The sequence below is a fragment of the Schistocerca gregaria genome, unplaced genomic scaffold, assembly GCF_023897955.1.
Source record: "Schistocerca gregaria isolate iqSchGreg1 unplaced genomic scaffold, iqSchGreg1.2 ptg000561l, whole genome shotgun sequence".
Lineage (NCBI taxonomy): Eukaryota > Metazoa > Arthropoda > Insecta > Orthoptera > Acrididae > Schistocerca > Schistocerca gregaria.
In genome coordinates, this window is record NW_026061954.1 from 1 (window position 1) to 220,000 (window position 220,000).

Here is a 220,000-nt window from a genome sequence, read left to right on the forward strand (position 1 = left end):
ACACTAGATCGCGTGTTGGTCCACTTCGAGAAAGATGGCTTGCTGGGCTAAGGGGGGGGGAAGGGGGAGGGGGGTGTCGAGTAAAGTGAGAAAGTGTTGAGGTTCTGGAGAAACATGTCTAGAGTGTCCTTGTTGAGATCAAGGGGGTCTCTTCAATAAATCTGGACCAGGTCACACGTTTGGGATTCCAAGTGAAAATGAAGAACTGCTCCAGATGGTCCATGAATAGGATGACAAAGGATGGTGCTATGTGGGGTGCCTATTCCTGTACCAAGGATTTGCTTGTACGCGATGCCTTCAAAGGAGAAGTAATTGTTGGTGAGATTCCAGGTTTGGAGCTGGTCAGGCATTGGGACAGGTACTATTCAATGGTGTAATGGCCATGGGCATTGGAGAGATTAGTGTAGAGAGAAGTGGCATCAACAATTATAAGCAGGGTGTTAGGTAGTAAAGGAACAGGAACAGTGGAGATGTGGTCGTGGAAATAATTACTGTCTTCCATATATAGGATGGTAGGTTATGGGTAACAGATTGTTGGTACAAATGGGCACAGATTCTTTGTGGGGACGCACTACCCAGCCAAAATGGGGCATCCTGGGTGGTTGGGTTTATGTATTTTAGCAAGCACGTAGCAGGCAGAAAAGTGTGGGGAGTGGAGGTGGTGAGGAGACAGGGGGACTCACTGGAGAGGTTTTGGAATGGACCTAGGTATTTGAAGAAAGACTGAAAATCCTGCCAGCTTCCTGTAATGCAATCTCTGTGTCTAGCCTTGTAAACGAACATGTCTGGAGCCTCTAAGTCAGAAAATCTTTGTGTTTCAGAACCATTGTGGAGAATCTTTGTCATCAGCTTGGATTAAAAGCTTTTAGATACTGGATTGCAATTCTTTTTGCGGATGTGAGGTGGTTTTTTTAGGTTAAGTAATTTGAGGTATGATGGTAAGGCAAGGCCTGAGGCTACAGAATTCTGCAAAGGACTGATATTTCTGTGGGAATGAGGCTTCTGGAGAACAGGTTCTTAACTGAACTGTGGGTCTGTTTAGGCTCTGGGTTCTATAATGTGACAGGAGGAGATTCTGCCTGTGGAAGATGAAGTAGGTCTGCAAGGAAGGGTTCAATAGTTACAATGTGATGTGAGCGAGCTTTGATGGAGCCTCTTGTAGTGGTACATAGTGGTAGTCCAAAGTGGGGGTATGACGTGAATGGATGAATTTTCTGATGGGGAGGGGGGTTTCAATCTGGGAGATGGGATATAGGAATTCGGGATTGCAGAGCAAGAGGATTTTACAGATGGAGCAGAGTTAGCGTGAGGAGGCTATGGGTCTGATTTATGAGGTTCTGCAGGGCTTGTTCAGTGAACACTATAAACTGACAGAATTAGTACAGATGGAGGTCATTGTGGAAGGATGAGATGCAGCCGTAGATGGGTAATTTAATAGCCAGGCCATTTGGAGGGATTCCTTTAGCTAGCAATAATGCAAAAACAATATGTGGGACAGGGCTGTATTGGCACAGCTGGCAGAAGCAGGTATCCATAATGGAGGATTAAAAAAAGCTCATAAAAATCATGAGAATATCTCGAAAAACTAATAAAAGTTGAAATCAGATGTAGTATACGGAAGAAATTATGGTGAAACTCGACAAAGTACAGTTTAAAATAATTAGTGAAAAAGAAATAATAGCAACATGAAATCACAGTGAAAAAACAAAGAGACAAGAACTGAGTGGGGTGTGTTGTGGGTCAATACAAGTGGAGAGAAGGGGCAGTGGCTGCAAACAGCTTCAGCGAGGTCAGTACATTGCATGCGTGAATAAGGGATGAGGAGGGCTGTTGCATAAAAGTTGCAATATCATATTTATGGTGCATGCAGGACCAAGAAAAAACTAGAAAACATATGTGGGTGAAAGAAGGTGGTGGGATAAATTGGGTGGTCCAGTAATAATTAAATCAGCAGAAAGAATGTGGGAAACAAGGTGCTGCAGCTACTCTCCATAAGAGTTCATTGCTTTGTGTCTTAAGCAGTATGACCCTCTTCCACATAGTTGACCTCTCCCTTACAGATAGCTAAATCACTACCTCAGTCAACACCTAACCTACTAATCAGCAACTGTACCTCCACATCAACAGCTGCCATCCATTTCACACAGAAGTCCTTTCCACCGAACCTAGCAACCTGTGGTTGTCACATCTGTAGGGATGTGCAATCCCTCTTTAAATATGCCAAGGATTTCACATAGGCCTTCCCGGATCACAGTTTCCTTCTCCATCTTGTCTAGAAACAGAGCTCGTGATGACTGTCTCCCCAGTCATCTACACCCACCACATATCCACTGACTGGCCAGAAAGGAGTGCCCTCTTGTGACTCAGTACCATGCAGGACTGGAACAACAGAATCATTCACTCTGTCAGGATTTCAACCACCCCTCATCATGCTGGAAATGACAAATATGCTCCCCCTTATCCTCCCAATCCACCCACAGTGGCATTCCACCACTCACCCAACTATACAATATTCTGGTCCTTCCAAATCCCACCTCTGCTCAAAACCCCTTGTCCCATAGCCCTTGCCTCTGTAATAGACCTAGATGCAAGACATGTCCCATACATCCTCCTGTTACCGCCTACTCCTGTCCTGTTGCAGAAATTTCCAACCACATCAAAGACAGGTCACCTGTGAACTGAGACATGTGGTCTTCCAAATTGGCTGCAACCACTGTGAAGCACTCTATGTGGTCATGATCAACAAGCTGCTGTGTGCATTGAATGGGCACCACCAAACTGTGCCTAAAAGACAATTAGACCACTCTTTTGATAAGCATGCCACTCAACACGATATGCTTGACTTCAACTACTCCTTCATGACCTGTGCCATCTGGATTCTTCCCACCAACACCAACTTTTTCTGAACTGCACAAGTAGGAAATGTCCCAGCAAAATATCCTTTGTTCCTGTAACCGTCACGACACCCATATTCACTACTCCCTGTCCTCCACCTGCCTCTGTCCCCCTCCCTACTCCCACTCCAACCTCACATGTGCCTTCTATTCCGACAGTGCACCTGCACTGTCCATTCCCCTTCACTGTTTCTCTTCTGCCCCTGCCTCCCACCCCTTCAGTACAGCCTCCCACCAACATTGCACCTAGTGGCCCACTGCCCTGTTCCCACAATGTGTCTCCTTCTGCCCCAGCCCTCCCACCCCAAGCACACCTGTGTCATCCTTTTCCCTTCACTACTTCTCTCTCTCCCTCCCTCTGCACTACCCACCACAGGTTAGATCATTCCTCACCGCAGTCAAAGTTGGGCCTTAGTGCCCGGAAATGACAGGTCATACGTGCATGAGTAATGTGTGTGTGTGTGTGTGTGTGTGTGTGTGGTGAAGGATTTAGTCCAACACATGGTAATATCCAGCAGTCGTCTTTCAATTTTCTTGTCTGCCACACAATACCACTCCTATGTGGTGAGTAGCAATCTATCATTTTATATTGTTGACATTTCATATTACTGTTATTACACCCCAGGTTTTTCCATTGCTTGACTTGGTAATTACATCTCCCCCCCCCCCCCCCCCCTCCTCTTTCCTCCAAAGCCAAAAAATCCCATCTTTGATGCCCCAGGTGGTGTCTTACCAAAGTACATCCTCTTTTGGTCAAGTTGTGGCATAGTACCTCCCCCCATGAACCATGGACATTGCCGTTGGTGGGGAGACTTGCGTGCCTCAGCGATACAGATGGCCGTACCGTAGGTGCAACCACAATGGAGGGGTATCTGTTGAGAGGCCAGACAAATGTGTGGTTCCTGAAGAGGGGCAGCAGCCTTTTCAGTAGTTGCAGGGGCAACAGTCCGGATGATTCACTGACACTAACCAAAACAGCCTTGCTGTGCTGGTACTGCCAATGGCTGAAAGCAAGGGGAAACTACAGCCATAATTTTTCCCAAGGGCATGCAGCTTTACGGTATGGTTGAATGATGATGGCGTCCTCTTGGGTAAAATATTCTGGAGGTAAAATAGTCCCCCATTCGGATCTCTGGGCAGGGACTACTCAAGAGCACATCGTTATCAGGAGAAAGAAAACTGGTGTTCTACATATCGGAGTGTGGAATGTCAGATCCCTTAATTGGACAAGTAGGTTAGAAAATTTAAAAAGGGAAATGGATAGGTTAAAGTTAGATATAGTAGGAGTTAGTGAAATTCGGTGGCAGGAGGAACAAGACTTTTGGTCAGGTGAATACAGGGTTATAAATACAAAATCAAATAGGGGTAATGCAGGAGTAGGTTTAATAATAATAAAGAAATAGGCATGCAGGTAAGCTACTACAAACAGCATAGTGAACTCAATTACTGTGGCCAAGACAGACACGAAACCCACACCTACCACAGTAGTAAAAGTTTGTATGCCAACCAGCTCTTCAGACGATGAAGAAACTGATGAAATGTATGATGAGATAAAAGAAATTATTCAGGTAGTGAACAGAGACAAAAATGTAATAGTCATGGGTGACTGGAATTCTGAGAGTTTTGGGGAGCAAAATAACTGATGATGTTCGAAGTAGAAAGGATATAAAATGTAGCCTGGCAATGGCAAGGAAAGCGTTTCTGAAGAAGACAAATTTGTTAACATTGAGTATAGATTTAAGTGTCAGGAAGTTGTTCCTGAAAGTATTTGTATGGAGTGCAGCCATGCATGGAAGTGAAACAGGGACGATAAATAGTTTGGACAAGAAGAGCATAGAAGCTTTCGAAATGTGGTGCTACAGAAGAATGCTGAAGATTAGATGGGTAGATCACATAAATAATGAGGAGGTATTGAACAGAATTGGGGAGAAGAGGAGTTTGTGGTACAACTTGACAAGAAGGAGGGACCAGTTGGTAGGACATGTTCTGAGGCATCAAGGGATTATGAATTTAGCATTGGAGGGCAGCATGGAGGGTAAAAATCATAGAGGGAGACCAAGAGATGAATACACTAAGCAGATTCAGAAGGATGTAGGTTGCAGTAAGTACTGGGGGATGAAGAAGCTTACACAGGATAAAGTAGCATGGAGAGCTGCACCAAACCAGTCTCAGGACTGAAGACCACAACAACAATGTGGCATAGTACCTTTTCATTAGTCTCTCATTCCATCTAGCTAATCTTCAATATTCTTTTGCAACATCACACTTCACAATAGCTTCAATTTACTGTTTACTTTCCATACAATGCCACACTCCAAATACTTTCAGTCATATTTACAGTAATTTTCTTTGTTTGCTACGACAATAGAAACAAACAAAGAAAGAACAGATTACACCAACCTAAAAGATAAAGAGGATACATGGAATAATACATGTTTTTTTTTATTTATATATGTCACAACAGTTGCTTAAAGACCCCATGACTTAATGAACAAAGCCAAAGCAGGTAGAAATTTTATAAGTAGGTCACACTTGGTTAATATGTTGCCACTGATCAGCACCTCCCATCGTCACTAAGGTGACAGCAGTGCCAAGAATTTCAGTTCTCCATTGCACTATGCAATGATGATGATGATGATGATGATGATGATGATGATGATGATACTGGGTTATTTCTCATACCAACCACAAAACTTTTCAGCTCCGGTACATTTTAAAACAACTACTGCCCTAATCAAACAGAAAGCACTACAGAGGAACAGGGTAAAAAGTAGACTGGGACTGCTCAAAATAAAAGAACATTGCACAGACAGTTTTATCACTTAAAATAATAATCAGCTCAATGTACATACCATTTTACTGTAATAATGTTTCACATCTGATATACTACCCATGAAAAATCATTGGTATTACCTTAATAGATACTACCACAAGACATTTAATCTGTGAAGACATGCAGTCCAAAGTGGTTGCCGTTTTTCTTAGCAGCCTCTCATTTAGCTTCCTTATTCCAGTCATCTGATCCAAATGAAAGTATCCGCTGTTAATTCTGTTGAATTGATCATGTTTTAGCATTCCCATCACCTCCTTTGCACTTTAATGCCTATACAAGACAACAAATGACTGGCACAGTTCTTATATCGGTTACTGCTACTACAATGGCACGTTATCAAGTTTTAAGTGAATCTGAACATGGCATTATTATCAGTGCATGAGCAATGGGACACAGCATATCCAAGGTAGTGACGAAGTGGGGATTTTCCTGTACGACCATTTCATGAGTGTACTGTGAATATCAGGAATCCGGCAAAACATCAAATCTCCAACACCGCTGCAGCCAGAAAAAGATTCTGCAAGAAAGGGACCAATGACGACTGAGGAGAATCGCTCAATGTGACAGAAGTGAAACCTTACCGCAAATTGCTGCAGATTTCAATACTGGGCCATCAACAAGTGTCAGCATGCAAACCATTCAACGGAATTCAATATGAGCTTTTGGTGCCAAAGGACCAGTTGTGTACCCTTGATGATTGCATGGCACAAAGCTTTACACTTCACCTGGGTCCATCAACACTGACATTGGGCTGCTCATGACATTAAACATGTTGTCTGGTCGGATGAGTCTCATTTCAAATTGTCTCAAGTAAATGGACGTGTACAGGTATGAAGACAACCTCATGAATCTATGGACCCTGCATGTCAGCAGGGAACTGCTCAACTTGTGTAGGCACTGTAATGGTGTCGCGTGTGTGTGCAGTTGGAGTGATATGGGACCCCAGATATGTCTAGATATGATTCTGACTGGTGACATGTACGTATTCATCCGGTCTGATCACCAGCATCCATTCATGTCCATTGTACATTCCGACAGACTTGGGCAATTCTAGCAGGACACTGCGACACCCCACACATCCAAAACTCATACAGAGTGGCTCCAGGTACAAACACTCTTCTGAGTTTAAACACTTCTGCTGCCCACCAAACTCCACAGACATGTACATTATTGAGCATATGGGGGATGCCTTGTAACATGCTGTCCAGAAGATCTCCATCCCCTCATAATCTTACAGATTTATGGACAGTCTTGCAGGATTCATGGTGTCAATTCTCTCCAGCATCACTTCAGAATGCTTGTGAGGGACCTACATGATATTAGGCAGGTGTACCAGTTTATTCAGCTCTTCGGTGTATAACAATCTGTGTTGAACTTTCTGCTAATGTAGACAAGAACTTACACTTACTTTTCTGTTTAGGTTTATATGACCCAAAATAGCTATAACTCCATTCCTCATTATTTAAATGCTAAGATAATTTTATGAATTTCAGTGACTTTGTCTAAAAACACACGAGCAATACTTGAATAAAACATTTTTAAGTAGTTTAGTCATAAACTTTATTAGTGACATATATAATGTCCGGGTCATATGATTAATGTCAAATACTTTTTAGTTTCCCCAACCTGGAGGACCAGCCTAGCTCTTAGGATCATTTGACCACACAAGCCCCACCGAGACAAGGTAAGGACACCTGGTCATCCAGGTTGGGGATTGGGCATGGGGCCAACACCTCCACACCTTAAAAAAAAGGTGATTGTTACAAAACAGCAAGAAATAGCCTCGGGTTCAGTACAGAACAATGGAAATGACACCAGAAAGTCAAAGGTTAATGGCAGGAGATCACGGAACAAACAGAGTGAAGTGTGGCACTTGGAATGTATATACACTATTCTCCCCTGTAAAGGTGAATGTCCTTGATGAATAACTGAATAGGTACAAGCTTAACATAGTGGCACTGCAAGAACTGAGATGGCCTGGAGAAGGAATGCATAAAGAAAAGTAGTATAGCTACTTCTACAGTGGAAATGAAGAAGGTAAACATCAATTTGGAATGGGCGTTGCAGTAGCCAACAGAGTAAGGGAAAATATCATGGGCTTCAAGGCTGTTAATGAAAGAATATGCTGGATATGAATAAAGGGAAAATTCTACAATGTAACTCTAGTTTCATTCCATGCACCTACAGAAGATACAGATGACATCAAAAAAGACAGTTTCTACAGAGCCCTAGAATCAGTGTATGAAGATGCACCATCATAAGCTGTGTAGGTTTTTCTTGGTGATGCTAATGCTAAAGCAGAAAGTGAAGATATTTTGAGACCTTACGCTGGCCTTCACAGTCTGCATGATTCCTCTAACAACAATGGAATGAGATTAGTCAATCCGGCAGCTTAAAAAACCTAAGAATTGTGAGTACCTACTTTCCTCGCAAAGACATCCAGAAGATAACATGGAAGTCCCCTGACCAAGAGACTCCAAACCAAATAGATCACATATTTGTGGATGCCAGACACAGAAGTGCTATCCAGAATGTAAAATCTCGAGGAGTTGCAGAAATAAGATCAGACCATTACCTTGTGGTGACAACCATACAGGAGAGGATAAAAAGCCATAACAGCACGAGAAAAACAGCGAAACTGTTATGGCTGGAAAACAAACAGTATAAAAGAACAAGGAGACATGGAAGCAGCTACAGAAGCAAGACAAGTCCTTCAAACAGAAAAGTGAAGGTTCATAAACAGTAAAATAAAACTGGCAGAAGAAGACCGGACAGTAGGAAATACAATAGACTTTTACAGTACAGTCAGGATCTTCAAGTAAGGATACAATCCAAGGATTGACGTGATCAGAGGTCAAGAAGTACAGATAATCACAGATGAAATGAAAACTATGGAGGAATGAAAAAACTACTTCAAAAACCTCCTGAAAGTGGATGTAAACACCATGAGTGCTACAACAGAAAATGGAAAAGAATAACCATGTAGAGAAAACAGTGATACTGTACCATTTGGGGAGTATGAACTACCAAGCATGGAAGAGGTAAGAGAGGAGGAAGACACCAGGAATAAATGGCATACCTGCAGAGCCACTGAAGGAGGGAAGAGTTACTCTACAAGCGAGACTATACCACTTAATCTGCTTCATTTGGAGGGAGGAAAGGATCCCAGAAGAAGGGAAGGAGTCTGTCATCTGCCCTATACTAAAGGAAGAAGTCTGAGAAAGGGGAAAGGACTTTAAATATCTTGGGGCTATACTCAATGAAAGGAACAAGATTAGACCAGGAAATTACCACACAAATAAAAGCAGGAAACAGGTCAAGGTTTGGTCTGGGAAAGCTGTTAAAAGTCCCAGCTTCTATCAAGATCCTCAAAGACCAAGATCTACAAGACAATAATACAACTTTAAGCCTTATATGAAGCAGAGACCTGGACCATCACCCAAAAGATGGAAAGAAAACTCCTGACATTTGAGAATGCCGTCCTCAGACAGATTTTTGGCCCAGTGAAGAATGGATATGAATGGAGGAAAAGAAAGAACTGTGAATTGCAGGAGCTCTACAAGTTGATGGACATTGTGGCAGTGATCAAAGAAAGGAGACTGAAGTGGTATTGGCACGTAGTGCGTCAAGAAGGCCAGAGCATCAAGCAGGTAATGGAGGAAGATATTAGAGGCAAAAGACCACGGCTCCAATGGGTTGATCACATCAGAGAGGATATGAGTATGTGGGAACTGTCTGAAGAAGAATACACAATCCGAGGACACTGGAGGAGGCTGTTTGGAGAGCCCAAGACCAAATGCTGTTTATGTGACCAACGCAGTAAGTAAGTTAGTACTTTTTATTTTCCTGTTATATTTTATGGTAACAATGATTTTTATTGTTCACCTTACTCTGAACAATTAACAAAGCCTCTGGGTTTACAACAATGTGGTTGTTGCTAACTTTTTCCAACAAATTGTTTAATACATGTCAAGGTCGCCGATTTTGCAAATTTCTATGGGTGCATATCAATGGCAGAATGCAGTATATGTTTTCTGGGAAGTTTCAATATTTTTTAGAATGATCACCTTTCACTTATAATCATTAATGGACACTGTCAGTGTCAAAGATCTGTGCTGTGATAAAGTAAAATATACCGGTACTATAAGCATACATTGAGACTGCCCTAGCTCATTCACTAACACAGCTGACTTGAAAGCAACAGAAATGAGATCGAACTCGAGTTCAAATGTACTTGGACTAACCCACCGACCAAGAGGCATAATGTATGTGATAGGGGCCCATCTGCAAAAATAGAAATCCTGACCCCTTAACATAAAATGTATAACCTATGATTAACTAACATAACTTTCATTATAGCAGGTAGAAACAGAAATTTAATGGAGTGTACTGTAAAATCCCATGTAATACACACAAAGGGATCCTTTGTTTAATACATTTAAAGTACTAAACAAAATTATTAATACTGATAAATGTTATTAAAAATTAAACATGTTATAGTGATTCACAGACATCAGTAAGTATAGGCCTATTCACCTTGACCTCTAGTGAAATTGGACCAGGCGACATAATTTCTGCGATGGAAGATACTGATTATTTCACTGACATCAAAAGACGACTCTGGATGCTGCAGAGGCTGAGTTCACTAACTTTGTCTTGAGTTATAGAATTCTACAGATAGTTCTTTATAGTTACGAGCTCTAAAAATAAGTGTTCAGTCAAAGAAACAGCAACAGAAATAGATTTGCATTAATCTGGAACATTACAGCTACAACTGAATTCTCTGTTATTAATAGTTTTGTTTATCAACTACTGAGGTTAATGAGGCTATTTCTTTATTTTTTATTTATTATTATTTTTTTATAGAGCTTTTTGCTCTGGGAATTTACTGGGTAAATCCTCCTCATATTCATTTTGAAGAATTCCTACTGCACTTTAAATTTCTTCATTGGAAGCAGAATTTATAAATCTTGGAAAAATAATTTTGAAGAAATGATTAACATTATGCATACCTTCAAATTTGCTCTTTTACTTGGCTACAACGATGTCCAAACAGCGATTAAAATGTCCCATTTCTTTTCCAAAGACGTAGACGACTACAATGCTTCTTAAAAATTGTGTTGACAGCAAGATAAATTATCAGCTCCATCTGAACAAGAAAACATGCTTTACCAAGCTCTACATTTTCCGACTGCGTAATTTGAGACGCTAAATTGGAAAGCTTTGATTGCAATGCTATCTACAAAATGAATTCATATTTGTCTAATTGGTTTTTTATAACAACAGCTTGTTCTCTTTCTTCCCTTTACTTAAATGTCAACATTATTTTTTACAGAGCCTTAAGTAGCCTTATAGACGTAAGCCTAACAAAGGCTTTTACAGACTGGTAATCTCGAAGACAAACATGTTGTTTACTGTGTCATAAAGGATCTGACTTCTTGAATTACACGTGTAGAATCGTTACGTACTAGACTTAAAGTGTGCACTGCACAATGCAATGATTTTGCAGCCCTTTGTTGAATTCTCATTCTGATAGCTTTGTGTATGCCTGACATATTGGCACAACTGTCATAACCCTGACCACAGCATTTATTCAGGAAGTCCCTTTTTGTCTGTTGCACTTAGCAATTCCTTTTCTTTTCCTGATGTACTTTGATCCATTATTTCACAAAAACTTAAAATCTTTCATTTATCTTCACTTAACAAGGCTTTCCACTGTTTGATTTTCCTCTTTTTCCCATGTCTCTGAAAAGCTATATTATTACATTCCAGTGCTATCATCATATCGACAATAAGCTCAAGCAGCTATTGTCACATGTTTTCATGTTTTCTTAGTTATGAATACATGCTGGCAACAACTGTGTTTTTCTTACACCATGAACTGAATACAACTTACACCTTCAGAAATGCATATAGTTTTGTGTCACACTATACTTTTGGTTAGACACCTCCAATATCAAATCACTTCCCTCCAAGCTGAAAGATTCTTTCTGTTGTGACAGTGCCACGACATTTAACAGTGCCGCCAGAACAGTACGTGGAAACGGCGATAGAGGCGCTCCGCAACTCGGCTGAGTGCGGGAGCGCAACCTAGCTACGAATGGCGCCAGCCGCATGTCATGGCACGACAGTCGAATAAGAGATACTGAGTTGTTATCATGTAACCAGCTATTGTTTCTAAGTGAGTGTGTGTGAATATCCACGCAATTATTGGTGATTAAAGGTTATAACACTTTTTGGCGACGAGGACGGATATTTTCACTGCGTTGTGGATTTGTGTGTTCGTGACAGGGCAGACATGGAACAGCTTATGCAAGCGCTCATTGAACAACAAACACAGCTGACGGCTGCTATTCAGGCATTGTCGACGTCGCTTACTCATTGTCTGTCTTCCTCTTCTCCGCCTCCATTCCCTCCTTACGACGAGGCCGCTGAAGACTGGGAGGATTATGAGAAGCGTTTGCGGCAACACTCCTTGGCTTTCGGCGTTCTAAGCATCGCTCAATCCTTTGAAGTGTCTCAAGCTGCTGGCGCGCAAATAGACGCGTGGTGTGATGTAGGCGCTGTACAGTCAACTTTCGACACGGACAATTTGCCTGTTTCACAGGAGAACGAAGATGTGGCGGCGGTTCACTGGCGTAATCGTTGCGTTGGGCCGCAACGCTAGCAGCGAAAACAGCAACCACAGAAGCAGGTTCGTTCCGCACTTCCTTCTTGTCCACGTTGTTTCGTACAGCAGGGCCAAGTGTCCAAAATGTTGGGCCACATGTAATTCACAAAGGCCACATTGCTTCTGTGTGTCAGTCCCCTCAAGTTCCTGTCGACGAGGACGAGGCATCGGATTTGGATGTTAACTGTGTGCTTTCTCAAACAAATAAGTTGGTTGTTACTGTTCGTGTTCTGGATAAAGACATTCGCATGCAAGTGGACACTGGCTCTGCAGTAACTCTCATTAATTCTCGCACGTATTTGGAGTTGGGCTCCCCTCCCTTGTCTCCAGTTACGCGAAATCTGAGAACTTATAATAAACAGAAAATTCCTATCATTGGCCAGTTTGATGCTTCCACTGCCTACAAGTCGGTTGTTAGGCCCCTCACGTTTTATGTGGTGGATCATGCGGGCACTGAAAACCTGTTTGGTTATGATGCTTTCCAGTTGTTCGGGTTCTCCATTGATGATGATGTGCACCCCGTATCTGAGGTTATTCCGTATCAACAGCTGGATGGATTGTGTTCTGAATTTTCATTCGTGTTCTCTGCTGGTCTGGGTCGTGCCAAGGATTTTGAAGCCCACATTACTCTTAAATCTACAGCTCACCCTAAGTTTTTCCAGGCACGCCCTATTCCAGTGGCGTTGTGTGCACCTGTCAAGGCTAAGATAGACAGGTTAACAGCTTCAAGGGTTCTCCTTCCTGTTACCTCCAGCGAATGAGCATCGCCAATCGTGGTGGTTTCTAAACCAAACGGGAGTCTGCCATTGTGTGGCGATTTTAAAGCCACTGTCAACGCTCAGAGCTTCATTAACACTTATCCTCTTCCCCGTCCTGAGGAGTTATTTACCAAGCTCGCTGGGGGCCAGTTCTTTTCCAGACTTGACTTATCAGAGGCGTACCATCAGTTGCCATTGGATGCTTCTTCCAAGGAATTTCTCGTCATCAACACTCCTTGTGGGTTGTATCAGTACCAGCGGTTACCATTTGGCGTCGCTAGCGCACCGGCCATTTTTCAGCGGTTTTTGGAACAGCTCACGGCTTCCGTTTCCGGCTGCATAAACTATCTGGATGACATTGTTGTCACGGGGGCCTCCACTGAGGAGCACCTTCGCAATTTGCTTTCACTGTTTCGAGTTTTGCATTCGGCTGGGTTGAGGTGCAATCTGGACAAGTCACAGTTCTTCCAACACTCCATTGTGTATCTTGGTTTCCACTTGTCCCGTGAGGGTATACGTCCTCTACGTCAGCACGTTGCGGCCATTAACGCTCTACCCCGGCCGTCTACGGTCAAAGACCTTCAGGCGTTTCTAGGCAAGATTGCTAATTATCACAAATTCATTCCATCAGCGGCGGTGGTAGCTCATCCTCTGCATCAGCTGTTATGCAAAAACGTCCCTTTCTATTGGTCCGACGAGTATGAGTAGGCTTTTGTCCGCCTGAAGGCACCTTGTCTTGCCACATTCCGTCCAGGTCAGCACTTGGTTCTGGCGACTGACGCGTCACAGTATGGCCTAGGGGCTGTTCTCGACCATCGGTATGAGGATGGGTCGGAACGACCCATCGCCTATGCTTCCAAGACCCTCAACGATGCGCAACGGCGTTACTCTCAAATCAAAAGGGAGGCACTCGCTATCATTTATGCTCTAAAAAAGTTCAGCTTTTTTTGTATGGTTCTAAGTTTCACCTCATCACCGACCACAAGCCGCTGGTCTCTGTTCAGCCCATCGGCGTCGCTTCTGGATAAGGCAGCTCACCGCCTGCAATGTTGGGCCTTATACGAGTCTCGTTTTCACTACGAGATTCACTATCGCCCCACGGCCCAGCACACCAACGCTGACACATTGTTGCGATTGCCGATGGGCCCCGACCCGGTTTTCGATCGTGATGAACTACTCTGTTTCCACATTGATGAGGAAGAACGTCATGCGGTCGAGGGTTTTCCACTCACAGGTTCACAGGTCATGTCGGCTACTGCACGGGACCCGGGCGTGCGTCAGGTGATCAGTTTTGTTCAAAAGGGTTGGCCGGACAGGACCAAGGGCCGGGCATCGGATCCCCTACGCAACTACCATGCCTTGCCCCTTCATCCGTCTGTTCGTGATGGTGGTGTTCTTCTGGCCACAGATGGCGCATCTCCATGGGTCATGGTGCCAGCCTCTCTTCGCAAAGATGTTCTCAAACTGTTGCATGAAGGCCATTGGGGTATTCCTCGGACTAAGTCCCTGGCCCGCAGGCATGTTTATTGGCCCGGTATTGATTCGGACATCGCCCACATGGTTGCTGCGTGTGGTCAGTGTGCTCAACAACTGGCTGCACCTCGTACAATGCCCTCTCCATGGCCTGATCCGGCGCAGCCATGGGAACGGGTGCACGCTGACTTTGCCGGCCTCTTCCTCGGTACTTATTGGCTACTGTTGATTGACGCCTTCTGAAGTTTCCGTTTGTTGTTCGATGTCCGTCGCCCACCACTGCGGCAACGAAGCTGGCTTTGTCCAAAATCTTTGCGCTAGAAGGTCTTCCATCCACAATTGTTACGGACAATGGCCCTCAGTTCTCTTCGCAGGCCTTCCGTGATTTTTGTACTGGACAAGGAAGGAATTCATCATGTTACAGCACCGCCCTTCCATCCACAATTGAATGGGGATGTCGAGCGCCTTGTCCGCACTTTCAAAAGCCAGATGAAAAAATTCTTTGTGATTTTTCCACAGATGACGCTCTGCTGCAATTTCCGAGTTCTTATCGCTTCACGCCTCTGGGTGATCGCAGCCCTGCTGAACTCTTGCATGGCCCCCAACCGCGCACTCTACTACCCCTGCTTACCCTGTCAGGCCTTGTGCTGTGTCCCCTAGTGCGAGAAAATACTCGGTGGGCGCCGACGTGTCAATACGAGGGTATAGATCTCGCCCTAAATGGATTCCAGAGGTGGTCAAGGCTCTTCGCGGCCGCCGGCTTTGTGAAATACATGCAGACGACGGCATAGTTGTTCGCCATTACGACCAGATGCGCCCACGAGTGGTGGTCACGCCGGTGCTACTGCCCCTTCCTTCACCTCCACCAGCCCGAGACGCCTGTCCTGTCACTGCTGCCGATCTACCATACGTGTTGACGCAGTCGACATCACCACCGCTTCCGAGTACGCCGGAACCAGCCCCAGTCGCGACGCTGCCTTCTCGGGGACCCATCATGCTAGAGCACACCCCCAGGTCCACGACACCTATGGATGCTGCTCTCGAGTTTTTACCCATCATCTCGTCCAGGAGGCACGTGCCACACACAAGCTTCCGTCCTGGACATTTTCGACCATACTCTAGTGTCTCTCTGCGGGATCTTCTCGGGGCCTCACAAAAGGGCATGGATGTCTCCGCGCTGTCCATGTCTCCAAGGAAGTGATTTTTTTTTTTTCACGGGGGGAAAAGTGTTGTGACAGTGCCACCACATTTAACAGTGCCGCCACGACAGTACGTGCCTAAGGCAATAGAGGCGCTCCGCAACTCGGCTGAGCGCGGGAGCGCCACCTAGCTACGAACGGCGCTGGCCGCATGTCACGGCACGGCAGTCAAATAAGAGATACTGAGTTGTTGTTATGTAACCAGCTATTGTTTCTAAGTGTGTGTGTTTGATTATCCATGCAATTATTGGTGATTAAAGGTTATAACACTTTCAGACAAAGAACTTTTCAGTTTCATCATTTACACCCAACAGATAATCTGTGCCATCATTTAGTAGTCTGTGATGTTAACAGGCCTAATTACATTTATGGCAATTTTATTACCATCTTCTTTTTCACGTTGATAGTTGCTGTTACAATTTTTCCCTTCAGAATAGCATTCACTTGTGACACTGTAAACGTCTGTAACTGTTATGCTAAACTGAGCAGACTCCTGATTATTACACCATTATTTCGTAGTGGATAATTGACTGTGTTGCCAAATAAAGATATGACAAAAATTAAATATTGAGAAAAATTTGCATTATACAGTCTCAGATACACTAGACATCAAGAATGGATAATTTTCTACCTAAATGTGATATTTGGTATACATTTTCATCGTTGTTGTTGTTTTGTAAAAACTAATCTGCACTGCACTTTTGTAATGTCCGAGAAACATACTGCAATCAAAGTGGTATGAGAGGTGATAAGGACACGCATTGTTTACATACTCTGTGCTAAACTCAATTTAGCATTGACTGATTCTACAAAACAGTCTTCGTCTGATCATTTCTATGCATTTGACTTTACTGTATATCGTATACATATTTTTGTGTTTATTTTTGCACATATTTTAATTATTTTTTTTTTTAATTTTAATTTGAATGCCACTTAAGCACCAAGCCGGTCAGCACTGCAGGCCCTAACAATACATCCATTTGCACCTGCACAGCCGTACTCAATCTGAAATGAGTACTAGGGGCAACCCTGGGACCAAAGGAACTCATCGACCGCTCATCTGCCCACACAAAGGCTTCTGTGACAGGCTCTGGCCCACAAGGGGGCTATTGCGCTAGTGGGTTTGGACTATAAGGATACTGTAATGAATATTCTCGAAATATGTAATTGTAATATTAATCCATTTTTTCTGTATTAAATTCTTTCTCTCTTTTCAACTTTTAATTCACTAACTAAATGCCAGTTATATATGGATCAGGTATCGTATACTTTAAACAACTTGAATACACAGTGACTGCAAGAGGCAACAATGAAAAGATAATAACTCGTGCATAAAAATTAAAATGAAAAAAATCTTCAGACAGTTTTAATTTATTGGAGAAAAAATGATGCAAAGATTTATTTGTGAACAGAACTACAAAATAACTCACTTCTACATCTACATCCATACTCCACAAGCCAGCTGACGGTTTGTGGTACTTTCGTACCAAATAATGATAATGACATAATTAGCTTTCAGTTTTAAAACACTTTCCTTCTTAGGTCATTTGCACATATGAATTTGTTTGCAATTTTGGTAATATCAGTATTTTTTTGATCATTTCTTTACGAACATGTAAAACTGTCAAATAATTCATCTTTTTTGTGTCATTGTTGACCACAAAAGTGTTTTCAATTGTCTAAGTGCTGAAAACGACCGCTCAGAGGTACTAGAAGTAACAGGTATAGTTAAAATCATCAGAACAAACTTCACAAATTCTGTTGGCATTTCATGCATGGGACCACCATTTTCTCTGTTTAAAATATTTGTCATTTCTGCCAAGTTGGCCACTTTCTCTTTCTCTGTTCTGCACACATCTAGAAAGGCGTGCTTATGCAATGTTATCTTGTCTTTATCAAAGTCGGCCCTATAAAACTGCAGGATTCAATCAGCACTAATTTGAATGATAGCAAAAGCTTCAGGTTGTGAAATAAGGTCCAGGACTCCTAAGTCAAATCTATGATTTAATGAATCCACAGCCACATCAATTATTTTTTTTAAAAAAAATATCTGTTTGCCATTTCCTCAGCCATTTGATATATATGAGGATCACTACCTTCATCGTAGTGTTTTGGCATCTTCCTTTCCTAAGCGAAACTGGTTCATCAATGTTACCTTCCTCCACTTTCCTAATGGTCTCATTTCACAACTCAAAAAATATATCCCTTTGTGAAGCTAAACTAGCAGACAAAGTTTCCACCAACGTTTTTATTTCTTGGTATGACAAAGATTTCTTCTGAAAAGTAGACTGAAGTTGTTCAGTCCTGGAGAAAACTGGAATTAACATTTTCTGGGAAATAAAAAATCTGAATTGATGCAGGTTTGAAAAATATTCACTAACCTCCCCACCGACTTCATATTTTTCTTCTGGCAGATCTTCCAATTATTTCAAGAGAATGTGATAATTACTTTCCACCACTTGTAGTGATTGTACCCTGACACACGACCCTGAAGGACAGAATGGTCGCAAAGTCAGTCTGCGAACGTATTTTTCAACACCATCTTCGTTGTCTACTTGTAGTGACTGAAACACCACTAGCCTCTTTGGTGAATAACTTAATATATATCTTGGTTCCAACTGAGTAATCCTACTTTGTAATCTTATTAAAAGTCCACTGGCATTGCTTGCACCATCATAACATAGACCACAACAGTATTTTATGACGAAGGATAAATGTCTATTGATATCCTGGACAACTTCTAACAATGCCCTAGAACTTGCTGCAGCTACTTCATAAAAGCTCGTAAAAACTACTTCAACTTAAAGATTTTTTATCGACATATCTGAAACGTATGGATGGTTGTTCCTTCACCGATATGCCGAAAGTCTCATCTACAAAAAGAGAAAAATATGGTGCCTCCTCAATAGATTTCACAATGTTTTCTTGTTCATCGCTAGATAATGAGACAATTTCATTCAATATATTGTGAGAAACCCACTTACATGAAGTTCGCTGTAGCCAAGATTTCAAGTCAGGAGCATTTTCTCCTCTAAGCATTAGCCACTGATGAATATTTCATGCTTCATTTATGTGATCATGAATTGCTATTCATTGCAGATTTAAAAACTGGACGGACATTATTATCTTTAAAATCACCTTGCGTCCATTTGTCATATCTATTTATGTGTTGAGATGATGGTGAAGTGTACAGTTTTCATGAACTCTGAAACATACAATTGCCTCTTGCCACTGGGAAAATCCATTTTGAACAAACGCATTACACAAATCCCTGTCAACAGAAGTAGTAGTTGCCGATAGAACCCTATACTGGAAACAAAAGCATTTTTACACACACTACAGAATGCTTTGTCCAATTCTTTGGTGTAATAAATCCAAGAAAATGTGTTTTTCCATCCTTCATGGTACGGCCTGCCTGACAGTTTCTTGCTGATGTAGTACAGCAAGTGGAACAAGACACATTCTCAGATTCCTTATTTTTCTGGCTGGGCACGCTTTTCACTATTGTCGGTGTTAGTAATATCCACCTGTGATGGTGATGACGAATTTATCCATAGTGACTGAGGAACTGTTCGAATTTCAAAGTAGATATAGAAGCAATACTAAACATTGCATTTCAACTTTCCACAGGTGCCCAGTAAACGTGCAGTGTTTGAAAACTAAGAACATTTCTGCCAGTGACGAGCTTTTGCTCCATGCATCCTGTCAGTAGACCCTCTTGTTTGTATCAGCTTTAAAGCGGTAACACCCCTTCAGGCTACAATATAAGCTCTGGTGCCCTTCAAAGCCATTGTCTCAATGGATATTGGATTATTCTTTATCACTGCTTAATATTGGCAAGCAGATATTTTAAAACAATTGTTAATGAATGGAGAGAGTGTATTGTAGCACACTTGTAAGGAAATGTGAAAGCAAGCCAAAAAGATGGGATTTCATTCCCAGTATAGTGTGACTTTTACTTTGGAGAGTGCCTTTGACTTGGCCATACAAGGGCAAGGAAAGCAATAGAGTGTTGTTCAGTTCCCTTTGCACAAAGACATCCGAAATGAACAGATAGGTTTTATGGGTCAGAAATTTTAACTACCATCTCAGTGTTTTAATAGTCCATCACTTTTTGATAAAGGCAAGTGAGAAAGATGTATTTTCTTTTGTTTTTATCAAACTACAAATTTTGTGGGTGTGGCACACACAGAAGATTATGAATGTGAGCGGTCAAGCATCGGTGCACCCACAGTCGGCACGCATGATACTTGTTAATTATTTTAATCTTTATTGTTTCTGGCCAGTTTGAATTCTGACACCATGGCAATTACATAATTGACAGATGTTGAGTTGGAAGAATTAGTATATGCATCAACTGATGAAGGAACTTTTTCAGAGTTTAATCATGTTAGTGACACATGTGAAAGCAAGTGTTCTAACGATAGTTCAAAGCCTGTATAGAATTCACAGTGGGAATACAGAATAGTGGTTACATCAACTAGCACAACATGGCTGCCTATCAGCTTCTAACATCATTAAGAATACCCCAGGAGTTACCGATATGCAACCGGCAGGATAAGTGACATAAAATGTTCATTTGAAGTAGTATTTTGTACAGTGCTCTAAAACAAAATAATGGAGGCATCAAATACTGATAGGTGATGAGTTTATCTTCAACAATGGACCATCATTGATGATTCCGTTTTTCATGCATACTTAGGGCTTTTATTCCTTGCAGATGTATATTGATCGTATGCTGAATCTACAAAAGTTTTATAAGATAAGGATACTGGACAGATCATATTTCAAGCAACCATGTCCAATGAAACATTCTTTAAAATATCACATGTCCTGTGATTTGATAAGATATCCAACATAGAGGAAAGACGGTGTACCGATAAACTTGCTGCAATTCCTAGTATTTGGAAGAAGTGGGTAGAAGTCCTTCCTATGTTCTATAACTGAAGAGAAAATATTACTCTCGACAAACAGTTAGCAGGATTTGGAGGTTGCTGACAATTCAAACAGTATATTCTCAAGCAAATCAGCAAAATAAGAGGTAAAAAATATGGACACTGTGTGACAGAAAAATTTCATATGCACTACAAGCAAACATTTATACAAGAAAGAAAAGCAGAGAGACTCCAGAAAAAAATTAGAGAATAAGGGTAGTTGCTGAACTTTCTCCCAAGCTGTGAGATCAGAATATCACATGTGAAACTTTTTTTACATCACACAATTTGGGACAGTTGCTCCTGAAAAGGAAATTAACAATGTGTGGAACTATACAGAAAAATAAACTAGAGCTTCCACACAATATGACCGATGCCAATGAAGCTCAAAGCTCTTCATTTTACATCAAAAATGACACTATAGTGGTTTTGTTTATTGCTACAGGAAATAAGAAGGTTGTACTAACAAGCACACTCCACCACGTTGATGAAACTATCAGTAACAGGACTACTAGAAAGCCAAAAATGATTCTGAATCATATTTCAACAAAAGAGGCTGTGCATATACATTATCAGCAGACATGAACATAACATCAACATGAATGACATGAACATAACATAAACATGAAAAACCAATAGGTGGCCATGATAGTTTTCCACAATGTTCGTGATATTTCTACCAGAAAGCATAAGTCTATTGGACTTTGATTTACCCTAATTGCAATGCAAAAAATTGACTAGAAGAAGAATATTCTTGGAGAAACTTGGAAAGTCAATGTTAGCACAACACATTGCACCGAGGACGCATTTCCCAAGAATCTCTGACAATATTACAAAAAATAACAAGAAAAATGGAAACGAGCTAGACAATGAATTACATCTTTTGCTTGTATCAAGGCAGCAAAAAAGATGAATGGCTAGTTTTGTCAGTTGTCATGATCACCACAAAGAAGTTAACACAAGATCTGAGGAATCATCATGAGGATGATCTTTCACTTACATTTCATATCTCGGAGACATAATGGAATATTATTTGTTATTTATACCAAACTGTTAGAATGACTGCACTGTTATTTTTACATTACAGAGGAGGTTGCCCATAAAGCAATGCACCACATTTTTTTCCTTTGAACATAATGAGAATTACACACACTAAAGAATGGTGTTTCACCTATACACCCTATTTTCCCATGTAATCTCCACCCATTTTATGGCCTTCCTCCAGCACGCAACAAGGGCATGTATGCCCTATCGGTACCAATCCTTGTCCTGGTGGTGGAGCCAGTGCTTCACTATGTGAATTACCACCTCATCATCCTCAAAATGTTTTGCATGAATGGCATCCTTTAGTAGCCCAAACAAGAGTAAGTCCAAGGGGGCTAGGTCAGGGGTGAGGTGGGGTGGGGGGGGTGGAGGGCTAGGTCAGAGCTATAGGGTGGATGGCGTAACACTGTCCAACCTTGTTTTGTGACGTGTTCAACAGTCTTCAGACATGTGTGCCACTGAGCATTATCGTGTTGCAGCAAAACATCTCCTGGGCTGCTGTGGCGCCAAAGTTGCCAGAAACGCATCTTGAGTTTTGTTACTGTGTTGACATATGCTTCTGAATTAATGACAACGCCTCTTGGCATCACATCAATGAGAATCACACCTTCACAGTCTCAGAACATGATTATCATGACCTTACCAGTGGAAGCAGTTGCACTGAATATTTTCCTTCTGTGAGGAGTTGGAATGACACCATTCCATTGACTGTCATTTTGTTTCGGTCTCAAATTGGTGACCCTAGGTTTCATCAACTCAAACAATCTGGGACAAGAAGGCCTCTCTCTCAGCTTCAAAATGTTGCAACAAATCAAAACAAGTTTTTTTTTTTTTTTTTTTCCTGTGAAATTTGTGCTCTTCCATTAGCCACCGCAGGACACATCTTGCACACACTTTTGAATACCCAAGAGTGTGGATAATTGCAATCTCATTTCCAATGCTGATTGACAGATGCAGCGCCAACCACCAAGTCTTCATGTGTCTGTCCTCACGAATAACAACATCAGCTCACTGCAATATGCCAGGTGTAACAGTCGTGGATGGTCTCCCTGACTGCTGCAAATAGTGGAGCTCTGCCGAACTGCCTTGTGATGACCACACCCTCCATGCCCAGTGACTAACTGTACTTCTGTTGACAGCGGATGCTCCATAGACTTCGCAACAAGTGTTTGTGAATATTCCCTGCAGTTTCTTGCTTGTAACGTACATCACCTACAGAGGCCATTTTGAAACTGCCCTGCAACTATGCTTTCTATCAGAAGTGACAGAAACTTGGTGCACTCACGAGATTTCAAATAATACTCATGTAATGTTTCACATTCATAGCTTTGTTTTTAGCTGAGGAAAAAAATGCAGTGCATTGCTTTCTGGGCAACCCTTGTAATATACAATGAGAAATATGAGCAAAAGATAAAGTTATTTTCATTGAACTACTAAACAACTTCTCAAAGTTGAGAAGACTTTTCTGAGAAATGCATATAATCTCAGTTTAAAATCAAGGAGAATATTTCAAGAAAATTTTTGGAAGTTCGTAAAGCTACAGCTATAGAAAGAAAAGGCAGTCTTCTAGCACTTTAAAAAGATTTTTTTATATGGAATAATCTACCATTTTTATGCAGTTCTTAAGCACAATAATTTATAAAAACTTTTTATTTACTGCAAAATTTTGAACATATATTGTTCATATTTGTGACATTTATTTGAAGACGAGGAATCCTTGAAACTACCAATGCAGTAAGCACTTACTTTAGACAACCATACTCAAGGCTAACACCCCTCCCCCCTGCCACCACTACTCTCCACCCTCTGCCTCACATAGATCTCATATCCACATATGTTCACTTTCTGTAATGACCTATTGGTAAAGGTTAAACTCAAGGATGTACTATGGGCTCTCAGTAATACACTATTAGTAACAAGTACAAAAATTACATATTTAATATACATGAATGATACATATGTAATGACAAAAAGAAAGATTTCACTTTGGAAAGTGTTGCTTTATGTTTCTTTAACATAAATAATAAATTAATTCACACTCTCATATCCTGCACTACTAGAATCTGAGATCTATGTTACAGTATGTATTTTCTGAGGAAGGACAGCATTCAGTTTCCATGTCTTACTTAGAGGCAAGATACACCATCCTGTTTTTCTAATCCTACATGCAAACCTTAGGAAGGAAATGTTCTGGGCATGTCACTGTATTATGAACATTTATTTAACCTCTCATTTTCATCGAGATACCCATATGAACAACAACATTTTTCAAGAAATAATTATATATAACAACCAGAGTTTTATACTGAGGAATGGCACAATTACACTAGCTGTTATTTATTTCGTCAGTAATTCAATACTGTGTAGTAAAGTAATAACCACAGCATAAATCAGAACACTACCCTTGCATGAACCTAATACTACTTGGAGAATGAAGCTAGCAACCCTGGCCAGTTTGCCATTCTCTCTTCCCAATCAAACCAATACGCCCTATAAATGTTGACCTGCTGAAATAGTGTACAACATTAAGCAATGCAAAGAAATACAAGAGGAAGAAATAAGGCAGATAATATTTTTGATATCGGGGTAGGAACTGTGGGGGGTGGACAGGATTTCCAGTGAGAAGAGTTAAGTAACTGAAAAAGCCCTTGTACAGGGGTAGATGAGGTTAAAAATAAATAATGCAGCTACAAAGTAGTAAAGAGAAATAAAATGGAAATTTAAGCTTACAACAGACAGCTTATCCAACATAGACTGGAGTTTTCAATGAAAATGCTCCTGCGATGCCAGTTGTTGCACACCTCTAGATGAGGTTGTAATTATCAACAAAAATATTGTATTGTCATAACTACAGATCAATCTGAGCACCGGCAAAACAGAGACAAATAAAGCCAGTGGATATATTTTATCACCTTAAATATTCAAAATATGCATAGTCTTCAACAAAGACAAGAAATATGCCATCACCTTGTAGTACACTAAAAGGCAACATGGTCACTAGTACAATACTGCCTTCCTAGCGCAAAAGGATCAACGACGTAGAGTAAAAACAAAACATAAAATTTATAAATACAGCATCGTATAAAAACAAACAAGTTTCCATTCAATAGATCTTCCTGTTCCAGGAACTGCTTTAACCCCACTGTCATATTTTTTTTTTTTTTTTTTCGCACTAAAGTTTAAGCTATTGCAGTCACTGTAAGTAGAATTACTTATCTTATTGCTTTTTCTCCTTCTCAACTAAAATGGTGATTTTCATCAATATTACATGTTACACTTTATTACAAGAACATATCATTTCTTCGTTTCTGGATCAGTTGTTATTTTACTATTTCTTCCGTCCCCCCTTTGTTTCCACCTTGCTTATGCTAACTCATTTTTAACTAATATCTTCAGTGAGCTACATGCCCTCTTTCTGTTTTCAATCCTACACTATTTTTTCCCCTGGAGGAAGTAGGGACTGTGGTACTGACAGCTTAGGACTAACCAGCGTTATTTGTCTTTCTGTTGGCCTTGGACACCCTTCTCTTTTTTCTGTCTGACACAGAGTCTGTCTCTGTGTGTGTGTGTGTGTGTGTGTGTGTGTGTGTGTGTGTGTGTGTTAGGCTCTTTGCTCTGAGGAAAAACACTGTATTGTCCCATAGGCTTACAGATGATTTCAGTCTTATCTGTGTGCTCAGCTGTATGGTGAGTAGTAGACTTCATTCATTTCATTATTTGTGTACCAAGCATGTGATTAGGTTTACTTTCTAGGTATCATTTCGAGGCTAGAAGCAGGCAGCACCTCCTTTATTTGTTTCATTTTTGTGACTGGATTACCTTTGATTTTGCTGTTGTTTAAAAAGATAATGAAGATTGATGAAGCCATGTTCCGCTAAAACAAAGGCTTTAATGGTGCACAAAGTTTTTTGTACAAAAAATACTAATGTGTGTAATATGATTGTTTATTCTACTCCAACAATTATTTACAGTAAACTTCCTGAGGAAATAAATATTTTGTGAAGCAGAAGTCAAAATGCCTGAGATCTTCAACAGATATCTAAAAGAGGATCATGGGTGAGCACCACTTAGTACTATTATTATTTCTTTCCTTTCTCAGACATTATGTATGGTTAAAAATGGAAAGTGACACGAACCTTGATCAAGTGCGACTTCCTTTTAACTGTACGGTATATGTTACATTGCATTTAGGAACTTTCGGGTAATTGAACATGTATCAATAATTACAGATTTCTGTAGTTGTATATATACGTTTGGATGTAGCTGTATTGCGTTGATGTACTGGTGGATATTGTGTGGTACGACTCCTGTAGTTGATAGTATAATTGGTATAATGTCAACTTTATCCTGATGCCACATGCCCTTGACTTCCTCAGCCAATTGGATGTATTTTTCAATATTTTCTCCTGTTATCTTCTGTATATTTGTTATGGATATTTCGCTTAGTTGTGTTAATTTCTTCTTTTTATTGGTGAGTGTGATGTCAGGTTTGTTATGTGGTATTTTTTCATCTGTTATAATGGTTCTGTTCCAGTATAATTTGTATTCATCATTCTCCAGTACATTTTGTGGTGCATACTTGTATGTGGGAACATGTTGTTTTATTAGTTTATGTTGTATGGCAAGTTGTTGATGTGTTATTTTTGCTACATTGTCATGTCTTCTAGTGTATTCTGTATTTGCTAGTGTTGTACATCCGCTACTGTTTCTGTTTGTTGTTTGCAAAGTCTGCGTTTATCTGTTGTTGTATTGGGATCTTTAATAATATTCTTGCTGTAATATCTGGTGTTTGTTGTTTGATCCTGTATTGCAATCATGAATCCTCCTATCTCACTGTATATATTGCCTTTTCTTAGCCATGTGTTGGATGCGTCTTAATCGATGTGTGGCTGTGTTAGATGATACAGGTGCTTGCCATGTACTGTTTTCTTTTTCCAATTTACTTTCTTCGTATCTGTTGATGTTATGTGATCTAAAGGGTTGTAGAAGTGGTTATGAAATTGCAATGTTGTAGCCGATGTATTTATATGAGCGATTGCTTTGTGCATTTTGCTAGTTTCTATAAAGAATTTTCTTAAATTGTCTACCTGTCCATAATGTAGGTTTTTTATGTCGATAAATCCCCTCCCCCATTCCTTTCTGCTTAATGTGAATCTTTCTGTTGCTGAATGTATATGATGTATTCTATGTTTGTGGCATTGTGATAGTGTAAGTGTATTGAGTGCTTCTAGTTCTGTGTTACTCCATTTCACTACTCCAAATGAGTAGGTCAATGTTGGTATAGCATAAGTAGTTATGGCTTTTGTCTTGTTTCTTGCTGTCAATTCTGTTTTCAGTATTTTTGTTAGTCTTTTCCGTATAATTTTCTTTTAGTTCTTCTTTAATATTTATGTTATCTATTCCTATTTTTTGTCTGTATCCTAGATATTTATAGGCATCTGTTTTTTCCATCGCTTCTATGCAGTCGCTGTGGTTATCCAATATGTAATCTTCTTGTTTAGTGTGTTTTCCCTTGACTATGCTATTTTTCTTACATTTGTCTGTTCCAAAAGCCATATTTATATCATTGCTGAATACTTGTGTTATCTTTAGTAATTGGCTGAGTTGTTGATTTGTTGCTGCCAGTAGTTTTAGATCATCGATGTATACAAATGTGTGATTTTTTTGTTGGTATGTTCCAGTAATATTGTATCCATAATTTGTATTATTTAGCATATTGGATAGTGGGTTCAGAGCAAGGCAGAACCAGAAAGGACGTAATGAGTCTCCTTGGTATATTCCACACTTAAACTGTATTGGCTGTAATGTGATATTATTTGAATTTGTTTGGATATTAAGTGTGGTTTTCCAATTTTTCATTACTATGTTTAGGAGCTGTATCAATTTAGGATCTACTTTGTATATTTCCAATATTTGTAGTAACCATGAGTGGGGTACACTATCAAAAGCTTTTCGGTAATCAATGTATGCGTAGTGTAGCGACCTTTGTTTAGTTTTAGCTCGATATGTCACCTCTGCATCTATTATCAATGCTCTTTACATCCTCGTGCTCCTTTGCAACAGCCTTTTTGTTCTTCATTTATAATTTTGTTCTGTGTTGTATGTGTCATTAATTTCTGGGTAATGACTGAAGTTAATATTTTGTATATTGGTGGTAGGCATGTAATGGGGCGACATTTAGCTGGGTTTCCTGTGTCTGCTTGACCTTTAGGTTTCAGAAAAGTAAGTGTACCAGGGAATGTGTATGGGTCTATTAAATAATTTAGTTACATGTGAATGTGTTGAGATGAACTTCTTTTGCTATTTTATACGTTTCCAGGGGCTTTCCAATTGTGAGTAGAATTAATTGCTTGGGTGACTTCATGTCGCAAAATAATCACCTCAGGTATTTGTGGAATCATCTTGTATTTGTCTGTTTCTGCTTGTATCCACCGTGCATGCCTGTTATATTGTACCGGGTTTGACCATATGTTGCTCCAGAAGTGTTCCATGTCTGTTATGTTTGGTGGATTGTCTGTTTTAATGTGTGTGTTATCTATTGTCCGGTAAAATTTCTTTTGGTTTGTGTTGAATGTTTGGTTTTGTTTCCTTCTATTTTCACTTTTTTTGTATCTTCTAAGTCGTTTGGCCAATGCTTGTAATTTCTGCTTCTTTTCATCTAATTGCCCTATCGCTTCATGTTGTGAGATTTTACCTAACCTTTTTTGTTTTTTGTCTGATATTTCATTTCTTATAAATTGTATTAGCTGTCTGATGTCTTTTCTCAGTTTTTCTGTTCTGATCTGTAGCCTGTGATGCCATGCTGGTTTTGTGGGTTTCTTCTGTGTGTTGGTTGGTTCTGATCTCTGCCTAGTATGTATATTTAGTGTAGTGAGTGATCCTATATAAACCAGTAGTTGTAACTCTTCCATAGTTGTGTTTTCATTTATTTTGTTGTGTATGATAGTGTTGATAGTTGTATTTGTTGTTGCAACTTGTGGGTATTTGGTGGTCTATGCAAGAATGGTCTAATGTCTGTATTTGTGTCTTCGTATTCTATATATGTCAGCTGAAATTTTTCTTCTATATCTAACATGTGTCACTTCGTGTGCTATTTGTGCTTGTTCTGGTGGCCGTCTTAAGATTTCATTTTCCTCTGATTGTTTAATTGATGCGTGTTGTTCTTCGTTTGTTTGCTCTGGGATGTCTGAGTCCATTACTGTATTTTCTTCTTCTTCTTCTGATTGCACATTATTTTGTTCTAGTATCTATTGTACTTGTTTGATGTTTCTAATTCTGACTGGGGTCCCCAGTTATTTTTTATTATTACACAGATCTGATCAGCTAGTCGTTCTGTTAAAAATTTAATTCTGGGTATCTGGTAATAAATGTTCTGTATACTTGTGATCTACATCCAGTTGTGTTGGTTCTTAAGTTTGTTGCTTCGTAATAACGGAACATGAGGTGTCAGTTAACTTCATCTGATCATCTCATCCTCTGTCTTTGTTTTCCTTCTAGAGTTGTTGCAGGAAGCATATCTTGCAAAACACCTCTATTTGGATTTAAATCATTTTCCGTGTGGCTAGCAGTGTCGTACAATTGTGGACGGGCATAGGGTTCAAGCATCGTCCCCGACCATGACAGCGCTTGTCCGAGGCTTCGTTAGTTCTGTCCTGAACCAACTAATCACGCTAAAAGGGGGTTTAGCCCTATTAGTGGTTTGTTCTTTATTGTTGTTGTTGAGTAATGAAGAATTACTTTCTTAAAGGTGAGTTAGCTCAGAACACCATTCTAGATGACATGACTGAATGAAAATATGCAAAATTTGTCAACTTACTGATTTGTCTCTCTCCAAGGCTTGCAATGATTCTAAGCACAAATGTGACTGAACTATGTATTTTGGGAGTTCCAAAATGTGTTTCTGCCGTTTAAATTCTCACCAATATGGAAACCTATAATTTTTTATGTTTCCATCATGTTCATTATTTCCTCACCAGGTTACACTTATCATTAGCATAGTACCTCTAGATGAACAGAACTGAATATGTTGCATCTTTTAAAAACATAAGAGAGAGAGAGAGAGAGAGAGAGAGAGAGAGAGAGAGAGAGAGAGAGAGAGACCATTCGTGGAAAACTACTCAATAATACTTAATATTATAAATAATTTATTCTATGTCCGTTTATACATTTGGATCAATTATAGAGTGCTAGCGTCATCTGTAAAAAGAACTAATTCTGCTTCTTGTATATTATACACAAGATCATTTACTTACATGTGACACAATAGTGGACCTAAGAATGAGCCTTGTGGAACCCTGTAAGTTATTTACCCCTAGTCAGGAGAGTATCACCCACTTACATTGGTTGAATTATTAAGTACAACTTCTGCACTCTTTTGGTTTGGTATGACATCATCCATTGGCCACCTATACCATCAATCCCATAAAATCTCAGTTTATCTAGGAGAGTATTAGAATTCCTGCAGTCAAATGCCATAGATAGGTCACAGAAAATACTAACCAATGCTATTTTAAATTTAACGCTTGTAAAATTTCACACGTGAACGTATAAATGGAATTTTCAGTAGAACAATTCTTCTGAAATGCAAACTGTGATTTACTGACAATATTATTGTTGTTCACAGTAGGATACTATTCTTCAACACATCATCATCTCCAAAATTTTGGAAAACTGTGTCCTTAGTCAAACAGGTTGATAGTTACTGAAATATTTCCTATCACTTTTCTGAAAGAGGGATTTAACAATAGCATATTTACATCTCACTGGGAAAATGGCTTAAGTTAGTGGTGCATTACAGATTTAAGATAAGACAGGGTTTATTACATGGGAACAAGTCTTTGGTACTCTGTTGGAAACATCATCAAACCCAGAAGAGCTCTTATTTTAGGAAGAATATATAATTTTTTAATTTCAAAAGGAGAAATGGTAAGACATCCTTATGACTGAATTTTATGGGAGCTACATTTTCAACATACTGCTTTGATTTTTCTCTTGAACTGTTTGTCCCGAGAGCTTCTCCTAAATTTAAGGGAAGACTTGTCCACAATCTATTCAATGATTTATCTGTTACTCTTTCTGCCATTCTTCACCAACTTCTCAGGGGTGTAGTTTACTTTGTCTATGTTAACTTGTTTAGTTTTGCTTTTAAATTTATAGTTTTGCTAAGAGTGAGAGTTCTGACCCACCTCCCCCCCCCCCCTTTTTTTACAGCTTCTATCAGGCTCAATTTTGTTTCTCTACTTTGTCTTTATTTTTACTTTTTTATGGTAACTTGTTTTTCCCAAACAGCGTAGTTGCCAACGAGCCCATCAGAGGCTGTGAAAATGGTCATTTATATATATTTATTAAATCTCTCCTATATTCCTCCTACTTGACGATACGAAGCCAGACACGAACTGTCAACAGACAAACCATACACTTCAAAGGTCATAAAAAAAGTAAAGATAACCACAATCATTATCTGTTCATATGAGAAGTACAAATAGATGTGCCACACATCCCATATTTTCACTCACCTTTTGTGAATGAACCATCAGGTGATGAAACTGTACTGTTTGGCGGTCTAGTTTTTGCACGTGATAATGTGTCGTAACAATTCAAGCACACTCTAAGAGGTTTTGATGACTGGTTTGGCAAAAGAAATCTTTTGTTAGAACAAGGACCACACACAACTGCCCCGCACTTTCGACAATGGTGCTGAAACAAAACAAACAAACAAAAATATATAAACAAACAAACAAATAAAAACAGACAAAATCAGTGATACAATATCACAAATATAAATGAAGGTAATTTAAGCAGCATTACACATCACCAAAGTATGGAAGAGTACCTAACAAAAACTTAAGAAATTTTTAAAAAGGTCAAGTGATATTATTATTTTTATTTTTATAAACATGAAAAAAGAAAAAAAGAAGGAAATGAAAAGATATATAAGAGTAGTCCCCTTGGGAACTAATTCACCAACCTAAAGATTATACCACTTTAGAAAAGTATTCTGGAAGTCAGTTGTTAAGGTGTTTAAATACCCTCTCCAATTCTGTTCGAATATCCTCCAGCATATCAAATCTTCTCCTGTTCAATCTGATTTCCATTCTGGGGAAGAGGAAGAAGACAAAACACATTTCCATTCCCTAGCGGGAGGGTGGTACTCGCAAACAGTTTACAATTATTTCAGAATAAAAACAATCTTGGTTTTGAAATAATTTAATATCAATGATGCATTTTACCCATTTGGGAATTATCAGACTGTCCATAAAAAAAAAAAGAAACTAACAAATTAGAATCTTGTATGACTATCAGCTAAAATGAACTAAAAGCATTACAAGCTTTGGTAAAAATAGCTGGATATGAAACTTATCTGTGGTAAAGCCATCTAAAATGGAAAATGGATGCAATTGTGACTGGATATGCAATCCAATATCATAAAAACATATAAAAGGCAAAGTAGACCTCATTAAAAGAAAAGAAAACTGTTCATATATCATCAAGAACGTGGCGAAAGAATTTCAATGACTATCACATGTTACTCTGAGAACACAAGCTAACTCCACACAGCAGTACAAAATAAAGCCAAGATTACAAAATAAATGCAATTTGAGCTGCACATGGCACAAGGTCCATTTCGCACCCACAAATATTACTGTGACAGATCAAGATGCGAACAACGTGTATATTGTGGCACGAGGCAACCAGGTGGTGCACATGGATGGCATAAGGCCACATTTACAAAATACAAAAACTATGTATAACTAATAAATTAAGATGCATATATGCAAACAACTGCACTCACATAAAACCAAATATACACAAGGTATTGTTATATAAAGAAGAAAAAAATAGGTATAATGATGACATGAAAAATAATGAGTCAAAATATGTCATTAAACTGTCATATGGATTAGAGTACCTAAATATTAGATATTAATTTAAATAATCACAGTACCTGAACTTAACCTGGAGGAGTTTCTACTGGGCACTTCACTCTTTCAATTTATTAGACGCCAATCAAAGAGCAGGGAATGCCTATAGTGTATGTGCAACACATACTGACAATACACAAACATGGAGGTCTAGGTGAACACGAAACTATTTCCAAGATTGATCACAGAGTACTCCTGTGGATGATGCACACCCCAACAACAGGGAGATAGAGCACAACTTACAATGTCCCAATATAGTCACAGGAGGACATCCAGACCGTGCATTACACACCAGATTATGAGCAGAATAAGCAATGGGATAGTAGATAAAATGAAGGACAATGGGAATATAGGCCACAGGAAAAAATTTCAATCTGACTAGTAAAAAACCCACAAAGGAAAGATTTGGTGGGAAACAAAAAGCAATTATATATGAGACCCACTGGACTGGACAGTGCCGTGCCATAAATTTCCATATACGCCTCATCCTGAAAATGTTGTGAAAATGTTACGAATGTCAGCCTTGGACCAGTGAGTAAGTGCCAAAACTAGTTTGGAGACAGTTATTGGTGACTAAGAAGCTAAATTTATTTGCCTTAATGATACAAGTAAAATGCAGCTCAGGATGGTGCTGGCTAAGTACGCATATTAATTTACACAAGAACAAGGAACAAGCTATATTTTGTTTCCAAATTAGGTGTTCAAGCCCCATCGACCTTTTCAATCCCCCCCCCTCTTACTATGCCTCATGGTCCAAACAATTTTCACTAAACAAAGAGATCAAACTAATGTTAACATGAAACATTACTAGAGATATAAGAAGTCCTTATTGTAGGTAGCCCTTGCTTTTTTCCTAAAACTGAAGATGGAGTTAGTTTTATTTTATAAGTTAAGAGTATCAATTGAGTGTTGATCCAATTAAAACAGGACTCACAAATCTGTAGGAACGCCAGCAACATTCCATGGAGTAAAATTCTTGTCTAGTATAGACTTGTGTATATCCTATTTGCAAATGCCACTAGCAGACGAGTCTCACAGTTACATTGCCTTCGTATATTGTGGAAACTGGATACTTTTTTTATTTATTTTGTCCATCTCAGTTGCACTGCTATAAAATTCAGGTGTAGTGGTTACCGGTTTGGGAATAACATGTCAACTTTCAAACCACACTCCTTGCTATGAACTGTAATTATTCATACAATATTATGCCAAAAGGCACAACAAAGTTTACAGTGAGCAACTCATTGATCTTAGACTGTGTGTCCATTGTTAATGACCGAAATAACCAGTCAGTAGTAATGGATGCATAGTCGGAGTGTATACGTGCAGAAGAAAGAAAAAAAAAATCCATGATTTTTTCCAGATTTCCCAGTTAAAAATACACTTTTTCCAGGTGAAAACACACTTTTTTTGTTAAGTGACAGTATACTTTCCCACTGAGATGTAAAATTTACCAGTTCTTTGAATAGTAAAAAATTTATGCACCAGTGTAGAACTCCCTGGCAGCTTAGGAAATAAAACAAAAAAAACTTGTTTTGGAAATAGCTCTGATGTACAGCAACTTGTCTACTTTAGTAATAAAAGCATAAATACAAATTCCATCAAATACAGTACATTAGCTTCTGGAGCACTGAAATCGAGATTGTGATGCACTTTTGTCGCCCATCATGTCTCATGTCATGTGATCTCTTCAGTGATTGACAGCAGATATTCTCCTATTTGTGTGTTCGTGCTGCTTAACAGCGCAAACACACAAACAGGAGAAGTTAATGGATTAAATTAATAATTAATATACATACAGTACAGTTACAAGAAAAGCTAAGCTTCACATATAATACTGTTTTTTTTTTTTTTTAGCGTGTAACACTTTGGTTTAAATTAATATACATACAATGTAGCCACAAAAGTTTTTTTGCTTAGCGTGTAACACTTCTCAAAGTATCATTCACTATGTTTTCCTGCAACCTGTTGGAAACAGGTTCATTCGAACAGTTGCCAGAGAGCGCCAGAATACAATGTGTTACTTCACAGCACAGCTATGATCATGTACAAAATCTGTGCTTGGTGTTTGCTCTGCTCATAAGCCTTTCGTCAAATTTTTGTTAGGAATTTCATTTGTAGTGGGGCATCATGTGCCTGTGCAGCACTGTGCATGTTGTTCAGAGGGGACATACAGAGCTATTGTACTTAGGGCAATAGTTTTATCATATCCTAGCCAGATAAGGAATGCAAAATAAGAAAGCAGTCCTTGGTCTATAACTGAAAGTACCCAAATATATTTCGCTATTCAGAACGAATTCTGGAAACATCCCCCAGGCTGTGGCTAAGCCATGTCTCCGCAGTATCTTTTCTTTCAGGAGGGCTAGTTTTGCAAGGTTTGCAGGAGAGCTTCTGTAAAGTTTGGAAGATAGGAGACGAGATACTGGCAGAAGTAAAGCTGTGAGTACTAGGCTTGAGTCATGCTTCGGTAGCTCAGATGGTACAGCACTTGCTCGCGAAAGGCAAAGGTCGCGAGTTTGAGTCTCGGTCGGGCAACCAGTTTTAATCTACCAGGAAATTTCATATTTTGCTATTTGTTGACAACACAATTTTTTTTAATTCCTAGTCTGCAACACTGTTATGCATCATTTCCATTCACATTTGCATCCACACAGCACTGCTAAAAGCTAGTAAGAAGAAACACAAATTTCTTGCAAAAATAAAAAATAAAATAAAAATAATACTTGTTGTATGCACAAGAACAAAGGACAATAAGTTTTTCATGGCCATTTCAAACAGCAAAGGGTATAAAAAATTATCAAGGTTATCTGTGAAGCCAAGAAACTGTATAACTGGCAGTTTACATTCTACTACTGGAGTAAATATAAAGCCTTACGGGGAGTTATAATGAAAACACTCAGTGTGCTGGCGCTCTATAGCTTACTGAAGAATGGCGCTCTGTAAATTAAAGACATAAAAAACACAAATTAAAAAATAACATCAAGCCTAGAGAAGGCACCAGACAAGTGTTGAAACATGTTTTGTGATCGAAAAACATTGTGTATCACAGAAAGGCAGATTTGTGAAATTTTGCTAAAGCTGTGAATATATTTGAAACAATACTACTGACAAAATTTCCCTGCTTAGTCATATTCAAGTGAACATTTATGTATGTTCGTATGTATACAGCATTAAAAGATCTTGCATTATATCATAAAACAAACAGGACATCAGAATTCTCCAAGACCATCAGAATTTCGTAAATCATTCTAAAATGCACAATTCAGCTTAAAGTGCATATTTGTTGAAGTAGACCCCTACCTGGAATTAAACTTTCAGTGTGGTGTTTGGGATGCCAGTTTTTTGGGGTACCAGTATTGTACTATTTCATGTCTGGTTCTTTATTATGGCATTATGCCACAATTATCCGAAGATAAAAACACACACATTAAATTTAGCGAACAGTTGAATCTAGCCTCCAGTGTGGAATGAAACACTTTGTTTCTAATAAATTGGCTGTCTCTGTGGAAAAAATTAACGGAAGTCACATTTTGTTATTAATACAACAAAAACAACTTCGTTGTTCTGGAAGATGAATTAATGCTTGAGTGCAAATAATGTAGAAATAAAATAACATCAGAAAACTGAAACTAATAACATTTTTTATTCTTCTGTAGTTACATGAATGTGTATTTTAATTCACTTGAAAGCTACCAGCCAAAGAAATTCATTTCATTTTCATTTGACGCAAGAGCTGTAAACGAAAACAGCAAAACCACAAAACGTAGAAATGGGACACATGGAGACTGATCCCCCTTCCCCCCCCCCCCCCCCCCCCCCCCCGACCGCAACTGCGACTCCTCTTCGCATGCGCAAATCTGGCAGCTTGGGCACGCTAGCATCTGGCTGCTTGGTGCTACTGCTTATGCAGCTAACAGCCACATTTCAAGTAGCCGGAAGTGGGAGAAGCCACTGTTAATATGCAACTTCAGCTCTGTACATGCATGTGAACATGCTGGCAACGGATCAAATAAAACTAATGTTAAAAGTTGTGATGTCACACTCACCAAAAGTAGTTTGCTGTTACGAACTATTGCACATTTTTCATCCTAAAGTTTTTGTACACATTTTACTCTCAGCACGCACTTGGGTGTGCACTATGTTTTGTTGTTAAGTATTATTTTGTTTCCACTCATTTATGTTTTATTGTTGCAGTGTGATTTTACAATAACAGACTCAAATAAAATTATTTGTTAGAATATCAGTTCTTATCAGACAAAATGACAGAAATTTAACTGAAAACTAAAACAACAAAAAATTCCCCGGATTATAAAAAGTTACCAGGTTTTTCTTGGATTTCCCTGTTGTCCCAGGGCAAATACATCCTCATAGTCCTAAGATCAATGAGGGTACTCGTTGCCCAGTGCATACTTTACTGTGCCTTTTAGCAGCACACTGTATGAATAATTACAGTTAACAGCATGGCATGTTGTTTGAAAATGGGCATGTCAGCCCAAAACTGGTAAACACCACAGGTGAATTGTATATCAGTGCAACTGAGACAGGTGAAATAAAAACTCATTCAGTTTTCTCAGTACTGAACAATTCCGAACCAACCATCCCATAGCAACATGCCTGAAATAAGCAAGTTCTATATTGTGGCAGAATTTGTCATTTTTAAGTGAAAGGTCTGTGACCTCATCATGTTTTTGCAATAAGAGTAACTTCATCTCTATCTATCCCTCTGCCAACTTCATTCTTGGTGTGATTAGTCAATTTCCTCCAATATAAAAAAGACTTGGGCACCTGGATGTGTTCATATTGGTCATACTTTACATATTTTCCATATTTCATACCATATCTATCTGCTAATCGTTCGATCCAGATGAAATAGTGAGAAGTTCATTAAGTTACTTCTGATTCTCGGAAGCCCACACACATGTTTAAGAAGTTACTGTCCTACATTCCACTTATCTGTTCTTTCCTCTTCTTATCTGAATAATTTAATGCATGAATGAGTGTGTTAAGTAAGATTTCTTTGTGTATATTTGCGGGAGTACAGTAATCTGCAACTATGAGAATAAAGCGAACTTCAGGAGACACATAATGGGTAACCAAAGAGGTTTCTGTTTGCCTTGGTCAAACCTTTAGTGTAGATTAGCACAATACAAAAGGCTGGTCACTTCTGTTGAAGGACAAACCCCATTTTTCAGAGTGCAAACTCGCCACTCTTCCTTAGAATCCAAGATGGGTAAGGTCGTCTGCACAAAGTTACTTTTCAATACTAGGTTAATGTTATGTTTTATTTACGTTTTCAGATCTAGCCAAAGTTAATGGTTCCTTTCATTAGTCATCGTTTATTACTGTGTGAGAAATTTTACTTTCCAGTTCACAAGTGTTAAATGCATTAGAATCCAGGGGCTATTGTTCATTTCAACCATTTATTCAAACACATGTAACCACATTAAGTGTATTTGTGATTCAATTCATTTAGTTTATTGTTCCTTTCATGAGGAAAACTGTATTGCGTATGATTTCCGTGGTCTTATGACTGAATTTTCTGCAATTTGTCTCACCTGATAATTTTCCTCTTCGGTATTTGCTTATTGTTGTTACTTATGTCAGTGTTTAGATCCAAGAGCCTTAAGCTCCTAGATCTTGTTCTCTTGTATTGAATTTTGTGCAAACTCATTCCCTCATTTAAAATTCCATACTTATTTTGGGCATGGTTTTGTTTGTGGCGATCACATGGTCCTTTTCTAATGACAAAGTCTACAGTGCCATAGCGTCAGCGATCTTCCCCCACAGAGTATGTAAATTGTTTATTTTTATTTATTTATTTATTTTTATTTATTTTTTAGCAATTCATTTCAATAGTAATTTTGTTGTTTTATCCTGTGTATTAAAACCAAGCAAACAGTTGTCTTGCTAACCACTTGTGCTGTGGTGACGATTTTTAGTTCTTTTCCTTACTGTTAGCCTCTGAAGTACATGTGAATGTAGCTGTTCCTGATTAAATCATTCTTTGATCTTTCCTCTCCTACTGATTATAAATCTGGTGCGGGAATTCGAAGTTAAGTTCTAGGTTTTATTATTATGCACCATACTAGTTCACAGAGAACAGCAACCATACCATCATATTGCTTACTATACACACTCATGTGTGGAATTAAATTTACCAATCAAATAAACATTCTTTTTCCAGAATTTGTGTTTACACTCTCACAGCTAAAATTTCAGTTCATTCTTCATCCAAGTCTGATAGAGGGTACACCCTACTACATTCCTATTGTGTTACAGTTCTATTGATGCAATAGTTTACCATTCACAATTAATCATAAAGATACTCCTCACAATTGCTTACCCTTCATATTGAAAATTAAGTATAAGGGCATCTTTCTCGAGTCTTACCATTCAGACTCAATGCGAATGCCAGAGTATTTATTAGTGCACTTGATGGTGTTCAAAGACAAGAGTTGTAAGAAAGAATTAGTGTACGCATCGTGTGGTGACAGTTACCACTCCAAAGACGTGATTTGTATCCCCACATCATCTTACCAATGAATGATACTTGCAACTAAATGTTATAAAATAAAGCTATATCAAGAGATAACGTGCAACTTCAACAATGAAATGTGACTGTAGTGACTTCACAAGAAGAAATACCTGTTTGGACAAAGAAAACAGTACAGAAGATGTAGAGAGTGAAAAAGGATAGATACCTACAAACGAAAGAATACAGTGAAAAGTCACAAATAATCGGGATTCATTGCAGATCAATTTAGACTATAAAATAGCCATCATCAATACATGCATCACCCAATGTGATCACAACAAATTTGTGCTTAAACACAAATATCTTTGAAATTTGGATAGTCACACCAACAACATATTAAGAAAAAGAAGCGGCATATCATGCATAACAAACATGAAATACAGTTACAGTGGGAAACAACAACTTTGGGCTAGTTGGATGCTTATTTCAAGTTGGATGGGTGAACAATAAGCCTACCATATGCTCAATAAGTTTTGCAAGACAAGTACTCGGTGATGGTGAATACTCATATTCAACCATTAAGACAGAAGTATTGAGTATCCAAAATTATTTACAATAAAATTTCATTCCTAATGTTAAAAAATATAACAGCATTTTGTCAGATAATGAAAGCAAATACACTAGTGAAAAGTAGAAAACCTTTTTGACTGACGATAAAATTCAGCAAAGTTTGGTACCCCCGTTATGCCCAGAAGTAAATCCCGTTGAATCCAGGGACCTGAATTGGTTTACGAACCTGTAATGTTACATATTTTGCAGTATGATAATGAGTATGGACGTAACTTCTTTCCTTATATGATCGTTCTATATTCATTGTGCACTGCTTGAATAATGAGAAATGAATATTTTTTGTTTTGTTTTGTAACGGCCTTTACAAATGTCTGCTTGTGTCTGTGTATGTGCAGGTGTGTGTGTGTGTGTGTGTGTGTGTGTGTGTGTGTGTGTGTGTGTGAGCGCGCGCGCGCGCGCGCGCTTTCATCTTTCCCTCTTTCCTGAAGAAGCAATCGTTGGTTGCGAAAGCTAGAATTTTGTGTGTATGTTTGTGTTTGTTTGTGTGTCTATCAACCTGCCAGCACTTTTGTTTGGTAAGTCACATCATCTTTGTTTTTAGATATATTTTTCCCACGTGGAATGTTTCCCTCTATTATATATGTATGGCGACCTGGTGACATGACATTGAGAAAGCCATGAAACCAGTTATGTAAATTATTCAAAATTATTTATAACATTGAGGTTTTTTTTGCATGTTCTAATTACTTTTAAATTTTCATGTGCAACGTAATGACTGGGAGCAAAATAACCACAACCAAAAATTCTTGTGGAGAAAACCAATTCAAAACGGAATCAAGAGTGAAACCGGAATTTATGGAAATTTTTTGAAATACGCAGTTTGTTTTATTGCAGCAAAGGTAGGACTGCTACACAGCTGCCTGCTTTGCTATGCTTGGTGACATCTCATGTGTGATAAGTAGAAGTACCCTCCCTTAATTTCCTTTCCTCAATGCATTGTACCGAATTTTTCAAAAATTTTCGTAATTAGTAACGAGAGAAAAGTCTGAAGTTTTTTGTGTTGCAACATTTTGCACATCATCAAAGTATATAAATAACACTCGATGACACATAAGTCGCATGTTTAAATTCACATAATAATATATTTAAATTTTCTGTTTTCCAAAAGTTTTAATTGTAATATTCAAACAAAATAGCACAAAAATCAGTTTCCATTATTGTTGACAATGGCGAAAGTGCAATGAGCCAAGATGGCGTACAACTGCAGGATAGAACATCTGAAGTACCAGCACCATGTCTTCCACAATTAATTGTATTAAATAGTTCATAGATGAACATAACCGAAATGACAAGTGCAAGTTAGCTTTCACAGAGTTCTAACTTTGGGGATACATTGATAATATTTTGACAATAGATGAAACTACATCACGTATCTCCACGAGAAACAGTCTTCTTGCACAGTAAACATAGAAACCACAGGTTACATAATTTTTGACGATACTTTACTGTCACCCATCACACGAAATTCAAATGTTGATTTGCAGAGTACAGTTGTCAATAATCAAAGTACATTAAATAGCAGCCAAAATGACGCACTTGCCATAATACTTCAAAAACTGGATAGTATGAACACCAATTTGCGTGCAGACTTACAAAATACAAACACCAGTTTGCGTGCAGAAATAAAAAATATAAACACCAATTTGCAGGCAGACATAAATAGATAATTTGACAGCTTGTCGCAAAACCTTACCACAGTCACACAAGACATTAAACCACATAAAACAAGGACAAAAACAAGTTTTAAGAGATTTTCAGGACACTGTCACACAGCAGATCAGTGATTTGACAGAAGACTTTTTGAGAGGAGATGAATGTAAAATTTAAAGACATGGAAGAAACAGCCAACATGTACTTTCGGAAGTAAACAATGACATTACAGGTAAAAAAACAGAAATTACTCACTCTTAACAAGAAGAATGATACAGTAGAGCAGAAAATAAAAGGTATGAAAGACACACACACGAACCTGGAAGCTACACAAACACAATAAACTTCCATGGTGAAGAATATCTCTATCATAGTAAACAAACTGCACAAGGATTGCGAAAATATACCAATAGCTATTGATGAACTCACTTGAAAAGTAGCCTCACTTGAAATCGAATCAGTCTGTGCCAAAAAGGAAAGAGACAAAATTTATGTGAATTTCACAAGCTGAAGGACGTACTGCAGACAAAACCAGTGCCGCAGCGGAAAATGTAGTGAAGGAATGTAAATTAGTGAATGATTTAGTCGAAATGGTTATCCAACAAAAGGAAAATGACATTATCAACAAAAAAATTGCAAGCTACAGAGCACAGGATATACAACTATTTAGGTGAAACTGATGCAGAGACACCAGCTGTACATATAAACAAAGTGCCAGCCACAGCAAACCAAAGTAATGTATGCAGACAGCTCATCGCAAACCTTACAAACAATGCCAAGTGTAATGACAGACCACAAAGTGTACGTTTACAGGACATAACACCAGAACCAGTACCTACAAGAAGTGTAAATAATTGTGACAGCTATATAAACACAGCACAAAATGCTAATAACTTTTCCACTATATTTGCTGATACAGGTTTATTAAGACACCATCAATTTTCAACATTTACGTGTGAAGGTAAGACGATGAATACTGTTGTGTTTATTAGCGATTTTCAACATGTGTTTCCTAGAAATTGGACGGAAGCACAAAAGATCAGTTTTGTTGTTGGGTACACGCAAGGCAATGTGCTTTAGTGGTCGACCGAGGTAGCTGAGCATTGTACCACACATTTACAATTTGAAAGGGCATATCTTGACAAATGTTGGTCAGAAGCCGTACAGGAGAGACTTAGGCAAGAAGTTTTTAACCCCGCCCCTTTTGATAGCAAATATGGTAGTTTGCGAGGGTATTTTGAGAAGTACCTCAATAAAATACGTTATTGGAGGAATCCTATTCCTCCTGTGGATGTTCTAAAAATTTTAAAAAGTCTTTTGCCATCACACATTCGCGAAAAATTAATTACTGCACCTCAACAAGACACAGAATATATTTCTATTCATTTTTGATTCAATCGACCTCATATATGAAGAGAAATTAGTAACAAATAGGGCATCAGACAGCCAAACACCACAACAATATAACTTGAATGTTCAATACAAAAAAACAGACACAAACACATAGAAAAGCTGGTACGCGCAACTTCAAGGATACATTAACCGTGGTAATGGATACGGGAATGGAACAAGAGATTTAAACAAAACTTTCCTTATAACAGGAACAATTACCATCCACAAGCTAAATTCAATCCCTCCTCTCAAAATTATGCACCACGTGTACATGAAAACAGTCAGCCGCATCGGTGGCCGGCGCGCAGCAACAACAATAATATGGCTCATGCCGTACCGCAGCCAACCTTTGCGCAGCAAAATCACAATACGGCAACATTTCACAACAGCCATATGAACATACAAGAAAGCATGTTGCGAACTGGAAATGATACACACTGGAGAAACAATCACAGAGTACATCTGACAGAAGTTGTCCTATGTACCGAAGTAGATCAGACCACACAGCAGGAGAACCCGAATTGGTCATAGTTGAGCCCCATACTACAGTCCTTATTAACGATGGGGGCAAACAAGATTTGTAAACATATTTTGTACGATTCAATGAACAAGGAGACATAAAGGATGATCTTTACCAACATGAACTAAAATTGGCAAAAAATACACTGGAAGAACAAGTGCAAGCAGTAATCAGAGTTAAATTTTTTGGTATAGACACACAGTTAATACTTGATCCAGGGTCCATGACTAATTTAATGTCTGAAGCATTTTTCACTGAATTAAAAAGACTGAATAAACTTCCTGTTCCGCCAGTGCAAAACTGCAAAGTACAAACCGCTACAGGCGGCAAAACCAAATTAGTAAAACACCAAGCTCTTATCACCATGAACATCAAACAATTATCTGTGCAGTGTAATTTTTTAATAGTAGACAGTCAACTGCTTGATAGGTAAGGACACATTTAGAACCTACAAAACCCAAATAGGCATAGGTAATAGTAAGTGCCGTTTCTCTGTGAAGGACCAAAGATTTTCTATCAGCCTGATTACCACACAGGAAAAGTATGACAAACTAAACCCAGAACCTCATGTCACTGTACAGTATTCATATCCCACCCTGTATTTTGTTAACGCATGTGACAACGAACAAGAGAACGACACTGAAGTTAGCCAGAAATTAGTAGAACAAAAATTGAACAAATCAAATATTCTAGATCAGGGGCGGGCACACATTGCACGCAGCTCATGAGCGCACAGCGCAGCACGTGTGCTGCTAACGTGCAATCGTCGACTGGGGCAGTGGCGACAGCCGGCAGGTTGCGGAAGTGTAGTACCAGGCTAAGCTGCGGGCGTTGATGCGAAGTGACCACTATGCAGTTCTAACAACCCTACCACAACAAAGGTCAAAAATTAATTATGATTGTAGTGTTGCTCACGTGCTAAACATTGCATTTTCGGGCAACAACAAAGTTATATTATGTGGCAGATGTCATTAGAGCACAGTTAATAAAGTCATTTATTGAAATAATGGATAAACTAGGCACTCATCTTTTCGTGTTTCCCACATTGGTCTCGTTGTGAACTCATGGCTCAATCGTCGAAAATCTAGGTAGTGATGATTCCAAGCTCGGATGCAAAGAGGCCTAGGTGTTATTCTGCGATATTCAAAAGTTTTATAGATGTGTTTCATAAACCATTCTTGAAGGTTAAACCTTTGCAAGTTAGGATAATGGTGATGTAAAAAAGTAATCAGCACTCCGAATTTAAGTTACACTTCTTTTTTATTACTTTTGTTGCAATATCACGTAACTTGTTCCAAAACATCACTTCACAATATAAAACATACTTGAAAATATCTTCCTCACTGTTAAAGTTCACATTTCATAAACTGACAACAATTTGTGTCTTTTTAATATGACAACCAAAGCTTGACTCTCCAATAACCACTTACGCGCCCAAAAAGCAGAGTTACAAGTATGTCAAAGATCATAGTGACAAAAGAAAGAATACACATAAGATTAATATCACTGTAATATATACATATCGATGTATCAAAGTACCTCTACATTAATGAAATCAAACCTGAATGTTGTAACAGAAATATGTTAACTATTTACAGAAACACAGTAGAATATTGCTGGTACCGAGAGGTTGAGGTGAGGTGTCAAAATGGTTACATAATTAAAGTACCATTACACAGTGAACATTGTATTTCAAGAACCGGAAAATGCAGAGTGAACCAAAGAAACAGAGAAGTGAAGATCTGCTATCTTTTAAAAAAGGAATGGGAGAATCTCTTTATTCTTTGTGCAAAAACATGAAAATTTGAAATGTTTAATTCCACTGGTCATTATAATAAATTTCACAAGGACGAATATAATTTATTGTTGGATTCTGAGCGGATGGGGAAATTGACTGAGCTCAGGAAGAGCGATCTGACGATACTAGATGAATCTGACGTAAGTTGCTGTTGTCACGAGAGATCTGCGACTTTCTTTCGTCATGTGTCTCATCTAACTGATTTAACATTTTATGGAGCACTGTTTTCAATTTTTCAGGACGACAACAATGATAGTCCAGCGGTATGACCACTAGCTGAAGGAGAGTTTATAAAGGAGTGCATCAATGACTCTGCAAATTTACTTTGCCACTGAATGCAAATTAGTTTCGAGCTATCACTCTTTCTCGGCGGACTGTTAAGTCGTTGCATAAGTGCCATGCAGGTGACGTTTACCATCAATTAAGGAGTGCAGTGCAGGAGTTCCTTGCATTTTCCATCACACTTGATGAGTCCACAGATATTTCAGACACTGCGTAATCAGTGATTTATGTCTGTAGTGTGGACAATTCTCTGCACATAACAGAGGATTTTTTTAGATATGATATCTTTAAAAAGCATGACCACCGGCGCGGATATCCTAAAAGCCGTTGAAGAAGCTGTTGATTCAGCTGGGAATGTTTGCTGTCAGTGAGAACAAACAGAGCATCTGCAATGAAAGGAGAACAAATGGGATTTGTTGGATTACTAAGAATAAAGCTACAACGTACAGAAGAATCCTTGTACAGCATTCACTGCATTTTGCACCAAGAAGTACTCTGTGCAAAAGCAGCAAAACTGGGGACATCATGCAAGTGGTAATTTGGGCAGTTAATTATTTGGGATCCCACAGGCTTACACATTGACAGTTTCACACATATTTAGCTGAAACTGGGGAAGAGTACGGTGACATACCATACCACAGTCAAGACCGCTGGCTTAGCCATGTTAATGTACTCAAAAGATTTTTTTGAACTGAGAATAACAATAAATCAGTTTTTAAAGGACAAAGGAAGGTACGACCCCAAGATAGAAGATACAGAGTGGACGTTACTACACACATGAATGCATTGAACACAAGTTTGCAAGGAGAAAATCAGTTCATTTGTGAAATGGTTGAAAAGGTGCAAGCTTTCAGCAGAAAGCTTGAGCTGTGGGAACAATAGCTCTCGTCAGGAAACGAAGTGCATTTCCCTACTCTGTCTACTGCGCGAGAACAGAATTGCAAAGAATATTTTTCCGTACTTAGTGCAATAAAAGAGGAATTTCTCAAGCGATTTGGGGATATATCACATTTATCCCAAGCTTTTGAATGGTTCTCGAGACCATTTTCTCTTTCTGTAGTTGATATTCATCCCAATTTGCAAATGGAATTATTATATCTACAGTGTAATTCTCGTCTGAGAGACAAGTTCTTTTAGGCAAGACGTGTAATAGACTTTTATCACGACTTTCCACAGCAAGAGTTTCCTTGTCTCCATCGTGAAGCCACGAACATAATGTCAATGTTTGGCTTGACATACGTTTATGAGGGATTCTTTCCTGTTATGAAAATTAACAAGTCTTGGTTAAGAGCAAACATCAGTGATGAGAATTTACGTAACTGTTTGCATTTTTCTGTATGTAGAAATTTTGTTCCAGACATTAAACGTATTGTAAACTCCACCTGTGATAATTAAATGAAACATGTCGTAGGTAATACAGGGTGTATACGTGGACAAGGAAAAATAATTACCGGATTTCTTAGTTAAAAATACACTTTCTGCCAGGTGAAAAAACACTTTTTTCCGTGTTAAGTGACATATTTTCCCTGTGAAACTTATCAATCCTTTGAATGGTTATGGTTTTATACACGGGCATTGAATTTCCCGGCACTTTGGAAAACGAAACTCAGGGAAAAACACACATTTTGGAAATATCTTTGCTGTGCAACAACATGTACGCTGCGTATTTTTGTATTACGAAAGTATACATTGGAATTCCACCAAACACCACATGTTACTTTCCGAATCATTGAAATCAAGATTGAGATGCGCTTCTGTAAGGCAGTTATAGCTCATGTCATGTGATATCGCCAGCCAATGACAGCAGATATTCTGAGCATGGGACACGTAATGTAGTCAGCCAACAGCAAAATCACTGTTAGGTAGTACGAACACACAAACAGGGAAAGTTAATAGTTTAAATTAGTATACATAGTGTTGCTCCAAGGAAAACAAAGCGTTCACATATAATATTGGTCTCTAAGGTTAATAAGCTGCAAGAGAAGATACACTTTTGCATATAATGTTGATCTTTTTTGCGCATGTTACACTTTAAGATGTTGTTTTTGTGGTCTTCAGTCCTGAGACTGGTTTGATGCAGCTCTCCATGCTACCCTATCCTGTGCAAGCTGTTTCATCTCCCAGTACTTGCTCCAACCTACATCCTTCTGAATCTGCGTAGTGTATTCAGCTCTTGGTCCCCCTCTACGATTTTTACCCTCCACGCTGCCCTCCAATGCTATATTTGTGATCTCTTGATGCCTCAGAATATGTCCTACTAACAGGTCCCTTCTTTTTGTCAAGTTGTGCCACAAACTCCTCTTCTCCCCATTTCTATTCAATACTTCATCATTAGTTAAGTGATCTACCCATCTGATCTTATATCACACAAATGTGCCAGTAAAATTTTTAATAGTGACATAAATGTCTGATCTTCAGGGTTCGAAATTCTTCTAAATGCTCGTCAAATGAGAGTCAACGCTCTCTGATTTAAGAAATTCATGGTACATTCTCGCACATAGTTCAACTTACGTAAAAGGATATTTACTTTGAAAGTGATGCCTTTCAAGCCACCATTCACAATATTTTCCCGCGACTTGTTAGAAATGGGTTTGTCTCAGCAGTTGCCTGAGTGTGCAGATAACAGGCAACACACCTGGACGTAGGAAGCCCGTATGTACGTACGTACAAGACATCAGAAGATATTCCAAGAGCATTGAAATTTCGTGAACCATACTTAAATGTGCACATTTAAAGTGCATACTTAAAGTGCACATTCATATGCCCAGATTCCCAATGAAGTAGACCTCGATCTGATATTAAGTTTTTCAGGGTGGTTTTCGGGATTTAAATTTTCTTGGAGCACCAGTACTGTATTACATCATGTTTGGTTCTTTATTATGGCATAATGCCATACATGCTACAAGATGAAAACGTGCACTTAAAATGCAGCGAACAGTTGAAACTAGCCAGTACTGTGGAATTAAATATTTCGTTTCAAATACATTGACTGCCTCTGCGGAAAAGGTTAATAAAAGTCAAATTTCTTTAGCAAACAAACAAAAATAATTTCACTGTCAGGAAAGGTGGAAATAAATCAAATCTAAAACCAATAACATATTTTAGCCTTCCGTAATTATGTGAATGTATTTTCATTCACTTGATAGCTCCTGGCCACAGATATCCGTTTTGTTTTCATTTGACATGAGAGTAAATGTAGTAGAAACAGCAAAATCACTAAATGTAAACACGGGTACATGGAGGCTACCCACTCAGAATGCTCTGCGCATCAGCCCTGGATCTACGATATTTGCTAACCGGGCCAATACTAAAAAATCTTGTAGTGCACATCTGTCTGAAAAGTCTGAAACATAAAACGTGTGTTAGGAAACGTAAGACACGTTGTTTGGTCGTAAGTGTGCCAAAGTGCAGTGCCAAGTCTCTTCAGACAGCATTCTTTCATCGCACATCACTGTATTTCGCTGTGTGGAATTGAAATGTGTATATTTTGTAATGGATGCTATCAAAATATATTCAGGATAGTGGAAATTAAAATGTTCTGTGGTGCCTCTCCTGCTCCCAGTCGGTCAATTTGACAGTCTGTTCCACTTTAAAAAATATGTATATCTCGCAATTAATAGCGGATGGGATTATTTGTAATCAGGAGAACAAGAACTCTTCAGAAAATTTGCACTCTTTATTGCCTAGTAGCAAACAACTCGCTGTTTTGCACGACATAAAATTAAATATAGGATACATAAAACCAATAAAGACAAGAGCCAAGCAATAAAGTACACATTTCTTCAAGTAGCTCCTAGCATTTTTTTCCATCTAATCTTGCTACAGCTTTACATGGCGTGCTTTCCTTTCTGCGAAAGAATCTATTACCTCATCAAAGTTGATCAAACATTTTGCTACATGAAAAATCAAAATGTCATTATCTAATACTGAAAAAACTGTTAATTCATATAATACACAAGACTGGTGTGGTTTCTCGATCTGATTATGTCTATTTTGTCACTGGGCTATAAGACTATATTGGCCTTTCTAATACTGCAGCAATTGTAAAACACACCAAAGAAACTAGACACTTTTGGCACAAATGGTCATTTTTATAACACGACAGAATATAAATCACAAAGTACCAATATCAAATGCCTATTAGGCCCACTACAAGCAAAAAGCTTTAAATTAGGAAATAGTTTCACACTTCACTCATACGCTCCAGTTTCTTAAGCATGAGATCGAATAGTAGTACTACAAATTTCTTATAAAAATCAGCTCGTATATCCCCTTCTGTCTACAGGGAAGTTTGTTTTCTATCTGCAGGGAAGTTTGTTTCTAGATGCAACAAGGATTCCCTTGACAGAGACATCACGTAAACTATGCACACATTCACAAATCAACTTATGATTCATTCAGAAATCAACTTAGAATGCGTTCAAAAATCGACAGGGATGCTTTTCAAAATCATATGAATAATCAATAGACCTAGGATGCTAGGCGCTTTGCAAAACAAGGTTTTTTCTCATGCACATGCGTGAATCTGGGAGCTTGGGTGTGCCGGCAAATTTTTCCCTGGTAGCATCTAGCTGCTTGCTGCGACTGCTTACACAGTCAACAGCTACATTTGTGTAGGCAGAAGTGGGAGAAGGTACTGCACATGCACATGATTCCACTCGTAACTACTAAAACAAATCTAATGTAAACAGTTGGGACGTCACGCTCAACGGTGGCAATTTGTTGTTACGAAGCATTGCATAGGTTTCCTAAAGCCTATGGCACATTTTGCTGTTGGCAGACGCTTGTATGCACACTGTGTTTTGTTGTTGCATATCGTGCAACTCCTTTGCAATTTAAGTTTTATTTTCGTTTTTTCTCTCGTTCATGTTTTATTGCTGCAGTATTATTCTGCAGTAGTGGGATACAGTAATATCCTTTGTTAAAATATAGGTTCTTACAAGTCAAAATTACAAAAATTTTACTGAAAACAAAATCAATGAAAACTTCCCAGAATTCTAACAAATTCCCGGGTTTTCCCCAGTTTTCTCCCGGATGAAAAAATTCCAGGGTTTTTTCCAGATCTCTCTGTTGTCCCGGGCCGTATGCACCCTGTGATAGGATTTATGAAATATAATGAGTGAATGAATGAATTGATGATTGATGAATCCATGAAGTTTTATGCAAACAATTATCAGAGACTGGTATTGAAATTATTGGAGTTCGATTTCTTACTACTGTGATTTTTGCTACACTAACTTCGTCACTTCTACTAAACATGCAACAAACGACATTTATAAAAATCTGACTTACCCGTCGATTCAGCACAGTAAACTGAGTTTTTTTACAGTGCATGCAGACAGCAGCCTCAGAATCAGGTACCCAGACAGCAGCATGAACTTCTACCGCCTTTTTACCACCTGTAAATAATGTGGGTATTATTGAACACAGCAAAAATTGCAATGATACATGTATTACAATCAATATAAATTCGTCAGAATCAGTTTTTGTTTTATGCATTGGCAGCGCATGTCTGTAAGCACAGATCGGTTGGGTGTGGGATTGAAGGGACCAGACTGCTAAGGTCATCGGTCCCTTGTTCCACGATAAAATCACACGAAATAAAAACTGTCAGTCGTTAAAAACGGAGAACTGAGACAAGGGACGACACAATACAAGAAAGACAGACAAAGACCAGACAAACGGAACTAAAATCACACCGAGTGTGAAGGTCGTTGGCCGACCATAAAAATAAGGAAAAGCCAACCACCAAATGACATTAAAACCCACAGTTTAAAACCACAGGCCAAAGGCCCAAGTCAATACAGGAAATAAAAGGACAAACACTCAAATCATACGATAAAAACCCCCTGCCCGAATAAAACTCAACACGAGGTCCGCCATAGCAACGTCATCACATAAAAGGGCAGGGAGGGTATCAGGCAGCGCAAACGTCTGCCTGAGTCCTGTTAAAAGCGGGCAGTCCACCAAAATGTGGACCACCGTCAGAGCTGCCCCGCAGCGACATAGCGGTGGGTCCTCCCGGCGCAACAAATGGCCGTGCGTCAGCCACGTGTGGCCAACGCGCAGCCGGCAGAGGACGACAGAGTCCTTCCGAGAGGCCCGCATGGAGGAGCGCCACACACCGGTCGTCTCCTTCACCGCCCGAAGTTTGTTGGGCGTGGGCAGGGTGCGCCACTCGTCACCCCAGGCACCAAGCACTTTCTGGCGCAAAAGCGACAGGAGATCACACTCCAGACAGGAGATCACACTCCATAAGGCCGAGTTCCAGAGCCGGTGAACTCACTGCCTGTTTAGCCAGCGTGTCAACCCACTCATTGCCCGGGATGCCAACATGACCTGGGGTCCAAACAAAGACCACGGAGCGGCCGCAACGGGCAAGAGCATGGAGCGACTCGTGGATGGCCATCACCAGACGGGAACGAGGAAAGGACTGGTCAAGAGCTCGTAAACCACTCAGGGAGTCACTACAGATGACAAAGGACTCACCTGAGCGGGAGCGGATATACTCTAGAGCGCGATAGATGGCAACCAACTCGGCAGTGTATACACTGTTCCCGGGTGCCAGCGACCGTTGCTCACAATGATCCTCTAGAGTAAGAGCGTAACCAGTGCGACCAGAGACCATCGAACCGTCGGTATAGGCCACGGCAGATCCGGAAAACTCGGCAAGGAGAGAAACAAAGCGGCGGCGGAGGGCCGGAGGAGGGACCGAGTCTTTCGGACCCTGTGCCAAATCCAGCCGAATGCATGGTCGGCGCACACACCAAGGGGGCAGACGGAGATTGGCCCGGAAAACAGGCGGGAGAGGAAAAAACTCAATCCCACACAGTAGAGCCCGGATGCGAACCGCGATCGTACACCCTGACCAGGGGCCGCCTGTCTGGAAGATGGACGATCGAGTGCGGGAACAGGAGACAGTAGTTGGGATGCCCTGGCAAGCTACAAACGTGGGCAGCATAAGCGGCCAGAAGTCGGTCGCGCCGGATCCGCAATGGAGGAACACCAGCCTCCACAAGTAAGCTGTCAACAGGGCTTGTCCGAAATGCTCCTGTGGCGAGTCGGATCCCGCAGTGATGGATGGGATCCAGCAATTGCAACGCTGATGGCGATGCCGAACCATAAGCCACACACCCATAATCAAGGCGGGACTGGATCAGCGCTTGATACAGCCGGAGAAGGGTGGACCGATCGGCACCCCATCCAGTGTGGCTAAGGCAACGGAGAGCGTTTAAATGCCGCCAGCATGTTTGTTTAAGCTGCCTAATATGAGGCAGCCAAGTCAACCGGGCATCAAATACCAGTCCCAAGAACCGATGCGTCTCTACCACAGCAAGAGGTTCACCGTCAAGGTAAAGGCGTGGCTCAGGGTGAACCGTGCGATGCCGGCAGAAATGCATAACGCAGGTCTTAGCGGCCGAAAACTGGAAGCTGTGCGCTACAGCCCACGACTACGCCTTACGGATAGCGCCCTGCAGCTGGCGCTCAGCAACTGCAATGCCAGCGGAGCTGTAGTAGAGGCAGAAGTCGTCTGCATACAACGAAGCTGCGACGGACGATCCCACCGCCTCAGCGAGCCCATTGATTGCAATTAAAAACAGGGAGACACTGAGGACAGACCCCTGTGGGACCCCGTTCTCCTGGACCCGGGAGGAACTATGGGACGCAGCAACTTGCACGCGGAAGGAACGAGACGACAGAAAATTCTTAATAAAAATCGGGAGCGGGCCCCTAAGACCCCACCCATGAAGTGTGGCCAGGATGTGATATCGCCAAGTCGTATCGTACGCCTTCCGCATGTCGAAGAAGACGGCAACCAGATGTTGGCGGCGTGCAAAGGCTGTACAGACGGCAGACTCTAGGGAGACCAGATTATCGACGGCAGAGCGGCCTTTACGGAACCCACCCTGAGACGGAGCCAGAAGGCCTCGAGACTCGAGGAGCCAACTCAACCTCCGGCTCACCATACGTTTTAGCAACTTACAAAGAATGTTGGTGAGGCTTATGGGGCGGTAGCTGTCCACCTCCAGTGGGTTCTTGCCAGGTTTCAACACGGGGAGGACGATGCTTTCTCGCCATTGAGACGGGAACACACCCTCAACCCAGATGCGGTTGAGAACACCTAGGAGGCGTCGCTGGCAATTCACAGAGAGGTGTTTCAGCATCTGGCTGTGGATGCAGTCTGGCCCAGGAGCCGTATCAGGGCAAGCAGATAGTGCACTCTGGAATTCCCAGTCGCTGAAAGGAGCATTGTACGACTCCGCATGGCGCGTGTGAAAGGAAAGCCTCCAACTTTCCAACCACTCTTTCGGGGGCGGAAGGCCAGTGGGTAATTCGTAGATGCGGAACACTGAGCAAAATGCGCTGCTAACCGGTCCGCAATCGTGTCGGAGTCAGTACACACCACTCCATTCAGCGAAAGCCCAGGGACAGAGACAGGCGGCCGATAGCCATGGAGTCGCCTAATCTTAGCCCAAACCTGCGATACAGAGGTACAGACGCCAATGGTGGAAACATACCGTTCCCAGCACTCCTGCTTCCGTTGGCGAATAAGGCGTCGGGCAGAGGCATGGAGCTGTTTAAAAACGATGAGGTTCTCCAAGGACGGGTGCCGCATATGGCGTTGAAGAGCCCGCCGGCGATCTCTAATCGCCTCTGCGATCTCGGGCGCCACAAGGCGCAGTCCTCTGCCGAGGGGACCAGGATGAACAGGGAATCGCAGATGCCGCCGCAGAAACGATGCCGGTGGTGACCGACTGAACCACCGCATCAATGGTGTCATGGGAAGGAGGTGCGATAGTGGCGAGAGAGGAGAACAAGCCCCAATCAGCCTTATTCAGAGCCCATCTGGAGGGGCGTTCAGAAGAGTGACGCTGTGGTAGTGACAGAAAGATGGGGAAATGGTCACTACCACATAAGTCGTCATGGACACTCCAGTGGATGGATGGTGAAAGTCCGGGGCTGCAGATAGAAAGGTCGATGGCTGAAAATGTGCCATGGACTACGCTGAAATGTGTCGGCTCTCCCGTGTTTAAGAGGCAGAGGTCAAGCTGCGAGAGAAGAGTCTCGACATCTCTACCCCGGCCAGTAATCGAGGCGCTACCCCACAGGGGGTTATGGGCGTTAAAGTCGCCCAGTAACACAAAAGGAGGAGGCAGTTGTGCTATCAATGCAGCCAACACATGACGCGACGCGAGACATCACCATCTGGCAGAAGATACAAACTGCAGACAGTAATAGGCTGAGGCGTCCACATCCTTACAGCGACAGCCTCTAAAGGTGTGTGAAGAGGTACACATTCGCTGTAGACAGAGTTAAGGATGTAAACGCAGACTCCACCAGATACCCTCTCATAAGCTGCCCGGTTCTTGTAATAACCCCGATACCCACGTAGGGCAGGGGTCCGCATTGCCGGAAACCAAGTTTCCTGTAGGGCAATGCAGAGGAAAGGGTGACTGCTGATGAGTTGGCGAAGCTCAGCAAGGTGGTGGAAAAAAGCGCTGCAGTTCCACTGGAGTATCGCTTTGTCCATGTCCGAAAAAGGCGTGAAGGGGCCGAGGAGGCAGATCACGCCACTGGGTCACCTGCTGCCACCGATGGAGGACCAGTACAATCTGCTTCCATGGTGTCTGAGGGGCCGGCGAGATCCAGGTCCTCAGCGGATGCCCGGATCTCCACCTTATCCTCGGACGCAGAGCCTGTAGGGAGCAGTGGGGTGGATGCCACCACGTGGTCCTTGGCCTTAGAGGTCTTCTTCTTCTTCGTCTTGTCTCTCTGGTCCTTGGGTTTCATTGGCTGGGAGGGCTCCAGCGAGTCAGTCTCCGGGACGGAGGAGGAGCGGGAATCCCTGCGATCAGCCGCTGGTCTGCTTTTCTTCCATTGGCTGACGTCACCCTTCCCAGAGGCGGAAACCTGGGAAGGAAGGGACCCAAGGGACCCTTTCTGTGCTATTCGAGCCGGGGAAGTTTGAGGCTTCCCCAGCTTAGAAGTGGGGACTGATGTCCCCGATGGTTGGGGGGTTGCTGCTCCTGAGGCAGGTAGTGCAGGAGCAGCAGGGAGTGAAGTGCCCCCCACCATCAAGGGGGCAGGTGTAGCATTCCGGCTCTGAGAGGTGGCAGTCTGAGGGAGAGCTAATGGGGCCATAACAGTAGTAGCCGCGGCGTAAGAGGCAGTCATTCGAACAGGATGGAGGCGTTCGAACTTCTGCCTGGCCTCAGTGTATGTCAGGCGGTCCAGGGTCTTATACTCCATGTTTTTGCACTCTTTCTGGAAGATCCTGCAGTCCGGCGAGCAAGGCGAGTGGTGCTCTCCGCAGTTTACACAGATGGGAGGCGGAGCACATGGAGTATTGGGATGTGATGGGCATCCACAATCTCGACGTGTGAGGCTGGAAGTACAGCGGGAAGACATATGCCCGAACTTCCAGCACTTAAAGCACCGCATCGGGGGAGGGATATAGGGCTTGACGTCACAATGATAGACCATCACCTTGACCTTCTCAGGTAAAGTATCACCCTCGAAGGCCAAGATGAAGGCACCGGTGGCAACCTGCTTAACCCTTGGACCACGATGTACGTGCCGGACGAAGTGAACACCTCGCCGCTCTAAATTGGCGCGAAGCTCGTCATCGGACTGCAATAGAAGGTCCCGATGGAATATTATGCCCTGGACCATATTAAGACTCTTATGGGGCGTGATTGTAACCGGAACATCCCCCAGCTTGTTACAATCGAGTAACCGGCGGGACTGGGCGGAAGACGCCGATTTGATCAAAACCGAGCCCGAGCGCATTTTGGACAAGCCCTCCACCTCCCCGAACTTGTCCTCTAAGTGCTCGACGAAGAACTGAGGCTTCATGGATGTAAAGGATTCACCATCAGCTCTCGTACACACCAGGTAGCAGGGCGAGTATGGTTCGCTGGCATCGTTAGTCTTTCGGTCCTCCCATGGTGTAGCCAGGGTGGGGAACGATTTGGGGTCATATGTAGTTGCGTTGTATTGAGCCCTGGAACGCTTAGAGACTGCTGGCAGCTGGCCGCCAGCAAGAGATGATGTACCACGCTTCATTGCGGGTCATCCGCCCTGATGCCACCTACTCCGACCAAGGGCCCTCCCCACGGGCGCCACCCAGCCTCAGCAACGACCACCTGGCAGGATGGCCATTGCCGGGAGTCCCAATGCCCCAAGGAGATAGGCATCTACTCCTTGGCATACGTGGGGAGTTAACGGCGCTGGCATCAGCAGAGCGATCCCTTTGTAGTTAGGGGGCTACAACCAACAGGGTACATGGCGGCCCCACCACAACGGACTGGCTACCGTGCTGGATTTCAGGTGATGTAGTCCAATATCGTCATTGGCGCATAAAGCGACACAGCATAGCAGACTGCAATAAACTGCACCCAAGAACAAATCCACGCCCAAGAGATGGTAGGTGAGCAGGACTGCTAAGCGATGACGACAAAACCTGGCTAGAGATGGTAATGCATGATGGACACATCGCTCCTTGTAAGGCGCCCTTCCCCAATCGGCTCGCTCTTCGGAAAATTTAGAAGGATGGAGGTCAAACCCGTTAGGGGACCATCTCACAAGGCCAAAACGTTTGAGACTCCTTTTAGTCGCCTCTTACGACAAGCAGGAATACCGTGGGCCTATTCTTACCCCCGAACCCACAGGGGGGGTGTAAGCACAGACAATCTGGCATAATACAGGCTACCAACAGTGTGTAAGCCAGCTCCATCTAGTGGTAGTAGCACAAATTAACAAAGAGCTGCATGACACACTAGTACAGCACCGCAACATGCTGCTACCTACCGATAAAGATTAGAATGAATCAACTTCATTCTTTATTGTGTTTTAGATAATATCTGTTAATATTAAGATCTTTACTACTTCAATTAGGTCATACATAAAACAAAATATTAAATAGTACTGTCAAAAAGTTTACGTAGTACATGAGAGAGTAATGGCTGTAAAGAAATAGCTATTACATCAGTTAGGAGATTTACTGCTGGACAAAGAAAGCAATCCTATCCCACCTCTTCATTGGACTAAATGCTACTTCTTAAATCAACTGTTATACAGGGTGGAGCAGAGGAAACATGTTTTGTACTCATCAATGAGTGGGTTACTGATCTCGAGTGACTGTCGGCAGGCAGTTCAGACACAGTAATTTCAGTTGCTATGGAATATTGGAGTATAGAGTGTCGTGTGTTCACAGTGAAGCAATTCTTTAGAAACAAATATTCTGTGGTCATGGTTCAACATCTTTTTCATCAAAAGTTTAATGTTAGGCATCGAGATGTTGACCCAGACTGAAACACTATACTTCAAGAGGTTGCAGTGTTTAGGAATACTGGATCTGTGATGGAAAAGAAATCACCTGGTCTTATCCTATTCAGTTCGAATCTGGAAAATGTATATAGTGTAAGAATGGCAGTTCTAGCTGGTCCGAAATGATCAGCTAGGTGACACGCTGTATCACTTGGTATGCCTTTCTTATCATATGCAATGAGCTCAATTTTCACCTGTACAACATGATTGTCCAGCAGCTAAGTGAAACAGATTTTGTACAGCATAGAGAATTTTGTGACATAGTGGACACTATTCTTACAAAAGATGCAGATATCCCAATATTCATTGGTGATAAAACAAATTTTCATCTAAATGTTTATGAGAATGTAGAGAATGGTTGTGTTAATGTACAGAACTGTCTGTACTGGGTGTCTGACAACCCACGTGAGTTACACCAAAAACCTCTCTACAGCTCAAAAGTCAAAAGTGTGGTGCATTTTCTCTAAGACAGGGCTTGTTGGACACTAATTTTTTTGAAGAGGTAGAAACTGCAGTTACTGTGACATCAGTGCACTAGATCGAAATGTTAAACAACTTTCTTTGCCCAGAACTTAAAATGCGTTGATTTAGCATGAGAGAAATGTGGTTCCAATAAGATGGTGCCAGCTCACACGGTAAGAGCATCCATGGAAGTGGTTCAACAAATGTTCCCAACACATGTAATTTCACGATATGGTGACGTTCCTTGGCCCCCATGCTCACTCAATCTATCGATCTGCGACTTCTTTTTGTGGTGTTGCTCGACGCCAGTAGTGTACATGAACAAGCCCCGTCCAATTGATGACCTCAAGACTTCCATTTGTCAGGAAATTGAAGCTTCCCCGAATTAGATGTTGGAATGAGCCATGAATAACTTTCATATGAGGATCCAAATTTGTGTCCAGCAAGAAGGACATCGTTTCTGCGATATTATTTTCTGAACCTAATTAAGGTATGCAAATTTCAAAAACAAGATTTTTAAAAATAAAACCATGTTTCAATTACTCAATAGTGAAAACTGTGTCTTCCTTGCTCCACCCTGCATAACAGCTGTATACCATTGCGATGTTGGTTCTATATCTGCAAGTATTTAAAAGCCAGTTTTGTTTTGGTGGAATGGCCATCCTAATGAATGTTGTAGACAGTGGCTAGCTATTTGTACAAAGATTCATCAGCTTATATGGAGCCAAATCTTTAACAGACACAACTGTTTGAAATTATGAAGCATTCCTAACAGAGGCAAATTATCTGTTCATTGAAGCAACTATGAACTAACATATTTTGTGTTACGTGTGTTGTGTAATCGGCTAATATGTGTGTAATCAGTGCATATGTCTCAGGAGGCCATTAGGGAAAGTCATGTTTTTGAACTGTGAAGCCAACCTCTCTCAATCGTGGTGCTTTATTTTGAATAATCTCTTGTCTGTTCATTGCAAATGGTCTTACACATTTTATTAGTTAAGTAGTGAGTGCAACCCAATACTACATTCCCTGTGCCTAAAACATTTGTTTTGTAGTTAACAATTACAAAAGAAATCTCGTACAAGCTAAAGTTCATATATTCTAAAATCAACTAATGCAATGGGATCATCTGAATAATAAATCAGCTTCCTGTAACAAATATGTCAAATAACTGTGGCATATTCAACAAAGCTGACTTTACAAGAAAGAGTTCCAAATTCATTACTAAGCAGTAGAGGCACTGCGGTGAATAAAGTTAAGTGAAAATATTAATTTCAATATGTGTGAGAAAATTAAAGTGCTAACCAGTGCAGTTCAAGTTTTTGCATAATGTTAGTTAAATTTTGTCTTTCCATAAAGATGACATGTTGAGTTCCTGACATGTGCAATGAAAAGACTGTTCCATATTGAGTTTTCAACCAAAGCCAAATCCAAATCTTCTGGTTGGGGCTGCACCAGAGAGCAGTCATGTGTGCAAGCAGTGTGCTGGCTTCTGTGTTTTTAAGAAGGCTTGGGTCGAAAGCTAAATGTGTAAGTCTTCTCATTGTGCCTGGCTGCAACTCGACATGTCATCTTTATGGTGAATAGCAACCTATCATTTTCCTAATGTTGTCGATATTCCAATCTGGAGTTTCCACTATTTGAATGCAGTCTTTCACATATTTACTAGACAGTGAACTTATGCACACTTATATTTATAAGAATTATACGATTTTCACAGTTGTAATTAAAAGACCATCCACCACAGTGTGCATTGTGCCATCAATTCAATGCAGCTATAACTGTACATTTAATTACTGATTATTAGTTAATTACATGCTGCTCAGTCTGAGGTCTTTTACATGTTAACATTTTCTGCAAGTAGAAATGCAGATAGGCTCAATTGTTCCGGCTAATGTGTTCCATTTGTGATGTTAGTGTCCCACCCTCAAACATCTAAAAGTTTGGAAACAAATAACTACAGTTAGCATCTCCCCATCTATTTGCATAAGAATTATTTCATGTGTGGTAGCTTGCTCAGATGGGTAGATCACATAAATAATGAGGAGGTATTGAATAGAATTGGGGAGAAGAGGAGTTTGTGGCACAACTTGACTAGAAGAAGGGATAGGTTGGTAGGACATGTTCTGAGGCATCAAGGGATCACCAATTTAGTACTGGAGGGCAGCGTGGAGGGTAAAAATAGTAGAGGGAGACCAAGAGATGAATACACTAAGCCGATTCAGAAGGATGTAGGTTTCAGTAAGTACTGAGAGATGAAGAAGCTTGCACAGGATAGAGTAGCATGGAGAGCTGCTTCAAACCAGTCTCAGGACTGAAGACCACAACAACAACAACAACAACAACAACAGCTTGCTTGCATCATTTTGTAGTTAAGTGTATAGTAAAGTCATAATTACTGATCAACTACTGTAAAGAGGAGTTACCATTTCACAGTATGATGTGTCACAGTCAAATAAATGATATTCCTAATTAGGAAGGAACTAATTAACAGAGACAAGATGGTAGCATAGCAAAATGAATACTAGAATCAATTATTAAAACTGCTACTACATCATTCCTCCCACAACTTATAGCTTCTAACACAGTTTGGATAATTAAATTATATACTTTTTGCATAGTTATAGCTAAATGGCTCCCCTAGCCACAGAAGAAACACCCATTTTAAAGGAACTGTTTCATTAAACCATGTAATTTGCTTGTACCAAATTTTCATCATGCAATGAAACAATGTGAAGTAGCTTTTGACATAATGCGTTTCATGCTTTCATCCAAGTGACAAGAGGAAGAAAAAGATTGGGACAATTCACTTCCGTAACTTTAAAACAGTTCTATTTCAATGTAGAATATTATGATGTTACATATTACAGAATCAAATCTTCTGAATGAAATAACACACTACAGATATATTCACACTGCCAAAATGAAATACCTGTCATCCATTTTCTATACCTTACAGTATCATTTGCTCTGAAGCCTATGCCCCACTTTATATTCGTGTAATTTATCGACTGTGAAACCATCTCTATTCAGCTATTTCATATGCATCAGATGATGACTCCACAGAAATGTAAATAACTTTGCACTATGTGTAGTTGAGTAGGAGATTCTTGGAAGAAATGTGGCTCCAAGCCACAGATATTACCCATAGCCAGTGTACCTGTACTTGTCACTTTCACTCAATAATGCAAAGTGAAGTATAAGAGTGGCAATTAAGGAACTAAATTTTATCATATGACAAGGTATAGTCACACACTACTGCAAAGGGGTGCATGCTGCTATTTCACTGTATAAGCATGGAAAGTGACTATATAAAATCTCTTCATGCACAATAGCTACCTCTCAATATTAACTTTATTATTTAGTTGGCAACCAGAGCAGAAGGAGAGAGAGTACCAGTACAAAAACTGACAAATGTCAGTTAAATTAACAGTAGACACCTGAGTGTAAAACAAAAAATAGGATATAATATAAGTTACTATGTGGAATCTGAATACGTACTCAGTTGAAGAAAAACATGCAAAATGTTAAATATTAATGCTCCTCATAACTGACCTATGTGCTGAAGCAGTTATCTCTCTGATACTATGAACAGTGAAAGGACACGCCTACATTTTAAAAACATGTCAACCCTTGAAGTACATTTGGACTTTATCGATAGCTCATTAGAAAAAAGGTTTTTTTCTAAAGTGAAGTTTTAAAAGGTACCAAAGTGCACAAATAACTAAGCATGTACAACAAAAAAAGTTACTGAAGTTAATTTTTTTAATGGAATGCAGCAATTTAATCCAAATTCCCACTGTAAACGAGGCAGCAGGCATGCAGGATAGAAATGTGTGAGGGATAGATGGCAGGCAGACACTTTAGACATGCAACATACAGGTACCAGAGTCCAGAGCCGGTGAGGTGTGGCGCACAAAGAAGATGATGCGGAGGCATTGATTGGGAAGGGATGGATCCAATATACAACATTTTGCAAGAACAATGTTCTGACCCCTTTGACAGCCACTGTATTATCCAACTGAAATAGGGTGGGAGGGATTACATTTGAGTGAGAACTAAGTTGTGAACTATAATGGAAATGATTGGTGTTAAAACATAATGTGAACTAGTGTGGAGAAATAGCAAATGCACGTATGCTCCATGTTGGAGAGCTAATCCAGAGAACTGAAGGCAGTGATTAAGGCAGTTATGTACTTCTGCAAAACTTCAGCAAAGTACAACATTTTACCAAAAGGTTATCAAAGTATAGGGGTGGGGGGGATGAACTGATCAAAAGTTACGAACAATCAAAACTCAGTCATTTGTAATGTAATTCAAAACTGTCCAGTTACCAATTTGAAGATTTATTCTGAGGAACTGACTGACATGAGGAATACGACAATTTGAATGGTTGAAGTCTTCCATTTTGCAGGTGGCACATTTCTCTTTCAGTAGTGTCACTCAAAACTTCAGTCACAGTTGGACGGCGCTTTCAACAGGATTAACATGAGAGAAATTTAATTAATAACAATGCCTTACGCAAAATCCTCACGATTGGCGATCCTTTAGAGAAGCTCGAAACTTAGCACGGAGTTCAATGTGAGACGCCTATAACAGTTTCCATAATGAAACTTTGTCTCGAAACCTGGCAGAAAATCCAAAGAAATTCTGGTCATATGTGAAGTATGTTAGCGGCAAGAAACAATCAATGCCTTCTCTGCGCGATAACAATGGAGATACTATCCAGGTCAGTGCTTCCAAGGCAGATTTACTAAACACAGCCTTCCGAAATGCCTTTACAAAAGAAGATGAAGTAAATATTCCAGAATTCGAATCGAGAACAGCTGCCAACATGAGTAACGTAGAAGTAAATATCCTCGGAGTAGTGAAGTAAATATCCTCGGAGTAGTGAAGCAACTCAAATCACTTAATCAAAGCAAGTCTTCTGGTCCAGACTGTTTAATAATTAGGTTCCTTTCGTAGTATGCTGATGCATTAGCTCCATACTTAACAATCATATAGAACCGTTCGCTCAACAAAAGATCTGTACCCAAAGACTGGAAAGTTGCACAGGTCACACCAATATTCTAGAAAGATAGTGGGAGTAATTCACTAAATTACAGGCTCATATCTTTAACGTCGATATGCAGCAGGATTTTAGAACATATATTGTGTTCGAACATAATGAATGAGCTCGAAGGAAACAGTGTATTGACACACTGTCAAATTGGGTTTAGAAAACATCGTTCCTGTGAAACACAACTAGCTCTTTGTTCACATGAAGTGCTGAGTGCTATTGACAAGGGATTTCAGATCGATTCTCCATTCCTGGATTTCTGGAAGGCTTTTGACACACTACCACACAAGCTCTTAGTAAAATTGCGTGCTTATGGAATATCATCTCAGTTATGTGACTAGATTTGCGATTTCCTGTCAGAGAGGTCACAGTTCATAGAAATTGATGAAAAATAATTGAGTAAAACAGAAGCGATTTCAGGCATTCCCCAACGTAGTGTTATAGGCCCTTTGCTGTTCCTTATCTATATAAATGATTTGGGAGACAATCTGAGCAGCTTTCTTCGGTTGTTTCCAGATGACGACTAATCAAGTCATCAGAAGATCAAAACAAACTGCAAAATGAAAGGCGTTTTTCGTTGTGACAGAATCTTCTCACGAAATTCCAATCAACAACTCTCTCCTCCGAATGTGAAAATATTTTGTTGACACCGACCTACATAGGGCAGAATGATCAACACAATAAAATAAGGGAAAGATATAGGTGTTCATTCTTTCCACGCACTATACGAGATTGGAATAATAGAGAATTGTGAAGGTGGTTCAATGAATCCTCTGCCAGGCACTTAAATGTTATTTGCAGAGTATCCATGTAGATGTAGATGTAAAAAGAAGACAAGACTACACAACATATGGCATATATCAAAAAAGAGATTAGCTGACAATAGTTCTCACAATTTTCAAAAATTAATTATTAACCAAGGCGATAAATATACAAAATCTGCTATCTCAAAAAAATAATCAATTGGCATCATGAAGCTGCTATCTCAAAGAAGGGTAGTTAATAATTTACCTGTACAACTTGCAGGTGCACATTAGTAGTGACTAAGAGACAAAAATTTACCTATAAAATGGAAAACAAATTAAATGTTGTCCATTTACACCACTGGCCATTAAAATTGCTACACCAAAAAGAAATGTAGATGATAAACAGGTATTCATTGGACAAATATATTATACTAGAACTGACATGCGATTACATATTCACGCAATTTGGGTGCAGAGATCCTGAGAAATCAGTACCCAGAACAACCACCTCTGGCCATAATAACAGCCTTGATATGCCTAGGCATTGAGTCAAACAGAGCTTGGATGGCGTGTACATGTACAGCTGCCCATGCAGCTTCAACACGATACCATAGTTCTTCAAGCGTAGTGGCTGGCATATTGTGACGAGCCAGTTGCTTGGCCACCATTGACTAGATGTTTTCAACTGGTGAGAAATCTGGAGAATGTGCTGGCCAGGGAAGCAGTAGAACATTTTCTGTATCCAGAAAGGACCATACTGGACTTGCAACATGCAGTCGTGCATTATGCTACTGAAATATAGGGTTTTGCAGGGATCAAATGAAGGGTAGAGCCACGGGTCATAACACATCCGAAATGTAACATCCACTGTTCAAAGTGCCGTCAATGCGAACAAGACGTGACCGATACATGTAACCAATGGCACCCCATACCATCACGCCGGGTGATACGCCAGTATGGCAATGATGAATACACCCTTCCAATGTGTGTTCACCGCGATGCCGACAAACATGAATGCGGCCATCATGACGCTGTAAACAAAACCTGGCTTCATCCGAAAAATTACGTTTTGCCATTCGTGCACCCAGGTTCATCGTTGAGTACACCATCGCAGGCGCTCCTGTCTGTGATGCAGCGTCGAGGGTAACCGCAGCCATGGTCTTCGAGTTGATATTCCATGCTCTGGCAAACGTTGTCGAACTGTTCATGCAGATGGTTGTCGTCTTGCAAACGTCCTCATATGTTGACTTAGGGATCGAGACGAGGCTGCAAGATCCGTTACGGCCATGCGGATAAGATGCCTGTCATCTCAACTGCTAGTGATATGAGGCTGTTGGGATCCAGCACGGTGTTCCGTATTACCCTCCTGACCCCACCGATTCAATATTCTGCAAACAGTCATTAGATCTTGACCAATGCGAGCAGCAATGTCGCGATACGATAAACTGCAATTGCGATAGGCTACAATCTGACCTTTATCAAAGTCGAAAACATGATGGTACGCATTTCTCCTCCTTACACGAGGCACCACAACATTTCACCTGGTAATGCCGGTCAACTGCTGTTTGTGTATGAGAAATCTGTTGGAAATTTTCCTCATGTCAGCACGTTGTAGGTGTCGCCACCGGTGCCAACCTTGTGTGAATGCTCTGAAAAGCTAATCATTTGCATATCACAGCATCTTCTTTCTGTCCATTAAATTTCATGTCTGTAGCACGTCATCTTCGTGGTGTAGCAATTTTAATGGCCAGTAGAGTGCTATGTTGTCACACATCCTGGAAGAAGTGGCAGGAACTACCTCAATGGAAGCATGCATGGTCGTGAGCAATTGCAAGCATTGGTAGGCACCTTTGATTGCGGATAAGATTACTGAAGCTAAATGTATTGCATGAATATGAACAGCATACAGACACAGAATAACATGCAACTAAGAAGAGAGGTGAATGACTGATCTACAGAAGGGGAGAAATAATACTTTATAGCAGCAACATTTTCCTTTCTGTCTCTCTGATCTCAAGTCACATGGTGCAACTGCTCTCTCCCCACAAATGGGAATGCAGAGATGTGTTACATTTTCTACTTTAAACACTCTTGAAAAACTCGTGAAGAAATAAGTGAGAGTGGTCTGTACATAACATTAAATGCTTTTCTTTACTACTGTCCATAATGAATATAAGATAACGCAATAGCTATCAGGAGACACACTGCCATGAAAAAAATCGTCAAATCCTGAAATCACACTCTGAAAAGCTTGTGGCATAGAAATAGAAGACTGCCACCATTAGCAGTTGAATAAAGTTATTTCATGAGCTTCAGCACATCTGCCCACCATCTGCCTCCACATACACACACTACTGTAGAACATGGCAAAGACTAAGAACTGAATTGCTTCTTCGTAATTGCACTGCTGAAAGTATTATGTTCTTTGCACCATTCATTTTCAATAATCTTTTAACACAAAACAGTAAAAAAAAAAAAAAATTATGTGGTAAACCTAAAGCTTTTAAATTTAAAGTAAAAACACTCTTTAAGGCACATACTATTCTTAACTGGAATTCCTCAGACTAATATAATACACAGTGAGAACAATACTGTGGAATCTTAGAATTACACAATATGTTGTAAGTTCAAATCAATACTGTAAAGGAGAAACAGGACACCATTTACAGATGTAATTCCTTCTTAAATATATTCACTAATAAGTAAGGGGCCAGATAAATTAGTGTGTTTGACTTGTTAGTCTCTGGCAACAGCTGTTATATATTTCCAATTTGTTATTTTGCATGTAACACTTTCTGCTGTGTGGCCATTCTCAAATAAAATGTTTAACTCGTTATTTGCATATATTTTGGGTTAAAGTCATTTTCATGAGCAGTCTGTTGTTGGCCAGACTTCAGAGCTGTAGCCACAATTTTTGGTACAAAACAGACTCCAGCACACAAGTATGCCATTTACCAATACCAGATGGCATTGAACTGTGTGCAGTAATAACTTGTGGTGAATGAATTGTCACTGCATACAGCTCAGTGCTACCTAACAATAGTAAATGGTTTAGCTGTGTGCTAATGTTTGTACCACACTGAACATTATGACGGCTACAGCTTTCAATCCCAGCCATCCACAGACTGCTCATAAAAATAACCCAAAACATATGCAGATAACAGATTACACATTTTATTTGAGAATGGTTACACAACCAACACAGCACATGCAAAATGATAAAATAGCTATAAATAAAAGGCTTTCCATGAATCTTATTTCTTTCAAGAAATGTATCACAGCTGTGAACCCTGTTGCAAGTAAAATAATTAGAAATCTCCAATAAACCCAAAGGCCCAACTTCAATGGCTTCACAGAAAGGAAAGTACAAATACATCCAAAACATGGAGGTAAAAAGTACCAAGAATAAATTCACAGGCAAATGATGGAAACAAAGAGCAACATAAAACAAAATACTTGGGCTACATAAGAAATGTTTGACAGTTTGACAACTATTAGCTAAGATAGTGAGACAGAATCTGGAGACGATTAGTGCTATCAGCATTAATAGAAGTTGTTAGATTATGTCAGTAAGCCGAATAGTCTAAGAAACACAAGTGCCTGAAAATATAAGTAGAACAAAAATATGATATAAGAAGAATCATCTAGCTGGAATAAAAATGCTTCACTGATAAATTGGTATATGTTTGTATGCAAAGGTGGGGAAAAAGTATCCAAGTTAGACCCCTAAATTCAAAATAACCAGGAATGTATCTTTCTCCCTAAATCAATTTAACTATATGTACGGTGAGCACAGAATAACATGGCCAGTACATGAGCAGATGGCAGTGTAAGTGTGAGGAGAGTGGTAGTGGTGTGGGCTGTGGGCACGCACTGTAGGGAAAATGTCAAGCACTGGAGGGAAAATGCCATACTAGACTGCAGCCTGCACTCACATTTTTTGAAAATATTAAGTGGAGTCCCTACACACTCATATTTGCACTGTGGCCATTCAAAAAGATGTCACCTCTGCTTCAGTTAGTATCTAAAAAGAATTCTGCCGAAAATGTAGCACTTTATTTTCACCTGATTTGTTAACCATCTGTAACTTTCAGAGAAGTGTCATGAGTGGGGTATTTTGAGTAAAACCTACACATTTCTTTTGTTGCCATGTTAAAATTTGCATCTTTTGCCAAAGCTCAGAGAATTTTACACAGTCTCCCCTCACTAACATGTTGTGCAGATACAACTGCAAGAGAATTCTAAACATTGGTTTATTAAAGGCATTAAGTGAGGAACTGAGGAAGCGTAAGGTCAGCATCTCATGCAAAAGCACATCGTTGGTACAAAATAAACAAGTAATGACTTCAGTTATCTTTTTCCAAAACCCTTAACATTTCTTGTTTCACAGCTATTGATGACCCTTAAAAATTACATTCTTTCACCTAAAATGTCTGTAGTTGGTAGAATAACACGGTAGACAATGAAGTTTTGCATATTAACCGCACAGCAAAATGCTCTCCTCTTTGTGTGTTAACATTTGCCAATATCTCAAACCGTTTATCAAATACAAGGAAGCTGTGGATATTTCACTCTGACTTTATCGCTGGTGCGGTGCTATCACAAATGCAATGTTACATAATTTTTTCTTAAGACTGGTGACAGGTAGAAACCTCCACCCAAGTCTAAAAAAAATTCAACATGTTAGCTAAATTTCATATGCAACAAAATATTATCTAGTATGCACCAAATGCAAAATCATAGTGACCCCTATTTTTCCATTGCAAACTTTTTCAAATTTCACGCAATGTCTTACTTCCACGTAAATATCACAATTACTACAACCATTAACGAAATGATGGGCACATCATAATGAACCTGACGTATAAAGCTACAAGTAACGCAAAAATTAATGTTTGTGCCAAGTAGAAATTGTTTGAGAAAGATAGCAAGGTATGCGCCTCGATTACGTCACTGCCGACTGGCTGAAATATGGAAAATGTTCGTCGACCTCCCCTTCCGAGCAAACAAATGAACTCGTCCTGCACTTTGGACAAAAACTGGTTACTGCGTATCAGCCACCGTATCCTGCGCAAACTACAGATGCTGAAGATTATGGTGGTTGGTGTTTGGTATAGTTAAGTTCTGTTGTAGGTAGATTCAAGAAAAGTTGATTAAAATGATAGAGTAGTTATATTACAAGAAGAAAACTTACTTTTCCGCAGCAAATCTTCAATACACTTGTTGATATGTGCCATCCATTCCTGTTTCTCTGTCGATGTCGCAGCGTACACCGCAAAAGATTTAGATGCTGTGCGAATTAGCCACCCATTTCTGAATTCTAGACAAACAGAATTTGAAAATTAGAGCATTTCCTTTGTAGCAACACAGTGATTTTATAAAAACACATCAAAGAGTAACAAACACTATTGCTCCACCTGATTTTAGATGAGAAGTTTGTGACACAAATGAGAGATCTAAAGTGCAAAGGCACACCTGTTATATGAGTACCTGGCCACCAGACGTTGAGGTCTAAGAGGAGTTTCCGCCCTACAATCAAAAATCTAAACAAACCTCCTCAGACTTCAAGGTTAAGTTGCAGGAGGATGAGAAACACTCGCCTTATGGGCTGGACGCTACCAACTGCACATCTCCCCCCAGGACGTCAGGAATACTGGTCTATCTATAAATCGTTAATTAGACTTCAACCTGGTGTTTGCAGATACAGAGTAAGTTAAAGGGGAGCTTGACTAACCGTAAATGCTCTACAAATGTAGTGGAGATCAAAGCACAGCCCTCTACATGAACTGCAGCAGCTGCCCTTTGAGATAAAGAATGGAGGACTGGACAGCACTTAACACCTCGCGTCCATGACATGACATGACGTAATTCTGGGCAGATACTGTTTTATATGTTTCACACCAAGTACCATTACATAACGAAATATGTATTTTTATTGTTGTTTGCCTCTGACACAAATAAATAAAATTAAAGAACAACTCCATCACTTATCAATTAATATTAAACAGTTTGAAATTAAATTGTAATCAATGCACATCAATTGTAGAGCGCAAAGAATTCTTGCAACAGCTTGTCTGCTGCTCACGGACAAGATCGGCTGAGGAAATGTATGAGCTAATGTGAATTTCCCATTGCTATAAAACTTAGACTACAGTACTGATTATTAAAAAAGGGTCTTCTATGAGGAGGTTGTTTGTGTCGTTGCCCTGGATGATAATTACACGAAATATTTGTCAGGATTTGTAAGCGGTGGGTCCTTGAGGTACGGCAATATGCGAACACCGAGAAGAAAGTTTAAACAGCTTTATTAGCAAAAGCGGATTATAAAACACACATATTACGTGCACCCATCATCACTATGTCCGACATCATAATTACGGTCATATCGGAAGGCTCCATGCTGAGCTAAGAAGAGAGACATATTCGTGCCTCAGGCCACACCAGTTAATACGGCGCGCTGCGGACGGCGGCCAGTCGCATACTCCCTGCGTTGCACTGTGGCCTGATGCATGTGCACTGACCAAGCAAATTGTCAGCATTCCAGACAGGTTGGCTGGCGAGCAAGTGTTACGTACCATACGGCTGCAGTGCAACCCGTACACCCTCACACTTCTATAAATATTATAGAAGACATGGTAACCAAGGCCTCACACAGCAAAATGATTAAAATTCTATATCTATAGCACAACCTATAAGCAGCAGTCAAATGAAAACCGAAAGCCCCCACAACAGGACCATGGAACGGTTCTATTCAAAACTCACCAAATGCATTAAGACATTTATCCCACTGGGAGATGGGATGATCAATTCCTGTTTTATAGTATTCAGTCGGCAGCTGACAGATTAAGACTGCACCCACTCTTGCACATGATCGTCTGATTTAAACTGACGTCCATGCATGATTTGTTTCGGGTCACCAAAAATGTGAAAATCGCACGGTGAAAGATCCTGGCTATAAGGAGGACATTGCAGTGTTTCCCAAACAAATTGCTGAAGTGCAGCCTTCATCTGACTGGCAGTATGGAGACGGGCGTTATTGTGCAACAGGACAATTCCACCCGAAAAATATTCATGGGTGTTTTGACTTTTTGGCATGTTACAGTTTCTGCAAAGTATCTTGATAGTGCTGCAAACTGATTATGGTTGCACACTCATGGAACTTGATGAGCAATTTAGCAATTTAGTGGAGAAACACTGCAACATCCTCAATACAGCCTGTATCTTTACTGTGTGATTTTCAAATCTTTGACAACTTGAAGAAAGACATTTGTGGACATTGTTTTCATTCAGACCACGAAGAGCAAGATTGAGTGCAGTTGTAGACCCATCAGTGGGTGAACAGGAACAGGACTTGATCCTCTCGTCTCTCAGTGGGATAAATGTCTTAAAGTGTTTGGTGATTACATTTGAATAGAACCGTTCCATGGCCCCGTTGTGGCAGGTGTTCGGTTTTCATTTGACAGCCTCTCAATTACTTTCAGTTTTTCTTTCTTTTCAAATAATAATTTTTATAATAATAATAATAATAATAATCCCCGTGGAGGCCCGGGAAAAGAATAGGCCTCCAGTGTGTTCTGCCAGTCGTAAAAGGCGACGAAAAGAACAAACCACTAATAGGGCTAACCCCCCTTTTAGTGTGATTAGTTGGTTCAGGACACAACTAAAGAAGCCTCGGACAAGCGCCGTCATGGTCGGGGACGACGCTTGAACCCTATGCCCACCCACAATGGTAACGACACTGATAGCCAACTGGAAAATGATTTAAATCCAAATAGAGGTGTTTTGCAGGATATGCTTCCTGCAACCACCCTAGAAGGAAAACAAAGACAGAGGATGAGATGGTCAGATGAAGTTAATCGACACCTCATGTTCTGTTATTACCAAGCAACAAACCTAGGAACCAACACAACTGAATACAGATCACAAGTATACACAACATTTATTACCAGATACCCAGAATTAAAATTTTTAACAGAACAATGACTAGCTGATCAGATCCGTGTAATAATCAAAACTCACAGGATACCCCAGTCAGAATTAGAAAACATCAAACAACAAGTACAACAAATACTGGAACAAAATAATGTGCAATCAGAAGAAGAAGAAAATACAGTAATGGACTCAAACATCCCAGAGCAAACAAACAAAGAACAACACACATCAATTAAACAATCAGAGGAAAACGAAATCTTAAGACTGCCACCAGAACAAGTACAAATAGAACACAAAGTGACACACATGTTAGATATAGAAGAAAAATTTCAGCTGACATATATAGAATACAAAGACACAAATACAGACATTAGACCATCCTTGCATAGACCGCCAAATAACCCACAAGTTGAAACAACAATAAAAACTACCAACACAATCATACACAACTAAATAAATGAAAACACAACTATGGAAGAGTTACAACTACTGGTTTATATAGGAGCACTCACTACACTAAATATACATACTAGGCAGAGATCAGAACCAACCAACACACAGAAGAAACCCACAAAACCAACATGGCAACACAGGCTACAGATCAGAATACAAAAACTGAGAAAAGACATTGGATAGCTAACACAATTTATAAGACATCACACGTCAGGGAAAAAAAAAAAAAAACAAGGAAGGTTAGGTAAAATCTCACAACAAGAAGTGATAGAGCAATTAGATGAAAAGAAGCAGAAATTACAAGCATTGGCCAAACGACTTAGAAGATACAAAAAAAGTGAAAATAGAAGGAAACAAAACCAAACATTCAACACAAACCAAAAGAAATTTTACCAGACAATAGATAACACACACATTAAAACAGACAATCCACCAAACATAACAGACATGGAACACTTCTGGAGCAACGTATGGTCAAACCCGGTACAACATAACAGGCATGCACGGTGGATACAAGCAGAAACAGACATATACAAGATGATACCATAAATGCCTGAAGTGATAATTTTACAACATGAAGTCACCAAAGCAATTAATTCTATTCACAATTGGAAAGCCCCTGGAAAAGATAAAATAGCAAAATTTCTGGCTAAAGAAGTTCACCTCAACACATTCACATCTAACTAAATTATTTAACATATCTAAAAACAAAGATGATGTGACTTACCAAACAAAAGCGCTGGCAGGTCGATAGACACACAAACACAAACATACACACAAAATTCTACCTTTCGCAACCAACGGTTGCTTCTTCAGGAAAGAGGGAAGGAGAGGGAAAGACGACAGGATGTGGGTTTTAAGGGACAGGGTAAGGAGTCATTCCAATCTCGGGAGCGGAAAGACTTACCTTAGGGGGAAAACTCGCACACACACACACACACACACACACACACACACACACACACATATCCATCCGCACATACACAGACACAAGCAGACATTTGTAAAGGCAAGATATATTTTTCCCATGTGGAATGTTTCCCTCTATGATATTCATATCATAAATTATTTAACAGTTATACTGCAGACCCATACACATTCCCTGATACACTTGCACATGGAATAACTTATATGAAACCTAAAGATCAAGCAGACACAGCAAACCCAGCGAAATACCGCCCCATAACATGCCTACCACCAATTTACAAAATATTAACTTCAGTCATTACCCAGAAATTAATGACACATACAACACAGAACAAAATTATAAATGAAGAACAAAAAGGCTGTTGCAAAGGAGCACGAGGATGTAAAGAGCATTGATAATAGATGCAGAGGTGACATATCGAGCTAAAACTAAACAAAGGTCGCTACACTACGCATACATTGATTACCGAAAAGCTTTTGATAGTGTACCCCACTCATGGTTACTACAAATATTGGAAATATACAAAGTAGATCCTAAATTGATACAGCTCCTAAACATAGTAATGAAAAATTGGAAAACCACACTTAATATCCAAACAAATTCAAATAATATCACATCACAGCCAATACAGATAAAGTGTGGAATATACCAAAGAGACTCATTAAGTCCTTTCTGCTTCTGCCTTGCTCTGAACCCACTATCCAACATGCTAAATAATACAAATTATGGATACAATATTACTGGAACATACCAACACAAAATCACACACATGGATGATCTAAAACTACTGGCATCAACAAATCAACAACTCACCCAATTACTAAAGATAACAGAAGTATTCAGCAATGATATAAATATGGCTTTTGGAACAGACAAATGTAAGAAAAATAGCATAGTCAAGGGAAAACGCACTAAACAAGATGATTACATATTGGATAACCACAGCGACTGCATAGAAGCGATGGAAAAAACAGATGTCTATAAATATCTAGGATACAGACAAAAAATAGGTATAGAGAATACAAATATTAAAGAAGAACTAAAAGAAAAATATAGACAAAGACTAACAAAAATACTGAAAACAGAATTGACAGCAAGAAACAAAACAAAAGCTATAAATACTTGTGCTATACCAATATTGACCTACTCATTTGGAGTAGTGAAATGGAGTAACACAGACCTAGAAGCACTCAATACACTTACGCGATCACAACGCCACAAATATAGAATATATCACATACATTCAGCAACAGAAAGATTCACATTAAGCAGAAAGGAAGGAGGAAGGGGATTTATCGACATAAAAAACCTACATTATGGACAGGTAGACAATTTAAGAAAATTCTTTCTAGAACGAGCAGAAACTAGCAAAATACACAAAGCAATCACTCATATAAATACATCGGCTACAACATTGCAATTTAATAACCACTTCTACAACCCTTTAGATCACATAACATCAACAGATACGAAGAAAGTAAATTGGAAAAAGAAAACACTACATGGCAAGCACCCGTATCATCTAACACAGCCACACATCGATCAAGACGCATCCAACACATGGCTAAGAAAAGGCAACATATACAGTGAGATAGAAGGATTCATGATTGCAACACAGGATCAAACAATAAACACCAGATATTACAGCAAGCATATTATTAAAGCTCCCAATACAACAACAGATAAATGCAGACTTTGCAAACAACAAATAGAAACAGTAGATCACATCACAAGCGGATGTACAATACTAGCAAATACAGAATACCCCAGAAGACATGACAATGTAGCAAAAATAATACATCAACAGCTTGCCTTACAACATAAACTTATAAAACAACACGTTCCCACATACAAGTATGCACCACAAAATGTACTGGAGAATGATGAATACAAATTATACTGGAACAGAACCATTATAACAGATAAAGCAACACCACATAACAAACCTGACATCACACTCACCAATAAAAAGAAGAAATTAACACAACTAATCAAAATATCCATACCCAATACAACAAATATACAAAAGAAAACAGGAGAAAAAATTGTAAAATACATCCAACTGGCTGAGGAAGTCAGGGGTATGTGGCATCAAGATAAAGTTGACTTTATACCAATTATACTATCAACTACAGGAGTCATACCACACAATATCCACTAGTACATCAATGCAATACAGCTACATCCAAACTTATATATACAACTACAGAAATCCGTAATTATTGATACATGCTCAATTACCCGAAAGTTCCTAAATGCAATATAACATATACCGTACAGTTAAAAGGAAGTCACGCTTGATCAAGGTCCGAGTCACTTTCTACTTTTGACCAGACATAACGTCTGAGATAAGAAAGAAATAATAATAATAATACTAATAATAATAATAAAAACCAAGTACCAGACAAAGTTAAATACCTTCAAGCTTCACTGAACAACTTGGAATATTCAAATCGAAAACTTCCATTATTACATCAGCAGGGAAAAAGCAGAAGTAGTACTTCAAGTACACTGTTAACCAAAGGGAATGTGTTTTCATCAGCATTCATTAATATTTATATTAATGACCAATGGGTTCCAAAAAGGTGCTTCACTTAATCAGAATACACTATCGCTATACATTTCAATTCAATACAATGAAGATGTGAGTCCCTGGGTTAACACTGCTGTGGTCCATGTGAACACTAAGTTGAGCATACTGCTGCTGACTGAAATGAAATCTCGTATGAGTGCAATGTTGCTATAATTGGAGATCAAGATATACTAGATATAGCCTACATCTGAATAAGAAAAGGAAAGATAGGCTGTCAGAGCTTCTTGCAGAAAATGTACGGGAGCCAACCCATTTACATCTACATGACTACTCTGCAGTCCACACTCAACTGTCTTGCAGGAGGTTCTTCGAACCACCTTCAGTCTATTTCTCTACCATTCCGTTCAGTAACACTGCTTTGGAGAAATGAACACTTAAATCACTCGATACGGGCTAGATTTCTCTTGAAACTTTCTGGTAGGTTAAAACTGTGTGCCAGACTGAGACTCAAACTCGGGACCTTTGCCTTTCGTGGGCAAGTGCTCTACCACCTGAGTTACCCAAGCACGACTCACACCCCGTCCTCACAGCTTCACTTCTGCCAGTACCTCGTCTCTTACCTTCCAAACTTTACAGAAGCTCCTGCTTTGCAGGACAGCTTCTGTAAAGTTTGTAAGGTAAGTGATGAGGTATTGACAGAAGTGAAGCTGTGAGGATGGGGCGTGAGTCGTGCTTGGCCACTGACAAACCGTGGCCATGACAACCAACACACTGTCTGTCCCCATAAATGGCCACTAACAAACTGTGGCCAAGAAACAGCTGCACCAACCAGATGCTGAACACACTGCCAAACACAATGTTCTTCAACTCAATGACTGCTTCATAGCCTATGCCATCAGGATCCTTCTTACCAACGCCAGGTTTTCTTGACTGACCAGTGGGAGCCCTCCCTGCAATATATCCTATGTTCCCATAACCCTCCTGCCCTCAACTTCATTAGTCAGAGTCCTTCACCCAACACACGTATCGCCTCTCCTGTTCTTACTCCAGCACTACACAGCCTTCTATTCCACTAACGCACACACTGTCTTTTTACATATCTCCTAGCTGCTGTATATCGTCTCTGTATGCTCCCACAAGCTGTCCCAGGCCCCAGGAAAAATTCTGATTGGGGAGAATTCACATATGGGGTTCCCAAGGCTCAATCTTAGGTCTGCTACTGTTCCTCATACACTACTGGCCATTAAAATTGCTACACCAATAAGAAATGTAGATGATAAACGGGTATTCATTGGACAAATATATTATACTAGAACTGACATGTGATTACATATTCACGCAATTTGGGTGCATAGATCCTGAGGAATCAGTACCCAGAACAACCACCTCTGGCCGTAATAACAGCCTTGATACACCTGGGCATTGAGTCAAACAGAGCTTGGGTGGCGTGTACAGGTACAGCTGCCCATGCAGCTTCAACACAATACCACAGTTCATCAAGAGTAGTGACTGGCGTATTGTGATGGGCCAGTTGCTCGACCACCATTGGCCAGACGTTTTCAAATGGTGAGAGATCTGGAGAATGAGCTCGCCAGGGCAGCAGCTCAACATTTTCTGTATCCAGAAAGGCCCGTACAGGACCTACAGCATGCGATCGTGCATTATCCTGCTCAAATGTAGGGTTTCACAGGGATCAAATGAAGGGTAGAGCCATGGGTCGTAACACATCTGAAATGTAACGTCCACTGTTAAAAGTGCCGTGTTAAAAGCGAACAAGAGGTGACCCAGACGTGTAACCAATGGCACCCCATACCATCAAGCCTGGTGGTACGCCAGTATGACGATGACGAATACACGCTTCCAATGTGCGTTTACCACGATGTCAACAAACACGGATGAGACCATCATGATGCTGTAAATAGAACCTGGATTCATCAGAAAAAATGTCATTTTGCCATTTGTGCACCCAGGTTCGTTGTCGAGTACACCATCGCAGGCGCTCCAGTCTGTGATGCAGCGTGAAGGGTAACCGCAGCCATGATCTCCGAGCTGATAGTCCATGCTGCTGCAAACATCGTTGAACTGTTCGTGCAGATGGTTGTTGTCTTGCAAACGTTCCCAACTGTTGACTCAGGGATCGAGACGTGGTTGCAAAATCCATTACAGCCATGCAGGTAAGATGCCTGTCATCTCGACTGTTAGTGATATGATGCCGTTGGGGTCCAGCACGGCGTTCCGTATTACCCTCCTGAACCCAACGATTCTATTCTGCTAACAGTCATTGGATCTCGACCAACACGAGCAGCAATGTCGCGATTCGATAAACTGCAATCGTGATAGGCGACATTCCGACCTTTATCAAAGTCGGAAACGTGATGGTACACATTTCTCCTCCTTGCACGAGGCATCACAACAACGTTTCACCAGGCAACGCCGGTCAACTGCTGTTTGTGTATGAGAAATCAGATGGAAACTTTCCTCATGTCAGCATGTTGTAGGTGTCTCCACTGGCTCCAACCTTGTGCGAATGCTCTGAAAAGCTATTCATTTGCATATCACAGGATCTTCTTCCTGTCGATTAAATTTCGCATCCGTAGCACGTCATCTTCGTCGTCCAGCAATTTTAATGGCCAGTAGTGTATATTCAACCAGTCATAAGATCCACACATACATACAGAATGGTCTCGAGATTTTGAACAGACAGAACATACTCAGTTCTGCACATCCAAGGGTACTACACCAACGGTAAGTGTAACACACAGTGTGGAAATAATAATGATGTCAGGAACTTCAAAATTTATAGCTGTCCATATTGATGAGAATTTAAAGTATAAAATCATTGTAAATCTTGGGGAGAAACAAATCGGTAAGTTGACATGTTTTGCTCATTTGCTCATTTTCATTCAATAATGTCTTATGGGACCACGTTCTGGAGTAACTCATCTTCAAGAAAGAAAGTCTTCATAGCTCAAAAACGCTGTGTAAGAATAATATCTGTTCATCCACAATCATCCTGCTGATACATGTTCACAGTTAGGCATTCTGACTACTGTCTCACTGTATACTTATTCCCTCAAAGTTTTTTTGTAAATAATCCACTGCTGTTCAAAAGAAAGAATGACATACATAATTACAATATCAAAATAAAAAATGACATTCATTATTCCACATTAATGTTGCCTTTGGCATGAAAAGGGAGGCACAATGTTGCTACCAAAATTATTGATCACTCCCCAGTCATATAAAATGTCTGTAAGACGGTAAAGTTACACTTGAAACAAAGTGAAAAAGTTATTCCCAGAGAACTCCTATTCTGCATATGTATTTCTATTATTCTGATATGTAAATGATAGAGTGTAGGAATAACTAACTTACATACATATTTTAAAAAAAGAAAACTACATGTAAATGGTCAGCATGTAGCCCTATTTAAAAATTTAATTGTGATGTGATTTTAAAAGACTCATTCCATGTCATAGGCAAATGGTGCATGTAACATGAAATTAAGTGACTAGTCATAACAGAGTTACAAAACCCATCAATGTATTTGCTTAATTTATGTGCAAGGTCACTGTACATGGAAAACCTGTGAAATGCAAATAAATGGAGATTATTTTAAAGATTTCTCTTTAGTGTTCTGAGGTTACAAGGCCATTTTGTGAAATAAACTAGTTTGGGTACCATATAGAATCTGTACAAAGCTACAGCTTTTATGATTGAGCGAATGTGATCAGTTCAAATCTTGATTCACCAAAAAAGAAATTAGTGTCTGTTAGCTGAAAGAGTAGTACAATCCTGGTTCCAGTTGGTCATATTTTTTTTATGTTTGTGGTACTCCTGGGACACCGTGCAGTGACGCAAGGTCTTCATTTGACCATCATGGTCAAGTATTTCCTCAGAGTCTGCAACGCTGCAGGGAACACCATGGAGCTCCTTCTAGTGAAGTTCTACGGTTTGGGCTTCCAAACCATAATCAACCTGTCTTTGATGTGCATCCCAAGATATGAGACAGTCTAAGTAGAGTGTCTGTGTAAAGCTCTCAGACTGTAAAGTTAAATGTAATACTGTTGTTGAGATATTCAGTGAATAATAAAATCAATCAATGTTCAGCATTTGGGCTTTCATTTCGTGATCGGAGTGTCATTCTACTAAGATTTTCCGGTCTTTGCGGAGGTCTATTGCCACTTGTGCCAGGGTCATACTTCAAGAAATTTTAAGCTCAACATGACCCCTCACAAGCGGCAATCCTGGTTTCGAACTGGAAGAATGTACGACTGCTGTCAACCAAAACTAAATATACAACTTGACACCATAATTATGTTTCAGTTGAAATAAGAAAAGAAGATAATGAATTACGGAGAGGCAGCCTTTAAAGCACTATACTTGAAAAATAATTGCTAAGCAATAATGAGAAAAATTAATTATAGTCATGCTAAAGGTGTGGCATTACTAGACAGTGGTGTTAAATCCTGCTTAACATTGCGTTACAATTTTGTGACAAAGTAATAGCATCAAACAGTAAATAGTTCTGATACGTAACTAGAATTCAGATTATTTTGACCGAATGCAATTAATTTAACACAAAATACAAATGATTTGAGCTTGACAACTCCGATAAATAAGTGGTTACCAAGTATGCCAACAGAAGTAAACAAGTCGTCACGCTGACACGTGGAATAATTATTTGACATCAAGTGTCTTGATTTAATTCAATGGTTGTTAATACCACCAATTAGTGCCCACAAAGTGGTATTGCACTACAACAAGATCAATTTTTACTAAAGCAGATTAGGTTAACTTTTAGTATATCCGCTGCCACTGCCATCAGCGAGCATCTCACCTACAGTTGGCAACATTCCACAAGTTCCAGCACCTCACACAATAATGCCACACAGCAGCAACTGACACCATGATGTGAGGTAGCATCCTTAGCAGACACGACAACCAGAATAAGTCATTTTGTAAAAGAAACCACACAAAATTTGCTGGATCATCAATCTTTTAGTGTATACATGACCAGTCTCAGAACACTTATAATTAAACTCCATCATCTAATACTGAAAATATTGTGTTAGAAGAATAATTCACATGAAGCTGTCCTGTGGGCAATTACATTATATCGTGAATAGTAATGTGCACTGCTCTATGTCATTCGACTAGCTATGTCTTCAGTAGACACTCGATTAATCCGAATCTTAACATACATTGGTTAACAGTATAAATAATTTTGTATTGCTATTTATGAAGTATCGGCAATTTACTCAGCAACCATGAATTTTACAGAAGAAAGTGTGACAAGGGAGGGATTCCTGCAAACAGTGTTGGAGCAATTCTTATACGTAAATAAGAAACAAACAAATTTAGAAGAGCAAATGAATAGCAGGTTTTCCAAACTGGAAGAGAACATATCCAATTTCATGTCTCTGACTTATGGTAACATGTATCACTTAGCTCAAAAATTAGACATGGGATTTAATGACATAGATTAGCATGTATACAAATGGAAACAGTAGAGAACAAGCTACACAGCAAATCAGGATATGTACATGCCATAAAATCAACTCAAGACTATTTAGCTAAAAGAATAGAAGTCTTATTACAAAAGAAAAATAGCTGACAGAATGTGACTAGTAAAAACATACATACAATAATGATGATTAATTATTTAAAAACCAGAATTTAAAAATTGGAATGTGGGAAAGAACTTGTGAAAAACAATGTCCACAGTCAGACTAGAATATTCCCATTTCGATTTCACTGTTTGATATGATGTCAATAGGTGGAATAGCAATGACACACAGCATACAGATGACACCCATGGTAACACACAAACAATTCATATAGGTAGTGGCTTGTTGAACTTAGATTATACAAGCCAGGAGGAGGAGAAAAAACATGATTAGTTAATTAGAAGTAAGTTACATTATAATGCAGATGGTGATTTTACAGCTGTGTTAAGTGAGGATTAAATCATAAATTTCTGAAGTTCCCACCATCTGGTGACATACACCCCATTAAAAAAAAAAAAAAAAAAAAGTTTTAAAGATATGTCACCGGACACGTGGATGGACCACAGCAAACTAAGATTTGTTGCTAAGTCATTTAAAAAGTAATGAATTGCAAGGGGGTGTGCTGAAGGTAGACTAACTTAAAACATATAAAGATTCTGAACTCACATTTAAACTGAAATACTAGAGTGAAAGAGCTCACAAAAAATTACGTTTAGAATTACTAGGGTACAAACTTTACAACAGCAACAAATAGAAAAGTGGAACATCCATTAAACAAGGCAAAGACCCGATCAGTGGGGAACATTTACTGGAAATGATAAGTTGATTATCTCAGAGAGTAAGATATAAACTTTTAAGTAAGGGCTGGGGTAAAGTTAAAAACCTTTTAGGTTATCTTGAAAAATGGACCTAACGAAAATCAGTCAGAAAGACAGCATTCCAGAAGCAGCACGGAACAAATTGGTAATGAAAATAAGAATGGAAACAACAATACTGGATCAGCAAAAAAAGACCAGAAATACTGAGCAGATAAATTAATAGGTTTACATATCATTAGAGAGATGATGATGATGATGATGATGATGATCATGATGATGATGATCATGATGATGATGATCATGATGATTATTCAGTGCTTGATAAGATATGACAGGGGAAGTAATATAACAAATGATCTCTTAGCACAACATGAGCCACCAATTATTAAATATGTGAAAATACAGGGTGTCCCACTCAAATCTCCCTGATTTCAAAGACCTGGGAAAAGAAATCACTGTAGATATGACAATGAAAAATGCACCACATTTTAGAACATCCTAAAGAATTTATTTATTTATCAGCAATACACCTCTACATGTGAACAATTTGCAGTACAAAGAATATCGAGTCTATATTCAATTTCTTGCCAAGTTCTTTGTAATATTTCCTCTGGTATTGTTGCAATCGCATTAGTGATACGATATCGCAACGTAGGAATGTTGTCCACTTTGGTCGCATACACGCGGTCCTTCACCAATCCCCACATGAAGAACTCGAGCAACATAATGTCGAGTGAACGTGGTGGCCAGGCAATGGGTCCTCCACGTCCGATCCAACGATTGGGAAATTTCCTAGACGGGAACTTGTGAACAGCCACTGACCAATGCAGCAGAGCTCCATCTTGTAGAAAAATGATGTTGGGTTGCAAGTCTTGTATCTGAGGGTACATAAGCTGCTCCAACATGTCCAGACACACTGACCCATTCACTGTTTGATCCGCAAAGAAGAACGGTCCAACAATCCTGTTGTGCATTAGCCCACACCAGATGTTTAATTTAGGGCTATCACGAACATGACCAATGACAATGTGCGGATTTTTCAAACCCCAAATCCAAACATTATGCGTATTAACCCTTCCTGATTGATGAAAGGCTGCCCCGTCTGAAAATAAAACATCTGTCCAGGAAGCTGACATCCATATCAATATGCTATATCCACAGCAAATTCTTGTTGTTGCGGTTTGTCATTCAGTGTCAGATGTTGCAGAATTTGCACTTTGTAAGCACACATACAAAGACAGTTTACCACACGATGCAATGTTGACTGAGGTACATCAAGTTGTCTAGATGCTTGATGAATTGACTTATGTGGGCTTCTGAGAAACAATTGTTTGATGTCCTCCACTGTCTCTTCTGAAACTCCGTAACATGCACCGCCAAAATGTTTCAGAACACTTCCTGTTGCCAGAAACTTCCTATACTATTCCTTAATTGTTTTCACGTCAGGCGGATCACATTCATACACATAACGATAATTCCTTTGCACAGTAATTGGCGAATTTGATTCTGCAAACCACACTACTGCTTTGGAGTCGCCCTTTTTACTTCATGTGACCATGCTGCACTCTGATGACGATACTTGGTACTTCTGATTCAGGAATATAAATTCTTTGAGATGCTCTACAATGTGGTGCATTTTTCATTGTCATATCTACTATGGTTTTTCTCTCCTGTGTCCTTGAAATCAGGGAGGTTTGAGTGGGGCACCCTGCATTTACAGCTGAAGTTAAAATGAAACATAGAAAACATTTTTGTAAATATAATCCTAGCTTCTGGTAGTGAGATTTGCATGACTGACTAACATTTCGTAGAATAACGTAACATGCTGCACATATCCATAGACTTCCTGCAAATGCAGCAAAAAAAAAACAGGAGCTACAGGAACTGTAGGTAAACAAATAAATACAGAATTATTAGTAAGAGTCAGTCTCCAAGGATAGGATTTTGATTATCCCATTCTTTTATCAGAATTATATGTCTTGAAAATTATAAAAACAGCAGAACAAAAGGTTGTATTAGATTATAATAAAGGTTTCACAACATTTCAATATGCACCAGTAAATATAATATTATCATTACATTTTGAACCAGTTACTTTACATAAATCTAATACATCAATAACCACAGAAACAGTTGTATGCACTTGCCAGGAAATTTATACCAATGATTATAATATGGAAATAAGTGAAGATGTAACTATACTTATTATTAATAAATCTACGGGATAAGATTAAAAAAAGTCAGGTATGATGTCGCTACTTGAACACACACGATTTTTTTTTTCTTTGAAACCAGGAACCACCAAAGATTTTGGGAGTACATTAAAAACAAAGCATCCAAAAAGTTTTGTAACAGCATATCCAAAACCAACACCAGCAAAAGAATCAGTATGAAAAGAAATTTGTAGGATGATTTCATGGAACATTATAGAACCATCTGACAGTTGTTTTAAAAAACCATTAGTTCCAGTTAAAAAACACTTAGAATCTATACAATTAGAGCTCAATAGCAGGACAGTTGACAAAATAATAGACCCAGGATGAGATAGACCTCCCACAATTGAAGAGTTACTATCACAGTCCACAGAGACAAAATACTTCTTCATTACTATGGGCTGTTACAGACAAATTCAATTACAAGCAGGGCCATGAAAATATACATGTGTTTCTTTTCTACAGTAGATCTTACCACTTTAATGCATTACCATTTGGTATCAACACCTTAGTTTCAGTGTTTGTCAGAGCTTTAGACAAAGTAATAGGTAGTGACTTACACAAAAAAAAACTTAATCATGTTGGTGACATAGTAGTCATATCTGAAAGCTGGATCAAACTTTTTCAAATTCTTGAATAACTTTTTAAGAAGAGTGCATTCACAAGGCACAACAATTAAACTTTCTATATCACCATTTGGACAAAATGTGGTCAAGTTTTTACGTTATGTAGTAAATAGTGAAGGGTTAAAGCTTGATCCACGTAGACTGCACACCATAAACAAGTATCCTGAACCATCAAACAAGAAACCGTTAAAATCATACCTAGGAATTATGGTATTTTATAGAAAAAATTTGCCACATGCTGTATTAAAACACCCCATATTTAATGGCCCTGCTTAAACACAACACACCTTGGCAATGGAAGCCAGAATGCAGCATAGAATTTAACAGAATAAAAACAGTTCAGTATCAGCATCGTTACTAGTTCACACAAATTCTGAGGAACCTTTCACTTGACACCAAATATGGCATATCATCTGCATCAGGAGCTACACACACCTAATGGACTAAAATACTGTCCAATAGCATTCACAAGCCAATTACAGGCAAACCACGACAGGAGTTAAGGAATCACAGGGTAGGAGACATTGGCTGTTGTACAACCATTTAAGAAGATAAAATACTTATTAGCAGGACATGTAACTACAATACACAGCGACCAAAGAGTGGTAAGCTTTTTACTAAAAAGTAATCTTTGGTACAGTCATTTACCACACTGGGCACTTTCTCTCCAAGAATTTAAGTTTTCAGTACAATACGTGACGGGACCGAGAATGTGATACCAGATGCATTATCTAGATTGCTAATAGACTTTAAAAAATGAGGATGTATAGGACAGAGTTAATTTTGCTATATACTTTCTGAAAGTTAACAAATATGAACATGACATTAGATTACTTTGTAGGAATTTAAAAAATGGGTGAGATGTTAAATAACCATGTTTAGAGCAAATCCCAGATGACAATATTATGACCTGGAAAATTACTTTATCATGAAAAAAAAGCATCAACAACTGGTTACTGTGTATTCCCAAAGATAGTATTACTTCATTAACCTGGTACACACACACCTAGGGTACACCCAATTTGGAGCAAAGAAGCAATTCATACGAGATAGTATTATCTCCGGAACATGTCCCAACAAGTCAAGAAAATATTGAAATGATGTGATACTTGTCAAGAAGTTAAAATATAAAATTTTAAGATGCAGACGTGGAGGACCCATTGCCTGGCCACCACGTTCACTCGACATTATGTTGCTCGAGTTCTTCATGTGGGGATTGGTGAAGGACCGCGTGTATGCGACCAAAGTGGACAACATTCCTACGTTGCGATATCGTATCACTAATGCGATTGCAACAATACCAGAGGAAATATTACAAAGAACTTGGCAAGAAATTGAATATAGACTCGATATTCTTTGCTATACTCCATAAAGCCCCAAGAATTATGGAATTTTACCAGTCAGGGGCTTCTACAGACCATTGTCTTGAAGGCTGGGAGGAATAGCGAACACATACTTCGTTTTGGGAATCCAAGGTGGGGAGTGGGAAGGGTACCTACCTTCTGGGTGTCATCTTTTTCTTCAATCCTATCCTTCCTAATCTTAATTTCCTTTCCTACTACCGCTACAAGGGGTGCCGATGTATCTTTTCCTCTATTTACTATTCAATAGCTCAATTGCAAGATTCCTCCTTTTTGTCTCTATTTATCTTAACCCATTATAACAGGACTGTCCGAAGTAGTGTCACCTAGAGAGCTTCTGACACTGTTAGTGAAGTATATAGTATTTATAGTTAATGAATGAATGGTACTAGTTTACACTTGACCACGACTGAACCAGCAAGTTCACAAACATTCATAATGAAGAGGCAATGAGAAAGGAGGCCACTGCATATTTATCTGTGATTACTTTTAATGCTGAAAGAATTACTTAAATGCATTTATTAGAAGACCACAAGTGACCCACTGGAAGCATTACATTTTATTTAATATCTACTGTGTCAACATCATCCACAGTACTTTATGTAACTAACTGTGACTGACTAGTTTGAACACCGAAGACTGTAAGCAACAGTATTTACCTATATGTTGAAAGAGTAGAGTTTGATACCTGAAAGTAAACTGGAACTGCATCCAGCCCCAAAAAGGGGTGGGGGGGGGGGGGTTGTGGGGATTGAAGGGACCAGACTACAAAGGCCATCGGTCCCCAAAAAGGGGTTTATGTGGATTACAATATATGAGAGAGAGAGAGAGAGAGAGAGAGAGAGAGAGAGAGAGAGAGAGAGAGAGAAGAAACATATATGAATGTATAACATGAGTCAAAATGTAACTTTTGTAATATGATATTATGTTGTAATGCTATAGTGCATGATAACTACTCCAAAAAGGGAGTTCAAGTAATGTAAAGATATACAGTTGGGATATCAGCTGCACATTAAAGATTTCGAGTATGTAAAGTGTAATATTCAGATGTTCTTTTAATTCAATTATAGGGGCACAAGTATTTTATGAAATAAACAATAGTCTGGGTGGCATCAGCACCGTCAACAGCTTTTATAACTAAGCAAGCTTGCTTATTTGCAGTGATATTCAAAAAATGAAGTGAGCATTTGTTAGTTGAAATAGCTGTACAATTTCCGTTTAAGTTGGTTGTATTTTTTATGTTCGAGGTACTCCAGGGGGTCTTGCAGCGATGCAAGTTCTCCAGTTGACATATTAGCATCATCATCACAAGTGCTTCCCCAGAGTCTGCAATACCATGTGCCGTTTCGTGGAGCACCACCTAGTTAAGTTCCATAGTTTGGGCTTCCAAACAATAATCAACTCCTTTTGATGTGCATCCCAAGAAATGAGACAGTGCATGTCTCTACAAAGCTACCACATTGTTATGTCCAATGTAGTACTGTTGGTGAGTTATTCTGTGGATAATAAATCCAGTCAGTGTTTGGCATTTGGGCTTACATTTCATGGCCACAGTGCTATTCTACAAAGATTTTCTGATCCTTGTGGAGGTATTGTCCAATTCACATCAGGATCAAACTTCGAGACATTTTTAGGAAGATGGGACACCTCACCATGTCCACCAATAAATATTCACTGTGAATGAAGTGAAGCAAGTATACAGTTAAACATCCTTAGGGCATCAACATCGTAAACATGTAGTAGTGTTTCAGTTGGATAAGTCAATCAACCTGTTCAGAAATACCAACAACATTTTCCTAAGTAGATTTATGAAAATCGTTGGAAACCAAACCTGGATAGTAGTATAGAGATTTGAGCCTAGATAGTTGTATAGAGATTGGAGCCCTACTTCTCCTAAACCCCCATCAACTGACTTAACCACGGTACCACCTCACTTGGTAACCACAAAACAGCTATTAATTTTTTTTTAAAAAAAAGTGATGTGATACTCGAGTTCATGGAGTTATGGCAATGTGGATTCCTTTATTTTAGTACTGACTTCACCAGCCACTGTCAAATACTGCTACACTTCTGAAGTGGTTCACTCATTTGAAAGACATTAATTGAGAGGCATGCCAAATGAAATTTTTACAAACAGACGATGGCAGCAATTTTTGAATTATTTATCACACTTCTACATATTTAAACATGAAGCAACCTTTCTTTTAATGACTTGATCATTCCTACTCTGTAGATCCACCATGGAGGATAACCTTCATGAGTGAGTGTAAGTCAAGGAATAAATTAACAAAACAGAAAAATCTCTTAGAAACTAATTCTGTGAACTGCAAAAACATTTTAATGTTTAATGTTTAACCTGCTGCTTCCAAGTTACACTAAGTACTTGCTGTTTATATTCTTCTATTACATTAATACCTACAGGACCACATTTACCATAGAGCAACACATACCTGCTTACAATTAACATTGCTACTGCTCTGAGAATAGACATCTTCATATGTAAATATTATTAATCAAATAATTTACAGCAGTAGTGCCCATGCATACTTTTAAATTTTCTTTTGAATTAATAGACATTCTCAATTCCTTGTTTTATTTCAGGTACAAGCTTGTTGAAGACCCAAGCACTACTATGACATAACCACTGGAATAAATACACTCCTGGAAATGGAAAAAAGAAAACATTGACACCGGTGTGTCAGACCCACCATACTTGCTCCGGACACTGCGAGAGGGCTGTACAAGCAATGATCACACACACGGCACAGCGGACACACCAGGAACCGCGGTGTTGGCCGTCGAATGGCGCTAGCTGCGCAGCATTTGTGCACCACCGCCATCAGTTTCAGCCAGTTTGCCGTGGCATACGGAGCTCCATCGCAGTCTTTAACACTGGTAGCATGCCGTGACAGCGTGGACGTGAATCGTATGTGCAGTTGACTGACTTTGAGCGAGGGCGTATAGTGGGCATGCGGGAGGCTGGGTGGACGTACCGCCAAATTGCTCAACATGTGGGGCGCGAGGTCTCCACAGTACATCGATGTTGTCGCCAGTGGTCGGCGGAAGGTGCACGTGCCCGTCGACCTGGGACCGGACCGCAGCGACGCACGGATGCACGCCAAGACCGTAGGATCCTATGCAGTGCCGTAGGGGACCGCACCGCCACTTCCCAGCAAATTAGGGACACTGTTGCTCCTGGGAAATCGGCGAGGACCATTCGCAACCGTCTCCATGAAGCTGGGCTACGGTCCCGCACACCGTTAGGCCGTCTTCCGCTCACGCCCCAACATCGTGCAGCCCGCCTCCAGTGGTGTCGCGACAGGCGTGAATGGAGGGACGAATGGAGACGTGTCGTCTTCAGCGATGAGAGTCGCTTCTGCCGTGGTGCCAATGATGGTCGTATGCGTGTTTGGCGCCGTGCAGGTGAGCGCCACATTCAGGACTGCATACGACCGAGGCACACAGGGCCAACACCCGGCATCATGGTGTGGGGAGCGATCAACTACACTGGCCGTACACCTCTGGTGATCGTTGAGGGGACACTGAATAGTGCACGGTACATCCAAACCGTCATCGAACCCATCGTTCTACCATTCCTAGACCGGAAAGGGAACTTGCTGTTCCAACAGGACAATGCACGTCTGCATGTATCCCGTGCCACCCAACGTGCTCTAGAAGGTGTAAGTCAACTACCCTGGTCAGCAAGATCTCCGGATCTGTCCCCCATTGAGCATGTTTGGGACTGGATGAAGTGTCGTCTCACGTGGTCTGCACGTCCAGCACGAACGCTGGTCCAACTGAGGCGCCAGGTGGAAATGGCATGGCAAGCCGTTCCACAGGACTACATCCAGCATCTCTACGATCGTCTCCATGGGAGAATAGCAGCCTGCATTGCTGCGAAAGGTGGATATACACTGTCCTAGTGCCGACATTGTGCATGCTCTGTTGCCTGTGTCTATGTGCCTGTGGTTCTGTCAGTGTGATCATATGATGTATCTGACCCGAGGAATGTGTCAATAAAGTTTCCCCTTCCTGGGACAATGAATTCACGGTGTTCTTATTTCAATTTCCAGGAGTGTATATCCCACTCAAAACCCACATGAGGTAACAAAGTCTATACGGAAATTATTTTCAAATTTTTTTTTCCATGGTTATGAAAATCACAACTGATTTTTATCATCAGCAACCAGTACCATTAAAGAGTAATTGTACTGGAAAGTGAGTTAGAATTCCAAGAGCTTTGATGAAGTCTCGCCAAGATCTCCAGCTACGAACTTCACACAGTATTATCATTCCTCTATTTGGTGAATACCTATTTTCTTTACTTCAGCTGCACTGTCCCAGAAGAAAATTTCATGAAACATCAGAAACTGAAAGTATGCAAAATAAACCAGCACCACAGTTTTCAAAGGTTTAGTGAGAGGTAGAAACTAACAAATCATCTGACGAAGAAAGCAGAAAGCTCATTAAATTTATTCATCAGTATTCATCATAATTGCACAGAGATGTATAGGCCTATGTGTTACTAGTTCCTGTCTTCTGTGGCTGCTCCTAATGTGTCAGTTATATATGAATAGCAGCAATATGTTTCATACAAAAAAGTAAAATTTGAAACACCAAAAACTGAACAATCAACAAGGTAAAATTCAACTTACATTGATACAAATATCTACATTCAACTGCATACAAATCATTTCAATATCAGCAGAAGTATGTCATTGTAAGCATGTTTTTATTTTTAAAGTAATTAGCAACGTATAATCTACACTGTTTCGTCTAGAGACACTGTAGACAAAAACTTCTAACTCTATCCATCCTCCTCTCACCATAGTTGTGTGTGTTCAGTAATAAAACACAGAAAACCAATATTACTGTCTCCACAAAAGAGTGTTTCCATAGGTGGACCTGTACCTATGTACTACTAGCATGTACACTTGCAGATCCACCATATTATAAAGTGCTGTTCAACCCAAATTCGCTGACATATGAGGCCTGGAACCTAATACAAATCTTTGTACTTATTGTCACTTCTCTTTCCTCTTTTGATTATTTAGTAGTATGCTATTAGATTTATCTATCATGCTGTATCCATTCAGTTTCACTGATTTCCATGATGTTCAGTTCCCTGCTTTCTTTGACATCCAGACAATCGGTGGTATATGCCTGCCATGACATGGTCAGTGTAGACTCAACCTGATGTATTCAGATATTATGGTTGGATACTCTGAAGTGACACGTAAGACTGGTAAACAAAATCACCTCTGAAGAGACTGACATAGCCATTTTACAATCATAAAACAATATTTTAATATGTTACCTATATTTCTGTGCACTAATGTATAACCTGAAGTGCACCAACAGACAAGTAGCAACACTGGTTTAAATGTTGGTAGAATTCTCAGCTTCTTAAAGAAGGAAACACACATTGACACAATCTTTTTGTCACCTTAAAACAGAGGATGGACTGGGATTAAGAATTTTGCTACAGATTTTAAAATACTTCTATAGATGATAGGAATGCATTTAGAAAAAAGATGACAATTTCAGATTGTTAACTTCAGCTTCTCTTAAATTTGCAGTCATAGTTTGCGCTCATAAATCACTGCATGTTTTCAGGGCATCTAATGACTTAGCTTTGAAGTGTTGTGAGGGGAGGGGAGAAGGGTAAAGAATAAGGAGGGAAGGGCGAAGAATAAGGAGGAACGGGCGAGAATGAGGGGAAAGGCAAGGGTGAAAGCAGGGAGGAAATGGCAAGGAGAGGAGGGAAGGGGAGGGGAGGGGTTAAGGGGAGGGGGAGAATGGGAGGGGGAAGTGGTGAAGGGGGGGAGAATGGGAGGGGGAAGTGGTGAAGGGGGGGAGAGTTGGAGGGGAGGGGAAGAATGAGAGGGGAGGGGACGGGGAAAGAGAGAGGACGAGAAAAGGGGAGGGATTGGGAAAAGGGAGGGGAGGTGGAAAGGGAGCGGAGGTGGAAAGGGAGGGGAGGTGGAAAGGGAGGGGAGGGGGAAAATGAGAAGGGGAAGGGCACAGAGAAAAGGGGAAGGGCACAGAGAAAAGGGGAAGGGCACAGAGAAAAGGGGAAGGGCACAGAGAAAAGGGGAAGGGCACAGAGAAAAGGGGAAGGGCACAGAGAAAAGGGGAAGGGCACAGAGAAAAGGGGAAGGGCACAGAGAAAAGGGGAAGGGCACAGAGAAAAGGGGAAGGGCACAGAGAAAAGGGGAAGGGCACAGAGAAAAGGGGAAGGGCACAGAGAAAAGGGGAAGGGCACAGAGAAAAGGGGAAGGGCACAGAGAAAAGGGGAAGGACACAGAGAAAAGGGGAAGGACACAGAGAAAATGGGAAGGGAGGGGCGGGCGGGGAGAGGGAGGGGCGGGCGGGCGGGGAGAGGGAGGGGTGGGGAGAGGGGGAGAGGAGGTCAGACGGAAGGGAGGGGGGAGAGAAGGGCAGATAGAAGGGAGGGGGGAGAGAAGGGCAGACGGAAGGGAGGGGGGAGAGAAGGGCAGATGGAAGGGAGGGTGGGGGTGGGGGTGGGGAAATAGAAGGGGAGGGGGAGTGATGAGGAAAGGGGAGGGTAAATGCAGAGAGAAATGAGGTTGTTGAAGGGGAGTGGAGAAGGCGAGGGGAAGGAGGAGGAGGGAAGGGAGGTGCAATGGAGTGTTTGGGAGAGGGGAAGGGGGAGAATAAAGAGAGATGAAAGAGGGGAAAGGAGAGGGAGAATTGGGAAGTAAGAAGAGACGAGGGAGTAAATGGGAGGTATGCTCAAAGGAGGATGTGAGAGGGCAAATAGACTGGGGGGCAGAAATGCCGTTGGGCATAAGAGTAATAGAGAAGGGTTGTGGGTGTGGAAGGGGTACGAAAGGATGATGTGGATGGGTGGAGACGGTTGTTTGGGCACACAAAGGTCTTCAGCGCCTGCTCAGTAACAGATTGAGATGTGTGTCAAGAACAGACTCAGAACAGTAAGATAAAACAGAACCAAAAACGCAGGGAACAAGCTTGGAAAAATATGTTCCTACCCACACCGAAGAGAGGGGTGAAGCATATCGGCAGCAGTAAAACATGTACAACACAGGAAGGACGTGGTAGAGGGAGCTAAAGCAATATAGCAGATGGAAGGGGGTGATGCAGCACAAGTGGGGATGACATGAGAGGGGGATTGATAGGTGGGGATGACATGTAGAGGAGGTTTGACACGTGTGGGGTAAGCAGGAAAGTAAGTGTCAAAAGGAGGGGGGCACAAGGGGGAGGGGCATGTGGTAATTTTGAGTGTGCATGGTGTACTTTCTCTGTTTCTATCTTCTGCATCCAGTGTAGCAAAACATATTTTTAATCAATACATAAATATAAGGTTGATTTTATTACCAACAATATATTTCACACATTGCTGTATACGCATTCTTTTGCCTCCACTTTTTCATCCTAGAGAAATAGTTCTAATGTATCACTGAGGGCGGAAAGAGACTTTTGTAATATGGCCCACTATTATCTGATAACCTCCATTAATGTAGCTGTAAGGGTCCTATATCATCACGTCAGGATATTTGTCATCAATCGTAAATGCATCCATCAGCTTTATGTCAGTGAGTATATTACAACTGCTCCTGGTTTTGCCAAGACAGAATTCCAAAGTAATCGCTACCCATCACAATGCCTTGAATAATGTGTGATTGTTGATGCTGGGTGAGAGCGTTTAGTGTGATAGTTTATTGGAAAGAATCAAAGAGTCGGAATTCCAGTCACATCAAATGGATCTCAGACAATGTGCTTGCTACCATTGCTTGTATGAAATTGCTAATTCACTTTTGAGAGAATTATTTGTTTGTTTTATTTTATGGCTCAAAAACACTCGGGTCATACACACCCATGTCAAAACTATAGAACATGAAGATAGAGAGGAGTTAAAAAATGCCTACGTGTCAATCCCAACTGGCTTAAGAGAAGACAGATAAAAACAGGGACATGGAGGGAGGTCTATAAAATACACCATAAAGAAACAAAGGTGCAGAACTAAAAATTTAAATGGCCTTTTCCATATTACTATGATGGATAAAAAGTAAAACGCAATAAACAGGTTGCACATCATTTGCTAAAATGGCCAATATCTCAGATGGCAAAACCAATCAGGAACATAAACGGTTAAAAAAAAAGGGCATTCTTCTGAATGGAATGAGGTACTGCCAAATTCTTTGGGTTTAAAGACCTTAACTAATAGTACCCTGTTAAGTATAATTAACATTCAAAATAATGCTGTAGCTAATCCTAGTTTATTATTTACATTTCACAGATTCATAAAAGGAGCTACAAATAAATTTTAACATTTCACCTTACAAATTTATATTTTAACCCAAACGATATAAACAACCGTTTTAACCAATAATCTGTCAGGAAATGGCGGACAGGAAAACCTTGGGCACAACGCGTACGAAGTGGTGGGGCAGTGCCACTTAACAAATGACAATGGCTAAAAAGGTAGTGCCCAATACGCAACTAAGTTAAAATGACTCCCTCACAGCGGGAGGGGCGGGAGGAGGTCATCCAACCCACTGGGAGAGGCTTAATAACCTGGAGCTTATTCCCATGAAGGGAGAACCAGTGGCAATGCCAAAGTGTCACCACCTCCTGACATCTGACAGATAGCAACACAGATCATCAGAGGGAATATAAGAACTAGTGGGCTGAGTATGAGGACTGCAGCCTTGGCAGCGGCGTCAGCAGCCTCGTTTCCTGTCAGACAGAGATGACCAGGAACCCACATAAATAGCACAGTGACTTCATCAAGAGTGAAGAAGTGACAGTTATCCTGAACCCAATGCACTAAGGGATGGATAGTGTACAGTACACAGAGGCTTTGAAGGCTGCTGAGATAGTCTGAGCAGATGACACAACTGGAAAGTCTGTGCCGTCAGTTATACTCTGTGGCCTGATATAGGGCAAACAGATCTGGTATAAATATTGAGCAGTGTGCCAGAAAATGAAACTGAATGGAATAATCTTAAGTCCCATGTTTGTTCACTATAGAGTTTGTGTGAAGCAATCAATGTCGAATTGTCGTTGTTGCTGTGGTCTTCAGTCAAGAGACTGGCTTGATGCAGCTCTCCATGCTACTCCATCCTGTGCAAGCCTCTTCATCTCCGAGTAACTACTCAATCTACATCCTTCTGAATCTGTTTAGTGTATTCATATCTTGGTCTCCCTCTACAATTTCTAACCTCAGCGCACCACTCCAATACTAAATTGATGATCCCTTGATGCCTCAGAATGTGTCGTACCAACCAATGCCTTCTTCTAGTCAAGTTGCGCCATAAATTACTCTTCTCCCCAATTCTGTTCAGTACCTCCTCATTAGTTACATGATCTACGTATCTAAACTTCAGCATTCTTATTCTGTAGCACCAGATTTCAAAATCTTCTTGTCTAAACTATTTATCATCCATTTTCACTTCCATACATGGCTACACTCCATACAAATACTTTTAGAAAAGACTTCCTGACACTTTAATCTATACTTGATGTTAACAAATTTCTCTTCTTCAGAAACGCTTTGCTTGCCATGGTCAGTCTACATTTTATATCATCTCTATTTCGACCATCATCAGTTACTTTACTGCCCAAATAGCAAAACTCATCTACTAATTTAAGTATTTCATTTCCTAATCCAATTCACTCATCATCATCTGACTTAGTTTGACTACATTCCATTATCTTTGTTTTGCTTTTGCTGATGTTCATCTTATAACCTCCTTTCAAGACACTTCCATTCCGTTCAACTGCTCTTCCTGGTGCTTTGCTGTTTCTGACAGAATTACAATGTCATCGCAAACCTCAAAGTTTTTATTTCTTCTCCATGGATTTTAATTCCTACCCAAAGTATTCTTTTGTTTCCTTTACTGCTTGCTCGATATACAGATTGAATAACATCGGGGAGAGGCTACAACCCCGTCACACTCCCTTCCCAACCACTACTTCCCTTTCATGTCCCTCGACTCTTATAACTGCCATCTGGTTTCTGTAAAAATTGTAAATAGCCTTTCGCTCCCTGTATTTGACCCCTTACACCTTCAGAATTTGAAAGAGAGTATTCCCGTCAACATTGTCAAAAGCTTTCTCTAAGTCCACAAATGCTAGAAATGTAGGTTTGCCTTTCCTTAATCTGTTTTCTAAGATAAGTCGTAGGGGCAGTATTTGTCTCACATGTTCCAACATTTCTACAGAATCCAAACTAATCTTCCCCGAGATCAGCTTCTACCAGGTTTTCCATTCATCTGTAAAGAACTCATGTTAGTATTTTGCAGCCACGACTTATTAAACTGATAGTTTGGTAATTTTCACACCTGTCAACACTTGCTTTCCTTTGGACTGGAATTAAAATGTTCTTCCAGAAGTCTGAAGGTATTTCACCTGTCTCATACATCTTGCTGATCAGATGGTAGAACTTTGTCAAGGCTGGCTCTTCCAATGGAATGTTGTCTACTCCTGAGGCTTAGTTTCAACTTCGGTTTTTCAGTGCTCTGTCAAATTCTTCACAAAGTATCATATATCCCAACTCATCTTCATCTATATCCTCTTCCATTTCAATAATATTGCCCTCAAGTGCAATGCCCTTGTATAGACCCTCTATATACTTCTTCCACATTTCTGCCTTCCTTTCTTTGCTTAAAACTAGTTTTCTATCTGAGCTCTTGATATTCATACAAGTGGTTCTCCTTTCTAGGTCTCTCCAATTTTCTTGTAGGCTGTATCTATCTTACCCCCTAGTGATATATGTCTCTACATTATTACATTTGTCCTCAAGCCATCCCAGCATAGCCTTTTTCACTTCCTGTCTCGATCTCATTTTTCACACATCTGTATTTCTTTTTGCCTGCTTCATTTATTGCAATTTTATATTTTCTCCTTTCATCAATTAAATTCAATCTCTCTTCTGTTACCCAAGGATTTCTACTAGCCCTTATCTTTTTACCTACTTGATCCGATGCCTTCATTACTTCATTGCTCAGAGCTACCCATTCTTTTTCTACTGAATTTCTTTGCTCCATTAGTGTCAAACTTTCCCTAATGCGCTCTGAAATTCTACACAACCTCTGGTTCTTTCACTGTATCCGTGTCCCAACTTCTTAAAATGCCACCTTTTTGCAGTTTCTTCAGTTTTAATCTAAAGTTCATAACCAATAAATTGTGGTCAGAGTTCACATCTGCCCCTGGAAATTTACAACCTGGTTTCTAAATCTGTCTTACCATTATATAATCTATCTGAAATCTTCAAGTGTCACCAGGCCTCTTCCACATATACGCCCTTCTTTCATGATTCTTAAACCAAGTTCAAGTTATGCTATGTTCAAAATTCTACCAGCCAGCTTCCTCTTTCATTCCTTGCCCCCATTCCATATTCATCAACTTCTTTTCCTTCTCTTCCTTTTCCTACTATTAAATTCCAGTCCTCCATGACTATTAAATTTTCATCTCTCTTCACTATCTAAATAATTTATCTCATCATACATTTCTTCAATCTCTTCATCTTCTGCATAGCTAGTTGGCATATAAACTTGTACTACTGTGGTAGGTGTGGGTTCGTGTCTATCTTGACTACAATAATGCGTTCGCTATGCTGTTCATAGTAGCTTAGCCGTGCTCCTAATTTTTTATTCTGTATGAAACCTACTCCCGCCGATTTGATTTTATATTTATAACCCTGTATTCACCTGACCAGAAGCCTTATTCCTCCTGCTTTTAAGTAATAAAAAGAAATAATTTGTATTTTTGGTGATTCACCATCAGGAATTGAAATACATCTCACTACATTCATGGAACTGGAAGGGGCAGCATTGTCATACTGCAACACACCCATCGACAGTGTTGTAGTGCAATTAATGTGCATATAATTTGCTGCACTTGATAATATTATGTAGAATGATGTGTAACACATGGTATTACCAGCGCATCCTTGGAATGCAAATATGCGCAAAGGATAATAAATTAGACTTAAGGTAATTTAAAATTCAGTTTTGGGTCATCTGAGTATTATTAAACCACAGGTATTTTATGTTCCCAGAACCCTATCCATACAAGACTGACAAACAAGTGTTATAATTATAGCATTCCTAGTCCCATGTAGCAGGCTGAATGGTCCTTGACCACTAAAGTTCATTTGGGACAAAAACGATATAAAAAACATAATAAGTAATAAAAGGAAACCACAACAAAGATCATACAGGGTGACTCAAAAAGAATACCACAACTTTAGGAATTTAAAACTCTGCAACGACAAAAGGCAGAGCTAAGCACTATCTGTCGGCGAATTAAGGGAGCTATAAAGTTTCATTTAGTTGTACATTTGTTCGCTTGAGGTGCTGTTGACTAGGTGTCAGCGTCAGTTGATGCTAAGATGGCGACCGCTCAACAGAAAGCTTTTTGTGTTATTGAGTACGGCAGAAGTGAATCGACGACAGTTGTTCAGCGTGCATTTCGAACGAAGTATGGTGTTAAACCTCCTGATAGGTGGTGTATTAAACGTTGGTATAAACAGTTTACAGAGAATGGGTGTTTGTGCAAAGGGAAAAGTTCTGGACGGCCGAGAACGAGTGATGAAAATGTAGCATGCATTCAGCAAACATTTGTTCGCAGCCCAGGAAAATCGACTCGCAGAGCTAGCAGAGAGCTGCAAATTCCACAATCAACTGTATGGACAGTCCTACGAAAAAGGTTAGTTATGAAACCTTATCCTCTGCCGGTTGCGGTGGTCTCGCGGTTCTAGGCGCGCAGTCCGGAACCGTGCGACTGCTACGGTCACAGGTTTGAATCCTGCCTCGGGCATGGATGTGTGTGATGTCCTTAGGTTAGTTAGGTTTCAGTAGTTCTAAGTTCTAGGGGACTAATGACCACAGCAGTTGAGTCCCATAGTGCTCAGAGCCATTTGAACCATGTTTTGAACCTTATCGTCTGAAATTGGTTCAAGCACTGTCTGCAGCTGATAAGATTTAAGGAATCGATTTCTGTGATTTTATCCTTGCTCAAATGGAAACAGATAAATCTTTTGTTTCAAAGATTGTGTTTAGTGATGAAGGAACTTTCCACACTAACAGGAAAGTCAACCGTCACAATGTCTGTATATGGGGCACTGAGAATCCGCGGGAAACAGCTCAGTATGAACGTAAGAGAATTGGCTGTTCCCTCAGCTCGAACAAAAAGCACAACAATTCATATTTCAGCAGGATGGAGCGCCACCACATTGGCACTTATCTGTCCGTAACTACCTGAACATCAACTACCTGAGGCGATGGATCGGCCGCCAGGCAGCCCGTGACAGAGCACTTCATCACTGGCCTCCAAGAAGCCCTGATCTTACCCCCTGCGATTTTTTCTTATGGGGGTATGTTAAGGATATGGTGTTTCGGCCACCTCTCCCAGCCACCATTGATGATTTGAAACAAGAAATAGCAGCTATCCAAACTGTTACGCCTGATATGCTACAGAGAGTGTGGAACGAGTTGGAGTATCGGGTTGATATTGCTCGAGTGTCTGGAGGGGGCCATATTGAACTTCTCTGAACTTGTTTTTGAGTGAAAAAAAAAAACCTTTTTAAATACTCTTATTAATGATGTATAACAGAAGGTTATATTATGTTTCTTTCATTAAATACACATTTTTAAAGTTGTGGTATTCTTTTTGAATCACCCTGTATTTCAAAACAAATAAAATACTATAGCAGCTTAGGGAGGGAAGCTTGAAGGGGAGTGGGACGAGGGGCATGCAGGAAGGGGGCACGGGGCAAAGGATTACTTATGGAAGGGGGGGGGGGGGGGTGATGCAAGAGGGAACTCCTCTTTTAATGAGTAAATTACATTCAGTTTGCTTAGTAAAAGGCTTCTACGAATATTTTTGCACCCTTTTATTAAGGCAAAGTTCTCAGTACCCAATATCTTTCTGAAGTTTATAAATGAATTTGTACTTACGTCCATCATCTTCAAGTGATTCCAGTTTCACTTCTTCAAGCGGTATGATGTGCTGCTTATTATACTGTGAACAGAATAAATATTGGACAGTAGGTGGCCTTAGTCAATAAATGTGAATTCAGAAGTTTAAAATACCCTAAATTATTCAAGTACGTACCTCACAATAACAAAGCAAGCAGGTGAATGTCTTCATGAAGGTTTTACAATCCACATACTATTAACTGTAATATTTTTACATGAATGCATCGAACCTAATCAACAGTGATCATCTATTATACTAACACCACAAAACGCAATCATACAGATACTGGAAATCATTTCCAACAGTAATGTAAAGAAACTCACATCTGTGAAACTTCTAGTGACCACAAATACAACCCTTTCAAACAATGGAAAGCCCAGGATGGAATAACAACAACACAGAAAGGATACTTTATTACTCACCACACAGAGGAAGCATGAGATGCATAGAGGCACAATGAAAAAGTACACTGGAAATATTCCAGTTTTTGGACAATGTCCTTCTAAACAAAACACACATCTACACACATTCACATAAGAACAACTTGCGCACACATGGCCACTGTCTCCAGGCACTAAAGCCCAAATAGAGGTCCTTAATTGGGCCTTAGCACCCTGAAACAGTGGTCGTGTGTACGAGCTGCTGCTGTTTGAATGCGTGTTATTTTTCACCTTCTGTAGAAGGACTTTGTCTGAAAGCTGAAGTATTTCTAGTACACCTTCTCAATCCACCTATCTGTAACTCAACGCCTCTTCAATGTGGTGAGTAGCAATCTATCATTTCCATATTGTTGTTATTTCATATAATATTTTCACATATAAAACTCAACCTTACACATTTACCATTAAAAATTGAAGTAACTAGTGATCAAAGACTCTTAATATGCAGTATATGCTCACCACACAAAAATGTGAATGTGCACCATGTCAAACGTACTATAAAAATTGTTAATGTAACAATGTGTAATGAAATTCATTAAGACTGTAAAAGCAATGCTTTTTCATTAAAATAAGCAAATAAGTCTGCTTTAGTGTTTACTGTGAATTTTCTTGAGTAATTGGACATCTTCTTGAGGTATCATTGTAACGTGTAACTGGACAATGGTCCATTTGGCACGTGGGAAAAAATTCATTTATTCATTCATACACACATCCATACACTGTATTCCATAAATCCCAGCATGAAGGAGAACATTCAGGGATGTTGTACAAGTCTAGTTATACACTAACAGGCAAAAGCAATCATTTCTCTATAGTACGCTAACAGCCAATTATAACAGCTAATCTATTCATATTGACATTTGTGAGCATTACTTCTAAAATTTATTTATACACGTATATATTATAAAGAAAACAGCTACTCTGAAACAATGCCACCTCTTTTACTACCAACAATGAGAGATCCACATTGTGCAATCAACTTTTTGAAACTGTCTATACTGTGGTGTAGGTCAGAGACCCAGCAGCCATTCACCTTCGTGGACCCTCACTCGCAAGTAATCAATGAAAAAAATTTCGTTGTTTTGTGTAATTGTTCTGTAGTCCTAACATCAACAGATATACATATAATCGTGTTATAGTGAAGTGGTTAGCATATGTTGCTGACATGCAAAAGGATTTTTTAAAATTATTATCTATGTTTACTTTTATTCAGTTATTTGGTTTAAATGTAATTTTTTAACCTTTCTAATCGTGTTTCACGTCAATTTTATCATCAGATTGACTTTTTGATTTGCTCTTATTATTCCTTCTTTTTTCATTTGGAATCTCTTTGCATGTGATTTTAAATTATTTTTATTTATCTGTCACACTATTTAAATGTCTGAAAATGTCAATCTATAAATCAAATTGCAAAAGATGAAATAAATAAAATAGAAAGAAACTTCCACATGGGAAAAATATATTAAAAACAAAGATTCCAAGACTTACCAAGCGGGAAAGTGCCGGTAGATAGGCACAAGAAATAAAACACACAAACACACACACAGAATTTCTAGCTTTCGCAACCGACATTTGCTTCTTCAGGAAAGAGGGAAGGAGAGGGAAAGACGAAAGGATGTGGGTTTTAAGGGAGTGGGTAAGGAGTCCCTTAAAACCCACATCCTTTCGTCTTTCCATCTCCTTCCCTCTTTCCTGAAGAAGCAACTGTCGGTTGCGAAAGCTAGAAATTCTGTGTGTGTGTTTGTGTGTTTTATTTCTTGTGCCTATCTACCGGCACTTTCCCGCTTGGTAAGTCTTGGAATCTTTGTTTTTAATATATTTTTCCCATGTGGAAGTTTCTTTCTATTTTATTTACATCATCATTAATTTGAACCCAACAATTACGTTTGTTATTGTCTCTGTTGCATTTCCAAATCTTCTCTATCATCTTACTTTCCTTTTTGTTTGTACAAGTAGTTTCACTTTGTATTCATCTTCCCTTTTTCCGTAATCTACCATACATTTTATCCTGCCTAATTATACTCAATAATACGTAATTTACTTCCAAACCATAACCTAAAAATTTTTAACGCTTTCAACATAACTGCTGCTATAAAATCCACTGTTCCAAGTTTACAAACATTTCGTGTAAACTCGTGAATACTATTTCACAGCTTCAGTTCCTTTCACCCATTAAACAACCATCTCAGCTATCTCCAACAACTTTTGTTTTATTTCCATTCCCATTTTTCCCACATAACCGATCATTTTTTAGCAGCTTCCCACAGGTTTAAACGTTATTATTTCTTCATCAAACAATTGTTAGCCTCATTTTCATAACCTGCCAGTACATAACCAGTCCTTTGAATACATTTACACGCAATTTTTTTTCGAGATTTTTTCCGAAAATTTTTTTTGAGACTTTTTTCGAAAATTTTTTTTTGAAATTTTCCTGAATTTCCCCACCCTTTAACGTGTTTTGGAGACAACACAACTACCTAACCTTTGCACCCATTGTTGTTCACCAACCTAAGTTCAGCACAGGATCAACATAGCTCATCTCAAACCAACACTTTTTCGACTTTTTTCACACCTTTACCTCTCCCTATATATATTTCTATTTATTTTCACTTTAACCTCATATTACCCTTTCCACCTTCTAATACCATGTCAACCTTTCCGCTCCCGGGATTGAAATGACTCCTTACCCTCACCCTTAAAACCCACATCCTTTCGTCTTTCCCTCTCCTTCCCTCTTTCCTGAAGAAGCAACTGTTGGTTGCGAAAGCTAGAAATTCTGTGTGTGTGTTTGTGTGTTTTATTTATTGTGCCTATCTACCGGCGCTTTCCCGCTTGGTAAGTCTTGGAATCTTTGTTTTTAATATAAAAGATGAAATAATCTATTTATATTGCCTGTGTAAATGTGTCAAAAATGTATTTTTCATTACTTACAAGGTGTACATATTTTTGGATGGCAATTGTCATACAAACACTTAAAACACAAATTCCTTTTGCGCTATGGACAAAATAACATACAAAGATTTAAACAAATGAAGGGACTATAAATAAATGAGCAAAAAGGACGGATAGAAATAATAATTGCAGTAATGGGGACAAAAATATAAGATGATGAAACAGAAGAAATTAAATTGAAATTGATACAGACAAAATTAAAATCTCAAGCACAAAGACTCCAAATGGAAAAATGGAGGAAAAAAAAGAGTAAGTGTAAAAGTTAATACAATGATTAAAATGGCGTGACAAAAGGTTATAATTTTTTTAATTAAATTTAAACCAACTAATTGTAGTTTCAATGACTATTTAAAAATACAAAATTTTGAAGCAACTGATGAGGTTCAAACACACAAACTTCTGCATGTCAGTCTCATTCACTAACTACTATGCTGTAACATCTTTAAGTGCACAATAGTCAATTTTAGGGATCAAGAACACCATGCAAAATGACGAGACTTTTTCGTCGATTTATATTGGCCAAGAACATAAGCAGACCAAGCATCGAACCTTATGGGATAGCATAATTTGACTGATCAGTCTCATTAACATATTTTACAATTTTTGGAGACCAAACACAAACTCCTTAAAACAGTATTGGATAAGTGTGTATTACATGGAACTCTGTCAAATCACAATGAGCATTTGACAGAAGAAAACAATAGAACACTTTCATTTCATTTTTGTTACCTTCAGAAGAATGCACTATAGTTGATGGTTGTAAATAAAGTAAGTTTCTGCGGAATATCGCCCCATATATACAATTGGACTGACTCCTTCTTGGAAAATACAAATCAGTTCTTTATTATCAAGGGGGGGGGGGACATTGTCAGGAGTGACAGTAGTGTTACATCTACTACACTAAGGTAATTATTAACTAATTTCTTGCACTACTGCATGCTAATCAATAACTATGACCAGTGTGAAGCAACAAGAAAGGGGCACAGTAGAGTGAGATGACTCTGGTTACATTGTCTTAAAATGAGCCCATGTCATATACTTGAGGGGGGATATGGGCAGATTGATGAAAGGTGGACATAAGAAATTTAAAGGGGTACGAAATGGTATACAGCAAGGACAGTGGGTACTCAAAGGAAAAAGTGAAGGTTTATTAGAATGTGTTGTGTAGTATGTTAGGTGGCGCATAGTTAGGAGATTATCTGATAATGAGCAGAGGGTGGGAGAGCAAACACAGCAAAAATGACAAGGAGATGGCTAATACTGAAGCAAAGGAGTGGGGGTATGGGGCCAAGGGGAGGAGGAGTGGGACTATAGGATAATGTTTATGAAACAAAATGTGACGGTACAGTTTCTGATAAAATTTTACAAAGGACCATCCATTTTCTAACTTCTAACTGTACATTGTTAACAAATTTCAACAGTCGTCATGGGAAGTTAAGATGACAGAACCTGATTTGTACAGCCAATGACATAACAGTCTTTTCATTTTGACTGATGGAGAAATATTAGATATTTAACAAAACAACAACCTTAACATACTTGTTATTAGAGTACAATAGAACTGAACTTTCGGAGAAAAACACTGTTTGTAGGGGCAAATACACACAAACAAATTAAGGGTACTTTAATGTGGGGTTTTCATTAAATGCATTTGCTATATTAAATGCCTTCCAAGCTAATATACCATTTTACAGTCTATAAAGTGCACTTTTTTCGTCAAAAAATTTCCTTGAAATTAATGTAAACATGTCCATTGTTTGATTTAAAATCCTCTCCAGTCTTACAAATGGCCACATACTCGAAGCTAAGGGAAACCTATCTGGCAACTTAAGAGATTCAATTGGCAAGAGCAGTACACCGATGCGATGCCCATGATTTGCGGAGATTCAAATGTTTGCTAACACTGTCTCCCTCCCACCTCATCACCACAAATCCAGGACAGTGTATAGCGTATGATGCGTCATTGCAGTTTACGGTGCCAGTGAACTCTAACAAAGTGATTTGCGTTATTGATAACAGTACGATACTTTTGTTAGTAGCTAGTTTTGTAATGGAACAAAGAAAATGTATTCATATGGTGTAGGTTATAAATTGAAAGGAATAGCATATGTAGAAGAACATAGAAACAGAGCAGCTGAGTGGCATTTTGGCCCTCCACCAAAAGAAAAAAACCATTCGCAATTCGTGGTATAGTAAAGAACAACTGAAAAAAATGGGTAAGACTAAATGTGCAAATAGAGGACTGAATGCAAAATGGCCAAAACTAGGAGATCCAGGATGGAATAATGATAAGATTATGAAAAGGCTAGTTTCCACTCACCATATATCGGAGATGCTGAGTTGCAGATACGCACAACAAAAAGACTGTCAAATATAGCTTTAATCAAACAGGCCCTTCATAATAATAGACAAAACAGCCAAACATACTCCTCTCCCCCCCCCCCCCCCCCCACACACACACACACACACACACATACACACAAAATCACATATCTGGCTGCCAAGCCCAATGTTGGTGCTATAGTTTTATAAGGCGCCATGGATTTAGCATGCAAACCGAAACCAAAATATATCAGAATATGCCACAAGAGTATGAAGAGAAAATATTATCTTTCCATCACTTCATTACTCGACATTGAAAGAAAACAAGTGTAGAACTAAGCCAAATAGCGAATATGAATGAAACTCCTCTGGCATTTGGTATCCCAAGTAACATAACTGAAAGGTGCTGAAACTAACTATAAAAACAATCCTGATCCTGATCCCACTCCTAATGATCCAACTCCCCAAGACACTATCCAAATTGAACCCTGCCTGCAACAGTTCCGTCCTCCATCACAGCGGGACCCACCTCCTCTTCCTCAAAATCACCCTCTCCAAACCTTCCAGGAATTTCTCACTTCCAGCCTTGCCTCTCAATCTTTCTTGAAAAACCTTAATCCTACTCCCAACATCACCACAGCCGAATCCCAGGCTATCCGTGATCTGAAAGCTGACCGATCCATCATCATTCTTCCGGCTGACAAGGGTTCCACGACTGTGGTACTTGATCGTCGAGAGTATGTGGCTGAGGGACTGCGTCAGCTTTCAGACAACTCTACATACAAAGTTTGCCGAAGTAATCCCATTCCTGATGTCCAGGCGGAGCTTCAAGGAATCCTCAGAACCTTAGGCCCCCTACAAAACCTTTCACCTGACTCCATCAAACTCCTCACCCCACCGTCACCTCGCACTCCTACCTTCTACCTACTTCCTAAAATTCACAAACCCAAGCATCCTGGCCGCCCCATTGTAGCTGGTTACCAAGCCCCCACAGAACGTATCTCTTCCTATGTAGATCAACACCTTCAACCCATTACATGCAGTCTCCCATCCTTCATCAAAGACACCAACCACTTTCTCGAACGCCTGGAATCCGTACCCAGTCTGTTACCCCCAGAAACCATCCTGGTAACCATTGATGCCACTTCCCTATACACAAATATCCCGCACGTCCAGGGCCTCGCTGCAATGGAGCACTTCCTTTCACGCCGATCACCTGCCACCCTACCTAAAACCTCTTTCCTCGTCACCTTAGCCAGCTTCATCCTGACCCACAACTTCTTCACTTTTGAAGGCCAGACATACCAACAATTAAAGGGAACAGCCATGGGTACCAGGATGGCCCCCTCGTATGCCAACCTATTTATGGGTCGCTTAGAGGAAGCCTTCTTGGTTACCCAAGCCTGCCAACCCAAAGTTTGGTACAGATTTATTGATGACATCTTCATGATCTGCACTCACAGTGAAGAACAACTCCAGAATTTCCTCTCCAACCTCAACTCCTTTGGTTCCATCAGATTCACCTGGTCCTACTCCAAATCCCATGCCACTTTCCTAGATGTTGACCTCCATCTGTCCAATGGCCAGCTGCACACATCCGTCCACATCAAACCCACCAACAAGCAACAGTACCTCCATTATGACAGCTGCCACCCATTCCATATCAAACGGTCCCTTCCCTACAGCCTAGGCCTTCGTGGCAAACGAATCTGCTCCAGTCCTGAATCCCTCGACCATTACACCAACAACCTGAAAACAGCTTTCGCATCCCGCAACTACCCTCCCAACCTGGTACAGAAGCAGATAACCAGAGCCACTTCCTCATCCCCTCAAACCCAGAACCTCTCACAGAAGAACCCCAAAAGTGCCCCACTTGTAACAGAATACTTCCCGGGACTGGATCAGACCTTGAATGTGGCTCTCCAGCAGGGATACGACTTCCTAAAATCCTGCCCCGAAATGAGATCCATCCTTCATGAAATCCTCCCCACTCCACCAAGAGTGTCTTTCCGCCGTCCACCTAACCTTCGTAACCTCTTGGTTCATCCCTATGAAATCCCCAAACCACCTCCCCTACCCTCTGGCTCCTACCCTTGCAACCGCCCCCGGTGTAAAACCTGTCCTATGCACCCTCCCACCACCACCTACTCCAGTCCTGTAACCCGGAAGGTGTACACGATCAAAGGGAGAGCCACATGTGAAAGCACCCACGTGATTTACCAACTGACCTGCCTGCACTGTGATGCTTTCTATGTGGGAATGACCAGCAACAAACTGTCCATTCGCATGAATGGACACAGGCAGACAGTGTTTGTTGGTAATGAGGATCACCCTGTGGCTAAACATGCCTTGATGCACGGCCAGCACATCTTGGCACAGTGTTACACCGTCCGAGTCATCTGGATACTTCCCACCAACACCAACCTATCCGAACTCCGGAGATGGGAACTCGCCCTTCAGTATATCCTCTCTTCTCGATATCCGCCAGGCCTCAACCTCCGCTAATTTCAAGTTGCCGCCGCTCATACCTCACCTGTCTTTCAACAACTTCTTTGCCTCTGTACTTCTGCCTCGACTGACATCTCTGCCCTTAACTCTTTGCCTTTTAATATGTCTGCTTGTGTCTGTGTATGTGCGGGTGGATGTGTGTGTGTGTGTGTGTGCAAGTGTACACCTGTCCTTTTTTTCCCCAAGGGAAGTCTTTCCGCTCCCGGGATTGGAATGACTCCTTACCCTCTCCCTTAAAACCCACATCCTTTCATTTTTCCCTCTCCTTCCCTCTTTCCTGACGAAGCAACTGCCAGTTGCGAAAGCTCGTAATTCTGTGTGTGTGTTTGTGTGTTTTGTTCATGTGCCTGTCTGCCGGCGCTTTCCCGCTTGGTAAGTCTTGGAATCTTTGTTTTTAATATAACTATAAAAACAAGTGGACGTGAAAAATTCACTACACTGTTATCCTTTCACATTGTGCTGGCGGTACCAAACTTAATCCAATAATCATTTATAAATAAAAAACAATGCCAAAACCTTCTGAAATATGGCGATGTGTTGTTGTTCATGTACATGCCAAAGAGTGGATGGATGAAGCTGATATGAAATTATGGATTAACAGACAGAAGGAGAGAAGGAAAGGTGCTTTATTGAAGAAGAGTTTTCTCTTTGTGCTGTATCAGTTTAGCATTCAAAAACTGGGACAGAGAAATGCTTGCTGTTATTCAGGAAGGACTGACTTCACAATCGCAACCTCTTGATGATTCAATAAATATCTAAACCATTTAAAGTGTACATGGAAGAGGAGCGAAACAAATAGACAATGGATGAAACCCAACACGAATTCATGCCAAAGGGAGCTTTAAAATTACCTGCAAGGTTCGCAGGAGAGCTTCTGTAAAGTTTGGAAGGTAGGAGGCGAGGTACTGGCAGTAATAAAGCTGTGAGGACGGAGCGTGAGTTGTGCTTGGGAAGCTCAGTTGGTAGAGCACTTGCCCGCGAAAGGCAAAGGTCCCGAGTAAGAGTCTCGGTTCGGCACACAGTTTTAATCTGCCAGGAAGTTTCAAGTTAACAGTTATTCATTGGCTATTACATAATACCCTGCCACTGGTTGCCTCAAAACTGACATGGAGAGATGTGCAAATATCTGCTTTTAGCCTCTCTTACCTTTTTCTTGTTAATGACGATGTTGCCATAAACAAGTATGTCATTAAACAGGAAAAACTGTCGAGCTTTCGGTTTTTTGCGACACATCTTTGTGAGGACTCCTTCTCCTACTAGGACTCTCCCTGGTACTGCCAGTGGCTGGAACAGAGCAGATGTCTTACTTTACAGAACGAAATTTAAAATTAACAGTGTATTACAACTGATCACAGATACTATGCCAGTACCATTAACACACACATATGGCAAAAACCATGTGACAAAATGTTCTTAGACGTTCAACTTGTCAAAGTCCACTTGCAATAGTGTAAAACAAATTTGACCAGCTGAAAATGCAAGTAATATTTTTAATTTTCCCAAATGAGCTTCATGGAAAATAAACATTCTAATTCTGTTGAGAGCAGCAATAAGATCATATTAGACATCTTCACAAATACATTACAGATCACTGTATTACTGAGATATCAAGAAATGATGCCATATATAACTTAACTGTGTGTCAATCACAAAACAGAAATTTGTGAAGGTGGTAGGATTATACAATACACTACAGATACCCACAAAATATGATGTTGGCCTGATTTCTTTACATCTGCCAACTGAGTGCAATTTTTTTGTGGCTATCAGTTACTTAGATAGTCCCACATACTGTACTGAAAAGCTACAGATACATCATCCCGGTAGAATATGAAGTCAACACCGACCTCTTCCCTCTATGACAAGTGTCATTCCATAGCATATTGAGGAAATTAGCTCTGTTACAGTGTTTTCTACATAAAAAAAGGCCCAAAAATATTTGTGTGTTAAGCAGAAAAAACAAAGAGTTTAGGTGAGCTAAGTTCACATGTACGCCTGTCCTAAAATGAGGATGCTGTTTTGCCAGCAAACGTTGCAGTGTCTTGGATTTGTGGACAGTAAGTTTTCATTTATGTTGTACTTTCTCTACCAATCCTTTGGTCCTTGAAACAACAAACATATCACTGCATCATACAGAACTATTCATGTTACATCAGTCACATAATCTATACATATCACGACAAAATCTAAAACTTTTGACCAAACAGTTGACATGTGCCCATCTAAGGTCGCTGCAACCATCTCCACTAGGACAAACAAACCTATGGATGAACTGCAAACTACCTAAGCAAGTTAAAGCCCTCCAAATGTGGCACTCCCCCCTAAGTGTAACAGCAATTATGCTCTCCCAGAAAAAAAATATTTGCTCACCAGTTAGAAAATCTGCAGGTTATCACAGAAAATTTGGAGTTTCTGCCCAGCTGTATCAATCATCCTGTGACAAGGAAAATGTCGTTGAAAATCTGTAGTGACAGCAACTCATTTCAAAAACAACAACTGTTGATTTTCACAACAGAGCACTTCTCCAAGTTACAATTCCTCATTGATATAAACACTGACAACCGAGTTTACCCTTCTTGTCTTTCACACTTAACACCAATAGAATTTACATGTATGTTGCAACTGGATTTTTCATCAAGACTTATGACCACATCATCTTGCCTCTCAAATTCAATCTTCAACATGAACTTATTTGGAGATTTATTATCGCCAACTAGCAATACCCTATGGGTGCGGCACACTTGTATCATTCCATTGCTTCCTCCCAGATATTCACTATCAATGGTTACTTGACTTGAATGCCAACCTTGCTGGCAAAAAAATGACTGATGGTGGTTCGCTACTTCCCTGAGGTTACACATATGTTGCCTAGACCAGCACTGACAAGACACTTAATGGCAAATCATCTCATAACTACAGGAGGACAACCAGTCCATGCATAGCCTCATCAGCTGCTTGCAGACAAGCTCATGACTGCAAAGCAAAAGTTCTCTTTCATGTTAGCACAAGACATCTGTCATCCTTCAGATAGCAAGGGCTTTGCTACTCTACAATGTCACTTAGAAGAGCAGCAAGTGGAACCCTTGTGCAGACTTTGGCTATCTTATCACCAGAAGAATACTCGGGCGTCACTCTGGGCCACATACTGAGCTAAGGATTTTTCTATGAAATTCATGGAAACACAATTTCCTTCATGATCAACAATATCCAAGTTTTTTTATCATACAACCATTGCACCAAGAAGGTATACCCAAAATCAATGTTTGCACTCCACTCAGATTTTACAAATTTCTTCAAATGCCATTCAGGCTATGTAATGCCTCTCTCACTTTCCAACTTTTGAGACATATCACCTTATTGTTGTTGTCTTCAGTCCTGAGACTGGTTTGATGCAGCTCTCCATGCTACTCTATCCTGTGCAAGCTTCTTCATCTTCCAATACTTACTGCAACCTACATCCTTCTGAATCCACTTAGTGTATTCATCTCTTGGTCTCCCTCAATGATTTTTACCCTCCACGCTTCCCTCCAATGCTAAATTTGTGATCCCTCATGCCTCAAAACATGTCCTACCAACCGTTCCCTTCTTCTTGTCAAGTTGTGCCACAAACTCCTCTTCTCTCCAATTCTATTCAATACCTCCTCATTAGTTATGTGATCTAACCATCTAATCTTCAGCATTCTTCTGTAGCATCACATTTCCAATGCTTCTATTCTCTTCTTGTCCAAACTATTTATCGTCCATGTTTCACTTCCATACATGGCTACACTCCATACAAATACTTTCAGAAATACAATCCTTACACTTAAATCTATACTCAATGTTAACAAATTTCTCTTCTTCAGAAACACTTTCCTTGCCATTGCCAGTCTACATTTGATATCCTCTCTACTTTGACCATCATCAGTTATTTTGCTTCCCAAATAGCAAAACTCCTTTACTACTTTAAGTGTCTCATTTCCTAATCTAATTCCCTCAGCATCACCCAATCTAATTCGACTACATTCCATTATCCTCGTTTTGCTTTTGTTGATGTTCATCTTACATCCTCCTTTCAAAGCACTGTCCATTCCGTTCAACTGCTCTTCCTGGTGCTTTGCTGTTTCTGACAAAATTACAATGTCATCGCAAACCTCAAAGTTTTTATTTCTTCTCCATGGATTTTAATACCTACTCCAATTTTTTCTTTTGTTTCCTTCACTGCTTGCTCAATATACAGATTGAATAACATCGGGGAGAGGCTACAACCCCTTCACACTCCCTTCCCAACCACTACTTCCCTTTCATGCCCTCGACTCTTATAACTGCCATCTGGTTTCTGTACAAATTGTAAATAGCCTTTCGCTCCCTGTATTTCTCCCCTGCCATATTTAGAATTTGAAAGAAAGAATTCCAGTCAACATTGACAAAACCTTTCTCTAAGTCTACAAATGCAAGAAACGTAGGTTTGCCTTTCCTTAACCTATTTTCTAAACTAAGTCGTAGGGTCAGTATTGTCTCACGTGTTCCAACGTTTCTGCAGAATCCAAACTGATCTTCCCCGAGGTCGGCTTCTACCAGATTTTCCATTTGTCTGTAAAGAATTCGCATTAGTATTTTGCAGCAATGACTTATTAAACTGATAGTTCGGTAATTTTCACACCTGTCAACACCTGCTTTCTTTGGGATTGGAATTATTATATTCTTCTTGAAGTGTGAGGGTATTTCACCTGTTTCATACATCTTGCTCACCAGGTGGTAGAGTTTTTGTCAGGACTGGCTCTCCCAAGGCCGCCAGTAGTTCTAATGGAATGTTGTCTACTCCCGGGGCCTTGTTTCGACTCAGGTCTTTCAGTGCTCTGTAAAACTCTTCACGCAGTATCATCTCTCCCATTTCATCTTCACTGATGTCTTCTTTCATTTGCATAATATTGTCCTCCATTACAACACCCCTGTACAGACCCTCTATATACTCCTTCCATCTTTCTGCTTTCCCTTCTTTGCTTAGAACTGGGTTTCCATTTGAGCTCTTGATGTTCATACAAGTGGCTCTCTGTTCTTCAAACGTCTCTTCAATTTTCCTTTAGACAGTATCTATCTTACCCCTAGTGATAAGGTTCTACATCCTTACATTTGTCCTCTAGCCATCCCTTCTTAGCCATTTTGCACTTCCTGTCGATCTCATTTTTGAGACGTTTGTATTTCTTTTTGCCTGGTTCATTTACTGCGCTTTTATGTTTTCTCGCTTCATCAATTAAATTCAATATTTCTTCTGTTACCCAAGGATTTCCATGAGCCCTTGTCTTTTTACCTACTTGATCCTCTGCCCCTTCACTACTTCATCCTCAGAGCTACCCATTCTTCTTCCGCTGTATTTCTTTCCCCCATTCCTGTCAATTGTTCCCTTATGCTCTCCCTGAAGCTCTGTACAACCTCTGGTTTAGTCAGTTTATCCCAAGCCCATCTCCTTAAATTCCCACCTTTTTGCAGTTCCTTCAGTTTTAATCTACAGTTCATAACCAATAGATTGTGGTCAGAGTCCACATCTGCCCCTGGAAATGTCTTACAATTTAAAACCTGCTTCCTATATCTCTGTCTTACCATTATATAATCTATCTGGTACCTTCTAGTATCTCCACGATTCTTCCATGTATACAACCTTCTTTTATGATTCTTGAACCAAGTATTAGCTATGATTAAGTTATGCTCTGTTCAAAATTCTACCAGATGGCTTCCTCTTTCATTTCTCCCCCCCCCCCCCCCCCCCCCCAAATCAATATTCACCCACTATGTTTCCATCTCTCCCTTTTCCTACTCTCGAATTCCAGTCACCCATGACTATTAAATTTTCGTCTCCCTTCACTACCTGAATAATTTCTTTTATCTGATCATACGTTTCATCAATTTCTTCATCATTTGCAGAGCCAGTTGGCATATACACTTGTACTACTGTCGTAGGCATGGGCTTCGTGTCTATCTTGGCCACAATAATGCGTTCACTATGCTGTTTGTAGTAGTTTAGCCGCACTCCTATTTTTTTATTCATTATTAAATCTAATCCTACATTACCCCTAACTGATTTTGTATTTACAACCTTGTTTTCACCTGACCAAAAGTCTTTTTCCTCCTGCCACCGAACTTCACTAATTCCCACTATATCTAACTTTAACCTATCCATTTTCCTTTTTAAATTTTCTAACCTACCTGCCCGATTAAGGGATCTAACATTCCACGTTCCGATCCGAAGAACGCCAGTTTTCTTTCTCCTGATAATGATGTCCTCCTGAGTAGTCCCCTCAGATATCTGAATGGGGGACTATTTTACCTCTGGAATATTTTACCCAAGAGGACGCCATCATCATTTAACCGTACACTAAAGCTGCATGCCCTCGGGATAAATTACGGCTGTAGTTTTCTCTTGCTTTCAGCCGTTCACAGTACCAGCACAGCAAGGCTGTTTTGGTTATTGTTACAAGGCCAGATCAGTCAATTATCCAGACTGTTGCCCCTGCAACTACTGAAAAGGCTGCTGCCCTCTTCAGGAACCACATGTTTGTCTGGCCTCTCAACAGATACTCCTCTGTTGTGGTTGCACCTCAGTACGGCCATCTGTATCGCTGAGGCACGCAAGCCTCCCCACCATCGGCAAGGTCCATGGTTCATGGGGGTAGTCATATCACCTTAGGAAATATTTTCATGAAAGAATCAAAACTAGGCCATCTTTTCAAGTGTTTTGTGTGCTCTAAAGTGAAATTAAAAAAATATATTTCAGGTAAAAAAATGAAGTTTAGCTTTTTACGTCTCAAAAGGTTAGTGTGTGGTAACCCGAAGATTTGTACGTGATAACTTACAAGCGTAAGGTCTCCAAATATAAAATTTCATTCCCCCACTGCTTTCCAACAGTTGACCAATTGAGGGCAAAGCTGATGATATTTGTAAAGCACCAAAAGTCTGTATTTTCAGGACATTTTTACAAAAAACTATATCCTGCAAACTCTTTTACACAGTTTTCATTAGAAAGGCCTTGATCTAAACTACCTAAAAAACTGATTTGGTTTTGCAATGTGAGCATATACAGTCCCAAAAACTAACACAATGCATAGAAGCAGTAAAAATACATGCTTATTCCACTAGTACTCAAATGAAATCTGACATTTCTTATTGTTTTATAACTGTTTAATATCCTCTGGGGAAGGTAACATTAAAAATCCTGGTCAACAGGAACTGGAGTCTTCTGCCACAACTCATATGACATATTTCAGGCACTTTTTCTACTGTAGTAACTACAGAATCAAATTAATCGTTGTTGTCATGGTCCCCAGCCAAAGACTGGTTTGATTCAGCTCTCCATGCCACCTATTCTGTGCAAGTCTCTTCATCAAGTTTTTTATTTCTTCTCCCTGAATTTTGATTTCAACTCCAATTTTTCCTTTTATTTACTTTACTCCTTGCTTGATATATGGATTGAATAAAATAGCAGATAGGCTACAACCCTGTCTCACTCCCTTCTCAACCACTGCTTCCCTTTCGTGCCCTTCGACTCTTATAACTGCCATCTGGTTTACGTACAAACTGTAAATAGCCTTTTGCTACCAGTATTTTATCCCCACCACCTTCAGAATTTGGAAGAGAGTACTCCAGTCAACATTGTCAAAAGCATCTCTAATTCTACAAATGCTAGAAAAATAGGTTTGCCTTTCCTTAATCTGTCTTACTAGTAATAGGGTGAGTATTGCTTCACGTGTTCCTGAATTTCTACAGAATCCAAACTTATCTTCCCCCAGGCCAGCATCCACCAGTTTTTCCATTCATCTATAAATAACCTGTGTTAGTATTTTGCAACTGAGACTTATTAAACTGATAGTTTGATAATTTTCACAACTGTCAACACCTGCTTTCTTTGGAATTTGTATTATTAAATTATTCTTGAAGTTTTGAGGGTATTTCAGCTACCTCATACATCTTGCTCACCAGATGGTCTTAAGAGTTTTGTCAGGACTGGCTCTCCCCAGGCTGTCAGTAGTTGTAATGGAATGTTGTCTACTCCTGGGGCCTTGTTTCAACTTAGGTCTTCCAGTGCTCTGTCAAATTCTTTACACAGTATCATATCTCCCATCTCATCTTCATCTATATCCTCTTCCATTTCAATAATATTACCCTCAAGTGCAATGCCCTTGTATAGAGCCTCTATATAGTACTTCCACCTTTCAGCTATCCCTTCTTTGCTCAGGACTGGTTTACCATCTGAGCTCTTGATATTCGTACAGGTGGTTCTCTTTTCTTCAAAGGTCTCTCTAATATTCCTGTGGGTGGCATCTATCTGATCCCTAAGTGATAAATGCTTCTAAATCCTTACATTTGTCCTCTAGCCATTCCTGGTTAGCAATTTCACTTTCTGTCGATCTTATTTTTGAGATGTTTGTATTCCTTTTTGCTAGTGCCGGCTACATTTAATACATTTTTATATTTTCTCCTTTCGTCTATTAAATTCAATATCTCTTGTGTTACCCAAGGATTTCTACTAGCTCTCGTCCTTTTACATAATTGATCCTATGCTGCCTTCACTATTTCATCTCTCAAAGTTACCCATTCTTCTTCTACTGTACCCCTTTCCCCTGTCCTTGTCAATCGTTCCCTAATGCTCCCTCTGAGGCTCTCTACAACCTCTTGTTCTTCAGGTTTTCCAGGTCCCATCTCCTTAAATTCCTATGTTTCTGCATTTTCTTCAGTTTTAATCTACAGTTCATCACCAATAAATTATGGCCAGAGTCTACATCTGCCCCTGGAAATATCTTACAATTTAAAACCTGGTTCCTCAGTCTCTGTCTTGCCATTATATAATCGATCTGAAACCTTCCGGTGTCTCCAGGTCTCTTCCAAATATACAACCTCCTTTCATGATTCATGATATTACCAATTTGTTTAAACCATGAACTCAATTTTGACCCAACATGTATGCAAACTGTGAGTGCTGATGGTAGGGAAGGCATAGCATTCAATCCTCATGTCCACTAAATAATGTTACACATTTTCACTTGTGAGAATGATGGAATTTTCATTTTGAAAGATGCAATCATTCACTGGGACACTGTCATCTAGATGGTTTCACAGGAAATATAAATTACCTCCCTACTCAGTGTGACCGTAAGCTTTAGAGAACATGTTAATATCAGTGTTCAGACTATTTTGTCTAATGCCTTTACCATGACTGAAATAACAACTTGCACATGCTATAATCAATGTCTGATATGATCTGTTTCTTTTTTTTTTTAATTAAATCATGAGGTTAAGGAGCTGGATGTGTGAAGATAAGTGATCAGTTTGTATTGCCGAAAGTAACAACAAATTCACTCTGAATCTTACATACATATGCGCTGCCAACCTCTGCACATGGGCAGCCCATTGTAAACTTTAGCCTAAAATACTGATGGGCAGGTTTCATGTGATTGAGGAAAATATTACACTTGTAATCTGGAGCATGCCTGGCAAAATGATAAGTTAAAGAAAAATACATGTACTTTCGGGACACAATTAGGTTGATTACTGTCATGCTGGACTATAGCACCAGATGTGTGATGAAATGAGGATACAACAGTGCTACCTAAAACATCTTTGACATTCAATGGTTTCTTAAGGTACCACATACTCCTACATCTGTTGGTCATTCAAAACTGTGGTTAAACTGTCAACTTGATAACCAACACAATATCGAGTTGTTAAAACAATGATTGACTTACAATATCATGGCAGACAGCACTTGTGGAAATGTTATGATGTTGGCATGTAACTGTTGGGGATATGTGAACAAACAAGATATGATGTGCAGAGTGCATTAGACTCTATGGAATATACATGTTCCATGTTTGTTGATGGGGCAACATAATATAATTTGGTAGTCAATTGTATTAAAATGTGTTGTACAAATAAAGCGCAAGTTTATTTTGCCCCTTAAATAGTTGTTAACTATCATTTAGCTGTGTTAATATGCATAAACAACAACAGGTTATGGGCCCAGGTACTGGATTGCGCAAAAGGTGTGCGGAAGTTCGTATAAACTTGGATTGTGTATGCTATACGAAGAAGAAAATAACTAAAATGAGTACACCACAGATACCGCAAATAGAGCGGCTTGTAGGGAGTAAAAATTACGCGACCTGGAAATTTGCTGTTGAGGCGTATTTGCACTTGAATGACTTATGGGACATCACAAACGGTAAATTGGCACCTATGGAGTCAAGTTTTGGTACTAAAGATTGGAAGGCGAAATCAAAATTAAACATTTTGATTGATCCAGTGAATTTTCACACAGAAAAGACTACGACAGCAAAGGAGGTATGGGGCAAACTGAAAAACACATTTGAAGATAGTGGTTTAACCAGAAAAGTAGGACTACTGCATGACCTGATAACCACAAGATTGAATAAGAGAAAAGCATGGCTGAATATGTGAATAAAATAATTTCAATCTCATATTGTCTGAGGAATATTGGTTTTGAAATTGTGAATGAATGGATTGGAACTTTATTGTTAGCTCGACTACCAGAGAAATATTTGCCAATGATTATAGGTTTGGATATTTAAATGGAACTGCTGACTATAAGTTAAAATATTCTAAAACTGGAAAATTTGGAAGGATCCAGTGATGCAGACTGGGGAAATTAGTTGAAAAGCATACATTCCATCACTGGAAGTTATTTTAGACTAATGGGAAGATTGATATCATGGTCTTGAAAGAGACAAAGAATTGTTGCTTTGAGTACAGTAGAAGCTGAATATATGGCCTTGTTCTCCACTATCCAAGTAGCTCTTTGGATCCATACACTGATGAGTGAAATAGAATCCCCCCCAACATTAAAGCCAACTGTGGTAATTTGGGGAGTATGGAAGTATCCGATCCTACCCGTCTCCTTTGACCTGACATCACAAATATGGCGGAAACGACTATAAACCACAATTCCAATATGGCACATATAAAGTCATTACGTACACATTATAAAGACGAAAATACATAAAAAAACACACACATGTTGCACAAAAAGCCTAATGACACTAACAGGACAAGTGCTGGAAATTGGGGTTTTTTGGTGGGGACAAACTAAAAATAAACATATTTAGACACCCACCCCCATGCAAAACAACGAAAAAAAAACCGACAACACGAAATTACCCAAATTCCACTAAACATAATATCATCTGGAATCGGACACTTCCCTTGAGCTATATAGCACAACAGCAGCTCCCGATCCCATAAATAGGGACCGAACACTTCCCTTGACCTACACAGGTCAAAAACATCTCCCGATACCAATACCAACAGCCAGAACCATACATTGTAATAAAACACTTCCCTCGACCCCAACACACAACACATACACTAAAAACAAAAAAAATAAAAACTTACCACAAAAAAGTTCCAGCGCCACAAACTAGGTTGGCCACCACAATCAAACACAGGCACACACCCAGCCTCCCCCCCCCCCCCCCCACACACACACACACACACACACAACTGCACAACCACAAACCAACAAAAAAACACTCAACCAAAGGAAAGACCCGACCAACCCACACCTCAACCCCCCCTCCCCAACCAACCTAACCTCCCCCCTCACCCAAAAATTAAAAAAAAAAAAAACCATAAACAAAAACCAAATGCAACATAAAAAATTCTCAATCACACACTACAACTCAAGAAAAACCTCTCTCTCTCTCTCTCTCTCTCTCTCTCTCTCTCTCTCACACACACACACACACACACACACACACACACACACACACACACACAAACAAACAAACAAACAAACAAACAAACTCGAAATAAACCACCCACCCCATACTGAGCCGCAGCCACCCACCCACACTAACTAACCACTTTCGGCCTATACATTTTACTAACAGCCATTAAAAAAACAGAAAACACAATAGCCCTCAGGGACACTCTTTTACCAACAGTACTCATCTAAATGAGACTGAAGGTTGAAAGAGTGCCTCTTTCCCCTCCAAAAAACTGACTTAACAGCCCCCCACATCCCCTCTATTGTATTTGTTCAAGCCCCCGTCTCATAACTTTTTAAACTCTAAGCTATGGTTAATGACTAAATGATTGAATCTTCTCTCACCCAACCCCCTATAAGAAGAAAATGCATCTGAAACTACTGTGGACCCCAGTTTTATGTACTCCTCAAGTAACCCCAATAATTCCGCCTTAGACCTCCCTTCCACAACCCTAAAAACACATTCAGAACACTCCTCCTCCCCCCCACCAGCCCCCGAAACAACAGCCCCCCACACCCAGACACCAACCACATACTTACCCCTCCCATACTTCCTTTTCCCAAACTGCGACTCGTCCACTTCCACAACCACCCCATGCCGGCCCAACTTACGCCTGCACTTAATAAACTCAGAACAAACTCCACAGCAAAAAGAAAACCAATCAAGCACACTCCTCTCACTCACACCAGTCTCAAGTGTGCAAAAACTGTGTGAAGACCTATAACAAAAACAATAACTCATCAGTACAATCTCGCGCATGCCCAACCTACACTTCTCAAAACAGGAACCACACTGTATGGAACGTCAAATGTCATCCTTTCGACAGTGCCACATATAGCAGTCCCTGGACCGAGATGCCAGAACTTCAGCCAACTTCATTTCTTGCCCACAAATGGAGCACTTCACGATCTCAGCAAGTAACGCAAACAGCTGTAAAAACTTTATCAGCTCCAACACGTTATTTCCCATTATATCATGCAGACGCGCACTATTTAATTTTATCCTTCGTATCCATTCTTGAACAAAAACAACAACCGATTAATTTACTCAAATTATGATACGACCAACAGCGAACAACACTAAATTAACCTTCACACAAAACCACTAAATCGTTAACTCACAGAAACGAATTCCTCTACAAACACAGCCAACACACGAACAATTCTGTATAATAAGCAAGACTAAACTGAGCCCATTACACCACACAAACGAGAGCCTTAAACATACCACCAGAGGGCACAACAACCCACAACACGACAACATCCACAAACACATCACACTCACAAACCAAACTCCACGCCGTCATGACGTCACACACCACAACACCCTTACATCATGGACCAAAGCCGATGGGTGGGATAGGATGCTTCTATCGACCCAGCATCACTTTATAAGGCATCATGTGGAACAGTGGAATATAATCCTCAGTTATCTATGCACAGAAGAAATGTTATCTGATCTCCTAACTAAGCCTCTCAGTAAGGACAAATTTCAGAAGCTGGTGAAACATTATGGTTTAACCTGGAATGTATAGTGTTGAGTATCTGAAAAGTATTATTTCAGGGGTGAGCTATGGGGATATGTGAACAAACATTTTTCAGCTTGCATAGTGGTGCACAAGATATGACGTGCAGAGTGGATTTGACTCTATGGAATATACATGTTCCGTGTTTGTTGAAGAGGCAACGTAATATAGGCTAATTTGGTAGTTAAATGTAGCCTATTAATATGTGTTGAGCGAATAAAGTATAAGCTTATTTTGTCACTTAAATAGTTGTTACCTATCATTTAGCTGCATTAATCTGCATAAACTACAACAGTAACTGAAGTGACAGCTACATTTCTGCCTACAGTTCATAGTGTTAAACAAATGGTGGATGCAATGACATCATCTATGGTAGTTACTGCTGCTACAAGCTTTTAGCACACTCCTAAAAGCTACAACTGCAAAACAGATGCTTGTGCACTTATTGAAGTACAAATCACATGGAAGCAATTTTCACAGTACTAGATACTGGAATGTTGCTTCTCTGGTTTGGCTGTTAAAATGTGTCAACTACAATTGTGTGGCGTGATGAGGGGCAACTCGTAGTTAACAGTTTCAAACGCCAATAAACGGATGGCTCAGACCAAAATAATATGGTGAATAATGCTACAAAAACATATTTAGCACCTTAACACAAAATTGTTCAAGACAGAAATTTTTCTGCTCTGGCATAACTTTTTTTTTATTGAGCAAAGCGTGGCGTGTATCTATCATTCGGTCTGTATTACTCTTTCAATTTCTCTTGAGTTTTTCACCTTGCTCATCAATGTGTAACCTTGTGACTATTACCCTGTACAGTATTCATACTCTTGTAAATATCTTACTCTCTTATGGGAGCTATCGCGTAAACGTCTTCAGTTTGCGTAGCTCTGTCATCAAAAATCTTTTGACAGAAGACTCTAGATTGCGACGTCTGTGTTTCCTTATTATCCAAATCAACACGCATCATATTTGGTGACATTAGCTATATGGGTAAGAAATAATCTTACCTGTCCCGAACTGCCGAAGCAGCTCTCCACCATGGCAATGCGTCGCGCATTAGCTTCACTGTTAACTAGAAACATTACACATCATTACTGACAGTTTTAAACTGCTCACACCCATAACATTAGGAAAAAGACTTCAAATTATACTCTCTCTTCTAAGTACTAAGACACGCACAAGTATCTTTTATTGACATAAAGAAAGCCTAATCGCAGCATGCGTATGAAAAACATCCATAAAAACTTGAAATTCCAAATTGTGTTATCACATTCTATAGCAGAAACAATCACAAGAATCCTTACCCAGCCTATCGACCATGTTTCGTTCCTACACCTCATACCAAAGATTCACAGAACTATGTACAACATTGACTCACTCCAATAAACATTTTCATTGAGAAAATAGTTAACTACTGATTATACATTAAAAAACCTTAAAATTATTTTCTCGCTATGGGAGCATATTTTCAAGTTACTAATATGATTCATTTAATTTCACATTTTGGACAAACCCGAGGGTTCGAGACTATAGATCACATGAGTAACAAGTGAAGGCGTAACCAACCCAGATACATTTCATGGGCATAGCCGGGAGTTGAGGAAGAAGTTTTTTTTATTAAACTTTGAACGACGGGGAAGTATAGTGTTAATAATGAAGTTCTGTGGACCAAAGCTGTCACTCTGCGGACTTATTATAAGCGTGTGGGGTATCATACAACTTGTAAGTTTCATTACTGCTCATTTTTTCAATGAAGGCGATCAGCTGTTCTCTACGTAAAAACTTGTGCGTTAAATTTTTGCAGGTACTTATGGGTATATTTTATTATGTACGGAGTGTGGCATTGGCAGATGATCTTCCTGGTGTGGAAAAGGAATTTGAGAATCTTAGCGAGTTCTATGCTGCTGCTGATGCAGGGTACTTGCAGGTACAAATGGCCGTTTGTTACATTATTTCTAACTTCAGTTTTGCTTAGAATATTGTTTACTTTCGACACTGTGCAACCTTTCATTTGATGTATACAGCACGAGAGACTAGTTAAAATCTCTTCTAGAATAGTTTCATTCATGGGAAACTTGTGACAGTACCGAAAGTCAAGATAACATTCTCACTTTGAAAAAGTGTTCTGACTTGTGGATTCTGAGCTGTTGTTGATGGATTCTGAGCTGTCGTTGATGTATCGTGATTGCAACGCAATCCTGTAAAAGAAAATAGTAGCTCAAATGAATTCTGAAAATTGCAGCACATATTTTGCAAGAGATTTAATTGTGCTACACAGTGGATAAATATATTTCACATGTAGTCACGTATAAAGCATATTATTGTATAAGCAGCACAGTAAAACAGCACTCTTGTATTAAGGTATAAACGATAAAATGTCAATGTAAGTAATCAGTTTCTGTCCAAAGTCGGAATGTAGGTCACATGACTTAAAACTTTGCATTGAATATTATCATCTGGTACCCACAAAAATTTGCATCACCGTGAAAGAAAATTTGGGTAAGAGTTGCATAGCTCCAACCCCCCCCCCTTTTTTATATTTGTTATATAATTTGTAAAATATTCATCGCAGATTGGGGTACCGAGCGAGGTGGCGCAGTGGTTAGCATACTTGACTCGCGTTGAGGAGGATGACGGTTCAATCCCGTGTCCAGCCATCCTGATTTAGGTTTTCCGTGATTTCCCTAAATCACACCAGGCAAATGCTGGGATGGTTCCGTTGAAAGGGCATGGCAGACTTCCTTCCCTAATCCGATGAGACCGATGACCTCGCTATCTCGTCTCCTAACACAAAAAATAAACATGATTGGGGTATCATATAATACCACATTCCAAGAACGTACTTACATAAACTCTCAACCAAATTATCACCTTTCAACCAAATCTCAGGCTATGCTGTAGGTCAATCTGTTACCACAAAGATGTGTTGGAGCAAGTGGACATGGCAAAATTTGTGTGCAGTAGATTTTGCGTATAATAAATGTGTAGTAGAAGTGATATCAGTTGCTTTACAATAGTAGATTATCAGTCTTAGCAATGTGTATCTATGTCAAGTTGGAAATAGTCAATGGAAGATAGCATGTGGTAACCATTGACCAAATGTTAATCAGATATGTCATCGTGCATATTGTCATTTCTGTTATTGGTATAAAATAATCTCCACTAATTCACTGTGCCCACACCCTCTACCAGTCAGTCTCCCCTTCGCTATCCTGTCAGCCCCTCCCATTCCATGCCTTCATGTCATCATCATTGTGCCCCACGCAAACTCACTGGCTCAGGTGCCAAAGTGCTACATTACATCCCATATACCTGCTGCCCCCCCCACCTCTCACCTGCCCATCCTGCCCAAAAGCTGCCAAGCTCAGGGCCACTGGCTACCCCCCCCCCCCCACCCCCATCCTGTCCTCCCATTTCCTGCCTTTGTCTTCCTTCACCCACCCTTTACAAAACAACCCCTTACTAGGGTCCACTGACCATACTACAACCTTGGAATTGCATGCTCAGGTGGCACTGTTTGCATGCGTACACTTCCTTAGTTTCTGGAAGCTTGCTAGTTTTCATTTTATTCTTGTCTGTTTCTCGATGGCTCGTTGCTTCTGCTGTTTTTTACCCTGCAAATGAAGTGTTTTCCACACAAAAAATTCACACTAGCATTTGGTTAATGTTGTTGTTACGTTATTATTTCAAACACCATCAGAATAAAAATGTCATTACGCATTTGGCTATAGATGTAAGCTATTTTTGCCCCTACAACTTCCCATAATACTGTGACAGGCATTACTTACACATCCTTAAAGACTAGTGTGTGTTCAGCCTCTCATAAATTTTTACCTCAGACTGATCTGTAGTGTGGCACAACCTCTAAGAGATTAAAAGGTGACAGTTTTGCCAACAAATTGGGGTATTAAAATATTTACAAATCTTGTTATGGAACAATATTTTACAAGTATTGGACATACTGAGCTGTTTATAACTTCCAGTCTGAGAATGTTGTGTATCATAGCAAATGAATGGATTTGTAGGTTCTGTATTTCTTTCTCAGCATATGGTCTAAAGCTTAAGTTGGACTCTCAACTCTCTTGTTTCTCCTGAAATGCTGGTCCAAAAGCATAACAGGAAAGCTCCAGTGGAGGTTAAAAGGCATAAAGAGAAGCCAGTGGAAAGTTGAAATTTTGAAGCAGTTATTTCGAATTGTCTGTATTTAACAGAACGTATAAAAGAGAAACAAATGCTAGTTAACACAGTTATAACCTATTTCTTCCTGTTATTGTACTTTTATTCCAAAAATGAAAAAAATAGGTTGATGGACTTAACTACACAATGTTTTCACATGTCATGAAAAAAAAATCACAATCGAAAAGATTTTGTTAAATTAAAAGTAGTGTTGAGATAGCAGTCGTCCAAATCTATCAAATGATTAACCAGTAAAAAATCTGTGTTGGAAAAAACAGTTTGCAGAGCTTTATTGCAAACAAGAAACATTTAAGCCAAACTGATTTAGTCATCATAGAAAAATAAAGAACACAATAGCGAACATGCATAACAACAAGGAAAAAAGGGAAAATCCAAGACATTTGATAACCAAAGATTAATATATCAAGGAGCTCATGAGGAGCGTGACATAAATTGCTATTCCTTCACTCTGCCTCAACACTACGTAATTTTTATGTACAACTTTACATATTCCTAATCCTTGTAACATGTTTTCAATTTTTTTGTTTTCATAAGGATTTTGTAAAAATATCAGTTAACTGATTTTCTGAAATGGCATCTATTTTACTTGTCAAGTGTATGTTTGTAACAAACTCATACTTAACATCTATGTATTTTAGCCTCTTATGTCCCTGTTTACAGGGAGATGCAATACAAGACTGATTGTCTTCATAAGTCAAGTTTTTCATTTTTCAAAATTTTTAGGTCTTGGAATAGCATCTCAAACCACAGATATTCTCCAGCACAACTGCCAAGTGATGCAAATTCTGCTCCTGTAGAAGAAAAAGCTACAGTACTGTTTTCTTAGTTCCCCAATTTAGTGTTACCGAAGAGCTTCATAGCGTAGCCTGATGAGTTTTGTGTCTGCACTGTTGGCCCCCGGCATCAACATAAACTACTACAGTTTCATTGTTCTCTTCAGTTTTGTAATTCATCCTATAACCCACTCTATCTTGTATGTATGAGGGTGAGTCAAATGAAAACCTTAAATGTATCTTTAAATATTATTTATTGTGCAGAAGTGGTACAAAGCTGTATCACTTTTCAACGTAATCTCTCCCATGCTCAATGCAAGTCCTCCAGCACTTAAAAAGTGTATAAATTCCTTTAGAAAAAAAGAATTCTTTTGGTAGTCTGCGCAACCACTCGTGCAGCATGTGGCATACCTCTTCATCAGAACGGAACTTCTTTCCTCCCATTACGTCTTTGAGCAGTCCAAACATATGAAAATCACTTGGGGGCAAGGTCTGGTGAGTATGGTGGATGAGGAAGACACTCAAAATTCAGGTCTGTGATTGTTGCAACTGTTGTATGGGCAGTGTGGGGCCTTGCATTGTCACGTTGCAAAAGGACACATGCTGACAGCAATCCACGTCTCTTTGATTTGATTGCAGGCCGCAGATGATTTTTTAGAAGATCTGTATATGATGTACTGCTGACAGTGGTCCCTCTAGGCATGTAATGCTCCAAAATGACGCTTTTTTCGTCCCAAAAGAGTGTCGGCATAACCTTTTCTGCTGATGGTTCTGTTCGAAACTTCTTTGGTTTTGGTGATGAGGAATGGCACCGTTCCTTGCTCGCTCTCTTCGTTTCCGGTTGGAGGAAGTGAACCAAGATTTCATCCCCAGTAATGATTCTTCCAAGGAAGCTATCACCTTCTCGTTGAAAGCTCTGAAGAAGTTATATACAGGCATCAACACGTCATTCTCTCGTTTCAGGAGTCAGCTGCCTTGGCACCTATTTTTTAGACACTTTCACAACTGGAGCACATCGTGCACAATGTGGTGTGCTGACCCATGACTAATCTGTAAATATGCTGAAATGTCATTCAGTGTCACTTGGCGGTTTTCCTTCACTATGGCTTCAACTGCTGCAATGTTCTGTGGAGTCGCTACTCAATCCTGACCTGGACAAGGAGCATCTTCCACTAAAGGCACACCCTTTGTGAGCTTCCTACTCCATTCGTAGACTTGCTGCTGTGACAAACATGCATCACCGTACTGCACCTTCATTTGTCAATGAACTTCAATATATTTCACTCCTTCACTTCGCAAAAACCGAAGAACAGAACGCTGTTCTTCCCTGGTACAAGTCGCAAGTGGGGCGGCCATCTTTATACTGATAATGCGAAGTTATGTGTGCATCTGCACCATGGTGCTACCTACAGATCATTCTGCATGCTCTTTGTAACATGCTTACCAACTTACAGGATATCGGCACAAAATTTCGATTTATTACAGATTTAAGGTTTTCATTGACTCGCCCTCGTAACTCAGTATTCTTTTCAAACGCCTCCAGTGTAACTCCTTTGGATCACTATAACAACTACTGAAATAATTCACAGCATAACTTAAATCAGGTTGGTTGGTTGAGTTACATACTATTAATTTTCTGTGTGACACTTTTTCATGCAATCTCTGTCACCTTTTACTTTTCTTTAATTTAATTTCATAGGTGCTTTGATTGGCTTGCATTCAGTCATGCCAAACTTCAACAGATTTACCAAATATGTTTTCTGGCTCTAAATTATTCTATTCAGCCCCTTATCTGTCTAAATTTTCAAGAACAGTTTAAAATGACCAAAACTTTAATTATAATTTAGTTCTTGAAGCTAATTTGAATTCTTCAGTTTTCATCTTATTATTTTAAATGTTATGTCACCTAAATATAACGAAACGTAAACCTTAGGGTTTAAGTACACATACCCATTAGCATTGCTTGGAACAAAGCTTGAATCTTTAACAAACTTACCAAACATTAAATCAAAGATCTTGAAGTCATCTTTAAACTATAGATTACTTTGTTTAGCTTACCTGTGGTACCTGATTCTACATTAAATTCTGCTGGTATCTTTACATAAATTTCTTCATCTAAATTTCCATGAAATAAGGCACTATATCCGTCTGATGTGCAGTCACTTTTTCATAATTCATAATAGTAGGTGATGTTTTCAAAGTTGTCAACCTGGCTACATTTCATTAGAGCCAAACCCTTTTCAGTGAGAATATCCTCATATAGCCTTCTGGTTTTCAGGTAATTGACATACAGTCCATTTTTGTTTTTGTTGATTGCTTGCATGTATTATGCTACAGCATGAAGCCAGTTTTCTTTCAGATCTTCTGTAAATAGCACTGAAAGTCTCAGGAACACAAACATACAATTCTGCATTTAATTTTATAGTAAGATTGATGAATGATGGCAATTCACACGAGGTATGGACGGGGATTGCATTGTTGGCAATCCCAAGCAATAGTTGTGGTAGGCAGAAAGCATGTATCCTACAAATTGTCTCTTGCTTGCTTATGCAGAATTTATCAAGACCACCATCAGCGATAACAGCTCAGACCAAATGGAATAGGAATTCACTAAACTACTACAGCATTCACAGCAGAGTGTTCAGAACATTTCTAAATCCTCATTGGCTGTCGGAGAATACGTGACGTAGATGTGCAGAACAAGCCTAAACTTGACTGCCACATTTCGTGACTCCAACTATAATACAGCATAGTCTTCCACCCAAGGTGGGCGCTTCCTTTCTCTGGCACTTCTGCATGTTTCAGGATGTTTACCATGTTCAGCTTTGTTTTTACTTGACATGATGTCATTTCTGCAGTCATTGACTTTTTCTTCATTGATGATAATTTCATAGTTTGTCTCTTCTTTGCAAGAAAACCAATCTTCATTATAGGGTCATTCCATATCAAATCACCCAATAAAAAATAAATTTTACACCCTCGTCCTTAGATTTTCATGAAATTTGGCTCAAATGGTTCTAATACCATCCTGACAACACCTGCAATTTTTTTTTTTTTTTTTTTCCCTTATAGTTTTTTATAAATTTTTAAAGTGTTTGTGTTTTGCATTTTCCAAACCTTCGGAAATGGTAAATTTAATTTGTATTCAAAACTTTAAAATTGCTTATCTTAAAAACTTTTTTAGATAACATCATGAATTTTTGCAGCAAGTTTATTAATTACACATATTTGAAGATAAAATGATACTATTAAAATATATTAATACTTTTCTTCCTGTAACCCGGAAGGTGCACCCGATCAAAGGGAGAGCCACATGTGAAAGCACCCACGTGATTTACCAACTGACCTGCCTACAATGTGATGCTTTCTATGTGGGAATGACCAGCAACAAACTGTCCATTCGCATGAATGGACACAGGCAGACAGTGTTTGTTGGTAATGAGAATCACCCTGTGGCTAAACATGCCTTAGTGCACAGCCAGCACATCTTGGCACAGTGTTACACCGTCAGTTATCTGGATACTTCCCACCAACACCAACCTATCCAAACTCTGGGGATGGGAACTCGCCCTTCAGTACATCCTCTCTTCTCGATATCCGCCAGGCCTCAACCTCCGCTAATTTCAAGTTGCCGTCGCTCATACCTCACCTGTCTTTCAACATCTTCTTTGCCTCTGTACTTCCGCCTCGACTGACATCTCTGCCCTTACTCTTTGCCTTTAAATATGTCTGCTTGTGTCTGTGTATGTGCGGATGGATATGTGTGTGCGAGTGTACACCTGTCCTTTTTCCCCCTAAGGGAAGTCTTTCCACTCCCGGGATTGGAATGACTCCTTACCCTCTTCCTTAAAACCCACATCCTTTCATCTTTCCTTTTCCTTCCCTCTTTCCTGACGAAGCAGCCGCCAGTTGCAAAAGCTCAAATTCTGTGTGTGTTTTATTCATTGTGCCTATCTACCGGCGCTTTCCCGCTTGGTAAGTCTGGGAATCTTTGTTTATATATATGTGTGTGTGTGTGTGTGTGTGTGTGTGTGTGTGTGTGTGTGTGTGTGTGTGTGTGTGTGTGTGTGTGTGTCTTTTTTTTATACACGTATGTTTTGTTTTATAAGAATTGCAATATCTAGAGTCTCAGACCTGATAGTCTCAAATTTGTTTTAATTTACTCTTAAACATATAAACTACTTGATAAAACAAAAGTAACGATGGCTTTTTAACATGTTTATTAATTATAGTATATTACATTAGAATTACGTACAAAGATAGTGTACTTAAGACATTTATGTATAACCCAAGTGATTGCTTGAAACATTGAATTTTTTGAGTAATTTTGTCTTTTTAATAAATGTTAATGCTGATTCAAACTGTTTTTCCACTTCATCCAAGAGCTTTCAGTTCTTTTGATACAGTCTTTTTTGAAGTAATACATTCTTCCAGTGCCACTTGATTGAGGTGCTTCTACTACACAGACTATGTGCTCCAAAGGCACTATGCAATAATCTTCTCTTTCAGTCCAATAAAATGATGCAGCTGGTCCTGAAGGATGTAGAAATAGAATTTCTGCATCTTCTTCATCATTGAATATTGTTTTTACCAGTCCAAAGTACCAGTTACCATCATAATTTGCAGCCAATCAGAAGAGGAATGGAAAGAAAAGACTAAGGAGGGTTTTACACTATCTGTAGTCCTTCTAATTTCAAGGTTGTTTCTTGGAAGTGGTTTGAAGTTATGAAAACTTCTTGTTCCGGGAATGGTTCAGGTTGCTGAAAAGCGTTTTTCTAGTTTTAACCGTAGCAAATTAGCTTCTTTTTTGTCAATAAAATGAAAATGAATGTTTTCAATATTTTTTTTCGCAAAACTTGTACACAGTGATTGCTGTCATTATCTGTTCTTCATCTGAAAATTGCAGACTGGCCTTCCTTAAAATTCTTTTAATGGTTCCTCCTAGGCCATCACAAATTGACTTCCCATGACTTGGTCCAAAAAAAGTGTGTTGGGCTGCCAAATTAAAGTCTCTCAAGTGTTCAGTCAAATTTTTAAAACTGTTTCTAATTTTGTACTGCCCAGCACAACCATGTGTAAAGTAGTGAACTGAGTTAATGTAAGTATGATGTAATGACAGCCACTTTGTTATTTCTTTTTGTACAAAGTTAATGAAACCAGTGTCATGTTCTTGGTCATCACTAATAAAACATTGGTTGGAAACAAACACATTGTTTTCCTCATTTTTCAGAAAAACTCCAACTGGGTGTAGAGTACAACCACCTCTATTCCAGTGGTAACTTTGGATCTCCTTTTGTATAACAAAGGAATAATTTTGATGATGTAAATAAAATAGAAATCCATCACAATAATTGCTGTTTTGGGTGGTGGGTCTCCTTTCAATTTTTCAAAGGCTGTTGATTGGAATTTTTCTATAAACGAGTGCGGGTTGAGCTTTTCCAATGACCTAGCCAATAAAGAAATGTGGTCTTCAACACTGATAGACTGATCATTTCTGCCCTGTCTGTGTTAACCCATTGACTGATTATGATTTCTTCTTCTAAATCATAATCTTCACTTAGTTTTTCAGTTAAGTACTCAGTTAGTGCAGTATTTGCAGGACAGCTGTCGCAATGATGTAGCATGCAGTTTTGGTTTTCCGTGTTCCACACAAGCATCTTAATTAGGTCTTTATAAGATTCTTCAATTTTCACAGCATCCAGTAATAGTTTAACATTCTGGTGGATACTGCATACACATACAGTGTGTGCGCCTGGAGCACCAGCAAGGATACACCATTTAGGTCTCAAAAAACAAAATTTTGAAAATCCTACTTCTACCTTGGGATTCTCCCATTTGAAAGAATAAGAGAGTTTTCTCAAGTTACACAAAATGAGTTTTTCACGTACACATTTTTTTGAACATTTACTTTGTCTTTCGTTGCAGGTAGCACTCTGGAACTTTCATCATTTTCATAAAAATCTGTTGAAAGTATTTTCAGAAAGAGTTTTACCTTTTTTTGGACCAGGCGTTTCGAAAATACCCTTTTCAGGTTTTAGCTTTCCAACTTGTCGCACCATGTACTCCTTTCATCACTTTATTTCAACTCGTAGAATCTGGAGCCAAGGTCAGAATCTGGATTTTTCTAGACCTCCCAACAGATGAAATCTTCTCTTATGAAGAGAAATCATTACATCAAAATCCTTTGCTTTCTCAACCATACTTGTCTCTTCATCATCAGAACTTGATGCATCATATTTTAATGCTTTTGAAACCGCCTTTTTTGCAGTCTTTTCAATACTGTTAACCTTCCTTTTAAAATAAGACCCTTTACTTTGTTCTGACAAGTCATGAAGCTTTATCGGTGTTAAACCTAAATTGTCAAGAGCAATGTTTGTTTGTACGAGGGATTCATTTCTGGATTCCAATGATTCTAATTCAAACATGACTTCATCATCTGTTTCACTTTCATTGACTTCAACTCTTAATTTTTCCTCACATAGGTTACGGCATGTTGAGCAAAGCTTTTGTCCAGGTTTTATGCTAAATTTTTTGACAGTGATTGTTTAGAAAGATCCAAGCCTACACTTCTCAACGATTTTTTGATGGGCTTTTTCTGTTTTGTTTTTTTAGTGGGTCTACACATGTTGTTTGATACTTTCCAAAAACATTTAAAAAGTAGTAGCTGTGGTGTGAACATATATTCTTAAATTCACACAGATTAATTCCAGATCATAAGTGGATCAAATCTTTTTCTTCCTCACTAAATTCAGATACCAGTTGTAACTTTTTTGAAGATGTGTAGGTTGTTTGGAAAGAGTCACATTTTTTAAATAACTCTACGCTACAGGTTTGAATATCTGACATACTGATTTCACTTTTGGTCTGATTACTGTTCTGGTTACTTTTATAGGATATTGGAAAAGAATCTCTGTAAACTAAGTAACAGTACTTACTGAAAGTTCGAATAAACTTAATAAAATACTATCCAAGCACTATTTAACACTGTAATAATTTTTTACTTCAAAACACAGGAGTACCAAAACAAAATCCAAGCATACATTGTTACTCCAAGAAGACAAAAACTTATTTTCATGTCTGTCACTTGGTACTTCTTATTTTTAAAATATAATTAATATAATTTTAAAAATTAGATAACTATTAAACAGAATAAAAAGCCAACATAATTTTTCTTTTATCTAATAGCCTGTACAATTAAGTGTTTTAAAACAAATTTGAGCTTTCTATCCAGTCTGAGACTCTAGATATTGCAGTTTTTGTAAAACTAAACATCCGTCAGAAAAAAAATGGAATTTCTTTTTTCATTTGGAAGATTTTAATATATATTTATGGTATTTTTTTAACATTTAGTTGTAGTTGTGGTGGTGGTGGTGGTGGTGGTGGTGGTGGTGGTGGTGGTGGTGGTCTTCAGTCTAGAGACTGGTTTGATGCAGCTCTCCATGCTACTCTATCCTGTGCAAGCTTCATCATCTCCCAGTACCTGCTGCAAACTACATCCTTCTGAATCTGCTTAGTGTAGTCATATCTTGGTCTCCCTCTACTATTTTTACCCTCCACACTGCCCTCCAATACTAAATTAGTGATCCCTTGATGCCTCAGAACATGTCCTACCAACCGATCCCTTCTTCTGGCCAAGCTGTGCCACAAACTTCTCTTCTCCCCAATCCTATTCAATACTTCCCCATTAGTTATGTGATCTACCCATCTAATCTTCAGCATTCTTCTGTAGCACCACATTTCGAAAGCTTCTATTCTCTTCTTGTCCAAACTATTTATCGTCCATGTTTCACTTCCATACATGGCTACACTCCATACAAATACTTTCAGAAATACAATCCTTACACTTAAATCTATACTCAATGTTAACAAATTTCTCTTCTTCAGAAACTCTTTCTTTGCCATTGCCTGTCTACATTTTATATACTCTTCTACTTCGACCATCATCAGTTATTTTGCTCCCCAATTAGCAAAACTCTGTTACTACTTTAAGTGTCTCATTTCCTAATCTAATTCCCTCAGCATCACCCGATTTAATTTGACTACATTCCATTATACTCGTTTTGCTTTTGTTGATGTCCATCTTATATCCTCCTTTTAAGACACTGTCCATTCCGTTGTACTGCTCTTCCAAGTCCTTTGCCGTCTCTGACAGAATTACAATGTCATCGGCGAACCTCAAAGTTTTTATTTCTTCTCCATGGATTTTAATACCTACTCCGAATTTTTCTTTTGTTTCCTTCACTGCTTGCTCAATATACAGATTGAACAACATCGGGGAGAGACTACAACCCTGTCTCACTCCTTTCCCAACCACTGCTTCCCTTTCATGCCCCCTCGACTCTGATAACTGCCATCTGGTTTCTGTACAAATTGTAAATAGCCTTTCGCTCCCTGTATTTTACTCCTGCCACCTTCGGAATTTGAAAGAGAATATTCCAGTCAACATTGTCAAAAGCTTTCTCTAAGTCTACAAATGCTAGAAATGTAGGTTCGCCCTTCCTTAATCTAGCTTCTAAGATAACTTGTAGGGTCAGTATTGCCTCACGTGTTCCAACATTTCTATGGAATCCAAACTGACCTTCCCCGAGATCGGCTTCTACTAGTTTTTCCATTCGTCTGTAAAGAATTCGCGTTAGTATTTTGCAGCTGTGACTTATGAAACTGATAGTTCGGTAATTTTCATATCTGTCAACACCTGCTTTCTTTGGGATTGGAATTATTATATTCTTCTTGAAGTCTGAGGGTATTTCGCCTTAGATATAATACACAAACTTATTCCAAAATTTCATACTGATATCATGGGTATTCTTTAATATACAAATTTTTTTAGTTGTGAGGATACATTTAAGATTTCAGACTGCTGAAACAACGCCAAGTCTAAAAACTTTACAAATTTATTTAAAAATGAAAAAACTAGAGAGAGACAGAGAAAAATATTTAACAAGTGCTTTCAGGATGATAAAAGAAGTAATTGTACCAAGTTCCATCAAAATCTGACATGGTTGGTGTCTAGGCCTGGGTGACTTAACATGGAATGACCCTATAACAAGTTTTCATCAAACTTTGTCTCTTTGAAGAATTAATTATCTCTTTGGACACCATATCTGATATCTATTAACACAGTGTCCAACAATGAATGAAGCACTTTTTTATTGTGGAGTCGAACTTTCCAGCCATCACTTCTGCAGAAAGTCATAAATATACTGCTTAACTAAACACTGTTTTTGCAACTTCGGCATTTCACGATATCACAAAATAGCAGGTACTGTCTTTTTTAATGCACATGTGGGTGTTCTATTTATCAAGTAAACAGTAGTCTTACTGCTTCTGACCAAAACAGTTTTTAAAGTTGTTCAACAACATGATGTGAGCCTTGTTTATAATATTCCTATTCATACATTTACAATCTCCATTTTGTTGTGGTGTTTCTCATTATCAACTCGTATTATATTCCCATCTCCTTAAAGAAGTTTCTCATCTCGTTTGACAGATATTCACTTCCATTATCACAGCAGAATGTCATTGCTTCATTCTGTTCAACATATTCCAGTACTTCAGATTTATTTTGCATCACTTTTACAGCTGTAAGTAGTAATCTTTAAATGTAACAATGTACATTCTTCCTCTATAAGACATGGGAGTCATTCCAGTGTTTTCTCTTGTCATCTTCTGACTGTGGAAGTCTTGTTTGCATGCCTCCCGTGTAGGTGGTGTATGACTCTGGTACGTTCAGATCTTCGATGTTCATTCCTTCCACAGGTTTTGAAAGCACCTTTAAATTGGTTCAATTCAGGTGTCATAACCTTTGATGCCAGTTTGCAGCATTTCGAGAAGAAACGTCGTGTCAGGGGTTTCTGGCAAATTTCACACCATACATTTTCACCTAATTTTCCAATGCCATGGCAACAAAATCCTTTCTTTCATGAATAGTTACTCTTTTGCCTCTCAAACATGGCTTTGAAACCATTTTTCTCCAGTCTGTGCACTGACAGCGATATGAGAGCCAGTCTAGAAACACACAAAATATTTTTAATTGAAATTGGAAACTGCCTGTCTGTCTGATAAATTTCACAAACTGCATTGCCTTCAAAACAGATCCAAATTTTGCGTTGTTTACCACTGTTGGTCTTTCAAGCATTTCCACATTACAACATCTTATGTCATTCACAAAGTGTTCACTCACACCAGCACCCAAATACTATGAAATAATTAATTAAAACACTGCTGCAGAAATAATATCCATTCAAACTCTCAGAAACTCCTTGAGAGTTACAATTTACTGAGTTTGCAGAACCTTTGTTGTTTTTATTTCTCTTATTACAGTCGGTTCTTGTGTGTTTAAATTTACCATACTATGACATTTAAAACGAAACTGTTTTTCTCAGCCGGAATTGTGCTTGTCACATTCACAAATATTCGTGAATTTGTTTTTCCATTAAGTCTTCCCACGACTGAAACCATTCATTTCTGTTCATATTAAACATTGTATTCTGTCCTGAGTCTACTGTAGGATTCTTCTTATTGTTTGCACATTTATTTTCATGATCTATGAATCTATCGTTACCTAAGCTTAATGCCAGATTTTCTGTGTATAATGTCTCAATTTCAGTTAAGTTATATTCTTGTGACATTGTCAACAAAATATGACAAATGGCATAAAGTTCTTCAGTTGTCACACTAGTTGACCAAAGATCATGTCTCACCGTGTCAAATTTTAAGAAATGCTCAATAAGTATGCTCTTTTGTTGGTTTATGTAGAAGTAACTGGCTAACAAAGCTTTTTCTTTAGATGCATCACACAAGTTATTCCACATTCTAAATGACTATACCCATTTTATTTTCTATAACTCTTGAATGATACTTTTTATCATGCTTTGTGAGATTTTTCAGTTGTTGTCTTTCTCAGTTTATTCCTCTTCATCTTCACTTATAGTAAGTGAACTTCGCTTTTACTGTGTATTCTTCTACAGTGAGGACCAACAAGTATAATTTGTCTAACATATCTTACATTCGAAATTTCCAGATTCCAAAATTGTTTCCATGAAAAAATGGAACATGATACTTGCTTTCATGCTCTTCCAACATTTAGTCATTTCAAACTTGTGAACCAGAAATACAAAACTGCTTGCACAATAGTTACAGTTGAAACTAAACTACCAACTATTTCCATTCCATCTCTGGGCTCATAACCTATTGATGGTTTAGCGGTTGATTTGACCAAACAGCGGGGTCATTGGTTCCATCGGAATAGGGAAGAATGGGGAGGTAAGTTGGCCATGCCCTTTCAAAGGAACCACCCCAGCATTTGCCTGAAGCAATTTAGGAAGCACGGAAAACGAATGAGACTCCAGTGTGCTAACCACTGCACCACCTCGCTCAGCCAAACCTGTTGAGAAACAGTTTGGAGTGTGTGATTGCAAGAACACTTGAGTTTAACTGATTTGTTCAGTGTAAAAAATAAATAAAAATAAAGAGCACAATATATGTTACACGTAACAACCATATATTTACAAGCATATTGTACAAGAAAATAAGGGAAGATCAGACTTTCCATAACCAAAGATTAATATATTGAAGAGATCATGAGGAGTGACCTACAAATTGCTATTCCAGACATCAGGTAGTAAGAGGATCCAGTAATCTTTGTGATTTTTAGCATGACACATTTTACCTCCCTAGCCCTTTCTCTTACAGCACAGTACAGCTCCTGTAAATTTAAATGTCAATCAGTCTTTTTCTTAAGTTGCCAAATGGTGTCATCGACTGTTTTTATCTGTTTTTATCAAGGGTGTTTACTATTTTTCCATATGAATTTTTAAGTTTTAAAATATTGACTTTAACTTATTTCTTTTCCTTACAGAATGCCTACAACTGTTGGATTGCAGCATGCCTCTACATTTTCACACTTCTAATATCAGGACATCAGTTTTATGTTAATAGTCGCTCATCTTTAAGTATGTGAGACATTGAACAAGTAAATGAAAAAATTATCAAATTTCTTCCATTTTCTTGGTCCAATCACCTGAAAGAAATATGTAGCCTCACATTTTAAATTTTGAAATCCAGGTGAACCACACAAGTATTTCTATAAAAGTAAGTTTGGTATAAGTAATGCATACTTAGTGAAGTTTCATAATTTATTCATTTTGAGTAACAATGCTCAATTATCTTTTAAAACTAAGGTGGTAACAGGCATTACAGTTTTTTTTCATTTTGAATATATCAGTATTAGCCATGGTGTAATTGTTTCCCAAATGCTTACAAGATGTCATATCTAACTAGGTTAATGATGCTAGTGAGGTTTTGTTTTTCAAAGGTTGACAGTTTCAAAGATTTCATTGTAAATGTGTATTATAGATAATTATTATAGCGGTAAAATAATCTAAGTTTATATGAAAATTGTGTGTTGATACTGTACGTAATAGGACAGTTGCATTTGCTGTAAAAGTATATATTTCACTATTTTCTCTCTCTCTCTCTCTCTCTCTCTCTCTCTCTCTCTCTCTCTCTCTCTCTCTCTCTCTCTCTCTCTCTCTCTCTCCCTCCCCCCCCCCCCCCCCCCAATCTCTCTCCCTCTTTATTTTTTTTTACAAAGAGTTTTCACTACAAACTGTTGATAATTTTGCAGTTGAAAACAAAATGCACAATTCAGTGGATATAGGGCATTTTATGATTATTAGTATTTCAGTATTGAAAATGTGCAGAATTAATTATTTCCACTGTTGCATTTTTATGCAGATAGAAATACTGTTTTAGTTCTGTGTGATAGTTTAATTTTATAACTAGAACACTCTACTCTGTGTATTTATAAGATTTGCTGCTGAATAATTACATTCCTGTATTTGAAAGATGAGAGAACTTTATCTTAAGGATGCTGGTAACTTTTTACAACCAGACAACAGGAAATTGTCATTTTTCTCACAACTATGATGTAAATACTTCCTTGTGTAAATAAAGCTTTGTTTGTGAAACAGTCACTCCAGAATTGTTCGAAGTGCCATATAACTTATTATAAAATTGTTAAGCTTGTAAACCATTTATGATATGGACTTAGTTTCCCATTATCTCATTTATACTGCAACAATTACATTTATAACTAATCAGTTCTTTAGCGCACTAGCTGTGTAATCAACCCTGCCCTTACATTAAGGAATTAAGAGTATTCCTTTTAATCATGTTAAAAATTAAACATGTTGTAGCAGGTCCCAATAGTTCTAAACGAGAGATCATTGCCTAATTGAGTTCTGAACAGAGTTGTGAACAAGTGTCATATGACTTTATTAATGGAGATTATACTACGCAACTTTTGATTATGTTACTTCATTACGTACACAAGATATTGCTCTCAATACATGTAGTATTGAAGCCAGAATTTAATTTTGAACCTTTGAACTTACATGAGCAAATTATAGCTCTTCTATATTACCTTGAAAGTTGCGCACATTTTATAGGGGATACCAAAGGTCGAAATCAGTTACCATCACAGAAAGCAGAATTGTTCGAAGTGCCATATAACTTATTATAAAATTGTTAAGCTTGTAAACCATTTATGATATGGACTTAGTTTCCCATTATCTCATTTATACTGCAACAATTACATTTATAACTAATCAGTTCTTTAGCGCACTAGCTGTGTAATCAACCCTGCCCTTACATTAAGGAATTAAGAGTATTCCTTTTAATCATGTTAAAAATTAAACATGTTGTAGCAGGTCCCAATAGTTCTAAACGAGAGATCATTGCCTAATTGAGTTCTGAACAGAGTTGTGAACAAGTGTCATATGACTTTATTAATGGAGATTATACTACGCAACTTTTGATTATGTTACTTCATTACGTACACAAGATATTGCTCTCAATACATGTAGTATTGAAGCCAGAATTTAATTTTGAACCTTTGAACTTACATGAGCAAATTATAGCTCTTCTATATTACCTTGAAAGTTGCGCACATTTTATAGGGGATACCAAAGGTCGAAATCAGTTACCATCACAGAAAGCAGAATTGTTCGAAGTGCCATATAACTTATTATAAAATTGTTAAGCTTGTAAACCATTTATGATATGGACTTAGTTTCCCATTATCTCATTTATACTGCAACAATTACATTTATAACTAATCAGTTCTTTAGCGCACTAGCTGTGTAATCAACCCTGCCCTTACATTAAGGAATTAAGAGTATTCCTTTTAATCATGTTAAAAATTAAACATGTTGTAGCAGGTCCCAATAGTTCTAAACGAGAGATCATTGCCTAATTGAGTTCTGAACAGAGTTGTGAACAAGTGTCATATGACTTTATTAATGGAGATTATACTACGCAACTTTTGATTATGTTACTTCATTACGTACACAAGATATTGCTCTCAATACATGTAGTATTGAAGCCAGAATTTAATTTTGAACCTTTGAACTTACATGAGCAAATTATAGCTCTTCTATATTACCTTGAAAGTTGCGCACATTTTATAGGGGATACCAAAGGTCGAAATCAGTTACCATCACAGAAAGAGTGCTCGAGTGCCTAATATCTGTAGCTTGCACAATTAAGAGTGTACAGATTTTGTTGGAATAGTCAGATGTAGCTCAGGTGCCAGCCACTAAGGCTGGAAAATTGCAAATGCAATAGACTGGCAATAAGAATGCATTCATTAGTGATTACTGACACAAATTCAAGACAATCTTCTCGACTACAGAGAAGAGCTACTTGTATGGTGTTGTAGATAGTACACTTAAAGTCCTAAAACACAGGAGTTGCAGATCAGTGTCTTACTATGCTGGTAAGGAAACTAGTACTAATAAGGACAGTGAATGAAATCGGTGATGTTGGTCATTTGAATACCACAGAAGATCATTGAGAGTACTTAATATTGTCTTGCGTACCAAGAACAGCATGTCCAGTAAGTGTTAGGTGATGGTGAAATGGAAAACTTGGGTATTATATTTAATACAGGAATCAAGAATTTGGAGTAAATTACCTTACACAAGACAATGAATTCCAAAGTAAACCAACTCCATGAAGCTTGTAGAGATATTTTATGCAATATTCTATGATAGCATGAAATGCACATAGCTGCCTTAGGGTTGGGAAATGGGAGTGCATGTCTTGAGAACTTCTCGCTACATTTCATATAGAGTATGCTTCTTGAGATTCTCAGGAAAGTAAGTACACTTCTGATGATTTGATACTGCAGAGTAGAGTCTGAGGATGGACTCTTGCATATTGGTCCAATAGACAGAGATGTGGCATTCTATTCACAGCAAATAGTATACGTGTATTGTGTTAGGCATGTGAAGAAAGTTAAATCGTTTGTATGGAATGAGCTGTACTCGATGGTATATTTGCAGGCAACAAAGAGGAAATCATTGGCCTGAGGCTATTTCAGGAATGACCTTCAAAATAATGTGCAATATTGTGTTTGTTCCCAGTACAAGTTTCAAAAGCTGAAATACCACTGGCTTGATTTGCAATTTGAAGAACCACATTATTATTTAAAGACTCAAATTACTGTCTCATAAGTATGATGTGCATTGATTGATTTCTTTCTAGTAGCTTCATGTAATTACTTCCTAACCTACCTCAGCTCTATCTGCACAGCCACTAAGTGTGAAATGGTCTGGAACACCTAGATGTATATGGTTTGGAATTTGAGGCATTCTTGTGCTAGGAAATTGTAGATGTAGTATATTTTATATAGGAAACAGAAAATAATTACAAATTTTCATATAGACTACCACAAGGCAACGAACTCCACTCTGTGTAGTACAGCATATCTTTGGATGGTGTGTTTGTAATACAATCACAGTTACATGTCTTTTGTAGATGAAACCTGTACTGTGGACGAATGTGGCCTGTAGATACTGTTTGGGGCTGGCAAGGTATTTCCGTTTTAGCCATGGTTCCAGGTGTGGCTTCTTAGAGTCTACCGTATTTACTTGAACCTAAGTCGCACTTTTTTTCCGGTTTTTGTAATCCAAAAAACTGCCTGCGGCTTAGAATCGAGTGGAAAGTAAGCGGAAGTTCTGAAAAATGTTGGTAGGTGGCGCCACAACTAACTTCTGCCGTCAAATATATGTAGCCCTACACAGGCATGCTTTGCAGCCACAAAGATAAATACTGGCACCAAAACCTCTGAGTCAGTAAATAAATTTTAAAAAAAGATGGCAGACGAGCTTTTTTCATACATTATACAACGGAGTAAATACGAATTCCGTATTGTTCATCTTCGAGTGTAGCAGCATTTCAATGTACTATGAAAATCAGACTGGCAAGACTGTTTGGGATGTTTGTCAATATGGCCAACTCTACATTCTGAATTTTTTCCTACCTGTGAGAAGACGCGGTTGTTAATAGGAACTTTTATGAATTGTGAATTACGTGCAGTATACTCTTCACCAAAAGAATAATATGAATATAAACATTTTGCCATGTATTGTTTTGTGCTTGCTGCTATCTTATTTAAATCCTGTCTGCCTAATAAACTACGAAACTAGTTGAGACAACAGCAAATGCGGAAGAATATACGTATCGTGTCATGTTTATATTCGTATTATTCTTATGGTTAATAGTGATACAGTCAGAAATGAAGCATGGCAATTGACTAGAGTTTTAAATCTAAGATTACTCTAATTTCTGTGCAGAATGTAATGTACTAAAGAGGCCTCTGCAAATATTTTCAAATGGAGAAAAATTTTCGCCAAACTCTCGTTCAGAACATCTATCATACGCAGTTTATTATTTGGTTCTTGTTGATCATTATCAAAGAAAGCAGCAGTGTAAGTAACAACAAATAGCAGTCTCTTGCCATTGTTTTGCTAATGAGACTATTCCTCTCTTTTTTTATTAATTGTAAGCACAGTAGCGTACACAAGCATGACTCAGTATATTAATAAATTTTCAGCTTAGAGTGTCGTAAACACATATAACAAAGAGAACAGCACTTATCATATCAAAGAAAAATAAGCAATCAATTCAAACCAGACGAAGCATGTGAAAAAGGAAGGGTACCCATATAAATACGGACGGAGCGCCAGACGCGTAGCAGTGGCTACCTGGTAAAGCTTAACTGCTAAACTTACGACTCGAACCAAATAACTGTAGCTGTATCGTCATTCATTCGACCTAAATTGTCTCTCATATTACAGTGGACCAATTTTTTTTTTTCAATTTGGAGGTGCAGCCTAAAACTTTTCTCTCCCTCTGAATTTTCGAGTCTCAAATTTCAGGTGCGGCTTAGATTCGAGTAAATATGGTACTTCTTTGCAGACCTGTGTGTTTATTTGTATTCCTCAACTTGAAGGCAGTGTACAGGTTACTGAATAAAATATTTGGTTTAGTTACTAATTAGGAAATGTCAATGTTGCTCAACATCAATTATAAAGTTGGCTGGTAATTTTTATTTTATTTTGTTATACTGAATACAAATCGAGCATAAATGGTTTAGCTCAAATGAGTCCTCTGGACAACCAATGGGATGTCATGACATTGTAAACATAAAAAAATGATTGGTTTTATCAGTGAAGAATATTGAAGGAATCAGATTTTGATGTCATTAATACAGCATCAGTCACGTTGCAGACATTACAGTATGTAATCACCATGGAATGGTATGAAGTCAGTAGTATTCAACATGTCAACATTTTATTTACATGTCGAGAAAAAAATTGTAATTCCTCTTATCCTGCAAATAGGAATGCTTTGATGCCACATTAAGTCTGAATGTAGTTCAGTGATGAGAAAGTGTTTGATTGTAACTAAGACCAGCAGATATGCTGAACAGGTTTCAGAGAGCAACTATATAGGTAAGTGTGTTGATGAAATGTTGGAAAGAAGTGAATTGTGAAGAAATTTTAAAATTCCATGGCATTATTGTGAACAAGGTACTCATTACTTATCCAACAATAGATTATTGGAACACACATCCTCTGTTCAAAACTAACATTGTGTCTCAAATAAGCATCTCCTGACATAACCAAAAGCTTTAGAGAAAACCTCAGTTCACTTGGACATAAGTTCCCCCTCATTGGAGACTTAAGTCATCGAAGCATTAATTGGAAAAATTACAGTTTTATTAGCTGTGGGTGTGATAAGATGTCCTGTGAAACTTTACTAAATGCATTCTCTCCAAACTACCTAGATCAGATGTCTATCAAGACATATATTGGATGTAATGACAACAAACAAACCTGACCTCCTTGAGGACGTCCACAGCAAAACTGATATCGGTGACCATGATATAGATGTGGCAAAAATATTTACCAAAGTGGAAAGGATAACGAAAACAAAGTAAAGTAGGGGAAAAAATCAATAGCAGCACATCTCAATGGGGAACTTGAAACTTTCAGCACAGGGCTGGAGCTTGTAGAGGAACTCTGGCTCAAGTTTAAAAGACAAGTGGACCATGCACTGGATAGATATGTAGCCAATAGAACAGTTCATAATGGGGAGAAACCTCCATAGTATAGCGTCACTGAGATTTCTCCATAATAGGTTTTCAACAGTGTGTAGAGCTATATCTAGAGAGTTGCTGAGTGAAACACATTTGGCTGTCAAGAGAGTGATGTGTGTTGCCTTCAGTCTACCTATATAGGTAGAAATTCTGGTTGTATGTGAAGGTTGTTAGTGGCACCAAAGTTACTGTACAGTAACTAGAGAATGAGACAGGAACTAAAACTGACGGTAGCAAAGCAAAAGCTGCAATGCTTAACTCTGTTTTTAAATGTTCCTTTACAAAGGAAAACGTAGAAGTGTCCCAATTTAATCCTCATCAATAAAAAGATGAAAGAAATAAGTATTAATGTCAGTGGTGTTGAGAAACAGCTGAAATAATTAATAATGAACAAAGCTACATGGCCCAATGGAATCCTTGTCAGATTCTATACTGAATTTATGGCTGAGTTAGCCCCTCTTCTAACTATATTGTAAATCTCTCGAAGAAAATAAACTGTGCTCAGTTCTTGGAAAAAGGCACAGGTCACACCGGTCTTCAAGAAGGGTAGTAGACGTGATCCACAAAACTGTCCAGCATCCTTGACATCAATTTGTTGTAGAATCTTAGAACATATCCTGAGCTGAAATACAGTGAGATATCTTGAACAAAATGACGTCCTCAATGCTAACTAGCATGGATTTCGGAAACATTGACCATGTGAAACCCAACTTACCCTTTTCTCACGTGACATACTGAAAGCTTGGGATCAAGACAACCAGGTAGATGCTGTATTTCTTCGTTTCTGAAAAGCACTTGACTCAATAACCGCACCTACACATAGTGTCAAAAGTACAATTATGTGGGATGGGGTATCAAGTGAAATTTGACTGGATTGAGGACTTTCTGTTAGGGAGGACACAGCATATTATATTGGATGGAGAGGGAAGTGTGTTGGGCACACACTGTTCATATTGTATATTAATGACCTTGCAGACAATATTAATAGTAAAATCAGTTTTTTTGCAGCTGAGGCAGTTACCTATAAAGAAGTACTGTCTGAAAGAAGCTGCATAAATACTCAGTCAAATCTTGATAAGATTGCAAAGTGGTACAAAGATTGGCAGCTTTCTCTAAGTGTGCAGAAATGTAAAATTTTGCACTTCACAAAATGAAAATAGTAGTATACTACAATTATACCAGTGAGCCACTGTTGGAATCAGCCATCTCGTACAAATACCTGGGTGTAACACTTTGTAGGCGTATGAAATGGAATCATCACATAGGTTTAGTTGTTGGTTAAGCAAGTGGTAGACTTCAGTTTATTAGTGGAATACAGGGGAAGTGCAGTCAGTCTACAAAGTAGATTGCTTACAAATCACTTGTGCGCCCGGTTCTAGATAATTGCTAAAGTATGAGAGACCCATATCAGATAGGACTAAAAGGGGACTTTGAATGTATACAGAGAAGGGCAGCACGAATGGTCACAGGTTTGTTTAATCCAAGGGAGAGAGTTTGCAAAGATATTGAAGGGACTGAATTGGAAGACCCTTGAAGACAGACATAAACTGTCCTGAGAAAGTATGTTACAAAGCTTCAAGAACTGCTTTAAAGCATGAATGTAGAAATATACTAAAGCACCCTACATATCGTTCACATAAAGACCTTGAGGATAGATTAGAATAATTACTGTACTCGCAGAGGCATTCAATGATCATTCACCCCTACTCCATGTGTCAATGGAACAGGAAGAAACCCTTATAACTGATACAATTGGACGTATCCTCTGCCATGCATCTCACAGTGGTTTGCAGAGTACAGATGAAGATGCAGAAATGACCAGAAAACACTTCCAGTGACTCAACCGTTTCGCAGATAAGAAGTTGGGTAAAGAGGGTGGTAAATATCACCTTGTGAAGGAAGTTTCGTGCAGAAACTGGTAAAACTGTTGCAATAGATGAGCCCAGGACGACAACTTTCTTTATAGTGTAAGCCATAAATGTGGCATTAAGGTCTTCAAACCATGCGATAGTATTTGATATACTGTACGCATTGTCACTTTTGCATAACAGACAAATTTTGTTAAAAATTCGGCAAAATGTCTCAAGCTGGAGCTTATGCATAATTTTTTTGGAGAGGGCCAAACACTTGTTGCAGATAACGATTATGCATCTGGTTTTTTTTTTTTTGTTTTTTTGTCATTTCAGCAAAACATGTTGGATATGGTTCCATCAGGCACGGATAGAAGTGGAAATGAAAAACTAAAACCTGCAGTTATTGTTAACTATAATGAAGGAAAGCAGAGAGTAGATGTTTCAGATCAAATGGCTAGTTACATCTTACCCTCAAAACAACCATTTGGCACCACAAACTCCTTTTTGAATCCCTCTTAAACACAATAACACAATGGTTATTGCAACAATATTTTATAGGAAACTTATGGCCAATAAAGAACTTGAGGATGGAAATTGTGCAACATTTACCATGGATGTCAGCTGAGCAAGAAGTGTTGAATGTCTCCAGGCACGAATAAAGATTACCAAAATCTTGTGGTCAGATATTGGGCAATAAGGAACACTACTGGCTATTGCATAAGAAAAAGATACAGAATAATAGAAAAGTGCAAAAGAGATATCAGGAATGTTATGTGAAGATTGCTGAAGCTTGTGCAAGATCTGAGGCTTTGAAATGAGTAAAGAGATATTCGCATTCTGTGAAACCTGCAACAGATGGCTCTGCCTATCTTCTTACTCATAGACCTGCTGAGTACTATACACTGGCATCCTCATTTATACTTATCCTATTCAGGAAATTGTATACATGATCATTTCCTTCTTTTTGTTTACAATTTACATTTTGTTTACAACTAGTTTTGTTTCCAGTTCTCCTTGTGCAATAATTAAGCTTCAGCAGTTCTCATGTTACACTGAGGTGCCACATAGCTATTGGCATCTGAAACTTTTGGTTTTACAAAATTGTGACCTATAAGTGGCAACAGGGACAACTGTTAAATAAATGTGGAAAGAAATGACTTTATTTTATGAATTTTCCTTTTTTTAAAAATAACTGCCTAGCAGGAAAACACACATCCCTATACAAGCAACAGTCAACGTGTTAAACATTGCATTGCATTTGTTTTTTACACCTCGTTGTATACTTGGAGGTGTGTTTTTTAATATTTCCTAACTCTCATGCTAATATCAATTAACACACTGACTGCTGTACACACACAGTGATGGATGTTTCACTGTCAGGTCATGGCATCAGGCCTAAGGCTCTGCTGTGACCACTGCCAACCTCATGGTAGTCAACATGTTAAAAATTTATCTACAGTGTTGACTTACATGAAGGAAATGTGAGATTAAATGTTGTGTGGGGACTGTGTCTCAATATCACATACAGGAAGGCCAAAAATTCAAAAGTGTGACATTTACAAAAACAAGCACAGAAAATTTACAAGAACACATGGTGTAAATTGTATCATGCTAAGAGCAGTCACAAACACATATCTTGTTTATTCTGTGTAAGTACATTTTGGAAGTCTTTATTAATTGATTATCAGTTTCAGATATTCCTATGCCAATGTTTTGTGTCATCCTTCTCAAAGTGGCTTCATCATATCACATTCATTGGCAGTATGATTGCTTTTAGTGCAGAATACCAAGATGTTAAATAAGTAGTCAAAATACATAAACCACGAGAATTGTCTTCAGCTGTTTTGACTATTGTACAGGTGACATTGTTAGTACCACTATCCTGTTTTCAGCTTTCCTATGTATACTGCAAACCTCCATATGGTGTGTGGCAGATTATTCTTTATGTTGTGTGGCAGATTATTCTTTATGTAGCCCATTTTCCATTCCAAACATAAGCTCAGACTCGACTCCCTCCTTTCTGGTTTAAGTTATTGTACAAGTTTGTAATGCAAATCTGTAAATGCTAGGAGTAAAGTTCAATTATAAATGTAATCATTGAACAAAGTAATATCTTTGATATAAAAAATGTTTCATTACATACTGAATAAAGTATGACTTTATATTATCTATTTTATTTGGTCTTAATGGTCATGTAGCAAAAACTGTACGTATTTGAATATATTTTTCCTTAGGAATTTATTATTTTCAATGTGAATTTTATATCAAAGACAAATCATACACTAACTCAGTAGAAGCGCAAAGGCAACTTTATTCAATGAAACACCAAGGAAATGTTTTTGTTTCTGAATACTATCAAAATTAATTAGTCAATAAGTGGCTAAATCCAATACACACTACCTCCTTTCCTGGAGTGCTAGTCTTAGACTAGCGGTGTGTTGATTTGTATGCCTGATAAAGAAAGGGCAACACATTTCAACACTTCTCAAATTGCTTTCAAGACTTTTGATAATTTGAGTATTTTGCTTGAAACCCTCCAGCAAGCCAATTCCTATCCCTGTCTCCTTGAATGCCATCAAAACTATCTACATAGCAGCCATTTCAATAGTTGTTGAGAAGGTAATGCCAAAACATACAAGTTTATGCACACAGACTATGCACCAGCAAAGGAAAGACATTTCATAAATTATGTAGAAAACATGATGATTCTAATAAGTATACCAGTTTTTCAATGGACATGACAACAAAATACTCAGACATATCACAGAAATAATGAAGTCAAGAAAATATGCAGCCTAGAATGCAGATCATCAGCACATCTCATGTACTTCATCTACTTGAACCCTAAATATCAGTATTAAGATCTCAACGTAAAGGTCCGCAGCTCGTGGTCTCGTGGTTGTGTCCTCGCTTCCTGATCACGGGGTCCGGGGTTCCATTCCCGGGGGGATCAGGGATTTTCACCTGCCTCGAGATGACTGATTGTTTGTGTTGTCCTCAGGCCTGTCTGTGACTCAGCACCTCCTCTACATGGTGAGTAGAAATCTACTGTTTTCATAATATGATTGCAAAAAGGAAAGTTGCTACTCACCATAGAGCGGAGATACTGGGTCGCAGATAGGCACAACAAAAAGCTTTCAGCCAGTAAGGCCTTTGTCAAATGCAAACGCTAATGCCACACATGACTGCAGTTCAGCCAACTGAGGCCACACTGCAAACAGGAGCACCAGTGCATGATGTGAGTGGGGTAGGGGTAAGGAGAAGACTGGAGCAGGGAGGGGGAGGGATAGTAGGGTGGGGGTGGCAGACAGTGAAGTGCTGCAGGTTAGACAGAGGGCAGGCAAGGAGAAGAGAGCAGGAGGGGGTAATGTAGTGGAAGAGGATAGAAGTAAAAAGACTTTGTGCGATGGTGGAATGGGAACAGGGAAGGAGTTGGATGGTCAAGGACAATGACTAACAAAGGTTGAGTCTAGGAGGGTTCTGGGAATATAGGATATATTGCAGGGAAAGTTCCCACCTGCGCAACTCAGAAAAGCTGGTGTTGGTGGGAAGGATCCATAAGGTACAGGCTGTGAAGCAGTCACTGAAATGAAGGGTGTCATGTTTGGCAGCATGCTCAGCAACAGGGTGGTCCACTTGCTCATTGGCCACAGTTTGTTGGTGACCACTCAAGAAGACAGACGGCTTGTTGGTTGTCATGCCCACATAGAATGCAGCACAGTGGTTGCAGCTTAGCTTGTAGATCATATGCCTTGGATGGGATAAGTGATGTTTGTGACCGGAGTAGAGTACGTGATAATGGGAGGGTGTATGGGATAAGTTTTGCATCTAGGTCTTACTGGGGTATGAGCCATGAGGTAAGTGGTTGGGAGCAGGGGTTGTGTAGGGATGAACAAGTGTATTGTGTAGGATCGGTCGACGGTGGAATACCACTGTGGGAGGGGTGGGAAGGATAGTGGGCAGGACATTCCTCATTTCAGAACAAAATAACAGGTAGTCAAAACCCTAGTGGAGAAAGTAATTCAGTTGCTACAGTGCTGGGTGGTACTGATATAAGCGGTGAATGCTCCTCTGTGACCAGACGGTGGGATTTGAGAGGTGGTGGGAGACTGGAATGATAAGGCATGGAAGATTTGTTGTAGTGTAAGGTTGGGAGGATAATTACGGTCTGTGAAGGCTTCAGTGAGACCCGCCGTATAATTTGAGAGGGACCACTCGTCACTGCAGATGTGACAACCATGGGTGGCAAGGCTGTATGAAAGGGACTTCTTGTATGGAACAGATGGCAGCTGTCAAAGTGGATGTATAGCTGGTGGTTAGTAGGTTTGATAGGATGGAGGCACCGATGTAGCCATCTTTGAGGTGGAGGTCAACATCTTGGAGGCTGGCTTGTTGGGTTGAGTGGGACCAGGTGAAGAAAATGGGGGAGAAGTTGTTGAGGTTCTGGAGGAATGTCGATAGGGTGTCCTCACTGTTGATCCAGATTTTTAAGATGTCATCAGTGAATCCAAACCATGTGAGGAGTTAAGGATTCTGGGTGTTTGGGAAGGATTCCTCTACATGGCCCATGAATAGGATGGTATAGGATGCTGCCATTCAGGTCCTGATAGCCGTACCCTTGATTTGTTTGTAGGTCATGCCTTCAAAGGGGAGTAATTATGGGTGAGGATACAGTTGGTCATGGCGACTAGGAAGGAGGTTGTTGGTTGGAACATGTCAGGCATTGGGAAAGGTAGTGTTCAATAGTGGCAAGGCCATGGGCATTACAAATATTAGTGTACAGGGAGGTGGCATCAATAGTGATGAGCAGGGCACCATGTGATAAAGGGACAGGAACTGTGGAGAGCTGGTAGAGGAGAAATGGTTGGTATCTTTTATATAGGAGCATAGGTTCCAGGTAATAGGTTAAAGGTGTTGGTCTACAAGAGCAGAGATTCTCTCAGTGGGAGCACAGTGATTGGCCACAATGGGGCCTCTTGGGTGGTTAGGTTTACGGAGTTTAGGAAGCCTGGAGAAGGTAGGAGTGTGGGGAGTGGTAGGGGTGAGCAGAAAGGTGAACTCTTGGGGAGAGATTCTTGGATGGGCCTAAGAATATGAGGAGTGACTGGAGGTCCTGCTGGATTTCTGGAATGGGGTCACTGTGGCAAGGTTTGTGGGTAAAAGTATCTGACAGCTGGCATAGTCCTTATGCCAGGTAATCGTTGCTGTTCAAAACAACAGCAGTGGGTCCATTATCTGCAGCTAGGATTATAAGGTGGAGATCAGTTTTTAGATGGTGGACTGCAGTTCATTCTGCGGATGTAAGGTCAGTTTGCATGCTGGGGGAATTGGGGAATGATGGTGAGGCAAGGTATGAGGTTAAAAAATTCTGGAAAGTTAACAGGGGGTGACATGGGGGCAGTGGGGAATGGATCACAGTTGGATGGAGGAGTGAACTGAGTTAGGCAGGGTTCATCATTGGTCTTTGGCTGAGTCTGATTGGTAGAGTTGGTGGTGGAAAGTGTTTCCTCTTTAAGGACCAGGAGAAGGAGAGAATGTCTTTAACAAGTTTTGCATGATAGAATTTGGGAGTGGTGCAACAGGTGAGGCTTTTGGAAAGGACTGATATTTCTGTGGGGCTAAGGCTTCTGGAAGAGAGGTTCATGACTGTAGCGAATCTGTTTAGGTTCTGGATTCTGTGTGATGGGGGGAGGGAGTTTTGGAGTGTGGGGTAAGTGTAGTATGTCTGTGAGATAGGGTTTGTCAGCCATGAGGGGACATGGGAGAGGTTTGGAGGTTGTTGTAAAGGTGGTGGACAGTGGTACTCCAAGGCAGGAGTAGCAAGTTACCAGGGTGGAGAGTTTTTTGAAGTGGCGTTGTGCCTTTTGCTGTAGTTCCTGAGGGGGGGGGGGGGGCAGGGGCAGGGGCAAGAGTTTCTGTGTGTGTTATGGGATTGCATAGCAGGAGAATTTTGTGGATAGAGAGAAGGTACTGCAAGGAGGTTTGGCCTTGGTTGATATGGTTTTGCAGAACTGTGTTGGTGAGGGCTAAGGATTGGTTGGTTGGTTGTTTGGGGGAAGAGACCAAACTGCGAGGTCATCGGTCTCAGCGGATTACGGAAGGATGGGGAAGGAAGTCGGCCGTGCCCTTTCGAAGGAACCATCCCGGCATTTGCCTGGAGAGATTTAGGGAAATCACAGAAAACCTGAATCAGGATGGCCAGACGCGGGATTGAACCGTCGTCCTCCCGAATGCGAGTCCAGTGTGCTAACCACTGCGCCACCTCGCTCGGTGAGGGCTAAGGAGTGGCAGAATATGAACAGGTGGAGGTCATTGTGGAAGGAGGAGTGGCAGCCAGAGATGAGTAATTTGGGGGATTCCATGAGCCAAGCAACAATGCATGAACAGTATGTGGGACTGGTTTCTAGCAAGGGGTAAGGAAACTTTTCTGTATTGACGCAGATGGAAGGAGCAATGATCCATGGTGCAATGGAGGAATGATGAAGGATGAAACGGATGCAATAAGGTGAAAAAAATGAAACCTGAGGGAGGTCGACTATAGCAAAAGGTGAAAACTCACTAAAAATTGTGTATAATCACAATGAGATCAAAGAAAAAAAAATGTGATGGTGGACAAAAGTGAAGAAGTGAAATGGCAGATGTTATTGGATGAGGTAGAATTAGTGGTTGCGAACTGTGATAGAATCAAAAAAGAATGGGGGGTGGCAAGGGGTTTATAGGATGAGATACAAGATCATGTGGCACCAGAAAGGTGCATGAAAAAACACACTAAAATACAGGAGAGAGACACAGAGTGGGTGATCAATTTGAATGTATAGGATTAATGATGTCGGTGGGAGTAATGGACAGAAGTTGCTGCACCAACAATCAGCATGCTTCCTGAAGTCTATAAACCCAACCACCCAGGACGCCCCATTGTGGCCAGTTACTGTGCCCCCACAAGAGAATCTTTGCTCTCGTAGACCAACACCTTCAGCCTATTACCCAGACCCTATGTTCCTGTATAAAAGATACCAATTGCCCTGCTCATCATTATTGATGCCACTTCTGTAGCACCACATTTTGAAAGCTTCTATTCTCTCCTTGTCCAAACTATTTGTCGTCCATGTTTCACTTCCATACATGGCTTCACTCCATACAAATACTTTCGGAAATGACTTCCTGACACTTAAATCTATACTCGATGTTAACAAATTTCTCTTCTTCAGAAACGCTTTCCTTGCTACTGCCAGTCTACATTTTATATCCTTCCTACTTCGACCATCATCAGTTATATTGCTCCCCAAATACCTAAACTCATTTACTACTTTAAGTGACTCATTTCCTAATCTTTCCCTCAGCATCGCCCGATTTAATTCGACTACATTCCAGTATCCTCATTTTGCTTTTGTTGGTGTTAATCATATATCCTTCTTTCAAGATACTGTCCATTCCATTCAACTGCTCTTCCAAGTCCTTTGCTGTTTCTGACATAATTACAATGTCATCGGCAAACCTCAAAGTTTTTATTTCTTCTCCATGGATTTTAATGCCTACTCCAAATTTTTCTTTTGTTTCCTTTACTGCTTGCTCAATACACAGACTGAATAACATCAGGGAGAGGCTACAAACCTGTCTCACTCCTTTCCCAACCACTGCTTCCCTTTCATGCCCCTCGGCTGTTATAACTGTCATCTGGTTTCTGACCAAGTTGTAAATAGAGTTTCGCTCCCTGTATTTTACCCCTGCCACCTTTAGAATTTGAAAGAGAGAATTCCAGTCAACATTGTCAAAACCTTTCTCCAAGTCTGCAAATGCAAGAAATGTAGGTTTGCCTTTCCTTAATCTATTTTCTAAAATAAGTCGTAGGGTCAGTATTGTCTCACGTGTTCCAACATTTCTGCAGAATCCAAACTGATCTTCCCCGAGGTCGGCTTCTACCAGTTTTTCCATTCGTCTGTAAAGAATTCGCATTAGTATTTTGCAGCTGTGACTTATTAAACTGATAGTTCGGTAATTTTCACATCTGTCAACACCTGCTTTCTTTGGGATTGGAATTATTATATTCTTCTTGAAGTCTGAGGGTATTTCACCTGTTTCATACATCTTGCTCACCAGGTGGTAGAGTTTTTGTCAGGACTGGCTCTCCCGAGGCCGCCAGTAGTTCAAATGGAATGTTGTCTACTCCCGGGGCCTTGTTTCGACTCAGGTCTTTCAGTCTCTGTAAAACTCTTAACGCAGTATCATCTCTCCCATTTCATCTTCATTGATGTCCTCTTTCATTTGCATAATATTGTCCTCAATTACATCACCCTTGTACAGATCCTCTATATACTCCTTCCATCTTTCTGCTTTCCCTTCTTTGCTTAGAACTGATTTCCATCTGAGCTCTTGATATTCATACAAGTGGCTCTCTTTTCTTCAAACGTCTCTTTAATTTTCCTGTAGGCAGTATCTATCTTACCCCTAGTGAGACAAGCCTCTACAGCCTTACATTTGTCCTCTAGCCATCCCTGCTTAGCCATTTTGCACTTCCTGTCGATCTCATTTTTGAGACATTTGTATTCCTTTTTGCCTGGTTTATTTACTGCATTTTTATATTTTCTCCTTTCATCAATTAAATTAAATATTTCTTCTGTTACCCAAGGATTTCTACTAGCCCTCGTCTTTTTACCTACTTGATCGTCTGCTGCCTTCAATACTTCATCCCTCAGAGCTACCCATTCTTCTTCTACTGTATTTCTTTCCTCCATTCCAGTCAATTGTTCCCTTATGCTCTCCCTGAAGCTCTGTACAACCTCTGGTTTAGTCAGTTTATCCCGGTCCCATCTCCTTAAATTCCCACCTTTTTGCAGTTCCTTCAGTTTTAATCTACAGTTCATAACCAATAGATTGTGGTCAGAGTCCACATCTGCCCCTGGAAATGTCTTACAATTTAAAACCTGTTTCCTATATCTCTGTCTTACCATTATATAATCTATCTGATACCTTCTAGTATCTCCAGGATTCTTCCATGTATACAACCTTCTTTTAAGATTCTTGAATCAAGTGTTAGCTATGATTAAGTTATGCTCTGTGCAAAATTCTGCCAGACGGCTTCCTCTTTCATTTCTCTCCCCCAATCCATATTCAGTTACTATGTTTCCTTCTGTCCCTTTTCCTACTATCGAATTCCAGTCACCCATGACTATTAAATTTTCGTCTCCCTTCACTAGCTGATAATTTCTTTTATGTCATCATACATTTCATCAATTTCTTCTTCATCTGCAGAGCTAGTTGGCATATAAACTTGTACTACTGTAGTAGGCATGGGTTTTATGTCTACCGTGCCACATCTTTTTATTGATTATTAAACCTACTCCTGCATTTCCCCTATTTGATTTTGTATTTATAACCCTGTATTCACCTGACCAAAAGTCTTGTTCGTCCTGCCACCGAACTTCACTAATACCCACTATATCTAACTTTAACCTATCCATTTCCCTTTTTAAATTGTCTGACCTACCTGCCCTATTAAGGGATCTGACATTCCACGCTCCGAGCCGTAGAACGTGTTTTCTTTCTCCTAATAACGACGTCCTCTTGAGTAGTCCCCGCCCGGAGATCCGAATGGGGGACAGTTTTACCTCCGGAATATTTTACACAAGAGGAAGCCATCATCATTTAATCATACAGAAAAGCTGCATGCCCTCGGGAACAATTACGGCTGTAGTTTCTCTTTGCTTTCAGCTGTTCGCAGTACCAGCACAGCAAGGCCGTTTTGGTTTACGTTACAAGGCCAGATCAGTCAATCATCCAGACTGTTGCCCCTGCAACTACTGAAAACGCTGCTGCCCCTCTTCAGGAAGCACATGTTTGTCTCGCCTCTCAACAGATACCCCTCCATTGTGGTTGCACCTACAGTGCGGCCATCTGTATCGCTGAGGTATGCAAGCCTCCCCACCAACGGCAAGGTCCATGGTTAATGGTTCATTCTTATATACTACGTTCTATTGTACTAATACTAAATAACATCATTCACTTTTCTCAATTCCACAATTAGGCTCACTCATAAAATCTCTTCAAGTCTTTATGCAGATACAATCCACCTGTTTTATAGTCTCCACTTACATCTCGTAACAAATAACTCCCGGCATGTGGGATGTCGATTATTTGGAATGGACCCGCGTGCAAATGTTGCCACTTTTTGTTAATCTTCAGTACAGATGATGACTTTAGATGCTTCTTCAACAGGACCTTATCATAAATTTTATAAACACATACTCCAGATAACTTGTTATCATACTTTTGTTTTCTTAACTCTGCTTTTTTTTATTTTATTTTTATTTAAAGCCACTTGGACGTGTTCAATGACATCTGTATAGTCCATCTTATTATCTGAGATACATGGTAAACCTTTAATCCAATTACAGCTAGTTTCTCTATGAAACATAACGTCATGGAGAAAAACCAGTCGAGGAATGAGGTATTTCATTATGTATTGCTTCAAAAACTTTCACATAATTAATCCAATTACAATAGTTCTTTTCAAGATACGTTCTCATGAACCGGATAAGGTCACGAAACAGTCTCTTTACGTGTGAAGATTTGGCAATGATTTTATTAATCTCTTGTGCATTGAGCACCAATCTTAAACTACCATCAGTCTTACCCACAACAACTAATGGACTACTATAGGGTGAAGTCGAGGGATCAATTTTGCCCCAGTTTAACTTTTTACTTATTTCCACGGCCACCGTCTCCTTCTGTGCCCACAGTATGGAATAAGCTGCCTTACAGTAAGTTTGGTGGGGGTATACTTCCATGTAATATACATAACCCTTGATAACTCCAGGCTTAACATCAAACACATGCACAAATTCGTTTAGTACAGATTCCAGTACCCTTTTCTGTTCTTCCAGCAAATACTCAGACTCGTTAGTCTTGGTTGAAATTAATTCCCCACAGTCGTTTAATGAACAAAGTAAGAGCATATGAACTGTCAGACCAATTGTGACATTGGATTGAAGAGTTCCTGTATAACAGAACGCAGCATGCCATTCTCAATGGAGAGAAGCCTTCCGAAGTAAGAGTGATTTCAGTTGTGCCGCAGGGGAGTGTCGTAGGACCGTTGCTATTCACAATATATATAAATGACCTTGTGGATAACACCAGAAGTTCACTGAGGCTCTTTGCGCATGATGCTGTAGTATATCGAGAGGTTATAACAATGGAAAATTGTTCTGAAATGCAGGAGGATCTGCAACGAATTGACGCATGGTGCAGGAAATGGCAATTGAATCTCAATGTAGACAAGTGTAATGTGCCGTGAATACATAGAAAGAAAGAGCCTTTATCATTTAGCTACAATATAGCATGTCAGCAATTGGAACCAGTTAATTCCATAAATTATCCACGAGCAGGCATTAGGTGTGATCTAAAATGGAATGACCTTATAAATTTAATCGTCGGTAAAGCAGATGCCAGACTGAGATTCATTGGAAGAATCCTAAGGAAATGCAGTCCGAAAACAAAGGAAGTAGGTTACATTATACTTGTTCGTCCACTGCTTGAATACAGCTCTCCGGTGTGGAATCCGTACCATGATAGGGTTGCTAGAAGAGATGGAGAAGATCCAGCGGAGAGCAGCGCACTTCGTTATAGGATCATTTAATAATTGTGAAAGTGTTATGGAGATGATACATAAACTCCAGTGGAAGACTCTGCAAAAGAGACGATCAGTAGCTCGGTACGGGCTTTTGTTGAAGTTTCTCTTCTCCGAAGAGTCAAGCAGTATATTGGTCCCTCCTACAGATATCTCGCGAAGAGACCATGAGGATAAAATCAGAGAGATGGGAGTGCACACAGAGGCATAAAGACAATCTTTCTTTCTACGAACAATAAGAGACTGGAATACAAGGGAGAACCGAAAGAGGTCCTCAAGGTACCCTCCGCCACACACTGTCAGGTGGCTTACGGAGTATAGATATAGATGTAGATGTAGACGGTCGAATGTTCATGTGCTACTGTCGTGAGCATCTGCAGAAAGAGGTAGAAGGACAGTGAAACTACCACGAGCTGCTAAATGGTTGGACGCCCACGACACTTCACAGAACGTCGGTTTCGGAGGCTGGTCTGCTCTGTAAAGTAGGACAGACGGTGATCTGTAGCATCTCTGCTGAAAGGCCACAACGCTCGTGCACGCACAAGTGTTTCGGAGCACACCATTCACCGTACTGTGTTGAACATGGAGCTCTGCAGCAGACCACCCCAACGTGTTCACATGTTGATCAACAACATCGTCAATTACAACTACAGTGAGCTCTCAGGGGTTCAGCACTTATTGGCTGGGTGCAGCCTTGGCGACCCCGGACACAGCATTGCAATCTAAAGAGTACAAACAGCTATTGTGACATAAATACAAAACTTTTACTTTCAGTTTAATAAAACTTACTTTGCTATTAAGGTTTGGCTGATACTCTTAACTTCCAGATTAACGGTATGGTAATTGTCTTTCCAAGATTGCTTGAGATACATTGACCGCCTGCGAAGTCAAGCATTGCGTCTTGTACCCGCAAAAAAATACCCCAGATACAGTTATGTGACTGTTGGGGAGCTAGCAAGAAGGAACATTCTGTTAGTTCTCCTTGTACTTCCACCTCCACTAGTACTTGAAACGTAATCACGACGGACTTTTTTCCCAACGCTCCTGATAAAGTACAATTAGACACCAGTAAACTGGCAACTTCTCCTTAGTCATTAAGTATTTATATAGCCCAACACGCATAACACTAAAAGCTGCTCCTGTGTCCAACAAAATCTCAATTTCCTCGCCACAGATCCGTACATTCACTATGGCCTGCACAACATCCACCAAGCTACCCTGAATTTTTCCTGGGTTGTCCAGTAACTCCTGGTGTATATCTTCCCCTTCGTAATATCTCAAGATGCTTATTCTATTATCATTTGAGCCTCCCCAAACTTCCCCGGCCACGCCGGGAAGGCATAGAGTAGCCGGTTTTAGTTTGTTGCATTACTACCATTGTGTGCCTTGCCACTTTCATCAAGCACCACAACTCTTACTCCCGATACTTGCCCACGAAAATCAGAGACATTATTATCACCTTGCTATTCCTGTCTAGGGAGCACAGGAGTTGGTACATACTCTGGATTAGCAATAATTGCATTCATCGTTGCCCCCCTGTGTGCAGGTCGTTGACTTTCCCAATTTCTATCGCGTTCGTACATTGTCTTGTTCCCAATACTATATTCATCAAGCTTTCTTTTTCGATTCACTCCTTCCATATTATTCATATGTGTATGTGAAACATCACGACTATCTCGCTCATATCGGCAATTCCTATTGTCATTTTTTCCCATTACATTATTCCCATTTGGCATGAAATGTCCCTTTTCCATGGCATTATAATTATTATTAAGCTCGTAATAATTCTCCTTCCTGTTTCGTTTAGCATAATTTACATTACTCTTTGGATTTCCATTAGCGTTATCTCCATTAGTATGATAATCACATCCTCTTCCATTATTGCCATAATGATTTCCCACGCTTTTAGCATCTTCTGTTATAACATCTAACGAATCAATAACTGCTAAAAAATGATCTACATCATCTACGGGTACATTAATTAATTTCTCTCGTAAGTGTATGGGCAACTTTCCCGTTAATATTCTTAACACTTCACGTCGACAGAACCGACTGCGGACCTTTGGTGCAGAGCCGGGTGGAGGGTCTGAAACAGAGGCTCAGGTGGTTTTGCGACCATGTTGGCTGCAGATTCCTTGACTTGCGCCATAGGGTGGTGGGGTTTCGGGTTCCGCTGAATAGGTCAGGAGTTCACTACACTCAGCTGGCGGCTACATGGGTAGCGGAGGGTGTGTGGTGGGGACTGGGCGTTTTTTTAGGTTAGAAGGCCTCGGGAAAGTACGGGATGGGCTGCAATGTCAAAGGGTGCTTGGCAATTACAGGACGTGCTTGGATCAAGGAACAGTCGGAATTATAGTTGTAAATTGTTGTAGTTGCGCTGGAAAAGTTCCTGAGCTTCAAGCGCTAATAGAAAGCACAGAAGCTGATATCGTTGTAGGTACAGAAAGCTGGCTAAAGCCTGAAATAAGTTCTGCAGAAATTTTTACGAAGTCTAAGACGGTGTTCAGGAAAGATAGATTAGGTAGAATTGGTGGTGGAGTGTTTCTGTCAGTAGTGGTTTATCTTGTAGTGAAGTCAAAGTAGATGCTCCGTGCGAATTGGTATGGGTGGAGGCTATACTTAACAGCCGAACTAAGTTAATAATTGGCTCCGAAAATTATTTCGAGCAGTTAGTCCACGAACCCACGCGAATTGTAAATGGTTGCAAAAACACACTTGACCTCTTAGCCACAAACAATCCACAGCTGATAGAGAGCATCATGACTGATACAGGGATTAGTGAACACAAGGTCATTGTAGCTAGGCTCAATACCGTTTCTTCCAAATCCATCAGACACAAACTCAAAATAATTTTATTTAAAAAAGCAGATAAAGTGTCACTAGAAGCCTTCCTAAAAGACAATCTCCACTCCTTCCGAACTGACTATGCAAATGTAGATGAGATGTGGCTCAAATTCAAAGATATAGTAGCAACAGCAATTGAGAGATTCATACCTCATAAATTGGTAAGAGATGGAACGGATCCCCCATGGTACACAAAACAGGTCCAAACACTGTTGCAGAGGCAACGGAAAAAGCATGTGAAGTTCAGAAGAATGCGAAATCCCGAAGATTGGCTAAAATTTACAGACGCGCAAAATTTGGCATGGACTTCGATGCGAGATGCCTTTAATAGGTTCCACAATGAAACATTGTCTCGAAATTTGGTAGAAAATCCGAAGAAATTCTGGTCGTATGTAAAGTACACAAGCGGCAAGACGCAGTCAATACCTTCGCTGCGCAGTGCCGATGGTACTGTTACCGAAGAATGTGCCGCTAAAGCGGAGTTATTGAACGCAGTTTTCCGAAATTCCTTCACCAGGGAAGATGAATGCAATATTCCAGAATTTGAAACACGAACATCTGCTAGCATGAGTTTCTTAGAAGTAGATACCTTAGGGGTTGCGAAGCAACTCAAATCGCTTGATACGGCAAGTCTTCAGGTCCAGATTGTATACTGATTAGGTTCCTTTCAGATTACACTGATACAATAGCTCCCTACTTAGCACTCATATACAACCACTCGCTCACCAATAGATCTGTACCTACAGATTGGAAAATTGCGCAGGTCGCACCAATGTTTAAGAAGGGTAGTAGGAGTAATCCATCTAACTACAGACCTATATCATTGACATCGGTTTGCAGTAGGGTTTTGGAGCATATACTGTATTTAAACATTATGAATCACCTTGAAGGGAACGATCTATTGATACGTGATCAGCATGGCTTCAGAAAACATCGCTCTTGTGCAACGCAGCTAGCTCTTTATTCGCACGAAGTAATGGCCACCATCGACAGGGGATCTCAAGTTGATTCCGTATTTCTAGATTTCCGGAAAGCTTTTGACACCGTTCCTCACAAGCGACTTCTAATCAAGCTGCGGGCCTATGGGCTATCGTCTCAGTTGTGCGACTGGATTCGTGATTTCCTGTCAAGAAGGTCGCAGTTCGTAGTAATAGATGGCAAATCATCGAGTAAAACAGAAGTGATATCAGGTGTTCCCCAGGGAAGCGTCCTGGGACCTCTGCTGTTCCTGATCTATATAAATGACCTGGGTGACAATCTGAGCAGTTCTCTTAGGTTGTTCGCAGATGATGCTGTAATTTACCGTTTAGTAAGGTCATCTGAAGACCAGTATCACTTGCAAAGCGATTTAGAAATGATTGCTGTATGGTGTGGCAGATGGCAGTTGACGCTAAATAATGAAAAATGTGAGGTGATCCACATGAGTTCCAAAAGAAATCCGTTGGAATTCGATTACTCGATAAATAGTACAATTCTCAAGGCTGTCAATTCAATTAAGTACCTAGGTGTTAAAATTACGAGCAACTTCTGCTGGAAAGACCACATAGATAATATTGTGGGGAAGGCGAGCCAAAGGTTGTGTTTCATTGGCAGGACACTTAGAAGATGCAACAAGTCCACTAAAGAGGCAGCTTACAGTACACTCGTTCGTCCTCTGTTAGAATATTGCTGCGCAGTGTGGGATTGACGGAGGACATCGAAAGGGTGCAAAAAAGGGCAGCTCGTTTTGTATTATCACGTAATAGGGGAGAGAGTGTGGCAGATATGATACGTGAATTGGGATGGAAGTCATTACAGCAAAGACATTTTGCGTCGCAGCGAGATCTTTTTATGAAATTTCAGTCACCAACTTTCTCTTCCGAATGCGAAAATATTTTGTTGAGCCCAACCTACATAGGTAGGACTGATCACCAAAATAAAATAAGAGAAATCAGAGCTCGAACAGAAAGGTTTAGGTGTTCGTTTTTCCCGCGCACTGTTAGGGAGTGGAATAGTAGAGAGCTAGTATGTTAGTGGTTCGATGAACCCTCTGCCAAGCACTTAAATGTGAATTGCAGAGTAGTCATGTAGATGTAGATGTAGAAGGGCTCATAGGATTGTTCCAATAACGTGTTTTGTTAATATATTTAGCAAAATATCTCCTAATAATTGTTCGAATTCGTGGCATGAGTGACACTTTTCAGCGATTTCACATGCCCACAACGCTACTTCTCCACTGGTTTTTGACACAATAAACTGTATTTTGTCCCGTTACCTCCAGGAACAGGAAAATACATTTTTAAAACTAGCAAGTCTCGCATCTCTTTATTAAATTCATTAAACTCTTCATCAATTTTTGCAAACCTTAATTCTAACTTTCTATCTACTAATTCTGCCATAGCCTTAGTTTGTTCTGCCATGGCTTAAGTTTGTTCTACTTTTGCTTCTGCGAACCTTATATCTAGGGTCTTATTAAATTCTGCTCTAGCTTGAGCTTGTTCTACTTTTGCTTCTGCTCTAGCTTGAGCTTGTTCTACTTTGGATTCGTCAAACCTTTTATTTAACAATTGTAATATTAATCCAAAGTCAACTGGAGCTGAAAACTCTGTATGTTCCTCAGATTGAGTATGTGTTCTGGGCACCTCTGTTACATGTAAACTATCATTATTACTAAGGACACCCGAATCATCAGTCACTGGTTCACCCATTGACAAAGTGTCATTGGCAGATCTCAATAAGTAGTTACGCTTCATGGTTCTAACTTTAACCTCGCAATCTACCCAGACAAATGACTATTAAAATTCACTCGACACTTCCTTGCAATCTCTAGTTTAAGCACTATCCTATTGAGCTAAGTACAATGAGAATCAGGATCTCAAACCAACTGTACTCGATTTATAATACAAAGCCCTCACCATGAGAATAAAGTTAGTTAGTTCCTACCTCCTTGCCTCTGCGTGTGATGTGTTGTAACGATGTCTCGAGTGGCTACAGCGCGTCGTCAGCTACCCCTCGCAGAGATGACAGCGCCAACTGTGATCTGCATGCCGGACGATGTCTCCAGGCCCGCGACGTGAAGTCGCCGTTGTAGAACACGGGCTGATGTGATGATGACAGCATGTTGCACTGAATGATGTCTCCAGGCCCACGACGTGAAGTCACCGTTGTAGAACACCGACTGATGTGATGATGATGGCACGTCTCAGCCAACGGAGTTGCGTAGATCTCTGCTTAGACGTTTTTTCCCCAAAGTATGTCCCTTGAGTGACCACACTGATGTACACAACTTTTCTTCGTAAGACTTCACTTTCTTCCTGACTTCTCACTTTCTTACTTCGTCTGACTTTCTTCTGATTCGAGACACACGTTGGGCGCCACTTTCTTTCTCCCTTCTTCGTGTGTAACCGCTCAATGACATTCAATACGATCACGACGACACCCCTCAATCGACATTAACACTCGTGGTGTCACTCGCCTTCATACATGGTAGTGGACGTTTGAAAATTCGTGATGCTAGCTCAATGGTCGTCAATTAATTTAAATGTATTTCCTGGCTGACTCTTAATTCAATTACTGCCATGGGGGTGAGGAAAAAGAACACATTGTGGTGGTACCATCATTAAGCTATTTAGATGTTTGATTAATCTGAATGGTTTGCAATGTTCCAGCGATTCTATTCAAACTCTGTGCTGATGTACCGACAAGGACCATTTTCGCAGATAAACATGCAAGTACATAATGGATGTTCAGTTTCTCAATAAAGTTCGTTGCACTCACACATTATACATCTGCTGTAAGAACAATTTCATGCATTTACATTTTTGGTGTCCCACAATATTGGTTGGCTAAATATTATGACGATACATTGCATACAACTTCCACAGATATTGTTTATCATGTAGTCGAGACTATGTAATGAAGCCAAAATCGTGGATAAAATTGAAATGTAGTTTGTTTATTAACACTTCTCTTTACACCAATTAAATATGAAATACAAATCAGGATTGGAGGTGATGATCCTATCCTTCTTTTTTAGTATTTTAGGTCCCCGTTAATTAATATCTGGTACTTAATAAGTGAACTATTTTTTATGCTGGTGCGTTGTTAGTATCAGTTACCCCCGCAACCTTCCAAGGATAAGATTCGATTAATGTTCCGCACACACGTGTTTCCCAAGAGTATTTTCCCCAGCTAACACGAAGTTCGAATTATGTTGTCGGATTCATTTTCACTCCACCCGACAATAAATGTCTCTGATCACTTCGTCACTTGTAGTGTATTTTAAACGTGCTTGAAGAGTCTTTAAATAATCTCCTTACCGAATTTCGCAGTCGTATACCACTTTTTCATCGACCAGCCCGATCGCGGTAACAGAAGGTAGAGAGCTCAATAATGTGTTACATGTTCTTTTATATGTATTAAAAAACAAACGTGCCCCTATATCTTTCTGTCCCACTTGGTCTTTCCTACTTTGCTTTTTGTTACTTTTCATTGTATTGCTTCTTAGTAATACTGTGCAGTTATTAAAGTTTCGTATTAATTTCCCCTTTTTAATTCTTCCCTGATTTTAATTAATATGTTGCTAATTGACACGCCTGCCCGCAAATACCATTATACCCTCCCACAGTGGTATTCCACTGTCCATCAAACCTACACAATACACTCTTCCATCCCTACACAATCCCTGCTCCCAACTCCTTACCTCATGGCTCATACCCCTGTAATAGACCTAAATGCAAGACCTATCCCATACACCCTCCCATTATCACCTACTCTACTCCGGTCACAAACATAACTTATCCCATCCAAGGCATATGATCTACAAGCTAAGCTGCAACCACTGTTCTGCATTCCATGTGGGCATGACAACCAACAATCTGTCTGTCCGCATGAATGGCCACCGACAAAATGTGTCCAAGAAACAAGTGGACTACCCTGTTGCTGAACACACCGCCAAACATGACATCTTTCATTTCGATGACTTCTTCACAGCCTGTACCATATGGATCCGTCCCACCAACACCAGCTTTTTTTAGTTGCACAGGTGGGAACTTTCCCTGCAGTATACCCTATATTCCCATAACCTTCCTAGCCTCAACCTTCGTTAGTCATTGTCTTCACCCATCCAGCCCCTTCCCTATTCTCATTCCACCATCACAACCAGTCTTTTTACTTCTCTCCTCTTCCGCTGTTCTGCTACACCCCACTCCACCTCCCCTCTTCTTCTGCCCTCCAACTAACCTGCAGCACTTCACTGTCTGCCACCCCTAGCCTACTATCCCTCCCCCTTCCTGTTCCAGCGTCCTCGTTAGTCCCTGTTCCAGCCTCTTCGTTAGTCCCACCCAGTCGCTAATCGCTTCATGCACTGGTGCGGTTTGGCCTCAGTTGTCTGAGAGTGCAGTCGTATGTGTGTGTGTGGGGGGGGGGTCTAATTTTGATGACAGCCTTACTGGCCGGGAGCTTTATTTGTGATAGTCTTTTTGTTTTGCCTATCTGTGACTCAGCATCTCCGCTATATCCTGGACTTTCCATTATTTAGTTTCAAAAAATGTATTTCACATATGAAACAATGTATTCTCTAAAGAACAGTACCACACTAGTCACTGACGTATTCATATTCTAAGCAGTGCCCATTTTCTATCTCTAGATGTCACAAACCTGTACTCAAATATCCCTATTAAAGAATGAACCAGTTTCCCCCTGCAGGTCTGAGGGTTAGAATAGGCCTGAGGTATTCCTGCCTGTTGTAAGAGGCGACTAAAAGGAGTTTCACACATTTCGGTCTTTATGTGATGGTCCCTGGGGAATTGGGACTCACGGCAATGGCCATCTTGCCAGGTGGCCCTTGCTGAGGCTGGGTGGTGCCTGCACGGAGGGCCCCTGGTCCGAGTGGGTGGCATCAGGGCCGATGACATGCCATAAAGTGTAGTATGTCATCTCTTGCTGGTGATCCACCACCACCAGCCTCTAAGGGCACAAAGTCTAACTTCAATGCTAAGAAATATGACCCTAAATCATTCCCCTCCCTGGCCACACCTTGGGAGGGCTAAGGATGGCAGAGAAGTTTATTCACCCGGGTACCTCGTATGTACAAGAATTGATGGGGAATCTTTCATGTCCATGAAGCCTCAGTTTTTTGTGGAGCATTTGGAGGGCAGGTTTGGGGAGGTGGAGGACTTGGGTTCAAAGTCAGTCTTGATAAAATCCACATCCTCTGCCCAGTCACAGGCATTACACACCTGTGACATCTTGGGGGATGTTTCTGTTACCATCATGCCCCATAAACACTTAAATATGATCCAGGGTATTATATTCCACAGGGACCTCCTTTTGCAGTCTGACGACGAGCTGTGCGCCAATGTAGAGTGGCTAGGTGTTCATTTCATCCAGTGCATCCAGTGGGGTCCGAGGGATAATCAGGTTGCCACCACTGCCTTCATCTTGGGCTTAGAAGGTGACACATTGCCCAAGGAGGTCAAGGTGATGGTCTACTGCAGTTACGTCAAGCCATATACCGTGCCTCCCGATGCATTGCTTTAAGTGCTGGAAGTTTGGCCATATGTCTTCCCGCTGTACTTCTAATGTCACATGTCGAGATTGTGGATCTCCATCACATCCCAATACTCCATGTGCCCTGCCTCCCATCTGTGTCAACTGCGGAGAGCATCATTCACCTTGCTCACCAGACTGCAGGATTTTACAGAAAGAGAGGAAAATCATGGAATATAAGACCCTGGACTGACTGACCTACACTGAGGCTAAGAGGAAATTTGAGCGCCAACATCCTGTGGCTATGACCACCTCTTACGCCTTCACTACAAAATCAGTTGTCGCCCCATCAGTTCCTTGCATACCTGTCGCCTCTCAGAACCAGAAGACTACACCTGTCCCCTTGATGTGGGGATGGGTGGGGGGAGGGGCACTTCCCTCCTTGTTGCTCCCGCACCACCTACTTTGGGAGAAACACCCCCCAACCATCGGGGATATCAGTCCCCACTTCCGTAAGTCTTCTTTGGCACCTCTCGCTAGGAAGGGGTCCATTGTGTCGCTCCCTTCCCAGGATGTCTGCTAGTGAGAAAGATTACACCTGCCAGTGGCTGAAGAGCCCAAAAGCAGCTGGTCGTAGGGCTTCACGCTCATCCTCAGTCCCGGAGACTGAATCAGTGAAGTCCTGCCAGTCAGGGAAACCCAAGGAGCACCTGGCGGACCCTCAGACACAATGGATATAGACTGCTCAGGCAAAACGTCAGTGTCAGCAGGTGACACTGGGGTGTAAACTGCCTCATTGAATGTTCCATGCCTGCCCAGTCTCACGATGACATCATCCTCCAGTGGAACTGCTGCAGTTTGTTCCACTGCCTGGCTCAGCTATGGTAACTGTTAAGCTTTACACCTGTTTTCTGCATTGCCCCCAGGAAACCTGGTTCGCAGCAATGTGGACCCCTGCACTCCATAGCTATAAGGGATACTACAGGAACCATAGTGACTATAATAGAGTGTGAGGTGTAGTTTGCATTTATGTCCTAAACTCAATCTGTAATGAAACTGTGCCCCTTCAAATCCCTCTTGAAGCTGAGGCTGTCAGAATGATGAAGGAAATAACTGCCGGCAATGTGTATCTTCCTCCAGATGGTGCTGTATCCCTGAACGTATTAACTGCACTGATTGATCAACTTCCTAAACCTTTCCTACTTTTCGGAGATTTTAATGCCCATAACCCCTTGTGGGGTGTCACTGTGATTACTAGCCATGGCAGAGATGTCAAAAATTTACTGCGCCAACTTGACCTCTGCCTCTTCAATGTTGGGGCCGCCACACATTTCATTGTGGCTCATGGTACTTACTCGGCCATTGATTTATCAATTTGCAGCCCCAGACTTCTGCCATCTATCCACTGGATAGCACATGATGTCCTGTTTGGTAGTGACCACTTCCCTATCTTTCTGTCACTGCCCCAGTGTCAGGCCCATGGACGCCTGACCAGATGGGCTTTAAACAAGGCGGACTGGGAAACTTTCACCTCTGCTGTCACCGTTGAATCTCCCTCACATGGTAACATCGATGTGATGGTTGAACAGGTGACTACTACAATCGTTTCTGTGGCAGAAAAAACAATCCCTCGCTCTTTAGGGTGCCGCATGCGAAAGGCAGTCCCTTGGTGGTCACCAGAAGTCACTGAAGCAATTAAGGAGCATCAGTGAGTTCTACAGCGGCATAAGCAGCACCCTTCCCTGCAGCACCTCATAGCTTTTAAATGGCTCCATGCCCGCGGTCACCAACTTATCAAACAATGGAAGCAGGAGTGTTGGGAGAGATGTGTCTTGACCATTGGGTGCCTTCTCAAGTCTGGGCAAAGGTCAAACGTGTTTTCGGGTACCAGACCCCAACAGGTGTTCCCAATGTTATAAATGGTGTGTTATCTAGTGACACAAACACGATTGCTGAGCACTACGCTCGAGCTTCTGCATTGGAGAATTAACCCCCAGCCTTTCGCACTCTCAGACGGCAGCTGGAAGGGGAAGTCCTCTCGTTCACCAAATGCCACAGTGAATCCTATAACGCCCCATTTACAGAGGGGGAGCTCCTCAATGCCCTTGCACATTGCCCCAGCACAGCTCCTGGACCAGATTGGATCCACAGTCAGATGACTTAACATTCCCCATCTGACTGTAAGCGACATCTCCTCGTTATCTTCAACTGGATCTGGTGTGATGGCATCTTTCCATCACAATGGCGGGAGAGCACCATCATCCCAGTGCTCAAACCCAGTAAAAACCTGCTTGATGTGGAAAGGTATCAGCTCACCAGCCTCACCAACATTTTTTGTAAGCTGCTGTGATGTATGGTGTGTCAGTGGGGTCAGGTCCTGGAGTCACGTGGCCTACTGGCTCCATATCAGGGTGGCTTCCGCCAGGGTCGCTCCACCATGATAATCTTGTGTCCCTCAAGTCTGCCATGCGAACAGCCTTTTCCAAATGCCAACACCTGGTTCCCATCCTTTTTATTTACGAAAAGTGTATGATACCACCTGGCAACATCATATCCTTGCCACATTATGAGTGGGGTCTATGAGGCCCGCTTCCAATTTTTATCCAAAACTTCCTGTCACTCCGTACTTCCCATACCCAAGTTGGAGCCTCCCGTAGTTCCCCCCATATTCAGAAGAATGGGGTCCCACAGAGCTCTGTACTGACTGTATCTCTAGTTTTGAGTGGTCATTAATGGTATAGCAGAAGCTGTAGGGCTGTCCGTCTCACCTTCTCTGTATGCAGATGACTTCTGCATTTCATACTGCTCCACCAGTACTGGTGTTGCTGAGCGGCACCTACAGGAAGTCATCCACAAGGTGCAGTCATAGGCTCTACACCACAGTTTTCAGCTGCAAAGTCGTGTGTTATGCACTTCTGTCGACATTGTACCATTCATCCAGAACCAGAACTTTCCCTTAATGATGATCCACTCACTGTAGTGTAGACATATCAGTTCTTAGGACTGGTTTTTGGTGCCCAGTTGACTTGGCTTCCTCACCTTCGTCAGCATAAGCAGAAGTACTGGCAGCACCTCGATGCTTTTCGCTGCCTGAGCAACACCAACTGGGGTGCAGATCACTCTACGCTGCTGCAGCTCTACAGAGCCCTTCTTCAATGCCACCTTGACTGTGGGGGTCTGGTTTATGGTTCAGCAGCACCCTCAGTATTGCATTTACTCAAACCAGTGCACCATTGTGGTGCTCGCCTAGCGACAGGAGCTTTTAGGATGAGTCCAGTGACCAGTGTCCTTGTGGAGGCCGGAGGCCCTCCATTGCAGGTTAGGTGTGCACAACTGCTGGCCAGTTACATTGCACGTGTTCGTAGTTCTCCTGTGCATCCGAATCACAGTCTCCTTTTCCCACCCACAGCGGTTCATCTCCCGCATCGGCGGCCCAGGTCAGGGCTTACAATTGCATTTCATGTCCGATCCCTTCTTTTCAAAATGGAGTCCTTGCCTTTACCACCTATACTTGAGGTCCATTCGTGTACACCTCAATGTTGTACACCTAGGCTGTGGCTTCGCCCAGACCTTTCACATGGCCCTAAGGACTCAGTTAACCCCACAACTCTTCACTGCCACTTCCTCTCAATTCTTGACATGTACTGGGGGCAGAAAGTGGTTTACACTGATGGCTCAATGGCTGATGCTCATGTCGACTTCATGTCCATGGAGGACCTGTTGAACAGCATTCCTTTGTTCCTTTGTGTTCTCCACTAATGCTTTTAGGGTGGATGTTTTAATGTGTCGCAGAGTGGCTCGCATTTTCTTTTTATTCTCATGGTCGCCATGGTCATCTGCTCTCTTTACCCCTTCTACCCGTTTCTTGCTTCTCTCTGTGGTTTTCTTTTCCTGTTTTGCCCGTAGAGGTGTTAGTTGTACTCCTGTCACTCTTCGGGTTCTTCGTTTATCCTGTTCTTGTGCTGTAAGTCTCCTTTCTTTTCTTCTTTCCATTGTGTAATTATTTTACCGGGAACAAGGGACTGATGACCTCACAGTTTGGTCCTTCCCCCCTTCCTCCCCCTCCCCCTTTTAAAGCAACCAAAGAAGCAGTTGTTCTTCAAGATACATAAAGAACAATATATTACAGCAGAAAGTGTTCAGAAACTGTAATTGTTGAGTTTATGGAGTTACTAGAACAATCTTCAACTTGTATTGAGTGGCAATATTTACCAACAACCAGGTAGGCACTTATATATAGGTGGCACAATAGCAAACAGTTTCATTAACCACTTAGAATGGAAAATATTTAGCAGCCAGGAACCCTACTTAAAAACGTAGTGCACTACAAAAGACATGTAGATACCACCTTAATTGAAGTCAGAAACAACACCAATGACACCGTTAATACCATAAATTCCTGTAAAAATGAACATCAGGAAATAAAATTCATAGCTGAACGACAGAAAAGTAGTAGAATCAGTTTCCTAGATTTAGGCATAGAAAATCACAACGTGCACGATTCCAGGATGAAAAAGACAATTTTCAGCACCGAAATTTCTGCCACATTTTGTCACCTAGATATGCACAACAAGACTGCAAACAAAATGTCTTTAATGGAGCCCTGCCCACTCCTCCTTAATAGGGCGACTAAAGGATGCTGCTTTCTTGGATAGCTATACAACAATTCAAACAAATCACATTAATAGTTTTTATTACAGTAAGGAGAATGACAGTAATTAACTTGTATTTACAAGCAATGGATATGGATCACTAATAACTGCTATTGTAGTGCTCTCCTAGTGCCCGTCTTCTAACTGTCCTGGTCTGCTATTGCCGGTCTAGTATTGTGCAGCCAAAGCTGGCAGGAGCGGCGCTTATGTACTCTTCTAGTAGAGGCCGCTTCTGTCATGGTGCGGTCCTAGTCAGTAAGTTATTGGCTGACGTCGTCTCACAGCCTTCTCTGCTCTTGCAATCTTCGTCTTCATGCCGACACTTCTGGTTATGCCGGAACATTCCTCCTACACCCCCCCCCCCCCCTCCCCTCCGCCCTCCAAGACTGTCGTCGAGTAGGGAGTGTGAGTGTGACTACGGCAGGGGAGGCAGGAACGTGGGCGTGCTGCGGGACTGGAGGCTGTGGCTGCAGATAACGTCAAGCTTCCATTCGTACCCCGCCATCTGGCCTTTGCTCTGGCAGAAATGTCCCCCAGAAAATGACCAGAAGATGCCATGAACCATATGAGGAAGGCAGTGACTGCTGTGGTGTCAGTGGGTTCAGCTCCATCAGTAGGGCGAGAGGAGACAAAGGATCCGTCTCCATGGTGTCGTCAAGCGGTGTTGTGATGACACCCTCTGGTGGCTGCTGTGGCCGCACCGTCCTCTGGATCTGAGAATTGGGGGAAGAGACACTGAAAGATCATTATAAACATGACAGAGACAAAGCTGATTTTGATGGCGGCGCTGTAAGCCATCTGGACCTGAAATAGGATACATGCAAGCGCTAAGTTGACGGACGACCTTGCCTCGTACCCATTGTCTGCTGCCGCTGAAAACCCAGAAAAAAGACACTATCATGCAGTGTGAAGTGATACTTGCAGCCTTTCTTCAGCGCCGTATACTGAGGAGGGTGGAGCAGTGTCCAATGGCGGTGGCCTTGAAGCAATTTCACCGGAAGAGGTCCATCTCTTGTGTGCGAACGATATGAGGTGAGAAACAGTTGCAATGCTTGATCCCTAGTGTGTGCAGAGCAAAGTTTGGCCATCTGCTGCTTGAAGGTTCTGACAAAATGTTCCACTTCACCATTTGACTGTGGATGGAGCGGTGCACTAGTAAGATGCTGTATGCCATTGCACTCACAGGATGTTTCATATTCATGTGACATGAACTGAGATCCGTTGTCTGACACTATAACTTCAGGTAAACTTTCTAGGCAAAAAATAGAGTACAACACCTGAATTGTACTATGTGACGTCAAGTTCATCAGCAGATCAAAAGGAAACTTGGTATATGAGTCAACCAAAATCAACCTACGAGTGTTCCAATAAGGTCCTGCAAAGGCCATGTGCACATGTTGCCATGGCGATTGCGACGTAGGCCAAGCAGAAAATTTTTGTGGCAGAACGGACTGATTTTCTGCACATGCATGACACTGTGAAGTCATCTGACCTATTCGGGTGTCCATACCGTGCCAAGTACAGTGTCGATGCAGTAACTGTTTAGTAAGGAACAATCCCCCAGTATCCTTGGTGCAGTAACTGCAACACTTCTTTTGCAAACCTTTGGGGATCAACATACATGACTGTCCACTGTCATTTTGAACAAGAATTACTCCTTTCTGTACAGTGAAGCTATGCTGATGGGCAAAGTATCAGTGCACTACAGAGTCCTTTATGCTATGCAAAGAGCAAGGCCAAGATGTGCGAATGTATGTTAGCAAAAAGTTCAAATCTGAATCAGCTTCCATGGTCTGTGCAATTTTCCTATATTTCAGCGGAAAAGACTGAAGCAACTCAGAATTCTGAGTATCGATGGGACAACAAGATGCAGCAGAAGCATCAAAATCTGTATCAGGGCCAATCGGAAGACGTGAAAAAGTGCGTCCACATTACCATGTTCAGCCATCGGATGATTCACAATCTTGTACTGATATTGAGACAACAACAAAGTCCATCGTTGCAATTCTTGGGCAGTTCATACTGGAACTGGTTTCATTGAATGAAACAAGGACTGCAAAGGCTTGTGATCTGTTACTAAGTAGAATTTTTTGCCATACAAATAGTGGAGGAATTTGGTGATACCATACACAATAGCCAAAGCCTCTTTCTCAAATTGTGAATAGTTACACTGAGCTTTGGACAACACTTTTGATGTGAAAGCAATAGGCCTTCAATCACTGAGCAATGCATCTTTAAGTTTTTTAAAAGCTGCTTGGCGCTCATCTGTCCAAACAAAAGGGACATTCTTGCAAAGCAATGGAGCCCCTATTTGCACAGCATTTAGTATGAACCAAATATAATAGTTAATTTCCCCTAAGACTGATTGCAGTTCTGTGAACTGGCAAGACTTGTATGGCTAACAAATGTGACTGAAGAGGATGCACACCTTGACTGTTGACGACATGATCGAGATACTGCAACTGAGGTTTAAGAAAATCACACTTGTCTGGTCTACACTTTAGTCCTGCATCAAATAACACATGAAACAGAGCACATAAATTTGCAATATGTCCTTAAGGCATACGACCTGAAATGACAATATTGTCCAAATAGTTTGAACAGTTTGGCACTTGTGCAGTCACCTGTTCCAAATACTGATGGAAAATAGTGAGTGCAGAAGCACTGCCAAAACACAAATATTTAAATAAACCCAAATGAGGATTTATTACACACACTTTTTAAGGTTCTTCATCAAGCGGCATTTAAAGACATATGTCGTGCAAATCAGTTTTTTAAATGTGGCGTCCAGTGCCTAATCTGTCCATGAGATCCTCTGGGCCTACCTATGGATAAATGTGAATCGCTGTTTGTGGAATGACCATAGTCAACACAGAGGTGAATGCCACCTGAAGGTTTGGGGAGCAAAACCAGAGGACTTGCCCATTGACTAGCTGATATGGGTGCAATAACTCTCTTATCTTGCAATTCATTGAGTTCAGCAGTGACTTTGTCCATAATGTAATGGGAACATTTCTGTCCCAGCAACATTTTGGCTGAGCATTGTCTTTCAGTGTAATATGTGCAACAAAATTGTTAGTCTTGCCTAAACCTTCAGAAAAGACTTCTGGAAATTCTTTTAGCAAGCTAGCTACACTGTCTGTTGCATGGAATTCAGACACTGATAACACAGTGTCCTGAACATTAAAGCCAAACAAATCAAAAGAATCAAGACCAAATGTGTTCTCACAATCATGTGATTGTAGCACTAGTCATTGTGCATGTATGTGAGTGATACATGGCAGGCGAAGTACACTTTCCGAGAATGGGAATGTGTTGCCCATTGTTAGTTGACAAGTGTAACGCTGAGCTTGTCGGGAGGAGCAGTCTTGGTGTTTGTGCCATGAATAGCACCGAGGGCAAGACTCAATTCTGTTGGTCTGTGTAGCCACCTGTTTATCGAACTGCTTAATTGGTATGTAAGGTTGTTTACTCAGCATTGTGAGCTGCTGCCACTGCCAAATGAGCTAATCAGAAACAAGGGACTCAACCTGACAAATAGCTGGCTGCTCAGATTTATCAGCCAAGAGGGCACCAGAATCCTACTGATCTAGTATTTGCACTATCTGTTGAAATGAGAGATCAGACTGTTTCAAAATCTGTTCTTTGAGTTTGACATTAGGTACAGTGAACACGATCGCATCACGCAACATACTGTTTGAATATAAAGCACCACAACCACAATTGAATTTGTATTCCCTTGTCATACCCTGCAAATCCGTGACCCACTCGCAATGAGTTTGTTCTGAACATTTTTTGCAATTGAAGAATTGATATGTAGCTGCTACCACATTCACTTGTTGGTCATAATAGATACTCAGCAAAGAGATAACTTGATCATAAGTGAGTTCGCTCGGAGTGGTGTTAGGGAACAGTTTTTGTAGGAGCCTAAACACTGCACTTCCCACTGTTGATAATAGATAGGGAAGTTTCACAGTACTTGGTGTGTTGTGGGTGAGAATGTGTGATTCAGACTGGGATAACCACTCGAGCCATTCCTCTGCTTGTTCCTAAACTGTCAAAAAGGCTGTATAGCAATAGGATTTGCTGTAGATGTTGCTTGTTCCATCGGGCGAGCAGCATTGGCCAGTAGCTGCTGCACCGTGTTGAGTAGTGCAGAAATCTGCTGTGTCTCGAACTGAAACATTTGCATTAACTGAGTGGCACCTAGCCCTTGTGGCTGTGGCACTTGAGCATGGGGCGGGATTGGTGGGGTGGGCATGTTGAGAGAGAGAATTGCAGAAAACAGACAAGGCAAGCAAGCAAAATAAGTATAAAAGCAAATAAAATTTCTGCAACACCCACATGAAGAAACTGATTAGCAAAAGTGACAAGAAACCATTAAAGCAAAAAAAACTCCCCTGCAAAGTAAAGACAAGAAAGAGTTAAGGTGCCAGCAAACAAAATTCCATGGCCATCAGGCATGGGGTTTGGTTGTAAGTCACCGTCGCCAAATTTGGGGTCCTTCCCACTCATCTCTTATAGGATGTCTAAAGGATGCTGCTTTTCCCGATAACTATACAATAATTCAAGCAAATCAAATTAATAGTTTTTATTACAATAAGGAGATTGACAAGACTTAACTTGTATTTACAAGAATGTGTGGCAAGCGATTGGTGACATGCAAACAGTCAGTGTCATTCTCCATATACTATGTCCATACAAGCAATAGATATGGATTACTAATAACTGCTATTGTAATGTTCTCATAGTGTCCGTCTTCTAACTGTCCTGGTCTGCTATTGCCAGTCTAGTACTGTGCGGCCAAGGCTGGCAGGAGTGGTGCTTATGTTCTCTTCTTCTAGAGGCCTGTCGTGGTGCGGTCCTAATCAGTGAGCTATTGGCTGATGTTGTCTCACAGCCTTCTCTGCTCTTGCATTCTTGGTCTTTGTGCTGGCACTTGTGGTTACATGGGAACACCTTTGAACAGAGAGATGGAAGTTGACATCATTAAGCAAACAAATTCCATTAACTAATGCCTTCCTCCACTCAGTGGTAGATAAAATTCAGAAACAAATAGCAACAAAGAAAGAAATCCCTAGCTCTAGAGAAGAAACTAATAATACAAAAAAAAATTGTGGCCAGCGTATCCTTTGTAGGTAACATTTCTCAAAATATAGCAAACCTATGCTGTTGTTGTTGTTGTCGTCTTCAGTCCAGAGAATGGTTTGATGCAGCTCTCCATGCTATCCCATCCTATGCAAGCTTCTACATCTCTGAGTAACTAATGCAACCCATATGCTTCTGAATCTGCTTAATATATTCATCTCTTGGTCTCCCTCGACAATTTTTACCCTCCATGCTGCCCTCCAATTGGCAATCCCTTGATGCATCAGAACATGTCCTGTCAACCAATCCCTTCTTCTAATCAAGTTGTGCCACAAATTCTGCATCTCCCCAATTTTATACAGTACCTCCTCATTAGTTACATGCTCTACTCATCTAATCTTCAGCATTCTTCTGTAGAACCACATTTCGAAAGCTTCTATTCTCTTCTTGCCTAAACAATTTATCGTCCATGTTTCCCTTCCATACAGGGCCACACTCCATACAAATACTTTCAGAAAAGACTTCCTGACACTTAAATCTATACTCGGTGTTAACAAATTCCTCTTCTTCAGAAATGATTTCCTTGCCATTGGCAGTCTACATTTCATATCCTGTCTATTCGACCATCAACAGTTTTTTTGCTCCCCAAATAGCAAAACTCGTCTACTAGTTTCTGTGTCTTATTTCCTAATTTAATTCCCTCAGCATCACCTGATTTAATGTGACTTCGTTCCATTATCCTTGTTTTGTTTTTGTTGATGTTCATCTTATATCCTCCTTTCAAGACACTGTCCATTCCGTTCAACTGCTCTTCCAGATTCAAGTTTTTATAGCCTATTTCATATGAACACTAATATATTATGATGACATATTGGTGTGAGCACACCACAGCAAAATCTTTGCTGTCTGATATAAGGGACGTAAAATAAAAATCCCCTGCAAATACTTATATTCCAGTGTAAAATCATGACTGGGGCTTGAGAATAAGTGACTGACTACTATTAATAATATTCTGCCACCCTGGGCATCGTTGAGCTCCAAAGAATACTAAATGGGAAAACTAACAATAAATAATGGTCCTATTTTTGCACAGCAATTAATAATAAAAGGAATTGCACAGTTTACAGTTAATTGAAAATAAGTAACCACACTGTCATGTATATTCATTCAATAAAATAAACAGTTGATCACTGACCCAGAAAACTGGTTATATCTCAAATCATAATACAGGTACTGCACATTGTAGAATTTAAACTTCTAACTGTCTTTTAGATCATGAATCAATTAATTTAAACAGCCCTAGACTGGCATGAATACATGACCTACCTGCATCTGTATACACACTCACAAGTCACTGTATGATGCATGATGGAGGGTACCTCATACCACTACCAATCATTTCCTTTCCTGTTACATTCATAAATGCAGTGAGGGAAAGATGACAGTTTATATGCCTCCATACAAGCCCTAATTTCTTGTATCACATTGTCAATAGTAGAATTGTTCTGCAGTTAGTTTTAAATTGTGATTCCCAAAATTTTTCCAGTAGGGTGTTACAAAAAAAGTCTTTCGTTCCAGGAATTCTCATTTGAGTTCATAAGCCATCTCCTTGGTACTTGTGTATTGATCAAACCTGCCAGTAAACAAACTAGCAACACACCTCCGACTTTCTTCGATGTCGTCCTTCAATTCAACCTGGTGAGAATCCCAAACAATTCAGCACTACTCAAAAATGGGTTACACTAGTTTTCTGAGTGTGATATTTACAGATAAACTATACTTTTATAAAATTTTCCCAATAGACCAATGTTGACTCACTGCCTTCCCCAGTACTGTCCTTATGGGTTAATTGCAATTCATAGCACTTTGCAACATTATACCCAGATATTTAATCAACATGACTGTCGGACTGCACACTACTAATGATGCATTCAAACATTTTTCTTACTCATCTACATTAAGTTAAATTTTTCTACATTTAGAGTGAACTAGAAGTTCTGTCCTAGTTAACTGGTGTCGTCCTACAGTCACTCAATGACAATGCCTTTCCATTCACCACATCATCATTTACAAACAGCCCAGATTGTTGCTCACCCTGTCTGTCAGATCATTTGTGCATGTAGCAAACAAGAGCGTCCCTGTCACACTTCCCTGGAGTACTCTCGATGTTGCCTTTGTCTCTGATAATAACAATGTGCTGGGCTCTATTACTTAAGAAATCTTTGAGCTAGTCACATATCTGGGAACTAATTCGTATTTGTTAGCAGTCTGCAGTAGGCCCCATGTCAAACACTTTCTGCAAATCTAGGAATATGGAATCTGCTTGTTGCCCTTCATCCATGGTTTGCAAAACATCATGTGAGGAAAGGGCAAGCTGAGTTTTGCACAAGTGATACTTTCTAAATCTGTGCTGATTTGTGTACATAAGCCTTTTTACCTGAAGGAACTTTATTATATTTGAACTCAGAATATGTTCAAGAATTCTGCAAAAAACCAATGTTAAGGATACTGGTCTCTAATTTTGAAGGTATGTTCTTTTACCCTTCTTATATGCATGAGTTACTTAGGCTTTTTCCAATCACCTGGGACTTTGTGCTGACCAAAAGATTCATGATAAATGCTAGCTGAGTTGGAGGCCAATGGCATAGAGTACTCCCTGTAAAACCAAATTGGAATTCCATCTGGACATGGCAACTTACTTTTTTTAATTCTTTTCGTTGCTTCTCTATGCCAGGGATCTGTATTGTCTGTCCTTTATACAGGAGTCTGTGTGGCAGTCAAACAGTGGTATCTTTCTATGATCCACCTGTCTGAATGATTTCTTAAATGCAAAATTTAAAACTTCAGCTTTTCTTTATCTGTCCTGTATTGTCATACCAGACTGTAGTAGTAGTAGTAGTAGTAGTAGCTTTATTCATCCATAGATCTCTTTTTACAAGGATATAGAATTTACAAATTTAGATTAATTTAAAATAAGCTAATTTGTATACACATATATTTACAGACTTCTAGTTAGAGACAATCATTAGATTTACTCCTGGTATACAATACTTTTTTACAAATAAATTATTAAATAATGTAATGCCACATTGTTCACTCATATCTCACTATCAATCATTGCACACACTATACACACATTGTTTTATAATACTTCACTCACTACACACACACACACACACACACACACACACACACACACTGGTGATCTCTGGGCCATTTTCTGTACCGCAACATTCCATTTGCTATCCTGAAAAGCTGAGTCAGCATCCCTCCACAATGAGTGAGATGTTGAGCTCAGAAAGAGGAAGAGATGTTAGTATTGTGCTATGAATAGCTTGGGGGTAAGTACACTCCTGGAAATTGAAATAAGAACACCGTGAATTCATTGTCCCAGGAAGGGGAAACTTTATTGACACATTCCTGGGGTCAGATACATCACATGATCACACTGACAGAACCACAGGCACGTAGACACAGGCAACAGAGCATGCACAATGTCGGCACTAGTACAGTGTATATCCACCTTTCGCAGCAATGCTGGCTGCTATTCTCCCATGGAGACGATCGTAGAGATGCTGGATGTAGTCCTGTGAAACGGCTTGCCATGCTATTTCCACCTGGCGTCTCAGTTGGACCAGTGTTCGTGCTGGACGTGCAGACCGCGTCAGACGACGCTTCATCCAGTCCCAAACATGCTCAATGGGGGACAGATCCGGAGATCTTGCTGGCCAGGGTAGTTGACTTACACCTTCTAGAGCACGTTGGGTGGCACGGGATACATGCAGACGTGCATTGTCCTGTGGGAACAGCAAGTTCCCTTGCCGGTCTAGGAATGGTAGAACGATGGGTTCGATGACGGTTTGGATGTACCATGCACTATTCAGTGTCCCCTCGACGATCACCAGAGGTGTACGGCCAGTGTAGGAGATCGCTCCCCACACCATGATGCCGGGTGTTGGCCCTGTGTACCTCGGTCGTATGCAGTCCTGATTGTGGCGCTCACCTGCACGGCGCCAAACACGCATACGACCATCATTGGCACCAAGGCAGAAGCGACTCTCATCGCTGAAGACGACACGTCTCCATTCGTCCCTCCATTCACACCTGTCGCGATACCACTGGAGGCGGGCTGCACGATGTTGGGGCATGAGAGGAAGACGGCCTAACGGTGTGCGGGATTGTAGCCCAGCTTCATGGAGACGGTTGCGAATGGTCCTCGCCGATACCCCAGGAGCAACAGTGTCCTTAATTTGCTGGGAAGTGGCGGTGCTGTCCCCTATGGCACTGCGTAGGATCCTATGGTCTTGGCGTGCATCCGTGCGTCGCTGCGGTCCGGTCCCAGGTTGACGGGCACGTGCACCTTCCACTGACCACTGGCGACAACATCGATGTACTGTGGAGACCTCACGCCCCACGTGTTGAGCAATTCGGCGGTATGTCCACCCGGCCTCCCGCATGCCCACTATACGCCCTCGCTCAAAGTCCGTCAACTGCACATACGGTTCACGTCCACGCTGTTGCGGCATGCTACCAGTTTTAAAGACTGCGATGAAGCTCCGTATGCCACGGCAAACTGGCTGACACTGACGGCGGCGGTGCACAAATGCTGCGCAGCTAGCGCCATTCGACGGCCAACACCGCGGTTCCTGGTGTGTCCGCTGTGCCGTGCGTATGATCATTGCTTGTACAGCCCTCTCGCAGTGTCCGGAGCAAGTATGGTGGGTCTGACACACCGGTGTCAATGTGTTCTTTTTTCCGTTTCCAGGAGTGTATTTCTAGAAAGGAAAAAAAAAGGAAAACAAACGTAAAGTGAAGGTGTTATGTATAATGTTGAATATTTTATAACCATTATTATTATTTATTTGTATAACATTTTTTTATCAAATGCCTACTTTGTTTTAACTAAGTAATCCTTTAATGTTCAAAATGTATTGCACAACTGGTCAGTGAGTGACTGGATAAAAGCCTTCAACGACAGTTCAAAATTAATATAATGCTGTGATTGACTGAAACATTGCTTAATTTCATCTTTCTTCTTGCAAACAACTGCAGGTTGGGGTTTTCATGTATCTTAGATGATTGTTCTGTGTGTCCACCTCTTTCATATTAGTCATTCAGCTACTCTATTTCCTGGAATTCAAAGCTGGGTGGCAAATAGGAAATGAAACAGTTTTTTTTTTCCAAAAATATTAATAAAAGGATTTTACCGCATTTGTTGCCCTCCTCCCATCACTCAGCAACAATTTTAATCAACATTTTCCTATCTTATACTTGAAATTATTATCTGACTGGGAAATTTTTAAAAAAGTAAGTATCTGAAGCATTACACATTACAGGCATTACATATCTCAAATCAATCTTAAAAGTGGTCTGAGGAAAAAATGGACTGTTGAAACATAAGTCCAACTATAACAAAGTTAAAAAAGTTTCAAAATACTCTGTCTAGAATTGACATTGTATTGTATTGTATTGTATGGAACTGGGGACCTAGAAACGACAGAGAGGCTTCGTCCCTGCCATAGCCCATACTGGTACACAACCCCACAACACGCTACAGTCCACTCACCCCACCCGCTACAGTCCACTCACCCCACCACTGCTCCACACCGAACCCAGGGTTATTGTGAGGTTCGGCCCCCAGTGGACCCCCGTTTCCCAGGAATGTCTTACACTAGACGAATGTAACCCCAATGTTTGTATGGTAGAGTAATAATGGTGTACACGTACAAGGAGAAAGTGTTTGCACAGAAATCACCGGCATAGTGTAACTGAGGTGGAATAAGGGAAACCAGCACACATTCACCAAGGCAGATGTAAAACCGCCTTGAAAACCTCCACAGACTGGCCAGCAAACCAGACCTCGACACTAATCTGCCTGGCAGATTCGTGCCAGGTACCGGCATGCCTTCCCACCCAGAAAGCAGTGCATTAGACCACACGACTAACTGGGCAGTCATAGAATTGATATTACTAAATTCCATACTAAAATTGAGGTGGAACAAGAAAAGGAACCCATGGATCAAGTTGATGTGCCTCACATATTTGATTGTGTTCCAGATGCTTTAAGAGAATGCAATCTGGTTAGAATTTTTAGAGTTAACCAATCATTTTGGGTGAAGCACCATCTTGTGTAATATGAGTTCGATGACAAATTTGAATTACCATAACAAGAAGAGAGAGCAATTTTTGATATTTGTATTTTGCTTGGCAGTGTATAAGTCAAAGTGAGGTTCTCTCCCCTTTCTACAGCCAAAGTGATGTATGCGTATGTCTCTACATTATTTTCTGAATCGAAACTGAAAATGGTCAGCGGATTGAATCATGAGGTGGAGCCATCAGACAAAAATATCAAAAGGGTTCGAAAACGAATCAGTATATTCTATAAATCATGAACAATTAATTTCTGATGAAATGAGACTATTTCTTAACAGATTTTACTTGAGTGATGTGATCCTTAAGGAAGGTCCTTCACAGTGGCATGAAAATGAAGAGGTCAACAACATTCTATACATAATAAATAAACTGAAAGCTGTAAATGATTCAACAGATGAGGTGTCAATCTCATGGAGGATTGCAATACAAGATGAAAGGAGAAACAGAAACAAAGCAGTGTGTGCTTCAGGCTGTACCATGAGTTTCCAGGGCATAAAAAAGTTATTTTATCAATGAGAGAAAAAGTAACTGATATTTTGGGGAACTTTTTTCTCCTAAAAACAAATGTAAAGAGTAGAAAAAAGCAATAACTTGAAACAAAAGAACCATCCCAATACAATAGGAATTCCAGCACAACCATCACTTGATAGGTATATTTCTGACATAGAAAAGCCCTGAAATACTACTTTGAGCCATATTATCCTTGAATAGCTCCATATATGCAACTTTCAAGGATGTCGTCCCTCATAATGTCTTTCCTGTTGCTATATTATTTTAAATATCCAGTCTGTGCAATACTGTCTGACCATTTTGAAGAAGAGCATGATGTTACTAAAGATAATCTTTGCCCTAGCCATCAGTAGTATAAAATCTATAGTAAAAAGTGCTTTCCAGTGTTCATTGTTTCTGGATGGATTCTCCCTATTTTATTCCTTCTCCTGCGACTCACCACAAAATCTTGTCAGCTGCAATTAATAGAAGGTTAGTGGAATGGCCAGAGAAAAGAGATTTTAATTTCTCAAGAGAGAAATCTGTGAGCCATTTTTACACTTTCCTGGGATGAGAGTGAGCAATACTGTTCTTAACTTTAAAGACCTGGTGAGGTTCCAGGCCTTATATTTGATTTTAAACTTGTGTTGTTTCCACAGTTAATGGACCTAAATATTTTAAAATATACTGTTTCTCACCCACCAGTGAAAAAGAGTTTAATTGTAGCCAATGAGCTATGAGGTCCCATGGAAATGGAGCGAAGGATTGTCTTTTGTAGATAGATGTGACCGATTTTACAGTTTTACACTAAGTTGGAGCAGAGCCCCAGAAGTATTTTAGATCTGACATATTTTAGAAAGACTGCACTTCAGATTTAACCTTTAAATCTGTGTTTCACAATCTTTTTATAGATATTGTAGATAACTCTTGATAGTTAAAAACAAGGAGACTCCCTAGGCTGTTTAGTACTGTAATACCTGTGGCACAAAATCACTATACACCCATTTTAATTGAGTGCATTTTATATTGTGGTGGAAGGGCTGGAGCAAATTTAGGTGGGTACCTGCCTTTTATTTTAATTGATGATGAGATAAGTGTCGTAGTGCTTTTAAAATGTTGTATAGTGTCTGGACCCCAACTTAAGCATTTAGGCTGGAGATTTTAGTGTGTTGCAGAGTGGCTGGCCCATCCTTTTTATTGTAGTGATCAGCCAACCACTCCTCACGGTTATACTATTTTAATTCTTTCTATTGGTTTTTTTATTGAAAGGTTTAGACTTGAAAATAAATAAGTGTGTGTGTGTGTGTGTGTGTGTGTGTGTGTGTGTGTGAGGGGGGGGGGGGGGGGGAGAGAGAGAGAGAGAGAGAGAGAGAGAGAGAGAGAGAGAGAGAGACCATCAGCCTCACAGCACTGAAGACGCCTCCTGTCACAAGTAGCGCCCAATTTTCTGCCCAGTGTGCTTATTTAGGCCTCCTTCAAGGAAGGTGGCTGACATGTGGAACAGTGCATCATATGTAACTAAATCAGCAGAATTTTCTTAATTTTGAAATCAAAACTGTATGGAAAAACACCTTACACGCTATTGATATAATTGTAGCCCAGGTGGTGACTTAACAAGGGTTGGACATAAATTTGGAAAGACTGTGAGAAATGCTTGCTTGAACATAAATGCAAATGCTAAACTGGACTAAAACTGATCTGGAAGACATCCAGGGGCAAAAACAGGGAATTTTCATAATGTACACTGAGATGACAAAAGTCATGAGATACCTCCTAATATTGTGTCAGGCCTTCTTTTGCCTCATGTAGTGCATCAATTCAAAATGGCATGGACTCAACAAGTTGTTGGAAGTCCATTGCAGAAATATTGAGCCTTGCTGCCTCTGCAGACATCCATAACTGTGAAAGCATTGCCAGTGCAGGATTTTGTGTACAAACTGATCTCTCGATTTTGTCCCATAAATGTTCAATGGCAACGTGGGTGGCCAAATCATCCGCTTGAATTGTTTGGAATGTTTTGCAAACCTGTCACAAACCATTGTGGTCCAGTGACATATTTGACAACATGACGTACATGAATGGCTTCAAATGGTCTCCAAGTAGCTAAACATACCATTTCCGGTTAATAATTGGTTCAGTTAAGCAGAGGACCCAGTCGATTCCACGTTAACACACCTCACACCAGCTTGCACAGTGCCTTGTTGACTTGTTGACAACTTGGGTCCGTGGCTTCATGGGGTCTGCATCACACTTGAACCCTACTGTCAGCTCTTACCAACTACAATTGGACCCATGTGACCAGGCCACAGCTTGCCAGTCATCTAGGGCCCAACCAATATGGTCATGAGCACAGGAGAGGTGCTGTAGGCAATGTCATACTGTTAGCAATGTCACTCGCATCAGTCATCTGCTGCCAACCATTAACACCAAATTTTGCCACACTGTCCTGATGGACACATTCGTCGATGTCCCACATAGTGTTGCTTGTCTGTCAGCACTGACAACTCTACACTTACACCGTTGCTCTCCGTCATTAAATGAGACCCATTGGCCACTGCTTTGCCTGTGGTGAGAGATAATGCCTCAAATTGATATTCTTGACAAACTCTTGATACTGTTGATCTCAGAATATTTAATTACCTAACAATTTCTGAAATGGAATGCCCCATGTGTCTAGCTCCAACTACAATTCCACATTCCAAGTCTGTTAATTCCCATCATGCAGCCATAATTGCATTATAAACATTTTTCATCTTTATCACCTGAGGACAAACCACAGCTCCGTCAGTGCACTGCCCTTTTATACTTCGTGTACACAATACTACCGCCATCTGTATATGTGCATATCGCTATCCCATGACTTTTGCCACCTCAGCGTAGACCCCCATTTTCCTAAATCAAAGGGTGAAAACGATATATGTTCAGAGAAAAACATGTTGAAAGATTTGAAGGACAATGTAAAGTCATGCTTAATAACCAAGTATCAAATACGAGCTTTATTACTCATTATTTAGAGAAGGTATCATGTAACAAATTTTAAATAAGACTGAAAATAAAAAAAATAAGTCACTTGTAGATTTAAAATACAGTTGGGGTCTTAGAAATGCCAGTTGTACTATTTTGGCTCTATAAAGGTGTAGACAAGCTGTGGATGTGTGGTTCTCTGATGGAAATGGAGAGCAGGCACAGAAGATGAAAGTAGCTAGTGGTGACAAACAATATAGTGACTTCTAAGTTGAACAAGGGTAGATACAGTGCCCATAGGTGGTGGCTGGCAGTGGCGAGTGCTGAACTTCTGGCCGGGACAGGCTGACTATGTTGTCCTGGAGTCAGTGGTAATGATCTTTAAGGCTCAACAGTGACCCCACTTTCAGTGCATCATGATGCTTCGGTGCTGTGTCAGGTGGTGGTACCACAGTACTCATAATTACAGTTGATATGAGGCAGCATACAACCTTGACAGTAGTTGGTGGTGGCCTAGAGTCAAACTCAAGACATGGTGGCTGGCACTGTCAGACCTCAGTGGTTCGGAGCTGAGAGGACATTAGTTTTATGCCTGGCTCATTTGAGTAATCACTAGACGCCAACCTGGTGCTCCCATCAGGATGGTAGGAGAATGTTAGTGGCCTCACCACAGCAGCTAACCCGAAGCAGATGCCAATTCGAAGCCCACCTGTTGCAACATCCCAGGCTGTCTGGACTGCCAGCTTTTATACACGACAATGCATGTCTTGTTGCAGCTGAAGTCAGTACTGCCCAAATGTCTCAAAACCCTCATTTATTGCCTCAGTGCTCAGATTGTTGCAGAGCCATTGTCATGGTGTAATTGCTGAGCCAGCAGGTGTCGGCAAGCAACTCGATTTTTGTGTAAAGGCTTGTGTTGAGCCTGTGTTGCTACACTTTTTTCCTCCTAGAATAATTCAGCCTACCATATTGACTGGATAGATTCTGCCTGTAACGGAGGTATTGTTTCCTTACAATTTACGCTTTCAAAGTCTCAATCAAAACATAAGTCTAGAGCCCAAAGTTTATGTTAGCTAGCGCAGTGTGTGCTTTTTGTTCCTCACTTTATATTTACATTATTTACACCATTCCACATTCAAAGGGCTCGGTCACCATTCTTCATCTCAGCACTACCTCACTTCAACTCTCCTACGTTCACTCATTTCCTCACTAGTGCTGGCACTACTAGTATGGACCCACAGGTAAAAAGCCACTGATAGCTCTTCCACACTGTGCCGCTAGAGCTCCCTTGGTGCAGTGGCAGGATAAAATGGACTTAAACTCTGTGATTGTGTCATCCAGTTGACACATTGCTATATTAGTAACCATTATTCACCTATTACTCATTCATCGAAATCCATCGCTGTTGTGTGCATCTTGTGTTGTGCCAAGGTCAATAGGCTGCAACAGCTCTTTGCAACAGATTACATAGTCAACATGTTCACAGAGTTTCCCAGAGGGCAGGATATTGAGGTGAGGGCCCAGGGTGGCTAAAAAAGAAAAGAAAATTTTGTTTCTCAGCTTTTGACAAGATCAATGTGTAGTTTATTTAACCATTTGTTACATCTCTAACTTCTAGAGGTTTTCAATGTACCTTTTTCCAGTTCTCGCCTGATGCTACAGATCTTAAATACTGTTATACAAATGTATGCTTGAGGTAGCAATAAACAATGCCTACTATGACCATAATGGAGAATCCGATCAACATGGTAGCTCCTTCTGCAGTGAGTTGGTGCTGATGTTCTGTATGGTGTTTTTCACATGTGCAAGCAGATGTTCCACTGATACATTGATATTCTGGGTAGCCAGCATCTGGTCAGAGTATAATACTGTCATCAGCACTGAACTGAGCGAATGTTGCGAATTGCTAACAATCTCAGTCAGCAGCTGGATTCTTCTACCACTCACCAGCATGAATCTTGTGAGTTAACAGATTTGCATTACCGTGAGTCTTCCCAGGATGATGTATGACTCCAAAATCAAGCTTACTTAACCAGCGGGTCAAGTGTTTAGTCACATCCTTAAGGACCAGAAGCCATTTCATTGCTGTATGATCTCTTATAACTTTAAAGTGTCGGCCATACACATAGCAATGGAATTAAGTGACTCCACTTATCAAATTGAACACCTCTTTTTCAGTAGTTGAGTAATTTTTCTCCACATTATTTAGCTATTTAGAAGCATAAGCTATTGGGTGCTCTGTTCTACCAGTTTCCTCACTTGGTATACAACCCAAAGGCATGACTGCTCGCATCACGTGATAATACAAACTGTTTCTGATAATTGGCAAAGCAAGGAGAGGATCAGCAGTCAATAAATCTATTAATCGTACAAATGCTTTATCACATTATATAGTCCATTGAAACTTCACCACCTTTTTCAATAAATGTGTCTGGGATCTTGCTATTTCAGCAAATTTTGGAACATATTTTCAATAATAAATAGCTATTCCAAGATAAGGTGCATCTCTTTTTCTGTTCTAAGCATCAGAAATTCCTGCACAGCTTGTACAAGCTGGGGGTTGTTTTGCATCCCATCCTGGCTGATAATACTAAATACCGAATATTTTTAAGTACAAAATTATATTTTTCGAGATGAAGAATTAGCTGTGCTGCTCGTAACTGCCTAAGGATGACGTAATCATACCATGTGTTCCTGGCTGTTCTTAGAAAAGAATATAATGTCATCCAGATATACCAGACATTGCTTCAGTTTCAAATCACATAATACCCTGTCCAATAGGTGCTGGAATGCTGCTGATGCATTCCTCAGTCCAAATGGCATTTGCCAGTACTGGTAATGACTGGGTGGGACCATAAACACCATCTTGGGTCGATTCTATGAGGCTCTCTCTGACTGATGGTAACCGCTTTGCAAATCCATGGTCGCAAAATAACAGCTTTGCCCCAAGTTATCTAAGGTCTCCATGATGTTGGGCTCTGGGTACGCATTTGTAACTGTCCTTCGATTTAAATATCTGTAGTCACAACAAACTCTATAGGCTTTACTTCTGTCTTAGATCTTCTTCGGCATGTTACTATAAGTGCTGCATTAGTGACATAGCTGGCAATGGTCCGGGATGGTTAAGCAACTGTGCATATTCTTCTAATAATCTTTTTATCTTTTCATTAGCACATCCTTTCTCCCATAGTGCTTTAAATCAACAGACTCTTCTGGCTTTGAATATTCTTCACTGAGGTCCCTATCTAACTACTCCTGCTCCTATCAGTATCTTGTGTAACTGAGCATTTGCCATGTTTCTTAAGGCCTCTTAAAGACAATGCACCACCAGGTTGCAAACAGTGACTAAAAGTCTGCCATAAAAAATCTGGGCAGCACTTAATTCCTCTAAGCAATCCAGTACTACTTTTAAGTGCATCCTATAAGGCTGAAGATACCAGCTGGGCTTTGAAAAATTTTGGTACTGCCAACACTTAATGCAATGTGGGTGAAAACACATTGGAGATACAAAGAATCCACCTCTACACATGGGATGACTTTATGAATTACTTGGATCGAGTGTTGCATGGGAAACCCAAATGCCGTATACTTATTGAGGCCAAAAATATTTTCCACTAAGGGGTCTGCCACTATAATGAAAGGAAGGGTTCTGGTTACCTGCTTACATGTTAATTCCAGAAGTATCTGGCCTTATATCACAATCTCATGAGTGTGTGTCCCAATGTAGTGTTACTAATTTTAATGGAGGAGTCCCCAATCAGAGATACATAGGCTGATTAATAGATACCTGGTTATACGCATTTGCATATCTGGCTCCTTTTCACTGGTTATTGCATATTTTAACAAAAAGCTAGTTACAATGCATAATTTCGCTCTATGTTTAAAAATTTAGACGGGCTGTCTCTAGCTCGATCTAGTTTTGATGTCTCTCAGACTGACCACATGCAGTCGCTAATGAAGAGGCCACCGCCTAACGAAATCATTACAGAATAGGAACAGTAGCAGGCAGACAGTCAATAACTCCCAGTTAACCCCTCGGCTGTCATACTGTACTTGTCGGCAATAATTAAACTATGGCAAGGTTTTATTCGCATGTCGATTGTTTCAGTTTAGCTTTCTATTTACTTGTACAAGTTGAACATGTTTATGACATGTAGTGTGTAACGTGTTGTGAGCCATTCTGCCCGAGAAAAGAAAAGTCATTTTGTGGATAGTTGAACATCATGGCACATTTATCTACAACAGAATTGTTTTTATATTGTCGAGTTTGCAAGAAAAAAGGTTTGTGCAAAAAAAAAAAAAAAAAAAAAAAAAAAAAAAAAAAAAAAAAAAAAAAAAAAGGACCAACATGTCAAGACAAGTCTTCATACCACAGGAATGCAGGAGAAAGGACCACAACAACAACTGCTGACAACAGTAAGTGTATTAGCAGGGATTTGTTCAAAGGTAACCAAAAAAGTTGGTTTAACATGGATCTCTGTGAAGCATTCATTGCAAGCAATATTACTCTTCACAAACTATCAAATCCTATCCCCAAAGGCTTCCTGTGTAAATATTAATTAAATCGAAATATACCAGAATATATAGTGAATCAACATCGCGTAAAAATTACATACGGACAACTTATGTAAATGTTCTGGAAGAAATACGCAATGAACTCAAGTACAGCATTATTTGGATTTCAGTTAACGAAACTATAGACACTTGTGGCCATTACATTGCAAATTTAATTGCTGGTGCTTTAAAAAAAAAAGAGCCTTCTTCCTATTTAGCAGCCTGCAAAGAACTTGAAAAAGTAAGTCATTCTACAATTGCCAGATTTGTGAATGAGGATATTAGAAAAATATTTCCAGAATCATCTTCAGATGAAAGGATGTTTGTGTTTATTTCAGATGCTGCTCCCTATATGATCAAAGCACGAAAAGCCCTCTGAGTATTTTATCCCAATTTGATTCATGATGTGCTTTGCTCATGGAGAACATCGCCTAGCTCAAGAAGTACATTCCATCAATTTGATTCACGATGTGCTTTGCTGATGGAGTACATCGCCTTGCTGAAGAAGTACAGTCTACGTTTGTGACTGTAAATATACTGATTTCATTCACAAAGAAAGTGTTTCTAAAGAGACTCCTGCTCACATCAAGAGCTTCTTTAAAAAAAAAAAAAGTGACTACCAAATGTGTCCAAATGTGTCTTTACCTCCCGAACCAGTGGTAACTCATTGGGGAACATGGGTCGAAGCTGTGTTGTTATATACAATGAACATTTCAAGGTCATTAGAGGGGCAGTAAACGACTTCAATAGTGCAAAGGCTCTGGCAGTTTGCCAGTGCAAGGAAGCTTTTAATCATTCAGGTATTAAAAAAAAGACATTGCTGTTTTTGAACTCATTCCTGCAAGTAATGAAAAGCTTGAAACTCAAGATTTGGCACTGAATGAATCTATTCAGTTAACGAATAAAATTATTCTAGTGAACTCTTCATTGCCGCAGGTATTCCCAAGAAAACTTAGGATTGATATGCACAGGTTAAACTTTGAGACATAATGCACACAGTAACAATCACTCCCCCCCCCCCCCCCCCCCAATATTTCAACACTTGTCGAGCATTTTTAAGTATTTTTCATACATATTTTAAGGTTTTTATGATGCATATAATCCTGTCTCTACTGATTAATAACCAAGACTGAGGCTCCTGTATGAAAAAGGAATAAAATCTGAATACCACGAACCATTGCTGACAGTGTGAGGTGGTTTGGAGCTACCCATGCATCTCTGATGTCCTTTATTTGCCCCAGTGCAATTGATTGCTGACATCTCAGTCAACTCTGACAAACATGCTGTAAGACCTTAGGAAAAACACTGTCCACAGACATCATCAAAATATGCGCACAATGTCTAGCATAGAAAGAAAGACAATCAGAACAGCTAGGCAGTGTATGAAAGTTTTGCTGAGACCAAGTTGCAAAAACTGTGGTGGTGCGGATTTTGGGGCTTGACAAGTCAAGTAGGGTACACTTGATTCCCACCTAGGCTGTCACACATCCTTTCATCAGACAAACTATGTCATGCCACATGTGCTGATGATTAAGACGACACTTCTGATATGTCATAACCTGTAAAAAAGGTAACTTGAGCTGCTTGAAAATCTTAGAAGCCCAGGCAATACACAAAACTTCAGCTAAAGGAGGATGATATTGTCTTAACACTCAAGCAAACACATCATTGTCCAGTGCTGATCTGATTATTACATTACTTATTAATGAGTCTGCATATACTTTCCCACAAGAACAGGTAACTTTGCATTTTTTACTCACTCCCTCCAGATCCATAATCTATAATGCTTAACTATCCGATGTTGTTATACCATATTGGAAGAACTCTAATCAGTAGCCATCACATGTTTTTTAATTGCAAAATGTTCACATAAATGCAAGTGAATGTACGTTGGGGCAGCACTGATGGTTCAGATAAAGAGGTCAATTTTTGCACAACATGACAGAACTCACTGTCTCTCTGGGCACTTAATTTCAATTGACTGGAAATGAAGTGCTAAATGCTTTTCGTACACTTCCCAGTCCTCATATGTTTCACTGAATGGCTGGTTAGACACTGGACTCACATTCGGGAGGACGACGGTTCAATCCCACGTCCGACCATCCTGATTTAGGTTTTCCGTGATTTCCCTAAATCACTCCACCCAAATGCCGGGATGGTTCCTTTGAAAGGGCACGGCCAACTTCCTTCCCTAATCCGATGAGACCAATGACCTCGCTGTTTGGTCTCCTTCCCCAAAACAACCAACCTGACCCAGAGCTCAAAAACCTGCTTGTCCATCTCGATTGTAACACTCACCAAACTGGCCTGGTAAGTGCCTTTCTGGTGCTGGTTGGGTTTTAGTTCCAAACAATCTTTGCCACCACTCTTTAAAGTCTGCTTCTTTAACAACGTAGGTTTTACTGAATGCCAATTAATTACAAATAAATTGCAGAATATAATAGCTCCTGACTCTTCTCGAACTAAACAGAAAGAAAAGACTTTTGGAGGTCAATACCTCTTGTCTATTAAAGTACTCTGATGATTTACTGAAAAACATTAGTGCTGAAGAATAATAAGTTTCTCTCACTGGTAACCACTCTCCCAGTGCATACACATGCCTCAGTTCGCTTATGGAAGGGATGGCATGCGGCCAAATGGAGAACGAAGACAGCATCATTTTAGGGAAATAGACATATCCATGTGCAAACCAAACATCGACGGTGGGGAATAACGAAGTCCAAATCAACATACAGGAAATGGACGAGTAGCACAAGGTCTTCGTAAATTCATCCACCAGAGACCATGTACCACACATTAGTGAGCAGAGACAAGTGAGTCTGTTACAGTCCATTTCAGCCCTTATACCTCCCGCTCTTGCTTACCCGCGTAACCTGGTTCGGGCAGATGTAACCTTTGTGCAGCACCTAGCAACCTTGCCAGATGTATGTGTGACCATGTCGACTGATTTATCAATACATCCTGCATGATTATAAGAAAAACATTGTCCTGACATATAAAAACAAAAAGCAGAAATGGCAAACATCTCCAAAAATCATGTTACTAGACTAGCCAAAGATATGAAACAAAAGCATTTCACTAGAAACATGCAGCAAACCAGAAACAAAGACCAGTTCTACCAAAAAGCAATTTTTACTAACAGTGTAGCCAGTGAAGAAGTAGTAAAAGCTATCAAGGAACTTATAAATATTATTCTGGAATTATGCACTGGACTATATGCTATGTGAAATGTGGTAAGTTAGGGTGGCATGACTCAACTCTTACTTTTATTCAATACTTGAAATAAAGAATTTACAAAACTTCACACAGACTACTATTAGTTGTCACTATAGTGGCAAAGTCAAGATCTATTTAATAACCATTGTTTTCAAATTAAGCCAGTTTTGCAATCCTTATCCTGACATTCTTCTTTATGGCTATTGAGAGTAATAAAATGATTTTCTGCTTTATCACAAAAACATGAATTCATGTCAATACAAACTTTACATGTTCAGTACTAGGAAGCATATTAAAAACAAACTGTGTAACCTATATACAGGGTGTTCAGAAATTCCCGTAACATATTTCTAGGAAATGTAGAGGGGTGTGAGTAACCATCATTTTGAATTGGAACCTATGTCCAGAGACCTAGTTTCTGTGCTACAACTAATTGAAAACATTTTGGTGACGCGACCACTTTTACAAGTAATTGATTAGGCATGATCCAATACATCACTTGTGTCACAATTCCACTCATTAAAAGGCAAAGAAATTGCTCATGTACTCACTGATGAATTCTCTTCAACATGCTGCAATATGGTCTCCTCCAATTCATATATGCAGCAACTCCTTGAGCACCACAGTCATGCCTGCTGATGGTGAAGTTACCCTTTCTTGAAGCTGTTGCGTACTTGTGGCAAAAAGGGTATGCAATAGAGTCAGACATAATGAAGAATGATCTCAATAAAAGTGACAAGCAGCTCTTCCATTACCTTGAGCTTCGCCATTCAGAAGGATCATGTCAGTGTATTCTGCCAAAGTGTACTTATCCATTTTGCTCTAGCACTAACAGACATGTGAATGAGGCTCAAACTGAGTCAGAGAGGTCAAATGACATCAGCCGGTCTGATGTAACCACCCCCCACCATGACTAATGTGTTGCATACCTATGTAGCAAACATGTTTTGAAATGGCTGTAGCATGGAAATAGTATGTTTCTGGACATGGGTTCCTATTCAAAATATTATGTACTCACTCCCCTCTACAAGTTCTACAAGTTTGTAATGGCGATCTCCAACACACTGTATAGTTTTGTACTATTCAATTTTCAAAATGTGTGATCACCTTGTCATAGGTATCTTCTGTTTGCCTCAATTTTATTTACTGATTTCTCTATCCCATGTTTGTGGAACACTGTAATACCTCCAGTGATTCATAGCGAATGAATGCCACCAGAAGAATAAAAGCACAGGAGATTCCATAGGATTTTGTCAGTATTGGTGGAATGTAGCAATGGTATGTGAACACGACTACATAATGTTACACAACCATATAAACATATATTTCTCATAAAATGAACTATCTGACTATCAAGCATTACACAGATATGTATTTATTTATTCTGATCTTCAATTACTCCATCTCCTCCTCCTCCTCCTCCTCCTCCTCCTCCCCTCTGTCTGTCAAACTACTACTTCCCCTTCCCTCTCCAAGTTATACCCCAGCCTTAATACGAAGCTGCTGGTTCTTATGTCCACAGTATTTGCTTCCTAATAGTACATAATAAGTGTAATAAATTTGGTTGAAATTGATCCTGGGGTTTGTGAGAAGCCTTTCTACCCACGGCTTTGCCCGCGTATGCACATTTAACATTCATTTAACACATAGTTGTACACATATTTCACATGTATCTGTATTGGAAGTTCATTTTCAAACAGCTCAATGTTGATGCCACCATATCTCCATAACAATGAGTCTTACAATAATATAATTATACATCCAGTGTTATAGGTGGATACTGTCTACGAAATGTGTTGTGAATAGAGTTACTAGTAAAAGGAAGTAATAAATTAAAATGTACATATGGCAGTTTTACTGCATGAACAGCGAAGATGTAGTAAGTGATAAACTTTTTTCCTTTCATCATTTTGTGGGGGTTGCCAGTGAGAAAAAGTTTCATAAGGGTTTGAAACTGTGTGTAAAATTTGTTGCAAGTCACTAAGTGTTCTCATACTCAAATATTGGACAGATACAGTCTGGCTATTTGTGCTACTTTTCCACTCCCACATGCACCCTTTGGCAGGCAGGAGGTTCTTACTCCTACAGTGATTATTTCTAGACAGTATGTTATATATGTGGCAAATTTGGTTGAAATCGGTCCAGTGGTTTAGGAGGAAATGCAGTACCAATATATATACATTCATTTTTATAGTATGTATGGATATATAGATTCTTTATTTCACTTTTACATCATGTCAGTAACAAGCTTATAAAAACACTCAAATGATAACATCTTTAGACACAAAGGAAGAAGCACGAAATAAGCTGTATTTATACGTAAAAAAAATAATCTTTCCACCTAAAGACTATACAGTTAACTTCCGCGTCTGTAGATCTTTTTCAGAAAGCTTATGAACAAATGATGTGGCAACCCATGTGAAAGCTGCAGAATATTTCTATGAATGAAATTATATGTTTGTTCTTCATACTCAGCAAAGACAGACTTAAGCTTTAGCTGGTCATAAAGCTCTTTTATCACACCAATTTTTTCTTCATCATCTGTAGCATAACATTCCTGAAACAAGAATATACATGTTTAGTTCTTTTATTGTATAAACTGTTTTATCATTTACCTGACATTTGTAAGCAGCATTTCAAACACTAAAATAATGAGAAGAATCTCTTGCATTATAATCTCTGGCTACTACTTCCAATGACTACCGTTACCATATCTATAAACAGGTTCTCCCATTTTCAAATATTGCTGTGGACTGTGCAGCAAAGATTATAACTTATTTAAGGGAAAAAAAGACAATAATCCAACAGCCAATATAAGAATAATATCTTGGGTATGACCAATACACAAAAAATCAATTACTATTTTACCTTAAAATTTCCAGCACACTCCATAAAAATTTCATTTTCCTTAAAAAGAAATTACTCAGTGGCTCCTACTACATGCTAGGGCTCAACAGCTCCTCAAATTTTAGAGTTGGCAGAATATCAACATGAAGAGAATTATTTATTTATTTATTTTTCGTCCTAATCCTGCATGTATAGAACATATACAAGGATATTGGACATGTCTTTACAACATAAAATACAGTTTGTATTGCATTCCTAGGGACTAGATATTTAAGTAATTTAGCAAATAATCAAAGATTCCAAGACTTACCAAGGGGGAAAGCGCCGGTAGATAGGGCACAATAAATAAAACACACACACAGAATTTCTAGCTTTCGCAACTGACGATTGCTTCTTCAAGAAAGAGGGAAGGAGAGGTAAAGACGAAAGGATGTGGGTTTTGAGGGAGAGGGTAAGGAGTCATTCCAATCCCGGGAGCAGAAAGACTTCCCTTAGGGGGAAAAAAGGACAGGTGTGTACACACACACACACACACACACACACACACACACACACACACACACACACACACACACACCAGACTACGAGTGTAGGACAGTAAATCTTTGACAAGGGCAGTTTGGTTGAACCTGGGAGTAATTTCCCCATGTGGAAGTTTCTTTCTATTTTATTAGCAAATAATCATATAAACATTAGAGCAGACATACAAAGTAGAATATTTTGTTGTTTGGTTTCTAGGTACTCTGTCAGACTAAAAGAATGCTCAATTAAATATGCCTTTACTTTAGCCTTTTTTACTCACTGATTTAATATGGTTAGGCAGCTTATTGTAAATTTTTATACCGATATGCTGAGTGCCTTTTTGGCTCAGTGATGTTCTCACTTGCTTCATATTAAGATCAGATTTTTTGTCTTTTATTGCATGCATGCATATCGTCATTTTTAAAAAGATATTTGGGTGTCGTCCCAGAAATTTTGTTCTGTCAGCATTTTCATTAACTCAGTCCCTTAGTTCTATTTGTATATTTGGGTGGTCTTCTCTTTGTTCATAACTAGCTCGTTATAGCTGAACCACTGTTCATTGTTTGGATAGCACAGTCTTTTAGTTTTTCCTTCTGTTTTCCCTTTAATAACGAAGGTTGTATCGTCTGCAAATTGGAGGGTTGTTTGACAATACTTGTTGTATATAAATTCATTGGCATAGTGGAGAAACAGAATGGGCCCTAATACGGATCCTTGAGGGACATTGTATTCCACATTTTCATATCCTGAATAGTAGCAGCTGTTTTGTTATGGCCAGCATATTGCACTTCAACCACCTGTTTGCATCCACATAGGTACGTCCTGAGCCACTCACTGGATATATCTCTAATTCCTAATTGGTCAAGCTTCTGCAGTAAGGCAGCTTTGGATAAATCATGACACATTGTCTGTCACAAGCTCACTCTCATTCAGTTTAGTATAGATTTCATTAACAAGTTCAAATATTGCACTCTCAGTTTAATATCCTTTCCTGAAACTATGCTGTAAGGGAGAGAGAATTTTATGCTTATTTGGAAAATCACACAAGCTCTTATAAAATATTTTTTCTAAAATTTTTGAAAATACAGGCAGTAGGGCTACTGGCTTATAATTTGAAACGTCTTTTGGATTGCCTTTTTTGAGCAGTGGTTTCAGTTTTGCTATTTTTAAGCATGAAGGGAAGGTTCCTGATGCCAGTGAGCTGTTGCACTAGTGTGTGAAGTGTTCAGCTAAGGCAAGACAGCATTTTTTAATAATCACATCTGGTATTCCATCAATTCCATATGAGTACCCTGTTTTCAAGGTTTTTATAACTGATAAGATTTCTTCTGTATTTGACCAATGATGTAGACAGTTCTTATGCTATCGGATGATGGAGGTGGTATTGTGTTGTGTTCTTCCACTCTACTTTCTAACTGTTCACTTATGTTTGCAAAATACTTAAAAGTCTCTGCAATTTTTGTTGGGCAAGAAATAATTTGTCCTTCATAACATAAGTTTAAGCTTTGCTTATCTTTTGAGATTTCCTGAAAATCAGTATTAAAATCTCCACATATGATAACTGTTTCATTGAAGTTTTTTTTATAGTACCGGTATTTAAAACTGCTTCTTGTTGATGACAAATCATTTAAGTTCCCATCAGGGCTCCTGTATACACAGACGATTTAATTTTAATGTGGATAGTTCAAACTGCTGATACTTCAAAAACTCTCTTCAGCTAACAGTTCAATGGTTTTTATGTCACAATAGTCACTACCAGTTTTAACAGATATACATGACCCTCCATGAATAGGTGTAGTTATAGAGAATTATGAAAGATTGAAGTCTGCAAGCTTTTTGACTGACACTGCATCTTTAGGCAGCCAGTGTTCAGTTACACACACTACAGAAGCGTCTTTTTTTAACTCATCAGTACATAAAATTTCTAGTTCACTTAATTTGTTTTGCAATGATTGGACATTTTGGTGAATCAGCATGAAATTACAAGATTTTTAGACTTTGGCATATTTAACTGATTGTTTAGCTTTATCTTGTCAATAAAACATCATTTAGGTGTACTGGAAGTACTGTTTTCCTTTTCCCTACTGCTCTTATTCTTCTATTATCACCTGCTGCATAATTTTCTTCTGTATCTGGCTCCCCTGTTACTTGTTCAGCTGCTTCAGTTGTTGATTCTGCTGCTGGTGTTACTGTTGACGGTTTTGCTGCTGGTATTAGAGCTGGGTCAGCAATTGGTACAGCTGTTACTGCATTTGCTGTTGTTGCTGTGACTGAAAATTGGGGGGGGGGGGGGGGGACCTTGTTTCTTCTTTTCTTGCTGTTGATGTTAGTGACTAGAGCTCTTGTTGGCATTGCTTCCTTTCAATATTTGGGGTGAGGAAGGGGGGGGGGGGCAGACCATGATGACTTTGCTTTTGAGTGTTTGATGCCTCATGTTGATAGTTTCTTTTATCTTTTTGACAAACAGTTTTTTCCCAGTGTTGTTAATGTGCAATCCATGTAATGTATGGAATCTGCACCCAATATCACTAACATTTATGAGTTGTACATTTCTAAAATGTTTGCAAAGGAATGGAATTTCTTGGTTGGCATTGATTATTTCTTTATTTATGCACGACCGAGATGATAAGTCATGCCAATGTGGGATGTTCAGCACTAAAACATTTGTCTCTGTCAACTGTTTTAAGCACCTTTTTAGTTCTTGTTCTGCTATGCTAGTTTAGTTTTTGTACACATCATTTGACCTACCAAATAGCACAAAAAATTATTCAGAGGATAAGACAGCACATCTGTGGATCGTACATGCTTTCAAACTTCCAACATAAAAGCACCAGGCTTTATATAAGCGATTGTTTGTACACTGGATTGACCATTCAGAAGGTGAGCAAATCCATGACCATGAGTGTCTGCCATAACAATTACTTTTTTTCATTTGGGGTTCTTTGCATGTTTAGAACGGTGCCAGCGTTATAACCAAAACATTTGGTATCAGTGACGAACAAACACTTGATATTTAAGTCACGCAAGTGTTCAGATCTTTCAGACTCTCTTCCTTCCATAATAGTAACTGAGTTGTTAAGCATTCTTTTGGACGTATCACTCCGCGTGTTTCTAGTTCCACATTCAGCTTGAAAGTGAGTTTTATCACATGGACAATGTTTTTTATCTTGCACAGCTGACTGCACACTGAATCTGCTTGTGAATACGATATTAGGTTCATTTATTAAGTTTTGCTGAGAATGTGGCACTCGGATTTTCCTTTTGCCTGGAATTTCAAGATTACTGTGAGGCAAGTTTGCAGTCTGTTCACACTTTTCAGATATAAGTTTTTTTAGTTCGCTCATTAGGACATTAATGGTTAGTTGCAGACTCCTTATATGATCATTTATCTTTCTGATTTCATCACTACAATTTGCGTGCACACACTTTTTTATAGGTATAATTTCCACATTTTTTCGTAGCAAAACATTGTATATTAACACTAGCTGCCATCTTGATACCACTTGATGTACATTGGATATAGTCAGTGATGTGACTTCATAAAACCACACTTGTTTGACTACAAATAAGAGACAAGTCACTGAGTACCACAGGCTTTCATATAATGCTCTTGGTAAAGGAATACGTTGCGTGATGTCTACCCCGCCAACAAACAATGATCACCACAGTGAAAGCATTTATTATTAGCTAATTTCTTTAGAAGTGTAAACTGTTTGGACATTTATTATTGTCTGTGCATGTAAATTGGGAAGGATGGGCACTGTGCATCTCCAAGGTGGGATGACAAAGATGGAAGTCTTCTAAGCAGCTCAGAGAAGTATGGTGCCCCAGCAAATAAAGGTGCCTTCTTGACAAGATTCCCGACATCACAGAGGACACAAGACAGTGTTATCTTGCATACAACATTGTAACTGAAGACTCACTATAACTGCATTGAGCAGAAGAGCTTTTTGTTATTTGGTAGACTGTTGGGACTTGATAACAGTTTACAAATTCCAGAATAAGATAGGTTGCAATGGTGACAAAGTCCATATCAAGAAGAACTACACGGTGCGTCTGAACAGTATTTTAAGTGGCAGCAACTCAAAGTTTAATAGTAACATCAATTGCAATCTGAACACATGCACTATTTGACACATAAGGGAATGCGTCATTGTGAGGCTCCAAGTGCAGAATCTAAAATACTTTTGTGCTGGAAAATCAACAAAATCTGAATAAGAAGAATATATTAAATACTAATCAAGTAGAAATTAACAATTATTGGAGGAAGACTTCATTGACAAATATTGCTGTTGTCCTTAGCAACTTGGGCAACACCTGAAATATTACGACGAAGTAGAAGAATTTGTGTGCCACTGAATAACTTATAAATAGGTGACAATAATGGCAGCATCTGCCACTCTCCAACCTCCAGTAACACAGTTTGCCCATCATAGCAATCCAGCTTCTCATCAGCACTGCGACACGATGAGCTACACAAGAAATTTTGGTGAGCAGTATTAAAACCAATTTCAATTTTTTTCCTTTTTTGTGATCTGTTTCGTGTGGCAAATCAGGTGTTTTAATTACCAAAATCATTTTTATAACATTCCAATGGATATGCAGAGACAGTCGCTGGCAAGAGAAGATGAGTTCTACACTGCGTACTTTGTAAATGTTTGCTGTGTTCACCCAGTGTATGATGCAACTTATAGAAGATTTATTTGAAACCTTTAGAGAACAAGTACCTGCTGAATTAAAGGCCGTTATCACAAGTATGAAGGCCCAAGGTGAAGATTTGATCACAAGTTACATACAAGTATAGAAAAATTTAGTACTGATCAAGTGCGCGGAGACGAAGGCAAATGGATAATGAATACAGGAGGATTATAATAACAAAGCACGTGTTGCAAGGATAACTCTCTTTGAAGCTGGTGTTTGGCAGAAGGATCCAGACAGCACACTGTAACATTACAGGACATATTGGGACATATTGAAGTATTCGATACTGCAGACTTTTAGGGGATGTCGATACAGATATGCAAAATGTAAAGAGAAACTTTGGTGATGTTTAAATATTGTACTGTGTCAATATTAGGACATTTTGCACAGAAAGAACAAAAATAGAATTAATGTAAATATATATTAGTGTTAGTAACCTATTTTCATTCAATTTTGTAATTATATTTCATTTTGTAAAAGAAAGACTCACTGTTTGCTGTAGCTCTGATTAATTGTATAAATCATCAGTTTTGAGCTAAATTATTTCGTATAATATGGACAAGATACTTTTAAAAACTCACCAGCTAAAGAGAAAGTCTGTAAATGAACGTTTAATGCACACTTCTGGAACTTTCTATGGAGAAATTCTATATTATGATCGCAAAAATACGAAAACTTGTGAAAACTGTTTCATAACCTAATTTCGAAAGACGATTTGTATCAAGAAATATTGCTAAAAAGATTTATTTACGTTTTGAAACACGATTTAAATCATTTTACATATAAATAGTTGTTCTAAATCACTCAAGAAATATCCAGAATCAAATGTCAAGATATTTCTGGAAACATCGGCACAAATCTGGTGAAGGTTATCCCGAAGCTGGTAGAAAAATGTTATAAAATCTATTTGGAAATTAGGCTTGTAAGAATTTATATGTACTGATCCTTTTACTTACTTTAATCTGTACTAAAATTCTGTAATGTCTAATTTAGTTTTAAGTCGTGAATTGCTATTGTATTGTAAACAAAACATTGTCAAAGACTCTCATTGTTTGGAAAGATATTAATACACCTAGGAGTTGTCAGTTGCCAGTTCGGATATGCAGTGCGGTTAGCTCTGAGAGTCAGTTGTTGAGTCTGTGAAGTCTGTCAGTTCTGTTTGTAAATAAACGTCTGTAATGAAGAATTACTTGTTGTCGTCAATATGAACTCAAGACCTTTTGCACGAAGCAGACACCTCCTAATGCAACGTTTTAATTTGGTGTTGAGGAGCTGAAACGTTTTAATTTGGTGGAGGAGCTGGGATGTTATAACACATTGTGAAGGAACAATTGAAATTAAGAGCATGTTGTGTGTGTTGTGCCACTGGATGGTGAACAATCCTCCTGGCTACAGTCTGGCAGTGGCCATTCATTCAGGTAGACAGCTATTTGGTGGTCATGTGCTTTAAAATGGCGCGCAGAAATTGCAGCTGAGCTGGTGTACAACGTGACTGCTTTCACATGCAGCCCTACCTCTTACAGAGTTGAACAAGCCTGCGATGGGACTGGCGCAGGAATTGCTGCATGGGTATAAGATCTTCCACAGGGATATAAACCATGTGGCAAAGATTTGGGAAAGGGTGTTTTATAAGAGTGATCCAGGATTTGTAGGGATGTGTGATGATATGGCATGGGAGTCTTATCAGTGGACTAGGTTCAGAGGATATTGCCTGAATTTGGAGGGCTTAGTGAGACCTTCAGCATAGTGGGATCAGGGGAATTCTTGTCAATACTGTTGTGCTGTCCGTGGGTCCAGACATGATACAGAGAGTGAGAAGTAAAGATAGTTTAGGAGGAAGCAAATGTACAGACCAATTAAGACTTATGACAAAAAATAGATGAAAAGAAAAAGGAAACAGTTGATTTGCAACATGTCGTTTTGCAAGTTGCACTGCCATTGACATTATAGGATTTATCAATGGTGAGGTTGGAGAAGAGATTTACACTGGATGTACTCGCACGGGTAGGAATCTTGAGGTTGGGATGATGGTTTGTGAATGTTGTAAGGTTTGACTAGGATGTTATGAGGTTACAAGGGTGGTGTATGGCAAAGGTGGGCAGTGGGGATAGGATATGAGCAAATGTGGATATCATTTCAGGGTTTGACTCAAGCAATTCACAGCTTTGGTGGAGTAGAGTATTGAGGCATTCAAGGTCTGAACAGTCAAAGGGAACAATAGGGGTGCTACCGAGTTTTTTGGAAATGGCAACTGCATTAGTGTGGGTGTGAGAGGATACTGTCCAGTGAATGAGATCTGTGGGATAATTGTGGGAAAGGCAAACCTGTGAGACAATGTTGGTGTAAGTGTTGAGATATTCAGTGGTGCAGCAGATACATTATGTATGGATGCCTAACCTGTTAGGAAGGGACAGTTTGATGTGGAAGGGTTGGTTTTATATGGACTGAGATGTGGATGTGAGCTTCAGTAATGCGAAGTTTTTAATGAAATTGGGCATTGCCTTACAATCAATTTTTAGTAAACAACACAATACACCATCATAATAAACAACTTGATACACTTATATGTTGTTGTTGTTGTCTTCAGTCCAACATCTGGTTTGATGTAGCTTTCCATGCTACTCTAACCTGTGCTAGCCTCTTCATCTCTGAGTAACTACTGCAACCTACATCCTTCGGAATCTGCTTAGTGTATACATTTAACCTCAAATATCAAACTGGTGATCCCTTGATGCCTTAGAATGTGTCCTACCAACTGATCCCTTCTACTCAAGTTGTGCCACGAATTCCTCTTCTCCCCAATTCTATTCAGTACCTCTTCATTAGTTATGTGATCTACTATTCCACTCATCTAATATTCAGCATTCTTCTGTAGAACCACATCAAAAGCTTCTATTCTCTACTTGTCTACGCTGTTTGTTGTCCATGTTTCACTTTCATATACAAATACTTTCAGAAAAGACTTCCTGGCACTTAAATCTGTACCCGATGTTAAACTTCTCTTCTTAAGAAACACTTTTCTTTCCATTGCCAGTCTGCATTTTATATCCTCTCTACTTCGACCATCATCTGTTATTCTGCTCCCCAAATAGCAAAACTCGTCTATTAGTTTAAGTGTCATTTTTTAATTGAATTCCCTCAGCATTGCCTGATTTAATTTGACTTCATTCCATTAACCTTGTTTTGCTTTTGTTGATGTTCATTTTATACCCTCATTTCAAGACACTGTCCATTCTGTTCAACTGTTTTTCCAAGTCCTCTGCTGTCTCTGACAGAATTACAATGTCATCAGCATATCTTGATATTTTTATTTTTCTCCCTGGATTACAATTCCTACTCCAAATGTTTCTTTTTTTCCTTTACTGCTTGCTCAATACACATTTTGAATAACATCAGAGATAGGCCACAACCCTGTCTCAGTCCCTTCTCAATCACCACTTTCCTTTCGTGCCCTTTGACTCTTATAACTGCTATCTGGTTTCTGTAAAAATTGTAAATAGCCTTTAACTCCCTGTATTTTACCCTGCCTTCTTCAGAATTTGAAAGGTAGTATTTCAGTCAACATTGTCAAAAGCTTTCTCTAATTCTACAAATGCTAGAAACATAGGTTTGGCTTTCTTTAACCTCTCCTGTAAGGTAAGTCGTAGGGGCAGTATTGCCTCATGTGTTCCTATATTTCTACAGAATCCACACTGATCTTCCCAGGAGATCAGCTTCTACCAGTTTTTCCATTCATCTATAAAGAGTTTTATTATTTATTTCAAGTTTCTGCTACCAGTCACTTTTTATTTTATGTTTAATCTAATATAACTCAACGCGTTTCGAACATATTTTGTTCATTTTCAAGCGTTTGTACGTACATATATACATCGAGAAATGTTACTTCAAATAAACAATTTCAAATTAGATTAATCTAGAAGACTGTTTTTTACTGTAGCCGCTGATGTGGCATTTGAGGGGAAGTAGGGGGGCAGTGTATATATAGAGATCGAAGTCAGTGATGTCTTCTGCTGGTTTTCTTCTCTGTTGTTGGTTATGTATCTCACAGCCTGTATCGGATGCAGACAGATTTGCATCAGTTATGTGTTACAAAAATAGTGTGAAAGGCTTTTATATGGCAGTTGATCACTTACAGCTACATCCTCTTGCTGCTTCACTTTTATCACTGGTGTAATGGCGGAGCTGTTGATAGACATCACACTATTGCACATTATTTTGTCACTGAATGTCACTGCACAAATTGCTTCGATGTTGTACACACAACACAAGATGGCGGACTGTAGCATGTGAGTCTGTATCGATTATCAAGGGTTTGTATCGATATTCTTGGTTCTGGTAGATTATTTACATCGACATTTCGTGAATCTATTGAGTTAGAACTGGCTTAAGACTGTTGAATTTTGAGTTTTTGAATACGGTTATTTCATTAAGAATGTTATCTCCATGCTTTGTGTTATGTATGAAAATTTCCATTTCTTCCATGATATCCATTCTTTTACTTTTTCCTATTTTGTGTAAAATTTCGAGGTTGTCTTCTATTTTCAGAGGGTGGCCTGTGTCTTTAATGTGAGTTGCTACTGCTGATTTGTCACATTTATCAAGCCTGTAGCAGTCTAAATGTTCTGGAATTTCTGCCTGTTTGGCCGATATAATATTTATTACATTGGCTGCAGGTAATTTAGTAAATGCCAGATGCATAAAGACTTCTATCTGATGGTTTTGTATTGTGGATGAGCTTCCTACTTAGGTTGTTGTTGGTGCTGAAGCTAATTTTTACTTCTGTGTTTTTGAATAGTCTTGCTAATTTGTCAGATACTATTCCAAGATATGGCATTTTTACATATTTGACTGCTGGGGCACTGTCAGTTGTGAGTGTAGTTTGATGTTTGTTCAGTTTATTTTTATCTGTAAATAAAATAGAAAGAAACTTCCACATGGGAAAAATATATTAAAAACAAAGATTCCAAGACTTACCAAGTGGGAAAGCACCGGCAGACAGGCACATGAACAAAACACACAAACACACACACAGAATTACTAGCTTTCGCAACCGATGGTTGCCTCTTCAGGAAGGAGAGGGAAAGACGAAAGGATGTGGGTTTTAAGGGAGAGGGTAAGGAGTCATTGTGTGTGTGTGTGTGTGTGTGTGTGTGTGTGTGTGTGTGTGTGTGTGTGTGTGGGCGCGCGCGCGAGAGTGTACACCTGTCCTTTTTTTCCCCTAAGGGAAGTCTTTCCGCTCCCGGGATTGGAATGACTCCTTACCCTCTCCCTTAAAACCCACATCCTTTCGTCTTTCCCTCTCCTTCCTGAAGAAGCAACCATCGGTTGCGAAAGCTAGTAATTCTGTGTGTGTGTTTGTGTGTTTTGTTCATGTGCCTGTCTGCCGGCGCTTTCCCGCTTGGTAAGTCTTGGAATCTTTGTTTTTAATTTATTTTTTATCTGTTGTGACATGGTGTTAATTAGAGAAGGGACATATCCATTTTTTATTGCAGTATATGTTATGGTTTCTATTTCTTGTTGGAGTTCTGTATGTTGAAGTGGAAATTTGTGTGCTCTGTACAGCATTGATCTATAAGCAGCTTTTTTGTGGGAGGAGGGATGTGTTGAGGAGTTTGCTATAGTGGTGTCAGTGCCAGTAGGTTTTCTGTAAACATTGAAAGCTACCTTTTGGTTCTGTTTTGATATATTTATGTCAAGAAAAGGTATGGTGTTGTCTTCTTCCTGTTCGAGGGTGAACTGAATATTTTTATGTAGACTATTGAACACCAGCAGCTACAGTAAAAAACAAAGTGTTCTAGATTAATCTAATTTGAAATTGTTTATTTTAAGTAACATTTCTCGATGTATATATGTATGTACAAATGCTTGAAAATGAACAAAATATGTTCGAAACGCGTTGCGTTATGTTAGATCAAACATAAAATAAAAAGTGACTGGTAGCAGAAACTTGAAATAAATAATTTTCCCACACAGTCACGGTATACAAACATTAGCCATTATGGCTGAAAATAATTATAAAGAGTTTGTTTAGTGTTCTGCAACTGCGAGTTATTAAACTGATAGTTTGGTCATTTTCACACCTGTCACCACCTGCTTTCTTTGGAATTTGAATTATTATATTTTTTTTGAAGTCTGAGGGTATTTCACCTGTCTCTTACATCTTGCTCACCAGATGGAAGAGTTTTGTCAGGGCTGGTTTTCCCAAGGCTATCAGTAATTCTAACGGAATGTTGTCTACTCCCGGATCCTTTTTTTGACTTAGATCTTTTAAGTGCTCTGTCAATTCTCCACACAGTATTAATCTCCCATCTCATCTTCATCTACGTCCTCTTCCTTTTCCATAATATTCCCTCAAGTACATCTCCCTTGTACAGACGCTCCATATACTACTCCTACCTTTCGGCTATCCCTTCTTTGCTTAGGATTGGTTTACCATCTGATCTCTTGATATTCATACAGGTGGTTCTCTCTCTCCAAAGGTCTCTCTAATATTCCTGTAGGTGGCTTCTATCTGACCCAGTGTGATATATGCTTCTACATCTTTACATTTGTCCTCTCGCCATTTCCGGTAAGCCATTTTCACTTCCTATTAATCTTATTTTTGAGACGTTTGTATTCCTTTTCGCCTGCTTTATTTAATGCATTTATACATTTTCTCCTTTCATCTATTAAATTCAATATCTCTTCTGTTACCGAAGGATTTCTACTAGCCCTCATCTTCTTACTTACTTGATCCTCTGCTGTCTTCAATATTTCATCTCTCAAAGCCACAAATTCTTTTTCTACTGTATTCCTTTCCCCTGTTCTTTTCAATCATTTCCTAATGCTACCTTTGAAACTCTCTACAAACTCTCGTTCTTTCAATTTATTCAGGTCCCATCTCCTTAAATTCCCAACTTTTTGCAGTTTCTTCAGTTTTAATCTACAGTTCACAACCAATAAATTGTGGTCAGAGTCCACATCTCTCCCTGGAAATGACTTACTATTTAAAACCTGGTTCCTAAATCTCTAGCTTACTGTTACATAATCAATCTGAAACCTTTTGGTGTCTCCAGGTCTCTTCCACGTATACAACCTGTATTGGAATTGAGACCACTGAAATCAAATATATGTGCACAATTGTTAATAACAAACAAGATTTAAAAAATTAGTTAAAGAAGTCTAAAACTTAACATAAATAGATTATGTTAATACTGCAAATTTAATTCAAAATCCTATAAAAAAAATCAGTTTTTGAAAAAACTCAATGACTTGAGAGTAAATTTTCCACATGCTCTTTGCTATAAAGCTTTGTGGCACAGCAGTAGTTGTATGTTTGGGTGTGTGTTGTATGAATGCATTGAAAAAGTATTGTGTATAAAAAGTATTAAGACGATGTGGAAATTAACAAAAGAATGAATAAAATTTATGGAAGAACTAATTTAAATGTCTGTGACAAATTAATTTATGAATTATATATGGAACGACTCCATACCTAGAAAAATCCTCTTTTTGCAAAAAGCAATCCCCAAAAGACAACTATGCCAACAATGAGAATGACAAACAGTGGACAATCAGCACAAGGCAAGTAGAAGAAATATTTACTTTATAAAAAGGTGGCTTTCAAAATATACTTTCTAATTTTTCCACTTTTTCATCTCAAAGTATGAGAAAGCTGAATGCAACCAAATAACATAGGCAATTAGTGAGATTTAGTAAGTAATAATAATACAATTATTTTCAAGCAGCAGTAATAAGAGGGTATTGGATCAGAGCAAGGGTAAATAAATGAAATGTATTCTAATTAAATGAGTATGTTGCATGAATCACAACAGTTTAACATGTACTGAAACACACATGAAAACAACAGTGGAGTAAACATGCAACACTGATGACTGTAACCGCAAACTGATGTATGAAGATAAGTACCACAGATATAAAACCATTAAATAGTGTAGTACTCTTTTTTAAAATGCAAAAAAATGAACTGATAACCATGACAGAAATAGAACCAGAGGAAGAGAGAGTCATGTCTTCCAGACTTGTGGGATATAGACATTACTATTAAACAAGAGGAAGAAATGGCCGACAGAACAAAGGAATTTAGATTCAGTAAAGATGTCTGTGATGATATGTCAGTTTATGTTACATAGCAGAGGACAAGTGAGCCAGTTGATAACTGGATAACTTCAGAACAATTTCAAACTTTTCAACAATCAATTACTGAAAGTAAAGAACAGACTACTGTCACCCTTGAACAGTCTACAAGGGAAAAAATAAAAATACTGTAAAACGAAATTTGTCGTCTTGGGTAAGGACTGAAAATGTTATGAGAAGAGTGGTACAAAGGAAAATGGTTTAAGCAGAATTTAGACTGATCAATGAAATCAGACTTAGTAATAGAAAAATAGGCAGTAAACAGATATGAAAGTAAAGTTAATGTTAAGAATATTCTTGCTAACACCAAAAATGTAGTCAAGAATGTGAACTGAGTCTAATATTGTCAATAGTATTGAAAACTTGTGTGTTTGATGTAGTTAGGACATATGAGAATGTAGTTAGGTTCTGTAATGATTAAGTAGGCATTATTGATGTTAGGAGTGATGTAGACGATGCAGAATTCGGTATAAACTATGTTCTTGTTCTCAAAGATGAGTTTTGTATGAGGAAAGCGAATTTTCAGAACCAGACGTGTTTTTGAGACTGAACACAGGAAATTATTAAAAACCTGTTAGTTGTAGAGAATCAATCTGGCAAAGATTAGCTAAATTTTGTAAACAATTGCAACTTGACGGACAGGAGAAGCACTCAAATATATTCTGAAAACAATTTAAACTTAATAGAAAAGAACTCAGTACACACATAGCAAACAACAATAATTTGTTTGTAATGTTTGATTCTGGTAGAAAAATACCTTATTTTGACTTGACAGTTTCATTGTGGGAAAAAGTTATCATGTAAATGAAAAGAGAATTATGTTTGTTTTGAATGAAAATGTACAGATTTCCATTTAACTGTGAAATTGAAGGAGGAAGTGGTTGTAAAATGTAAAAGTAGAGTTGGTGGTGATGAACAAGTTACCACAGGCTGTATTAAGCCAATATAAAAATTTACAGTTAAAGTAACGTGTAGTATGAAAACAACAGTGATGTACACAGAGCTGTCTTTGACTGTGTTTAAGAATTAATTTATTTATGCTATATGTTAAATGAACCAATGAATTTAAAACATTATGTTTTGTAGTAGAATTTCTTTTTTTGTTGTATTATCACTGCTTGATGACTTACTGATAACACCAATATGTATTGCATTAGGGCTGATTTGTACTATGATATCATGTTTTAGCCTTTGTTGCACTAGGAATTTTGCTGAAATATGCTGAACTGATTTACTAATTATGCTGTACTCGAAGTTATGATAGGAACTGCTCTGAACAAAATTGTTTTTATTTTTTGGGTACATTTCATTCAATTAAATGAAATACTGGGGTTTACAAGCTCATAAACCCTCAGAAGCATACATTCTTTGTATGTTATGTGCTTAGTGAGCACAGAGTCCTGAGGAACGTAGCTCTATGCTCTGGTTTTCCTTCTCTGAGCTACAATTCTCTATTATCTGTCCTGTCTATGTGTCACAATTACTTTCTTCTGTCAGCAGCTATACTCCTGTCATGAGTATTTATATTTTACTTTGTTTGGTAATATGATGATACTGCCATGAGCTGTGGTACACATAGTGCTGTGTTTTCTGTAGTGTTGCTTCCTGGAGTGCTGGGGATCACCTGTTTGAAATCTACCACCAGCAATTATTTGTCATTTAGCATTTACCATTGCTGGAAGATTCTTGAACTGTCTCATGTCTGTACAACCTGGATTAACCGTTGGTTAATCCAGAAAGGCTGCTCTTTTCTAGCTGCACATCTTCACAACAAATGTGCTTTGAAACTTCCTGGCAGATTAAAACTGCGTGCCGGGCCAAGACTCTAACTCGGGACCAGTCCTGAGTTCAAGTCTCAGTCCGGCACACAGTTTTAATCTGCCAGGAAGTTTCGTATCAGTGCACACTCCGCTGCAGAGTGAAAATCTCATTCTGGAAATGTGCTTTCGTTGCAAAGTGTTATATTTCACTGATGCCCCTGCCTCTGGATTTGGTTTCTAATGTAATTACGTGTGACATTGTTTGGTGGAGACGCCAGTACTTCAAATACCTTCATCATTGTGGCTCCAATCCAGCAACGTAAAAGTCTTCACCTACAGGGACAGGAACCAAAAAACAAGCAATACATCAACCCCACAGTCCATCCTTTCAGGAGATCAATGGATTCCAAGGCAGTGCAGTAAGTCAGTTGTACGTCAGGCATCCATCAGTGTTCTCTGGAGGTTCTGGTCAGGAACCAATGAAATTTAAGAACTTTCAGCATTGCAGCACGTCAGCAATCTTAAGTATCGAAATAATTATGAAATATCTGCATAGATTGCACAAACTACGTGGTGTTTACCTAGGTTTCAGCGTGGATAACCATGCCTTCTTCAGAACAAATATAAAACAGCTTGCCTAAACAGGCATACTCAAAGGCTAAAATCAACACCTATAGCGGCAAGACCCCATAAAACCAATGAAATGGCTGAAGGTTTTGACGGAGCCATCAGATACAACAGGTGGGTTGACATGATGTATTAGGCATATGTATATTTTTCTTGGATGGCATAGCCCAGCAATGGTTCGAGAACAAAGAAGAGAAGAAATTCCAGGCAAACTGAAAAAATATTTGGCGACAGTCAACAGTAAATCTGTTTAGCAAAAGGACAACTGAAAAACAGGACCCAACATCATGTCAAAACAACAGTCATACATAGAATGTTTTGGTCCTTGGCAACACTGTGAATCCGAATATGACAGAAGCTGACAAAATCTCACATTTGGTCAAAGAAGTATCAGAAGGCATGTACCAAGCTCTTCTGGTAAAGGACATCACAACAACAGAAGTATTCATCAAACGGTGCCAGCACATTCAGGAAATGCAACACGAAAAGAATTGGATGCAAAAGGTATGATCATTTCCCAAATGGCTGCCTATGGCAGCTGTGGAGGACCACCAGAACCTTGCTTTTCTCATACAGCATGCAGTAAGAGAAGATATAAAGCATTTTATTGCACCTGGAACTGTAGGGCCAACTACACAAGAAATAACAGCCATGAATGTCAACCTCACGTGTCAGAAGGTATTGAGACTGTTGAAGAAGAGGTGCACCAATCTTTGGCACCATTCTCCTCCACCGGTTGAATGCACCATGAAGAACAGACTCTGCCAACTCAGAATTACACCACTGCCATAAAATGACAACTCGGCATCCGATCAATGTAAGTACAACTAACTCCAACACAATGTAAAATGCTCTCCAGAAGAATCAAAATTTTGAGGCTGAAGGACAACATACTGGTCTACTTACACTACAGGCATCCTTGACACATTGTGCACTACTGTAAAAAGAAGACACATGTTCAACGGCTGTTACACGACAACATGTCAAGCAGCAAAAAAGATCTATTCACACCAATCAACTGCAGATGATTATAGCCGACGCAAGGGCTGAAGCTTGTCACCATACCCTGGAGAAGGTGTGAAGTAAAGGAAATTCATTCTATTTTCGGGTCACTGTTCCATTTGCAACCATGTCGCAGCTTGTAAATCTAGTCACAGGAATATGTTTTGCAAGAATAGCTTGTATTGCAAGAATAGCTATCAATGACAGAACATAGCCATCTGAATTTGTTGCTTTAACATAATATATCCATATGTAATGTAAGAAAAATTACCAAGGACAGAACTCAGCCCTTCGAATTTGTCTTTTCAACAGGAAAAAGTCATTATGTTATTCTCGGATGGGACCTCTTGCAACCATCGCAAGCAGTCATAGCCTCTGGAAATAGAGCTCCAGATTGATGAAGCTATTCCAGCAAGCACACAAAACGAAGATTGTCCTGGGTGGTTTTTTGCCATTGAAGACATTGTTATCCTCCCATCATCAATGAGACGAGTGCCACTCATCTATAGAGATATTCAGTTAAATTGTGAAGCTTTTGTCAACTGCAAATAGCTGCTCAGGCTCATAAAAATCTATTTGCCAGCTATGATCATAAGCACTGTAGGTGGTAAAGGAAAACCTAGGATCACTAATTGTCGTAAGAAGCCACAACTCATCCCTAAAGGTATGTGCATAGGGACAACTAAGCCAGTCCAGGAAGGACACCTTAGTGTTCCACCATCACTGCAGACAACACAGGTACTATTGACATGTGTATAGGATCTAGCCTGACAGAGGAACAGCAGTGGTAAGAGATGGCCATTCTGCATCAATTTTTGGGTACTTTCAAGTCTGGGGCAAAGAAAAAGATAGATCAAGCAACCCGCAGTAAAACACTATATCAGCACTGTGGATAGTCCATCATCTAGCCAGGGCTCATACAGTATGTCACCAGCTGAACAACAAATAATCTGGAAGGAAGAGGAGAAGCAGCTACAAGATGACATCACCGAATCCTCAGAGAATTCTCCATCCTCCCTGTGATCCTTGTGAAGAAGAAGAATGGCACATGATGATTGTGTGCCAACTACCGACAACTGAACTGACAAAGAACGATCCCTATCCATTGCCTCAATTCATGACACCCTAGAATGCTTGAAATCTGCGAAGTATTTCCCCACTATGGACATGCACACAGGCTACTGGCAAACTGAGGCTGACAAGGCTGATGGGGGAAAAGACAGCCTTCATAACTCTTGAAGACCTCTATGAGTTCTAAGTTATGAAGGTCTCTACAAGTTCTAAGTTGTGCTGCTGAGACTGTGTAGTCCTCCATCCACCTTCGATCATACAATGTGCAACCTGCTTTGATATCTTAAATGGACAATGTCCCTTTACTGCCTGGGTTCTCAGTTCTAGTTTTCCATGTGATCAGTACTCTACTTTACAAGCGCAACTTTTACTTTTCACTGACAGTTGCATTATAGATCTCAGAAAAATATTACGGAACATGTATGTTTATAGTTAATGATTGTTAATTTAAGAGTGAATAACCTCAATGGCAAAACTCTTCCATCTTGTTGGCAAGATATTGGAGACAGGCAAAATACCCTCAGACTTCAAGAAGTATATCAATTTATATTTAGTTTTTGTTACATGTAATGGTGAAGTTAACAAATAATTAACACGGTCTTTGTAAATTTACCTACATGGATGAGAGATTTATAACTGAAAGACAGAAATGATGTCTTGTGAAGGTAAATATAGAAGAGTATGGTTCGGATTGTTGTCGAATAATCTGGTTAAGTAACCTTAAAGTTTACGGAAGTTTGATATTTTCTTTATGCATTATTTCAAGTTGTTTTATATAGTGAGTATGTAGATTGTAAGTTATTGAGAAGATACCGATGAAGAGAATTTTGTAGTATTATTGGAGTTGATGATATATTGATGCTGTGATGTGATGATGAAGCAGTGCAAAAGATAATGAAGTATGTGATGTCAAGGTACTGAACACCTTGTGCAGCTGATAAACAATTTACATGGTTCGTTTACTGAAGTAATACTTGTTGGAAAATCCTTCAGCATTATATTTAACTTTGTATAATAGAAATTGTCTTTTGAGTCTTTATAGAAATAGTAGATTTTCTTACATTATGAATGATTTTTGCACTTCGTGATATGATCTGTAGATAATAATAGTGTATTTAACTTTTAACACATTGATTTTCTGCTTAATATGCTATATTTGCTCAACAATCTATAAAAGTTCTATTTCAAGCCCAATTATCTTATGATGTTCAATGTGGAAATCTACATTGCATATATCTGAGCACTAATGAGAAAACTTATATGATAATGATACCTTCTGTAGTGTAGGTTCAGTAATTAAAAGCCTGTTATACATGAGAATACGTTATACAAGAGAATAAGTGAGCTGATTTATTCTAGTATGTGAAATACATGACACAAATGAATTGAGGTAGTGTAATGGATGCCATATATGCTCGGAGTGTGAAAGAAAATGAACCTTAGAGCAAGGAATCTTAACCAAAGATAGAAAGCCCTGTCTCTTTGGCAAAAAGCAAGAACCCTCATGTCTCCACCAGAGATAATTGAAAAAAATTGTAGCCTTCTCTGGCTCTATTACATCAATGTAATGTCACGAAATGTAAATTCAGGATACTTTAATTTTATTTCTTATTTACAGTTTATGCATAATATTTAACATCAGAAGATAATACTGGTCATACACAATTACTGATTTTAAAATAGACTTTTTTTTAAATAAAGATTTCTAATGCAGAAATTACTTTTTCCATAAACATTATATTATACTCAAGAATGAACATTGGGCAGTTTCATTATGATGATGTCAGAATTTTGCTCATATGCTGTGTGAGGGTTATTGTGATTAAACTGGGTAGCACTTCATTTAATTTTTTTGTAAATGACAATACTCCACTTGCATTGACAACACAAGACACTAATACTGCAAGTATGATTCATGGGGGATTTGTTATGTGTTACTTATTGTTAGCAATTCACTTAAAATAAGCATGTTAGCAATTCACTTAAAATAAGCATACATATGAATCAAATGCAATACTTTTGTGAATGGTGCCTGCATCTAAATTATGTTAATTCAAGAACATTTCATACACATTGTTATTTCTGTATATATTTAGTTATTATGGAAATTTTCTTTATTATATTTGCAACTAATATTACTGCTTATTGAAATATTTGTAAATGGTACCCGAAAGGTAAGTGAACTAAGTGAAATTTTTTTCCATTAAAATGTTGGCACTTGGACTACTGACATCAGAGATACAATTGTTAATAATGAACATAATAAAACATTTCTATTTTGATGGCTCTTGGAAAATTTGTATCTGTACTATAAATGACAGTTAAATACTTTTTTTTTTTTTTTTTTACACACACAAACTAAAAGTTAATAGTTCTGGAATACAGAAGCATAATATACAATGAAAAGTTACATTGGTATTTAAAATTTAATTTTATGATTTCTTCCACCATCTGAATAAAAAAGGTGATTGGGGTTAACAAAGAGGCTTAATTTTTGCAAAAGGATTTTGAGAAGCTTGTAGTTCAGTTTTCCCGCAGTTTTTGTACTATCCCAGATTTATTATTATCTGTACATCTACACAAGTAACATTAAATTACCAGTATTCATGCATGATCTCATCGTTAAATGACACTTTATGTTAGCTGCCAGCACATGATAACTATACTCCAAAGTACATTTATTGATCTTTCCATTCAAACTAAATTACATTCCTTACCAGTGGAAACCTCTGGCTTCAACCATACGGCATAGCGCAAAGCTCGCTTAATGTCCACAGTATTTTTTGTTGGCACAGCAGTAATAGCTTCGTTAATTTGCATACTTGTTTTACACTTTGCTTCTACTCACAAAATGGTTATTCATACGTTCGAATCTCTCAAATTTGTTTTTACACTCTAAATTGATAATCCCATTTAGCCTGAGGAAACCAGTGATTACACTGCAAACACTGAAGTTAAGGGAGTTAATGTGAATCTTTATCTCTACAATTAGAGGAAATTCTCCTCTACCTAAAACAGTTGTTCTACCTCAGTTTATTTATTTACTGGAACAGTACTCAAGTGCAACACGTATACAGCAGTATAGTGATTTCAAACAGTTTTCCAGGGATATATTTCACATTTCTGTACACTATACTGATGAATTTGACTGAATGGCAATCATATATAAATAAGAAGCACTAAATATATAAATATGGCAAGGTTTCAATATGATTAAAGCATCTTACCTTAAACACTATTTGCTGTTGATGGTTTGCTCGTTGCAGAGCTGTCACAGCCAGCCATGAACATTTTCCTGTGGCAATATCACTTCCAACCTTTCCAGTAACATCAGAATCACCAAAACAATCCAAATAGTCATCCTAAAGAGGGAGAAAGAATTTGTTTGGACATTTACTTGTTTTTATATTAACATAAGAGGATCTGAACTCCATTCCTCGTGCTTCCAAATTTAGTGTCACTACATTAATCACATAAACAACCAATTAGAAAGACAGGAAGAAGGCAGAAAACCCAGAGATATCCATAGCAGTGATGGCTAAGGGTACAAAGAGCAAAACTGAAAACTTTAAGTTCTGGAATTATGCAACTAGCTTGGAGCTCATGGTTAGACTAAACTACGTACACTGTTCACTCCAAAGACTCATACTGAGGAGGTCCCTGCCAAGATGCAAAAGCAGAGTTCATATTTTATGAAAGATATTATATGCTTATATTAAATAGTCATTCTACAGATCCTATATGATGTGAAGATGTGAAAAACAAAATAAAAATCATTTTCAAATAAACAAATACAATAATTGTCATAAACATGTACTTGGACACATTCTCAAGTTCATAAGCTAATTGCTAGACTAGCTGACATGTTAGCATTGCCTGGAGTCCCTGAGCTCCAGATACATAATGCTCTACTTATTGGAGAAAAAATGCATCACTTCAATAACAATGACTAAAATGTATAGTGTACCTGGACCTGGAAGAAGTGCCCCATTTCTAGTAGTACAGCTTTAGCCTGATTGTGTGCTTCAGGTTTGTTTAATCCAGCCTGCAAGAGCATAAGAACAGAAAACCCAATCAAACTATATCAAAAAATTAA

General features: G+C 39.7%; 3 protein-coding genes across 5 annotated transcripts in view; 1 reads left to right on the forward strand and 2 right to left on the reverse strand.

The window, feature by feature from the left end:
- Positions 1–10,828: 10,828 nt before the first annotated feature.
- On the reverse strand, positions 10,829–123,312 carry LOC126314467 (pleckstrin homology domain-containing family F member 2-like). 3 transcript variants are annotated; one of them, XM_049992435.1, is made up of 8 exons: positions 123,221–123,312; positions 122,924–122,988; positions 109,782–109,919; positions 100,392–100,455; positions 69,266–69,391; positions 50,767–50,873; positions 31,321–31,501; positions 10,829–10,876 (listed from the first exon to the last, which is right to left on the reverse strand). In XM_049992435.1, exons 1-8 carry the CDS (start codon positions 123,234–123,236, stop codon positions 10,836–10,838), a joined length of 738 nt encoding a protein of 245 aa, XP_049848392.1. In that variant the 5' UTR covers positions 123,237–123,312; the 3' UTR covers positions 10,829–10,835. The 3 variants fall into 3 exon arrangements, with proteins under 3 accessions (XP_049848392.1, XP_049848391.1, XP_049848393.1); XM_049992434.1 differs by lacking the exon at positions 123,221–123,312 and adding an exon at positions 123,096–123,187; XM_049992436.1 differs by lacking the exons at positions 10,829–10,876; positions 123,221–123,312 and adding exons at positions 31,136–31,200; positions 123,096–123,187.
- A 121-nt stretch (positions 123,313–123,433) lies between these two features.
- Positions 123,434–139,863, forward strand: LOC126314468 (ribonuclease kappa-B-like). The gene is made up of 3 exons (XM_049992438.1): positions 123,434–123,638; positions 123,721–123,843; positions 138,747–139,863. The coding sequence occupies exons 1-3, from the start codon at positions 123,570–123,572 to the stop codon at positions 138,846–138,848; spliced, it is 294 nt and encodes a 97-aa protein (XP_049848395.1). The 5' UTR covers positions 123,434–123,569; the 3' UTR covers positions 138,849–139,863.
- Positions 139,864–197,436: 57,573 nt separating this feature from the next.
- Positions 197,437–220,000, reverse strand: part of LOC126314472 (farnesyl pyrophosphate synthase-like) — a 62,231-nt gene continuing 39,667 nt past the window's right edge. The window contains exons 6-8 of the mRNA XM_049992440.1: positions 219,872–219,949; positions 219,132–219,266; positions 197,437–197,795 (exon numbers count right to left, since the gene is read on the reverse strand). Coding sequence (XP_049848397.1) covers positions 197,595–197,795; positions 219,132–219,266; positions 219,872–219,949 — 414 coding nt within the window. The 3' untranslated portion in view covers positions 197,437–197,594. The remainder of the gene's footprint in view (positions 197,796–219,131; positions 219,267–219,871; positions 219,950–220,000) is intronic.

Excerpts from the sequence above, each read along its gene's own strand:
- LOC126314467 (XM_049992434.1), bottom strand. Across the intron at positions 69,392-100,391 it reads ATCACTTGAAGATGATGGAC|AATTCAGAAATGGGTGGCTA; the intron begins GTAAGTACAAAT and ends CTGTTTGTCTAG. Across the intron at positions 50,874-69,265 it reads TGAAGATTTGCTGCGGAAAA|GTGGTAAAAAGGCGGTAGAA; the intron begins GTAAGTTTTCTT and ends CATTATTTACAG.
- LOC126314468 (XM_049992438.1), top strand. The coding sequence starts at position 123,570 with ATGAAGTTCTGTGGACCAAAGCTGTCACTCTGCGGACTTATTATAAGC. Across the intron at positions 123,639-123,720 it reads TGTGGGGTATCATACAACTT|GTACTTATGGGTATATTTTA; the intron begins GTAAGTTTCATT and ends AAATTTTTGCAG. Across the intron at positions 123,844-138,746 it reads CTGATGCAGGGTACTTGCAG|AATGCCTACAACTGTTGGAT; the intron begins GTACAAATGGCC and ends TTTTCCTTACAG.